Source organism: Lacerta agilis, chromosome 16 (genome assembly GCF_009819535.1).
Source record: "Lacerta agilis isolate rLacAgi1 chromosome 16, rLacAgi1.pri, whole genome shotgun sequence".
Taxonomy (NCBI): domain Eukaryota; kingdom Metazoa; phylum Chordata; class Lepidosauria; order Squamata; family Lacertidae; genus Lacerta; species Lacerta agilis.
Window position 1 is genome coordinate 17,143,944 of NC_046327.1, and position 288,358 is coordinate 17,432,301.

Genomic DNA, 288,358 nt, shown 5'->3' on the forward strand with positions numbered 1-288,358 from the left:
GCAGCGGCTGCTCACGCAGGCACGAGCAGCCGCGGCATGAAGGGGTGCTGCTGCTGGGCGGGGGCTTCGGGATTCTCATAACGCACGCACACACCACGATGCCCCCCCAGGGGTGCCTCTTGGCTTCCCGCCCCGGGCAGCCAAGGGGCTAAGAACGCCCCTGTCTGGAGGTGAAGTAAAATTGCTGCGTTAGCAACACTGAAGAAACCTCCCTGGGGTGCAAGCAGTGTGTATGGAGGTCCTGGATTGCCCAGACAACAAGACACGCCCCCCCCTCGACCTCACTGATGACTGGCCCAAAGGAAAGCAGAGCAATACATTTGGCTGCAGGGTCATATGAGTGACCCGAAGACCAGATAGGAGGACATTTGCAGTTCCATCAAGACACCAGTCTTCGTCTAGCTACAGAACGATCTATATTCCACCCCCACCCACCCTGCTCCCTTTATTGCCTCTGCCACCAAAACCAGTGAGGTCTTGGGAGGTGAGGGTGGAAAAAAATGCTTGCAGGCAAAGATTAAGTCCCCGAACTGTAGGTTGGCCATTCCTTCTTTATTGGTTTTAAACATCAGTCATAATAAAAGATAAAAATTATAATAAAAGAGACAGATACAATTGCCACCTACTAAACAATCATCCAGATCCCATCTAAAAAACAACAACCCCTTTTGTGCACATCTCCAGACACAAGTATAAAAGAGGTTCTCTCTCTCGTGCAACTGGCTAAAATAAATCCATTTTTCGCAGCTTGACCATTGTGACCTTTCCAGAAAAACCACACAGAGATCTTAATCTTTTGTCTGTACAGCATTGCAATAGCTCTTCAACACCCCCTTGGGATACAGATACAGAATCTTAAATTTTAAATGATGTTTCTGTAACGGCCATCTTGAATTGCAGACAGCATCTGTTGAAACAGCAGGGGAGTCATTGTTCTCCTGACTGAACACTTGAAAAGAATCAATAGAGAAGTCGCAGATTCCCGAGAAAATGTGATCATGTAATACTATGGGACTTTGTACGCTGTTTAGTTTGTTCATTGTGTCTGTTTTATTTTCTGCCTGTCTTCTAAGCGTAAAGAGCACACTCGCAGTCCCTCAGTTTAGTTTTCCGTTCAAGCACCGACCAGGTGAAGACTTATTTAACAGTACTACTGTGTTGCGTGCCTTTGGCAGATCGTGCCTTAGCATAACCATATTCATTTGCACAAAAAACATATTTTGCCTTTCTTTCCCAAGCACATGTAACAGAGAAAGCCAGATATTTCATCATCATTAATAATATTTTTAGCTAGAGACATCCATGCAGTTAAGAAATCCATCATTCAGCATCCATGAACTGAAGGCTGCAATTATGGCCAAAACACTTTACAGGAGATCCATTTCTAAGACTATCATCCTTTGACCCCTTCAGTAATAAGTTGTACTGAAGGAATTATGCACCAACTCTTAAGCTAAGCACCCCAATTCTGCAGCTACCCCTGTGACTCTTGCACAGTTCCGCGGCAATGACTTTTTGAGCCATCTTAATAAAACAAGATAAACTTACTTAGTTCCTGGATATAGTGCAGTTGTAGCTGAGATCCAACCGCAGCTTCTGTCCCATTAGCCTCATACCCAAGAGAACTATCTCCAATATCACCATGGAACAGGATACTCCCATCTGTTCAGCACAGCTCTTTGTTCTGTTTTTTTGAGCCTCAGCTCCTGCTCTTTGAAAGGAAACTGCAATGTGCAGTTGAAAACGGCTCCTTTCTGGTCGCTGCATGTAGCTGGGGTTTTATAGCGGGTATCTCAGCTGTGACTGCTTTGGATGGCCTTAGACAAGTTATTGGCTTGCCAGATCTGCCCTCTCTACCTGTTATATGTAGATATAAACGGTCTCGGCCCAGATCACCTGAAGGAGCATTTCCACCCCCATAGTCCAGCTCGGACACTGAGGTCCAGCTCTGAGGGCCTTCTGGCAGTTCCCTCACTGCGAGGTGTGAAGTTACAGGGAACCAGGCAGAGGGCCTTCTCGGCAGTGGCACCCTCCCTGTGGAATGCCCTCCCATCAGATGTCCAGGAGATAACTACCCAACTTTTAGAAGACATCTGAAGGCAGCCCTGTATTGGGAAGTTTTTAATGTTTGAACTTTCATTATGTTTTTATATGTGCTGGAAGCAGGGCCGTCTCATCATAGGGGCTGGGTGGAGCGGTGCGCCAGGGCGCCGGCCCCCCCAGGGGCGCCCCCACAAGCCCGCCGGCATACCGGGCGCCCCCTCCCCAACCCACCCCCGCCCTCACGGGCGGGCGGGCGGGCAGGCACTCGCGCGCCGGCGGGCGGGCTGCAAGCCGTCCGCCCTCCGGAGCCCCAGCTGGAGCGCTGGGAAGGGCGCGCAAAGCCCCGCACCGCTCCAGCGCCTCGCCCCTCATCCACCGCTCGCCCACCCCCCCTCCCGAGGAGCAGCCAGCGCAGGAGGGAGGCGGGCGGAGAGGCGGCACACCGGGGGTGCCGAGGGATCGCCGCGCCACGGCGGCCAATCCCTCTAAGACGGCCCTGGCCGGAAGCCTCCCAGAGTGGCTGGGGAAACTCAGCCAGATGGGTGGTGTATAGATCATAAAATTATTGCTATTGTTGTTATTAGGCCTACTTTACAAGGATGGTGTGACGATTAGTGAGGCAACATCTGTGCAACGCTTTGATCCATTACGAAACGTGCTACAAAAGCGCAATGAAGATGGAAGTCAAGGAAACAAACTCTTAGGTCCTAAGGCAGTATTTAATATAGGGCACTTCTGGACTGTGGCTTTTATGTATTGAAGTTCTCACCCTAGGCCACTAGGGGTGTGTGTATATAGTTCATTCTACTGCAGTTTTCACTCAGGTCCGCATATGCAAAAGAGGAATTGTAAAGTGACGTTCAGGGATTGGGTAACTGCAGAACATTGTTACTGTTGCGTTGTAGCTGAGTTCTATATAAGCAGGCTGCTGAGGCCTTCAGCTCACTTCTGTTCCAGCCTGAGAATAAACAAGAGCTGTTTGGAAATCACTGTGTCCACTCACAACTTAACAGTGGCTATTCGGAGGTGGGATTCAGTCACTTACTGGCAGATTTAGCCTTTCTGAACCTGGTGCCTTCCAGTTGTTCTGGGGCTACAACATCCAGCACCACCGACTATTTGCCATGCTGGGTGAACTAATAGGAGTCATAGTCCCAAACATTGGGAGGGGATCAGGTTAGGTAGGCTTCAGGGGTGAGGCAAGCCCAGATATTTACTCGTCCTGAGATAAGGGTTGATTCCAGCATGCTCCCATTCAGCGAACCCTATGTTTCAGTAGAGTGCATCATGCCTAGGGTTGCCACCCATCCCTAGAAAAACACGAGGGGTGGGAAGAGGCGGATCGAAGAGAGAGAAAGAAGGTCTTTGCACTTTGCACAGGCCTGATCCATCCAGTCTGGTAGAGAGTTTGCACAGGCAGCGAGGAGGAAGGGCAGCTGGCCGAAGAGCAAGACTGGAAGAAAAATAAATCACTGAGCTCAGCGTAGCAGCTAAAACTTGCCCGCAAATTCCTTTGTTGCAAAGGTGGTGGTGTGTTGGCTCATTGGTGGTGAGTCAGCTTTGAAGCTGTTTCTGCACCAGGTAAAGCAATTTTTAGCTCCCCAATTCCCCTCACAACCTGTCTTGTATTTTGCCCGGCCAAAAGTGGCAACCCTAATTGTGCCTTAGCTCCTGTATAATGAAACTCTGACCTTTACACAGAATGCTGGCTCCCTAATGCTGCCAGAACCGTGTATCATGGGATTTGTAATAAAACCCTGAGCTAGCAGTCAAATTCCAGAAGAATGTGCTAACAGCGTTACCTTCTGGAATTCATAAAGCTTCGGCAGAAAGTTCTACAGACCTGTGGTGGGGATCACTTCTTTCCTTGCTGAAACAAAGCCGTTTGAGACTGCTTTATCGCCCAACACGACACTCACAGAAAGTTAGCAAGGGTATGCTGTTGTTGCTTAATGATCATTTTCTGTTGGGCATGCTTTCTATACACAGAGAATTTTGCACGCGAGGAAGGTTCGAAATATTGTACTTTCCCTATCTGCAGTTTGAAGTGGTACAGTCCATTCTGCCTTGCCAGTACTCCACCACAGAGGTTTGGAGTAGAGACAGGATGATGGGAACAATTTGACAGCTTGACATGTTATAAGTAGTCAGAAAAAGGATGGCAGCCAACAAACCTTGTAGGTTGTGCTTATATCTCCCTCCCCCCTCCTCATGCTGTTTCGGAACAGAATGCAAAATATTGTTGTACACCACCCCAGTCTGTGAATGGTGCGAGATTCTGGGAGTATACAACCTGAGACTACAATGGAGGGCTTCATAGAGTTAAGACCCCAAGAGGGTCTTGCTTCTCCCCTAGCCACATTCTTGGATTCCTGCAGAAATCAGGCATGGCTCTGACTCTCTGCCTTCCCAGCCTGCTGCCTTGCTTCTAGCTTTGACTTCACGTACCTCTCAACTTTGTCTTTCTAATTGCCAGCTAGCCGAGGGAAGTGGCCCCACCCATTTGTCACCTGGCGCAGAGCCACTTGCTTTGTTACCTTAACAACCCATGCGATGGGGGTCATCACCAAGAAACTTGTCTGGCTTACTATTCCAGTAACTGGATCCTTGTTGGATCCAGAAATTGGAAGGAACTCGGGCATCCAGCCTACCCCCGCCCTTGACAACTCAAATATATGCGCCAGGGTTTTCCTTGGTGGTTTACTGGACTAGACTAGGAACCTGGAGGTTTCTGGTTCATCTCTTACCTCTGGTGTGAACTTACCATGAACGTACCTCTCCCAGTCTCAGCCCTGACTCCAATCTGCAGCATCATGCCTTTGTGCCTTCTAGTAGTAGCAAACTCAGCAGGTGAGTGCTGCTGGCAGGATTGTAATACAAATGGGTCCACTGGGAAACGAGAGGGAGGCCATCAGCAATTGTAGAGTTGGAAGTGACCCAAGGGATCATCTTCTAGCCCAAGCCCCTGCAATGCTCGATAGCCCCTTGTCTCTCAGGTCCAGCACTCTAAACACTACTACACCATTGCCTTTAGATGTTTAAAATTTGCTTTTAATTATATAGTTTTAACTTTTTGGTGTTGGCTGCCCTGGACTCATTTGAGAGGAAGGGCAGGCTGTAAATTTAATAAATAACGTAATCTTAATGTTGAAGTTGATGATTATCTAGCTTTGGCGATATAAGGCAAGCCAGATATTCTGCTCCCCTCTCCCTGCCCCCCGCCCTGTACTGCAGCCCAATACTTTTCTTTCCAGCGCTGCTCATTCATCTGCAAAACTCGCTGATCAGGCCATCACGTGCTACGATATTCTGCAACATGCTGTCTCCAGCCAGATTCAAACCATATGTCTTTCTGTACAGTAAGATTTCCAGATCAGTTCGTCACACCACTCTCTGTGTGCAGCTGGCTAACTTGCAGCTGGAGGCTAGCAGCAAGATGTCTAAAGGGAGGAGCAGGCAGACCCCACCCTGTGCTTGAAAACTTTGCCCTGGAGGCACAATGCTCTCACCTGGCTTCTCTGAACTGGTGTATCTCCTTGGGCTCCACCTAGAGAGATCTGAAACTGGAATACTTCCTGACGTTTGCAGAAGAAACAAGGCACTAAAAATCAAACCAACCAACTGGCTACTTTAGAAAATTGGGAATAGAAAGGTTTTTCTAGGGCCACTGGTAGATCATGTGACATGTTTGCATTGGGCTGAGTCCTGACTGTCGTACAACTTCCCTGCAATCAGAGCAAAAGCTCAGTAAAGACTGGACACAGTCTAGCCTCCATATTGACTCTGTAAATGCAAAGCAGGATGAATGTTCACCATACAGGACTGCAGGTAGCTTACTGCCTGCCAGCTGGTGAGTTGGTCTCTCTGGTCATAAAGCAGCACTCTAGCCATTACATCACACTGTCTTTTCTCTTCCTTCTATGTTTTTATAGACCGCATAAGCCTGAAAAAGATATACACTTTCCTTTTTCTGAATATTTTAAACTACAGATGTATTGATAATGAGAACACAGATAAATTTTCTGAAGCAACATTGACAGCATTTTTAATGTTATCATTGAGATGTAATTGTTATTTAGTGGCATTTATTTATTTACATAACTACTTTTCACAGGCTCAGAGCAGGTTACATAAACATTAATAAATAAACCCATTCATTTTTATTCATCTTAATACCTTGCATTGCAGTTTGATATTGATCTTATCATAGCTTGGTTTGCACTAAAGTGACGTAATGGATTGTGTGCTTTGTGATGTATAGCAACAAAACAATAGCATCATTTTATATCCTATTCTTCTTCCAAGGACTTCAAGTTTCTCCCTTCCACAACAACACTATGAGGTAGGTTAGGTTGGAGATAGGTTAAGTTGTGAGGCAATGACTAGCCCAAGGTCACCCAGTGATCTTCCTGGCTGAGTGGGGATTTGAACCCAAGTCTCTTAAGACCATCACTCTGACCTCTTCCCCACGCTGGCTCTCAGTCAGTATTCTGTTAATATCATTTCCACCCATAGCCTGAAATAATGTGCTTGATAAGCAGATAGAGAAAGTCCCTCATGTTCTTTAAAAAAATTGTTCTGCCCTCTATGGAAAGAGTGCTGTTTGAAATGCTAGTATTCAGAAGGAAGGAAAAGAAACCAACATGTGTTTAAAAAGGACATGACTTTCAATTTCATTCTTGTTATTTAATGGACTGGTTTTGCTCACGACACTGGTTATAGGCAACTTGCAACTACCATGGCTTTTGTTGGTGAGGGCAGGGAATAAACTTAATAAAGGGCCAACAACAAAACAATTTATGATGTGTACTTTCATGTTATTAATTTTATTTGAAAGTGTGAGTGCAAAAAGCAAAAATGAAATTACAAGGGGGCCTTCGCTGGGAAATGAAATGATCCCTCCTTTGGCTCAGTGGGTCAGTGTGGCTGGCTGTATAGACACATAAGCACAGATATACATAAATACACATACACACAGAGGAGAAGGTAAGTGAGAGAGCATGTACAATATAGCTGTGCACAACTTGCACAAATGTGACATAGAGTAATTTTTGCCTTCCTTATACGTAGAGTCTGTAAGAGTGAGTCACACTTGTGTCAACAAGCTGATGACTCTCCTTCCCTGTGGCGTACGACTGCACTGCCGCTGCCTTCGTTGGCTCATCTGCTGCAAATCTGTTGCGTTGATTTCTTTTTTGATACAGAAGGCACTAAATGTCACGGAGGGAGGGGAAAGCTTTGATCTTTCCAAACAGAGACAGGCCAAGGCATTTTAATATCTTGAGGCAGGAAGTCCAAACGGCGGGAAAAGTATAATAAACTAACTGCACACAGTCCTATTATACACATCTGCTCAAAAGTCCCATTGTTCACTGGGGAGTACTTCCAGGTACTGTATAGGAGTACAGTATAGGATGGCAGCCTAAATTATTTGCTGTTTCTTTAACGATCCTCCGTAATCTCTGCTTGTAGCTGCGCATCTCACTTTGCCCAACAGTAGGGCTGGCTCTGCTTATTCAGGGCATCGACTGGAATCACATCCCAGTGGATATCAATGGGATATAAAAAATTCCTGGTTATTCTCCTTTGTTGAAAACTGCATACCCTTCAACATTTCTCCGATGAAAATAGGGACATCCTATGTATTATTATTATTATTATTATTATTATTATTATTATTATTATTATTTTACTATTCACACCCCACCCATCTGACTGGGTTGCCCCAGGCACTTTGTACGGCCTCCAACATATATAAAAACATAATTAAACATTAAACAAACCTCCTCTATACAGGGCTGTCCCGGGGGTCGAATAATTATGATCCCCGACACACAAAATCAAAACGTTAAATATCAATGCCTTCCCTTCTTCTCTTTCCATGGTTCATTTTACATATCATAAATCCCTGCACACGTTACAGAAACTATACCATTCAGTGTAGCCATTGATACTTTAAGGATGTAAAAATGAATACTTTAAATTGTAAAACTGACAATTTAATAAAAAATATATTTTAAAAACCCAAAATCAAAACATTAAATAAATCCCTGGCTGCACGTTCTCCTGCCGTCGTGGAGATATTAGGATAAAACTTTTGTGATGTGTGTGTGTGGTTTTTTTTTATTTTAATGCAGCCGTAACCGTTCATCAACCCGATCCGCCCGAACCAACCTCGACCTCGCTTCGCCTCTCAGCGAAGCGAGACCCAGCGGCGGCCAGAACAGCTGCGCTTTCTCAGCAGGCGGCAAAAGTGCGGGCAAAGGATCCTCCCCCGGCGGCTTCACTGCCCCGCACTGCACATGTGCAGCCACTTGGAGGCACCGGAGCGAGGCGGAGGGCTTTGCACATGCCCAGAAGAACCGCCTCACCTTCCCTCCCTGTGGGGGAGCTTCTGCCGCTTGCCCAGCGTGAAGTTCGGCGGGCGCCCCCCCCCACTCCGCCTCGTTGTCATGCCGACTCCTCGCCGCCGCCCCCTCGCCGCGTGAGCCGCCGGAGAGGAGAGCGCGCGCGCGTCCCGTCCTCCGCCCCCCCCCCGCACATGCCCGCCTCCCGGCCGCCGGCAGGAGCAGCAGTTGCAATAGCCGGGCATCACCCTCGGCTGCCGGGCGCTTCTGCCTCGGCGTGCTTTTCTCTTTCTCCGCCTCTTAACAAAGGGATCGTCGGCGAGGGAGGCGGCCCCGCCGGCGCGGAATAAGCGAGGCAGCCCCCTCCCCACGCGACCACCCACCGACCCACCCCGGGCTATTGTTGCAGCTTCATCGGACGAGGGCCGGGAGATGGAAGATGGAAGGAGGCGACGGTGGGGTAAGGGAGTCCCGCCACCCGCCCTGCTCCGCGCCTTATTATTCATTCCCCTTTCTTCGTGCGCCCTCGTAACGCGAGTCGCCCGTGGCTGAGTTTGGCTTTCTTACATAAATGCTGCCTGGGAACAGTTTCCTCTTTATGCGCTGCTTGGAGCCGCCGATGCAAAGCCGTCCTCCCCCCTACCCCACCTCTCTCCCGTTCCCGCTGCTTCTGATGTGTGTAAGCGAGCGAATGAATGAGAGAGAAAAGGAAATATATAGGGCGATGCGCCTTGCGCTTTTACGCATTTATAGGGTGCTTTGGAAGCTGTCGAGTGTTCTGTTGGCGTCTTCAAACGAGTTCCATTCCCACGGGGCGCGGGTGGGTAGCGTGGCTTACTTAGGCTGGGGGGAAAGGCACAGCTCCAAATCCCTGCTCCTCTAAGACATCTGAATATAGCTGGATAAGGCGGCCGTGTTTAGGCTGGCTTCCCTTCCAGGGTTGTTGTGAGGAAAAAGTGGGGCGCGGGGGGTGGGGTGGGGCTTGGAACCATGAGCACCACCACCTGAGCTCACCTGAGGATGAGAGACCTGCTTTAAAAGCAGAGGTCACCTGCTTTGAAGTTTCCTGCTAAAATCTAAGCTTTGCTCTGCAAGCTGTTCTGGGTTTGACCACCCCCCACTCCCGAAGCATGAGTTTAGTAGTGCCCTACCTCGCAGGCTTGTTGTAAAGATTACTGGGAATGTAAATGACGATGATGTTAATGTGAAGTGTATTTAACAAAGGTTGGGGTTTTTGTGTGTGTGCTATGTTTATGCTCCGGAGGCCGGAGCTTCGTTGCGTTACAGCAGAGCAGCGAAAGTAGCACGATATGGCTGTGATTTCTCCCCTGCCTCTTTTGATATTTAGCACCTGTGGATAAAAACTGCACAGGCCACTAAAATTATAATGGAAATGCTTCGACAGCCAAAACGTAAGTTGCAAGTTGGCATGTTTTTGCATCTAATTTGCTTTGGTCGTCGCTTTGGCTTTCGCTTCCTCCAGTTTTGTAACTTTGTTCTCTAGGGCTGCAATGTTTTTCCTGCTTAACCAGGAATAAATCCCACTGAACTCAATGGGACTTATTTTTCAGTGCGCATGTATTGGGACAGGGCCTGTCCCTTTGCATTTTGCTTAGCATCTAGGTCTTTAGGCACATATCTACAACACTGGTAATCATTAGGTTAACTGAGCTGTAGCCAACTTAAGTTCCACTCAGAGTTAACCCGTTGAAATTAATAGACCTAAGTTATTAGCAGTGCCCGTTCAATTTCAGCGGGTCTGTTCTGAGTATGACTAATATTTGGATACAGCTCAGTTTATTTAGCCAATTAAAGGACGCATTTCTGTGTCTTGACATCTGGGCACACTCTGGCCATACATCTAATAACTGCTGCAGGTCTTTGTCCCATATGGTCTTTACTCCTCCTCCTGCCTTAGTTGGTTGACAGCCTGCGTCTGTCCCAGTTCATTCTAATTATATGCAAAAGAGTGCAGTGCGTGTGTGTGTGTGTGTGTGTGAGAGAGAGAGCGCTTTTCTGTTTCATCTGGTTGCTTGAAACCTATATTTAGTTCCAGAGATCAGGCTCAGTTTAACACATTGCAATGATGAACCTGGGGAATTTCCTGCAATAGCTCCCCAAAAGTCTGGACTACTTTAAATGCACTACAGTACTGTGAAAGAGAAAACTTTTGTTGAGGGTGGCTGTTGATAAAATCAACGTGTAAACCCCCTACTGGCAACTTTTCAATGATTGGAAGAAGTATTAAGTGCTGCGGCCGTACAGCTGGCTTAGACATGACTTTGGGTCATGTGTTCTTGACCCATGAGCAACGCAAGGCTGTTCTCAAAAGAACTCAAGCTCTGGGAGGAAGACCCTTCATCGCATACAAACAGCCACCCAATCTCAAACAGCTCCTCACCCACAATAATACAAAAACAGGACTCAACATGGACACTGGTACCAGAGCCTGCAATAAACCCAGATGCCAACTTTGCTGCCACATAAACCCGGATAACACCATTACTGGTCCCAACAACATCAAACACACCATCTCAGGACTATTTAATTGCTCATCTTCCAACATTGTGTATGCAATCAAATGCCAACAGTGCCCTTCAGCTCTCTATATTGGACAAACAGGCCAAACCCTACGCCAAAGGATAAATGGACATAAATCTGATATCAGGAATCACAAGACAGAGAAACCAGTAGGAGAACACTTCAATCTCCCAGGACATTCTATAAAAGATCTCAAAGTAGCTGTCTTAATACAAAGAAATTTCAGAAATAGACTGGAAAGAGAAGTGGCTGAATTGCAACTAATCACCAAACTTAAAACCATGGAGAAACCTGGTTTGAACAAAGACATTGGATTCTTATCTCATTATACATAACAAAGCCATCTTTAGCCATCTCACCCCTTGCCTTCCCTGCAAGACTAATTGCAGCCGTTTAGAGTCGTCAACAGGTTTTCCACACTTATCAGCCTATCACCCATTCCCACCACCCTTCTGAGTAATACCCCTCCCCACTCCCCCACTATATTTAAGGATCTGGTGACTTCTGTTTCAGTGTATCTGAAGAAGTGTGCATGCACACGAAAGCTCATACCAGGAACAAACTCAGTTGGTCTCTAAGGTGCTACTAGAAAGAATTTTCGATTTTGTCTCAAAAGAACTGTCCTGTGAAGGGTCTGGCTCACCCTAGGGGGATTTCAGACCTTCCTCATGTTTTTAATAAATGATTCTCCAGTTTTTTCTTTTACAGAAACAAGGGGGGGGGGGAAATCACTGGCTGCATTCTGTCCACTGTCTGAGCAAGACTCCTGTACCCATTTATAACTCATCAAATGGAACACAGCCATTGCCTCCTGCTAGTGTTTGGTGGGATTCTTAAATATCCAGTGGATGGGGATTTGTGGCTCCTTATTGCATGTCCCTGAGGATGTGTTTAGCAATGTGTGTCTGCCCTTTTGTGGTGGAACCCCAGTGCAAGACGCGGAGAGCTCCAGCCAACATGCTGGTTGTGTCAAGTGTGTAGTGATTCAGTTTGTGCCCATCTTGGCTACCATGATCTGGATTTGCCTTTCCTCTCTTCCAGCCTTGTGCCTAGAGACAGGTACATGTTTGGTCCCACTGAGGTCAGCAATACACTTGGTGTACTTGATTCAGAAGAAACCCTTAAATAATACTTGGAATTTATATAGCACCACAGTGTGTGTCACATATATTCCTTAGGTAGCCCTTGCAAAAGGCCTGCAGCAAAATGTTGCAGTGTATTTTTGCCTCTTTGAGGTTCCAGATGCACTTTCTTCCAGGATATTTACTTCATTCTTTTCTCCACCTCCTTTCTCATTTTTCTTTTCCAACTGACACTAACACTCTGTGGCCACTTGAGCTGTCCTTCCTTCCTTCCCTCCCTCCCTCCCTCTTTCTTTCTTTCTTCCTTCCTTCCACAGAGCCAGTGTGGTGTAGTGGTTAAGAGCGGTAGGCTCATAATCTGGTGAACCGGGTTCGTGTCTCTGCTCCTCCACATGCAGCTGCTGGGTGACCTTGGGCTAGTCACACTTCTTTGAAATCTCTCAGCCCCACTCACCTCACAGAGTGTTTGTTGTGGGGGAGGAAGGGAAAGGAGAATGTTAGCCGCTTTGAGACTCCTTCGGGTAGTGATAAAGCGGGATATCAAATTCAAACTCTTCTTTCTTTCTTTCTTTCCTGTATCTTGTTTATGCTAATACCACCTCTTTGTTTTTGACTTTCCATGTTTTGGCTGTAGCCTACAGTGGTACCTCTGGTTGCGGACGGGAACTGTTCCGGAGCTCCGGTCGGATCCCAAGGTTTTTGCAACCAGAGGTACTTGTTCTGTACATGTATGCGGCGCGGTAGAGCACTTCTGCACATGCGCATGTGGCGAAGCCCGGAAAAATATTTCTGGATTTGCTGCATGCGTAACTCGAAGCATATTTAACCAGAGGTGCGTGTAAGTAGAGGTATCACTGTAATTCTGTTTGCACTCAGTATCTGAATTAGAAGTGGTGGTCTTGCAGCCAGAAGATGAGACTGAGAGAAAGCCAAGGAGTTAACCAGGAAGTCCGGGGCTCTACATTATAAACTCATAATGATGCAGAGCAATTCATGCATGTTTGCTTAGAAGTAAGTTCTGGGGCTGGGCGATAACTTGTTTTCGACATCACGATATATCACCAGCTAAATATCGCAATATACGGATATAACGCGATGTCTGAAATAAGGATGGAACTATGTAAAGGCAGACAATAGGGATGGGCAGTATATGGTTCTCAACTTCGTGATATAACACCAGCTAAACATCATGATATACAGTTGTATCTCAGTGTCTGAAATTAAGGATGAAACTGCAGAAGCATTGGATGGCTTCACAGTTTCCCCCCACATTGTGATTTTTGCATAGCACACACACACATCTTGAGTTGCAATATATTGCCAGATCGAAAACTATGAAACCAGTATCACGATATGGACTTCGAACTGGTTTTGGATGATACAGCAATCTGTCTCCCAGCCCTAGGAAGTTCCATTTGTGCTTGATTTCAGATTAATTGTGCCTGCATTTGCTGCTTTAGTGACTGTACCACGGTGTCATCCTGACCATGCTTTTGAGCGGCATTTCGTATATGACCATGCACATGATCTCTGAGCAGGAAAAGCGTCAAGTAAAATGTGACTTAAGGGCATTTAACTGGTTGGAGGACTGTAGTCTTTATGTGCAGGCCTTGTGAGATAAATGGCATGCGAAGCTAAAGACTGTGTCGTGACCCACAGCCAGCAATCCGGCCCAATTTGTTTCGTGGAAGCCTGCCATACACTCGAGATCCAAATTAAAAGACAAGAGGAGCAGCAGTTTGTTCTGAGGTTTGCACCAGATCAGCAGCAGAGGCAAAAAAAAAAAATAGCAGCTGGACTCCCTGACAATCTTTTCTGTGCTTCCTAGCCGAGACCACACTGCCTTCCATATTATAGCTCCCTACGTCTGACCAGAAGATCCTCATAAAATTGCTTGACAGCACAGGAAGTCGCAAAGCAGGGTTGCCAGAACAGATCTTATTTAGGCTCTGAATGACTTCAGAGTTCCATTAACTTTTTAAAGGGAGAAGCCAGATTCCGATAATATTCGGCTCATTGCTGGAATTGATGAGATGCGGCTGCTAATGCGCTGGTGGAAGGAAAGGAAGGGCAGCCAACACTGAAAGCTCTGTGAGATACACTGATTTACCTAAAAGCTTAAAGTAACCAGACAGTGGAATAAGTTTTGCAGAAGGCTGCCTGCTTCGGAGGCGGTAGCAAATCAGCTGGAAAACACATTGGGCATCTTCAGTGCCACCACAAACTTCTGCTACCTCAGAATCAAGTTTGTGGCCTTGCCTCTCGCTTATTTATTTCTCCATCCCCATTGTTAAGGGACGCGGGTGGCACTGTGGGTTAAACCACAGAGCCTAGGGCTTGCCGATCAGAAGGTCGGCGGTTTGAATCCCCGCGACGGGGTGAGCTCCCGTTGCTCGGTCCCAGCTCCTGCCAACCTAGCAGTTCGAAAGCACGTCAAAGTGCAAGTAGATAAATAGGTACTGCTCTGGCGGGAAGGTAAACGGCATTTCCATGCGCTGCTCTGCTTCGCCAGAAGCGGCTTAGTCATGCTGGCCACATGACCCGGAAGCTGTACGTCGGCTCCCTCGGCCAATAAAGCGAGATGAGTGCCGCAACCCCAGAGTCGTCCATGACTGGACCTAATGATCTAGGGTCCCTTTACCTTTACCTTTGCCTTTTATCCCATTGTTAATTCACTGAGCTATCCCGCTTTTTACGGTTTCATGCTGTCGAAACAGGCATCTTTAAGAGTTGAGGCATGGCTGCTATATACAGGTGAAACTCGAAAAATTAGAATATCATGGAAAGGTTCATTTCTTTCAGTAATTCAACTTAAAAGGTGAAACTATTATGTGAGATAGACTCATGACATGCAAAGCGAGATATGTCAAGCCTTTATTTGTTATAATTGTGGTGATTATGGTGTACAGCTGATGAAAACCCCAAATTCACAATCTCAACTTTGGGGTTCTCAGCAGCTGTACGCCATAATCATCACAATTATAACAAGCAAAGGCTTGACATATCTCGCTTTGCATGTCATGAGTCTATCTCATATATTAAACTCCAGTAGGTAATGAAAACAATTGCTTACATAAATGGACTTTTCCACGATATTCTAATTTTTCGAGTTTCACCTGTATGCACCCAGACTTGGGACCTGATGGGTTTAGGAAGATGCTGCAGAACAGCACTTCAGATGCTGCTGGGTTGATGGGGGACAAGGAGGTTCCTCTGTGGCCCAGTGTTGCCCCTCCAGAAATTGGGCATTGCTTGTATGGGAAGGAGCTGTAGCATGGTCCTGGGGCATTTCATAAGAACAAAGGAAGCTGCCTTGAATCAGATCATTGGTCCATCTATCTGGTAGAGCTTTGTCTGCAGAAGGTCCCAGGTTCCATTCCTGACATCTTCTGGTAAAGTTGGAAGAGACCCTGGTCTGCAATCCCAGATAGTCATTGCTGTCAGGGTGGATAAAAATCAACCATCTTTCTAAAGGAAAAACATTTCTAAAGACAGTTTTCTATTTAAGTTACATTATAGTCCAAAGGCTATTCATCAGTAAATAAGGATTTTTAAAAAAAGTTTTTCATGTGTGCTAAAAACTCAGTCTAAGTTTTCTTTTTTTAAAAAAAAAAAAATTTAACCACATCAGTTAACAAATATGCATATGATAGAATGTTATTGTTTTAGTTAAATAAATTGTTTAAAATGTTATTAAGGAAATGATTATTTTTTCTCCTTCCAATAAAATACAGCAGAAAAGTTGTCCGAATATAAACAGTTAAACAGATATTATGTTAAAATAAACCAGAAGAGGAAGTTGAGGGAAGTTGCATGGGGGGAGGGGGAAACTTGGAAATGATATTATTGATATATAATGTGACATTTTGATGTTTAAAAATGTAAAACCCAATATTTTTTTTAAAAACAAACAAATAGATTTAAATCACTAGTCAGTAAGACTTTATTTAAATTATTTTTTTTTTTTACAGAGAGACTCATTCTTGCTGGTATAATCTTAATGTTTACAACCAGATGAAGGATTCATTTTTGGTATAATAAATTTTCATAGTACTGTAGTTTTTACAGTTATATCAAAAGTTACTGATTTGGTTATGCTGTTTGAAATGCATAGACAGATAATTGTGAAATAATGTGAAATTATTGTGAGGTTTAATAAGTTAACTTTATATTTGGATAACTTTTCTGCTGCACTTTATTGGAAAAATAAGGAAAAATTGGAACTGGTTCAGAAATTAGCCAGAGGTTCCTAATTATAGTAGCTAATTACTGAGGACCACCTATTTTTCAAAAGCCAAGCCACGGACCCCCTATTTTTGAAAATGTTGATAACTCTCTGGAAGTTAGCTGTGCAAAGCAAAAAATTTTTGAAGAAAATGGGGGGTATCCCTTAATAAGCAAAGGATTTTAGGTATACTGAAAAACAGACCATAAAATTTGTTATACAGTGGTACCTCAGAAGTTGAACGGAATCCGTTCAGGAAGTCCGTCCAACCTCCAAAAAGTTCAGAAACCAAGGCACGGCTTCTGATTGGTTGCAGGAAGCTCCTGCAGCCAATCGGAAGCCGTGGAAGTTGTGTTGGATGTTTGGGTTCCAAAGAACGTTTGCAAACCGGAACACTCACTTCTAGGTTTGCGGCATTTGGGAGCCAAAATGTTCGACTTGCAAGGCGTTCGGGATCCAAGGTACGACTGTATTACCACATATTGCCTATCCTCAGACAGAAAAACTTGTCTCCATTGCTCCAGTACAGCTGAATTAAAAAAAGCAATTGTGTCCCTAACTTGCAAGTGTTCTATATGCAGAAGGATTTTTATATAAGAGTATTCAAACATGCTAATCCTTACTTGCAATCTGAGATGGTACATCTTAGCGAAACTTGAACCATTCTCAAACGACCTAGGCGTCTACTAATCATTCCAGTGAGTAGCCCCATTATTTTTGAAGGAGAGAGTTGCTCCGTCAGAACTTGGTATATCGTCTTTTTAACATGTGCCAGATTGTGATGTGTCCAGATGTGCGTTGGGTGGAGAGAAATGGTGCCTATCTCCTAGACAATTTGGTATGCTTTGACTATGTATACATAGGAATAGAAAAATGTGGTTTAAGAGATTTGTAGGTCAAGTTTATGCACGTTTACTGAAAAGTAAGCCTTGGTGAGTTCAGCCCTAGAAAGTGCGCATAGGATTGCTGTATAAGTTGTGTAACTAATAATTGCAGAGCATTTTGCTGAAGAGCAAGGAAGTGAGAGGTGTGTGTATGTTTGCCATTGCAAAAATAATTCCCAAACTTCTCTCTGTGTGTGTTTGTAAGAGAGAAAGAGGGAGATAAGCAAGGATCTTGCTTTGCAGGGTGTTCAAGGTCAGTCTGCTTTTTTAAAATAAATAAATAAATAAATAAATCCCACTCGCGCTTTGAGATGAGCATTGCCAGTGGAATGTGTCACAGTGAACTGAACATGTTTTTCTTCTATTTTTGTTTGCAGGAAGAAGCATTTGTTTGGGTTAACGGTGCATCGGCTCATTCTCAGAGTGTTGCCAAGGCCAAATATGAGTTTTTATTTGGTGGATCAGAAAATGAAAATATTTCAGAATCTGGTAAGCGTTGATCATTTCCCAAGTGCTGACTCTTGGGTGCAAGATTGTGCACTCCTTCAGTACTGGATAATAATAATAATAATAATAATAATAATAATAATAATAATAATTTGCTTATGTTGGACATATTGATGTTGACGCATCCTTGATCTGAAATTAAGGCAGGTATAGGAAAGGGAGTTCCTGGTCTCTCAACTGTGGTTATGATTGCCTCCCTTCATTTCCTTTGCATAAGCCAAGAATGGAGACATGTGGACCTCAAGATTGTGGTTTGACTCCATCTGCAGTGGTCAGGGAAGATGGGAATTGTAGTCTAATAACAACTGGAGGACCACCTGCCTTTGAAGTCTCCTAGGCAATTCACACCACCTTGGATGAGCAGTGAGTGGATCTACTGGGAAGTCTGATGCTTCCGCATCCAGAAAAGTCCCCAAGGCAAATTGAGCAGATTGGCGAAACCCTAATCTGGATATATGATATGGCAGTAGGACAACCACCCCCCACCCAATAGTTTGTATCCTGCCTTCCTACAAGGGTCATATGAATTTACCTGAATCTAGCTTTTGGAGGGCAGTGGGTATGGTCCACAGATGGGGTTGGAGATCAGGCTCTAGACTGGGCGGACAAGAAAAAGAGGGGCAGAAGCAGGTGCAGAGCTGAAGCCAAACAGAAGGTCTAGATTCAAGGCAACAATGGAGGACATGAGAGAGCCAGAACCAAACACAAGGTCAAAAGCAGGCATGGGTTCACTATTCACTTATTTATTTATTGCACAGATTTATATACCGCTTAACCTAAAATGTCAAAGTGGTGGTGCAACTAAGGATAAGGACAAAATAAAATTCAGAATAAATTGCATTAATCAATGATATGCCAACAGCTGGGGCCACATTTCAGGGGAATCCTGAAGTCTCTTAAGCATCTGAATGTGAGAGGAGCCTCCTGGATCAACACTGTGGTCTATCATCCTGTTCTCACAGTGGCCAACCAGATGCCTCTGTTAAAAACTGCAGGCAGGACCTGAGCTTAGCAGCACTCTCCCCTCCTGCGGCTTCCAGCAACTGGTAACTCAGGAGCATTACTGCCACTGGTTGTGGAAGCTGAGAATTTGGAGAGTCAGCTGACCATATTCAAACTGGGAGGTCAGCTGACTCTCTCTTCAGTTAGAAGCTGCAACCTATTTTGCCTGGCTTCTTGAGGATCCAAAATAGTGGTGTCACAGAAGGTAGGGTGCTGGACACTAGCTGTCGGCTCCTTGCATCGCCGAATGCTCGGTTCCCATGTCTCTCCTCTTTCCCTGCAGCGCTTCAATGCTTAGCTGAACATGTGAAATGCTGTCGTTTTACTGTGCACTTCCCATCCCCTGTTGGAAAACCATTGGCGGTCAGTGCTGGAGGCCGTGCACAGCAACAGGACCTTGTTTTGCAAATTGTGTTAAGCTAAGGATTGCAAGGGAAGTTGGGAATGGTGGAACAGAAATGGAACAGCAGGAGCACTGAGTCTGTGCAACTGTCTGTTTAGACAGCTGAGGTGTGTGATGGATAATTGGTTTTTAAGAGAACGTGGTAGAACATCAGGCGCAATAAGCTTATGGAGAGTAATACCCCTCCCCACTCTCTCACTATATATAAGGGTCTGGTGACTTCTGTTTCAGTGTATCTGAAGAAGTGTGCATGCACACGAAAGCTCATACCAAGAACAAACTTAGTTGGTCTCTAAGGTGCTACTGGAAGGATTTTATTTTTTATTTTTTATTTTGTTTTGACTACGGCAGACCAACACGGCTACCTACCTGTAACTGGACTTATGTCTCTTGTTACACTCAATGGTTTGTGAAGTCCACAAACCCTGGAGGTAATACCAGGGTCTGTGTGGACATACTGTAGCAAACAATCACTTCCAGACTGATACACATCCACTTCTGCTGTAAGAAGAGCAGGGGGCTTGGATCTGGAAATCCAACGATGTCAGGGCTGCTCCTCCAGGTACTTCCATGTGGCAGTTAATTGTGGGTTTGGTGCTGCTAATGCACCCAAGTTTTTCACAGCCAAGGAGTTAACCAGGAAGTCCCAGGGTCTACATTATAAATTCATAATGATGCAGAGCAATCCATGCATGTTTGCTTAGAAGTAAGTTCTGGGGCTGGGCGATAACTTGTTTTCGATATCACGATATATCACCAGCTAAATATCGCAATATACGGATATAACGCAATGTCTGAAATAAGGATGGAACTATGTAAAGGCAGACAGTAGGGCTGGGCAGTATATGGTTCTCAACTTCGTGATATAACACCAGCTAAACGTCATGATATACAGTTGTATCTCAGTGTCTGAAATTAAGGATGAAACTGCAGAAGCATTGAGAGATGTTTGTCCTCGTCAAAATGCTGTTCTATCTTTGCCCCCAGTTAATCCAGATTTACTAGTTCCATGATTATTGGTTTTTTTAATAATAATAATAATAATAATAATAATAATAAATTCTGCAGAAATAGGAAAATAACATGGGGCAGCATTTAGGCGAGGGTGATGTGGTATTGAAGCTACACAAAACTTGCAGGAACGAGCAGTCCTGAGTCTATAGCTGTGTCCACAGAAAACTGCAGCATGGAAGTGCCCTTGGACCACAGTCAGTTCTCCTGCACATTCGGCAGGGGTTTTAAATACCGTATTGGCCCGGATATAAGCCGCACCCGAATATAAGCCGCACCTTTAAAATTGGAGGGGGGGGGGATGGAAAAAAACAAAAAAAAAACCAGAAAAATACCCGAATATAAGCCGCTCCATTCCTCACTGCTCCTGGCTGCATACTGGGGGCGGGGGGGGGGTTTGAGAGTAGCGCTGCGTTGCCGGCGCCTTTTCCCTTCCTTGCTCTCTCCCTTCCTGGCCTTGGGGGAGAGCTGTTTGCTGTGATCCTGGCTGCATACCGTAAGGTTGTGAATATAAGCTGCACTTTAACTTTCCACGGTCGGAATTTGGGGGGGGGGGAAAGTGAGGCTTATATTCAGGCCAATACGGTAATTCTAGGGGGTGGTTGTGTCTGTGTTTGCACATTAGGCTAATTTTGGCAGACCTGGGGGAAGAAGGTTCTCTCTCACCCAGTCCCATCCTCGCTTTTTTAGGAAACGGAAGAAAGAGGAAAACTAAAGGAGCTTTTATTCGGAGCGATGGGAGAAGAAAGGGGCCTTTGATTCATTAGTGAAAGTTCCCAAGCGTTGGCGTTTCAAGTGAGGAAAACTTCTGAAGTGCCTCATAAGAAACATTTACTGACTTGTAGAACTTGGCTCGTGTCAAGAAGGGTTGTTGTTTTTAAATAAAAAAACCCATATTTGTTTATGGAACAGTGTTTATTCAAGAAACCCAGAGTATTGCTCACATTGGTACCGCGGCCATCACAGCATTCAATCCACGTACCGGTAATCTCATGGTGGAGGTGGAAAGAGATACGGTTAGATTACTTAATAGAAGAAGGGATGCCAACTAACTAAAGAAATTGTAGTCAGTCACCTGCCTCTTAACGGATTGACTGCTTCCCCCCCCCCCCCCGTATGAGCCAAACAATATAGATGCCCTTGAAGAAAGTGCAGTAAACTTAACAACTGCAGAAAGGACTTTATGGTCTGAAAATAGAGACGATGTAAGTGCTTTTCTAGCCCTAGATAATTTTTAATAAAAACGATTTTAAAAGAAAACTTAATAAACCAAAGCTCTCACTTTGCAAGAGAGCGGATCTATAATATTTCTTTCATGCTCTGTTACAGTAAAACACTAGCACTAATGCAGCCCAGAAATAAAATAAAAGGTATACCCTCAACTTTGACTTCCACCAATAAAAATTACCCTCCACCCACCAATTAATCAAATAAAGTTTGGGTTGATTAATTTACTAGCTGAACTGATTAACTGCTTAAGGATCCCCCCCTCCCCAATAGTATCTCATTGACTTACATGTGATGGGGGGGGGGGGCGCGCGGAACTATATATCCATTGCTAGACTTGACTGTTATTATGAATTCTAATATTTATACTCTGAAATTCACTATTCGCTTCAGGACTGATTCTAAACTCCAGCCAATGTGCTTGAAGTGTGGCTAGGTATGTGTATAAGGTAAAGGTAAAAGGATCTCTGACCGTTAAGTCCAGTCGCGGACGACTCTGGGGTTGCAGCGCTCATCTCGCTTTACTGGCCGAGGGAGCCGGCGTTTGTCTGCAGAGAGCTTCCGGGTCATGTGGCTGGCATGACTAAGCCGCTTCTGGCGAACCAGAGCAGCGCATGGAAACACTGTTTACCTTTCCGCCGGAGCGGTACCTATTTATCTACTTGCACTTTGACGTGCTTTCGAACTGCTAGGTTGGCAGGAGCAGGGACTGAACAACGGGAGCTCACCCTGTCGCGGGGATTTGAACCGCCAACCTTCTGATCGGCAAGCCCTAGGCTCTGTGGTTTAGACCACAGTGCCACCCGCGTCCCTTAGGTATGTGTACATATCTCTATATATTTCCTTCTCCATACTGAATGCCATAAAGTATGCCATCTTAACACACCCCCAGTGCTGCAGTTTGTTAAGTGGTTATCTGTGCACTGCAGCCTGTGCCAACCTGCAGTCAATCCAGATGTTTTGAGATGCAGTTCCCAACTGCCCTGAGCTGGCCGTGGCAGAGTTTGGGGTCTCATATTTCAGCGGGTGCTCTGTGTGGTGCCAAAACCTGGCGCCCTCACTTCTCTCTATCCCAGCCTTTCTCAGCCTTGGGTCACCAGATGTTTTTGGTCTACAACTCCCATCATCCCTAGGTAGCAGGACCAGTGGTCAGGGATGATGGGAGTTGTAGGCCAAAAACATCTGGAGACCCAAGGTTGAGAAAGGCAGCTCTATCCATTCTAAATCATAGTTGCAGTACCCCCCAAGGCTCTGTGCCCAGTGTGACTGAACCGGTCTCGCCCCCCTAAATCCACTCTGGTCCTGGCTGGGACTGATGAGAGTTTGGTCTAACAGCTGCAGGGGCCACATGTTCCCCACCAAGGGACACCCATTCCCCCCTCAGATTTAGGTGCCGGGGAAGGAGACAAATCTCCAAATAGCACCTCTACTAGCAACTCACTAGGAACAAAATGTTGTCAACACCCAATGAGGAAACTGTGGTCAGCCAGGGACTCCATTCTGTGAAAGCTAAACGTCACAATAAATCTTCTGATCCCTAAGATGCCATGGTTTTTTTTTTAAACGGTTTTTTTTTTTAACAAGCCGTCCCTCAAAGGCAAAAATGGGGGTGAAATAGGGAATGCCAGTTATTTATGATAGATGCCTGCTGGGGAAATGAGCTGTATGCTTCCGATGTCTACTGTGGTCATCGTTAGCAGGAAAACTTTAGTAGTTTCACCCAGAACAACAAGCTGTGTGACAGCTTTGCGAGGAGGAAATTTCTGTTTTCAAGTTTCTTTTTCATTGGATCTGAAACGGGTGCATCTTCTCCTTCAGTCTTGCAGCATCATGAAGGTCCTGCAAGAATCCAAAGACCTAGAACTTTCATTTGTTTTTGGCCTCCTGGCTTAATTTTGTGATCGGTTTTAATCTGCAATTAATTCTTTAAGGTGATTAGCTACACTGATTATTTGATTAAAACTTGGAGCTCTGCTTATTAAGGTTTAGCCATGAAAATATTTGCTCAGATATTGCCAAAGAGTTTAAAGAGGCATGTGATTAAGAAGGGCATGGTGTTCTCTAAATAATGTGATCCCACCTCCCCAACATGATTCCCGCCCCCTCATTTAAAAAATGAGTATGCCACCTGCAGACATTTGGGTTGTCAGAAAGGTCCTGTAAGGACATTCAGTGGTTGCTCATGAGAAATCAGCCAAACGCAGAACTTCTAAAAACTAAGTTCTTTATTGTGCAGATATTTACAGTGGAGCAAAAGTTCAAACGTCCATCTCATCCCTCTGCAGAGTCCGGGAATGAACTCTTCCGGTTCTTGGTCCAGCAAAAGAGGCACAGGATTCTAAACCTCCGCCTCCCCCTTCCACGTCTTTCCTGTCTGCGAACTCGGGGTGCGGGAATCTGTCCCTGTTCCCCGCTTTCCCCTCGGTGCTCAGGCTCTGCCATCCCTTCACAGCCCCTGCGCCGACTTCCTACCTCCAACTCCCCCTCCCCACTGGAGGAATGGTCGCTTCCTCCTGAGGAGGGGGATGACGAACTGGTGAACAAAGGGGGTGGTTCCCTGTACTGCAAGCGATCCTGGGATGCTACCAGCCGTGGGGAGGGGGGTTTCTGACAGGTCCCTTATGAATTAGCACAAAGCATCCTATGCTGTTCTGGATTTGCAAAAACGGCATGCTAATTAGCACACGAAAACCCAGAAGCAAAGTTTGTGCACGTGTTTTAAATTTGTTTTCGGTTGTCGTTTAGTTCAGGGCCCACTTGCTTCCATGCAGGCCTCAAAAGTTTAGAGCTGCAAGCATTCCTCAGTAGCTCCATCAAAGCTTTACGTGATAATCAGTGAAGATCAATTTTAACTGGTGAGGTTGTGAATTGAGAAGGTGGGGCCTTTGCACAGTCGGGCAGTATTGGGGTGGCGGCGCTTCGACATCGAAAAGAGGGCACAGATTTGCAAATGCTCGTTTAGATGTATAGATACAACTTTATTCATGATTGCTAGAATTTCGATAAAAATACATCTTGCCACAGTGGGTGAAAATAAGCAAGTGGCCTATGTGCCGTCTCATCTTGCTATTAAGGCGCTAACTGTTGGTGGGCACTTTCAACACTGCTTGTTCTCCCTTCTTACGGTTCTTTGTCTCTGAAACAGACTTGGGCCAGACACCCATTTGGCTGTTATTATGATTTTACTTACTACATTTATTCATTGCTTACTCCAAAAACCAGGGTGGATAAAAATCAATGATTTTTTAAAAAATAAAAAAATAAATGGATTTTTTTTTTATTTAAATCGGATTTTTTTAAAAATAAAATGCTTTTTGGGGAAAATATATTACCATCCAAAGGTTATTCAATTATGAAATAAAGATTAGTTTTTTTTTAATTATGTAGAATAAGGCTGTATATGTTTAATTTTTTTGGTAAATAAATTCCATTAATCCATTCACAATGGCATTTATGCTCTTCCAGAGGTTTTTGTATGATTATTGGGCAGTTTCTCTGCCTACAAGATATTATCACAGATGCTTTACTTTTGCAGTTCTCAAAACTGAATTTGACTCAGCAGAGATCACATGCCTCTTCTTCACAGAAAAAATGTTATAATATGAACAGAGTTGAGAAAAAGACCTTAATCCTATTGTTCTACAAACTTATGAATACAGAATCAACCCCTTCAGTGTTAAGTTTCAAGAAGTTCAGTGAATAGAATAGAAACAATATTTTTCTGATTGAACTAATATGAAAAGTTGTTGTTCTAAAAATCTTCATCTACTTGCATATTAAAGTTATACCAGCAAGAATTAGTCTTTATGTAGAAAACTATGATTTAAATCAAGCCTTACTGACTAGTGATTTAAATCAAATCCACCCTGCCAAAAACGTCTCATAATGTGCAATTTTAAAAACGTACATGATACAGGCTGCGTTCGAAATTCTCCAGGTGCCTGGCGGATATTGCACCTGGCCATCCGCCACTTGCGACCAAGCGAAGATGCCCGGGCGCCAGGATGGTGCCTGACGTCTCCACCATCTGGAGGTGCATGCCTCAGGATCCTTGGATCTTGACTGTTTTCACACACTAGTAACACATCCTGTAGAATTCTATCCGTCATATTTTATTTGCGCAATCGGAACGAATTTCAGGAACCCAAAAGTCGTGTGGAAAAATGTGACTTTTGAGCCGCCTGGCCCCCAAATGGCACCTAGGTATTCCGTTTTGGCGACTGTAAGCCTGGTTTAAGGAGCCATTTGGCGCCTAGCTTATATATCTGAGTTTCTAACAACTGGATACAGGATTTAAAATGCATGCAAAAGATATAGCACATTAATTGACTGAGAGCGATAATAAAAAGGACAAATCGTACTGAACCATATGAAAAGTTGAACACCAGTATGGGTTTCTCATTGTACCCTATGATCCCAGTTAAGAGCTAAGTGCCTGGGTGAACAGAAACATCTCCTCTCAGTCTCACTATTTCTCATATCCCTATTTTCTCCTCTCCTGCCATCACGTCTCTTGCCTCAGTGAGCAACCTCGCTACCGAATTCTGCTCCAGTGGATGTTTCCGGACGGAAACTTTTTCCTTCATATTTTCCCTGTTTCCTAATGTTTTATTTCTCTCTCCTCTCTCCTTTGCTTGTCAGACTGTTGCTGTTTTGGTGGGGTTTTTTTTTTGGGGGGGGTGCAGTTGACACCACCAAACAGAAACAGAGCATCTGGGTCCTAGCAGACTTGCTCTTCCAAGGGCAGTTGTTTCAGGGTCCAAGCTATCTACCTTCACAGTAGTTGGGAGAAAATAGCGTTTTGTGTGCTTGTGTTCTTCAGACACTTAATTTTGACTGCATAATCCTATGTGCGTCCACTTAGAAGAAAGCCCCACCGAATTCAGTGGGACTTACAGAAGATTAGAGCCCTATTACTGGGATTTTCTCCCTGTAGCAAAGTAATTCTGTCCATAAGGTTAATGCTGCAAAGTGGCACCTCTAAAGTAGCTAATGAACTCTTTTTCCCATCTCCACTCCACAGTATATTTTCCATTGGAGATATTGTGGTTTTATATAACACAGATTTTAATATGTGCGATAGGCTTCATAGCCATGTTTATGATGCTGAATGACTGCAAAGAGGGATGTCATCTGTACCATCAATTTTTCAGGATGGCGAGATTATCTGCAAAGCTACCTCCCGTGTATTTACCGTACGTAGACCACTTTCCGCTCCTCCCATATAAACTCTGGTTTTGTCTCAAATGGCACGGTTGCTGGAGTGACAGCCTCACCCCATTCCGGGGGTGATGATTTCTTTGTCACGAGCAAATTGCTTGGAACAAATCCTGAAAAGCTTTGTCAGGAGAGCTGCAGGATGATTGTAGCCAATCATTACAGAGAGATTTGGTTATTTGCAGCTTGGCTAATGGGATGTATGCGCGTGTGTTTTTTACATTAATATATTAATGCAAATGGTTTTACTCTGATTGGTTACGTCTCACTGAGGAGCTTTACTGCAGCACTCAGAATGCTGTTGAGAATTCCGGTCGCTCAAGCAGTTGGGGAAATGGCTTCAGGAACTCTTTTCTAAAACATATTCTTGGGTTTAGGGAATGGCACTCACACCTGATTCAGGAAGTGGTTACAGAAAATCGATGGAAGGAAGCGTTGCATTTTCTGTAGGAGGCTTCGTTTGGTCCAAATCGAGTATACATTTCCAGAGTTAACACTAAATACATTATTTCTGGTAAATGAGCCACCGTAGCTGCTAGCTAGAGGGCCGTGAAAATTTGTGTCCTGGGCTTTTTAGACTTGTCTACCCATGTGTTCAGGGGCGCGGGTGGCGCTGTGGTCTAAACCACTGAGCCTTGGGCTTGCCGAGCAGAAGGTCGGCGGTTCGAATGCCCGTGACGGGGTGAGCTCCCGTTGCTCGGTCCCTGCTCCTGCCAACCTATCAGTGCGAAAGCATGTCAAAGTGCAAGTAGATAAATAGGTACCGCTCCAGCGGGAAGGTAAACGGCGTTTCCGTGCGCTGCTCTGGTTCGCCAGAAGCGGCTTTGTCATGTTGGCCACATGACCTGGAAGTTGTACGCCGTCTCTCTCGGCCATTAATGCGAGATGAGCGCTGCAACCCCAGAGTCATCCGCAACTGGACCTAATGGTCAGGGGTCCCTTTACCTTACCTGTGCTCTCTGAAACCAAAGGGGCGGCACATTGGTTGCCAGATGTGAAATACATTGGCATTATTTCCAGCTCTCCCACCCCACTAAACGCTTCATAGCCCAAAGCAGCACGCAGGGGTGTAGCTAGTTGCTCCGGCACCTGGAGCAGTGGGGGTGGGGCGAGCCACCCACGGGGGCACCACGGCGGTCCGCGCATGGGGGTGCCGTACAGGGGTGCTGCGGCAAACCATTCGCTGAATCCAGCAGGGCTCGTCTTATGTTCTAGTTGAATTTGCAAATTGTAGCAAACCGGCTTTCCTGTAATTTCCCTTTATGAAATGCAGTAATCCTAATAAATTATAGTAAAAAGTTACACCAGTAACTACATTTTTAATTAATGCTGAAATATTTTAGTCGATGAATGGTGTAATTAAAAAAGATGAAAGGCATAATGATAGGCAAAACATTTGTTTTGATTGTGGTTTTAGTAGTTGTTATTTTTTTTTTACTGTATTTCCTTTGTGAACCACCAAGTGAAACCATATTATGGAGCAAACATAAACATTCAGTATGCAAATAAATAACGTAGTTCCTGTTTTACTTCCCATTAAGTTGTGTTCCACAGTCAGGCATCCTTTGCCCCGCTTAAATTATCTGGCTGAAATTGTCTCACATACAGATTAGTAATGTTCACTTTTTTCTGCTTATTAATTGAGATCCATTTGTAGCATTTGGTTTACTCCGATGTTCTTGTTTTAAATCACAAAATTGGCAGGGGTTTCACCCCTTTGTGCTAACAACATTGAAATTGTGTGCTAAGGCAACTGCATGCCGTATAGCCTTTATAATTATGAAAAATTGTTTTTGTGTATGCTTTACAACCAGGCATCCCCAAAGTCGGCCCTCCAGCTGTTTTTTTTATTATACGAAAATATAAACATACAAACCAACCTACATACAAACATACCGACCCACAATACAAAAGCAATACAAATGCAAAGAGAGAAAAAAGGAAAGGAAAAAAGGAAAGGAAAAAACTTACATACACAATACCCCTACAATACACTTACAAAAATACATCCATATCTTCCATATTCATTTTTGGCAAAATATCTTATTGTAACAATAATTAAGAAACACATACTCATACTTTTCAGCCATCCATTCATAACAGTAAGGCAAAATTATTAAATAATCTTATTCTTTGACTTCCCTAATCCATCTCTTCATTCAATTCTAATAAATTGTTAATCAATATAAGGAAAACACGTAAAAGTATGACACTGACCTCAATTACCTTGTCTTTATTTCCTCATTCTTTTAATTTTTTATATCATTTTATTACTGTACCATTTCTAGAGCGAACCATTTCTCGGCCCTCCAGCTGTTTTGGGATGACAATTCCCATCATCCCTGACCACTGGTCCTGTTAGCTAGGGATGATGGGCGTTGTAGTCCCAAAACAGCTGGAGGGCCGAGTTTGGGGATGCCTGCTTTACAACTCTGCATACTGTGCTCTGGTCTGGTTACTTATGAGGAGAAGCAAGGAGCTTTGCATGGCTCACAGTATGACCTAGTTCTCGAGTCACATGAAGCCATAGTTAAAAGCAAACCATAGTTTACTGTGACTGCAAAGCATGCTGGTACATGCTACTGAAAAATTCCTGTGCTTATCCACTGCTGCTGCTGCTGTTATCTTTTATTGTCAAAACCCAGGATCATGGCCTGTTTCTCTCGAAACAAACCGCAAATGTTAAGACAAGAACAAACTTTGGTTACCACTCATGAGAAAGAAACAAATCATGAGCCTGGGTTTGAACACGAGAAGCCAATATCTGGCTTGTTTCCTGATGGCACAGCAGCGGGAGAAAGGCCCAGTGAGAATTTTTCAGCAGCATGCCCCAGCACGTTTCTCATTTATAGTAAACCATAATTTGTATTTAACTATGGTTTATTGTGACATGTGAACCAGGCTAATTCAAGTATATTTTTGTGAAGTCATGACGGATACTTTTGTGTGTGTGTGTGTGTGTGTGTGTGTATGTGTGTTCTAAAAGAAGATAGCTGATATTCTATGCTCAGTATTGTCTTTTGCACTTTTCCCTTTTGCTCCTACAAAGTCCTGGCATAAACACTGCCCTGACTATCCTGAATTCTGTGTGCACATGTATGCATAGCACTGGGGGGGGGCACTTATATTGTAAAAAAATATTCAGAACTGGAATAGACATAATATAAAAGCAGCAGACAAGCACGGCGAGCTTGCTTTCATTTGTAAATCCATAAAAGAAAACGCTCAATTACTGTGTGCCATCATTGATTGTGTGCTTTGCTGTGTCACTGGTATTAATGCACCGGAACTTCTCCTCCTTGCTTTTATTTGGTTTTTGCTTTATGATGACGCCAAACAAGGAATAAAATTAACTCTCGTTAATCATCAACGTCGGCTGCAAAAATCATATCTGGACGGTAGATCTTGATTTTTATTTTTATTTAAAGAAAAGCTTACTGAAGCTATTCTGCTATACAAGCTGCTGAGGTGGGCTCCTCTTCAGCCATCGCTGGAATGAGACTGCAGTCCTTTCTCCGGTTTCATAATGCTCAGAATGCTTCCATTTACATCACTGTGTGCAATGCAGGGCAGCGGGCTGCTGCTGCCGCTGCCGCCGCCGCCACCGCCAGGAAATTTGAAACTATTCTGAAATCCAGTTGACTTAGAACGGCAGCAATTGAATTAAGCTTGCATCCTTATTAGATAAACTGATGAGCTGTGTGTTTTCATTGACCAATGGGTAACTGCTGGAGGAGCTACAGTAATCTCTGTGAGTAGTAGCCTCTGTTCAACAAAATTATATCTTATTTGTTCAGGGAGATGATAGGGATTTAGGGACACGCGCAAACTCATGCACCCACAAACGTGTGTGTAAAAGAGCACTCTCATTTCCCCGGGGGTGGGGGGAGCTCTATGAGTGTGCTTTGCTTCCTGAGCTAGTTTCGGGCATTCAGCTGAAGGTCTCCCCTTATTCCGACGCTCAGTTAAGTTTTTGGATTCTTAAAAGCCCCCCATCATCAGGAAAGACGCCAGCTGCTTCTAGGCTATATTCGCTGCACTGGCTCAGCTTTCTTATGCAGTCATACCTCAAGGCATAAATGTGTTTACCAGAAAGAAATAAAACTTAAGTTGGGAGGGGGAAGAGATAGATAGACGGCAAAAGGGTTTACCTGGGGGTGGGGGGAGAGATTTACCCAATTCCCTTTTCAGTATGCATGATTTCTCTGCTTCCCTGCTTTTCTTCCGTGGAGTGGCACCTAAAATGTTGCAGCTGTGTTCCTTTTACTGGTCTTGTTTGTGAGGCAGTTATATTGGGCTGTCGGGTCGGAGAGGGTGGGTGAGTGGAGGATTGACGTGATATGCTCGTTGTTGAACAAGACATGATGCTGTGTGGCTTGATGGGAACGAGGGAGGAGTTTCCCTTAAAGAGCTTGGAACACTTAAAAAAAAAGCTTTTGTAATTGAATAGAACGAGGCGCTCTTGGATGGGGAGCAGAGGACTTTTAAAGAAGAGAGCGGGCAGACTTTTAAAGAATAATCGCATTACTGCTAGCACAGCAAAGCCAGAGCACAGCTTTAATCCTTCTGTAAGTTCATTTGCAAGTGAAATTAGAAATTGAAAGTGAGGCTGGCATTTGCTCGTTGCTCCTGATTGACAAGTGATAAACTGTCCAATTTTTTTTAATGCTACCATACGTTTTAGCTATCGGTAATTATATCACTGCTAACACCTGCTTGGTGCTGTCAAGTATTTCAGAGTGCTTCATAATGTTGTAACAAAATAAAAAATTCTTTCCAGTAGCACCTTAGAGACCAACTAAGTTTGTTCTTGGTATGAGCTTTCGTGTGCATGCACACTTCTTCAGATATCTGAAGAAGTGTGCATGCACACGAAAGCTCATACCAAGAACAAACTTGGTTGGTCTCTAAGGTGCTACTGGAAAGAATTTTTTATTTTGTTTTGACTATGGCAGACCAACACGGCTACCCACCTGTAACTGGAACTATGGAAGGCATCATATTGTTGTGTTATTCTTACAACTACCCTGTAAGGTGGTATGATTCCCAATTTGCACTAGGGTGGGCTGATGGAATAAGGCTGCCGTGTGAGTTTGTGGATGAGCCGTGATCCAAATCTGGAGTTTTAATTATTCATTGCTCAGCCTCTCAACCACAGGATTATATTGAAGAGGCATTGAAAAGTGCCGACTGGTAGGCTATCAAGTGGTATGAGTGGAAATCAGTCTCTGAATCTTACGACTTTGGTTTTGCTCTATCTCATATATTGCTTAGAGCAGCAGTTCTCAAATCTCATGGTTTTCTGGACCATTTAAAAATTGCCAGAGGGCTTGGCAGAACACCTAATATACTCCCCATCCCCTTTAGTGCCATTGTCATAAAAAAAACCCAGCTCTGTCTCATGGAATCAGAGCCCCTTTAATTGGTAAAAAGCTTTTTTGGGAAACGGTTGATTGCACCAGCACCGTAATATGGAAATAATGGGATCTAGGCCAGAGTCCTTTTACCCTGCTAGATAAATCCAGTCCAGGTCAAAAGCCATTGATCCCTATTGTCAGAAAAAATAAGGCGAAGTAATGTATTCTTGACTGCTCTTCTGCAACCTTTCATGGACCACCTGGATGGACTGCCATTCCTACCAAAGGTCTGTAAACCACACTTTAGGAACCCAAGGATTGGGCTTAGGGATTCCATGGTTATTGCGCAGGACAGATTTAGATCTGCACTAGCCCTTGAAGCCTTACCTCTAGCCTGTGGTTTTCTCTTTTTGGGTTTCCTCATTTCCTAACAGCAGAAGACTAAGCTACCCTGATTCAGATACAGTTAGCTGGAGATTTTTTAATTGGCAGTGAAACTTCACCTGCAGCAGGCAGTGGCCATTGTCTCACTATCGGTGATTGTGTCAGTGTGACCTCAGGTCCACTTGAATTGTTTCCTAAGCAACAATTGTTCAGTTGTCCTATAGCAGCTATTGGACACATGGCTCTGGGATAAGGCAAAGGAAGCCGCCTGTCAACAGGCTGCCAATCAGCACTTAGTGGCCTGGACCACCTGTCAACAGGCTGCCAATCAGCACTTAGTGGCGTGGACCACCTGTCAACAGGCTGCCAATCAGCACTTAGTGGCTCGGCCACTGAGCTGTAAAGCAGGAATGCCCTACTTTAAAATTAGCCTCTTCTGTGGCCCCACTAGGGCCTAGGTCTCACTAGTGTGGTAAACACAAGTGTTAAGCTGTATACATCTGACTGAAGGTTGAGGCATATGTGACTGAATAAGTACTGATCCATGCAAGACATGAATGACAATATAAGTTATTTGTGCATCAAGCCAGATAGCAAGTGTGTCTAGACCAGCCTTCCTCAGCCTTGTGCGTTCTAGAGCCCCCCCCCCCCCAATATAGCTCCCCAACCTCAGCCCTAGGTTGGGGGAAGCCTGGCCTCAAGTGGAACTCTTCTCCCATGAAACTCATTCTTTGGCAAGCTGCTTCCTTCAATTGCAAATTTCCAGACCTGAGCCCATGAGAGTTGGGGGAGAAATGTCTGGAATCCTGTTGGGTGGTGTTGGGAAGCATGTTGGAGGGAGGTGGTGGGGGGCGGGGGAAGAGTTTATGAAGAAAAGCAACGGAAGGGATTAGTGAGAAGACTGTTCTTTGTGAGTGTGTCTGAGACTGTGCCAGAGAGAGCCTCTACCCCACCCTAGACCCAGATTGGAGCTCATGAGTGGAACAGGGGCATCCCTCTGTGGTTGCCATGGGCATCAGAACTACTCAAGGTGCCATTGAAGAGCCTCATGATGTTACAGACGAGAGCAAGGCCCCTCTTCTCCCACCTGGGGGAAGGTGAAGGGCAGTGGCAAGCACACATTTGGGCAAGCCACCTAGCCTCTCCTTAAGCCATTGTTCCATGGGTTACTGAGGACATCGAACACTTAAGAAGCATATGCAAGTGTAAAGATGATGCCAAGCAATCTAGAAACTGAATAGCAGTTTACTGTCCTTTGAGCAATGCTTTGGTATTTTGTCGACTAAGAAAGCATCCTTTAAACTTGCTACTCAGGAGAAGGACTCTGCAGCTTCTGTTTATAAACAATCGAAGCCATTATTGAATCCGAACAATGGGTACTACTGAGTGCTGATCTCCTTTGGGAGATCTGCCCTGTTGGCTTTCTAAGTAGTTCAGTTTTCAGCTGTCTGAAAAAATAAAATAAAAAAGGTAAACCTACTATCCTAAGCAGCATTGGGGATAGCTCTGTCTTCTAACATTTATGGCACATAATACAACCCCAACCACCCCCAAAACAAAAACAAGTAACATTAAGTAGCTTGGTTCACATGCCACCCTAAACAATGGTTTAAAGTAAACATCTAGTATTTTGAGGCACACTGCTCAAAAGCCCGTGCAGTTTTGCTTTCCCACTCCTGCTGATGCTGCACAGGGAAGGAAAGAGGGGAGACTTGTCATTATGTGGGATCCTAGCCTCGTGCTTTGTTTCTCTGCAAACAGCCAGGAGTGGAAGTCAAAGGTTGTTCATGGCCTTCTGCTCGTGGCTTTTGCAGCGGAAACAAAGCACCTGTCCAGTTCTTCTGTAGTGACAACACAAACTGTGACTTGTTTCCTTTCCAACGTGTCATCAACAGGAGCAGGGAAGGAGCAAAGTGTGAGATGGTAGGTGTGGCTTCAATCTCTTCCTGCTGGGTGTTTTAAAGAAGCGCCAGCGGTACAGAAGGGGGTCTTTGTGTGGTGCAGGTGTGCATGATGCTGGCAAGCAGGTGAGTGGATTTATTGAGCCAGTTTAGCTTGAATGGCTTCCTTTGAAGTGTCTGACTCTTGGGGGTTTTCAGCTGGTGGAGAGAATTCTTTGTTGGGAGATTCCTAGCCCCTCTCTCAGAACTGGAGCTCCCCAGAAAGAGGTGATGGAAGACTGTTTAGAACTTTTAAAACTTGGAAGCCTGGCCTTCCAAAATGCAATGCTGTCCCAAACCCCAAAGCTGTATTAAAAGCAAGCCCAGTAATAAGACTGAATGAGAAATGACATCATGCAAGAGGGACCGAAATGGAACACTGTTTCCATGTAATAGGAATGCAGACAAAATATCAGTGCTGGAATTAAGTCCTTGTTATTTTGCTTTTTTTTTTTTTTTTGCAGGCAGCCATGGAGGTAGCACTCTCCTTCCACACAACATCAACAACGAATTCCCGGAATATGGGGCTGTGGAGGAAGGTGCCAAAACTTCAGAAATTCCCTCTGAGGTTCACGACGACGACGAACTAGTGTGTGTTTCTGAAGGGCAGCCATGTGACCAGCTGCCTTCTGAGAACGGCAGACCTAGTGATGGGGTAGAGTTTTTCTCTGAGGGGTTACAAATGGCTCCCCAAGAGGAAGAAGTGTCAGAACAGTTTGGCAGGCCGAGTGAGACTATAGAAACCTCCCAAGATTTAGACTCTGACAGGGAAAACGATGCTTTCGGTTCGGAGATGCAAATGGAAAAAGAGAGGAAAGCTGGCAGTGGGGCTGAGGAGGCAGCCAGGGAGATGATTCTTGCAGGCCAAGAAAAACCTCCAGAAATGCCTCTTCCATCTGAAGCAACAGCAGAGAGAAAATTGTATTGGATCACAGAAGAAGACTCTATGGTCTTAACTGTGGAAATACAGCCCGAGACCTTACGAACTGCTGGCAGTGGAACTGAGGAGGCCCACAAAATATGTGAAACCAGTTGCCATAAAGCTCTGGCCCAGCCAGAGGACAGAAAGGTGGGTTCTTCAGGAGTCCTTGGCGGTGCCTGGGCAGACTTTGAGCGGGAGTTTTCTGTGTTTGATTCAGACAAGGAAGAAAGAGCGCCCGAGAGGAGGATATCCAAAGAGGCGGCTGTGAGCAAACACGTGGAATTTCAAGGGGTGGAAATCCTTTGGATCCAAAAAGCAGAGGAGCAGAAGGAAACCGGACTCTCTGACACGGATAGTGTAGAAAGAAGATTCTCAAAACACCACACACCATCTGCAGTCTCATCAGAATTGGACTGTTTGCCGGAACGCTCCTGGAATGTATCCTGGGAAAACTTCAGGCCTTTAACTTCGCTGGCCGAAGCTGGAGAGGATGAAGTCTTCATAGTAGAGGAAAAGAAGAACTGGGCACTGGAGAGGAAATCTATGTTGGGCAAGGACAGGTAAAAAAGAAAAAGAATGAGAGAATGAGAGAGAAAGTCTCTCACTCTGTCTCTACAGATTTGGGAGGGAACACAGGCCATACTTTTGAGTGCTACTAGGCAACATGTTAGATACAGTCGTACCTTGGTTGTTGAATGGAATCCGTTCCGGAAGTCCATTCGACTTCCGAAAACGTTCAACAACCAAGGCACGACTTCCGATTGGCTGTAGGAGCTTCCTGCACTCAATCGGAAGCTGTGTTGGATGTCTGGCTTCCAAAGAACGTTCACAAACCGGAACACTCACTTCGGGTTTGTGGCATTCAAGAGCCAAAACGTTCAAGTCACAAGGCATTCAGGATCCAAGGTATGACTATTGGCTTCATAATGTTCTTGGATGGTATCCTGTTGTTCAACACAAGGATTGTATTGATCAATACAAACAGTGTGTACTGTTGTGCATAAGGCAGGGCATGATACAAAACACCCACAACACTCCGCCCCCCTGCGGCAATAAAATCAACAGTGTTTAATCATCAGAAAACCTTATCCTAAGCAGTTTTCTCAAACAGTTTGGTCTTAAAACATTTTTTGTTCAGGCAACCCTATTCAGACATGTAGAATTTACATGTGTTTTATCCAGGGCTTTTTTCTGTCATGATCTGACGGAACTCAGTCCCAGCACCTCTCAGGTGGGCGCCATTGCTATTATAAGAGAACAAGGGAAGTGTTCGTGGTGAGTTACAACACCTCTTTTTCTAGCAAAAAAATAGCACTGGTTTTACCTCTTTTTTTTGCTGCTTTTTGCTTTAACCATCCTTTGAGTGCTTTTAAATACTTGTTTTTAACTGAGTATTTTAATGATTTAATTTAAATTTTTGTAAACTGCTTAATTTTTGTTTTTTGTTTTGTTTCGTTTTGCAATCAAGCAGCATATAAATACTGTTGAATAAATATCTAAAACAAATAACACCAAAGCACACAATAACTGTGGGTGACCAGGAAATCTCTGTTTCTTCAGTGGCTAAGGGCTGTAGGCTTAGGAGAATTAAGATCTGTTTATCAAGCTGGCTCAGTGGGCGCAGCTTGCTGAGTGTCAGAGGGAGAAGGGTTCACAGTTTTTGTGCTACAGCTAAGTCTCAGGTGTTTGCCAAAGAAACCTTCAGTGGGCAAGTAACCCTGAACTAAGTTTCTCTATAGAAGAGGCTTGCTTTGGCTGAAGCATTCCTGAAGCTATGGTAACTAGTTAGGAGGGGACTTGAGCATTATGGCGACCTGCTGCCATACAAATGAATATTTTAGCCCATTATTTATTTTCAACTAAAGGTAAAGGTAAAGGGACCCTGAGCATTAGGTCCAGTCATGTCCAACTCCGGGGTTGTGGCGCTCATCTCGCATTAATGGCCGAGGGAGCCGGTGTACAGCTTCCGGGTCATGTGGCCAGCATGACAAAGCTGCTTCTGGCGAACCACAGCAGCGCACGGAAACGCCGTTTACCTTTCCGCTGGAGTGGTACCTATTTATCTACTTGCACTTTTGACATGCTTTCGAACTGCTAGGTGGGCAGGAGCTGGGACCAAGCAACGGGAGCTCCCCCCGTTGCGGGGATTCGAACCGCCAACCTTCTGATCAGCAAGCCCTAGGCTCTGTGGTTTAACCCACAGCGCCACCCGCGTCCCTTTCAACTACAACCACATAATTAATCTTCAAACTGTGTGCTTAGCAATGGGAACAGCATGAAGCTCTCTCCCCTTATTCCAATACCTGAATGTTCATTATTTAACCCAACTTTTTACAAACAACTGCCCCAAAACAACAGCATGTCTCTCTGTCATGTATTGGAATGGTTTCTGCATTTTAAAAAAATGGTTAACAGATATTGCAGATTTTTTTTTTCCTGAACGCTTTGGGGCTGTGAAACTCTGCACCTTCCTCCCCACCGCCTTTCATTTCTTTGGATGCTTCTATCATAGCAACAGGAAAGCTCTACCAGCAAGCAGCAAACAAATTCTGGTTCAAGGCCAGTCACAAGCTGCTTTTTGAAATGCTAAATGGATGCATCTGGCGTCACTCCCTTTTGATTATTCAGGTTATTTCAAAGCTGGTCAGAATGTTCAGCCTGGCTTCCTGACTGTGGGCAAGCTATGAATGAGAATGAGAGTTTTGCAGGAACGTGGGGGGTGAAGAGGGGGGAGACACCACCCCCCCATCACCTTGGTTTTGCGTCCAGCAGAAGGGGAAGTAGACTGGGGGGCAGAGAAGCTGGGTTATGAGTAGATGAAGTGTTGGAATAGCCACTGCTGAATGTGTGGGAAGGGTAATAGGTGAAACTGAGACACCTCTCAGCATATTTGTCCTGAGACATATCCGTAGTTGGCAGAGACCACTTGGCTGGCATCTTGACAGCATTGATTGTGTCTGCTTGCTTGCCACCTGGTGTGTAAATATGCCAAGAGGAGTTTGAGTGAGTCCCATTGCACATGTCGACTCTCCCCTACCACGCACAGACCTTTGGATAGGATCTGAGCGCTATTACCTTATTTAAATCGTTTATACCTCACCCTTCCTTAACCACAGAGAGGCAAACAACATTACAAATTATACCATGAAACAATATTTCATTTAAATGCAGCTTAGTCTATTGTCGGATGTTACATTCACAACACAACGGCACTTGCCAAATGAGAGGCACTACTGTTTGGCTGCAGAGCATCATAGCTCCATCCGTTTTGGTGCTGCTCACGCCAGAGAGGGGCAGTGTTCGAGATTTGGGCTGCCGCTATTGAGAACGCCCTACACAAGTAACCATGTACCATATTTTTCGTATAAAGAACAAAAAAGAAAAACACTATACATACACAAATGCACAATAAAGAAACACAATAAACACAATAAACAATAAACAAATTCAACAACAATCACAATAAACATAAAAATAAACATATACAAACCTAAATAAACACTTATCTTTATACTATTCTAGTTTCTATCTTATCAACACGAAGTGGGACTTCCCCCGCTCCCTCCACTGCATTCATAATCTATATATATATTTTGGGTAACTTTGTATCCTTTTCCTTAAACATTAACCATATCTCTTAATAATCTTTTAGATTTAATTAAACAAATATAGTTCAGCACTTAAACCAAATATCCTAAAATATTCTTAAGCAATTAGGTCATTTACAATAAAACCTCTTATAAGCAATTTTATCTAACATTAACTAGCTAAAGCCAATTCTACTGGCTAATTCTGCTCAAATATTCAATTTTACACAATTGACTAAATAATCTTTAAATTTCTTCCACTCCTGCGACACCTTCTCCTCCCTCTGGTCTCGGATTCTCGCGGTCAGTTCGGCGAGTTCCATAAAGTCCATTAACTTCATCTGCCATTATGTACCATAATCTCAGGTAGCTGTGAGAAGGGCATCCCCCAATAGTCTCCAAGTCTGCACTGGTTTACCAGGGTTTTATCATGTGAGGCACTCACTCAGCTGCTTGTGTCATTTTGCATGCTGTGAAATAGGGTGACTGCTCAGCTTTAGCTTGATGATTGGCTAAGGTAGCTGGAGTTGTAGTCTGACAACAACTGGACATGCAGGCTTGATGAGCACTGAACGAGGCAACCCCCCGCAACGCTAGCACCTCCCAGATCCTGCTTCTGTAGCTCCCATCACCACTACATTCCCAGACTTCCTCTGTCCCAGCCCTGCTATAATTTGGAATTTGAAGGGAGAAGGGCAAATCTCTGTTGTACCTTTATTTCACACACACATTAGGGGGTTTTCCTTCTATGAACTTATTTCGCCTTTTCCAAACAGCTCACTTTAGCCTCTCCTAGTCCAGAGGCAAAACCAGTTTGCCGCTCCAGCTTGTACATTGGTTTCAGTTTCCTCTAACACTGTAAACAGTACAGCAGCAGTAGGCATCTTCGTTAGTCGTAGCTTGCATTCTGTCTTCATCTACATGGTAAGCTAGCAATTAACTGTATAAACATGATGGAGGAATGAGTAATATGTGTTACCAACCCTTAGAAGCAGAATATAATCAAGTTTATTTTATGTTATTATATTTTTATTTTTTGTAGAACACCTTATTGCATGGGTAGGCAAACTAAGGCCCGGGGGCCGGATCCGGCCTAATCGCCTTCCAAATCCGGCCCACGGAAGGTCCGGGAATCAGCGTGTTTTTACATGAGTAGAATGTTTCCTTTTATTTAAAATGCATCTCTGTGGGGCATAGGAATTCATTCATTATTATTATTTTTCAAAATATAGTCCGCCCCCCCACAAGGTCTGAGGGACAGTGGACCGGCCCCCTGCTGAAAAAGTTTGCTGACCCCTGGGCTGGTGCAGACAGAATGACCCTGACTCAGTTACATGAAGACAATGAATCCCCTCTTCTCTTCTCCTGCTGGTCTGAAGTGTGGTAAAATGATACGCTGGCATCCACGTTGACCACAGTTAGGTCCCCTCTTAACCAGCATTTGTATCATAGCTAAAAAAGAACGCTGGTTTGAATTATCTACCTTTAACCTACTTAAACCATACAATCCTTAACCATTAGTAAACGTTGTGAAGGAGGAGTGGGGGGCTGTTCATAGTAGAGGAGAGGAAAGAATACAGTACATATTTCCCCCTGTCCTGCTCCTGCTGTTTTTACCATTCTTACAGGTCAAATTGCATATGGCATTCATTAGTCAGTGAAACCAATGGGACCTTTTTTGACAATACAAATGACAGGTGCAGGAGATCAGTTCCGATCAGGCGGGATGCAAAGGGTCAAAGCCCCACTGCTTCCCATGCTAAGGTTTCAATATGGAACAGCCTCCCCCCCTTCCACATATACATCCCAAGCAAATGGAATTATGTGCCTAATGTCATGTGCAGTTTGTCTCTATAAGACCAGGAATTCTGTGCCCCTGTGTTGGGGCCTAGTGCAGTTTTAGTCAGAGATATTAAGGCTCTGAAAGCTAGTAGATTATGGGTTTCTAAAGCAAAATCCAGTGCCAAAAGCAGATTTTGAAGGATTATCTAAATATTCTCATTATTCTGCTACCCCACCCCATCCCGAGCCATAGTCATTTGACAAAATTGATTGGTTTGCTAACAGATATTTATGGTTTTCATCAAACAGGATTCCTCTTCTCATGTTAATAGAACGATACGAGGGCGTTACGTAGAGCATCAGTTATAATCTTCGCTGCTTTCAGAGTAACTTTGAATGTGACAGTTATTTTGATGCTAGCAGCCTTGTTGAACCCAGCATTGGTCAGGAATTCATTGCAGTTTTCAAACTGGTGGTTAAAATCAATGCAGTTTCGGAACGTTCACAAAGCCACTTGATTAAAAATGGCATTCAATTGTACCCAGACTTAGCTAGAAATCTGCTTCTAGATCTCAGGAACCAACTTGTAAAATTTGGTTCCGATACCTTAAAAAGTGTCCAAATGCATGGTGAACAAACAAAACAAATTTCCAAAATACACAGCAGATGGAGAGAGATACTAGCAAGCACAATAGCCCCTTGTTTCCCATTTGTTCCATCTCTTCCTAAATACCGTATTGGCCCGAATAGAAGCTGCACCCAAATATAAGCCGCACCTTTAAAATTGGAGGGGGGGGGGAAAGAAAAGAAGAAAACATACCCGAATATAAGCCGCTCCATTCCTCGCTGCTCCTGGCTGCATACTGGGGGTGGGGAGCTGCCCTGTGTTGCCAGTGGCCTTTCCCCTTCCTCGCTCTCTCCCTTCCCGGCCTTGGGGAGAGGACGGTGGACTACGTGTGGGGTAGGCACCGCTTTGCCATGCTCCTGGAGCTGTTTGCCCCGTGCTCCTGGCTCCATACCGTAAGGTCGCGAATATAAGCCGCACTTTAACTTTTCACGGTCGGAATTTGGGAAAAAAGTGAGGCTTACCGGTATATTCAGGCCAGTAAGGTAGAACTTTTGAACTCGCATGCACTTTAGCACTTTGCACAAACCCCGCATGCTAGAAGCATCATTGCTTGTGGTATGCACACCCATCCCACTCTTGTCTCCATCCATAGGTTATATAGAGCTTCAAAATCACAGAATCATTGAGCTGGAAGGGACCATGAGGGTCATTTATTCCAACCCCTTGTAATGCAGGAATCTTTTGCTCTAACCCATGTCCCTGAGATTAAGAGTCTGATGCTCTACCAACTGAGCTATCCTTCACAGCAAAGCCTGCGGGTTAATTATTTTATTTTATTTTATTTTATTTTATAGATTATTTTTATAAAGAACCCTGCTCTTTTAGGGTGTTCAGCTCACGATAATGTTACAAGATATTAAAATTATAAAATAACAAACAGCCGTGAGCAATAAAACCATTTATTAAAATGTAGTCCTTGGTTTTTTTTTTTTTAAAGTTTTAGGATTCTTCTAAAAACAAATAAACAGGGGATCACACTTATCTCCCCATGGAAGTTATTACACAGATGGGGAGAAATGTCTAGGGAAATGAAGCCTGTGTGTTATGCCACCTTCATATGTCTCTGAATAGCCATTATCTGTCCTTTGTTCTGTGACTTGGCTGCGATGTTTGGAGAACAGACCCAGAAGCTTCAGAATCTCCAAAAGCTAATCTAGAGTAGGGACACAAAGTGTGTCTTTTCTATGAACACAATGAGCTGATGTTCTTTATTAGCGCACATCATAATGTGTAAGCCACTTTTGTTTCTACTCGAGTACAGGGACCGGGTGGGGGTTGGAGGGAGCCAGAGGGAAAGACAAGGGTGTCTGTTCTCCATTAACACAATTGAAACCAGACGTGTAAACATTGGTACCTGGTGATCAAAGGGAAAGGCTAGTTATGCGCGTATGTGTGCGCATGAAATATCCGCAGAAGATCTGAGTGTGCCCACATGAAAACCTTAAAGCAGAAACTGAAGAGGCTGTCTTTGGTTTTGAAACCTAGGCTCATGGAGGAGGAGGAAGAGGACGACGACGACGAAGCCATCAGTGGAAGAGTGGAAGATGTCCTTGGGCAACCGCACTCCGAAGTCTCAACAGATGTGTACAGCTCCCAGTTTGAAAGCATTCTGGACAATGCCTCTTTATATTATAGCGCCGAGTCACTGGAAACTTTATATTCTGAGCCGGATAGCTACTTCAGCTTCGAAACGCCGCTTACTCCCATGATCCAGCAGCGTATCAAAGAAGACGCTCAATTTTTAGAAAGGACTCCTGATGGGGCAATAAGGCAAGGCCACAGCGACGGGATTGCCAATGGACTAGGAGATGTGAAGGAGACGGACATCACAGAAGCTTGTCATTTAGAAAGGTAACTAGAAATGGCTTTTGTATTACATTTGCTGCTGCTTTTGCATGGCTAATGAGCTTTTTAATCCTCACTGGTAGAAGAAAGTGTTAGCTGAGTGGCGTATCACAAAAAAAAGTGTGTGTGTGTTTAATTAGTTGCTAGTAAAATGGACCTTGGTGTGAGAAGAGTCTCTATGCTGCAGAGACCTCTGAGCCGCTGTGTGTGCTCTGTGCACAGAGCCATACAGTGCTGCTGCGTGTACTCCTTTCTGAAGGCTAGGCCGCCCAATGATAGAGGCATGTTTACATGCACCCTCTGTGGACGAGGTTTTTGAGCCTCTCTTTATCTGCACAGTGTTCTTGGTTAAGCTAACAGTAGGACCAAATCTTGGAGACATTGGCTCTTTTTAATACCTGGATGAGCATGCAGTATGTCCAGCCAACTGCTGGGAACTTAAAACTGAACAAATTCTGTTTATAATACCATATGTGCTATTAGCAAGAACATATTTTACCTGGTATACGAAGTAGACGGGATAAGCCTTGGTCCCAGTTTCGGTGAATCCCTTCTACCTGTGGCAGAATTTAAAAAGCAGTGGATTAATCTCTCCATGACTTTGCCAGTTTCCCATAAGCATGGGGATTTTGATGTTGGGAAACGTCCAGACATATGACCTTCCCTATCCTAGTGGTGTGCAGCGGTACTGACACAGGAATGCTGTGCCACATATTCTATCTTTTTTAAAAAAAAATTAAAATAAGCCTTTATTAAATTTGTGTTGTTGTTTTTTAAAAAAAGGATTTCAAACATAAAGCAAAACAAAACATTAAATCTTACATTACACAAATAATAACAGACGTAAATCTACAATAGTCTCTTTCAAATTATACATCAAATTTAAAATATGACTTCATATTGCTTCTACAACGGTTTTCTTAGTATAATACTCATTTCATTACTCTTAATAATTTAATTACTCTCATTCTTACAAACAAACAAAAAACAACAACAAAAAACAAAATTTTATATAGTTTAAATTCCCCACGTGCGTAACTTAATCTAAGCAAATCATTAGTTCCGTTTTCAAACCTTCTTTTCTTAAATATTCTTCCACATATTTCCATTCTGCTCTTGTTTTCTGTTTTTGTATATCTCTTATTCTATCAAAGGGCCAGATATAAAGTAATGTGAAGCATGCCGCTTCCAAGCACTAGGAATCTTTTCATTTAAAACTGTAAATAGCATTTGTTCACAGTTACCCCTTGTTCCCCTTCTCTTCCTCTCTGTCTGGCCGACAGCTAGAATTGTAAACTTCTCTAGGCAGGGACCTCTCTGTCTGTCTGCCCTGCTTATGTTACCTTATAAAGTTCGGCACACAGTGATGGTGCTCTGTAAACAAACCTTTAGTGCAGATGAGTTGATAGGCAATCTCTAGCCATTGTGCCAGCTGTAGGCTTCTCCCAGTGTATTATTGGTACAATGGAAGGCAGGCATGCTGACTCAGATATCTGGGTGGGCATGTGTTGCCATTGCCATGGACAGTCTGTTAATTTTATTCATTATGAGAATAAGCCTTCAGCTCATTTAAGGAAATTCTAAGATCTGCCCTGGAACCACGAAGGCTAGAAGTGTAAGCAAATGCTGAACTAGCTGTCATAAGAAGCTTAACTCCACATTTTCTATTTGCTGTTGGACTGTCTTATCAACAAAGGCTTTTGGATTTTGTTTTACTTTCTCTTATTAAGCCTGTGTGGTGGAAGAAAATAAGTTAACAGATAGGTGGGGCTTCTCTGCGCTTTGTTGTACAGCTTCAAGGCATGGGGCACTCAGTCCTATCTCTTAATAAAAAATATGGGGTGGGGGTGGGGATGAAAGCTTTTAGCTTAAGCATCTTGAGTGCTGGCAGTACAGCTTCCCGGTTCTGCATGTTGTAACAGAATGAAAGCTAGAGCTGAACTAATCTTCCCAGGGGAAGTTAGCAAGCCAGATTTACTTGGAAATTGGAACATAAGCTAAATATACCTCACTTTCCCCCCAACTGAATGTGCTTTTAAGCTTGGCTGTGTTGTCAGTTGCTAGCTGGACATTTGTTTACTTATTTGTTTACTTATATTTTTTATTTATTTGTGCTATTTATACTATGCCTGCTAACCAAACTCAATGGATATTAAAGCCTTTAACGTACTAGAAGCCCTTCTGTTCCTTAGGATTTTGCAGTTTGATGCACTTTTTAATGTGTACCTTTTAGAAATGTATTAGTCAGCGTCTCCTATATTGGCTGAATTTCCACATAAAGCCATGTTTTGGCAGTGCTATGTGGATGAGCTTCAGCAGTATGCTGTGCTTGCCTGCTCTTTCCTTCCATTTGAACCCGGGAACCCAGCTTAAAACAAACTCCGGCAAGCTTCATAACAGGCCGGGGGAATATGATCTGCAGACCGTGATGCATTTTCAAGAAGTCATTGAGACCACAAGAGAAATTGAGGAATATGTTAAAGGACGTTTCGCAAGTAGAGGCTGAAATAAAATCACCCTTAAATAGCAGCAGTGCCTTGGCTGACAAACCACTTTGTAATGTGTGCTAGATGCTTCGCCCTGTCCATTCTCCATGCGTGTTTAGTGCAGCTGCATCCGAGTTCTGAACTGAGAATCTTTTCAAGCAGCCTCCCACATGGTTGCTGTAACATGGAGAGAGAAAAAGAATTATTACATGTTGGGGCTCAGAGAACAGGCAAAGGAGAATAGCGGCCTTCAAGACAATGGAGTTTTAACAATTGCTCCATGTGGCAGCCTGTGCTGATTCATTAGGATAAGTCATGCTGTCAGTAGAAGCAAAAAATTTTTTAAAAAGGAAAAGGAAACCTGGAAGAACACTGTTCAGCCAATAGGTGTCCCCTTTGAGCTGCTGTGAGGAGTTCAGTATGGTATTCAGAACAGCATGTTTTTGCAGCTTCTTGGTTCAAAGGTAGCTCAGGCTCCAAATGATACGGTCAACAACTCTTAGCAACCCCCAATTTATATACTCAGTGCAGGTTGGGGATGAGCTGACTTGCATGGGAGATGAAATGGGCTGCAACAAGGGAGGCATAGTTGAAGAGAGGCAGAATACATAACAGATTGCAGTTCTTAGTACTGAGTGGGGCCTGCTGGAAAGTTTTTTTGTGGCCTGTGCAAATCCACCTTCTGTTTTGTTCTTGCTCACACTAGAGTGTGACAAAGAGACTGAACCTAGGAACTAACTTTATGTACTTATTTTTATATAGCATTGTGCTTGTGGTTGAGTAGGTGTGATAGCCAAGTTCACTGTGCAGTTACTTAAAGTAGTTTGCAATCCAGTTTATGCAGTGGAACAGGAAGTTTGTTGGATGTGCAGAGGTCAAAACCTCAATGGGGTAGCTAATGACCGAGAACAGGTTCAAGGGGAGAAACTAAGGGAGACTTAAGAGCAAGAATTTGAAAGGAAGGTGCAGAGTAAGCAATGGACTGAGAGATGAAGGGATCAGTGGAGAATGAGGTTTGAGGACAAGGAAAGAGGAGACAAAGAATTGATGCAGTGTGATAACATGGGAAACACAACAGTGCTAAAACAAGTTTTATAAGTCCACAAAAGTTATTAGCCTCCGTAATCTTTTTTCTAGCCTGGTGGGGGCTGACAGAAGAGGGTTGGAGAGCTACATTTCCTCCTTTAGTAGCAGTCCATTTGGTTTCCATGTTAGGTGCAGAGGAGGGATCCTCACTTACCAACTTGAAATTCCTGATCACCTATGGTTACCGGGCTAGTATTTAAATGCAAATCTCTTTGTGTGGGTGTTTTGAAAAACAACAACCCAGTTTCTTTATTAAATACTGTATGATCAAACAAAAAAGGGAAAGGCAAGGTTTAATAACTCCAGAACTCTGTGGAATGTGGCCCCCTAATAATAGAGGTCTGGTTTTCTTGATTGTGACTGAATTGATGTGCTTAATCACCTTTTTGAGCTTCTGTTCTTGTTCTTGTGCTACTTGCCCTTCTAGCTTTTATTTGAAGTGTTTTTTGTTTGCTGTTTGACATGTTAGAAAACTCCGTATGTTATAATAATAATAATAATTCCAGAATGGTTGAATGTGAAAGGAGCAACAACACCTGCGAGGCACTTGAGATGAAGAGGGGCTAAATACCATGGGGAAAGAGAATGTGAAATGCTAGGGAGACTGCTGAGGGACAGGGTAGAAGAAGGAAGTGGAACAAAGTATGCCTGAAAAGGCATAAAATCTGAGGAAATTATTTTTTGGGGTAGAGACATGAAGAACAGCAGAACCAAGGGGTAAGTGGGACTGAGGCAGAATTACACATAAGGGGTTAGAGGTAGGAGAAGTTGTGCTTTCTTTAAGGAAGTGGACGGGCAAAGGGAGGAACTGGAGATTGGGGCAGGGATAGGTTTCCTTTGAGCAGAATTTATCGACCCGAATATTGGAATTTTGCCAAAGAAGGGTTTGTGACCTGGCCATCTTAAGGGGCCCCAGTGTGGACTAGGAAGCAGTGAGCGATGGTGGGCACTGAATGTCACAGACTGGCTTGCAGTAGCCAGTGCATACTTTCGCTCTAGACTTTTAACATTCATGTACACCCGCATACAAAATACCCATCAATATCATGGGCAGGTTGGTGTTGAGGGCAGGGCTTTTTAACTATGAAGACTTCCAGCAGAAACAGTTTGCTCCATACACGAAGTTTTATTGCGCTCCCCTGAAGGATCCTTGACAGTTTGGGTTAGGTCGCACAGTCAGGAATCCTTGGCAATTTTTTTACCCTTAGGACAGTAGCGTTCCCTCCTCCCTCAGGACTCGACGGTTGCCATTGGTGACTGTTCCTGTTCCCTGCCTCAATTATTTCAGCTACTGGAAATCAGGCCACGCCACATCCACTTATTCCCATCTTGAGTTCTCTGTTTTGGTCATGGTAGGGGCAGGCTGTGTGAGAAAAGAGACCACTTCTCTTTTTGGCGCCTTGCTACTCTTGTGTAACGATACACCGTTCCTCACACGTTTAAGTCCTCAGATAGGCTACAGTATATGCGAATTTATCTGAGGTAAACGCCGGTGAGAGGATTTCAAGCCCCCTTCAGCCAGGAGAGCTGTCCTCAAAAACAAATGAAGAAAATGGCTTCAGTCAGAGGGAGCCCTCTCTGAACTTTAGTCACAACATCTCAATATCTGTCTTCTCTCCATGGAAGCCAGTAATCCGATAAAGGTTTATGTCTTTGTGGCCTGTCCTGTTACGGTGCTAATGGCTGACTCCCGTTGACCACAGTTTATCAGGGCTTCCACACCTGTAACCAGTATGAAGCGGCGAAGTAATGTTCTTACTACCGCTAACTCCAACCCACCTGCTTCCCAGTTTCTCTCATTCTCCTCAGGAAAGGCAGCGGCCATTGTAAGGAGAATGAGAGAAGTGGTTTGGGACGCAGGCAGGCACATGAATGAGCTCAGGTGCCCAACCCCAGGGAACATCAGGTAGAGCTCCGCTGTGTTTGTGTGTGTGTGTGTGTGTGTCTGCCTCTCTGTCTATCTCCTCACAGGGGCCATTGCGTTTCCTGAGGGAAAAAAAACAAGTCAGTCAGTCAGTTGCATGCATGAGCTCAGAGGCCCAAGCATGGAGCACAGCTGTTAAGAGTATCATGGCGTCCTTCAGAAAGATGCTCCAGTTGCTGCACTCTGTGACTGGGCCTCCAAGCTTGTGTGTGTTCCTACCCGCCTTCCATTCTTTTAGGGAGTAGTAGGAACAGCTGCAGAGCAAAACCCAGGCAACATCAAGGCAGGGTCTGCTTGATGCACTCTTCTTTCTGCTCACAACCTGGCCCCTATGATCTTGGGCCAGGTGGTCTCTCTTTCCCACCTTTATTCTGTTCTAGTTGCAAAGGAATCTCCTCCACAATATACTTCCTATTCCTACAAATGGCACGGATCGGCTCACAGCGACTGCTAGACCCCTCTCCTCCTGGTAACATACAACCCCTCTGTGCCACTATTTTTGGTATTCAGCTTGCCATTAGCAGGGAGCTCACAGAGGGAGAGAAAAAGTTTGATTCTCCCCACCCCCATCCTTGGCCCATAGCTGTCAACTTTCCCTTTTTTGTGGAAATTCCCTTATTCCAGTGCCGTTTCCCAATGCAAAAAAAGGAAGGTTGACAGCTATGCCTTGTTGCAGGTAGGTAACCGTGTTGGTCTGCCATAGTCACACGAAAGCTCATACCAAGAACAAACTTAGTTGGACTCTAAGGTGCTACTGGAATGAATTTTTAATTTTATTTTGTTTTAGCTATGCCTTGGCCCCACATATAAGACCCAAACCCTGAGAAAAGACAACCCTAGTCTACATAAAAAGGTTTTCCTACTTAGGCTTAGCGGATCAATTTTATTTTCTGCCTTTCTTCCAGGGACATTAGGGCAGCATACATAGGGCTACCCCATTCCAGCATTAGCACAGTCTTAGACGGTAAAATAGGCTGAGAATGATTTGCCCAAGGCTGCCTAGTGAGCTTGGTGCCTTAGTGGAGACTGAAGACTGCTTGTGTTAGAAGAGACTTTGGCTAGCTGCTGCCAACTCACCAGTAATGGCCAGCAGGTAATTGTTTTTCCGAGTTGCTTCATTGCTTCCAAGTTTTCCAACAGAAGCAATGCAGAAGATAGCACATCTTCTCCTTGAAGACATCTTCTTAAATCTTGTGTGTGTTTATAGGTTTGGAGAGGTACCAGACATAGAACTTGAAGCCTGCACCAGGCCACGAAACTACTACGTATTTAGTACATTCAGTACTGATAGTGCCCTCTGTCCTCTTCATTGGCCCATTTCTGCTGTCCTTGAGTGTCCTTTTGTGTATTTGATCTAGGTAAGGAACAGGAGCATAGGACGTTGCCTTATACAAGAATCATCTGTCCTTTCTGGCCGCGGAGTTCAGGCAGGGGTCTATCCTAGCCTTGGCTGGAGATGCCAGGGAATGCAAGTTGTGACGTTTGACTCCATCCGTTTAGAAATATTTTTTTAACTTTTAACATGGACTTGAAGCATCAAACAGGTTGGGAAGCATGTCTGATATCTAGTGGATGTACAGAGGACCAGATTGGAGAAACCAGCTGGTCCTTTGAAAGCCAAGAAATGAGCAAGAGGACCAGAGCTCGACAGGAAACTAATTTTCTGTCTCAACACTGAAGAATCTGTCAGAAGGGAGATGCAATCCCTTTGCATCTTTTTTGTTTTGTTTTTTGGAACATGCCAGGTATATTTTAGGCCAGAGGCCAGTTGCCTAAGCGTTTGTGTGTGTGTGGTCGTTTATGAAGCTCTGACGGCTGTGGTGCAAAGCAGAGCCAGGCTCTAAATGTTGGTTAGAAATCAGCTGATCGACAGGGGGATGATGCGTGGCAGTAATGTTATCCAATCCTTTAAATGAGTGAGCAGAAGGGGACCAACCTTTTTCTCCATGCGGTTCAGCTGTTAGGGGCTGAGTTTCAGGGAGAGGGGGGCTTGAGAGGCGAAGCTGGCTCTGTGAAAGTGAGTCACATGGCTTTGAAATTAAAAAGACTGATTAGTAGCTTGTGGGCTAAGGAGTCCCTATGGGCTCCTTTGTGTCTGGGTGTTTCTCTTCGCCTGGCCTATCAGCTGCTGACCTTGGCTACGTTAAGTAAGTCTGCGCCCAAACTCTGCATGGCTTCAGTGTACTTGCTGTGACATTGGGGTGCGGGGAAGCAGTGTTCTTTTGATTGCAAGGTGGGAGAGGCATGGCTGGGAGAGAGAGAGGCCTTGGCTGCTCTGAAATCAGTTAGCATGCATGTTTTATGTAGGATCTTGGCTGAGTTTCCCCTAAAGGGCGAGGTTGTTTTTGAAAAGGGGAACTCTCTCTTAAACATAGTTCGGTTACTATGTGATCTCACTTCCAAATAAGGTGCAGCATCCAACAAAAGAGTTGGGAACTAGAGAGAGAGAGAGAGAGAGAGAGAGAGAGAGAGAGAGAACGAACCTGCTATTTCTGGAAGGATATTTCCACTCTTGTGTTTCTGTTTTTGTTTTGTTTTGCCTTGGAGTTCGCTAGCTAGCATTTGAAGAGACAGGGCAGCTCATGCAGGAGGTTTAGCCATCGCCAGTTTCGGCTCATTGAATGGATATGAGCCAGCTTTTTATAGGATGCACAGATAAGATATCGATACACACACACAAACACACACACACACGCCTCAGCAAATTGATCCAAATCTGCTCCTATGGTTGCCATCCCAGAAATGAAAGAGGGAGGGGCAGGGGAATGAATGATGTCTGTGGTGTTTAGAGGCCACTTAGGGGTATAAAAAGGGGAATTGGGGCCTTGTCTCACCACCAGTACAGACCCAGGATATTTTGCACCCTCTTCTCTTTAATTAACATAGGATTAAAGTCTACTTGGAATGTCTTCTGTGCAAGCCTCATTGGAAGGAAGCCTTTCTGTGGCTAGTACAACAGTTGTATATCTTGTTTTTTTAAAACAGCTTTGAGACCTGCATGGTTTAAAGTGGGATACATTAAAAATAATAATAATAACATCACGTATGCAATTAATTCAGTATCTCTTCTGAGCCTCAGAGCAAGACTATTTTACTTTAGGGCAATTCCATTGTTCTGCACACGTTTCCTATCTATTAAGAATGCAATAAGAGTCCCACTGGATCAAACCAGGATCCATCTAGTCTAGCAGCCTCTGTGACAGCTGCAAGGCAATCTGACTTTGGGAAACTGACAAGCAGGGCCTGAAATCAACAACCCCGCTCCTGTTCTTTGGCTCCAGCAGCTGGTACTTGGAGGTATCCAAACTCTGAAGCGGATGTATGTGTATTAGGAGGTGGGACACACACACACACTCTCTCTCTCTCTGTATGTATGTATGTATGTATGTATGTACATGTACTTACATAGCGTTATAGGCACCTAGGAGCACAGGATATGAACATGTGTATGTGTATGTACATGAGCAGGATGTGAAAGTGGTGTAGGAGGTGACAAACCGAAACCCAATTTATCGCTGGTTATTGTTTTGCATCCTAGCTCAGATGAAATGGGCATCTTTTTCATGCATGCACTTAAATAAAACGGCCATTACACTGAATGAAGTGACAACTTTTGACGTAGGCTGTGAGTACAGCACGTTTTGCAGGGCAGGAAGGCAGATAGAAGAACCTGCCTTACATAGAGTTAGAATGATGGCCGGCATCTATTTCACTGGTCTTCAGTTCGTGGGTCAAGACTCACTACAGTGTCACAACTTGACCTAAGGTGGTTTACAACACAGCAGCGGCACTACCACCCCACGTATATTTGGTGAACTATTAAAATATGGGTACCCAAATGCACATTTGAGTTAAAGGTGAGTCCCAGGTCTGAAATGATTGAAGACGACTGCTGAATCTCTTCCTGCCTTGTACCCAGTTCAACTTTGAAGGGGTAGGGGTTTATGCGTATGTTTCATATATTTGTTTATAAAGTACTGGTTACATGCATGATATTTTACAATGCAAGATAAACACAAAATAATATATATATTTTTTAAAATGGACTGCCTCAAGGTTCCTTCTGTTCCTTCCCAATTAGAAATGTGACATTCCAATGTTTTATGTGGAAGAAACATAGAGGAAGGAGGGATGGAAGAGAGAAGGATAACATGTACCACCACTTAGACCTAGCTGTAGTTTTTGGATACAGGCAATATTTATGTGGGGGTTACGTTACAAGGCACTACGCATTTAAGTGAAATTGTGTATATTGGCAACACCATTGAAAAAGCTTGCAAACGCCCTCTAAACTTCCTTGCTCAAACCTAAAGGATGTGAGGATGAAGGTGTGAGTAAGAGCACAGTGCCTTGAGCTTCTCGAAGGAAAGGTGGGGCGTAAATAATTGGGGGCTATGCAGAAGAGGCAGGTTTTAAGACGGGCTTTGAAAGAACAGCGAGCGGTAGCACCATGTTAGTATTTGAGGGAGGAAGATTTGGGGCGAAGAGGCAGGAAGGGAGAATTGATATGAGTTGTTTGAGAGCAGGTGAAAACAGAAATTAGCTCAGGCTTTTTAGTGACAAAAATAGAAATATTAATAGTCTATATAACAAGGGGGTGAAATTCCTAGGTGGAAAAACTGATCCAGCTTTGTAGAATCCCCAGTACCTTTCAATCTCTGCAGCATAGCTCTTTTCATCTGTCTTTTAGTGAGACGCTAGTCAGACTGGTGCGTGCAGGCTCAGAATTTAACAGCGTGGCTTCTCTGATCCATTAGTTAGGTCTGTCAGTAAAAAAAGGAAAAGAGACGCCACAACCCTTTGCATTCTTGCTAGTTAACTCTGCTGTTCTCAGCTGTCTGCCTAGAGAGTGTGATAGCTGCAATCACTTGCACTGAAATTCAGGGTTCTCCTTTCTCTCCCCCCCCCTCCAAACTTGGTGCGACCACTAGGAATCAGTATTCAAGCTATTTGGTGACAGAGCTGATAAAGAAGCTGATTTGTAAAGTGGAAAGGTTAGTTTGCTGGAGCTGCTAGTGTTGTTGTTTTTTAAAGAGTTCTGCAGCCGGCAAGCATGAGACGTTTATATTCTATAACCCCCCCCCCCCTTTCAGGGAAAAACACCACCACCTATTTGAAAAGGAATTGTAAATGCTGTATTTTTGGAGCAGCTGTTTCTCTCCTCTAGAGGACAGAATTTAATCCAGAAGCAATTGTAGAAATAGCTTGAGCTGCTCTTTGTTCTGGTCCCCAAATGGTTAAAGGGAATGTTAAGGGGGGGGGAGGTCAGGGGTGACTTCATTGTATATTGTGCTTGTTTGAAGCAGGTCTGTTGGAGGGATGTTATGTTAGGGAACTGGAAGAAAGGGAAGGAAGTCCTTAAATTTGTTTCAAGTTTTGATTCCTGCTCCCCAAGGGATGCATAAAAGCAGAAACTTGTATATGATTTGTGTTTATTCCTCTTTCTGAAGCATGAGAAGGTATCGGTGGAGAGAAAAAAAATTGCTGACCAGATAGAATGCACTGATAACACGTTTGTCAAGGGCATAGTTACGGCTGACCATTTCCCAAGCCAGGTAATTAGATATTTCCCTACTTCTTTTTCAGTTTACTGTGATTCAGCAGGGGGGGGGGGGGGGAGGAATGCAATTTTACTCTGAGAATCAGCCTAAGGCATGCTGCTTTTGAAAATCAGGTTTGTGACTATAATGTCAAGAACTGTGTCTATATCTAGCAATGCATTAACAATGCATTGTGAGATAATTAAAATGTTATTCTCCCTGCACCGATTAAGGTTGCATTTCTAAATCCACTTGCTAGGGAGTAAGCACCATTGGAGATAGTGTGACTTAATCACTTTGAGGTTGAATATGAATCCTTGTGTTTATATACAGTTACCGGTAATGAAGATGAATCATTAGGGATTAGTGAAGCTACCAAGGCCCATAATTACTTTCTACTATTTACCTGGGCCTAAGATGCCATGAATTCTCCTTTTAGCTGAACTCCGATAGCCTGCTGAGAGATTTCAATAAGCTTGACCCTGTAATGCTATACAACCTTATACAGTATTACCCCACCAACTGTAAATTAAATTCAAACCTTGAATTCTTCTTCTTACAATTACCTTGTTTTTCTTATGATTGAGAGATGCGCAATGTATACATGATGAAGTTCTAGCACATACAGACACAATTCCACTTTGGGAAGAGTGGTGCAAATGGTACAGAGGCTGTTCATGAGAACAAGAATTTGTTTTATGCATGATTCTATCAAACCTTTCAAAAATTAGATTTTAAGGAGCAGCAAACTGTCATTATCAGTAAAATATCAAACAAACTGCCCATTGTGGCAAGGGTTGTGTTTATTGGTTTAATCCTGTTTTTATGCATGGGATAGCCTTGATCCTCTTATCATAGTTATCCCATAAAGTTAGGCTTTGCATCTACTAATCTAGACACCCACTAAGGTGCTTGAGAGTGTGTGGCTGGACTTTATAGATGTACCTGGATGTAACAGAGTAACCTGCCACTCTGGGCAGCTCCCAACGAAATATTAAAAACATGATAAAATCTCAAACATGAAGAACTTCCCTGCCTTCAGATATCTTCTAAAAGTCGTATAGTTGTTTATCTGTTTGACATCTGATGGGAGGGCGTTCCACAGGGCAGGCACCACTACTGAGAAGGCCCTCTGCCTGGTTCCCTGTAACTTTACTTCTTGCAGTGAGGGAACTGCCAGAAATATAAATAAGTAATGTGCACATTCATTAGGTATTTTCTCCTGTTTTACTTGCTGGCTGCTAATTGAAACCAGTGTTTAAAAATGTAAGTATATATATTTGTCAGAGAGAAAGCGGAGGAAGGGAGGAGGATGTTGGCATAGTGAGTCCATGATGCTCTTGGGCTACCGCAAAGCAGACATTCCTCAGCTGTGCACCAGCACACTTAGTATGACTTGACAGAGTCAGTTAAGTGCTGTGAGAAATAAGTATGTTCGTAAGATAAAACATACGGATAAACTGAACACATAAGGCTTAAAACAGGTAAGGAATAAAAACTAGTAATTGAAAGGTGGTTATATCATACATACTTAAAAAGATAGAAACAGAGACAAACAGTTAAAAGTGACTGTAAGGGAGGCAGTATGAAGGTCTTGCATTTTGGGCCTAATAAATGTAAAGGTAAAGGGACCCCTGAACGTTAGATCCAGTCATGGACGACTTGGGGGTTGCGGCGCTCATCTCACTTTATTGGTCAAGGGAGCCAGCGTACAGCTTCCGGGTCATGTGGCCAGCATGACTAAGCCGCTTCTGGCGAACCAGAGCAGCGCACGTAAACACCGTTTACCTTCCCACCGGAGCGGTACCTATTTATCTACTTGCACTTTTTGGCGTGCTTTCGAACTGCCAGGTTGGCAGGAGCAGGGATCGAGCACCGGGAGCTCACCCCGTCACGGGGATTCGAACCGCTGACTTTCCGATCTGCAAGCCCTAGGCTCTGTGTTTTAGACTAGTTTGTGTTAAATAATGAAGAGATCCCAAGAGGCGCCGCTTATCCCAATTGTCTCCTCTCAGTGCATGTAATTCTTCTGTTGTGTGTCTCATCAGGTTCAGTGCCTGAATTATCTAAGTTACCATTTAAAATATTGCAATACAGGTAAGAATTTATATTGGCAACGTTATTTAAACATGCACCCTAAAAGCAAACTCGTCGCCTATAAGAGTGTAGTGTACCAACAATTCTAAATGAAAATACAAATGTGCCCCAGCTACCAGGATGCTAGAAACACAGCAGTAAGGAGTTAAGGGTCCATCTGTCCACCTCGGATTTAGCCTGCTTTTTCCTGCAGCAGCATACAGTAGGTGACGTTTGAACCTTACAAACAACCCTATGAGGTAGGTTTGCTTAGCCTGAGACACAGGCACTTCACCATAGCAACTCGGCTTGTCTCCTGTTAGACTTGAGGCTTTTCAGCTGTGAATGTGAATGCTTTGTGTGCCAGAATGCGTAAGTTATTTTAAAGGAAACCTATAACTGTTCCTTTGCAGTGTGGTGAGTTCAGCAGGTTGGTGCTGTTCTTTCTCTCTCTTCTCTCACCTTCCCTGTTCCCTCCTTGTCCTTGTCTTTTTTCATGGCTCCTTGGCAGATTTCCACTGTGTGAGTGAGTGAGTGAGTGAATGAATGGCACAGAAGTTCTGTTCCTAGGCTGACAGGCGCAGAGCGACTTTGCAGCATTATTCTGGAGTTGTGTGTGGGAGCAGCTGGGTCACAGAAGCGTGAGCTTCTTCAAAGCATACCTTTTGGAGGCCTTTCTCGTGTAGGACTTCAAAGTGCAGCAGCGAAATGATGTGTAACCCAGGTTAAAGCAGGGTAATGCAATTTATCAAATACTGAGAGGGGGGATTTGTTTACTGTCATGATTCTGTTTTCAAGAGAAAAAGTTAATTAACAAGGAAATCGTTGCTTAGCATCTGATGAATTTCCATCCTATGCAGAAGTCTCCTCAGTCTGTCATGTTGATTGTCACATGCGACATTCTTACGCATATGGTGTTCTATCTGTGTGCTGCAACTGTTGGTAGGGTATTTGCAACTAAAGATAAATTACAGGGTGTGTTCTTTTAATCTTTTATATGAAACAAGTTTCAAGTTCATCATTTTGAAAGCAGAACTTTATTTTTGCCGTGAGAGCTGTTCTGAGAATATTCACACTGATCAGAGGCATTCAGGTGTTTTTCAGACTAATCCAATAAAATGAAACAAACAAACAAAATAAACAAACAAACTGTCTTTCATAACACTATGCATTGACTGACTGTTGAGGGGAAAATACTGCACACTTTTTGGAAGGCAAAGATGCAGAGCTAATCAGAGGGTTGCAAGCTTTGACCTGGCCACTGATTAAAAATCTGGACGTCTAAAACTTTGAGGGGATCAGCAGTTGTTTTTAGTTTTCGTTCAGTATTTTTTTACTGTAATTTATTTTTTTAAAAGATGCCTTTAACACTTTTTATTCAGCCTTTCCGCCTAGTTTTATAAAATTTATTTCAAAAGATGATGTGTCCCCAGAACAGGGGAAAGCGAGGGAGGGGGTTATCAAGGACACACGTGTATAACACATCTATACACACATTCAGCACTGGATATGCTAGCATTCAGTTATCAAAGAGTTACATATGGGCTAGTCTCCCATATTGGTTTTTAGTCACTCTGCCAAATGGGCAAAAAAACTCCTTTGCTACTCTGTTGCTTCTGTGTCTTTCTGGTTGAGTACAGAGGCGTAGTAGAATCATAGAATTGTAGAGTTGGAAGGGACCCCAGGGGTCATCTAGTCCAACCCCCACTCCATTTCTTCTCCACTCCACTGAGAAGTGGTGAGAAGCAGTTCTGAATCTGACCCTTCCCTTCGTTCTTCCACCAGGCTGAAGAGTAAGACAAATTAGCTCTTCTGTACCAACTTCAATTCTCAGGTACTCCAGCAATGAAGAAGCGAATCTGAAATAATCATATCTTCATGGGCATTTTTGCAGCATTACAAATAGCATCTCAGTTAGCTGAAATGCAAATCCACTCATTTATTTATTCTGTGTGGGCTGATTCCTGGGACAATGCAAATGTGTATTCTGTTATTGCTGGCCGTAATCCAAGGGCCTGGCTCCTGGCAGCAACAACGAGTGATGGCCACACAGTGCTATAGTGGCTGTGGCGGCAACAAAGGCCTGTTTTTCATGCCACTTTACAAGTGTTGCAGCCTTGTCAGCCCATATGAACAGGTGGCAGACTTTTTTTTTTGCTATTCTTTTGCATTTGGTGCTACAAGGCACATAGATATTTGATGCTGGCCCCTAGGAATGTGTCGGTGTGGGCTTTCTTTGGACAAGTTCTATGCATTGCTACCTCCCAGGAATTTCAAACATTTTCCCAGTCCTGGATTATAGATATAAACACAAAGGTGCCTGGTAAGTAACCAGACTCCCTAGAGCTCACATCCTGCTTGTGAGCTTCCCAGAAGCATCTGTCAGACTCCTGTTAGAAATGGAAAGCTGGGTTAGATGGACTTTGGTTTGATCCAGCAAGGTATTTCTTATATTCAGGAAAAAAATATTTACATGAGGCATTCCATTTTCCTCACTGTGAGCTTTCCCCCTTCCCTTATTTTATCATACTTGCATTCCACATTTTGCCCAAGGAGCTTGGTGTAGTGTCCCTTATTTATACATACAACAACCTTGTGATGTAGGTAGAGAAAATAAAGTGTGCTTTGGCCAGAAACTTGAATGCAGGCCTCTAACGTTCAGATCCAGTGTGCCTTGCTAGAGAGTATTCTCAAAACAAAAATGAATAGTTTAAATGATTTCCACAATATATGTATATTTATTTGAGAATTTATAGACTACCCTTCTAATGTGTGTGCATATTTGGTGTGGCTTGCATCAAATAAAATAATATGATTTCATGGTAAGTTCACCAAAGAAAATATAGACTGGAAGAGAAAAGTTATCACCAAACAGCAGAAGATTGGAAGGGAAAGGAGATTCCAGCTAAACATCCGGAAGAACTTTCTAGCAGTAAAAGCTGTTTGATAGTGGAACAGACCCCCTTAGAGGTTTTTTTTTTTTTTGGCAGAGGTTGAATGGTCATCTGTCATGTATGATCTAGTTGAGATTCCTGTGATGTATTGGTTAAAAGGTAAAGGTAAAGGTACCCCTGACCATTGGGTTCAGTCACAGATGACTCTGGGGTTGTGCGCTCATCTTGCTCTATAGGCCGAGGGAGCCGGCGTTTGTCTGCAGACAGCTTCTGCTGTTTACCTTCCCGCTGGAGCGGTACCTATTTATCTACTTGCAATTTGACGTGCTTTCGAACTGCTGGGTTGTCAGGAGCTGGGACCGAACAATGGGAGCTCACCCCGTTGCAGGGATTCGAACCGCCGACCACAGTGCCACCCGTGTCGATGTAGGGGTTAGGACTAGGTTACCATCAGGGTCCCTTCTAAATCTACAATTCTATGATTCCAATGACTCAGCTGTTGAGTGGTCAGGTGAGCCGGTGCTCCCCATGGTCTTGCATTGGTCTGGGTCTTTAGATGTCACTTACACAAGCGTATTCAAATATGTCACACCCTGTATGGAACAGAATTCCTTGTGATGTAATTTCTGCAGAATGCCACCCATCCGGAATGTCCAGAGGAATTTCCTCAAGTCATGTGGGGGTGTGCATGGCAGGCGTAGCTTTCAGCCATCTTGACATGGCAATGATAGAGACCTTTTGCCCCTTCTCTGAACTTCCTGGTGCACACCAGTACCAATTTGGGTTTCCTATAAACTAACGAGAGGGGATCTCCTAGCTCGCCTCCCTAAAGAGAGAGCTCTGCATACTGCCAGTACATGGGCACACTGTGTGTGTGCCCAGTGTTTAATCTTTGTTTAGGAGGAATGAGAAAACATGAACAAGCCGGTGACGTGGATGGCTCTAATGGGAGATTGAACAGGTATTATAAGATCGGTGCGAAAGTTGAATAAGGGCCATGATTTGATATAACTCGCTTGCCCATAGTAGGATCTATTAGAAAGGCCTTCAGTGACCTCCCCATATACATGGTTGGCAAATATAACCAGAATTTGAGGAAGGATGAGTGAAGAAACTTCTACCTGTGTCCTATACAGGGAATTGTCTAGAATTATATTCACTATTAGCATGTGAACTTTTTCTTCTAATTGTATTAGTTTGCTTTATGCAAAAAAAAAGTCTCAAAGTGACTTAACAGGATAGAACGCAAACAGATATTTAAAGAGTATTAGGACAACCCTTGCTTATTGTTTGATGTAGTCTTCTTTTGCTGTTAAAAGGGATTTCTTCTTGAAAAAACATTATTTTTTTTTTAAAAAGGATATTCCCCTCCTCAGTTCCCTTAATATTCCTGTTTCTTTCATAGCAATGCGAGACTGGAATGTACAACGGCGCCAGACGCCGTAGGGGACATGGGAAGCAACGATTTCCTGGAGAAAGATGGGCACGAAAACCTGGGTCATGACTTCATCAATGGGACCACCAGCGGCAATGTGGAAGCAGCTCGGAGGCTGGCAAAGCGCCTATATCATCTGGATCGATTCAAGCGGTCTGATGTAGCGAAGCACTTGGGGAAAAAGTAAGGATCTGGCTTTCTATCTCAAAGGGTGTTCATGTTGCATCTGCAGAATGATATAAATAAATAAATGAAAAGTTCACTTTTTAGTAATGTGGCTTGTTTATTTTTCTTCTTTCTTTTCCTGTGTCTTAAGCAATGAGTTCAGCAAACTTGTCGCTGAGGAATACCTCAAGTTCTTTGATTTCACAGACATGTCTTTGGATCACGCACTCAGGTAGGAAATCTCGGTGTCTTTTCCTGGGTTGTGCCTCATCCACTGATAATCCCATATGTGCCCATTTTAAGGTATGCCTTCTCACTCTAATGTGGGTTGGCACAATTGTCCCTGACCCACCCAGCAACAAGCCTCTTCCCACTCTGTCCTGGGCCTGACTTGTCTACATGCATTGAATATAATGTATAATCCTGCACACCTAAGCCCTGCTATCCCATAATCCAGACCTGGCAAGACAGACCAGCACGGATTCTAGTGTTTTGCATCTATGCATGGACTATTTTTCCACCCTCTGACCTTCCCATCACTTGATTATTGGGAAGCCCCCAGGTTTGCATGCCAGGTATTGAACTTGGGGATTTGTAAATGCAGAGTGTGTTTCTTACAACTGAGCAATGATTCCTTCCCTGCATATGCACTTCTTACCCAAGCTGGGGCTTGGAGCAGAATGGTCAGAAATGAGCAGGAGCTGGAATCTGGCAGACATGATCTGTCTGTCCCTCTTTGCTTTTATAAAGAAACCACAGATAGGCCTGCATTCTCTGTGCTTTTGTAATTCTTGAGTGGTGAAGACTTGAAACCCATGAAACACCTTCCTGAACCCCACAAGAGCTTTTTTTTAAGAAAAGGAAAAAGAAAGGGGAAAGGGAGAGAATAATAGCAAATTTGGAAAGGCTTGTGTGATCTAAAGACTTGAGGGAGACAAGATGTAACAAGATCTCTATGAAATATATATAGGGAGGGGAGGTGAGAGACCCTAACAGCTGTGTTACCTTAAAAAAATGTACAGCTATTTGGATTAGCTGGATTTAGGAATGTGTATCTGAACAGTGTGTTCTCTCTACTGGAAGGAAGATTTAAGGGAAGCTCAGCACCCAGCAAGTCCTAAGTGTGTGCAAGAAAGATAGGACTACATTTGGAGAAAAAGTAATCACAGCCAGTCCTAGCCCCATCCCTCGAATGTCTAGGGTGCAGGAAGTGTAACAGTGGTTTACACAATCTCTCATTTTGTGGGGGGTTGTATTGGGGTTGTTTTTTTCCCTTTGCCTCCCCCACCCCCCCTTACTGCAACACATTTATTGAGAAGCAACGCATTCTGAGGCTAGAAACCAGGAACAGCTTTTGAAAAGTGGTTTGAGAGAGATAGCACTTTCCATTGCCTTTATACATCTAATTTTTCTTCCACTGTTTCCTCTGCTGAAACAGCTTCTGCGGGTTTTTGGAACAATATTAAAAACCTGCAATATTTGTTTGACTAGGTGGGGGTAAAAGTGGGAGCTGCCAAGCTAGCAGTTTGAAAGCATACCAGTGCAAGTAGATGAATAGGTACCACTGTGACAGGAAGGTAAATGGCGTTTACATGCACTCTGGCTTCTGTCACAGAGTCCTGTTGCACCAGAAGCAGTTTAGTCATGCTGGCCACACGACCCAGGAAGCTGTCTGCGGACAAATGCCAACTCCCTCAGCCTGAAAGTGGAGACAAGCGCTGCATCCTGTAGTCAATTTTCGACTGGACTTAACCGTCCAGGGTTCTTTTACCTTTTCACTTTACAAAAGTTGGATAATGTGTGGTTGCTCTTTTGAACCATATTCAGTTCTCTGAAAATGCTGTCCTCTGTTTCCAACCTCAATACAAACATCTTCAAAGGCTACAGAAAGTTCTGGTCATTGACCGTAGTAAAATGACTTGACTTGACAAAGGCTGGTTTAACTTCCCCCTTCTCTTTTTACATTTTTTTCTCAGGACATTCTTCAAAGCCTTTTCTCTTATTGGAGAAACTCAGGAAAGAGAGCGAGTTTTAGTTCATTTCTCCAACAGATACTACCAGTGCAACCCAAATGCCATTTCCACACAAGGTAATTTTACTTCCATTGCTTTTAAAACATTTCCATTCCTACCTTTCCTCAGGCAGAATTCAAGGTGGCTAGCAACAGTAGAAATTTAAAACAACATCACAGTAATGCAAAGATAATAATGCAAGAATGACAACAAAGTCAAGGGGAAACAAACGCACCCACTCAAAGCAATTTCCAGTAAAATTAGAACAATTTCCCAGCGAAGCGTAAACACACTGAAGGCCACAGTTTGACTTTGGCACTTGTCAGATCAAGCGGCCACTGTGATTTCAACTAAGTCACTCCAGTCTTTTGAGATCTAGTCAGGGGGAACAAAGGAAGCCTAGTAAACTCAAAGCAATAAGGCAAGATAGAATATGCTATTTGTTGTCAGGTTCAAGAATTGGTTAGGACTAGTGCTAGGTATTTCCATTTACAGGAGGGAGATACCTGGATAGCAGCCCCCCCCCCAACCTGATGCCCTCTAGATGTTTTGGGCTATAGCAGTCCCAGCCAGCATCTGAAGAGCTATGGCTTGGGACATGATTATTATTATTAATAATAATATTTGGGTGTTGAATGCCTTTGTCTCCCACTTACAGCTCCTTATCTTCTGCCACATTGCTTGGATGTATGTGGACCAGCTTCTTTCTCTCTCTACGAGGAATGTATTTTAAAGAGGTGGGCTGCTAGTGTGTGCTGAACTTTGCCCCTGCCCCTGTGCGTTTACCCTGTAGCTCCTTGGCCTTAGGTACTTTTCTCCCAGCTAGGTTCAATGGAGCAAAAAAGTACCGGGGTGGTTGGACTGTGCAGCATATAATCAGCAGATGTGGATGGGTTCTGCACCACCTGGTTTTGTGCCTCCTTGTAGCCATTTGTTGTACAGGTGACCTAAGGGAGCACACCCAAGCCTCTAGATGTGTTTCAGTCATTGTCACATGCAGTCTGAGCTAAGAAGCTGAACAGAGAACCACATTTAAAACTTGCCTCTACTATGAACTCAGTGCAGGACTCTAATCAAATCCAATTGAATCTCCCCACTCCCCACGTCTGCAGTGGGTTAGCAGCAGCAGCAACAGCAACAACAATAGTAATAGTACTGGCCTGCCTCACAAGACTTACTGAGATAAAATTTACATCCTAAAACGCTATAGGAATGCTGTACTGTCCATGAAGCATTATATCTTGTCCCACTACTCTCTCTTCCTTTGCCACCAAAGGCTTTCCTGAGCCCTTCTGGTCCCATCTTACCTGTCTCTCTTCTGCCACTCTGGCTGTCCTTTGGCTGATCTTTGACTCTCCATTCCCTGCTCCTGCTTTGCTCTGCCGTTCAGTATAGGTGGTGATGAGGATATGCCAAAGGCAATGTTGATCTCCATTTATCTGTAGCCTATCCTACATTACTAGGGACGCAGGTGGCGCTGTGGTCTAAACCACTTAACCTCTTGGGCTTGCTGATCAGAAGGTCAGTGGTTCAAATCCCTGCGACGGGGTGCGCTCCCGTTGCTCTGTCCCAGCTCCTGCCAACCTAGCAGTTCAAAAGCACACTAGTGCAAGTAGATAAATAGGTACCACTGTGGGAGGAAGGTAAACGGCATTTCCATGCGCTTTGGTTTCCGTCACGGCGTCCCGTTGCGCCAGAAGCGGTTTAGTCATGCTGGCCACATGACCCGGAAAGCTGTCTATGAACAAATGCCGGCTCCCTCGGCCTGAAAGCAAGATGAGTGCCACAACTCCATAGTCACCTTTGGCTGGACTTAACTGTCCAGGGGTCCTTTACCTTTACCTTTTACCTATCCTACATTACTATTAAAAGCATATCCCACTTTCCTTTCCCCCCATGGACTCTTATCCAGGTACTGATCACATTCACACCTTGGTTCCACTAGTCCTACAGTACAGTATTGGGATACTCCCAGACTATTTATCTGTAAATAGCTGCAGTAATCTCTGAATGCAACAGTAGTGAGCATTAATGATCTAAACTGAATATGTAACATGTAGCTCCAGAGGCAGTTTATCTCTCACTGCCAGATGCTAGAAATAAACAACATGGGGTAACTGTTATTGCTCTGCCCTGCTCAGGAGCTTCCCCACTTGTGTCAGGCACTGTCTCTCAGCATAACCTACCTACCTCAAAGGGTTGTTGTGAGGATAAAATGGGGAGCTGGAGAGCCATGTGTACTACTTTGAGCTCCCTGGAGGAAAGGTGGTGTATAAATGTAATAAACCAACCAACTAACCAACCAACCAACCAATAAGACATTAAAAAATAAATATGCCAACCACTTTGGAGGCAGCGCTGAGCTGATGGAATAAGGCAGTTATTTTCTTCTCCAATTATTCCTCCTCTTTTGTGCATTTGCTTTATAGAATAAGGCAGCCCCCACCCCCCACCCCAAGCATCCTATGATTTAATGTTGTCATTGGGGGAGCACAACGGGAGAATGAAAAGAAAAGGCACAGGTAACAAGATGAGCAAGTGCAGTTACATAGGATTTAGTTTCTATTGGAGGAGTGTGGATTAAGGAATTTAGTTAATGGCTTTTGTGATGTTGTAGGTTTAAAGACAGGGAGGCAGTGGAAGACAGGAGTGCCTGGCGTGCTCTGGTCCATGGGGTCATGAAGAGTCGGACACGACTAATCGACTAAACAACAACAACAAGGTTTAAAGACAGGAATTTAATGGGGGCAGGAACAGAAAGAGGTGGCACCTGCGGGGGCCGGGGGTGTTGTTGAAAGTATATAAAGGCCAATCCTTTTACATTGAATTTGGGCTAGTCTGGTGTTGGGGGCAATGACTTCAGTGAGACTGAATTTGGTTAAAACCATTGGCTTAACTGGACTGTAGATTGGGTTGTAAAAAGTCAGACAAAACCTCTGGAAGGTCAGTTTACATGGCTGAGGTTGATATTCATGGATCTTTGACATTTGTGGAGATTTCCTTCAAAGTGTTGTTTGGGTCCTAAACTTTAGGAAGTTTCACCTTCCTCCTCTCAAAAAAAATAATAAAAAAGGAAAAAAATGGGCTAGCTGTTTCTTCCTCCCTCCCTATCAACCCTTATGACTTCATCTCATGAGACGTCTCTTTTGATTAATGTCATGCATTTCTTTATAAGCAAATTGCTTTTGGAGGAAGAAGGGAGTGTTAATTAGGCTTCAGGGGGTCCCAACTCAACGTGAATCATTCTTTCAGAAGCAGATGTGAGTAGTAGGAAGTGTGATTTCTCTCCCCCACCCCACCTGTCTGTGTGACTTTCTGTATGTCATGCTTGGGGTGTTTTCCTCCCCTACAGATGGAGTCCATTGCCTCACATGCGCAATCATGCTGCTGAACACTGACCTCCACGGCCATGTGAGTATTCTGCAAATTGTCCTGTTTGCTCAGAAATTTTGAACTGCCCTTTCGGTATGCTTGTTGCTGTTGAGTACTCACTGCTCAACTCCTCGCAGGGTCGGGTTGAAGCATCCAAAAAGATTTCATGTGACATTAGCAGAGGTGGAAGGCAATTGTGAAGAGCTTGTGAAATTGGCAAGGGAGCCAAAACCAATTTGAATGTGCCCCATAAGAGTGAGAGCCAGGCTGGATGCAGTGAATTGGGCAAGTCTGGAAGCCAGTAGCTAGTAACAGGAAGCCAGGTAAAAGAACAGTTTCACAAGCACAGAGGACCAACCAGATTTCGAGCACCGCAAAAATCACCCAGACTAATGGATTTCAGGAGACCCTGAAAGATGCAAGGCGAGGAGTGAATTGGGATGGGCTCTCCTTGATCACCTGATTTCCATACTTAGGATGATGTGCCTGAAAAGCTGGATCGTTCCTCTTGGCCCCAGTTGTATAGGGAGCTGATGTCTGGCCTGCCAGACAATTCAAGCCCCAGTGCAAACAGAGCTTGTAAATCATCCTCACAGCACAAACTACTCCCACTTCGGAATCTGAATGCTTGGCATCCCTAGCTTGTGCACAAAGGGAGGCTATATATAGATGGCAACTTCTCAGAGATTTGGCAGCCATATTACAGAGCCATTCTTATCCAAGATACAAATGGTCATGTTTTTTCTTTGTCCTACCAGGACCTCTGTCAACCAAATTCTGTCATGCTTATTTAGCTGTATTCTGGGGGGGACGGGGACCTGTCAATAATTCTATAGAAGTATGAGTCTCATTTCTGCAGGAAATGGGCACTAACACACAACCATATACCCCAACAGTTTTGAACAGGGGTCACCAAACTTTTTCAGCAGGGGGCCAGTCCACTGTCCCTCAGACCTTGTGGGGGGCCGGACTATATTTTGAAAATAATAATAATATATGAACGAATTCCTATGCCCCACAAATAACCTAGAGATGCATTTTAAATAAAAGCACACTTTCCACTCATGTAAAAACACCAGGCAGGCCCCACAAATAACCCAGAGATGCATTTTAAATAAATGCACACATTCTACTCATGTAAAAACACGCTGATTCCTGGACCATCTGCGGGCCGGATTTAGAAGGCGATTGGGCTGCATCCGGCCCCCGGGCCTTAGTTTGGGGACCCCTGGTTTTGAACAACTATTTTAAAATGAGTTTTTAAAAATGTTCTAACGTGACCTTTAAAAAAAGAAAAAGTACAAAGCTTATCTCAAGTGTTTGACCCGGGGTGGGGTTAAAACTGATCTGGACAATAGTTGTGTGCCACTCGGTCACATTGTTGACTGGCTGCCAACAACTATGGCAAGTGCCTGCAGCTGAGAGTGGCTGGAAAGGGAGTAGTGACTCAGCTTCATTAGGTTTGTACACTTACCCATCAGCCAAGGCTGGATCAGTGTTAGTGACATCATAGAGGGTGAGGGGGCAGTCGCTTTTCTTGCTTCATTAAAGTTAAAAAGGAAAGAGAAAAGATCTATACATATCCAGAATATTAAAATGTACCGGTAATTTTCCCGGGCATTGCTTTGCTGCAGTGTCAGGATAACTTACGGGCACTAGGTGGCAGAACATGCATAGCATTCTCTGAACTGTTCATGCATCATCGGATGAATGTGCAAATTCCTACCTGGGCGTTGCATTTTAAATCCACATGTAAAACAAGTTATCACTATTGGGCAGAAAGCAAAGGGTCACATACTTGAGCTCTGGCTGTCTGGGTAAAGAAGAGGTCGGATGCCAAGAGGCCCACCGGAACCAACCTGAAACTAGCTACCTAATTCCGTGCTTATTTCCCTGACTGCCGGAAAAGGTTTTTGGCAACTTTCTGCTCTCGTCACAAACTTAGAGCTACGTGTAAAATGGCTTTCAATTTTTCCCCACTCTTATTTGTGATGGTGGCATTTCACTGAATTTCTTTACAGGGGGTTAAAAATTCCCCCAAGAGTTTCATGTGGTTGGGACTCGCCATCAGCGGTGGCAGCAACACAGCTTTTTAAGGGCACAGCTTTTCTTAAGGGGTAGGATGTAGGGGAGAGGGTTGTTTAAAAAAAAAAAAGCCTTTTGGCTCGATTCCCTTGCAAACTCAACCCTGTTTTTCCAGAGCTGCTCTTCTCAGCTAAGTTTCCATCACCTTCTTTCTGTTGCCGCCACCTGTCTCATTTGCCCACACTCCCATTTAATTCTATTGGCTGCGGCAACTCATGTGATTTTGTGGATGACATCATGATGTACTTCGGATTTGGTGATATCACATGTGCTCATCAACAAAATTATGTGGAGTGTCACAGCCAGTAGGATTAAGCAGCCACCTGGGCAGGTGAGGTCGAGGAGAACGGAGGCGGCAACAAAGAAGAAGGGAAATGGCGCCCAGTAGTAGCAGCACCCAGGAAAACAGAAAGGGTGTCGAACAGCATTGAAACTACACAAATATTTGTTAAGGTGAGTAGTTTGCTGTTAATCTGGCTGTTGTGAATGAGCAGGTTCTGAAGTTGCTCGCACAAGCTGCTGCCACGTGGTTTTTAGCATTTCGCTTCTCCCGCTACAACTCCCAGACACTTCCTGAGGGACCCATGGCTTTGCGGGGAGTGCAAGGGATTTCACTGGGGAGTTGGAGAGCAGAAGAGCCCCTTTGCACAACTAGACCTCTGCCTGCATACCCTGGACTGAAATCCAATATGATTTGGCAATTTAGCCATTGGTGAAGCCTGAGAGATACGTAACTGGAGATTTGATTTCCAACATTTTTAGATGGCATCTGATTCTGAAATGCACTTCCTTTCTGCCACCCTGTTTTGCTAAGTGTGACAAATGTGTAGGGCCAACTTTAACTTGATAAAGCAATATTTTCCCATCTCTTTTGTGTCTCCTTTGGAATGCTTATCCTAACTGACAATACTTTTTTGTTTTGTATTGCATTGTTTTTCTAGGTGGTAAGTTGGACATTTATTGCTTGGAATGTAAAGCATAGCTTGGAATGCATTCAACCAGATTATCTGTTCCCTAACTATAATTCAGTGCTTCATCCTGTAAGCATGTATCAGGATTTTATTTTTTAGAAAACTTTTAAACATTTATATGTATCTTTTTTCCCTTCCTTTTGAGCCCAAAGTGGTTCACTGTACATGAACACACCCATCAATTGCAGTATTTTTCCATGTATAAGATGACCCCTTGTTTTTTGAACCCAAAATTAAGGGGGAGGAACCGTAAAACAGAAGTGACATTCTGGACGATCTGCAGCAGCAAGTTGTTGATCTTTCATTGGGCAATTGCCCTCAAAGTTTCCAGCATGAGGTGCATGCAGTGAACAGTGGTGCAAAGGCAGTGGCTGGAGCACCACACGCTCACCCTTGGGGAAGGAGGCTCCTGAGTAGGACACTGAGGAAGAGCCTACGGAAGGCAGTGCCTGCTCTACGCCGGGCCATGCTGTTGAGCAAACCTAGCTCAGGAAGGTGGTGAGCAGGCTGGGGGTTTGAGAGGGGAAGAGAGAGAAAAAAAGAAGAAGGGTGGGGCAAGGTAGCCAAGGCAGTTCTTAGTGGCAGCGGCTGCTCTCGATCCGGTGGTCATGCCGGTGGGGGCTTCAGGAGGCGAGCCAGTCACCAGCGCACAGCCCAGAGAGGGAGGAGAAAGGGGGTGGCGGCCGGAGGGAACGCCTCAGCCCACCCAAGCCAAAATCCAGAACATTTGCTAAAATATTAAAAAATCCCCCCCTCCGGATGCCCATGTTCCATGTATAAGACGACCCCCAATTTTTACTTCTTTTTTTAAAAGCAAAAAAAAAAAAAAAAAAAAAAAAAAAAAAAAAAAAAAAAAAAAAAAATATGGTGCATAGCGCAAGTGCTTGAATTACACAGGGCTGTATGAGAAGGAGGTCCCAGGGTTTCCACTTTCACCAGGTTTTGGATCCAGCTTGGTTAAAGAGGAACCCTGGTTTGCTTTCAAATGGCTTAATGCTGCTGTTGATGAAATGGGAGTCCTTGATCCCACAGTCCACTGGCTGAAAAAGAGGACTATAAAAGAAACCTCATAATTGGCAATTGGAAAAGCTTCTTTCCCTTCTTTTGGCACTTAATTTTGTACAGATATGTTCCATTTTTTTGAGGTTTTAATATATACCATAACTTTCTTTTCAGCTTGTCAATTTCAAGCTCTCACTCTGGCCGCATGATTCCAGCTTTTGTTTGTGGCAAGACCTTAACGTTCTTGGAATGCAACTCAGTTCCATAAAGTGCTTTGATAGCCATGGTTGAAAAGCCTGTGCAATTGTTAAGATTCATCACCACCATTATCCTAGCAGGAGCACTTTCCCACTGATTCCCCCCTTCCCAGTAGGGTTGCCTGTCTATGCTGATTTGTATTTTGCAGCTGTGTTCATGCAGACACCCTTACAAACAATGTCTCTTACCCTGGGATTGCTGCTAACAACTTGGTTTTTAACTTAATATATGTGTGTGGGGGGGGGGATATCAATTAGAGCTTTTAATATGCAACTCATTTTATAAGCTACTGTCCTTTTCTGAGAATTGCATTAATATTTATGTGTCATTTATCTTTCAGAATATTGGCAAAAAGATGTCCTGTCAAGAATTCATTGCCAACCTTCAGGGAATGAATGAAGGCAAAGATTTCCCAAGGGATCTCTTGAAGGTGAGGCATTATATTATCTTTCCATTGTGGGAATACAGCATTAACTCCAACTCTGCCATCCGGCTGTGCTAGGGTGATGCTTTCAAAATAAGCTTATTGTATTTTTACTGATTTTTATTTGTTAGAATGAATGGTAATGTATTGATAGGTAAAGGTAAAGGGACCCCTGACCATCAGGTCCAGTCGTGTCCGACTCTGGGGTTGCGGCGCTCATCTCGCTCTATAGGCCGAGGGAGCCGGTGTTTGTCCGCAGACAGCTTCCGGGTCATGTGGCCAGCATGACTAAGCCGCTTCTGGTGAACCAGAGCAGCGCACGGAAACGCCGTTTACCTTCCCGCAGGAGCGGTCCCTATTTATCTACTTGCACTTTGACGTGCTTTCGAACTGCTAGGTGGGCAGAAGCTGGGACCAAGCAACGGGAGCTCACCCCGTGGCAGGGATTCGAACCGCCGACCTTCTGATCAGCAAGCCCTAGGCTCTGTGGTTTAACCCACAGCGCCACCTGGGTCCCTAATGTATTGATAGTGCCTGCTAAATGCCGATCACATTTATATTTGCTATTCTACAGTTATGAACATTTACTTTGACTACTCCTAGTGCAGTTGTTCCCACACTCTGCACTGGGAGAGGGGCTGAAGATATTAAACCAGCATGTTGGATTCCGCCACCATTCTAGGGCAGAGATGGACAAGCCTGAGGCTTGAAGAGTCTCCTTTGTTTTGTTTTTTTACTAGAATCTCAAGCTTCACCGGAGCCAAATGATGGTGCATGGGGGCTTTTGGATATTTAGGACGGTATTCACCTTAAATAATTTTGCACAAGCAGTTATTGCTTACTCAATGGGACTTTCCCCCTCTTCCCCTCTCCTTCTTCTTGTACATTGTGCCATCCTCAAGTCTGCTCCAGAACAGATTTAGGGGGGTGGGAAGGAGAAGGAGAGAACATTCAGTTGCACTGGTGGAATGGTCTCCTTAGTTCTGTGTTGAATTCTCCCTGTTAGGCTGTATCCACTGATAGTCATATTCAGAATAAGCCCATTGAAAGTAAAGGGTCTGACTAACTTAGGCTTCTTAATTTCAGTGGGTCTACTTGGAATAGGACTAGCACTGAATACAACCCTTAGCATTAAGGACCAGAGTTCCTATGAGCACATGTTTAGAGCATACATTTGTTTTCAGGATTAGATCTGATCTGACAGTCCTTTCTCAGACATATGTGCACACACACACATAGTTTCCCTGCAAGCTTTTTCTAGGTTCAGTAACCTAATGGGGGTAGAGGACCATTTTCATGGTTGCTGCTGTTTAAACCGTTGGGAGACGAAACCTCACTTGCCGATCTACTAAAAACTACTCCCATAGTTTACCAATAGATCACGATCTGCCTGATCTGTAATGTGATACTTGGAGCAGGAAAATGTGATGCGCCATTGATGTGTCATGGCTGCCATTGCTTACCCAGCAGCATTGTACCAAGGGAGGAAGTAACAGATGAACCAACATTCTTTGAAGCTGCATGGGTTATGGGTGCAGCAGTATCCCAGAAGCATCACCATTGATTCAGACAATACATGCACTTCCTTTCTAGTGCAAGAGTGAACGGTGCCCCTCCAGTTTTAATTCAGAAAACATGTGGCTTGAGTATCATAACTTTGGCAAACATTGCCTTAATATTAGTCCATGCTTAAGTCTTCCGAGGATCATGGATTTGGTGTGTGTGTTTACCCAAAAATGAGTTTAGAGGTGTGAGTGAAATTGTTTCTAGCCCAGTTGTGCTCGCAGGCATCTTAGCATGCCTTAGACTTCCATGTGCTTGTTGATCAATAAGATCAGCGCAGAAGAAACTGGATTCCTTGCCAGGCTTCTTGATCAGGGCTGTTTTTATGCAGCATTGGAGCTACGGCACCAGAGCCCAGATGTAGCAAGGACAATGCACAACAGGGGCCATTTGTTCATATACGACTCCCAATCCAATAAGGTATATGGAGTCAGATCTTGCTTCAGCACTTGAATTGTCCAAACTGGATTGAGACTTCCAAGTGCCTTGTGTAATAAGCGAAAGCCAGACAGGCTTTTTATTAGAAAGTTAAAGCTGCCTGCGGAGTATTTATGGTAACAGGTTTTTTTTCCAGGTAGCTTTGGAAAGAAGGTGCCTTTGGGCTTTTACATTTGAATGGAAGATATAATTTGAGATCGGGACATTCTGTATGGTACACATTACTGCTTTTCTCCCCTTATGTGCCGAGTTGTATATGCGTTCACTCAATTTGTTCCAGCAGATGAATCTGAATAGTTGGTAAAGCCTGGGTTTGAGGTGCTGAACATTTCCCATTGTCGGCACTAATAGGAATGTTTCTGTTTCTTTTGTCTGATTTGCTTGTGCAGGAAGTGCTGGTTGCTACTGCATTTGGTTTGCAATGGAAAAAAAATTTAAAAAATGATTTTTTGGTGCACAAAGAAGAGTGGCTTGAAGTCTTGTAACACCAGCAAAGGAAGACTTGTGTTGATTTTTTGTCTTTCCTTTTGTTGTGATCCTGAATGAAACATATTGATATTTGGAATAGAAAAGTGCTGTATACTGTTGATGCCCCCTGCACTGCAGTTTGAATCTGGAGGGTAAACTGGCCTACAATATGGTCTAGGGAGGGTTAGGAATAGTAAATCATTTCTATCTGTGAAGCAATGCAGATCTGGGCCTGAGCAGAATTGGGATGGGAGAATTACGGAAAGTTTCAGGTAAGCTGCTATAAGTTCCTTGGAGGGTGGGTGAGAAATGAGTGCAAGGAACAAGTCTAGTCCAACTTTCTTTGCAGTAGAAGTGGCCAACTTGGTGCTCTCCCGATATTGAGGGCTACAGCTCCAATCTGCTCCAGCCAGCATAGCCAGCGGTCAGGGATGATGGGAAGATGTACTCCACAACATCTGGAGAGCACCCTGTGGCTTTCCAATTTTTCCACTTTGAGGGAGGCCTCTCCCTTTGAAGAACCTCTCTGCATGCTGCAGGTAGGTTTGTGGGGCATATTCAAGGGAGCATACTCAGCTTGCCCATGGTACTGTGGGGGGGGGGTGTCTCAGTGTCTGCCCACATGAACTGAAGATCACACTGTAGAATACGGTCTACGCTCTCCTACGACTGCATTGAAGGGTGATCAGAAATGATGGACAAGCTGCCTTTCTTGAACTTCTGATAAGCTTCTGAAGTTCTCAGAATGTGGTGTGAAAGCCCTGCTGTAGATAAAGGGGCAATCTACACACATCCTAGAGAGTTATATTCTGCATATAGAGTGCATCACGAGGTCTACCCGTATATGTAGCTCAAATTGTACAATTAGGTGTTCATGCATGTCCATGCTGCCCACCCATTTTGTCTCCTACTACAAGAAATGGGGCTGCATCCCCTCGGCATGTTTCCCATGCTTGCCAGGTGAAGTGGCATTGTGCTATTGGGAGCTTACTGTGCCATACTGTGTGTCAAAGGGGGCTTGCTTTCAGGGATGGGGAAGCTCACCGTGTGATGACACCACAATACATGGTGGGTGTTTCATACAGTGTGAGGGGGAAAGTTGTCCGTGTGAAAGTTGGCATTGGCATGTTGGACCCTAGGGCCTGGTGTGAAGGGTAGCCAAAGCGCCAGGCTGAAAAATGGTTTGTGTAAGAAGACAACTGATTGTGGGGACTTCTCATGTTTATTCCATGATCTGCGAGGCTTCTAAGCAGCACTGCAAGGGAGGCAGATTCTGCCCTTAAGTGATGCTACTTACTGCATTGGGGCATTGTGTGAAGCTTTAAAAACACATTTCAGAAATGTTTGCTACTTATTTTTCACTGGAGACAAAGACTTCCAATGTGTTCTAGTTCCATTAAAGTCAATAGCCATCGATTTCCACAATATGTAGATTTTACCCTTTGGGTGATACCTGTTATTGCTTCAACCGAGGGCTTTTCACAAGGCTTTGGAACACTGTAAGAATAATTTACATTAAAAATCCAAGAATTGTCTTTTCCTGCATCAGACTACTTGCATGCTAGCTCTTTCTTACCCCAGTAGTGGCCAGCCAGAATCTGATATGGTAGGCTTGAAGGTATGGGCCTCCCTGCTATGGCTTGTCCTTCGCATTTGATATTTGAAGATATACTGCTTCTGCACATGGAGGTACCATGTGCTAAAAGCTAGTGGTAGACGTACCCTCTGTGAATTTATTTTTTAAAAAATTTAAGCTGTTTAAGGTGGTGGCCACCATCATATCTTGAGGCAGTGAAAACTATAAGTTACACATTGTTTTGAAACTTCTTTCTTTTATCCATCCAGAAACTTTCCACTACTCAGGTTCCCCATTTCTACTCTGCATACCCCTTGTAATTTTCTTATATCCTCATACCGTGTCTCCTACTAGTCATTCCCCCCCCCCAAAAAATGTTCCATGTACTTCACAACGTTGGGTTTTATTGGGTTTTTTTTGTTTTGATTTTATGTATTTGATATTTTATGTGAACCGCCCTGAGACCTTCGGATATCGGGCGGTATAGAAATTAATTAATTAATAATATGTGTTTGTGGCTGCACAAGAGACAAATGGGAATGTATATTGCTTTTTATTTCTCCATCCATGTCATCTGTCATGGATGCTTTAGCTGAGTTTCCTGCATTGAAGGGGGTTGGACTAGATGACCATTGGGGTCCATTCCAACTCTGCAGTTCTATGATCCACTTTTAATAAATAAAATAAAAATGAAACAGGTGCTTTTATTTAGGCTGGTACCCTTAGCTGGAAGAATAATCAGCCTTTAGGCCTCAGCAACACAAAATAATTTCCAGCCAATATGTTTTGGGGCAGGAAGGCTTAGCTCTGATGAAGGTTGCTCATCTGGTCTCCCACCATCCCTTCCTGGTTCCCTAGATTGGAGCTGCTGCTTCTTGCTTGGCTTCTGTCCTAGACAGGTATGTAGGAATTATTCAAGCGTGTGTTTTTAAAGATATTTGCTCTGGCTGTTTGTGACTGAGGAAGCTTCAGCCAATGTTGACAAATCAGCTTAGTATTTATAATACTGTCTCGGAGAGGTGCAGCGGAATGGCCCCAGACTCTAATTACAGGCTCTTATTGACTGGATCGATCTCTAGCACCGTATTTAAGCAGCCCACTTAGTGTAATAAAGGCAGCTTCCTCTTCATCCCTCTCTCCCAGATGTATATCTTTCTGCTAGCAGATTGTACTTTTTATGACCATATTCCAGACATAGTCCTCCCAGCTGCTCTAAATGAATTGGCCAATATTCCCCCAGTTCCTTCAGCTGGAATGAAGATTAAAGACCTGTCTAGGCTAAACGTGTGGCGTAGATGTTGCATTCCATCAGATCTCTGGCTGGTGTTTCTCATTTCTAAGAAAACCCACAATGGTTGCCTTAATTTGGATGTGCCTTGGATATCTTCTGAAATGAGAAGAGAAAGGAGGTTGTTGAAATTGTGTGGTTGCTTCTTCTAACAAGCCTTGAACATCCTTTGCTCCTTCTTACATTTGATCAAATAAACTCAAGTCTCTTGTGAAAGGGGGCTTATTTGTACTGTATGTTATATAAAGGGATTAAATACTTCCTCCGGTAAGAGTTTTTAGGTGTGGGCATGCACCACCAGGGGGGATTTGATTTAAATCAAATTGATTCACGATTTAAATCACAATTTAAATCACTAGTCAGTAAGACTCGATTTAAATCATTTTTCTACAGAAAGACTCATTCTTGCTGGTATAATCTTAATATTTACAACCAGATGAAGGTTTCATTTTTGAAATAATAAATTTTCGGAGTAGTTTTTACAACAATATCAAAAATTACTGATTTGGTTATACTATTCGAAATACATAGACAGATAATTGTGAAATCATTGTGAGGTTTAATAAGTTAACTGTTTATATTTGGACAACTTTTCTGCTGTACTTTATTGGAAGGAGAAAAATAATCACTTCCTTAATAACAATTTAAACAACTTATTTAACTAAAACAATAACATTATAGCATATGTATCCATGTTTGTTAACTGATGTGGTTAAACAATTTTTTAAAAAAACTTAGACTGAGTTTTGGCACACATGAAAAACTTAAAACAAATTTCCTGATGAATAGCCTTTGGACCATAAAGTAACTTAGATAGAAAACTATCTTTAGAAAGATTTTTCCTCCAAAAGTATTTTATTTTAAAAATCCTATTTAAATTTTAAAAATCTGATTTAAATTTTTAAAATCCGTTTTTAAAAAAATATTTTTTATTTAAAAAAAATCATTGATTTTTATCCACCCTGTGTGCCACACATAGAACAAAACCAGCTCTTTTCTAATATTTTGCATGGGAGTGGCTGCAGTGTAGCTCAGGACCATGGGGGGAGGGGAGCCCCACTGCAGCTCCTTCTCAATTTACTGTCATGAACTCCAGGAAACTTGGCTGGGGGTGCTGGCAGAGGGAGAAGCTGGTGCCTAGGGTTTCTCACATTACAGTGGTACCTCTGGTTGCGAACGGGATCTGTTCTGGAGGCCCGTTCGCAACATGAAAAGACCGCAACCTGAAGTGCTATATCTGCGCATGTGCGCTGCGTGATTTGGCGCTTCTGCGCATGCGCCGAAACCTGGAAGTAACCCGTTCCAGTACTTCCAGATTTGGCACGTTCATATCCCGTAGCGAACGCAACCCGCAGCGAATGCAACCCGAGTATGACTGTACATTGTGACTTGGGAAGGAGCAACATTGCAAGACCGTTGCCAGGACTGCCTTGTTCCGCCTTGCAACCACTTTTATCTGGAACCGTGAAGCATCTTTCTGATGCCACAAACAGAAAACTTTCGTCATATTTGGTCAAGAATATTAATCTCTAGGTCCTATCTGTTTTGGAGGGCCTTTAATGTATGGTTTCTGGCAGTTTTGGAGAAGTTTACCTCTAAAGTGTGATTATTTAGGGAGCAATTTAAAAGAGACAAATTTTACAGCATTCGGTCTGATTTCGTTGCTTATATAGCAGAGAATCAGAAGATCTCAACAGAACACCAGTGCAATACACATTTATATGAAACTAATAACATAAACTAGACCTTCTCTTCAGAGTCCAGATACACTTGATGAGTCCAGATACAGTGACTTATCACAGAATTGTAGCATTGGAAGGTACCCCAAGGGTCATCTAGTCCAACCCCTTGCAATGCAGGGATCTCAACTAAAACATCCATGACAACCTCTGCTTATGAAGGAATGTCCATAACCTCCCAAGGGAGACTGTTCCCCTGTCAAACCACTCTTACTTATGATGTAGTAGACATTTCTGTGAAGCAGCAGACAGATAAGAATCTCATTTTTATTTTTCATTTGATTAATATATGTATTATGAAAAGAAGTGCTGGAAAAAATTCTAGTTGTTTGCAATTATATCTATCTTGTTAAATTCAACCGAGTTCCTATTGAACAAGAGAAAAGAAAGCCCCATTTGGGATCTGATGCATAAAGATGTAGAAAGAAAGTTGCAGGGAGTTAATACAGTGCATAGTAAGCCCATGGAACTTGCTGCCACAGGTTGTGGTGATGGCCACCAATTTAGAAGGCTTTAAAAGGGATTAGACCAGGGGTCAGCAAACTTTTTCAGCAGGGGGCTGGTCCACTGTCCCTCAGACCTTGTGGAGAAAAAATGAACGAATTCCTATGCCTCACAAATAACCCAGAGATGCATTTTAAATAAAAGGACACATTCTACTCATGTAAAAACACGCTGATTCCTGGACCATCCGTGGGCTGGATTTAGAAGGCGATTGGGCCGGATCTGGCCCCCGGGCCTTAGTTTGCTTAACCATGGATTAGACAGCATAATGTAGGATAAAGCTATGTGGCTATAAGCTATAAGTCCTGATGGTTATATGCTACCCCAAAGATCAGAGGCAGCATTCTCTGAAATACCAGTTGCTGGTGGGGTGGGAGGCAGAAGGGGGGGCATAGTCTGCTTGTGGTGTTCAAGAGAGGCATCTGGTTAGCCCCCGTGAGAAACAGGATGCTGGACTGGAGAAGTTTTTGGGATGCTCTTGAAACATGTCTGCAGCTGATAATGCTGTCAATGCAAAATAGATGTGGCAGTCTGCCCTTCCTCAAGGGCATTTTTCACACAACCTAAGAGGTGCAGGTATGTGAAACATCACTTTCTAAATTAAATATGGGAGGTGGCTTAGAGCAGTGTTTTTCGTGTGCCGCGAGATGTTGCCCGGTGTGCCGTGGGAAAAATAAAAAAATTCAAGAGAATTACTTTATATATAGTCAATATAGGCACAGAGTTAAATTTTTTAACATTTTCTAATGGTGGTGTGCCTCGTGATTTTTTTCATGAAACAAGTGTGCCTTTGCCCAAAAAAGGTTGAAAAACACTGGCTTAGAGGGAACTACTGAATACCTTCAGCCTCCTTTTCCCCAAAGCCTCCCAATGTTTCCTGTTGGATTCGCTTAGTATCTGTGGTTCCACCAGATGGCACTAGGCCACCGTGGTAGCAGCAAACCAGTTGTGTTGGACTATCTTATCTCCTGTGGGACTAGAGACGCCCACTGCCTGTAATTAATAATAAAACAGGAAGCGTGGAATAGATTTTATCTCTGAGTCATAGCTCTCCCTCTTTCTCTAGCTCTAGTCCCATTTTGGAGGTTTCTGCTTCATCAGTAGCTGCATCTGAAGGAATGGTGTAGTCTCTTAATACCTTTCTGAAGGTTTAGTAATTGATGGTGGGGGTCAGCGCTACTTTTCTAGAAAAAGAGCTCACCACGGACTTCTCCCTTGTTCTCTTAGAATGCCAATGGCGTCCACCTGAGAGGTGGATGAGATGAGCTGTTAACTCTGGCTGGAAAAAAGCTCTGGTGGTAATCATAAGAAGCTATAAAACTATGGAGTTTTTTTTTAAAAAAATTAACCCTATTAGTTAAACTTGGCTCCAATAGTTCACTGTACAGCTCTGACCACTCTGCCACCCTGCTCCTCCCTCTCCCCAACCCAGTAAGCATCAGTGAGGCTATTGCTGTGGCTTCCCCCCAACTGGGCGGCTTCTGTAGCCCAAGGGCAACTATCAGTGAGCCAGTGTGGTGTAGTGGTTAAGAGCGGTAGACTTGTAATCTGGCGAACTGGGTTCGCGTTTCTGCTCCTCCACATGCAGCTGCTGGGTGACCTTGGGCTAGTCCCACTTCTTTGAAGTCTCTCAGCCCCACTCACCTCACAGAGTGTTTGTTGTGGGGGAGGAAGGGAAAGGAGAATGTTAGCCGCTTTGAGACTCCTTTGGGTAGTGATAAAGCAGGATATCAAATCCAAACTCCTCCTTCTCCTTCTCCTTCTCCTTCTCCTTCTCCTTCTCCTTCTCCTTCTCCTTCTGTTAGAGGTGGCAGGGAGGAAAGAAGCAGACTCCCTGTAGCTTCTCCCTTTCTGGCCTTTGGAAGGGGAACCAGGCAGGTCTTCCTCCTGCTGTAACGTTCTCTGAGGTGTGTGTATGTCTAGTCAGCTGATGGATGAATCCAGAGTGTGTTTCTTTGCTCTATAGTTCCAGGAGTAAAAGTTACCTGGTTTGGATCTGCCCGGTATCTGAATGAGAGAGTGCCTGGAAGTGTCACTTACTCTCCTGGAAGCTTCTTGTGATGGGCAGGATATAAATATATCAAAACCAGCCCAATGCCTTGTAGTTTCAGACTTACTAGGCATAAACTGAACCTGATGGATGGCTCCTTGGCAGAGTCATCATAAAACACTGGCAGGTTCATATGAAAATATCTAGCAGTTCCCCTTTATCAAAATCTTAAATGATGCCCTGCTGTTGCTTCTTCTGCTGAAGACCACTCTAGCCTCTTTGCCTGATTTCTGTCCGCTCCAAATTAGCTCTTGTTAGAACAGTAGAGTCTTCAGAGGTTTTCAAGATGAGTACAGCTAGTACTTCAGGAAGTTACCCCAAGCCATATGCCACCAGCGGCATATGCCTTGCAAATGTAACGCACATACGGTCGTGGCAAAAACTCCACAGCTTATAATATGTGTAGGTAGTTCTGAAAGCACTACGTTCACACGGCATTTTAAAAAAATACACAGCACCACCACCTAAAATCCAAGGAGATCTGGCTTCATACGCCTGCAGTTCCACCAAGTTTTTTAGGTTTAATATGTTAAGTGTAGGTGGGTTTAAGATGGACAGCTGTGTGCAGAGTAAACGGCCAGATCAAAAATATTGAAATATATGCTTAATATGCATGTAATGAAAATGAGTGAATACAGATGTGGCTGTCGCAAGCAGGTGCATTTGTGCATTTTCTCAGAATAGTTTCCAATGTTTAATCACAGCATATTCAAAAATAGGAGCGTGCAAAGAAACTTTGCATCAAAGCATTGTGTGTGTGTGTGTGTGTGTGAGAGAGAGAGAGAGAGAGAGAGAGAGAAAGAGAGAGAGAGAGAGAGAGAGAGAGAGTTGTGTGCTGTATCCATACATGGTATGCAAACCCGTTTGTTTGTTTTGTTAACTTTTTGCTTTGGAAAACACCAGACACCAGAACAGCGTTGAAAATTCAAGGATGAGATTTTACTGCAGCTAATGGTGTGAAATGTTTTAGCTTATATTGAGAGAGAGAAAGAATACCTTGTATTTGAAATGGAGGGAGGGAGGGAGGGAGAGAGAGAGAGAGAGAGAGAAAGAAAGAAAGAAAGAAAGAGAGGGCTTGTGAATGAAATGGAAATGTATGTGCCTAAAAGAAACTGTATACTGTAGTTGGAACTAGTTGGGTGTGAGTAAATTAAACAGGCATGTTGATGATAGTGGATGCAATGTAGGTGTAGAGTGGGAAAGAGCCAAATGAGAGGGAGATCTTACAGTCTAATCTATGTGACTATGCATAAGAGACAGAGCAAGTACAAGACAGATTCTCTGCAGTGTATATGCATATGTATGTACTGGTGCAGATATGATTTCAGAGTTTAGTTAAGTGAAAGCTCACTCTTGCCTTATTCAATAATTGGGAGTGGATATGAGGATCTTATGCTCTCATATACCACAGGCTTTATCACAGTTAAAGGGAGATGTTGGTGATTAAGGAATAACCAGGCCTCTTACTTAGCCAAGATTCTGACCCAGGGCTTGAAGCTGGGTTGTAAACCCTACTTAACTTGGTTAATCTAACTACAAATTGTGCTGTTTGCAGTTAGGGTGGGACTGGAGAATGAGGAGATGCTAGAGAGAGAAAATCTGACCTGAAATTTCAAGTAAGGGAGGCCCAGCATTACATCAGTATCAGCCTAATTGTATGTGAGACTTTGTTGAGCAGGGCCAGCTCTGCCATTTGGCAGAGTGGGCAGTTGCCTCAGGTTGCACAAGTGAACAAGGCAATGTTCTGCTCCCTCGCCTCCCAAAAGACAATTAAGTCTTTGCTTTTTGACACTAAGGAGAACAACATACCAGGGGCTGGGTGAGAATGGGAGACAGGAAAGTAACAATGGGCAAATAGTAACTGATGTGGTTAGCACAGGCATCCCCAAACTCGGCCCTCCAGCTGTTTTGGGACTAAAGTTCCCATCATCCCTGACCACTGGTCCTGTTAGCTAGGGATGGTGGGAGTTGTAGTCCCAAAACAGCTGGAGGGCCGAGTTTGAGGATGCCTGGGTTAGCACATCAGCTTCATCCAGCTGGCGAGAAAGATGGAAGGCGTTAAGCCAAAGGTTCCATGAGGAAAGTGGGTTTTGAGGAGGGGTTTGATGGAAAAGAGAAGCCTTTTCCAGGTGTTTTTAAAAAGTTATTACGTGAAGGGTGGTGAACTAGCTCTGCCTTTCCCCCACAATGCCTGTTTTCAAGTTGGAAGGAGATTGTCTGCCGTGTGGAACCTCTTGACTAAGAGGAGGGTTTCTATGCAGTTTGGAATCCCTTTGTTTCAAAGCATGTGGGTGAAGGAGGTTTCAAAAACTGTGGGTGTCTCCATGGATACAAGAGGGTCTCCGCTGCAGACAGTCCCTTGCCAGCTCAGAGAAGGTGACCAAAACTGTCATGGAGCAGATCTAACACTTGTCTCCACTATTCCCCCCACCTCCCTAGGGTGGGAACTTAGGTGTTTGAATAATGCTTGAACAGGGCTTGGACGCTGCATAGATACTCTGAGAAAGAATTCCAGGCATAAGGAGCAGCAAGGGAGAATGGGAGAACCATGGTTAGAGTGTCATGCTAGCTAGCATTGGGGGCAACCCAGGTTCAGTTCCCGAGCCAGCAATGAAGCTCACTTGGTGACTTTGGGCCAGTCACCCTCAGTCCCTCCTACCTCACTAGTGACGCGAGGATGAAATGTTTTCAGGTTGAGATGCAGAGGAAGAACCATGTATGCCACCTTAGAATTAATCACATATTCAGATGAACTTCCACTGTGCAGAGGTGGCTGAAAAACAGCAACCTGAGTAGCAGCTGGTGCCATGAACCGGTAGTCTACCTGGTCTGACCTGGTCTGTCTTTTCACTGCTTCTGTCCTCCACTTCAGCTGCCTGTGTGCTTTGCTGTGTTCCAAGACTGGTTAGTGGCTTTGGCACATGCAGGAGACGACAGTCTCCAGACACAGTGGCTGTATCTCTGCCCAGAGCGGTACAGCTTGCGAGAGCAGAAATAAAATGCAGCCAGCTAGAACGCGCTGTTGCAGCCAGATTTTATTGTTGTGTCTCCTCTCTGTGTCTTCACACCCATCACTTCTTGAACTCGGGGACAAAAAGTACCCAGACTTTTAAGTGGCAAAATACACATATGGCTCAGTCACTTGTAAATGATGTGTACACATTTAAATGGCCATGTTTCCCTACTATGTACATGGGTATGGGGTCTCTATCCTTTTCCAGTTGCTGCTTCCAAGCATTTAATGGGGACTCTGCCTTCATTGTCTGCTTGATTAAATCTTTTTAATAAACAAACAAATAAATACCAGGTTTCTAACCGATTTTACTTGGCAGGTGCTGTTTTATTGATCTGTGTTGACATCCAATTGTTTTCTCCTTTTACTGTTTCTGTTATTTCTTATTGGTATTGAGTTATTTTTATCTACCTTGCTGTTGTAATCCAAGGTTTGCTACCTTAGAGAACATAAAGAACATAAAAAAGAGCCCAGCTAGATCAAGCCAATGACCCATCTAGTCCAGCATCCTGGTCTCACAGTGGCCAACCAGACGTCTTGGGGGAAACCTGCTACCAGGACCTGAGCACAAGAGCACTCTCCCCTCCTGAATTTTCCAGCAGTTGGCATTCATACGCATAGTGCCTCTGACTGTGGAGGCAGTTCATAGTCAACATGGCTAGTAGCCATGGGTAGCCTTATCTGTCCTCTATGAATTTCTCTAATGCTCTGTTAATGCCATCCGATTAAGTGCATCACTGCCTGTAAGAACGAGTTCCATAGTTCAACTTATGTGCTGGGCAACCCTCCCCCCCCAAAAAAACTTTCTTTTATCTTTCTACATTCAGCTTCATGGGACGTCCACTAGTTCAAGTGTTGGGGGGTGGTGGACTTTTCTGTATCTACTTTATCCATGCCCTGCATAATTTCACACACTTCTATCATGTCCCTTCTTACTCCCCATTTCTCTTAAGTCAAGAAGTACAAATTGCAACATTTCCTCGTAGGAGAGTTGCTTCACCCCTTTGATCATTTTGGTTGCCCTTTTCTGAACCTTAAACCAGCTCTGCAATACTCCTTTTTAAGGCGATGCAACCAGAATTGTACACAGTATTCCAAATGGAGTCGCAGGCATAGATTTGTATAATGGCATTATGCTATCTGAAGTTTGATTTTCAATTCCTTTCCTAATGATCCCTAGCATGGAATTTACATCCCCCCTCCAGCTATCCCACACTGGATCTAAACCTACATTAAGCTACTGCAACCCCAAGTTCTTGTTCCTAGTCAGCCACCGCTAGTTCCGAACTCTTGAGCACATGTGTGAAATCCAACACGTGTGAAATTTTGCCCCAACATGCACCACTTGTTTACACTGAATTGCATTTATCATTTTGCTGCCCGTTCACTCAGCTTTGCAATGTCCTTTTGGAGCTCTTCACAATCTCTTTTTGTTTTAACAACCCAGAGCAACCTATAGTATCATCAGCAGACTTGGGCACCTCACTGTTCAACACTAACTCTTGATTGTTTGCGAACAAACTCAAAATCACATGTCCCAATACCAATGGTTGGTGGGCTCCATTTTCTGCATCTCTCTGTTTGAAATGCTAGGCAAATACACACACACTTACATATGCCCATTTTAAACATGCACAAACCATTCGCAAATGCCACATCTGGGGATGTGCTCCGCCATATATATTCTACCAGTGTTCAAAATATAAAATCTGTATTGGTACTTAGGCGGTGTCTATATCGCAGCAGGTTTGCACTGATGTTTGTGTGTGACATCTGTTTCATGCTGTGGTTCAGTCCCATGCTACAAACACATGTAGTCCTAACCTGATCTCTGGCATGCGGTTGACTCTTTATGATGTCTCATACTGTTTTGCCGGTGTTTCACCATATTTGGTTTCCTTTACAGTATTGCCTTTTTTAAAAAGATCTTTTGTGGTAGTAACCATCTTTCAGCATGATAGATATACCCAATGCTCCAAAATTGAGCGAGGAAAACAGGACAATCACCCCCCCAAGGATACCCCAAACAGGATATTGCTTCAGCTTCTTATATAAACCTGCCTGCTTCACATTATCTCTCCCTCAAAGGGCCCTTGAAAAAATTATTTGCATGTGGTCTGTGTTTCCATGAGCAGCTTCCATATGGTTCAGATAACATTTAAATAACAGAGCCTTGTGTGAGAGTGACAGTCATGTGGGTCTTGATCATGGAATCATCACCTCTCCAGGAGGGAGAGTGGGGAAGACCCGGGTGGTCCATTCTCTCTCGTTTGGCTGAGTCATTTAAATGTCATCCAAACCATACTGGAGCTGCTTCCATACAGCTTCCTGGCATTGTTTCAAAGGGTTCTTAAACGGTAAAAGTGTTGGGGTTAGTAGGCATCTCTATAGGCGTTCATAGCAAGCAGCAATAGAATGAATGGGAATTTAGACTGCATTTCCACCATTATCATAAAGATGGTTCTGCTATATTCTCTCCCCCCCCCGACTGCCCAATGATCTTTGCTTTAAGACTCCCACCCACCCTCCAACGCTGCTTGAGTTAAATCAGAGAGATTCAAATGAGTAATTTTAAATTTAAATCAGCTTTACCATTGCACTTTAGATATTCCTAGAAAAATCACACATTTATTGGCTTGATATAGCCTTTACAAATGCTGATTTTCAATGGAATACAGCCATACAGGGGATATACCGGTAATTTAACTATATATCATTTCTTAAATCATATAGAATTTTACTCTTTTTTTTAGAAACTTGTACCTGATATTACTTAAATGACTTTCAGAGGGCGAGCTCTGGCCGCGTGCCCACTTAAGTGCTGTGGGCACGCCCTAGCCGGCTGCGCCGATTGGCCAGCCAGCTGGGCACCGCACCCAGAGCTCGCCCAATAGTGCCAGGGGATGCAGGCATCCCCTGTGCACGTGGCGGGCTCGTGATGCACTGCAACCCCCCCTCCTTTCTAAGGGCGGAAGGGGCTTTCTTAAATCATATAGAATTTTACTCTTTTTTTTAGAAACTTGTACCTGATATTACTTAAATGACTTTCCTTGTGACTTTTTTTCAGTTGCATAGGATAAGTAAACCACACACATTCCACAATATATTTCAAAATACTGATTTCTGTTTGTCTTTATTCCTGTGTATACATGAAATAACACTGAGCAAGACAACCTCTTGTAGATAACATGTTCAGAAATTTTTAGAAGCAAGTGTTGGTAGACTGAGAAATGTTTTCCCCCCTATTAGATGGTTTGTAAATTTGGTTAGCAGTAATAAATATTTATGATTTTGAGAATTGTGCAAATTTCAGGCCCCTGACAGCTAGGGGGCATAAAAAGTCACCTGGGTAAGCTCAGAAGAAGAAGAAAAATTATTTGGATTCCACAAATCTCTAGTTTGAAACTACGTATTTTTAATATTTTACCTAAAGACCAACATATAAACATATTTCTTTTTTCTGATTAATGATTATGCGTTGGAAGAACTCATCATTTTCAATTTTGTTATACAGTATTTCCACCCCTTTAGCTCTTTGTATCCTGTTGCCTTTTGTAGGTTTCTGCCTCTAACATACTTACTGTCTAGCATTAATTGTCTTACGGCATATGCCAGTAAGCATAACAGAGAAAGCTATATTTAAAATGTCCCATGTGAACAGAAACTGACTTGTTTAAGATGTGCCAAAACAGTTAAAAAAACTTTTACTGGCCTGAACTGGAAACAAACCGGAAAAAGAGGTGAATATGATCTAGAACTGCACTAGAGAGTTTAATGATATGACTCCCCGTGGTTCACAACTCTTCCTCCAAATCTCTGTAGTCCACAGACATAATGTCTGACTGAGATTTTGTGATAAAAAAATGGACAAAAGAAATAGTGCATTGGGATTGTATAGTTTCATTCTAAGCCCCTGAGGATGTTTATTTTTAAAATCAACACATTATTTGGAGAAAAGTTCTTTTCCAGTTCATTGTTAAGTCTAGAGAAGCACTGAGATAATAGGAAATGTCAGTTACCAAATGTTTCTATGGTTCCCACTGACTCTGAAATGTCCTTAAGGAGAGATATATGTCCTCTCTACTGTTGAAACCTGTTAACTACTTAGCACAACTCCTGGCTGAGATAACTGCCTAGTGCGAGACTGCGTTGTGCCATACTGTCCATCTTAAATCCCTTCCTTCCTTCCTTCCTTCCTTCCTTCCTTCCTTCCTTCCTTCCTTCCTTCCTTCCCCCCTCCATTTTCCAAAGAACAACTGTTGTACCAAGTTAGAGCCAAATATATTTAAAACAAGCCTGGAAAGGAGAAAACTGCAGCAATCCCTAAATGTGTCCTAGTTTAAGAAAGAATTATAGCAGAAAAAGAAGAAATGCAAATTTTGCACATGAAATGTTGCTGTTTTGGTTTTGTGTTTGTGCTGGAAATAGCAAGGAGTTTACTAGCAGAACATTTTAGGTCAGGGTTTCTGCTGAATTTTACCTTTGAAGCAGGGTTCCCCCACCCCTGTACAAGAAAAACTATTTGTTCCTGAATTCTTAATTTTTCCCAACTGGTCTGCTTGCTTGCTCTGTCTTCATGTTGCCTGCCCTCCCCATCTTTCCCTTTTGGAAGCTGGAGAGAGGTATTTATATCATTTTGCTGTCATTCTCTTGCACTTTAATTAAAGATCTGTTTATCTGACTCTTGATTTTTCTTTCTGTCATGGGCCCTACCCGCCCTGTCCCTGCAAAATAAACTTTTGATTAAAGTGAATTAGTGACATTGTGTGTGATCCAGACCATTCATTTCAGATGGCTAAAGGCAAAAGGGAACAAATGTCCATTCACTTACTTTACATAATGCAAAGTCATCCTGGTTTGACTGCAGTGTACATAAGAGGCTTAGAAAGCAGAAACTTGGTTGTTGAGTGGGGCTAGCGGTAAAGACCACATTGCACCTATTATTTAAGCACTTGCTTTCATTACCAGTTAATTTTGGGGTCCAATTCAGAGCGAGGTCCCCAATTTTTAAGGCTGAAAAAAAAGGGTTATCTGAAAGAATATTCCCCTGTGGACCTCAATATAATTTGGAGAGTCTGTTCTGGTGTCCACAAAGTGTTGCTGGTGAGATCTATGGTTGAAAGCCCACTCAAAGAAGTATTTTTTATGTAGGGAAACTCACCAAGCTGGCTCATTCTCAGCCTTATTTAGCTGGGCCTTTGATGTGTGGAATTGGATGCTAGATCAGGTTGTTAATCTTGGTATACAACTGGCACCTATTTTAATGGTTTCTGCTGGAGCTTTTAATGACTGTTATTGTTGTGACTGATTTTTATTGGTTTTGCTCTTGTTGCTTGATTTGTATTTGCATTTTTAATTATGAGCCTGTGTGAGAGCTGTGCCAGCGAAGAGGAATATAGTCTGAAACTGAGAAAGTAAATGTTGAATGCTGCATGTTCTGTATCATCCTAAGTTTTGCCACTTGACTATGGCCTAGTTCTTGCAAACAGTAAATGAGGACGTATACCTGTATCTTAGCTGCACCACTTTAGATGGAAGGTGCAGTTCCCATGACTGAATCATTCACATAACCTGCCCCATATCCTTGCACATCAAAAACTATATGTCTCTCTGATTGACATCATAGTTCTCTGTGTGATGAGACATTTGTATTTGTGAAAGAGCATACAGTAATTGGGGCCTTCTGTAATCTGCTCATAGGTTTGCAATCTCATCTGCTCTGCATGAGAAACAGACTACTTTTGCTTTTGTAAGGGCAGAGATAGGCATTGCTGTTTAAAACTATGGGTATTGCTGAAAGGTAATGGTCTAGTTCAACCTTCTCCCACCCAGTGCCCTCCAAGCACAATTCAAAGTGTTGGTGCTGACCTTTAAAGCCCTAAATGGCCTTGGCCCAGTATACCTGAAGGAGCATCTCTACCGCCATAGTTCAGCCCGGACACTGAGGTCCAGTGCCGAGGGCTTTCTGGTGGTTCCCTCCCTGCGAGAAGTGAGGTTACAGGGAACCAGGCAGAGGGCCTTCTCAGTAGTGGTGCCCACCCTGTGGAACGCCCTCCCATCAGATGTCAAGGAAATAAACAACTACCTGACATTTAGAAAACATCTGAAGGCAGCCCTGTTTAGGGAAGTTTTTAATGTTTGAAATTTTATTCTGTTTTTAACATCCTCTTGGAAGCTGCCCAGAGTGGCTGGGGAAACCCAGCCAGATGAGCGAGGTATTAATAATAATAATTTCCTATTCAACTCAGTACATAACAAATAATAATAGTAATAATAATTACTGTTATTACTATTGTTGTGTTTGGCTACAACTCCCATCATCCCTGATAATTGGCCATGTCTGCTTGGGCTGATGGGAGTTGTAGTCCAACAATCTGTGGAGGGCACTAGTTTAGGGAAGCCTTGTCCAATAATAATAACAATTTTATCATTTCTACCCCGCCCATCTGACTGGGTTTCCCCAACCACTCTGGGCAGCTTCCAACAGATACAGTGGTACCTCGGGTTGCAGACATGATCTGCTCCGGGGTGCCATTCGCACCCCGAAAAGTCTGCAACCCGACCCGCAGCGAACGTAACACGAGGTACGACTGTATAAGAACACAACAAAACATCAAACATTAAAAACTTCGGATGTCTTCTAAAAGTTGTATAATTATTTATCTTCTTGACATCTGATGGGACAGCATTCCACAGGGCGGATGCCACTACTGAGAAGGCCCTCTGCCTGGTTCCCTGTAACCATTGGAGGTAATATTCAAGATACCTGGATTTAGTGCCCTAATCAACAGTTATTTTGGGAGCGGACCAATTTGAGGAGAAATCAGAGGGTGTTGGGTTATTCTCCTATCCTCAAAATACAGCCACACGCCATGGCTACAGCCACTACTCCTTCTACATTCAGTTGACAAGCAGCAGTGGAGGTTAGGGGACAGTTGGTGTTCTGTATGAGGCCAGATCTGATCTTTACTAATTGATCTTATGACCCAGTCCTTGGACCTTGTTTAATGCTTTTTCCTCTGCAACCTCTATCCTCTATGCCCCCTCAGAGTTCCTGGGTAGCTTGCTTTTATTTGCTTTAAGGGAACTGGCAAAAACTTTTAAATGCTGTCTTCTCCAACCTACATGTTTGAACACTGCAATCTTAAGCATGCTTAGTTTGAAGCAACTTCAGTTGCAATCAGTTGGGTTTTGTCTATGGAGCATGGCAAAGAGAAGTTTTGTGTTTCTGTGGCTGTTTATTTGTTAGAGGCAAGGGGAGAGCAGTGCCATTCATATTGATACAGCTGTGCTAAATGCCTTGAGAGTTCAGCTAAGGGCTGGTTCTTTTCCATTCCCTATTATGTAAGACGAGTCTGCTGGATCAGGCCAGTAGCCTATCTAGTTCAGCATCCTGTTCCCATAGTAGCCAGCTAGATGCATGTGGGAAACCCATTAGCTGAACCTGAACCTGCGCATAAGGTCACTCTCCCCTCCTGCAGTTTCCAGAAACTCTCATTCAGAAGCATATTGCCTCCAGCAGTGGAGGCAGAGCATAGCCATTGTGGCTAGTAGCCATTGATACCCTTATCCTTTGTGGATTTGTCTAATACTCTTTTAAAGTAGCCTTCAAATCAGTGGGAGTGTGTTCTGCAGCTTAAGTATGCACTGTGTGAATAAGTACTTTATTTTATCTATCCTGAATCTTTCAACATTCAACCCACAAGTTCTGGTGTTATTGGAGACAGAGAAAAACTCTTCTCTCCATCCACTTTCTCCATGCCATTAATAATTTTACAAACTTCTGTCGTGTCACCTCTTATTCAACTTTTCTCTAAACTAAAAAGTCCCAAATGCTGCAATCGTTTCTCACAAGGGAGTTTGCTCCATCCCTGTTGATTATTTTTGTTGCTCTTTTGGGGGCCTTTTCCAAGTCTACAATAGCTTTTTGTCCTGAACATGTGCAGAATGTTTCTGTTATTTTTTTATTACCCCTTTGTCACCATAGCCAGCACCTACCACTCCTCATTAAGGGAAATGATTTCCAAAACAATTCTCCTTTAAATTAAAAACGCCCATGCCCTAACCCTGAGAGAGGCAGAGATAAAATCTCTGTTACCTCCCAAAATGAAGGGAGTTGAATAAACTCTAAATTTATCTGCCTGCTTTATTGTTCAGTGTTTCAGTTAGTGATGAAGCATACAGGCTGTTTTTTTGTTGCCTGTTGCTATCTGAATTATACATTCAGACATTTCAATAAAAGCCACTTACTAGAACCCACTTAAAGTTGCTAAGTGATAGTAAATGCCAAATCCCAAATCAGGAAAGCACATAATAGGAGCCATGTATTTGCATGCCTTGCTCATCATTCCTCTCAAAACTCAGAAGCTTTGTTTCAAGCAAAATCAGCCTTTCCCAAGCACAGCAGGGTTCTAAAGAAATAGCCTTATAGCTAACCTTTTGTTACTGTTAGTGTTACTATTACTTAGGGAAATAAAGGAATAACCCAAAGCCCTGGCCGGGAGCAACAGGGCAGAACAAAACAGCAGATCCATCAGCACAGCCAAAGTCTTGCCATTTTGCGTCAGGGTACAAGGATTGTGTGTGTGGGTCTGCTGTTTTGCTGCGCAAGGCACAGTCGGGCACAACAAATGGGCCAGCTTTGGATCCATTTCCAACCCTGCTGTGCTCCATTGTTGGGCCTTATGGTGGCTGCTGCTACTGGGAACGCCTCTGGCAATAGCCGCACATTTCTGCTGCATGTTTAGTGGGCACAGTGGGGACCTCCTCCTCCACCACCACCACCACCCTGCCCACACACACTGGTGGAGCCTAGCAGAGACAGATGCCTTTGCCTTATCCTGACCCCTTCCTGCAGCACAGCAAGAGATTAGGATTGCTCTGTCCATGTCTATTGTTTTAACTTGAAAATTATGCATCCATTATGTGGGACAGAACAGATGCTTCAGAACATTTAGTTTCCCTTCACACACTTTTGACACTGAAGTAAATTTCACTTCTGACAGACAGCTGGCTAGATAGGCTCCACATGAGGCGCGGAGGTGATGGCTGAGATCTACTGTGGCATAGTGACTGTGTACTGATTTACGAAGGCCTGGATATATTGGGTCCAGGCGAAAAAGCTTATTAGGGAAAGAATTGCAGATATTGATCGCCAAAACACCTTAACTCGTCTTCCCTTAACGTACAGACAACTGTATGAGCACTGCCCAAACCACCCAGCTATCTATCTAAAGACGTTAGAAAACCCGAGACATCGATGGGCCTTTACTAGGGCTCGTTTTAATGCATTACCCTCGGCGTTATTAACTGGTTGATATCTTCAGATCCCGATAGAACAGAGACTATGTCCTTGCGATTACAAGGAAATTGAATCTATTAGCCATGTTCTCCTACACTGTACTCTGTATCGAGATTCGAGGAAGGAGTTAATCGAACCCCTGTTAAAAAATCTCCCAGGCCATTCAATTGAAATGCTGACTAGATATTTGAGGACACCAACTCAGAGCGAACTATGTCTGTAGCCAAATTTTGTTACCATGCGGCAAGACTGAGACGCGTTGTGACATCAACTAACAACAGCGATAAAGCCATCCACCAAGCCATAGCGGATAATACATAAATGGAATTATCTCCCATTAAATTTTTAGCTTAATTTTAATCTAATACGAGATTTGAGATACTATTGTTAAAAGACGATATTTAAGAAATATTTATACTATTATTACCGTTTTATTTTATTTTGCTGGTCTACGACCGTAATAAAGATATTATTACTATTATTATTGGGTCCAGGGTACCTCAGGGATTGCCTGAACCCTAATATTCCAGCTCGATCACTGATATCATTTTCAGGAGTATTTTGGTTGTTTCCTGTGTTGGTGAGGCTCGTTTGACCACAATGAGAAATCGGGCCTTTAGTGTCCCAGTCCTGTGGAACAAACACCTGTAGAGGTTCAGTCGGCGCCAACTTTTAAACACCCACTGAACACTTTTTTATTCCACCAGGCCTATGCAGGCAATTAAGAGTACATCCCCCACAATTGTCTATTTATGTTTGTATTTAATTTATGTTTTGCTTTTAACTTGTTTTTAACTTTTTATGGTGTTATTGTTCGGTTTTATGTTTTTATATTGTTGTAAACTGATGTGATATATCTTTATGATACAGTGGTATGCAAATATTTTTATAGATAAATAATAAAAGACTTTTTAGCAATTAACGGTTGTCATTTATGATCATTAAGTACGTCTGGTATATTTTGAGTAAAAAAAGTGAGTAAAGATGAAACCTAGTATCAAATATATTAAGCCTGATTTGGGTTGTAGAAACCTAGTTTCTTTGTCCTCTTTAATGTCCCCAGTTACAGTCAAACTTGTTACATTATATATTGTAGTTGTTTTATTAGGAAATAAAGCCTGAGCTCCCTATTAAACATTGTTGTGGTGTTCAGTTTTGTTTGTTTTTTTTAAAGAAAAAAAGGGCATTTGGGGAAATAGCATGTTCCAGTATATTTTGAATCTTTCTTTGGAATTGGGAAATCTCTTAATTCCATGTCACATATATTCCGGTCCCTGTGACATATTACTCCCACTTCAGTGTGGGAAGGAAACAAATTGCCAAATATGTCCTTTGATGGTCCTCCCACTGATCTGCTAGAAAATATAAGTTCCAGCCTGCAAGTAGACTGAAGGAGAAAAAGAGAGATAATTTACACCAGCTCCTTAAAAAAGCTCACCCCCCCTCCCCATTCCCTACTGTTTTGGGAATTATTAGCATGCAAATCTGTTTTTTAAATGGCAAGGGTAATTCTGTGTAAACAGCTTAAAATGTTTCTTTCCTTAACTGATGAGATTGGTTGTTATTTGGATATTACTGTTTTACCTCATTACCCAGCAGCTTCGTTTGGCTTTAGTCAGGAGGATATTTGTCACCATGCAATTAGCATAGGCGGTCGCATGGTTATTTTTAAAAATCATACATTTCAAGAATCAAACAAGATTTCAGCATTGTCATGATTAGAATTATTATCTTCTGATTCAGGAATTGTGCCTGAAAAGTAGGTTTGAGAGGCAGGGAGACCGCCTGGGGCAAGGAGACCTTCTCCACCAGGGGTGCTGAGGCTTGATTTGACAGTCAGCTCTCCAGTTACTGGACCAATGTGAATATCGTTTTCTGAATAATATCTTCCTGCTCCAGAAGCACTTAAAAGAAGCATGCAGGGCCTTAGAATTCAGAAGTGGCAGCATTTCTGATGGCCAAAGAGCCAGGGTTATGACTTCATTCCTCTGGAATGGATAGCCATTCCACCCATCTATCAGTGAACTGCAATTTTGCTAGGAGTTTGCCCACATGAAAAATAACCATATTCTGGTGCATGCCCCTCCAACAATATAGCATGAATAATGTGTGAGGTGTCCCAAAGAATTATGGTGCAAGACCACTCTTCAAGCCCATCTAAGTGAATGCCTTCTTTCATATGAACTCCCCGAGATCTTCTATGGAGCCCTTGCTCCATCTACCTACTCTTTGAGCTGTGGAGAACAGGGGTGGCAAGCAAGAACTGCTCAGTTGTGGCATAGCATTTTAAAAATGCCTTGCCTGAGGAAGTCTGCTAGGCTTAGCACCTCACTCCTTGATGATTTTAGGCGGAACTAGTTCCACCCTTTCCCCTTGCACTGGCATTGTCCCACTGCTCCTTGGGCTTCCTCTGACAAAATGGCCCCGCTGTTCCAGGATGACTTTGTGTCCTATTGGTACAAACAGGTTTGGTTCTGATTTTATCCACTTCCAGCCATTGTAGCAGTGGTATGATTGCAATATCACTCATTCAAGATGGCAGTATTGTGCGTAACTCCCATTGGCTTCAGCGAAACTGGTTACTGCTAAACAAGCAGAACATTGTGCAGTTGTTGGCATCTGTCTATCTTGGGAGACAATGGAAGGGTTTGCCATTAGGGGTAAAGTCAAACCGTTGCAGAGTTACAGCGCCTGCTGTGGCTGTAGAGACCTATATGGGAGAGCCATGTTTTATTGCAGCTGGGGCATATGCACCATGATGTTTCTTCTTTCAATGCAAATACTAGAAATACATATTAAATGGAAAACTAAATGATGTGCCCTGTCAGATAGGGTGTGTATATTTGGGACCAAGGAAAGACCTAAAGAGTGAAAATCTGAAAGCTGTAATGATATTAGTCATTTCCACATCATGCATGAAACATATTCTCTTATCCTGTTACTGGAAACCATTTTGGTCTTTGCGCACTTAAATGATTAGTAGTTGCTCTTGGGTATCATTGGTACCTATAGGTACACAGACAGTAGTTTGAAGTACTGGTAAATCTAGAGAATTCATATAAGTGATAGATATCAAACTAGTAAAACACCTCAGCAATTGCCACCATGACACTGTTTCACAATTAAGGTTGGAAGCCACAAGTCCATGGTTTGGTGACTGCCGCTAATGCTTTTGTTTGGGGAAAATCCATAGTTCAGTGGTAAAGCACATGTTTTCTATCCAGAAGGTCTTGGACTCAATCCTTGGCATCTTCAGGTAGGGCTAAGAAAGACTCCTGCCTAAAACCCTAGATATCTGCTGCCAGTCAGTGTGAGGTAGATGGACCAGTTGACTGACTTGTTACAGTTTAGTACAGGTTGTTAGATGTAGAGCTGGGCGGGATAAATCTGCTGATGGAGAGGACATAAAATTAATCCATTATTGCTTTGTATGTTGTAAGAACTTTGTACAGTACAAACATGCCACTTGGTGACTATAGTTTATTGGAGGGTTTACGAAAAAAAAAATTGTTTTGTTTTGTCTTGTCACTTGACTCGGGCTTAAAAACTGTGGTAATGGATTCTTCTCCTTTTGTTTGTGTAGAAAGCGGAGCCCTTCTGAAAGCGCCATAGGTAGAGTTTCTCCAACTCTGCATCACAAAGGCCATCTAGGATTTCTTTCCACAATGAAGGGCAGGTCTTTACACCAGTGTTACAATTTAACATCTCTGGGTATAGAGTTCCATTCATCTCAGCTAATTTAGATATCCAGTTCAGCCTAATTTATACAAATGGCTTGGGAGACACCCAAAACTTTGGGAAGATCAGAAGCTACCAGGGCCGTTTACTTGGACACTTGTTTTTATGTAGTCCTACATGGTTCAAGGTCTGCACAACACACAGCAAGTGCTCCTCCCCAAACAGACTCAACCATTCTTCTCTAGCGATGGTGAGTCGCTCTTTGAGAGAGGTAAAGGCACTTATGGAAAGAAGTTGGGTATTGTGCCCCCTCCCTTGGGGGTGTTGCACATTGAATCCACCTTGTTTCATATTCCCAGAGGTGTTCCAGCCAGGGATGAACTGTCAGGCCAGAAGTCTCATTCCCATCTCCCTTTCATGTAGCCTACATGACTTAATAATGCCACATTGAGCGTTCTCTTCTTGCTTGGTGGCCAGTGATGGGTATTGTGGGATGGAGGGAACATCACAGATTCATTATTATATATTATGTGGTGTCAGGGAACTTGACACCAGTTAGCTATTTTCAGCACCTGCCCTGTGCTTTGAGTAGTGTCTGTTTCCTTCCTCAGGAATGTTTCTTCTGTTTCATAGTCTGCTGGGAACAAAATACACGTACCTTGCAACAGTTGGAATTGTTGCATTACACGTTCAGATTCTTGTAGTTGTTTGCAAAACGCTTGGAGGTGGGAGCCTAATCCTTCCACAGGTAGATGTAGTTCACCTTGAAAGGTTCTCTTGGCAGTACTTGCATTAGTGAAACCTCCTTTGCAAGCAGCCTCCCAAATCTTAGTTTCATTGAAGGCTCAAATGTGAATCATTTAAACCTGACAGTTAAGAAATTTCTAAGGATCCCAATTCCCTGGAATCCATGGAAGATTTAGTTTACTGTCAATAAGTGTAAAAAGCCAGTTATGAAGATCGTTGAATCTGTATCACTGATTGAGTGACACAGGTAGAATAGCTAAATCTAGGATTAAAATGGTACTTTAGCATTTAAAGTATGAAAATAATAATTCTAGTAGATGTTTCTCAGTACTTTCTGAGTGTCTAAGCTGATAATTAGAGTGCATTCTGTGTTCTATTGATAGAAAAAGTATATCTAAAAGCCTTCTTGATGATACTAAGGAAGAAGATTGAGAATAAAACTTTATGTTGAGGTCCCACTCCAGCCTCGGGGTGTGTGCATCGATTTGTACAGGTTCGTGTTAGTAGACTATTAAACACACACATAATTAATTTTAAGGAAAGATGAAAAATAAATGTGATATTTATCATATGTTGCTATGTCAACATTACTTTATAGAAAAAATGGTAATTCTTAACTTGAACTTCTATTCCCAGAGGCTCCTAGAAAGCAGTCATTGTACTTGGGATGGCTCCTCTCACTGCTTGTGCAGGGAGGACACCCTTGTTCAAATGATCTCACCTGGTGGGAAAGTCTATTCCACCCTCCAGACCAGCTGGCAGAGCAAGGACTACCCTTCAACCCCAACAAAGACCCCATTAGTGTAGCAGGGCTTCATGATTGACAGCCCACCATTCTGACAGGGCCAGAAGCTTTAGAAATAGAGAAGCACCTAAGCAGTGAATGAAGACAGCAGCAATAAACTCATTATCAATAGAAGAATAACAACAGTAAAGTGTGCCAGGAAATCCCCAGGAGGCCCTGACTGCTGCCTCATATGTATGGTGTTGTCAGAAGCCACTTGTACAAACATGACTAGGAGCCAGAAGGAAGAGGTAGGGTGCTATTCTCCAGGAACCTCTGGAAATAGAATTTCACAGTTAAGGAGAGACCAAAGGAAAGACTACTTCATACAACACAAAATCAGATTTGGAATTCATTCATACAAGGTGTGTTGATGACCACTAACTTTATGTTTTTAAAGAGAATTACTCATCCATGGAGGACACTAATGTTAGCCCACATAGCTACATTGAGCCACTCATGTTCAGGCACCTCTGACTACCAGAAGCTGAAGATAGGTAAGGAAATGCTTTGTGAACTTTCCAGAGACATCTGACTAGCCAGAATACCGGAATATCCAGTAGGACGGTTGTTCTTACAATATACTTTTGATGGAAGCTCTATGTTACTCTGGATCTTTCCCTTCTAATAAGGGAATACAGAGTAATGGCCTTATGAATCCACTTGTGAAAACTAGGTTACTTCAAATAAAGGGCAAATAGGTTAGTGAATTATTTTTGGAAATGGACTGTGTAGTTGTCAGAGCTTGTTTAAATTAATTGAAGCTGTCTGGCTTGCACCAGAATGCAAATTTATGGAATGATTTTCAACAGCAGAGTTGCTGAGCCTTTAATATGGTTAATTCTCCAGTTAGTTGTTGTATTGTTCTACATCATTCTCCATTATATTTGTCTCTGATATTCTACAAAGGATACATTTCCTTACCCCAGACATTCTGTCCTAAGTGTAGTAAGCCCAAATCTTATTTAGCTGGGTGGTTTTAAAAGAGGATTTGACGAATTGATAGAGGATAAGAATATTAATGGCTACTAGCTCTGATGGTATGTTATACACCAGCTGTCAGAGGCAGTGTGCCTCTGAATATCAGCTTCTAGGAATTGCAAGAGTACAGGCAGTGACTGATTTACGCTTGTCCAATATGTTCGCGACCGCATATGCACTCATCAGGCCAAACCTAGAAGTGACCTAAAAGCATCACAAAAAGGTCACAAATGGGGCAGCACAGAGCAGCCTTACACGAGCTTCACCTATGTGTGTGGGGGTCCGGAATGTGGCTCCCATGCAAATCTGTTGCTGCCTGTACAGTACTATTGTGTTCAGGTCCTGCCTGAAGCCTTTGCATGATATTGGACTAGGTGAAGCCTTTGGCCTGATCCAGTAGGTTCTTCTCATGTTCATTCTGCCCCTCCTCCCCAAACCTGGTTCCATTCCAATACCCTCCATGCTCTTCCAAGCAGCACTGGATAGCATCATAAGGAAGGAGCTTCCAAACAGCTGCGAGTGCCTTTGGATACTGTTTTTTGTTCCTCATTGGTTTCATAAAAACATAAGAACACTTGCTTGATCATACTGAAGTTCCATCCATTCCAGCTGTATGGGCTGTAGGTCCAGTAGTGGCTAACCACATCCCCCTTGGAAGCACATAACCAGGGCTTGATAGAGATGGTAATCCTCTGTTGTTTCTTCCCAGTCTCTGGTTATCCAATACTGACACTAAGTATGGAGCCCAGACATAGCTATCATGACTAACAGCTATTGATAGTCCTCTGCTGTATGATCTGGAGCATGCTCATTTAAGTGCCGGAGGTTTGATGAGTGTGATTCAACCACCAACATAATACCTTACTTAAAAAAAAAAAATCTCGGAGGAATAGCACCACTGGTAATTATCTTCACCTCTTTTGGAATAGTTTTATTTTCACTGCTGAAAGTGGAAAATAATGATCCCAGGGCTGTCCACGTAAGCAGCAGGAAAAAGATAACACCTGTCCTTTCCCCCTTTCTCCCAGTGGCACGTTGATATATCACCTTTTTATAAGTACTTTTCACAGCGAGGCCCTGATGGGTAATTTGTGTGTGTGATCAGACAAATCAGAAAGGCAGTGTAGACTGGAGTGTGTTCTTTGGCTGTAAAGATTCTAGGTGACAGGAAAATAACACTTCCTTAGAATGCACATAAAATTATCCCAGAACAAACAATAGCCCTTTACAGTGCCCAGGAATGCTCAACTTGCCCATGGCATGCGTTCTTGGCAGCTGCCATTGATGCCAGCTGGGCTTTGGCATAGCTCCTTTCTGGAAATAGCAAAGAGGGACTCTGCGTTTATTTAGAATGTATTTCCCTCACCATTAGATAACCATAATAACCTTTTTGAGGGAGGCAAGGTAAGGCAAGGAGACTGAAATGTACGACTGATGGATTTTTTTTAGACAGACCAAAGTCCTAGCACTTGAGTATACTGAGGGCTAAAGGGATCTTGGAAGACAAGTGGTGGTGGAAGAGGATAAATGAAATGCAGAAGAAAAGGGATGGAGTTGGGGAAGGTCTTAAAAAGGAGCTTAAAGGAGAGGAGGCCCAGGCTATTGTGGATAGTGGAAGAATAACTACCAAGTGGGTTGTTGGGGCCAAATGACATTAGATGATGGAAAAGTGAATTGATGTGCATGTTAGTTGGAAGGATGTCTAAGGAAGAAAGATTGTGCTGTTTGGATATGAGGAAACTGGAATGTGGGCCTTCAGGGAAAGAGAAGGAAAGGAAAGAAACAAAAAAGAAGATTCAGTTTTGTTCAAGGTCAAAGCAGTTTTCCTTTTTTGTCTTGAACTTACCAATCCTTAGTGTTGGTCAGTAAAGCCTGAAAAGGAGAGAAATGAAAACTCCCTGTCAAAATTCATATATAGGATCCCCTAGTCCTTACTGTTTGCTTGCAAGAGGAAAAGAAACTGGCCAGCTGGCTAACTTCCAATTCAACAACAGCCTGACAGGTGACATCTATCCGGATTCAACATTTCTACCAAGACAGAGTTTATTGCGCTCCCTGTCCTTGGTTACTTACGGGAAGATTGGAAGCTGCCTTATACCAAGTCAGACCATCTAACACAGTATTGTTGACACCGACTGCCAGGGTTTCAGGCAGAAAGTATTTCCCAGCTCTGCCTGGAGAGTCCAGGGATTGACAAACAACCAGATTGAAAATGAAAGTTCTAAAGCTTTATTTCTTAAACAAATGTTTCCATAGCAAGATGTTCTCTCCCTCATGGAGATTGACTCTGGGGAAAAGGGGAAATAGGAGTGAAGATATTGCCCTACCTTGCACTCTAGCCCTAAATTCATACACACAAAAGATGGGGTATACTCACACCCATCCACCCATCAATGGCTTGGGATAAGAATCCTGTAACAAACAAAAAGAGGGAAAAGGTGCATGTTGCAGACACATGTTGCCTCTTTGGATTTTGCTGTGATAGTCTTCTCCAAATTGGCGCCTCCAATTTGGCATTGAGATAGTCCTGCCTTTATATAAGCATGGAAAACGGAAGTTCCATCCCACAGGATCTAAAATGCCATTGGGTTGAAAAAGTAGCATTACCTTTGCCAAAATCCATTGCTATAATAATCCATTATTGTGTCAATATTTGTCCTTTTGATGTGCATGGAAACTTCCATTTATGTAGTTTCAAAGTTAGCAGCAAAGCCCAAATCAGTCCTTGCTCATCTCCTCGTCAAACCTGCTCTTTTTGCTTCTTAGCCTTTGGTTAAGAAGAAAACCATTCATTCCACTCTCACACACAAATGTTTCAGTATGGTTGTCATGCAGTTGCTAAGGCTTGAACTATTTCTTATCATTGGGGTCACCATACACTGCTCTGCACAGCTCATAACTTAAGTTTTTAATACAACTGGGTTTAAAATACAGCTTACTTAACAATTAAAAATAGGAGTATAGAATAAAGAAGTTTGATACATGCTTTTAAAAGTATTATATCTGAATATAACATAAGCATAAATGTCTCTGGTAAACATTTACTTCATTTTAATTGTGGCATGCCCAGCACCACAAGGACCTTGGAGGCAACAGGGTCATTGCTTGTGGGATGATCTTCACTCCCAGCCATTTTGTTTTGTTTTGTTTTGTTTTTAGTATAGCTTTTATTTTTCTTCTCTTCTGACAACCACACTGATATGTGCCCCCAGAGCTGTTCCTCCTTGCACTGTGTTGGCACAAGCATGTGATGCTGTGAAGGCACACTCTTGAAACTGACAGCTCCTCCAGGACCTTACAAAGCTTTGTAGTGGGTCTGAAGCTTTGGGATCAACCTTCACTTTAAGACTGCTCCAAGGACACCCACGTACCTCCAAATGGGGCGATTTTGGTTTGGTATTTGTGCTTCATCCAAAGTGGATGCACACCAGTTTTACACGGGCATTGTGAAGATGGGTTTTTACTAACATAGAAAATGAGGAGGCAAGGAAGTTTCTGAAGTTTTATCTGCTGCTGCTACTGTATTCTTACTTTGATATTTGTCAGAGCAGCAGGCAGAGGTGCAATGAGGTCCCCAAACTGTACAAAAGCACAGATTCTGTTGATGAGGCTGCAGAGAAGCATTTAGGCAACCTGTTAAGCTTGTCTTCTCTAGGACAAAGCTCTTAGCCACTTTCAAAAAGACCTTTATATCCTTGCCTTTTAATTTTTCATAGCTCCACATCAGTTTCTGTTGTTACACTGATTGTGAAAAACTTTTCACCTACTCTTTAAAGTAACCCTGTCATATTCCAGGGGTACTAGCATAATAAGGTAACTGACCAGATAAGCTCTTAAACATTCACTACTGAGCTGGAGAAGTCATGTGTTGATGATGGCAGTGCTGGCAGAAGCTTCATATAAACACATCAGAACTCAGTAAAGCTGACAAAGTTTCAGTACCTGCCTAACAGATAAAAATATGGCCTCTGAAGGAATTTTTTTTTTTTGTGTGTGTGTGTGTGTGTGTGTGTTTTATTAGAATTAGATAGATATATGAATAGATCTAGCTATTAGGGAAATGTGCCATATAAATTGCAACAGTTGGAGAGTGTGTGCCCTTCCTGGCATCCCCAGTCATATGCAGTTCAACTTTTGTCTTTACCTTCTCCAGCCAGTGCTACCAGCTGACACTCCCTCTGTGTGCCAACTACTAGGGATCAGTTCTCATCTGAGCTTGGTTGCTATGGTTACAAGCAATCTGCTGTGTTCTGGGTCTCCAGGAGCTAGAAATGATTTGGGATGGGGTGGGGTGGGGGGGTTGGACTCCGTAGCCTTTAGGTAAGCACCACCGTTCCCTTATATGGAGCTTACTTCCCCTTACGCCGTTTGAAACAGTGGATCGGGCAAAAAACCCCACTCCTCTAGTGCAGCGGTTTACGGGCTGCTTTAGTTGGCGAAACGCATCCAGGACTTGGACTACCGTCATAGCCTCTGCCTTTTTGTCCACTTGCGCTGATTTGAAGGCAGAACCGGCCACACTTTTTAAGCCTCTTCCACTAGTTATTTTGGGAACAAAGCCTTCGATGCCAAGGCTGGGACAGTGGGGTTTTGCTACTGAGCTGTGTGAGCTTGTGTCTCGGTTAACGAATCTGAAAATTGAGAATGAGCATGCATGCGAGCCATTCATGCCTCTTTCCCCCTCCAACCCCCCCTCTAAAACTTGAATTGAGACACAAGTTCTAAATCTGCAAACCTATGCACAAATTAGCTGGGAGTTAATTATAACGATGTGGTTTTTTTTTTTTAAAAAAATAATTATTATTATATAGCATTTAACATATATTGCCCTGGTAGTAATCCTAGTTGTAGGTGTGGGGCTGGCAGAGAGAAGCTTGCCTTAAGGAGAGGCAAGATCTGAATGGGGGATTTCTTGATTCCCAGTACCATATCATAGCTACCAAGTGCTTATGTGTATGAATGCACAGGACTGCTCAGTAAATCCCACTTGTAATTGAAGGTAGTGTCTGCAGACCATCCTGTTAAAAAGCAGCATCTTTTTTTTTACATGCTTGTCTTTCCTAAGATGTTTTGCAAAATCCATTTAGCCCCCACCCCACCCAAAATTTTCTTTTCGAAGCAGCGGCTACCTGGCAGGCTCGTACCCTCGGGGCAGTCTTTTATTTGTGCCGTCTTAATTTTATTGCACCCAGCTTTAATGCACTTTGACATGGTATGGCTGCAATACAAGTGTTGCCTTTCTGCAGTCAGAAATGAATTGCTTTTTTGCTTGGCCTTTTGCCATCTGTTCGGCTCTTTGAAATTGATACCCTTGAGCCGCACTGGAGAATGCAACCCCCCCCCTCTCTGTGTGTGTGTCCCCGTGTGTATTGGGAAAGGATGGCATATGTGCTGAGCAGCAGGGTAGTGAGTAGGGGTGGGGTTTCCACCCTTTTATATTTTGCAGCCAGTGACGTAGGCAGAGCCTGGAACAATCACGCTGCCTCAAAACAGTGTAGTTGAAGATGCTCTCTCTGTGTGTGTATGTGTGTGGTGGCTGGTAGTGGGGGACCAGCTTGGTGCATTTTTAAGCAAACACTGATTGCTGCAGCTTAGGCTCGACAGTGATTCCTCTCCTTCTAAACTACCTTGAAGAGAATTTGTGAAGTGTGGTTTATTTCTCCTCTTCTGCCCCCTGCTTCACACACACATATATATATATATATATACTATAGGAGAGAGAGAGAGAGAATATTTATTTACTTTGTGGAAATGATTGGAGTTAATAGCGTCCAGAGCACCAGCAAGGTCCGAGTGAGAGCTACAGGTTCGGTGAAATACCCGCGAGAGGACCCAGTCTGGCGGCAAACTCACCGCTCAAAGTCCATGAAAATTTCCAACTCCACGGAGTTTTCTGCTAAAGAAGCCAAGGTAAATGAATGCAGCATTGCATATAAATCTCCACAATATTTTTGGCAGTCTTGAAAAGGGGATGCTGCCCTTGAACCTTTGGCTGATAGTGCCTTTTATTCCCTACAAAATACCGTGGGGAAGAAATAAGCCGGCAGGTGGGGGTGGAGGGGCAAATCCCAGATTGTAGGTAGGTGCTGGGTGGATTTGATAGACTTTCAGAGAATGTCTCTTCGCGGAGCTGGGTCAATGCTGCCAACTTGGTAGCTGATCCAATCCAGCCAGTGTTTTTATCTTTGGCCATTCACCTGTGTTACATGGGGTGGTGGTGGAGGGGGAGGGGTGAGATCTACCCCGGAATTTCTGGACTGAAATGCTCTGCATGCTGGTTGCATTTCCCTTTTCCCTTAGTACGTGCCTGTGTGGGTGGCTTGCATGATTCAGGTGATGTTTTTTAAAATGCATGGCTAAATATTGTAATGAAATATTCATTATTACATTTCTCTCTGTGTTTGTTTGGATGGCATTTTTTTTTGTAAAAAAAAAATTGTCATCTGTGTACTTGGTTTGTCACCGTAGACAGTACTGTATCCAGCTGGCTCCAGCCACCTGCTTTAGGAGCTGTTTGGAGTGCCTTTAAACTGTCGTATTGCGTTCTATTCTGCTGCTGCTGCTGCTGCTGCTGATGTTGTTGTTTTAAAAGCAACATTGTGTAGCCTTGTCTGGGCATCTGCATGTGGGCATGATTGAGCACAAATTTAACCATTACCCTCTCTGTCTCTTTCCTCCTGTTGCAACACATAATGGCAATGCTTTTCCACTAGCATGCAAGTCAGGAAGTACGGTACCCTTTTATAAAGGAGGGTGGTAAAAAAATTAAAATTTTAAAAATGTTCCCAGTAAATGTGCAGTATTGGAAGTCAGATGTAAATGCTGCTACTGTTATACCTGTATATACTTGGTGCTTATGCACATGATTCCTTTCCTCTTGCATCATGTTGCCTTTAGGGTGCTATGTTCTAAATATCCATCTGCATGAGAACCTCACCAGTATGGGCGGGGAGGGTAGGTGTGCATGCCATAATCATGTGGACTTAACAAGCATCTTTAAACTTGTTACCATCCAGTTGTAATTCTTCAAGGCAGACATTTAGAGCTTTCTTGCCCCCTTTCAGAGAAGGGGCAGGACTGGAATCCTCAAGGTTGCACACACTTTTATAGAGGTTCAGTTTCATTCAGGTCCTCCCCACCCCCCAAAGGAATGCTATTGTGGGAAAAAAAAACAATAGATCCTCTCAGCTAGTGTTCCCCTCCTGCGGCGAGATCTAGCTGGTTTGCAGCAAATGAACGATATAATGAAACCCTAGCATTTTTGCTGATAACGGTTGCCGAACGCATGAAGAGGTGTATACATAAATATAACATTGCTGAGTTAGTGTGCTACTAAGCATGTTATGATCATGATTAGTCACAAGGGGCATCCCCAGGGGAAGGGCCACAGCTCAGTGACCGTGCACATGTTTTTCATGCAAAAGGTCTCCAATTAGATCCTTAGCTGGAGAAGGCACCTGTCTGAAGGAAGGGCTTTGATCGGGGGACATAGACAATGCTGAGCTAAGACCTGAGGGTGTAAGGCAGCTTTCTCTGTTTCTTTCCCCTAATATACTCTCATAAAACAAGTGCCCCACCCCTTTTCCTGTGAGCCTCTGGTAGCCTGAAATTACTAATTCTCAGTTCTCTACTGGTTGTAAACTAAAGCCAGTTCATACATGCTTATTCATTTACCATATTATCACATGGTAAGCCATCAGAGTTTACTCAGCCTATGTCAGCTCAGTCATGATACTTTTGAACTGAGGCAGTTTGTAGATTTGACCGATGGTCACCACGTGATGGTTCATAGTCACCAAGAGGGTTGGGTAACACGTTAAAGGTGAGCAGCTATATTGCGGGAGAACTTTTTGTAGTCTTGAGAAGTAGTCTTCAACATTTTTGGACCCGGGACTTACCTTTAACCCAAACATGCATTTGGGGACCCATGTCTTCTCTCTCTCTCTCTCTCTCTCTCTCTCTCTCTCTCTCTCTCTCCCCCTCTCTCTCTTGCCATATATTTATAGGGCAGAAGTGCTGCTATTGCAACCCACATTGGATCTGGCAGTGATTTCATAGTGGGTCTCAGCCAGCCCACCACTTGAAGACCAATGCCCTAGAACCTTCTTTAGCCGTAATGAGAAACAAGTGTTCAAGGAATGTAGATGTGCTTGTGTGAACCAGACCTTAGAAGAGTTTCTTTAAGCATCCCAGTCCCCCAGCTGAATTTAGTGAGATTGTGTGTGGGTGTGGGTGCACACTGGTAGTAATCCCATTTGAGGGCTAGGTCTCTCATTTATGGAATTAATCTCTCTCTTTTGTTGTTGTTATTAACCCTATGCAGAATATTATCAAACATATTTGATATATAATAAAAAGGTAAAGTGTAAACATTGAATTAGGCACAGCACTAAGTAAAAAAGCGATGGAGGGTCAGCCAGGAAAAGAGACAACAGAATGACCTTCAACATATTCTTGTGAAAGTCATTTAACCACTGAGTGACTTAGTTTCTCTCCTGCCCCCACCCATGTGGTCCATTTATGTCACTCCCCCTATTATTTCAGTGAGTAACTAGAACATGGACAAACTGAGTGGAGAGAGCGAGCAGGAGTAAATCCCTGAAGCTAATGGTGCAAGGAGATGCCTAATATATTCTGGGAAACCTTGTCAAGAGCCACCACCAACACTTCTCCAACCCTCCCAAAAGCTGTAGGCTAAGGGCTGTGAATGAGTGGGCTCTTGTTGCAGGCAAATGTTCATAACAAGTAGTAGAGCCCCAGATCTCAGTCGCTGGAGCTGGGAATTATCCCAATGCACCCTTTACTTTCTCCCATATAAATGAATGGCGGCTGTCCAGTTTAGTGGGTGATCTAAAACTGGAAGTACCATTGTGATGAGGGCACATCCTGTCCACTCAGATACTCAGCAGTCCTGCAGAGGCATATGCCGACACATTGCACTCTCCTTTGTGATGCTCCCTACGTACACAGAGCAACCACCTATCCATTCTAATGAAGTGCATTTACTGGTTTATAGTGAGTGCTTAGCAAGCGGGGTAGTACTAGTTGAAGGTGTTGCTCATCATGAAGGGTGGGAGGGAGGGCAGGACCAGCCCTATCATGCCCCAGGTGAAGCACCATTCTTTGGGTAGCAGCCTGAGGGAGCATATAGATGAAGGCAGGAAATGAAAGTCTGAATGGTACAACAAGACTCTTTAAAGTGTTGGCCGTTGTGGGAGTTGAGCTCTGCTTTAGACAAAATATATTGGGCTGGCGAGTGACATGTTACATCTCAGTAATCTAATGAAGTCACACTGAAATGGAAACAAGCTGCTCAGATGCTGTTTTCTGGAATACAGTGGAAAATGCCCCTCTCAGCCGTAGTAGGAAGAAAAAGTGAGATTATGAAATCAGAAATGAGGTTATCCAGTTTTGCTTCAAACTCTTCCCCTGCTACCCCAGCCCCCCAGAACTAAAGATTTAGCTTCTTCTTCTTCTTCTTCTTCTTCTTCTTCTTCTTCTTCTTCTTCTTCTTCTTCTTTAATTGCTTTCTTCAACACACAAAACAGAAGTTATTTATAGATATCTGTTAGCATTTCTATAGGGCTTTTAGTGCAAAATGCTATGCAAGATTTAATTCATTCATCATTGCACAAAGCTGGTAAATGGAAATTGCACAATGAGATAGCTTAAGAAGCTGTAAAAAGCCCACAGTTCTGGTTGAGACCAAATACCTTAAGTTGTCAAATCTCTTGAGTGCTATATCCATTGGAACACACTGTGTATTGGGGGTAGTGGTGGGGAGGGAGGGAGAACTATAAGTAGACAAATGGGATCACTTCCCCTGACAGCACTGCTCCTGTTTACAGAGCCAGCCAGCCATGTCTTCCTCTGGGATACTTCAAGCTTTGTTCCTGAGATTCTGGCTTCCTAAAATTCTTTGGCACCTCTGGCATAATGATTGTGAGAATGCACAGAATGCATTTTCCTGAGTGAGGCAGTTGATTTTGCTTGTTAAGTATCTAAGGTCTAATCCAATTTGAGGCTTTGCAAAGTGCCATTTCCCCCTAGGGGAGCAGCTTTAAAAATGTAATGGCAAAGTGGGCCTTTGAAGAGCCTTTTTACTTACTTACTTACTTACTTACTTACTTACTTTGAAAAAACATATCTTATGGAAAATAGGAAAATAACAAAAGCACCCAATGCTGGATCTTTTCTTTTAGGTTTTACACCCTCCTATTCTGGCCAGGAGGGTGAAATTGTGGCCAGGCAGGTAAAATTCTGGTCCGTTAGCTGTCTTGCCATGACAATCCAGGATAGATGTAAGGTTCTACTTGCTCTAGATTTCATCTTCAAAGCTTACAATTTCATTCGTATAGCTGTTGCTGTTTTTTATACGACTTGAACATGCCTACTACCGCACAGTGACTCGGGTGGAGCTAAGAACGGATGCCAGCTGTCCTGACTCCTACTCATCCCATTTCAAAATGCCAAAACATCACCACACACACACACAGAGAGAGAGAGAGAGAGAGAGAGAGAGAGAGAGAGAGAGAGAGAGAGATTTAGACTTAGTTTAGCTAATCCAAAGTTAACATGGACAACAAATTGCCTAGTCAGTTGTATGAGTCACTGTGTGTGTGTGTGTGTGTGTGTGTGTGTGTGTGTGTGTGTGAGAGAGAGAGAGAGAGAGAGGTGTTGCACACTAAATCAATCTATTTTCTCCCACATGGAGCAGATTTAGTTCATGCCGAGTTATATGCTAGCTTGAGTTTCATTCTCAGCATACAGCAGTCAATCACAAGTAGGAACCAAACAAAGCTGGCATTGTTTAAAAGTATTGCAGTTCAGGATTTTGAACTGCAAGAAGCTAATCCCTAGACTGGTACGTCATCAATCAAACACAAACATAAAAGCTTTGCGGGCTAAAGCCCAGCTCTTCTTCTTGCCAGTCAGTCATTGCTTCATAAAACTCACCAGCTGGTGTTGTTAAGTGTAATAATGATGCTTTCTCCCCTCCCTTTTGCTGCAGCTCTTGGTGCAAGGTCTGCTCTGTTAGTCACTCAGATCTTTTTAACTAGCTTGTCCTAGTAACCCTCAGCCATTATGAGATGAGATTTAACTATTCCAATTTTCAGTCAGCAATGGTGATAGATGGACACTTTCTTATTCCATGGCTCACTTTTTAAAGGGACTCATCAAAAACAAAAGGTGCTCCGGTTGGTGCAAAGCTCCACAAGAAATATAATTTGACCCAAGATGCTTTTACATTGCATGCCCAAGATACTTTGCACCTCACCACATTTTGGCAATAACAATACATTAAACAACTAACAATTGGCTGCTCTTTCATGACACCCAAAATCAACTGCCTGAAGTAGCTGCCTCACTCTTATCTTCTGATAGAGCCAGATGTGCTTTGACATTAAATGACAGGTGAAATCTCAGAAACCAGAAAGGCGGCTTGATAAGTTTTTGGGTGCTTCCAAACAGTCATTTATTGTGGCATCTGTGCTCCTCATCATGCACATTTTGTGCAGCATGTACATGAAGCCACTGTCATCAAATGCTAACCTGTTTTCCCCCATTTAATCTGGATTTACTCTTTCCAGGGAATAGTTAATAATTTCCTGTTGCTTACCCATTTGTGATATCTCAGTGACTTATAAGCAGTATTAAACCCCCATCTGGAAGTACTCTTACAGTGGTCACAAACCTGGAAATCTTATTTATCCCATGATTATAAATTTTGCACTGAATTCTGCAGTAAATTGTGCACAGTATTAACAATTACGGAATTGGTGGGTTATTGCAAATAAAGATAGATTTACAATCTTACAAAGATTACTTGTGCAAATTTAGCATAAGGTATCTCAGGGATGGAGAACCTCTGGCCTGTGGGTCAATCTTGGTCCAAATCAACTCATGAGGCCATTTGTTTGAAAATAACTCAGAGAATGTGCAGGCAAAGCAGACCCCTCCCCACACCTTGCAGACCAACTTGGCAGGTGAACGAGACACCTAATGTCATCATGATATCAAATGATTGATAAGTGGGTGGCCCCTCCCACCTGCTGAAGTTGGTCCACATGGTGAGGGGAGATAGATATTGCCCATGGGGCCAAAAAAGGGCCATCTAATATATTAGATTACAGAATTGAGCACTTCTTAATCATAAAATGACCAAGGAGCCCTAAGAAAGTGTAGCTCACCCACAGTAGACCATGAAAGATTATGAACCATATGTTTGTGTTATATGTGCCAGAGGAAAATACAATTGCACTTCAGAAATAATGGAAACCGATCATCACACAAAGGAGTGAATGTCCAAGGTCCTTCTAAATACTGAAGTTTCAGTGTGCAAGTCCTAATTAACAAGATGCATTGATTTCAGCAGAAGAGTTGTCCATTTCAACCGAAATCATTGAGACTTTAGAATGCTCAACTTCAGTTGGATTGTGTCCAAAACATATAATACTTTTTCAAACCAAATGTTACGTTCCTGTGCTTCAAATACGATCCAGTTCATCCCATGCACATTTGGGTATCATTCGTACGGTAATGTGGTTATTACTATTTTTTTATTTTATTTTTTGGGCAGAGTATTTGCAGCCCCAGCCCCTGGTTTTCATCTCTTTCCCCAGCGGCTTTGAAAGGATGTAGCCAGGACAGGTCATGGTGTAATCACTGGCTGTTGAATGGGAAATGCTTTTTTCTTAAAAAATAAAAAAAAATGAGTTGGAGGCTGATTCTTTTGTGTCCTGAACTTAGACAAGCACTCACACTAGCAGTTCTCTCTTCCTGCAGCCTGAAGTGATTCAGTCAAAGAAAATGCTTTGCAATTTGATTTTACAGATAGTATAGACCTGCCTGGGGGATGAGGTAGGGTGGAGGGGCATGGAAGGAAGGGAGTGTTAGAATAGTCACAGAGTGATTTTGATGGTATGGGGGTGTCACACATCCTAGTAGCCTTGGGGATAGGCATGCAGTTGAGCCTCTTCGTAGGACCATGGAAAGCTGCCTGGTCATCACAATACTTGTTTGCTTAACTCAAAATTCTGGACTCAGGTACAGGGTCTTTACCTGTTCCTTCTTAAACTGTAGATGCCCAGGAGAGCACCTGCATCCTTCTATATTCAAAGCATGCACTCCCCAGTCTTTGATTCCACAGACTTGCTTTTCCTGTGTCCAAGTCAAAGATGGTTTTGGAATAGCACATTTCCCCCTGTTGTCATATATTTTAAAAATGTTTAAAAGGACACAGCAAGGACAGTTGTCTCTAAGGAGTATTATGAGCGAACTTGGACTTGCAAGGTTTCCTCATCCTGCTTTTTAATGGAGTCAGCATCACTTTCCTCTTTAAGGGACCCTTTGGCTGACTTAGCAGGCTCAAAAGCCTCCTGCGGCACCAGCCACCTGAGCAGTTCCTCAGCATTCAGTGGTTTAGGATGGCTGGGCTTTTTGTTTACCAAGATGATTTTCCTCTCCACAAATAAACAGCTGGGATAATTAGTTCAATCTTCATCTTTCCCTGCACACCTGGTTGTGCTTTTCATTTCCCTTGCTGCTTTCACCTCAATGGATACTTACAAGTGCTTGTCTGGTTAGCCTTGTCAGGTGTTTACAGATGCTGCTGTTCAGCATTTTGCTTTTGAGAGTGAGTCTGAATGGAAAAAAGACTGGTGTGACACACAGCCTGACAAACACCGGAAGCTGCTGTCACCCATGATTCTCTGTGGGCACACCACAGCATCCTTTTTTATTCCTTGGTTTTTCTCAAGCGAAAGCCCTACACATGTTGCACTGGAGATCAGAATGGAAAACTCATTGAATTTCAGTGCCAACCAGGACTGTGGATGAATCTGCTGTTTTTCCACTCCCATGTTTGAAATGGCTCCAGGGATTCCTTCGTCTTAAGATTTGCATGCCTTGCCATGCTGCAACATGAAGGGGCCTACTTCAGATGACACCATGCACCGGTTGGTGGGGGATGAAGGTAGGAATTGCTGTTTGAATAGGGCAGAAAGACTTTTTAAATTATTGCCCCTAGCTGAGAGTGGGTGAGTGGGTTTGGTTTGGGATCCATTTCAGACAGTAAAGTATATTATTGGGTGGCACCCAAGAGACCACATACAGTCATGTCTGAATGTTGGCCTTCATTGGAGTGTAGCCAAATAAATACCCTCCAGATATTTTGGACTACAACTCCCATCAGCCCCAGGCAGTATGGCCAGTGATCAGGTATGATGAGACTAATAGTCTCACGATTTCTGGAGGGCAGCATGTTGGCTAACCCTGGCCTTAGCCTCACAGGTGGACTATATCTTAGGTGCACACCTCAGAATACAAAATGTGAATGTAACTGAGTATACCATAACTATTAAGCATGTACTTGGTGACAAATCTGGGTTTGCCTCTGTGTAATGGATCGGTGCCGGACTTAATCTTTGGAGACCTCGGTTCAAATTGCTGCTTAGCCCCCAAATCAATGTTATGGCAGAACTGAATTTGAGCCAGTGCTCATACAGGTCCATCTCTAGAGATTGCTTTCAGTGCTGGAATTTCAGCTGGAGCTGATCAGTAATGAAGGAGAGGGCCTCTGACCACGTGCAAAAGGCTTCTTCCAACAAAGTTTCATGAGCCAACCAATGTTTATATCGATAGAGGTTTGCTAATTCATTTGTAGCTGTTTTGTAGTAGGCATATTTTTCATAGAGTGGCTTGGAGTTCAGTGAGAACAATTTTTTGAGCAATTCTAAATGTTCACCTATGTAATATTTTTACCTGTAATCTTCCTGGAACAGGAGCTCGAAAGCAGATCAGCAGCCAGCTCTCCCCCTCCAAACAGCAACAGCATTTCCCCAGGTCTTGAGAACTCCACCTACTCATTTGTCAGCAGGAACTGTTTCCTATGGTTTCAACTAGCAATTTCAGCCATTTAAGATTCAAATTAAAATAATTAATTTTCTTGTCTTATTGCAGTTAGGTTTTTCTTCAGGGTTTCAACCCTCAGTCTCCAACCTAATTCCCCTTTCAAAATACATACATTCATTCATTTTCAAAGGGTTATGTTTTGAGGTGGTGAGGGTGTTCTTCAAAAATATTTCCAGTAGCCCCAAACCATTCTAAGGGCTAGGAAGCCTTAAGTCAGTGATACTACATGCTTTTTGCAAATTCTGGATCATCCTTAAGCTTAGCACTTACATTAAGGAAGCAATTTTACGTTAATGTTTCAGGCCTGTGGTTGGGCACCCTACACTTGCTGGGCAACAGGGATGGTCCGATCCATGAAATTCCAGTCTGTCTCAGTTCTGCATGAAAACAAGACTAAATCCTTTCCTTCCTGTTTCTGCATGGGTTTTTAAGGGAAAACAGGCTGTGCAGAACCCAAAAAAACTATTAAATGATGTGGTCCAAGGACTGCTGCGCTGCCTCTGTTCCTATAAAATACATTTCTTTTAAAAAAGTTTGAACAGGTAATCTAGCCACCCACAGCTTGGGGCAGCTAGTATGCAGAGTTCCTTGCTGCTGCCTGCTTTGAATGCAATACAACAAGTCCACCCGGGAGTGATGGGTTTTAATGACCTGTTGTTCTTGGGTGGAATGGCTGCCCCTAATAATGCAGCCATGGGTTGTTGTTATTTTCCTGTGTAGTTCCTCCTAAGAGCAATGCAATGTTATCAAGTCCTGCTGCTCTCATACGGATTTGCAGTGTGCAGTGATAAGGAGCCCCATTCACTAGCTAAACACTCCAGGCTGTGAGTGTCTGGTTTACCTGACATGACAAGAAATATGTTTTATAGGAACAGAGGCACTGCTGCAGCACTCAGACTGCCTCATGTCTGCTTCAGTATCTGAGTTTCAGTATCTTCAGTATCTGTGAGTCTCTTTCAGTATCTGAGTTTGGTAGATTTAGAGCCAATTTAAGCATGATGTTCTCCTACAAGGACTTCTCAGCAGCCACAGACATAGGTAAAGGTAAAGGGACCCTTGACCGTTAAGTCCAGTCGTGGGCGACTCTGGGGTTGCGGTGCTCATCTCGCTTCACTGGCTGAGGGAGCCGGTGTACAGCTTCAGGTCATGTGGCCAGCATGACTAAGCTGCTTCTGGCGAACCAGAGCAGCGCACGGAAATGCCATTTACCTTCCTGCCAGGGCGGTACCTATTTATCTACTTGCACTTTGACATGCTTTCGAGCAGCTAGGTTGGCAGGAGCAGGGACCGAGCAACGGGAGCTCACCCTGTTGCAGGGATTCGAACCGCCGACCTTCTGATCGGAAAGCCCTAGGCTCTGTGGTTTAGACCACAGCGCCACTGTTCTGTAAATATGAAGGATGCACCTATCAAGTTGTGACCTGCAGGCTTTCCTTACGCTAGAGATAAGTCAAAGGCTAGAGTGATGGTCGGCTCTCATTACTGGGTACCATATTAACATTTGAGTAGTAGGAGCATGACTTAAATAAGGGGAGCTGCTTTATCCCCCATATAGGACTACAGTAAATTCAGTGCCTTCTTGATGGTGGTTTTTATCCAGCCTGAAGCATTCTGTTTAAAACCAGAAATCCCTATTATATTATATTGGAACTGATGTTAACATGGCTCCTTAGTGTACTCTCCACTTGCTGCTATAGCAGGGTCTAAATATGTCTGTGGCTATAGTTTGCCAAAGTGTAAATTTCATCCCGTTAATAATTTGCCTAATTCATTAATTTAAGTACAGTGCACACAGCCCCTTTCACGTGATTTGAATCTCAGGATGCCTATAATAGGGATGCAGTTTTAATAGGTTTAATTGGGATATTAATCAATTGCAGCTTTAACTGATTGACGTGTGAGGCCGCAGATTTAATAGATGGAGCTGTGTGATGCTTCATTTTGAAAGTGTTGCAGTTCTGGCTCTGAAACCTCCCAATTTTGCACCAGTGCCCTCTTGTATGCCATGCAGAATAAATAATTAAAAGTCTCTTTGGGCTCGAAGTGCCCACCCTCATAGGTGTCTGCACGACTGGAGTGCTTCTGTGTGTCTTCATGAGTTGATGCTCTGAGGTTGGCTTTTATTTATTGTCATCTGTGTTTCTGCATCATGTGTGATGGGTTCACTCAGTTGCTTCCAGGGCAAAGACAGAACAAAGTTACCTGTGCCTCAGGGGAGGCTGTGTCATATGTCTCTGTCTTGAGTTGATAGCCATTCCCGGTTTAATAAGGAAAAAAGAAAGAAAAAAAGAACTGGTTTTCTGTTTCTATGTTTGTTTTTCTTCCAGTCTGTAAACTGTTTTTCTTGCATTTTTTCCTGTCAGCTACATCATCTGCTGCTATTTGTGAAGACTGAATAGCCATTTCATTGCTGTATCCAGTTCTGTTTAGGGCAAGTGAAGATTAATGGTTGTGCTGGTTAAATGGTTTAAAAGTATTCATTTTATTAGAGTGATTTAATTAAAAGTCATAATGTGAAATCGTGTATTATTTAAAATAATAGCAGTAAGATATGAGAGAGGACAATAAATTGAGGCTAACAGCTAACAAATTATGTATTCTTTAGTTGCTGATAATAACCCAAGCAAAGTCCTACTTATTTGAATGAAAGATAATTATGTAGAATTGGTGATGAGTAATGAAGTTGCTGAAGTTTGCAATTTGTTGATTCATGATACTAACCTTGGAAACTTACTGGGGAACCTGTGGCTCTCTAGAAGTTGCTACACCACATCTCCCATCATCCCTGACCATTAGCCACGTTGTTTGGGGCTGATGGGAGTTGCAGTCAAACAGCATCTGGAGAGCTACAGGTTTCCTCACCCCTGTTAGAATACTTGTTCTGTTTTGAGATGAGCATTATGATCCAAGAGATCCTCACTATCTCAGATTGTAATCTGGATTGTTGAGAAACTCATCCCTCCTGCTCGCTCACCTGTTTATTTGGTACCTTGAACTGCCCTAAGTTCTATGGATAAAGGGTGGTATGCAAGAGTTAATAAATAATTATAATTATAACCCTGCTACGGCAGCTTTTCAGGCACCAGGTATCCTGGAAAATGTCACTCCTGCCACTGCTACCACCAAGGGCTACCACCAAGGGCAGTTGATATTATTGAGATCAGGAATATGGCTTGGGATAAATCTTTCTTTCTTTCTTTCTTTCTTTCTTTCTGTGTGGGGAGCTTGGTTTTCAAGCCCAATTCTGAATTGAATCAGGTTGTGAGGTGCTTATTCCATCATTAGGAGTGAAAGATTGTGGTATGTGTCATTTGAGACCCTGTAATTGGAATTAATCAGATAATTGAACATGTGATTCTCTCTGTCATTGAATCTAAATGAGCAGAGGGCCTATTTCGATACAACGTTTTGTAAATGGCCAAGTGCTTCTATTGCTAACTAAACAAGTCCAACCCTTGTAGACTGTGTGGCAACCATATGTAAGCTGCTCTGAGTTCTTTGGAAGAAATGTGGGGCTTTATTATGCATACATTAAACTAGGTTCAATTAAAGAGGCTGTTTCTATCACAAACAGGCATATGGCCAGAACATCCAAGGGCAGACAGAGCTCAGGGTCATACAGACAGTCCCAGGCCTTTTGTGTTTGTTTCTTTTGGATGGCAGCAACATCCTACTGGATGGCACCTGTAGAAAACAGATGGCAGCTGTAATAAATACATTTCACTGGCATATTAAGACCGCATGGTTTGATCTGCATGTTTATTCCCTTGAACAGGAGACTTGTAATAGAGAGGGTGTTCTGAAAGGCCATTCAATCTTTGTGTGATTTTTATTGCCTCGGAGTTAAGATAACTGGCTGATTCTGTGCCAGAAAGTTTGTGTATCCCTAGCAAGAGGGAGTTGTTGCTGTCAGAATATGTTCTTTAAGCACAAGTGAAATTGTTTAGAGCCTCAGGTCGGTATCCACGGTCTTTCAGAGTCAGATTAAATACAGCTCTTTTGTGTGCATTCTGTTTTATGAAACCGGTATTGTCCCGAGCAACAGCTACAGGCGTTTGAAACGGGCTGCTTGCTTTTTACATCATAGGGATGGCTAGGCTGATATGCTAAAAACCATTATATTTGTATAAGTCTGAGAGAATTCGACATCAGTCCATCAGTAGGCGCCAACAGAGGTGCACTGGTGCTAACATGATCTTGTACTACTGAAAAACAAGCATGGAAATTGAAAAGGTAGTGTCCTTTCCAGAGACAGTGATGTAACCCAGCACAGCAAGGCATGGGGTGCCCCGGATGTTGTTGGACTACAACTCCCATCATCCCTGACCATTGGGTCATGCTGGCAGAGCAACATTTGGAGGGCAACATAATGGCTACCCCTACAGAATAGGAACCTTCTGTAGATTCTCCCATCATGGTCAGCCATAACTAATTTTTGACTAGGCGGGTGTGTTTTCTAGACCAGAGAATTTTCTAGACCAGAATTCTGTTGACAGCATATGCCATCCATGGTGGCTCACTAGACTAAATCCCAGAATCAAGTCAAGAGGTTCCTTGAAGTCTCCAACACCCACACCCTCTCCCTCAGTGGACTCAAAAGTTGCCTCAAGCCATGAGTAGTTGAATTCTGTTCCTCACCTATCCCCTGGTGTAGTGGGAAGGGGTGGATGGTGAAGATGCCAAGGAAATTGGTTCATGATCTATTCATTTTCTTTCAGGAAATGTCAATAATGTATTGCATGATTGTACTGTCATCATGATTGTGGGGTTGCCTAGCACAACCCTCTGGCCCTGTCTTGCATCCTTTGAATGTGTGAAGAAAGTCATATGACATACATACACCCGCCATCCTGGTGGAAATACCTGAATAGGATATTATAGAAATGCTGAATAAGATATTATAAAACCAAACAACCTCAGGGGATGTTAAGATTTGCTGGCAGCCAGGAAATAGAAACAGACTGAAGAAAACAATTGACATTAGGGAGCAGAAAGATGCAATCCAGGGGGGAAACAAATCAGTGCAGCAACACAAATGCACAATCCTTCATTCATATGGGGAAAGCTATACCTCGGTAAAGCTGTCTGCTTTACACACACAAGGTCCCAAGTGTTGGAGATTCATTCCCTGTGTCTGCAGTCATGGGATTGTTATCTATCACATGACGGTGTATGTTGTTATTCCACAAAGTGGGAAGTGACGGAGAAAGGACGTTTGTGTTACTGTGTGCCTTGAAATGGGACTATTGTCTGATGCTGTCTTTTGCTGTCTGATGCTAGAGAGAGAGGGAGCCATGTTGCAGTGCTCCGTGTGTGTTTATATGTAAATAAAAGTAGATTAGCCAAGATGCTGAGTTGCTGAGTTCTGTTACGCAACTGCGCAAACTCTGCGGGTTTGTAAGCGTGCTGATGTTTCTTGGCATCAGTCGCTGTAATGTTAGGGCTGAAGAAGGCATTTGAAGCTCCCAAACGATCGACCAGGAGGGAGGGAACATGCCAGTTGGGCATGTGTCTCTGCCCGGGTCCTACTCATGTGTAGGACATCTTAACACCAAGCCCAATTCTTGGCACCTACAGGGATGGCTGACATCGACCCGTTTGTTGTTTTGGCTATGCATGGTCAGCATAATCAGTCAGCCTTGGTTCCTGAGCTATATAAAACGTAAGTGTATTCTCTGATTTAACTATAATAGAGGGGAATGAGATCAAGCTAAAAACATATGAGGAATTAAAAGATATATGTACTATGTGGATACAATACCATCAATTAACTGCAAGATTCAGGCAAGACAAAAAAGAAGGCTTTGAACTAGGAACATCTAAATTACAAACAGTACTAATAACTCCAACAAAAAAGACTATTTCCAAAGTATATGATCTCCTGTTGGAATGGGAGTTAAAAGAGGAAACAACAAAAGAGGTCATGATTAAGTGGGCTAGAGAACTAGGCCAGGTTATCGAATTAGAAAAGTGGGAAAAGCTGTGGAAGAGTGCTATGAATTTTACCGCATGCTCCACAATCAAAGAGAACATGAGTAAAATGCTCTACCGTTGGTATATGACACCCGAGAAACTATCAAAGATCTATAAGAACCAATCAAAAATATGCTGGAGATGTGGAAAAGAGACTGGTACTTTTCTCCATGTATGGTGGGATTGTAAAAGAATAAAGTCCTTCTGGAATGAAATATTTGAACACCTAAAGAAAATTCTAAGAATGCACTTTGAAAAAAAGCCAGATTTATTTTTGTTGGGATTAATACCAAAGAATATCCCCAAAAATAAAATAACTATATTATTATACGCAACAGCAGCAGCAAGACTGCTGATTGCTAAGAATTGGAAAGGGGAAAATGTACCGACAATAGTAGAATGGAGGGAAAAACTACTAGAGTATGTGGAAATGGCAAAAATAACATCTAATATTAGAGGCCGTACAAACCAAGACTTAATTAAAGAATGGGAAGGACTAAAAGAATACATGGAGAAATACTGTCCTAATTATGAATTAATAATAGACTGAGTAGAGAGAATTGCACGGGAAAATGGATGATAAGAAAATAATTCAATCATAGACAGACAGAGGATTATAACCTACAGGAAACGAACGCAACCGAGTACGATAGAAGAAACTGAAATTGATGTTAAACGATCACTCATGGGGGAGGGGAAGCAGGGGAGGAGGGGGGTGGGGGAGGGTTTTGTTCCGGGTTGTTTTGTTTCTGTTTTGCTTTGTTTGGAGTCTGAGTTTGGAACTCAATGTATATGTTAAAACCTGAATATGATAAATAAAGATGTGGAACAACAACAACAACAACAACAACAACAACAACAACAACAAAAGAATGTAAGTGTATTATGGTTCTTTTGTAAAGAGAAGATGTAAAGAATCTTCCCTCCATGCCCTATCCCTATCAGCTAAACTAAATGCGTTTTGGCTTATAGGTTGCACCCCCCAGTTCGTAATTAAAATTGTGTTTTCTAGAACCTTCTGTGTTTTCTAGAACAGTGTTTTTCAACCTTTTTGGGGCAAAGGCACACTTGTTTCATGAAAAAAATCACGAGGCACACCACCATTAGAAAATGTTAAAAAATTTAACTCTGTGCCTATATTGACTATATATAAAGTAATTTTTCAATTTTTCCCACGGCACACCAGGCAACATCTCGCGGCACACTAGTGTGCCGCGGAACAGTGGTTGAAAAACACTGTTCTAGAACACTCTGTAACTCCGATTTCAGGCATGCAAGAACTTTTAGGGGGATTAAAGTCATACTTTGTATGAAAGTTTCCGATCATCAGCATATGTTCTGCAGCCCTACCTTCCCCACAAAATTTAAACCCTGTAAACTGAGAAAGAGTGCAGGAATGAGCATACCTAAAGCTTAGGCAATGGCACCTCTATGATACCCCTTCTCCAGGACCCCTCAACTATTGTCTATCTCCTGCTTCTTTAAATATTAGACTGCTCAGCGGCTGATTTCTGCCTTAGAATAAAATTATCTTTTCCACACACACAACCCAGAAATTTTAAACATTTTCCCGACCTTTGGCAAAGATTTCACATGTGACATGCACTGGTTCAGTTCTAATTTGCGGGTGGGGTCGGGAATAATTGAAGGCTCGTATGAAGCTGCCAATGCAATATTACAGAGGAAAGCCAAAATCTCCGGTACAAGTATTTGGTACCTAGATATTTCCCTGGTCCACCATGTTTCCCTTGAAATCAGGTTTGGGACTGGACTCTGCTTTCATCTGGAAGGAAGATTGCCTGGGATGGTGAATACCAGGTCTAAAATCCTTGAAAGAAAGGAGAGGCATGCTGAGTGCAATAAGTAGTGTCAAAGAAATAGCAAGAATTTAGCATTTTTGCCAAATCAGGCAGCACTTGTTGCTAAGAACCCAGCATTTGTATATGACTGTTACATACATAGTGAATAGCCTCCTGAGTGACATTATGTATCCAAAATTCCAATAGATATCTTGTAGGGGTGTTTACTTAAATACAAAATGAAAGAGCTACATTGGCTCCCAGTACGTTTCTGAGCACAATTCAAAGTGTTGGTGCTGACCTTTAAAGCCCTAAACAGCCTCAGTCCAGTAGACCTGAAGGAGTGTCTCCACCCCCATCATTCTGCCCGGACACTGAGGTCCAGTGCCGAGCGCCTTCTGGCAGTTCCCTCGCCACGAGAAGCCATGTTACAGGGAACCAGGCAGAGGGCCTTTTCAGTAGTGGCACCCACCCTGTGGAATGCCCTCCCACCAGATGTCAAAGAGAAAAACAACTACCAGACTTTAGAAGACATCTGAAGGCAGCCCTGTTTAGGGAAGCTTTTAATGTTTAATAGATTATTGCATTTTAATATTCTGTTGGAAGCCGCCCAGAGTGGCTGGTATAAATAATAAATTATTATTATTATTATTATTATTATTATTATTATTATTATTATTATTATTATTATTATGTCTAGGTGATACAGTCTACATGTTTAAGTGATTCCTGCCATACTTTTTATGCTTCCATTCCTCTAGGTTGGAGAACATTTGGCCTGAGGGTCAGATGTGTGTCCCCTTGCTAAATTTAATCTCACATCTAGGCATTTTCAGAAAACCTAACGTATGCCCCCGGGGTGGAACTACTATGAAACTAATGAAGCTTAAGTTTCAAGGCTCCTAATCCTGGAGGGCCCCCCAAAAAACTATAATACATACGCAGTGCTTTTAAAAAGTTCATCTTGCATGTCTTAGAACATTTCCCTAATTTACACACACACACACACACACACACAACTCAAAAAACTATAAAGCCTACCAAATTTTTATTCACACCAGTAACTTTGACATGTGAGATAATCCAGTACAGCAATTTTAACCAAAATCTGAGCTGTAGTAGTTAATGAAAATAAAATAAAATTGTGGTAATCTGTCATGGAACAACCCTTTTGAAGAAGAAAACAGTGGTTACACAGAACCTGTTGCTGGTTGTGAAGAGGCCCCCACGACAGTTCAGGGCCCTCAAATGTAGATCTTCCACTGTATGCCCCCCTCCTTAGGAAGAGGAGGTTTAAAGAACAGCTGGTGGGCATCATTCTTGTTGGCACATATTCCAGGAGTGGCACCCAGTGCCACCCCCAGCCCCACTGATCTTTTCTGAGGGAAGGGCAATTGACTAACACTGCTTTTGTGTGTGTGACATTACTCACAATTGCCTCTTAATTTGCTGCCTATTTCATATTGGTACCTATGGCACTTTTATAAAGATATGAGTACCAGCACTTTTTAAACAAACAAACAAACAAACAAACAAACAAACCCCAACTCCTGCTGGTTGAGCACTGCTACTGTGAGGCACTCCAAGATGGCAACACCTTAGTATTATCTTTGTAGGCTTTTGTATTTATTTATGGTATTTTAATAGAATTAAGAATATTTAACAATGAAGAGCACAATTAAAGATAATGTTGCTTCTGCTGTGGGTCAGTGGCGTTGAATAGGAAAAAAAAGTTTCCCCACCCCTACTCTAGAAAATGAGGGAAAGGTCTGGCAGGAAGGGATTGCCAACCTTTCCCCCTGGCTAGGTTCCTAGACCTATGACAGCTGCTTGACACACAGAATTTTTGGCAATGGAAGCTTTTCCTGGCAAAGGGATAAAGGTATAGAAAACTTCATCCACTGAACCTTGTCAGGAAGCTGTTAAAGGCAAGGAAGCATGGCCAAATTTAAAAATAAAAATGATCCTACTGGTAAGAAGTAGTTGAACTTTTTCTGTAGCTTAGTCTCATCCAGGTTAAAAAAAACAATCCACATGGACTGAAGTGGTGAAAGAATGATTTATTAAAGACAACCTTAATAGTACTATATTGTACTTGCATGTTTATTTGATTTTATGTTTGATAAACTATATAATAATAATAATAATGTTGTTGTTGTTTAGTCATTTAGTCGTGTCCGACTCTTCATGACCCCATGACCAGAGCACACCAGGCACTCCTGTCTTCCACTGCCTCCCACAGTTTGGTCAGACTCATGTTGGTAGCTTCGAGAACACTGTCCATCCATCTCGTCCTCTGTCATCCCCTTCTCCTTGTGCCCTCAATCTTTCCCAACATCAGGGTCTTTCCCAGGGAGTCTTCTCTTCCCATGAGGTGGCCAAAGTATTGGAGCCTCAGCTTCAGGATCTGTCCTTCCAGTGAACACTCAGGGCTGATTTCCTTCAGAATGGATAGGTTTGATCTTCTTGCAGTCCATGGGACTCTCAAGAGTCTCCTCCAGCACCATAATTCAAAAGCATCAATTCTTCACTGATCAGCCTTCTTTATGGTCCAGCTCTCACTTCCATACTACTACTACTACTACTACTACTACTACTACTAATAATAATAATGTATAGCATAACAAATGATTCCTGCTTCATATGGTATATTTCTTCTTTGGGTACTGGGAGTCCAAAACCTTAGCATTGACATGTTTTTAGGTAGCCTTAGCTGGTTGTTTTCTATTGTGTGTCAAAAGATGGCAGTCTGTTTTTGTGACGTGCAAGTTGAACATTATTAGTTTAACTAGGAACAAGTGTATTATCTGTGGCATCCTGGCAGGCCTCTGGGACTTCCCATAGTGTGGCTGCTTCCCCCAAACCAGAGTTGTGAAGGTGTGATTGATGCCTGGCAGCTGGGAATCATTCTCATCAAGGACATCCCGCCCTCCGCAATAAAATATTGCTTGATCATGCCAACTCATACTTGGAGACTGGGCTAACAATTGATCTGGGCTGAATTGCCATTAAGAATAAGACAGAAACTAATCTGTTTGGCACTGGAAGATTACCAAGTGAGAGAAATGCATCTGTAGAGCAGCCACTGGAAATGGGGAAAGCAATAATGGATTTCTAGCAGTCATTTAGGCTTGTTTTTGTTTCTTCCAAATGGTTTCATATACCCCACTTGTTAATCTCAATAAATTATTAGATATGTTGTTTGTTTAAGGGTTGAAGAACTGAGGTGGAATGATCGTCTTTGGAATGCCCCTCTCTGTATGGACACAGATTTCTTATTTGGATTTCTATTATGATTCTTCCTATACACTATGAAGTATTCTAAGTTTAGGATGGGCAATTGCTGTGGTCCTCCAAAGAGGTCAAGCTAGCAAAGTCTTCGGGCACTTCCAGGGTGCCTGCCTTTTGTGCAGATCTGCCTCGCATTTGGGTAGATGCCCGTAGGTACCCTTTTGCACAATAAATGCACCTTAATCACCCACCACAGAGCAAGTGAGTATATTGCGATAAATAGCAACAACTGAACAGCACTCTTGTGCAACAAAATCCACTTCCAAAAAAGAAAACTGGATTTATTTATTTTAGGCATAAAAAGTGATGGAAAAACATGGCAGAAAGTGCCACAACCACTTGATGGAAACATTGTGAACTCAGCTATACAGCTACAAATAAAACGTTTTAAGTGTGTTGTAAAGTTCAGTATACAAATGTGACACTAGATAGTGACAGTGAGCTATGGAAATTTCAGTGCATTTTAAAAAACTTTTTTTAAAAAAATAGCATTTTCACAGCTTTTTTATATGTGTGTAGATTCCACCTGTGTAACCGCTGCATTATTTTTGTGAAAATAAATCAGCACTATTGTTCAAAGTGCGCCTCTTCTGGTAGCAACCTTAGAAGTGATATTTGTGCCTTTGAGCAACCACTGGGAGAATGATGCTCAGGAATGAATCCCCCTGTTCTGGACAGGAATGAACCCCCCTAAGACCTAAAGCAGCAAAGCTGGGGGTGGGGCGGCTCCTAGAATCAAGCTTTGTTACCTCAGCCCCAAGAGCCTCTGTGGTGAAGAACATCTTCCATCTGCTGAATCTGGTGTGCCAGTTCTGGCCAGAGATTGCCTGGGCATGGTAATCTATAGTAACATTTAAAATTGACTATGGTTTAAAGCATTATATTTGGGACTATCTTTCAATGCTACGTGAAACTGTAGTTAGCTCAGAACACAGCTGCTATGACCAGACTGGATGTTGGGAACAAAATTAGACTAGTGCTTAAAGAACTGGACTGGCTTCTGTTGCATTTCTGAGCACAGTCCAACATGTTTGCACTTAACATGGTGAGATATCTGGGAATTGGGAACTCTCAGCAGCGGTGGTGCCTTGTTCATGGAATTCTGTCTCCGGAGACGCTTTGCTTTTCAGCATCAGTCAGTGTGATCTGTTTGTTTTCCTAAAGATTGTTCAAAGTTTTGAGTTTTCAATTATTTTAATCTGTTGCTTTTGATTGCTGGTCTTGATTGTGTTTGTTTGATTTTTGTATAGATTCTTATTGATCTTTTTCACTTCAGGACAGTGCGTAGATGGCATTAAATAATACTAATAAAGTGTATGTGTGTGCATGCGTTTGTTTAAAACCTGTCTGCATATCAAAGAGGCCTAAAATGCAATCTCTTACTGAAACTAACATTCAAGACTTTTAACAGTCACACTATAGGTTTCTCTTGCTGGAGATAAGTGAATGCTTGATACTAAAGGTATCTTATTTTAATATTATTATTTTTAGTATACTATTTGATATAGGCACCACAGAGTAGGGATTGACCCTCACCATATGGGATTGGCATGGTGTTTAGTAATATAGCAGAATTCTGTCAAGTAAAACTGCCTGTCTGTCTTCACAGGGCACTATACCACCTACTGTGAGCCAGTTTGGTGTAGTGGTTAAGAGCGGCAGACTCGTAATGTGGGGAACCGGGTTCGTTTCTCCGCTCCTCCACATGCAGCTCCTGGGTGACCTTGGGCTAGCCACACTTCTCTGAAGTCTCTCAGCCCCACTCACCTCACAGAGTGCTTGTTGTGGGGGAGGAAGGGAAAGGAGAATGTTAGCCGCTTTGAGACTCCTTCGGGTAGTGAAAAGCGGGATATCAAATCCAAACTCCTCCTCCTCCTCCTCCTCCTCTTCTTCTTCTTCTTCTTCACTTTAAACAGCAATAAAGCAGTATGTGAAATGATGATGATAGTCAATTGAGAGATGTCTGAAATGTATTGATTGAACTCTCAGTTTGGATTTTCATTTGTGTGTTACCTAATTTGGTAGAAGATCACAATCTGGTATGAGAGTAAATAATGTGGGATATTTTTTGGTTGCACAACATTAGCTACTTTACAACTGCGTGAACTATAGACAAACCACAGACAAAGGGCTCTTCCTCAACAAAAACAACAGAAGAGGCTGTGGTTGAACATCTTGCCTTAAGTGGACACCAGCCGCTCTTTCTTAATTGGTTTGTTTCTTGACTTACCTAGGCTAGGGAGGGGCATAGGGTTAAAGAGCCCTTTTACCTGTGTCTGGAGAAGTCAAGTGTGTTGCTTTAAAAAAAAAAAGGATTGAGCTCAGGCTGTGTGTTGTGGCTCCAAATGGAAAGCCCCAGGAAAGCATAGAAGCAAAATGTGGACTGCTGGTTTCCTAACTCTGTAAACAGTCCAGCATTAATCTTAGTCTGTGTCCTCACTTGGTCTGTGGCATCACTGTTCAGGACAGTGCTTTTGATTTCTCTTTAATTGCAGGACAGAACCTCAAAATTCTGTACGCATATATACCAACAGTTATTCATTCTTCCTTGATCTGAAGGGTCAGCAAATTTTGATTACTGGGTATTTCTGCTGTCCATCATTGACCCTGCTCTTCCTCCAAAAGGGGAGAGCAAGTTTTCTCAGTGATCTAATGCTGAGCTTTGGGGCCCAGCATAAGCTCCCTCATCCTACTCAGTTCTAGACTGGGCAAGGGGTTGGTGGGGGACTTTGACCTTCACTCTATGGCTTTGAGGACCTTGGAACTCAGTGTGACATCTCAGTGCTTTTGGAGCCCCTCCAAAGTCAGTGCAAGGTCACCGAGACCCATCTGCTGTTCTCTCGACTTGGGTAAAAAGTGAGTGCTCTCAGCAGAATAAAAAAAATGGCAAGCACATTTGTGCCACCCTGCTCTTGAATAATATTTTCATTTGTGCTTGATTTTGCCGTATATGGGTGCCTTCACGATCAAAAGCAGCCTGCTTGCGACATTTAGGTCTTTTTTTCCTAAATAAAAAAATCAGCAATCTTCTGTGTGCGGTCAAGACGAACCCAGTAATTTCTTCTTCCTTTCCTTTTACAGGCTCTCTACAATTCAATCAAAAACGAGAAGCTTGAGTGGGCAGCGTAAGTATATTGTGCAGAATTAATGAGTTTTTAAAATGACGCCTGTTATGGCATTCCGCTTGATATGCAGGCAGCATATGGAACAGATTCTAGATCTTGCAGAAATCCACCCCAGCAATCCAGGGGAGCAACCCACCAAGTCCTCTTGCATTCATTTGCTATATAGTCATTATTCATTCAGGAGAGCTAGTACAGTATGCCAATTAAGAGACCGAGCTGCGGTGGACTTGAAAGGTCATGGGTTCAAATCCAGACCAAGCCAAGAACTCATTAGGTGGCCTTAGCCAAGCCAAGCACCAATCAGCTTCAGTCTTTCATTCTATTTGCAATGTAAGGATAATAATGCTGACAACACCTTATAGTAGTGTTGCAAGGATTACTGAAGTATGTTTTGTGAAGCACTTCAAATACTGTAAAACAGACATTTGATAGACAGGATTATCTAGTCCAAACCCCTGCAATGCAGAAATATGCACCTGTCCCATATGGGGATCGAACCTTCAACCTTGGCATTATCGTACCGCACTCTAACCAACTGAGCTATCTTCTCTCTCTCTCTCTCTCTCTCACACACACACACACACACACACACACACACACACACACACACATTATTTATTTATGGTCACCTTTCAATCTTATTTCCAGGACTGTTCCCAGAATAAAACAATTAAAGTGCAAATACAAAACGCCAGTAAACTAAAAGTCACAGAATCATAAAAGCCACCACTGAGAAGGCCCACCCGACCCCGCCCAGTAGCCACCTGCCTCACTCAGCAAAGTCACTTGCAAGAGGCCCTGCTCCAAAGATCTTAATGTACAGCTAGATGAATATGGAGACACATGGTTCTTCAAGTTCTCCCTCTCCTAAATTATGATGGGCTTTATAGGTTCAAACTTTGGGGAATAGCATGGCTCAGTGGTAAGAGCATGTACTTGGGATACAAAACGCCCCAGGTTCCATCTCTGGCATCTCCATGTAGGACTGGGAAAGACATCTGAAACCCTGGAGATCCACTGCTGGTCGATGTTGTCAGCACCGAGTGAGATGGACCAGTGGTCTGACTTTTTATAAAGCAGTTTCTGATGTTCTTAGACTGCCACTTTCAATTGAATCTGGAAATGGTTCATAACGCCCAGTCCCAGTTGGTAATCTAAGTAGCCTCATACTACCCTAAGTGAAATCTTCGAACTGTCTTCAAAGTAAGCCTCGTGTAGCTCATTATAGTAATCCTGCCTGTAATACAAATGTAATTTTTGTCTCTCAGAACAAATGCCTTGTACGTACAGGACAGCTTGATGGTTATTGCCTGCTCGACTCCTGCCCTCTCCTTTACCTAGTCACTTGTTATCAAGCACTGGAGATGCTTTTTAATTATTATTGTTGTTGTTGTTTGTTGCCGTAGTAATTTAACAGATTTATAGACTGCTTCATAACAAAAAGCCCATTGAAGTGGCACATGAGATAAACATTCAAACACACAGCTTCTAAAACACACAACTTCTAAAAACAAGAAAACAATTTATTGAGAGATACAACTGTGCCACAAATGACTGGGTCATTTCAGAAAGCCTTCTTAAAGAAAAATGTCTTTAATAGGCATCTAAACATCATGACAGTAGGTGTCTCCTAATTTCGGCTTGTGATCGATTGCAGAGAGCTGGAGCTATGACACCAAGAACCTGGTTTCTAGTACAAGATGAGCACACCTCTGGGGCATAGAGTGCTCTCAAGGGGGCCCAGCAGAGAACATATAGGAGAAGGCAGTCCGCTAGATACCCTGGTCCCAAGTTATTTAGTGTATATCCAGAAATCTCAGTGTGCCTTTGTTCCTTCCCTTGAGATTATGCAATTGCTCATGTTACTGGTTGGGGGGGGGGGAATAATTCTGCTGCTCTGAATTTTGTTCTTCCAATGGGAAATATGTCCTTGATGGATAATTCTTCTCATGGCGCAGTTTCAGAGTTTCTACTCTGCCTTACAAATGTGCTGTTTTGATAGTGTTTTATGGGAATTTTTCGAAATAGTGGAGGTTGCACATCAGGAAAATGTGCTGATTTGTGCATTTGGACCTTAACTCGCTGGTCCACAGAACACTGGATGAGCTGTCCTCAAAGCTGTAACAAGAGCGCCGGTTGTCAAACCCTTATTATATCATGAAATCCACATGCCTGCTGTTACTCCGGCTAGCAAAACGAGTTGTTAGCGATGAAAGGCCACTTGTAAGGGTGGAGGGCATTTTTATTTGGCTCGGAAACTTCATCTTAGAGAGAGAAATTAAATCCTCAGTTAATCTGTGGCAGCATGAATAAAACACGTGCTTAGTTTTCGGCCTTTTATCTTCCAGGACATTGTGTCAGAACTTGCTGAGTAGAAAACACATCTCGGGTCAGATTTCTTCCTGTTGGCTTGTTGTCTCGTGTTTGTCTCTTGATTAACTATGGATAGCTTGACAACGAACTGATATCAAAGATAATTAATTGCGGAAGGCCTAATGTACCCCACTTCGGCTGCTTTCAGGAAGCTAACAATTGGAATTCAAAGCCAAGCATGAGGAGTCCAGTGTCTGCCAAGACACTTTAATCATTCCTCCCTGTCATCCCTGCTTGCTTGACTTCCTTATGACGCTGGTGCTTTCTGTAGTGAGAGAGAATTGTGGCTGTTGTGTGAAGGCTGTGGCAGAACAGAGGATGTCAGTTTAAATGCGGCCGTGCCCATTTGGATGTTGGTAAGAAGGCTGCTTTTATGGAGCCAGCTTTTACTGCTCTAGGAGCTTTCAAGTTACACCAACTGCAGCGGAACACCTGCAGGCTCTTTTCCTGCACTGGTGGTAGTTTGCGGGATGAAAGATGCCATAATTACCTGTTCAGTATTACTGAGTCCTTTGCACTCCCACGACAGTAGCAGTCACTATCAAATTGCTCCTGATGATAATGGAAGTTAATTATTCTTATTTATTATTATTTATACAGACCCATTAGTGTACAGTTACATAGGAAAAAATAGGTAAGACCCTCACTTCAAGGAGCATCCAATTTGAAGCAAATGGGGGAGGCAGGGTGGGAATGAGAGGGATGAGAGGCAGGGATGACTTTTGGGATAGGGGAATGTGGGCAAGTGCAGTTATATTCATACCTAGAAGCAGATCACTGGAGTAGCTGTGGTCCTTCAGGATCTTCACTTACACCAGCTGCTGCTTGTGACAACATGTGGTTTCATCACTGTTGAAATCAGCTGCCAGCCTCCACTGTCTGAGCTCTGCCTTCTACCCTGCCCTTCATTTAACCTTCATCCGTGTACTTAAGAGTGGCCACAAGAACTTACCTCCCTGTTCCTCTTTCTTCTTCTCTACTGACGTAGAAAGCCGTTTCCCTCTCAGTGGCACTTCCAAAAGTACCCAGTTTTCTAGGGCCGTCTTGTTTGTGGTAGCATCATGGAGTACAAACCAGCCAATTTAGGACACGTATCATCGTGGAGACTCTGCCCTAAATAACAAGGGAAGGTGGAGAAGTGAGAAGGCAAATGACCAGGATTGGGGGGGGGGGCAGAGTGTAGCAGAGGATGACAGAGGATGGGTAGAACTCTGTTTACTTAAATATACCGTTTTAGAATAGTGCAGCTTAGATTGCAGTACCTTTGCCAAGAACTCCCTTGTTGGGCACATCCCTCCATAATGGGGAGGAACCCCCTTCCCTACTACCTTAGTGAAACTCTTACCTCTCAGGCTTGGACATGGGTTCATAATGTTCATCACAAAGAAGAGGTGAGTGCATTTGGACCTTAATTCCAAACTCCAAATTCTTTTCCAGGTCTGGAGCCAAAGAATTCTGGGCCAGAGAAGAATCTCTGCCAGAAAACAATTATTTGGGGCTGGAGCATTGGAACACAAGATTTAGGTTGCCCTTGGGAAATATAGTTTTCTCAATGGCTACTGACATCTACAGAATCAGACTTATACAACTAGAACTTGTTTTGAGATTGCCCTGCAGCTCAGTGGTGGGGCGGATCCTTTGCATGAAGAATACTCCCAGCATCTTTGTCTAAAAAGGTCTTGGCACTAGATTAACAGAAAAGATCTCTTTGAAGAGCCACTACCAGTCAGGATAGACAGTGCTGAAGCAGGTGGCCAAGTGATCAAACTTAAATGAGGTAGCTTTTTATTTTCATAGAATCATGAAATCTTAAAGAGTTGGAAGGGACCCTGAGGATCATCTAGTCCAAACCCCTGCAATGCAGGAATATGTAGCTGTCACTTTTGGGGATCGAACCTGTGACCTTGGTGTTATCAGCACCATACTCTAACCAACTGAGCTGTCCAACCTGTTTGATCAGCAAGCATATTCTGTACAGTCTACACCACCCAAACACCAAACACTGACATCATACAGGTACTCCACACACGACAAGGACACTTGCGGAATTACTTGGTTCTGTTTGGAGTAATTTATAAACATCTTAACATTTAGAGGGTAGAATTGCTTTTCTTGATTAGGGCCAAGGGGCTTGGGGAAATGAGCATAAGCTGATAAAACTCAAAATAAGTGACGGCTGCTGTGTTTTTCTTTTACGGTTAGGAAGCAAAGGAGACATTGCAGAGGATTGATTTATCATCCATCTATGTCAGATTCCTTAAGATGACGGAATTTCCACCAGGAAATATGTCTTCAAAGGGTGCATTTTATAGTTTAGATACCGGTAGCAGTTCTGTTAACTGAGGCCCGGGCTGTGACTGATTTCAGCACAGAGAGAAATACATGTATGGCTTTTATACAGCCATGACAACAAACCTATACACAGTGATAGCAGGGCTTATGTGCTGTGGGCATAGGACACACAGGGGAGAGCCTACAGCTCAGTGGTGGAGGGATGCGCAGAATGTCCCAGATTCAGACTCTCCTACCAAGAAGGCATCTAGGTTGTAAGCCTGAGAAAGGCGTCTCTTTCTCTCTGACCTTCGTGAGTCACTATCAATTGAAGCAAACTACATTGGGCTAGACAGACTCTGTATGGTGCAGTTTCATGCATTCAGATCACTGTGGCCTCCCTCCACTGGTGCTCCAAAGTGAGCCCTGTGCCCTGTGGGAAACATTGTGCTGTGCTGCTATGGGTGCAGCAGATGGCTCTTACATTTTAGATCAAATAACAGCCCTCGCTCCCTTTAGTTGATGTCACTCCAGTAGTATTGGAACAGAATGAACTAGTGCACTGCTGATGAAACAGTGGGGGAGAACTTGTTGACAGTCAATTGGACCAGAGGCGTTCTCTGTCTAACCACTCTTGTTCTGTGCTTTAAACCAGAATCTTGGAAGTTGTTTGCTGCAGTCATTATTTACAGGATTAAACGGAGTCAGTAAGTCCTTCGTCAAAAATGTATGATACACAGAGAGCTGCTGCTCCTGGTTAGCATTCCGACATTTTGCCATTTAAAAAAATGATATGTCATAGTTCATACATTTTTTTAAAAAACCGGAATCCTGCATGCCTTTACAACTACGTTCTACCTTCTGTTCCTTCATAATCTTTACACTCAAGCGAGAGACGTCTTCTTAACAACACCAAATCTGGCAAATTTTTTACAACAGTGGCATATAGCAGTGATGAGGATGATGATAGTATACCACCTTTATCTTCTAAGGATCTCAAGGTGGTGTATATGGTCCCCCCATGGCATCCTCACAACAACCCTGTGATGTAGGTAAGGCTAAGAGATGGTGACTGGCCCAGGGTCATGCAGTGAGTTCCATGGCTGAGTGGGGATTCGAACCCTGCTCTCCCAAGTCCTAGTCAAACAATCTTAACCATCATGGCTCTAGTTATGTGTCTTACATAGCTAATGCTCTCTTGGGGTAGAAAAGTTGATACCAGCGAATTAAAACATGCAGCCCCAGGGGAATGGTGCAGAAGTTTTGGTTCTGATTCATATCTCTAAATATAAATATGAGCCATCCCACTGAAACTAATAAGATTTCTTGCAGGTTTAAAATTAGGTGTATGTTAGAAGTACTGCAGTTCATTTTAGACCACAGCGCCTAACATGAAGGAAGGAAGTGACTTTCCACTTACATGGTAGGCTGAGGTGATAAAAAAAATTGTTCCTCTCCTTGATCTGATTTTAAAAAGATAAACATTGCATTGGGCTCACCAACTGAATTTAGGAGTGTGTATGTATGTGTTGTTGTTTTTCCAAATTTGCTTTAGAGATGATGAAGAAAAGAAAAAATCCCCCTCAGATGGTACCGACGAGAAGGATAATGGAACTCAGTCGAAGTCTGGCAACCGCATAGGCAACTCCGGTAACCCTTTCCTGGATATTCCTCACGACCCCAATGCTGCTGTATACAAAACGGGATTCCTGGCACGTAAAATCCACGCTGATATGGATGGGAAGAAGAGTGAGTGCATTTCAATGAGAACTGTTTTCTCTACATGCTGCAATGGAGAAGGGGGAAAGGGATGAAATGACCAGAAAGCTGCATGGGTGCAGATACCCAGTCCAACTCACTTGCCCCCACTGCTGCATGGGAATGGAAGTAAATGGTGCCGGCAGATGAGTCCAGGGTTTCAGAGCAGCCTTTGCACCTTGCAAGCTGGAAGGAGAACCGAAGGAATATTCACACTGTACAAATCTATGTGAAGCTTACCAAGGAGGGAGCTGGCAGATGCTCAGAGCATTCTGTAAGCGAGGCCTTGCACAAGGAGGAGGTGGGAGGATTAGTGTAGGGCTCCAGCCCCTTCCTCTCTGACTGAATATTTTTGCTGTTTCACCAGAGCTCTCCCTTTCTCACCTGGCTATTTCTCTTGCACCCGACAAGCTGTAAGAAAACCCCCTTCCCCTCTCCCTTCTTCACCTGGGCTTTCTTGAAGGGGAGGCCAATCACTTCCTTATACCGATGATGACTTTCCTTGCTTAGGCCTGGCTCCTTACTTAGACCCTAGTCGGTCACATATTCCAGCCCAGGCTACACCAAGCACGAGAGACACGATGAATGGCTTTCTCTGCACCCATTTTCATACCCTCCACCAAACTGAAGGGCTTTCTGTCACTGTCTCGGAGGAAGTGGCTTCAGTGAACATAGGGCTGGGGTATCAATAAGTAGCTGGTAGAATCACGAGTTTAACAGCAATGTTTCTTCCAAGGATGTATTCTCAACAAGACATATGCACTGTTGCTTATTTCTGTTCCTGCCCCCATATTAAACAAGGGGTAGAGGCTGAACAGAGCACAATCTTGATTTATATTACCAATGGTTACTTATGCATATATATATTTTTTGTCTATGTTCTACTTTGATAGCTCCACGAGGGAAGAGGGGATGGAAAGCCTTTTATGCTGTTCTTAAAGGAACTGTGCTTTATTTGCAAAAGGTAAGAAGTTCCCTGCCAAATACACTCCCTTGAACTCCTTGTTGGATGAAGAATAAAGGAGAAGTGTTTAACCATGTCTTCTTGCTTCGTTGGCTTGTGTGTGTGTGTGCTGTGCCCACAAGCCATGTGAATGATAGTATGGTCTGCAATTACTTCACCTCTCTGAGGTGCTTTAGATGCTCCCTGTATCTGAGCTGCATTTGGCTGTTTCAAGGAAGGGAGCAGAAGCAGGAGTACTTCATCTCCACATACTTTAGGGCAGGAGCAGGGAACCTGTGGCCCTCCAGATGTTGCTGGACTACGAATCCCATCACCCCTGTCTGCTGGCCATGCTAACTGGGTCTGATGGGAGTTGGAGTCTAACAATAATTGGGAGGGCTAGAGGCTCCCCATCCCTGCATTAAGGTCTTATGTGAAGTCAGGGGTGAGGATGAAGGAGCACATATTGTCTCCCCAACTCCCCCAGAGATACTTAAACTTTCACAAGTTTGGGAAATTCTTCCTCTTTCCCCAGCACTGCATGTATAACCTGGAAGCACAGGGTACTCAAAAGAGCGGTGCATGTTAAGTCCCAAACGTTTCCTCTTTGCTTGTTTCCTTGAAATACCCAAAACACCAAAGTTTTGCCATGAAATAGACACTATGTAATTAGCAAGTGCCAAATGTTTTCACATCTGAAGAAAATTTATGGAGACTGAGGCAGAGATAGAATGTTACAGGAAACATTTCCCCCCATTATAGATGATAATCCTAGCCCTGTTTACAATTAAAAACGAACAGATGGCACTCAGGTTTCTTTGTTTCATTTTTTTATCCCAACTTTCAAAGCAACAGCATTTCATTCTAAGACAGAGTGATGAGCTACTTTTCTTTTTGATATGTGTGTTAGCTAATCCCAAATTCAGCCATTACAAAAGCAATTTTTCAAAAACTGATGTGAAAAATGGAGGATTTTAGCCGACAAGGAAATTGCAGGATTAATTTTTGAAGGAGAGGTCTTTAAGGACATGAATGAAAAGGCATGTGTGGCTTTGAAAAATTGCCGAGTGTGTCGGAGTTTGCTACACTTTTGTCATGGCCACTTGACTGCTCTTTGATATCCATGTTCTTGTTTTTTTTTTTGTTTTTTTTTTAAAGATAATGTTGTGCTGATGGGCAAATTGCTTACATTTTTCTTTTAAATGGTGGTCCGTCTTCAAGGGAGGATACCCAGCCATGGAAAATGAGCCAATAACTGGAACATTTTTGAAGGATTACTGCTTGCAACACAGGAAGCCGCCATACTGAGTGAGACAATTGGTTTGTCTAGCTCAGTGTTGTCAACATTGATTGGCAGCGGCTGTACAGGCAGGAGACATTCTCAGGCCTACCTGGAGATGCTGGGGATTGAACTTGAGATCTTCTGCATGTAAGGCAGGTGTTCTACCAGTGAGCTATGGCCCTTCCCAGACATTAATGGAGGAACCCAAGGATAGCTCAGTTGGTTAGAGCATGGTGCTGATAACGCCAAGGTTGCAAACCCCATAAGGGACAGCTGCATGTTCCTGCATTGCAGGAGGTTGGGCTAGAATGATCCTCAGGGTATCTTCAAACTCTGTGATTCTATGATAGGTTCTTTATGTAAGTTTTGATAACACAAGGCCCAACTTTTAGACTGGGAAGGAGCTTGAATTCAGGTTTCCCTGTCTGATACCCTGTCCACTACAAGGGTGCCATGTGGACACATTAACTTCATGGCACGGGAATCACTTTAGGGCAGTTTCTTCTCACTTCTGTGAGAGTAAAATTAGAAGCTCTGAGCCGCTGCCACTCCTGGTAACTGGGACAACATGGTTGTGGGAAGGGAACTGCAATATGGGACCTTTCCATTTAGGACCAGGGCTTCTGACATAGCTTATGCTGCAGTGGCTCTCACAACATGAAGGTAATGTAAGAGGGGCCCTAAGAGAAAAAGAATTTGCAATCTTAACGGGAGTGAAAGCAGCTTCAAATGTGGACTCTCCCCCCTAGCAAACGTTTCCAGCTTCAACTCCATTTTCAACATGATAGCCTAAGCAAGGCATCACTTTGCCACCATCTTGCTGTATGACCTTGACTCCGCCAGTTCACCTCTGGATGCCTATGCTTTCCTGCTCAGTCGGTTGTTTGTTTTTTTAAAAGAAATGCTTTGATTCATCTTTGCTTCTGTAGCCTGAAGATTGTACCGGCCACAAGTTTAGTCACTGAATGCGAGAGATTCCCTTTTCTGAAACGGAAAAGAAAAGAAACAACATGGTAAAAGTGGAGAAAAGGAATCTACATAACCCACAGAACAAACATGCAAAGTCATAGCCTTCAAATGCCATGTTTAATGTCACAGGGCTTGTTTTGAAATATATTTTCTCAGTGGGGGATAATGGGAAAATCGAAGAAGTAAGCTGTGAAGAGGGACGACACACAGAAATTGTGTGACAGGGCATCCAAGGTTCCTTACAATGAAGCTGAAGGTAGAAGATATGTAAGGGGCAAACTTGAACAAGTCTGGTAACTGCTAGCTTTTTGGTCAGACCTAACATTGTAGGACAGCGATTCACAAAGCACTGGTAAAAAAGTAAAGGGACCCCTGACTGTTAGATTCAGTCGCGAACAACTCTGGGGTTGCTGCACTCATCTTGCTTTACTGGCCAAGGGAGCCGGCGTACAGCTTCCGGGTCATGTGGCCAGCATGACTAAGCCACTTTCTGGCGAACCAGAGCAGCGCATGGAAACGCCGTTTACCTTCCTGCTGGAGCGGTACCTCTTTTATCTACTTGCACTTTGATGTGCTTTCGAACTGCTAGGTTGGCAGGAGCAGGGACCGAACAATGGGAGCTCATCCCATCGCGGGGATTCGAACCACCGACCTTCTGATCGGCAAGCCCTAGGCTCTGTGGTTTAACCCACAGTGCCACCCGCGTCCCTAAAGCACTGGTAAAAATACCATAAAATCAAGTTCAGGGAATGCTTACTATGGCTGAGCATCTGGAACAGCTTAGTGAGGCAGGGAATGAATCGTATTGTTCCTTGGCAACTTGCTTATTGGAACAAGCAACATTCAGATTTCTCTCCTGAAAGCATTAAGTGGCATAGATTGGGGCAGGCAGAATCTGCCTACAGTTCCTAAACAACTTAGCTCTGAAGTGTCCCATGGGTTCAGGAGTGGAACAAACATATCAATATACATAAGAATGCATAAAGTTCCATCACTTGTGTGGTTAACAGATGGCGCAGAATGTGGTTGCGCAGATAGGAACAGTCTTGGTTCTTAATGACTGGGGCCTGCTCATGACAAAGAGTGCAGGAGAGTACTGTTATTATTACCTTTATATTTCGCCTTTCTCCCAAATGAGCGCAATTGGGTATGCAAAGCAAGTCCATGGGATTGCAGTCCAAGGCTCTAATCGTATGTACACTTATTTGGAATAGGCCCTGTAATAGGCAGTGGGATTTATGTCTGAGTAAACACCTCTTATAAAACTCTAGGGAAACACTGGATCCATGAGAACAAGGGACCAGTGAAGTCTCTGAGACTGATTTCCCAAGCTCCCAGACCCAAATGAGTCACTGCCTAAGCAGCAAGATTTTATTCATTGCCAGACATAACCCCCCCCCATCTCTTTTCTCGATCTTTTCTGTTGATGCCAAAAAAATTCCTCCTCCAACCTTCATTGTGAAGCGTGAATTGGAATCATTTACTACTAAAATTGTAGGTCTATTAACAGCAGAAGCAGTGTCGGTAAAAAAAACAACAACCGAGGTGTCATGTCCGTTGTCAACAGCAGGTGACAGATTATATAGACCAATAAGACTTAGAGGAGGACAGAACTCATGTACCATTGACAGTTTTATAGAAGAGTGGATTTCAGCAAGAGCAGATTCTCTTGTAGGGTTGGGAGAAGATGGCCCTGCTGAAATTCTCTCTTTTACACAACTATTAAAAGGCACAGCAGCTTCTCCTCTGTTTCCTGAGCTGTGTTTTTGCCTTGCCATGCTACTGTTAATGAGCACACAAGCACAGATCCACTCACTTGATTTTTATAGCATTGTTTCCCATCCTAAAAAAACATACTTTGACTTCCAGTTAGCCATCCTATATAGGATACATAGCATATTAGTCATAACCCATCTCCCGAACACGGAGGAATCTTTGATTTACCTTGCTTAATATGCTGGCTGCAGGCTGTTCTACGGTGAATTTGCTATGGATCAGTACTGAGCTGAAATTGATTTAATGAACAGCTGACTTGTAATGTCTGTCTGCTGAAGACACATTGTGTAACCAGTGTGGACGTTACTGGAAGTTGTTTTTATGACATTTTTTCCTTAATAATGTTAAAAAAACAAGCAGCACCCAACAATGTACTTTGGAGATGTCATATAAGCAAAGTATTCACCTCTGGGGATGGGAAATGGAAACCACAGTGGCAGATCGGGGGATCTTGCTACAGAGCAGCCTACTGCTGTGTAAATGTGGGATATTTTTTTACTCAACAAAAGTTTTCAAAAGTAGTTGGCCACATCCAACAGTGATTAAGCCCTTAAGAACACAAGACAATCCAAACTTGTGCTATGGTAGGATCTCTCAATCTCTCTCTCTGTTTCGTAGAGAAACTCCTTCATGAACATTACACATAGCAGATGATAGGCAACGATGTCTTGTACATTAGGAAAATTGTAATTGGGAAAATATTAGGAGCTTATAATGCAGTAGTAGAGCTTATGTTTTGCTTGCAGAAGGATCCAAGTTCAAATCCTGGCATCTCCAGTTAAAGATTATTAGGTTGCAAATGCTTGTTTTGAATCTGAAATGCTAACAACAACAACAACAACAACAACAAATATTTAAATGAGCAGCATTTTTGTTTTTAAATAAATAAGTTAATCCTATGCAGATTTACTCCAAAGAAAGTCCCAAAGAGTTCAACAGTGCTAAACTCCCAATTGTTTGCTAAAGTCGCAGTGCAGTGGAATTTATCTCTGTGTAAACAAACACAGGGTTGTAGCTGCATATGGGTTTGTTGGTTTGTTTTTTGCCAGGTTAGATGACTCTTTTAAATACACTTTCATTTATTGCCTTCTTTTGAAATGTAATCAGGCTTTAAAAACACTCGCACTATATAATAATTTGTACTCTCTTAATTTGGGCTTCTGCAGGATGAATACAAACCAGATAAAGCTTTATCAGAGGAAGATCTTAAGAATGCAGTCAGTGTGCACCATGCATTAGCATCGAAGGCAACAGACTATGAGAAGAAGCCAAATGTTCTGAAGCTGAAGACAGCTGACTGGAGGGTCCTGCTTTTCCAAGCCCAGTAGGTTCCCTTTTGGTATTCAAGCAAAATATGCTCACAGTCGGTCTCTGGTAAAGGATGGTGCGTCTTCTCACACTGGATTTTATTTTGTTTTATTCTTGAATATAAGGTAGTATGAAAATGAAAAGGCATAGACTCCATAAACCGATACTGTAGCTCAGTAACTCAAACTAGTTTTGAGCCAGCAAGCTGAATGTATCACAGGATAGGCTCGTCATCTTTTTGTTCTTACTGCTTGTGGAATATTTTTTTTATTTGCATGGCAGAATAGTTGCTTGTAGCTGAGAGTAGAGTATGCCAGGAAAGGGGAGAAAAGAGCCAGGCCCTTCTTCCAGCTCATCAAACCCCTGCTGTTCCATCAGTCACTCATCAGACTGACAGCTGGTGCAGTTTAGTATCAGTTCAAATTCCAGTAACACAGCTGTGATCCTTCCAGTAGCACCTTAGAGACCAACTAATTTTGTTCTTGGTATGAGCTTTTGTGTGCATGCACACTTCTTCAGATACACTGAAACAGAAGTCACCAGACCCTTATATATAGTGAGAGTGTGGGGAGGGTATTACTCAGAAGGGTGGTGGGAATGGGTGATTGGCTGATAGGTGTGGAAAACCTGTTGACGACTGCAATTGGTCTTACAGGAAAAAGCAAGGGGTGAGATGGCTAAAGATAGCTTTGTCATGTATAATGAGATAAGAATCCAATGCCTTTTTTCAGACCAGGTCTTTCCATGGTTTTAAGTTTGGTAATGAGTTGCAATTCAACAACTTCTCTTTCCAGTCTATTTCTGAAATTCCTTTGTATTAAGACAGCTACTTTGAGATCTTGTATAGAATGTCCTGGGAGATTGAAGTGTTCTCCTACTGGTTTCTCTGTCTTGTGATTCCTGTAACAACAATTGCCTAGTTAACTATAACTATAGTTAAATATAAGGATGTCCATTTATCCTTTGGCGTAGGGTTTGGCCTGTTTGTCCAATGTAGAGAGCTGAAGGGCACTGTTAGAAGATGAGCAATTAAATAGTCCTGAGATGGTATGTTTGATGTTGTTGGGGCCAGTAATGGTGTTGTCCGGGTGTATACCATCTCAGGACTATTTAATTGCTCATCTTCTAACATTGTGTATGCCAGCAAATGCCAACAGTGCCCTTCAGCTCCCCAAGCCGAGCCCCACCGCCTGGACCCCGTCCGTGCTGCTTTACGGACGACCGGGGCAGGCCCACAAGCCACCACTCGCTCGGCAGCTCACTCGGTCACCGCGGAAGCAGCAGCGCCAGCCCAGACGGACTGAACATGCGTGGCATTTCCACGCATACGCAGTCCGTTACGACACATGCATCAGGATGCCCCCACCCCCAGGAGGGTGCCCCCGAATGGCTAAGAGGCTTCCTACACCCCTGACCCCATCCATTCTTCATCCAGTGCCTGTACTTGGTTTGGGGCACTGCTGTGAATTCAATTGCTATGCCACCCACCTTCTGCCAAATAGACTGAGGTTTTTTAAAATATTAATATTTTTATTGAAAGAATTTCAAAGAAATAATGTGGTACAAATGAAAAAAGGGAAAGGGGGGTGAGAACAAAGATGCATATAAAAGAGAAAGAGAGAAAACCGTAATAGCTGAGGTGACAGAGATAGTGCTAGGCTTGACAACACCCTCCAAACCAAACATGATTATCACCAAACGAAGGAAGTTAATGCCCAAATAGAGGTTTAGTCGTCTTCTGGAATAGGGAGTCCAACTGATGGTGTTTTGTTTTGTTTTGGCCACAACCAAAGCATCATCTCCATGCTGTTCTATTTTGAATAGTAAAGAATCATTTACAAACCAATTCCCATGGTGGTATTGAGGAACAATCTGACTGGAAGTATCCCTGGCCCTTGCGGATCACAATTGCTTCTGAGCTTCGAGGGTCCCCCCCTTTTTTTTTTACTCTTGAGGAAGCTGGCAAGGATCTGGTGGAATGCAGCCAACCACTAACATTCTTGAGTCATTTCCCCCCGTGGAAGTTTCAAGCCAGCATAAGAAACTATAACCAAGTATTTGGCTGATTAACGTTCTGGGGTATTTTAGATGTGTTTGTGTGGCGTGTGTGTATGTGTGTGTTTTGTTATGTATTTTGTGTTCTCGTTTCATATTTTTATGTTGCTAACCACTCTGTGATCTTTGGATGAAGAGTGGTATGCAAATTCAATAAATAAATAATAAACTGGAGGCAATAAATGCTTCACTGAGAGAGAAAGCTGCCTTGTCGCAATGAACGAAGTGATGAGTAGACTGCAGACGAAAATCATCACTGAAGTCATTTAATATTGCAACCTATAGATACGTCTCTCTATTGTGCCATTCTTTGGGAAGGTGATTAAATGTGCAACAGTGCCCAGCTGTAGGCAATCGCAGATGAGCAGATAATCTAGCCCCTTATCCTTCGGTTTCTCGGGGACTGTTTATGGGCTTCCTATTGCTCTGGTGGATGACTTCTGCTGGGAGAATTAAAGAAAGAGTGCCATCCTGTTTAATTATCCCAGATGAATTGATTGTGGTACCCTTCTGGATAGCTTTTGTAGTTTGGGAACACTGCCATGCAGTAATGATCCCTGAAGAGGCTAGGATGCTGCAGCCCCTCTTCTCCCATGGCTCTGGCTCTTTCCAGGTTAAATATTTCAGCTGCATTTGAAGCTTAGTGATAAAGCAACAAGTATTAGACAAGGTAAACATTTCACCTATTAGGAGAAGAGGGGCTTCTGGGCTTAGACCAAGCAAAGGATGGAGAAAGAAGCAGGTGGAATCTTCCAAGCTGTGCAGTTAGTGCCCACTGTTCAGTATTGAGATGCTGAAGTAGGAAATATGATTCAGTGCGGCAGTTCCTTTTAGGGCAGAGCAGATGCTGGAGAGAAAGCAAAACAAGACAAGCTCCCAGACTGACTGACCTTTTGCTGTCTTCCACAGGAGCCCAGAAGAAATGGAGTTGTGGATCAACAAGATCAATTCTGTGGCAGCCGTTTTTTCTGCCCCACCATTTCCAGCTGCTATTGGATCCCAGAAGAAGTTTAGCCGCCCACTGTTACCTGCTTCCACAACCAAATTGTCTCAGGTGATTAATATACAAGGCTAAGTGTATTTCAAGTGTGCATCTAATGAGCCACCGTGTAAAGTAAGGTCACAGAAATCCCCCCCCCCCTGGTTTGCAAAGAGCAAACCATTGATAAGGTAAGTATTTGAACTTAGGGAAGGGAGGGTGCTTGTAAATGTTAATACCCTTTTTGAGGACATTTTTCAGATTAGTCCAGACCCATGTGAGCTGAGGCAAAACGCTGTAGCAAAGGGGAGCAGAGCCTGCAGTAGGAGGGTGCTCAGTCTTCCATGAAGACTAGCCCCAGAAGTTGAAATGATGCTCTTGGGCATGCCTGAAACATTGGACACTTTTGAGGATGTGAAGAAATATTTCAAGTAACAACCAGTAAAATGTTGTTGCACAATCAGTTGGAATATATAGAGGGGAGGGCAAGAGAGGTACTGCCTGCAGCCATCTGCATTCAATACCTTTGTTAGTCTTGAGCACCCATTGCCAGGGGAGAAGGGAAGTTTTGCCCTCATAGTGAGTGGCAACTACTTAACTTGTACAGGAGAAAGTTGAGGGGTTTATTTGGAAACAGAGTTAGGCTGGAGGCAAAAGTCTTCGCTTGTTCTGCTGGACCCACCCTCCTTCCAGCCTTTGAGAATCAATCATGTTTTGATCTGGCCTTACCATATCATCTGCAGAACCTCCTTAATTCTGTTAAATTGTGACAAGAGTTCTGAGACTGATATTTAGACAGAGGCACTTCCAGACAACCTGTTTATTGAGCGTTCATCCTTATATCATGACAATGGCTATATAATGGGTATACATTCTCAGTTTGCAGGGTGGTTGGATGTGGCATCAAAGCAAGTGTTATCCCACACTTTCCAGTTCTTTCTTCTGTCACTTTCCTTATAGCAAAAAGTGCAATCTTTTGGGGAAGCAGATTTGTTTCAGAAATCGTTGTGTAACCTGAATTTGCTAGTACATGATGGAACCCTACCCCAAAATAGCCACTGTCCAGAAGCACACAAGCAGACACAGCCACTTTTGTGGCCAGGTCTCTTGTTCACTTCTTCTGCTTCTTCCTTGCTGCTATGAACTGGGCCTGCAATATTATTTTACCCTGGTTAGCTTACAGATTTTGATTATTTTTTGACTTGCCACAGTACAGAAACTGGTGTCTGGCTGCATAATTTCCTGTTTCAGCTACCCATTCAGGAAAATAGGGCTTTGTGTGTTTGGTAGAAAGAAGAGAAGGGGAAACAAAAGGACAGAAGCTGTTTTAAGCCAAAAGGCAAGGACAAAAAGTCTTATGCTTTCCAATGAGATAAATTCAGGCATAATCTGAGAACCGTCTGCTTTTATCTGTGAGATAGAGAACTTGCCAGTAGGCTCCTGCGTATGCTGCAGAGGATGAAATGTCAACTCTGCCTGGCTGCTGTATTAGAAGTTGCTGCTCGTATCAAGATGTGACTACACATAGAGTTGCTTTCGCAGGCTCTGTTTCTGTACCCAAGATCCAGAATGGACTAGAGAAGGAAGGAAGGAAGGAAGGAAGGAAGGAAGGAAGGAAGGAAGGAAGGACAAACAACTGCTTAGAACCCTAATCCAGATCAGGACCATGGCATATGGGGAGAGCAGGATCTGCCCATTTCCCTGCTCAATTTTTCTCCATGAAATCCCCACCTGTTTATTTGCCCCTAAAGTTGCCATTTTCTGCAATGGTATCTATAGGGGCAAATAATCCCTTGGAGGGGGGGGGTGTTTCCAGGAAAAATGGTGCGTGAGAGGCCAGATCAAGGCCCCTCCAGTTGCTATCTCTCTTTCTTTTTCTTTTAAAGAAGCTCAGGATAGAGGATTATGTGGTAAACATGTAGTCTAGCCTGGGTCACCATTTTTACTGTAGTGACCCAGTTCAGACATTTAATCTCCCAGTTCCCTTGTGCACTGTGGGCTCCCCACCAACACCACATTGTATGTGAATTGCCTTCCCTTCTTCATGGTTTACCATAACAGTAGTTTTGTTTGGTATGCCAGAATTGGGCAAGCTGTAATTAGCATTAACCAGAAATAGCTTTGAAATCATGCTTAGATAGGTTTATAGACCATAATTTTGAGAAGTCCTCGTTTGTTCTGACCTCAATTGGTCCTGAACGAGAGGCATAATAGTTGTGTTTACATGCAACGCTAACCCATGGTTTAGTGCAGGCACCCCCAAACTCGGCCCTCCAGATGTTTTGGGACTACAACTCCCATCATCACTAGCTAACAGGACCAGTGGTCAGGGATGATGGGAATTGTAGTCCCAAAACATCTGGAGGGCCGAGTTTGAGGGTGCCTGGTTTAGTGCTACATGGGCAAGTTGCAGCAACCACTGGGCTCATGCATTCGCCCTTCGCCCAGCATTGTCACAAGAAAAAGATAAGCAGCTTTGAGTTTTGATTACCTGCTGTTTAGCAGTCTGAACCATAGAATGTGCTTAAATTTTACTAAAGTTTGTTGGAAAAAGCCAACTTCATAGCAGTTCATTAGCCACTGTTGTCTGAGTTTGGACAAACTGCAGTTCATCTAAAATAGAAGTGAAGTATAAATAAATGAGCATCCAATAGTTACAGCTAGCTGACCAGGTTACTTGACTGACCCTCCAGGAAGTTATTTGTTGGTAACATTTCTCTGTATTTGTGTTACCTGGTTCAAAACAGCCCCTAGCAATATATTATGATATCTCTTGTCCCTTTCCTTTACATTTTCTAAATATACTTGAGGTTCACTGTGACACATACTATTGTTTCCTGCAGGAAGATCAGCTGAAATCACATGAAAGTAAACTGAAGCAAATCTCCACTGAACTAGCTGAGCATCGTTCCTACCCGCCAGATAAGAAACTTAAAGGCAAGGAAGTGGAGGACTACAAACTGAAAGATCATTATCTGGAATTTGAGGTATGTCCGGGTCAGCCATGGCAGAGCCCCGTTACAAAGATAGCCACTGCAGAAAAAGTGGAAATTATCCTGTTTCATGGGATAATTAATAGTGGGTTGGCATTTAAATAACTGTTTCAAAGCAAAATTGCAGAATGTCATGTCGTGTGGGTAGTAGCCAGATACAAAGGTTAGTAGTTCAAAGTATCTGGAGGTATGTGGAATCCAGCAAAAGTGAGGTCCATAAATGCTAAATAGAAAAGTAAACTTGAAGGGAGAAGCAGCTGTGTGAGCTGAGTCCCCTTCCTCTGCCTGCTGGCTTAAAGGCTGTAAGGCAGACATCTCCAAACTAAGGCCTGCAGGCCAGATGCGACCCATGTGAGCCAATTGTGCGGCCCCCGCCGATGCCCGACGCCCGCTCTTACCGGTTGACGCAGCGACGGAAATAGCTTTTGCACATGTGCAAAACATCATTTCCGGCGCACTTTCGGGTCTGCGGAGGCACGTGTGCATGCACACAAGCTATTTCCGGTGCCACGCCGACCCAGAAGTGCACCGGAAAAAGCGAGTGTGCGCGCGTATGGGCGTGCGCTCCCTTGCCCTCCGGCCCGCCAATCGGCGCCGGAGGAACCGGCCCTAGGCCAGGTAAGTTTGGGGACCCCTGCTGTAAGGGCAGGTACATATTCAGAAGAGAAACTCCTTCAGTGCAGAGTCCTCAGCTGATCTAGAAGGATCAGTTGAGGACTGCGGGTTTGTTGCCTGTGTGTTTGTTGTGCATGTGAGTGAGAGTGGGGTGGTCACACCGACCCCTGCCACACAACTTCTTTAGGGTTGGCTGAGGGTGAATGCATTCTTTGAGCTAAAAAAAAAAAAAAATCCGCATCTGTTGCAAAGCGTTCTGGGGCATGTTCTGGAGCATGCTCGGTTCACAAGTGAGAACGACCGGGTTTGTTGGTCTTGTTGATCACCTTGTGTCAACTGAGGGTGCACTGTCAAGCATCTACTCCCGCTGTTGGTTGTGTGAGAAGATAAACAGATGAGCGAACTGTCTTTCAGGAAAGCTTCTCTGCCTTCGCTGATTTTCTAATTGAAAGACCTTTATAAGTTTCCCAAGAGCCCTGTAGATTGGGGGATCGGGGGAGGTGAGAAAGATGCCACAACTTTTTGACTGACAGCAGTGCAGGCAGAAAAACACCAGGGCTTTAGAATTACTGTATGATGACCCAGCATCTGTAGCCCCATTTCCTCTTATTACAGCTCTCTGGCATATGCATTATCTGATGAAAAAATGAATCAGCCCAGAGCACTATCAGCATTCATCTCACTAGTTCCCTTATTTGCGAGTGACATGCTTTAGCTATTTAATTTATTTGTCTCCTCACTGCTGGTGGAAGTATAGATACCAAGTGTATGGCTGTCTTTCTTCATTTAATTTTAAAGTGGATTTTTCTTGCGATCTTTTTCTGCCTGAATCTATCTCTACAAAAGCTCTTTGGAAAGGCCATTCATAGCCATCTCTCTCTCTCTCTCCCTCTCTCTCTCCTCCCCTTTCATAAAGGCCTTGAAGTCCTCTTGCATTTGAATAATAATGATTACCTGAATTTTGTTTTTTGAATTAAGAGTGTGTGCATTTCCCCCCTCATTGTGGCATGCAAATAACTTGACAATCGGTTTTTCTCCCCTTTGAAAACCATGTGGGCAACTGGTGGAACTTCATCAACATTTGCACTCATTCATTGGAGACGGGTCAGAAGACGGCATTGTTAAATAAAATTATTCTGGAAGGCCAGAGTGCATTTTGCAACTCTTAAAAGCCTTTTTCTGAATCCCAGCTAATCACTAGTTATTTGAGTTAATCACAGAGCCATTGTATGAGGCTGCAGATAGAACTGCCCTACAACAGAGGGCTGCATACTGTTCTAGACAGTGAATAAATTCAGCAGTTTGCTCCTTGCAAAAATACATAGGATCTCCTGCAGCTCAGTATTTTGGGCCTGGTGTGCTTAGTAGATTTGTACCTGGAACAGAATGTGCTTGAAATGCCACAGTCCTCCCAGCTGAGGGGCAGCAAGTGTCTGTACCTTAAACATTCATTTAGAGCGAGGCCATAGCTCATTGGTATACAATGCACAGAGAAGGGCCCAAGGTCTGTCATTGGCTTCTCCAGGAATGCCATTTTGACATCATAACACCGAATGCTTAAAAATCTAAATAGAAAGGCGAGAACCAGCTATGTGCTTAAGGTTTCGTTGAAATCTTTAGCAATCAAGCATCCACCCACCTGTGTGAAAGCCTCTCTTTTGACATACAGATAAAGATATTTACAGCTCAGAAATGGGCAGGAAACAATAAATGGCTCCTGTGTTTTCAGACTTCCTAGACTATAGCAGTAAAAAGTATCCAAATCCTGTTGCACCTTAAAAATAAAGTATGCTGAATTACATCCTTCTCCAGCCTTAGGTCTCCATAAGTTGTTGGACTAGATCTTCTATCACCCTGGACCATTGGCCATGTTGACTGGCCAATTTTCTCATTTCATTTTCCCACTTTCCTGAGACTTGTTGGGTAGTTCATCAGTGGGGAAACTTTCCATGTTGATAGAATTACAATAATCTAATGCCCCAAAGCCCTTGGAACTATTAGTCCAATTATTCTGTAGGACAGAAATGTTGAGCAATTGGACACGTATAAATGTACAGATTCTCATTGGCTCCTGGGGAATCTAATGGTGTCAGTGTTCACTGTAAATACGCAGATCCAAAATGAAGGGGAGGCCTGTCTGATTCATGGAGAAGTGTGTTATCTACTTCATCAAAGAGATGGGGGTTTGTTGTGCTGTACCTAAAATTACAGTGCTTGTGATTGAGCTGGTATATTTTCCATATTAATATTATGGACTGATTGTGAAGACTAGTAACTGGATTTCATCACTTTGCAACAAAACCTTGTTGAAGCCTTGCTATATAAGTAGATGCCATCTAAGGATTATAGAAAAAACAATTCAGGGTTGTTGTTGTTGTTTTGATGGTGTATACCTTAAAGAACAGTAGCTACATGTATACCCAGAAGTTTTACACGTCTTACTAGCTCCCTGTTTACTTTCTTAAAAATTATTCTGGTATATTGCCCAAGAAGACATATTCTAACGTCTGTATGTTTTCCCCACCCACCACCAGATAGACATTCCATCACAGAGGGGACAGACATTTATTCCACTTGTGCTCCTGTTCTTCTCCTCCCCCATATACCCCCATGTCCCCCAAAATTGGTTTGTGTCAGGAAAATCCACAGAACAACATGTGAGGGGAGGAGAGGGGGGATCATTTAGTCAGGCAAGCTGAAATACTTGTGCTGACAGAGGAAGCAGAAGAGTATGATGTTGAATTCCTCCCATAGAGGAAGACCTTCCTCCCTTAAACCACACGTAGCTGTTGATCTACCCAAATTGGGTTGGAATGATGGAGAAAGTGTTGGAGTGATCACAGCTATAAATCTGTTCCCTAGAACTTGTTACCGATCCACCTCTTCCATATGTTCCACACACCCCAAGTGAGGCCTGGCCGTAGTATGGGAACCACTGCTTTAGGCAAAATCCAATGGTAACTTAGGGATGTGTGGGACATCTCCACCTCCCCTCTCCCAAAATGTTGCTAATCTTGGTGAGACTCTTTAGATTTTCCTCAGATTTCCTCAAATGTTTTGCCTGAGGAGGAACTATGCCCCTCCCCCCCATTTCACTACAGGGGAAATTTCTGTGGCATCTCAGTTTTCTTGCTACCCATAAGGCAATTTGCTATAGTTATGCTGTGCACTTGCTGTGCAGGTGAGTAGGTCCTCTCACCTGGGAAGAAATCGCCCTGCTTGACCTCCTTCATATATCGCTGAAGTTACACTGTAGATTGAGTCTTTCTTTTTCTCACCTTTTTCTTTTTCAGAAAACACGGTATGAAACCTACGTGTCTCTTCTCACAGAGGGAGCCGGCAAGGAGTTGCTGAGCACCAATGAGAATGACGGCCCGGGACTGAAGAAATGCCACTCAAGCCCCTCATTAAATCAAGAGTCCCCTCTTAGTGCCAAGGTGAAGCGTAACATCTCCGAGAGGAAAGACTATAGACCCGAAACACCAAGCATCAAGCAGAAGGTTACTTAGGGCAACTGAGGCAGGCTGGAGGAACAACATGATCACTCGCTCTTTGATAACCTGTCCTTTGCAAAAACAAAACAAAAATTAACACATCTGCCTGAATGGGGTGTTAGTGACATTTTCAATTGTAAATTTTTGTTGTTTCTGTACAGGTTGTTGGAGATGTTTTGGCTTCTGGCTTGCATTTGCCTAGTTCATTTATCATAAAGCAATTGATCCAGTCCTTTTAATAGAGAGAGAGAGAAGGAAAATAAGGTACAGCAAGGGAGAGATTTGATGATGTATTTATCTCTCTCATCTTTTTATCTCATTTTGTTGGCTTGTAATTTTCATCTCTCAAGTCATCTGCTGCTTTCCTGCAGTAGGGCAAGTAACTGGACAAACCGAAGCTTACTGAGTCGTTTAGCTTTGTGAACGGATTCTTGCATTTTCCAAGGTGGCACAATAGTAGTCTCACTATTAAAAAAGACTAGGTGAAACTGCACATCCTTGGGGGAAATTAAGTTTCCACGTGCTGCAGAGCTCTGTAACTAACATGTGGTGGAAACCATGTCAATTGCTAGACTGTGAAAAAACCCAGTTGTGATCTCTGAGCCCCACACTCTGTAAGGGGCTGAAAAGCGAAGGCTGGATGCAAAGGGGCGAAAAATTGAGTTAACAAAGCTAGCATACTAGATTTAGACACCAAGGAAGGCCTTTGGTGATCTGAAATGGCTCCAACCAAAGCTGGGTTATTTTTCCATTTCATTGAACTGAAGGTCTTAACCATGGACCTCTGTTTTATCAGCAAGTTGTGCTACCTGTACAGTTTTCAACAGTATCTTAGTCATACAATTGCTGTACAGACAGCTGTAATGTGTATTTATTTTCCATTGGCATTATGATCCTCTTCCAGAAGTATGTTCAGGCACTTTATAGTCTAAAAGACTGCAGCTGAGGATTTCTCTCTTAATGCTGGAATGTCTGAAGGGACAGCATGTTACCCAGTTCCCTTCTGTAACTAAAAGTCATGGAGAGCTAGAGATACGGTGTTTGGAATGACAGCTAAATTCTTTCTTCCTACAAATGAAAAGCTGGCTCCATTCCAGCTACCTTGTGCCAGCCAGCAGATCCCTCCAGCTAAAATATCACCCACCATAAATAATGTCCTCCACATTCTGTTTCCTTTCATGCAAAGAGAAAATGGGCTAAGAATAAAAATGATAGATTGTCCCGTTGGCTCCCAGAACAGGCAGCTCAAAGTTAAGGAGACACATTGCTCCCATATGTGATGGATGAGGAACCTTTGGCTGTTCAGCTGTCATTGGACTGCAACTGGCATAATCTCTGGCCATTGGCTATGCTGACTGAGCCTGATGGGAATTCAGCAAAGTGTCCACAGGTTCCCAATTCCTGCTGTTGATCTGGGGGCAGTGTGTGTGTGTGTGTGTGTGTGTGTGTGTGTGTGTGTGTGTGTGTTTCTATCTGTCACAGAAAGGGTAAAGGGTGAGCTTCCACTTTCGCATGAAGCCATCTACCTCAGAGATGAGGAAGAAGGACTATAGTGACATGCTGTACTAAATTAAAAGCTGTCATTTGCCAGGACACAGGCTAGGTGCAACTAGAAGTGTTGCTCTATCCCCCAGTCTCTGTGGCGAAAGGCACATGTTCCTGACATTGGCGGTCAGAGTGGCAACTAGTTGAGATTAATCCAATAAGTGCAAAGAAGTGGGACAGGAATCCCTTGCCACCTGCACCTTCCTAGGGAGACCCAACCTATAGTTGAGAATTGTCAGTCCTGTTACGTTATGAAGGGTGAAACCGGCCATTAATGTAGACAGGTTGATTGTTACTGTGAGAATGAATGAGCCTAGAAGTATGGCATTTGTGAGGCAGTGGCTTGCAAGTTCTTCTGCCGTAGCTCATTTTTCACCAGTGGTTCAGAAAAGTCAGCAAGCTGTCCAGTTATAATGAGAAGAGAGAGACAGCAATAAAGTGACAGAACCGATTAGCATTGTCTGAGAAGGAAGGGGTGACCTTGGCTTCACTACTGTGTGTATCGTCTCTGGTGGAGTGCAGGCAAAAAGTGAAGATGACCTTAAAAAGATGGGGGGGGGAGAACACCCACTGTTTTGAAAGCTGGGGAAACAGGTATAGGTGAGGGGGAAAAGAGAGATTGCAGTTACTAGCATGTGCAAAGGCATGATATTGCATTGTGATTCTCTCTGGCATTTTCCATAGATAGAACAAATTGAATTATTCAGGAACCTTCTATGTTGCTTGGCTGTTGGCCTCTATGGCTGTTTGCTGAGTGTTACTGAGTGGTGTTTGCAAACTCTAGAATAGCAGTTTTTCTTGGAATGGCTGCGATGTAAGTTCTGACATGGTGTTCATCCTAAAGCTTGCAGTAGGAATTATCGGGTGGTGGGTGGTATTCACCTTGCTTCCACTGAAGATACAGAGTCACAGGGTGGTCAGGATGCACAGTTAAACCACTGTAGTCTGATGATCAAAGGAGAGGCAGTGACTCTTTATACCCTTCCCTTGGAGGTTAATGAGCTTTGCATCAGCTAAGTTTTGGGAAGGGAGGATACATATTGCAGTCATGCAACAACTGGGTGACCCAGTTATGACTCTTTTGAAGGAGAGATGACAGTTTGTGTGTGTGAAAGAGAGAGAGAGAGAGAGAGAGCAGAGGATCTGATCCAGTATAATGCCCATATTTGTGTTGGTTACAGTATGCTTTAGGGTGGCCAGATGCAAGGAGAGCTGGGCTCTTGTATATTCTTAACAGCCTTGTAGGAGTTTCAGGCTGAGAAAAGCTGCTCCTTCTGAGTCTACCTCTTCTGCAACTGTTTAAAGGCACACAAGCACTATCTTCTTTTGCATTTCCCCCTATATATACCCACCCCTTGACAATCTGCACTGTGGGGCAGAGAGCTTTTCTCTTGGCCAGATGGCACTTTCTTGGGGTCTCATCTGAGAGGTGGGTGATGCAGACACATTGTTGGAGGCTTAGGGTTGTACTCACTGTAATGCCTACTCAGAATAGACCCAGTGAAATTAATAGACACGACTAATTTGTGGCCATTAATTGCAGCAAGTATATTTTGGTGCCACTTCCTGGGTGCAAATTGGCAGTGTCTTTTAGAGCAGTGGGTGGCTTTGTATTCTGGGGGACAGGAGTACTTGTTTTGTTTGCCTGACAGTGGTCCTTGGGCTGGAACTGCCTTTTTGTGCAAACCTGATCCCTTCGCTGATGGTTCTATGAGTCTAAGTATGGATTGAGTTTGAGCATGGCTTCCAAAGAGAATGAAAGAACATTAAATTATAGAATCTCTCTCTCTCTCTCTCTCTCTCTCTCTCTCTCTCTCTCTCTCACACACACACACACACACACACACACACACACAGACACACAGACACACACCACACACACACACAACATACACACACTTTGAGTATTATTTTCTTTCCTGAATGAATGAATCTGTGGGTGTTTTAGTGACCTGGATTGGCCCAAAGGCTTCCAGTGGCCATCTTTGCTTTAGAAAATTGGCAGGGAGATGAGAGCTGAAAACAGTAAAAGAGCTGAGTACAGGTAGTTCAGGGAAGGGAAAGGAAGGAAGGAAGGAAGGGCACCTGGGGAGATCTGTATCCTCAAAGGAAGGCTCCCCAGTGAAACATCCACCTTGCTCTTCTGCCCATGGATAAAACATAGCTGCTACTGACATGCCATCCTCTTTTTTTTCACTTCCTGTTGTTGAGAAGCTCAGGATGCAGACTGAGCCCATTGTAGACCATGTTCCTGTACGGTAGTTTAAAAAGGCTGGGAAACAGCAGAGAAACCCTCTGCTGACCATTTTGCAGTACTACAGGGCACCAAAACAGCCCCCGAGATGGCAGTTTAAGTTGCACAGTTGAAAGCTGGAGTGTGCTTCACGCGTGCTCTTGTTCACAATGTGTACCATAATGAACGCCGAACCCTCATTGTGAACGTTGGCGGAACAAATAAATTGAAATGCTGCATTTTATATCTGTTCTTATTTATTTATTTTAAGAACCATAGGGGAATTCTAATTATTTATTACTAGCAAAATGTCTGTCATGATGACGGAGTGTCTGCGTTGAGGGAGTGCTTGTAAATTGCAAGGACAGCCCCCACCCCACCCCACCACACCCACCTTTCCCACCCTGCACCTCTTAGACAGCATCTCTGTTAGGCCCCAGAAGGTTTTGCTTTCAGTGCAGCATTGTTCCCAAGAGTAGCTCTTTGCTTTTTCTCAAAGCACTACGTTTATTTTTCCTGTATATTTGCTTCATGGGAGAAAACTGAAAAATGCACTTGAGGAAGCTAAGCTTTTGTCCCACCCCTGGTGACACGGTAACTACAGCCGTTAAGAATCAAGCCTCTCCTACATAGTCCCATTTTGGAGCTCTGTTTCTTGGTCATGCTAGAATGCGATTGAACTGTGGGTTGTGGCTTTTATATACATTCAGATACTCCTTTTATATTCACTTGAATATACAAAGCTATAGTTGCTCTGATCTAACATTTCCATAGTGGTGATAGGGACATGCATACTCAGAAAAGGTGAACGTTGATACAAAAGTACATCCCTACCTGGAATTATAAGCCATGTGCTTGACCTTAATTGGGGCCAGCTATTCCTTGTTATTATGCCTTGTTATTCTTTTAATCACTTCTCTTTCTTCTTCTCACCCCTCTTGGCCTTAACTTTCACCCCTGGCTCTGTTCTTTGTGCAACAGCTCCACATTCTACAACATAACACCGCAGAGTAGCTTCTACATCCATGTGTATGTTAACTTGGCTTATACAGTGTATTTATAAATACTCTGTTGGTTGTTTGCTTGCTTGCTTTTAAAATTGAGAATCCACGTAGTCCTCAGTGTAGTAGCAATCTGGGTTTTCAAAAGGAAATAGGATTGCCAGCAGCACTTAACCTTTTGTACAAGAATTGACCCTCAATGGAGGGTGGCCAACGAGGCTCAATGGGGCACTGCTCCACCCACATTAGTCTCTCTTCAGACAGTTCCCACTGGCTGTCAGTTTCTTCCCCCTTAGTCTCAGTGTTGCCCTTGCAGAACTCAGCGGGGAGGAAAATTGGAATAAAGGTAGCATCAGTTGGCCCTGCCTGTCATTGGCACCAGCCACAACTGATGATGAGGTTATGATGAGATGGCCAAAAACAGATTTGTAAAGTGTTGCTTTGTCTGCTCACCTACCGCAAGTAAGAATTGTCTCCAGGGAAACCATTCAGGATAGCTTTAGAAAATTCATTTACACAAATGACTAACGTGGGTGGGTGTGGGCAGGTAGGCTTATAGAACTTCGGGTGTTAGTAGCTTCTCTGATCTAACTTGCAAAGCTGGCCCAAATGCATCCTCAGCCAATGGGTTTTTGCCTAATCAGGTTGCTCTCACGCAAACTGAAATGGTTGGAAAGTATGCTGGTTGCTCCCCATCATGTGCACATGTGCAGAGCTCTCTAAGTCAGTATTTCAATTTTCCTCTGAGGAGTCTATAAGTAAACTAAGTTCTGCTAAGCTGAGATCTTGCATCTGTTCCTGTTTTATTGCAATTAGATGCTAAGTAAAATTTATCTTTGAGAAAGAAAGAAAAAGAAAGCTCTTCGTTCATTTAAAAAAGACGATTTGCAGCCTAGCAATTGTTCAAAGAGTCATTTATATTCTCCTTTAATTGTGAATATGACATTCCTGAGCTCAGGAAGCTTCTGGCAGACAGTTTGTGTGGCATATGTGCTTGCTTTTAACACCTTGCAGTCATATCTTGCAGCTTCTACAATTTGGCACCTTCTCTGTGCCAAATTTGTGATCCGTTCCCAGGATCACTCCAAATGGTGGATTAAATCAACTTAATTTTCCGATTTGCAATGTGCCCTCTTTGTCTGCAAAGAGGTAATGCACTCACGTTTCTCAGCAGACAGACTTGTCTGAAAATCAGTGATTGATTTAAATTCCTCTTTCAGACTGTCAAGACTGCATTAACCGGTACACGGATGACCAAAACTGTCTTTTCATCAGGCACTGTGCTAGAGTTTACTAGGTTACCAGACATGGTTGCAAATTTCGGAAGAGATCAGGGTCTTTATGTGAACATTTTTAAGCAAGCCTCCATCTCTAAGCCTCAGCTCCCCATCTGCAATAGGCAGAAGATAACACTGACCTGCCAAGTAGGGTTGCTGCAAGGCTTGCTGTGATAATTTATGTTCAGTGCTTTGAACACTCTGGAAATGTTCAAGTGCTAAGAATGATTCTATCCCAAATTTCTGAATTTCATTTTGAATTTGGGCAGAATGAAAAGATGCGGATGGGAGGAACACAGTGGGTCAGTACCACGTCTGGGCTATTGCCAAGGAAAACAGGCAAGATCATGAGGCAGAACATGAATCTTTGCTAAATAATGGGTCTTCTTGTTCTTGATGAAAAGGCCTGTAAAACAATTTGGACAACTGGCTAGTATCTCCTCGAAATAAAAAAAAACCCCAACAATCCTTTAAAGAGGCATATCGTAGCACTTAGGAGATCATACTGCATGTGAGTTTTGCCTTGAGAACTTAAATAGACTGGCAAATTTAGAACTTAAATTTCACCTTGTACTAGTAACGTGTGCCATGCCTTTTAAGTGACTGTGTGTTGTATGACAGGTAGCTGTTGTGGCAGAATACAATAGGTCTCCTATTGTATAATGAGATTATTGTTTCTGGGTGCTTTGTTTTAGTCATCATTTCCTATCCCCCCCCCACACACACACAAAAATCAGCTGTGAATGGATATAAACTACAGCAAGCAATTGCCTCTTTTTCAGATGCGGCTTTAGGAAGGAAGCGGCCAGATGCATTAGCTGTTTTGTTCAATTTACATAAGGATTGCTGGAGAGCAATTACAGAAATGCTCCCTTTAGTCCAAGCCTTCTCAGACTTCTGTGTTCATAGCAGAGATGGCATTTAAACCGTGTGTCCTTCCCACTTGTTGCCACTTACGTTTAAAGTTTTTCTGTGTTTAGAATAGTGGGTTTGTCTGAAGCAACTGCAACCATCTTTGCTCAGTACATAGCTGCAGTGAGCTTTCCATCCTCCCTTACACAGAGGTATGTGAGATTCAAAAGCTTACATATTCATGTGACATTCATTAGAAGTTAGTCCAGTCGAGACCCACTTTATTTCTTTGTTACCTCTTGAAGAAATGGTGTAGCTGACTTTGACATTTGCAGTGACTCTGAGGATGAGGTTTTATTTATTATTTCTAACAGGAAAATGCCACCTCAAGGGGATATTTCTGTACCATTGTTTTGTGGTTATTCATTTGATTACTTGGTGGAGACATTTCCCCGTCAAAGCTGATTGTAAATGGTTAGTGGGAGTTTAAAGTAGTACTGCTGCATAATGTGTCGGCAAGAGTATTGCATATGAATCAACCAGTTGTGCATAGCAGTACTGAAGTGTGCTCATGGGATCAGAAACACCATTAACAGGGACTTCATGCCTTGCTTCTGTTTCAGTAAAATGCCCTGAACACTTACTTAGTTCCTCCACTGAAATTATACACAAGGGCTGGGCTGGACCCTGCTCTAGGTTTTGAAAGCTCATGTCCTAAGAGGTGAAGCTTTCACCATAACAACACCAAAAAGGTAGTACTCCATTTCTCTTTTCTTGGATCGCCCAATGTCAAGGAAGAACATTTAGAGCTTACCCACACTTTAACTTTTGTCCCCCTCTTTCCACACACAGGTCCGCACTTAAAAGTTCAGTGTCCCAAGTGCTTTTATTTTTCCTCGGGAGCTTTCCCTGCAAAAACATGCTCTTTAGCGCTCAATCAAAGCAAACATCAGTTTGGGTTATCTGCAGCTTGTCGTTTACTCCGATGAAGCTTTAAAGAGCAGGGTTTTTGTGGGGAAACCTCAGGAGCAAAAAAGAAAAGAAAAAGTGAGGGTGCTTGGACAGAAAGTTTTAAAACGTGGGCTGTACCTGGAAAGGGCAGAGGGAAACATGGATAAGCCCTTAAAATCAAGGCAGAACATTCCTCCTAAGCTTCCCCTCTCATCTCTAGTTTATCTGAGTCCTGCACACAGAAGAATCAGAGTTGAGATGAAAGCATATCTCTCGAGTATCCCTCACATTGAGGGACATAGTGCATTATGCACTACTGCCGGCCTCCAATGACTTGATGATCTTATCTCAAGACAAGGAGAGTAGGCCAGACTTTTATCAAAGGTAATCAAAAGTGTTTCCTAATGAAAAACATGTGGATACTATTGTAGAAGGCAGCATGTGGAAGAGTTGGTGGTGGTGTTGAAGGCTGCCATCGGCTGTGGTGGCTTGCGACAGGTCGTCAGAGCCACACAGAGTCAAGAGCATCAGCCTTGAATGGAGTTGATGGAACTCCCTCCTACAATTCTGGCAACCATTGAGAATGCCGGTGTCAAGGTTGAACTCCAGCAGTCCTATACACCACCACCACCAAAATGGGTTGCCACCAAAATGGTTTGTCCTTGCTGGTACAAGCTTATAGAACATGAACTCTCTGGGGAATGTTGATCATAAGCATAATAGGAAGACAAAACAATTGTTTCTGTGCACTCATGCACACACATACACACAAACCTGCATGCATGCAAACAAACTGGTGCAAATTCCTTTGTTAACATTACCCCTTTATTTTTATTTTTTTAAGGAATTGTCCATGCATATTCTAAGCTAAAATCTAAACAAAAACTGAGGTTGAATTGTAGATTATACTAGCCTTCATCCCGTTACACGACTTGAGGTTGGAATAACAGACTTTAGCGCTAACCATGTAGGTTACCTGGCCTCCATCAGTCTTGGTTCACGGCCAACCCTTTCCCCTAATTGTTGTCCTCCCACTACTGTTCATTGGCCAATTGTACTATTGACCAATCATTTTCTTCTTAGATACGGAGTAGATTTTGTTATGCCAGGCAGGATCCTGAAGCTACCCTATGTGCTAGGATTCTGCCCATGAAGGTTAATTTCTCCCTATGGGAACAAGAAGTGGCAAAGCACAACCTACTTCCTTCATACCAGTAGCCAAAGGGTCCAAAGCATTTTGTTAATATTCTCTACAGGTACTATAGAATTTCCTTTAAAATCTCTATTCCCTCTTTACAGGTACTAGAAAGGCAATTTCATATTTAATGAAGGCACTTATGGAGATCCTCTTCCACATGGTAGATGGACTCACTTATGTGGATATTGTTTTTATATCATTGAAATAATATTTTGGGGATTAAGTTTACATTTGCTTTTGGTTCTCCCCCCCCCCCTTTATATAAATACACTTCTGTCTGTTTTACCATTGCTGGAGTCTCCCTTGTATGGTATGCAGACAATAATTTGCCTGATGTTACAAAGCTGTGAGATATCGTAGTTCCCCCCCCCCAGCCCCTTTCTTGTGTACATGTTCATGACCATGACAACTATGTTTTTTTTATAAAAAAAATATGAGTTGGAATAATCTTGCTTTGGCGCAACGAAAGCATAAAGCCTCTCGGATGGATTTTTATGTTTATGGAAGTGAACAAGCTGGTGAAGGATTTCACTTATGTATATGATATATGTATATGTAAAAACAAAACAAAAAACTAGAAAAGAAATAAACCAAATGTATTTCATCTGCTGGAACGGAAGGTCCTTATTTAAGCTTGCCCTATGGTACTAATTGGTTTTCACTTTCTCTGAACATCCCCACACTGTGAGTCATGTGTAGTAGTAATAATAATAATATTAAGGCACAAATCCCCATTAATTTTATTTTATCTTTTTAAAAAATATATATTGATATTCAGTTTAAGGTAACATTTTGTTTTTTCAGCTCATCAGCTTTCACTCCCAAGTTTTTGTGGGCTCTTGAGCCATTGGGCTGTCAGCGAACACTGCTAGTGTCCTGAGAAAGATTTTAAGCATTTATCAAGCATGGTATTCTACTGGGAAAGCTATTAATTCATATTGTGTTCATTCGTGCATTCTTCACCCATTGAATAAAGGCATATCACTGGCCTATGAACCCATCCTCATAGTCTAACCCTCTCAATGCCCAGACTTCCTTGGCCAGCTTCTCTGCTAATGCATTAGACCATTCTTGTCCTGTACATCCAGCCTTTTCTCCATGGAATAAATACACTTGTTGACAAACCTGGTGACACTTACGACAATTTTTCTTCTTCCTTAAATCACTATTTAAAACAAATCTGGTTACATAACAAATAGCATAAGGACAACTGGTTGATTTTTTTAGACTGATAATTTCATGGTAAACATTTCACATGAAAGACGGACCACTGGATAAGACCCAACTAGTTCAACCCTTTATGAAATATTTCGCTTCACCTATCTGTAAAAATGGCAAGCAAATACATGGCAAAGTTCTAATATGTTTTAAAGGTACCACTACCTCATAAGACATTGGTATATATTTCCCGAACAACATGTATAGCCCCTGAACCCCATTCCCAATCCTGGTATCTCTTCCTTGCACCGTACCTGCATCTCTTGTGCTTATTGACCTTGGGCGGTTGCCTCTGGGTCACGTTTTGGACATGAACCGAGTCTGCGCTGGACCCTGACTTGCTTGGATGGTGTTGCGCCTTCAAACCTGTGTTCTGGTAAGAGGATTCTATCCCCTGGCACTGGGACATTAGCCCCCCAGGGGTACCCACTGGAGTTCGACAGTCAGAATCATAATCCCTTCCCAGCACATCTCTTGCCCAACACAGAGAGACGGGCTACTTAAAATGGCCAAGCTGCCTTTCTTCTGGCAGAGAACCCAAGACAGCATACACGTGTATCTGAAGCAGTGTGCATGCACACGAAAGCTCATACCAATAACAAACTTAGTTGGTCTCTAAGGTGCTACTGGAAGGATTTTTTTTTAATTTTTCGACTACGGCAGACCAAAACGGCTACCTACCTGTAACGTGATTCCCAGGCAGTCAGCCTTCCAGGAACTGACCAGATGCAGACCTGCTTATTAGCTTCAGTAAGCTGGTGGCCTTCAAACCATATTCTGGGATTGTGTTTATCTGTCTTAATGATTTGGAATTGATGGAAGAAGTTGAAGTTCTTGCTTTTCCCATCTTGCCCCCTTCCCCGCACCCCATTCCCCGAGAAGTAGGTATGGTGATGAGAAGTTTTACCAATAAGATTCCTGTTTGCCATTCAGTAGTTAAAATTAAGCTGATATGCCAGCCAGCCAGTAAAAGTCACGCTCTTGATTCTACCCAATTTTGATCAGGCTGTTAACCTATCCCAAAATATTACGCTATTACATGAATGTTAATGTCATGGATATTCACCATCATCTTCTTTCTCCCCCGCCCTGCCACTGACAGCTCTGATAAGCATTTTCTGCTGATCCCTTTAATCTTTACTCATCTCGATTGCTCAGAATACATTAAGCAAGAATGGAATGGAATGGAATGACAAAGCAGTAGCTTCAGATTGCAAACTGGAAGACAGGTGTGCCTATTTTGACGGGGCTGTATATTGTGCATTCAAGCCAAGGGTGGGGGGAAGGAAAGGAAAGAAAGAAATCCTGGCAAGGCAGCTTTACAAAACCTTTAAAGCAGGATCCAATAATTTAAATGAACTTAAAACCAGGGATGCGGGTGGCACCGTGGTCTAAACCATAGAGCCTAGGGTTTGCCGATCAGAAGGTCGGTTCAAATCCCCTTGACGGGGTGAGCTCCCGTTGTTCGTTCCCAGTTCCTGCCCACCTAGCAGTTCAAAAGCACGTCAAAGTGCAAGTAGATAAATAGGTACCGCTCCGGTGGGAAGGTAAACGGCGTTTCCGTGCGCTGCTCTGGTTCACCAGAAGCGGCGTAGTCATGCTGGTCACATGACCTAGAAGCTGTCTGCGGACAAATGCCAGCTCCCTCGGCCTATAGAGCAAGATGAGCACTGCAACCCCAGAGTCATCCGCAACTGGACCTAATGGTCGGGGTACCTTTACCTTTACCTAAAACCAACCAAATCCCAAAAAATAACAGCAGTCACTAACAACCAGCATCCATGATGTGTCAATCAAATGCTGAATGAGTAAAAAGCTTGCACACTATTAGATTATTGCACCATCAAAGCCATATTTGCTTGTTACTTGCGTGTCAAGGTATGCATGTTGACATTGCTGCCAAGGAATAGCTCTGCCCTCCCCAAGCCATGCAGCTATTCCTACTCCCACCATAACCTAAGCAGGGGAGCTTTCTCTAGAGCAGGGTACCTTTTTTGGGAGTTCTAACAAACCTGGTAATCGTAGGAGGAGTCACATAACTTCAGGGATGCAGCTAAATGTGAATAATGTGAGGAGGACTTGGGTGACAACTCGCCTGTTGGAATGCAGCTTTGGAGATCAAACACCACAAACCACGCTTCCATATAACCTCATCCTAAACCCAGTGTTTTTCAATGGCATACATTTAGTTGTCAGTCATCAAGTGTAGAGAAGAGAGATCGAGGGATTAACATGCATGTGTGAACCAGCCCCTTTGAGACACATTGAAATAGCTGTAATAGCTAGTAGGCTACATTTCTGTACTAGTAAATACGACACCCACCCCTTTTCAGGGTATCTTCCCTCAGTTAATTTTTTCCCCAGGGCTCTTCCCTCATTGCCGCAAACTGTGTGCTCGTGTATATGTTAACAATGAACCGCAGCAAACCCAAAACACATTTACAAGCTTATCTTTGTCACATGTGCACGATGGTCCAGAAGGTCCAGTATGAGAAAGAAAAGAATCTCCAGCCTTTAAGCTCATAGACACAGTTTGCGATTTAAAGCACTGTGTCTGAATGCCTTTTTTGTTGTTCCGGAGTTTTCCCGGCTGAAATCCGCTCTTTAAGGGGCAGTCGGAGCAAACGTCAATCCACAATATACCTGAATTGATGTTTGCTCCAGTTCAGCTTTAAAGAGCGGGTTTTCATGAGGAACAGCTGAGGCAAAAAAATATTTTAAATGCTCAGACACAGAGTGTTAGCTTGCAGACCTCTGCCTGGAAAGAGTGATGTGAAAGCCAAGTATGAATAAACCCACAGTCTCTCAGCCTGTTACCTCCCCCCCCCCCACAATTATATTGTCAACATTTTTTTTTTTTAGAATATCTCTTTATTGTTTAAAATCGTTACAAATTAAACTTCAACAAACAATATCAAACAACATCTAACCAATATACATACATACCTTTCATATATACAACAAACATCTTACATACATACACTTATTCTCACATACCTTACACACCATCTTTCATCACTTGAAATCATTCACTCTCAACACTTCCAATTATCCTCTTTGCATTTCTTGACATATTTTCTTTAACATAACGTACAGTTGTTTTTCCCTTTTATTTCTCATATTCATATCTCTAATTTTCCCATTTGCTTACTAAGGTTCAATCTAAATCTGCTTCCAGGATTCCATTCAAGCCACTTTCCAATAAGTATTCTTTAAATATCCTCCATTCCTTCCAAACCTCTTGGTTGGTCTGTCCTCTTATTTTACCCGTTATTTTGGCTAACTGTAAATACTCTATCATTAAATTTTGCCATTCGGCTATGGTTGGTACGATTTTACTTTTCCAATTCCTGGCCTATATTGTCAACATTTTTAGCATATACAGTCAAAACACAGTTCCATCTTTTCCCTTATTTTTATCGACTCTCCATCCTGTTTTCCATGGAGTTGTTGTTTCTTTCCTTCTGCTGCACCCTATCTTCTATCTATCATAACCACAATATTATAATCTAATTACTTCTGTTGCTCAAAGCTGTAATCCTGCTTGCGAGCTCATCACACTGGCGGAGGAATGGGGCGGTGGGGAGTGCACCGCCGCTGGCACCATCGGGGAGAGGGGTACCATTGCGCCCCCCGACACGCGCCGTGCCGGACACCATGCCCCCGCAGGCAGTGCGCCACGCCCCTAGGACGCACACCATGCCCCCACAGGTGGCGTGCCACACCCCGGGACACATGCCACACCCCCACAGGTGGCATTTCACGCCCCTGGACGTGTGCCAGCCACGCCCCCGTCTGCTCTCCGCCCCTGGTGCCAGAGCATGCAGCTTCGCCACTGGCTCATCATACTACAGTGGTACCTCGGGTTACATATGCTTCAGGTTACATACTCTGCTAACCCAGAAATAACGCTTCAGGTTAAGAACTTTGCTTCAGGATAAGAACAGAAATTGTGCTCTGGCAGCAGGAGGTCCCATTAGCTAAAGTGGTGCTTCAAGTTAAGAACAGTTTCAGGTTAAGAACGGACCTCCAGAACGAATTAAGTATGTAACCAGAGGTACCACTGTATAATATTTCTTTAAATAGTCAGAAAAAGGCATCCATTCTTCCATAAAGCACTCATCATTTTGCTGTTAGTGTTGCCATTTCTGCATTGTGCTTTACCTTACTTACCTATTCTTATTTGGTTGGAATTTCTTCTTCCTTCCATTTCTGCGCATATAGAATCCTAGATGCTATTGCTCCGTACATAAAAGTCTAAACTACCTCAAAGGGTTGTGAGGATAAAATGGAGAGAGGAAGAGCCATGTACGCTGTTTTGAGCATGGTGGAATATACGCGTAAAAAATAATAATGAATCATCAAATTAAATAATACTGACTCCTGAACAATTGACTTGTTTGTAATGCCAAAGAAGACATGAGTAGGGTTGGCACGTCACTTCCAGCAGACCTGAAATCTTACCAGCTGCGTGGCTTTCATGCAGTTGTGAAAGGCACCAAAGATGTGGCAGGATAGAAAGTCGGCATGGTACCCTTTTGCTCTCTGGTGCCAGAAGGAGGACCAGCCTTGTCTTGCTGTATCTGTGAAAACGAGACTCATGATGCCAGATGCTCTCCAATGCAAGTGGAGGAATGTTTGCTCAAATGCTTAAGACCAGGCAAAAAGCCAAACTGTACTTCTGGTTTTAAAAGGGGGTGGAGAGTGGGAGGCTACTGAAGAGCAACCAAAAGGAAGGATAAGGTAATCTCAGGCCCTGGGGCAAATTCTTACGTATCTGCAGTGATGCAAATGATTCCCCTCCCTTCCCTTCTCTGCAGCACCAAGTTGCCTTGTGACTGTGCAATTGCAACTGAGAAGAGTGCGAGAAGAGTCACTGAGAAGGGTGAGGGGGAGAGGCCAATTGGCTCTGTTTTCCTAATGCTTTATGGCTGCTAATCTTCCACTTCCCAGAATACAACTGAAAATTAACTGGACCAAATTGCTAGCGGCCTTTCTGGTCTGGTCAATTTCAGTTTTAAGGTGATGGAAAGTGCCCCAAGAGGTGAGCAAATCTGTCGGCTTTGGTTTCTCGTAGTTTGTCATGTTTTCCAATACATTTTGTCACATTTCCTTCATCATGAAAATCATCCCAGTATGCATATTTTGTTTGCGTTTCCCCCTAATACAATGCCTTATGCTATTTTCACTAATCTATACGGTTTTTTTTTGTTTTTTTTTACACACTTTCCCAAATACACAATTTTTTACACATTTTTTTAGGGCTGGAAAACTGCATCACAAAATTCAAAAAGTGGAAATTTCAATGGATAGCTGCATTCTGGTTTGTGCATTGTTGGAGGGAGCGCAAGCAAGGTAGGTTTGCATTAAAATGTGAAAAGTACAAACTCCCCCTCATCATCATCATTTTAAATTTGTATACCACCTTTCTATCTTACGATACTCAAGGCGGGTGTGATGGCCTGGGAGTCAGACTCAGATGCTGAACCTGAGGGATCCCAGCCTGCACAGGATTCCCCGCCTGCAGAACCAGCAGAGCCAGGGCCAGGGCTTGAGCCTGAAGGATCCCCACCTGTGCTGGATCCCCAGGTGCAGGCATCAGCAGAGTCTGCTCTGGCTCCTGATGGGAGGGAGGACCCATTGCCTGCAGGTGCTCCACTCCCAGCCTCTTCAGAGGAAGCTGAGGCAGCCCCTGGGTCCAGTAACCCACCAGCCTCTCCTGAGCTGCAGAGGCTCAGGACAGAGAGGCGAAGAGAGCTAAGTGCTTTCAGGAGGAGTGCTCGCCTCCAGGCCCGGAGGAGAGGCGAGTCTCCGGAGGATCGGGGCCGCCCTAAGCATAGGGCCAGATAAAAGCCAGCCAGCCCCAGCCCAAGTTGCATGAGCAACTTAGCTGCGAATGTAGGCTTGACCTGCTCCCTGCCTCGCTCCCTGCCGGACTGACCTCCTTTGGACCCCTAGACCCAGGACTGGACTTGGACCTTGCTTCACGAACAAACTCCCGGGGCCAGCACAGCGGTTTACAAGCTGAAGAAACCAAAAATGTACATCTTATAACAATCTAATGAAATACAAAAATGTGATAATAAAACATAACTTTAAAATAGGCAACCTACATTTAAAAAGTAACATTCAACCATCATTAGAATAGTATTAAATAATAATAACATATAAAAGTTAAACAGAAACCCACTCAACAGTTACAATAAATAATTTCTAAACTATAATCCATAAAACATTAAAACACAGTACATAAAATAATACAATACAAATTGAGAAGCAGAGACTAGAGGTTGGGGCAAGGCAGGGGGAAAGAGGCCTTGCCTGATGGAGTCTCTCCCCTCACAGTTCTTCCTCCAGGACCAGCTTTCATGCCTTCATGCACTTAGAAAAAATAAATAAACATTTTAAACACGTTAATAAAAATGCTCTGAATACGCGGTGGGAGAAGGAATTGTAACTCATGGTTTCTGTTCAGTAAGTGGTCATCATGGTTGCACCCAGTGCCATTTTTTCTGGGAAAGGGTGTGCCGGAACTCACCACGAATGCCTCCCTTGTACTCCAATAATGGTAATAATACTCACCTGAGAAGTGCTGGAACTGAATTCCAGTGAGTTCTGGCTGGGAAAAAAAGCCCTGGTTGCACCAAAGCAGTGACACACACACACAGGTGTTCCTAACTGGACACTTACGGCATCAGGTGGTGAGTTGCATGTGTTGTTGTTTTTTGAAATCATTTTTATTTGATTTTACAAATATAATTTTATAACAATCCAAATACATATCCATATATAGAGATTACTCAGAATCTCGAGGCTTCCCCCCCCCCATCCCCTTCATGGGTCCTATTGTCAACATTTAAAACTGCATATTATTCCATAATCCATATTTTATATCAGTCCATATTGCCCATAGCATTTGTTACATTACAAGTGTGGTTAAAATCCTGCTAATGTTTTCATCTGTTTGCAGTGGTCTCCCCAGGCCACATATCCCTCCCAGGCCACACCCTCTCTGCCCAGGCCACACCCCTCTCTGTCTCTGCTTTTCACCCTCCTTGAATGTTTTGGCATGGCTGTAACATTTCAGTCCCTCCAAGTTTCCCTATTTTCCAGGGACAACCCCAGATTTACAGAAGCTGTCCCTATTTCTGATTTGATCCCGGAATGTCCCGCTTTTCCTTAGGATGCGCCTATTTTCATCAGAGAAATGTTGGAGGGTATGGCATGTCCTTGAACTCTGATAATGCCTCTTATTTTCTTCAGTGGAGGACAGAGAGGGGGCATCTGAGTATGTGTAGAAACTGGTCTGCTGTACAGAGGTGAAATTTGCATTCATTGCTCCACCCACTCTTGTCTCTGGTTATACGCAGGGCCAGATTTAGGTTTGATGAGGCCCTAAGCTACTGAAGGTAATGGGGCCCTTTATATGTCCAGCTGTCCTATGTCAACAACAAATTGTCACTGTTTTTTCTGTTGAATATATGCTATATGGTAATTTATGGACCTAATCGGTATCTAAAGCCATTTGCACACAACAAAATATGTATTTTATCAAAGTAATTGTTGAACTGAAATACAATTAAGAAGAAGTATATTAATAGTGAGATACAATTAAGAAGAAGTATATTAATAGTGAAATGCAATTAAGAAGAAGTATATTAATAGTGAGATACAATTAAGAAGAAGTATATTAATAGTGAAATAATTATTAAGCTCTAACTGCTGAGGCTCCAGTACTTTGGCCACCTCATGAGAAGAGAAGACTCCCTGGAAAAGACCCTGATGTTGGGAAAGATGGAGGGCACAAGGAGAAGGGGACGACAGAGGATGAGATGGTTGGACAGTGTTCTCAAAGCTACTAACATGAGTTTGGCCAAACTGCGGGAGGCAGTTGAAGACAGGAGTGCCTGGCGTGCTTGTTGTGATATTATGACATGACGAGCTGCGAACGCTGCAGCAAGGTCACAAGACTCAAGAGTCATGTTTCCTCTCTGTGGGAATTACACTGGGCATACCAGCTCCCACACATGTGATGTCATTGTATTTTACTATTGTACTTTCTCCTTTCTGTTTTGCATCAGGAGGTGCAAGATGCTTTAAGACACAGCTCTGAAATAATGAGCTGCTACGCAGAGGCATACTCTGCTCTAATTCTACAATAAAGTAGATCTTAGCCAAATGGCTTGTGTATGTTGTTTTCAAGCTGGGAACAACTGCATATTACATTGTGCCCCTGGACTCTAGGAGCCAGAGGGCACGGAAGCTTCGTCCGTCTTGGGGGTCAGTCTCTCAACTTGCCCCCGCGGGAAGTTTTCATATCATTGGTAGCAGAGGATGGTTTCCGAACATCGGACCTCTGATTGACTTCTGCCTGATGTTTATCTGCCGGCAAAGAAAGCAGCCTTAAACTGCGTGCTTCGTTCCGGGGGAGTTTTTTCGTGCTGAAGACGGCCGTTTCCCACTGTGAGAAGACGCGTTAATTGACTGTGAGTAGTACCGGACTGATTTACGAGGCAATAAACCTCAGAAGGCTAGGTTTGTTTGCTTAAATTGCTTTCTGAAGACAGAGAGTGAAAAGCCTGCTTTTTCGCCAATATGGCAAAGGATAGCAAGCAGAGCAGCAGCTCCCTTTGTCCACTTCTCACTGATGAAAATTATCAGACATGGCGTATTAAAATGGAAGCTGTGCTTACCAGGCAGAATTTGCTTGATGTGGTCACTAATGCCCCTCCACTGCTCCCTGGCCCTCGATGGCTGAACAGGGATAATCAGGCGAAGGCGACCATTGTTTTGCATCTTGACCAATCTCAGTTAATACACGTCAGAGATTTGGTCCACGCTAATGATTATTGGGTTGTTTTGCAAAATGAACATTTAAGGATTGCGGCAGGAAGTTCCATGCTGCATTTCCAACGTCTCACCAACCTAAGGTTAAAGGAGGGAGACAATTTGCGTTCGCATCTTAACCATATGAAAGAATTAAGAAGTGAACTCGCACAACGCAACGTTCAATTGAACGAAGATGTGTTTTGTTTCATGGTTTTGAATAGCCTCCATGCCGGTTATAGTGCTATTGCATCACAGCTAGGTGCCCAGGATGCTCAAAACTTAACCGTTGCCAGAGTCTTCTCAACTTTGCTAAATGAGCAAGATCGTTGTGCTGCTCAAAATGAGGCTAATGGAAGGGGGAGTGAAGCAAGAGCGTCCTCAACCCCACCTAGTGGTCCAACTGAGCATGTGCAAGCTCTTAAAGTCATACGCTGCACAAACTGTGGAATGAGAGGACACAGTTTCCAGACCTGCAGAAAGCCCAAGAAAGGATCTAACCAACAAGCCGGTGGATCTACAGGCAAGGCACAAGCCAAAGTCTCCAAAGGGCGCACATTTGCATTGCTTACACAAGGCGTGCAGGAGCAGGATGACATTGACATTGACCTGGCTTTTGTTATTGACTCAGCTGCCAGTCACCACATGACCGCAAACAAGCGTTTATTTAAGACTTTTAAGAGGCTGGACTCCACCGTGTCGCAGGTGAGTGGAACACACCTGAAATCGACTGGAGTTGGAACTGTTTATCTTCAGAGTCTCCAGCTATCTATTAGCAACGTGCTATATGTCCCAGAAATTGCCTACAATCTGCTAAGTGCATCGCAGCTTACCGAGAAGGGATGCGAGCTCAGACTACGCAAAGGACTGTGCACAATTTATAAGGATGGAGAAGTTATCCTTACAGCTCAGAAGAACAAAGATGGACTGTTTTTACTGTCTTTTGATTCAAATGACTGTTGTTATGATGTTGTTGACTCTTATTTTGCAGGTGCTGCTAAGTCCAAGGAGACTACCAAACAGCCACGCAGAGAAAAGGTCACAAGATGTTTCCAGCAGGTTTCTGCTGATGTAATAGGACTTCTGCCGAAATCTAGAGGCGGAGCTACCTGTTATTTATTGCTGTCTGATCATTTCTCTAAATTTTCTTGGATTTTCACTATGAAAAGTCCGCAGCAAGTCTTGGCCAAGTTCACTGAATTTTGTGCTAAGATAGATTTCATGCATGATGGAAAAATTGAATGTTTGTATACTAATCAATTACCAGTGTTTGATTCACAGGAGTTCAAGGACTTTCTAAGTCAACATTGCATTCGGCACAAAGTTGCTGTCAGCCAATCATCATGGAACAAAGATTTGTGTGTTAAAATTAACACAATACTACGTGAGGGTATGCAGGCGCAATTGCTAAGTGCAAAGCTGTCTGACCAGAATTGGGCTGAAAGCCTATCTGCCTTCACATATGCATGGGTCAGGAGTATTCCAAAAGGAATGGAATGCTCACCTTATGAGACACTGTTTAACAGAAAGCCTTCTGTTAAGCATCTCAAGGGTTTTGGTTCTCAGATGTGGGTGGAATCACTTGAAGGTGCAACCATCCAAGGCATCTTTATGGGCTATGAGAAAGGTCAATACAGAATACTATTGCCTTCCTCTAACACAGTAATTCTTACTCAGGAGGTAGAACCTACTGTAAAGCCGGAGACAAAGATTCTCCAAAGCTTTCCCATTGATGTCAATACATATGAGGATACTGACACCAGCAGTAGCAGTGCAAGCTCAACCACGGCTAGTTCCAACACAGGTGACACTGTCATTGAGAGAACTCATGCTATGACCAGGCCATCTACAGATGATGATGTGCTAGGATCTTTAGAGCCACTGTTTACAATTGGTAAAGTTTCTCCAAAAAGTCCTGTTCAGGAGAAACTCAGCAAAGAAGATCTACATCTTGTGCGTAGATCTGAGAGAGTAACAAAGGGTCAGGCGCCCAAACGCTACTCCAAAGAGTTTGCAATCTCAGCTGTTGCAAATGTAGCTGTAGTTTGCGCTCAAAACAGAGACACTCAGGCTCACCTCACAGATGTGAGAAAGCCACAGCAACAGGTTGCAAAGTTCAACACTGTTTCTGCCAACACACACAGAGCAAGTGCTCTGGTCCCCTGGAGAGTTGGTTATCAAAGGCTTCAACTGGTAGAACCAGTTTCAGAGAGTTCCAAGGATGGAACAAAGACATCAGATTCATACTGTGTATATGATAACTGTTTGTTTACTTCTGTTAATAATGCCTTAACTTTCGCCGCTCTCACATTGTCTAATATCGGGGGAGGATGTTGTGATATTATGACATGACGAGCTGCGAACGCTGCAGCAAGGTCACAAGACTCAAGAGTCATGTTTCCTCTCTGTGGGAATTACACTGGGCATACCAGCTCCCACACATGTGATGTCATTGTATTTTACTATTGTACTTTCTCCTTTCTGTTTTGCATCAGGAGGTGCAAGATGCTTTAAGACACAGCTCTGAAATAATGAGCTGCTACGCAGAGGCATACTCTGCTCTAATTCTACAATAAAGTAGATCTTAGCCAAATGGCTTGTGTATGTTGTTTTCAAGCTGGGAACAACTGCATATTACATTGTGCCCCTGGACTCTAGGAGCCAGAGGGCACGGAAGCTTCGTCCGTCTTGGGGGTCAGTCTCTCAACTTGCCCCCGCGGGAAGTTTTCATATCAGTGCTCTGGTCCATGGGGTCATGAAGAGTTGGACACGACTAAACAACTAAACAGCAACAACAAACTGTATGTAGTTTTTATTTTATTTGTTTTTTTATCTTATATTTTGGAAATGTACATCCAGTTTTTCCCCCCTTTAAATTTTTTAGAGAGTGGGGCCCTAAGCTATAGCTTGTTTAGCTTATACGTAAATCCGGCACTGGCTATACCAACCTCTGGCATGTGGCTTTCAGACAGAAGAAGGCTCCACACCCCTGCTCTATATACTACTGGAGCAGAGGAACTTCCTTCCACCGATAGGGAGTGTTGAAGTGAGGGTAGCATCAGAGGACGTGTGCCATTTTGCCCTTCAAAACGAATGTTCTTTCCACCTCTTGTGCAACAATGCATTATAAAAGGAAGCGATGTCTGAAGCCTGAACACCAAGCTGAGCCACAACAACTCTTTGTCAGAGCGCCAGTGCCTTTTATTTTAACAGTATTTCTTAAGCACCGGGAATCAAGAATTGTCAGTCTGCGTATGTAGGGTGGAAATATTCCTGCCAAGCTACTGGGGAGTTACATGCTGTGTATAAATACCAGAATGTACTTGCTTTCCATCTCGCCTCTGAAGCCAAATTTCTCTCAGCCAGCCAAGGGACTGTACGGCCCTCCTGCTGAGATAGCTGGGGGTCTCGACCTCCCCCGAGAACATCAAGTCTCTCAGCTGCCACCCCTCTCACCTAGCTTCCCCCCCCCCGCCCCTTAGGAGTTTGTAATTCTAAACATGCTGTGCTCAAACAGGCCCCATCATGCAATATCCTTTTGCAGTCAGGTGCTTCTCAAGCTAGTTCAGTACTTTGGCTTTCTTTGAGAGGGGAATCTCTTTGTTCATGACTGAGACACATATGCAACTCAAGAGCAGCATTCCAAGTAGATGCTGTAAGCCACAGCATAGAAAGGCAGCATACAAGTAAAATTATGTATGTATGTATGTATGTATTCTTTGTTTCTTGTTCCAGAAGACCGTGGGTACAGATTTTTCCTCAGGGTTTACTCCCAAAGCCACAAGGCAGTAGAGGTTTAGGATCAGAGTTTTCCTTCTCCTAGATGGGCTATGATGTATAGGAGGCAAGACACAGTGATAACAGCAAGAACCTTTATTGAACTATCAGAACTAGACAACAGGGGCAAAACAACTGCTTGTATACATTTCTGGGCCCCTCCCACTCCCAACGTGATTGGCTATCTAAACTTCCAAGCTGCAAATCATAGCTCTGAGTTTAAGGGCCAATGGTAGAGGCCCAAATCCTGAAATGTTCTGTGCTTGGATATAATGTATTGAATAAGAACACAGGGGCTCATAACCCTTAGTCCAAACTCAAGCTCAGACAAACACAGACCACTGAATACGTAACAGGCTACCTTCCTAAGTTGACGAGCCCCACCTGCCCCTCACTCCCCTCTACAGCATGTGCAGAAACTGCCTTCTTGACAGTTGAACCCACTATTGGTCTCAGCTGCTCAATCTGCCAGAGCCTGTTTTGCCTGCAGGGGAAATCCCTAACTGGCTGAAGGTCTGAGACTGTGGGCATAGCTGGGGGGGGGGGCAGCTGCCCCCTGGATCAAGTAAAACAATACAAATACAGAGCTAGTGTGGTGTAGTGGTTAAGAGTGGTAGACTCGTTATCTGGGGAACCGGGTTCACGTCTCCGCTCCGCCACATGCAGCTGCTGGGTGACCTTGGGCTAGTCACACTTCTCTGAAGTCTCTCAGCCCCACTCACCTCACAGAGTGTTTGTTGTGGGGGAGGAAGGGAAAGGAGAATGTTAGCCGCTTTGAGACTCCTTCGGGTAGTGAAAAGCGGGATATCAAATCCAAACTCTTCTTCTTCTACCTGACCAATCACCTCGGTTCTGCCCCCCCAACAACAACAGTCCTGCCTCTACTAATGAAAAATCATGGCTATGGCCATGTCTGAGACACACTGGCTACTCTCACCTGGTTTAGCCAATCAGCCAAAGCCATTCCTGGGATGTGTCTGCTGACACATGCCGACAGCTTCTAGGAGCCATAGGCGAGAGCCGAGTGCAGGGTGGGGACCAAAGGTGGACAAACTACTCCAGAAGGAGCACATTGTGTCCCCCACCAGAGGTACAAACCGAGGGAGAAATGCTGGCTCCCTTGGCCTGAAAGCAGAGATGAGCGCCACACCCCAGAGTCAAATTTAACTGGACTAACTGCCCAGGGGTCCTTGACCTTGACTTTTACTACTTTGCCCCTAACACCACGTACACCATACCCAAATCCAGAGTGGAGTCCCTAAGGATGTTTGGCTGGGCTGGGCTGGCGCCTTGTACGCCGCCTTCTGGTAACTTCTGCAGCCAAGAAGGTGCCAAAGGTATTGCTCTGCTTTCCTTTGGACCACTTCAACGAGGTTGAGAGGGAGGTCTTGTCGTCTGGGCAGCCCAGGACCTCCATACACACTGCTCAGGCCTGCACCCAGGGAGGTTACTTCGGTGCTGCTAGCACAGCAAAAACACGGCAGGAGAGGTTATTAGTGCATGTGCTTGTATATGTGTGTGGGCTGGGAGAGGGATTTGTCTATATAGGTATATGTGTGGGGTAGAAGGAAGTGTGGAGGGTGTCAGTCCTTAGCCCCACACACCCATCCCCGTCCCCTGTTCTCGTCTACTATCACAGGTGACACCCAAGGCTAAAAGGTCACTCTGCCATGTGCTGAGGCCTGACAGGTGTTTGGAAAGCAGCAAACACCTTCCCAGAAAAGCAGCAAACCCAGGAGGGTTATTGAGCCCCGTAATACGTAGCTAGAGGGTCATGGCACTCTCGGGCCAGCGCTAAAACCCAGCTTCAATAGAAAACTGCCTAAGAAGGAATGAGAACTGAATTTCAATCATGGAGCTCATGCCCACGTTGTGTTTCTCAGGCAACTGAGACACTTGAGTGGTGGGTGGTAGCTAGCAGTTTCAGCTGTATCCAAGAAACCAAGAAAATCCCAGTCGTGTGTGTGTGTGTACGCAATTTGTGACTACATTTAAGACAGGCTGGTGTAGTTCAACTCAGGCTGGCCGAAAAGCAAAATTCTTCAGAAGGCCAATAAAACAGCATAGTCATGCAACGAAGGGGCGGAGGCTGGAATCGAATTTGTTTGGCCCTTTCTGGGAGAGTGACCTGCCATTTTGTGTGCTCTGTGGAGGTGGCAGCTGACATCTGTTGATCTTTTTCTGCTTCCTGCTCGTTGCACAGATTACATTTTTTCCCCCTGTGTTTACCTGTGGCAAATCGGTTCCCCCCGGAGATAGCTGACAGCCATGCTGGCGTTACGGTGCACTCACAGTTATGAATTTTGATAAACGATTTTATGTGTAAAAAAAATCTTTGGGCTGATTAAGTATGAAGAGCTCCATTGCTCTGGCATCCAGATAGATGCTCGCTATGCTGTTTTGACCAGCTGGTGGGGAAATTGGGGGGGGGGGAGAGAAACTTCACGCTAATTAACAAGAAGCTTGGCAATGATTATTTATCACCCTCCTTTCCACATACCCCACCCCCAAACTTTGTCGTGAAAGGGGAAAAGCTACGCAACCCTTTGAATTTCAAAAGTGGTCTTTGCTGTTTGAGACTGGCCCGTGCACTTCCACACAACCTATATATTTAGCATTCATCCCGATTTGTTTGCATGGAGGTTAGACAATGTCGGCTATTTAATGAGCATTTGTTTATATTTGTTTGCAGAAAGGCTAGATGGCATTGCATTGAAGCAAGTGTTATCTCACACTTTCCAGGGCATTTTTCTTATTGCAAAACTTCTAGGCTTTCGGGGGAAATGGATTTGTTGCGCTAGACATCCTAATCAACCATAATTGTGCAACCTGAATTTGCCAGATTGTGACATTGTCGGTGAGAGTCGGGCATGCCTTGACTGTAACTGCTGGGGGGGGGGGGTAGACATGCTCTCAGTCCCAAATTGGGGTGTGTGTGTCTTGTGGCTAGAAATAACCAACCAAAGAACAACAGCACTGAGAACAATTATATGCCAGAACAATGAGCACACAGATGAAATAGAATCCAGAATGTAAAACCAAAGGAACATTTTTATAGCAAGTTATTGTACTCTGACTGTTCCACCTAAAACCAGCAATTTCCAACATGCTAGGGCATGCTGTGGAGCTGAGAAATGATTTAACGAAAGGACACGAGGCTTTTGTGAGCACAAAGACAGAAGCTGTGGAGAAGCGTACTCATTGTGTCCTTGGGACTTAAGACTCTGTCATAGATTCAGTCAGACTATATGTTAATCTAGCCCAGCATTGCTTCCTCTGACTGGCAGCAGCTCTCTAGAGTCTCAGGTCTTTCCCATCACCTGCTCTCTGACCCATTTTAAGTGGAGACGCCAAGGAGTAAGCTTCTGAATACACAACATGTGAACTACTACTGAGCATGACCTGATGCTCTGATCTTGCCTTTTTGGGGTGGTGGGTATTTTGCTTGTCACTCTAGATGCAGATAAAACAGCAGATCCATCCCTCCTCAGAGAAGGCTGTGCATTTTGTTGCTTGCTGAATGGCAACCTATCAGAGACTCTGTAGGAACCATAGAATCGTAGAATTGTACAGTTGGAAGGGTCCCCGAGGGTCATCTAGTCCGACCCCCTGCATCGCAGGAATAGCAATAATCACTTCCTCTGCTCCAGGTTCAGAGCAGAGGCCAGAGGGTCTCCATTGTCCCCAAGTACAGATCTTGACAGCTTCCTGAAGCACCCTGAGACCAAGAAATGCCACAAAAACCATTATTTTATTACAAAGCTCTCACTTAAGATGGTGTGGCTGTCTTGCATCGGCAGGGTCTGGACTAGATGAAATTTGAGTTCCCTTCCAGCTCTATGATAGCGTGATTCCACCCGGAGCAATGACTCGCACAGCAACAAACACAAATCCTCTGAGAATGGATTGTTCTTACAATATTCTTACACACTTGAAAGCAAGACCAGTAGACTCGTAATCTGGGGAACCGGGTTCGCGTCTCTGCTCCTCCACATGCAGCTGCTGGGTGACCTTGGGCTAGTCACACTTCTCTGAAGTCTCTCAGCCCCACTCACCTCACAGAGTGTTTGTTGTGGGGGAGGAAGGGAAAGGAGAATGTTAGCCGCTTTGAGACTCCTTCGGGTAGTGATGAAGCGGGATATCAAATCCAAACTCCTCCTCCTCCTCTTCTTCTTCTTCTTCTTCTTCTTCTTCTTCTTCTTCTTCTTCTTCTTCTTCTTCTTCTTCTTCTTCTTCTTCACAGTCCTGGGATTATTTATCCTTTTTTATTATTTAAAGAGGAAATGTCTTCTGATTATGATGAGGTTCCTCAACAAATCCCTTCACAAGTATAGAAGTTGGGTTTGTTGCTCTGAAAGACCAACTGCCCTGAGACTGCCTACTAATGTGTTTTGCTAAGTGTGTTATTAAAAAAAAAAGTCACTGGCTACCTCAGGTAGAATAACCTGTGTTGTGGACAGATGTCCCAATCCAGTATCCAGCCCAAATACATGGGACAACTCATATGTAAATATGCCAGCTTGCAATCAGGCCATTCCCAGTAGTACCTCAAGGTGGACAAGCATCTTCTATGGTCAATTTGGCCTTCCTGTTTCCTTGGCCTGGTGATTTACTTCAGGCCCTTACTGTTTCTGTCCCTTCTTCTCATTTTATTAAATTCCACCTCTGGCACATTCTTCAACATTTTCCCAGAGTTACCGCAGAACTTTTTGCATGCTTATTTTGCTCTCTGGATGCCAACCATGGTCACACAGAGTCTTTCTCTATGTGGTGCAGTGATGTTAACATGGAAATGCTCATATCTGAACATTTCAACAGCCCATTTGGTTGCTGCCAGAGGGATGATAACCTCACCACATAGTTTGGACAGCACCATATAGTCTTTGCCTTGTGTTTTTTTTTTTGATCAGCAACTGAAATTTAAGCTTGAAGTCTTTGAAAGCGTTGAAACAGAGACATTAGAGACAGCTGCTTTTTAGGCAGTCTAACAATCAAAGCTTGAAGCAACTGCTCCTTCGAGGAAGAGGCATGTTTTGCTTCACTGTGACGTCTTTCAACAGTTGTCTCATTCTCATAGCATCTGTTTTCCGTGTCTTGTAGGTGGTAGCTGCTTTCGAGTGAGAATCTGGCTTGTGTGTGTGGAAAGCCATGGTTTATCAGTGTGCTTGACATAAGAGAGTTTGCAATTGATGGCTAACGATTATCTTGACAGATGCACCAACTTGGGGGGGGGCGCGAGCTGTCTTCGGACCCCTCAATATTTGTTTGAAGAGGGTCCAGCACTCTCTACGTTGAGGGGGCCAAGCACGCCGCCACAGAAGGCTACACTGGGCTGCGCAGCCTTGGGAGACACCACAGGGACTGGTCTTGCTACTCCACGTTTTGGGATTGGACAGAGAAGGCTCAGGATGGTTGTTTTGTCTGGTCTAAAATGGGATGAAGTTTCAAGAGAAACATTTCCTTTGCCGGAAGCTTCCTTGTGGGAGTAGCTATAAGCAATCAAAAGAGAAGAGAAAGTAAATTGGGGTCTGGGGTGGTCTACTCCTTAAGTCTCTTCTTGGTGAGAGATATTTCATATACCTTTCCAGTCTTTGAGAGGAGACAATCGCCATATTACTGAAAGTTGCAAACATTTCCCTTTGTCATTCTCAATTTCTCCAGTAAGTGGTCAGCTACACAGTTGTTTTGCTTTTACTCTTGCAAAGACATTGTTTCTCATTAGATGACTGGTGTCCTTTTTTCATTTTCGGTGTTCTTGCCAAGATACCTTTTATTTATGGGAACAATGGGTAAATTGGATTGTTGTGTTTACTGATATTTTACAGCAATATTCATTTGTACAGAGCATATCTGGCCAAGTGCATCAACGGTATCACCCTCATTCCTCTTGGGAATTAAACTTGAGACTTCAATTCCACCCCCTTGTGCCATTGTAAGATGTAACTTCCATTAAAGGAAGGAAAGAAGGAAAGAGATTGATTGTACAAATGGCTTAACCAGATATTAAGATCTCAGTGTGGAGCAGCAAGGTTTTCCTTGATTTTGTAAAAGGTTTTAAAATGGCATAGCACTTTGTTCTTGATCGCGGCTTACTGGAGCCTGAATTCTCATTACTGCTCCGTCTGACAAAATGGTCAGGCAAAGCCTTCACCATTCCATACCTAAATGGGAAAATATGGCCAATATGCAACATGGGAAGCAATGAGGCAACAGAAAGAATATTCTTCTCTTATTACTGTATTGTGGTCACCGTTAAGAGACTCGCCTAGATCATGGACTTTTCCACCCACCTCAGGAAATACAGGCACCATCCTGTGGGTTCACAACAACAGAAAATCTTCCATGTCCAGCAGCTGATTTGGATAGGCTGAAATCCAACACAGTTGCGGGGAAGCATTAGCCCTCCAGGTGGTGCTGAACTACAACTCCCATCACCCCTAGCAAGCATGGTCAGTAGCCAGGGAGGATGAGAGTTGTAATTCTGCAGCATCTGGCAGGCAAAAGGTTCCTCTCAATGGGTCTAACAGATTGGTTACAAATGTGATATCAAAATCAATATTAATTTTGGTCTTACAACAGGAATAGGGAACTGTCACAGGAGCCTGCTGGTCAGTAATCACACTGTTCGAAGTCAGAGTTAAGACTTTATTAGCAAAAACACCATCTCCACAGACTTGGTTGAGTGTCAGGCCTAATGAGCAGTGCAGCTCATTCCTGGTTGAAAATCAGTTGCCAAGACTGAAAGTCCTCGCCTCCCCACAGGTGTCTAATACCCTTCCTCTCCAAGGCTTTCCCCAAGCACCTGCAGACTATGCCTCCATGCAGCCAACCTCTCCTCTGCCCTTTTCGTGCCTCTTCTGGTTCTGGGAGACAAGTATTGCAGCAGGAAGGGGAGACACCCATGACTCAGCAGCAGCCTGACTCATCTCTACTTCACGCTCCTGCTTCAGCTTCAACCTCTTATTCTGGACTTCTCTCTGTCACAGACTCTCCCAGCTCATTAAGCCCTGTTACTTCTTCAACATCTGACACCTCCTCTTCCCAATCTTTCTCTGGCCACTCATCATTGTCCCACCAACCCTCCATGGGCTCTGAGCCTTCTTCCCTTGGGGGTTCCCCAGCTGGTTCCTTCCACTATTCCTCTGTGTCCGTGACAGGAACCTTAATTCCAGAGGCCAAGTATTCCCAAGATCTCTGTCCGGCCTTGATAACCTTCCCAAGTCGCACACCTCACTGATCCTGCTTCACGCCTTCCTCAAATTACTTTGCCAGGCTGAAATACAGACTTGTAGAAAGACAATGTCTCTTGCTTGCCAGAATGGGGTGTGTGTGTAGACATCTCCGGCTTTTACATGGCTGGGATGTAGCCTACCATACAAAGGGTAAGAGTTGCATCTGTTGCTCCAACCACTTTGTCTCTATTTTTGTAAGTATAGTTGTACCTTGGAAGTTGTACAGCTTAGTTCTCGAATGGTTTGGCTGCAAACCCCAATGTGAGCATTCCGGTTTGCTAACTCTTTTTGGAACCCAAATGTCCGATGGGGCTTCCGCAACTTCCCCTGGCTATTATTCTGGTTATTGTCTATTAGGATGATTAAGCTTCCTGCAGCCAATCAGAAGCCATGCTTTGGTTTCTGAACGTTTGGAAATTGAAGGAATTCCGGGACAGATTCTTTTCCATTTCCAAGGTACGACTGTACTTGTAGTAAAATACCCTTTTCAAGTTTTCAGATCAGTTTTCCAGTTAATTGAGGCTTCTTTATACTTAATCAAAAGGTTTGTATTCATGGCCGTCCTAGTGGCACTGTTTCTGCCTAGGACCCCTGCTTGGGTTTATGTGAAATATGAGTCTTGGCAATCCAAGAATCTCACCAGACAAAACAGATGACGAGTGGGAGGATTGTGATGTGGAGCAACTGATATGTGTTATTATTCAGAGTGGCTTCTCAGTCCTTGCTGGTAAAATGAATAAGTGCTCATCAGGTGCTTTGACCAAGCAAAGAACCTCAGGCGAAAGGTTAATAAGGATCACCTCTCTGAATCTTCACCTGTCATAATTCTTCCTGGCAAGAGCTAAATTCTTTGAGATATGCGAAGTAGTTAAAAAAGCTCCAAGGAGTTCTTTAAAAATTTTCTGGGAATGTTCACCCCAATAATAACGACCCTTCCATGAGCCCATCTTTCCTTCTCCTTAACAGCTTGAAACTATTTTAAAATATTCCACAAGGGATTATCTCTTTTTAAATTACCCTGCAATGACACTGCAGTGCCAGTCGGTAAAGTAAGTGACCTTGCTAGCTAGGAATATATTCGTGCCAACGGATGTTCAACTGTGTTAAAGGCACTTGTGCAAAATAACGGAGGAGGAGCAAAAGGAATAATGCATAGTTATTCTCTATTACGATGATTAAGAATAATAATGAATGCCGTTATTATCAGTTATGATTATTATTTATGAACACTCCCAAGCTTTAGATGCTGGATACTCCCATCAGCCCCAGCTAGCATGGCCATGTTGCCAGCAGCTAATGTTTGGTGCAGTCCAAGACCCACTGCAGAGCCACAGATTCCCCTTCTCTGTCCTACGAAATAAAGTTTCCTGATTGGTGGAGGATAGTGAGAACAGGCTGATGACTCAGTCCTTCAGCTCTCCTCCTATGGGATGGAGCCGGGGTGGAATGGCTGGTGAAATGTGAGAAATGTCCGTTGCCTTTTCTTTGGTGTGTTGCAAACACAAGGAAACTGAGTTTGCCAAGCCTCCTTATTAATTTGACGCTGTGAGCAGCCATGAAACATTTAGAGCCTGTATGAAATATTCAGATTCCTCTGTGGCGATTTTTGAAAGGCCGTGTGCATAATTTAAAGGTAAGTGTAATAACACCAACGTCATTAGGAGGAGCAGGGCTCAGTTTATGGAGGCAGGAACAGAGCCGGAACAATATGAATGTATGATCTTAGAAAAACACCCGCTTGAGCATAAGGCCACACACCAAAATAACGTCTACCACCCACACATTTTTAGCTACTATTTAGTTACGTGTTTTGTCCTACATTCAAAGAGACCAGAGCATTGTGTATAACCCCCCCCCTCACAATTATCTTCACAATAGCCTTGTGAGGTAGGCTGGAAGGCAGAGAAATGCCAGCTTGCCCAAGTTCAGCCAGTAAGCTTTGTGACTGTGTGTAATTTGAACTTGGCTCTCTAGCTCAGTTGGTTAAAAGCATGGTGCTGATAATGCCAAGGTTGCAGGTTCGATCCCCGTATGGGACAACTGCGTATTCCTGCATTGCAAGGGGTTGGACTAGATGATCCTCAGGGTCCCTTCCAACTCTACAATTCTATGATTCTATTATTCTACTTGGTCTGCCACAGCACTAACCACTACGCCACACTGGCACTTGTATGTTTAGATAGTTTCTGTGGCTATGAGTACAGTTTGAATTCAGGTAGCTCCTGCACAACTTCCAGAATGAAGAGTTTAACATAAAAGAAAGAACCAGGGGTCTAGTCCTTGAGCTAAATTAAAAGTAAAAATTAATTCAGAAATTATGCATATCAGTTGTCTTAATGTCACAACTCAATACAGCAACTCAATACTGCTAGTAGCCCATAAATTGCTTTATATATTAATTGCAAACTGAAAAAGAAGACAAATCCTAGATAACTCAATGGGGCTTACTTCTGAGTAGGCATGTTTAGGATTGCACTGTTTGTGTAACAAAATTGTATGGAGAGCAAATATATCATACACATTTTTTGAATAATTGCAAAGTACGGTGACATATTTCTGGCACACGTCCAGCACACTTCTCTGCCTACACTATAAATTTTTAACTTTTTAATTTGACTTGAATCAAATGTTTACAAGAAAGGAAACATTACAGAAAGAAAAGAAAACCCCAACGCATATGTATCGTATGTCATTCAAATCAGGACCAACAGATCTAATTATTCTAAATCCAAATTCTGATTCCAATAATTTTGTAATGCTGCCATTTCTGAAAAGCCAGAGAATGATCTCTTTAATCACTGCCCCTCGGATAAGGATGACAGTAAATCTGTCCATATATATGATGTCTAATAGTTTTGTCAGCCTGTCTGTAGTTATGGATAGACATCGCAAGCAATGAGCAAAGGCCATTTTTGCAGAAAGTTCATAAACCAAAGCTGAGTTCTCTAATAAGGTTCATCAAGGTAAAGCACGAGAAGAATCGAGACAATATTCTTCCATCATACTCACGACATAAATCTGCTGACTTGAGCATCACGTCCCACAGTTAAATGGGTTCACATGGTAAGTCTCTGGGGCAGGGGTCATTGTTCAACATACCGGTATTTTTATGATTTTTTAATAAATTTATTAAAGAAAGAACAACACAAAAAAGAGAGGGGAATGAGAGGAAAGCAACAAAACAAAGACAACACTGTCAGCTCATCTTGGCAATATATCAATACATCTGTCATCATTTACACATACAGATCCAAATGTCTGAATATGTATCCAGACATGGTTATGGACTCGATCCGTCTTAGGGTGCCGTTCGCACCCTGAAAAGTCCATAACTAGAGCGCCGCTTCTGCACACGTGCGCAGCGCAATAGAGAGCTTCTGCGCGCACACGCACAGTGAAACCCGGAATTATACACTTCTGGGTTTGCTGTGTTCGCAAGCCGAAAAGACGCAACATGAACCTAATGCAACATGAGGTATGACTGTAGTCGCTTTGTAAGACGATAATCAGGCATCTGAACAACATGACCAGCTATACCAGGTGATCAGTAATTTGCTTGCCACTGCATCTTTCTGGTTCTCAGAGTTAGGGTTGTCAACACTTATTCTGGCCAATAAGTGAAGAGCATGTGACAGATCCCACAGCTGATCCAGCGGCAGAGCCTGGGGAGCATCTCTAGATACTATTTTTGATGGCACAAAAGCTACCCATTTATTTTGGGGGGTACAGTTAAGGTAGGGGGATCGCTGTTGGGGAAAGAAAGCCATGGCCTTGCCCCTTGCTTTTCTGGCAACTCCCCTTAAGTCTGGTGTGTGGTGGGCCAAGGTGGCTTTTTACCTGGTCATCTGTTGGGCCTCGCAGTAGGTGAGCAGCTGAACCAAAGATGCACAGCCCTCCCCACTTGGGCCTCCCCGGACCTCCTATCCACAAGGCTGGGGCATGAACTGGATACGCAGCATGAATATTTCATTCCCCGTTCTCCGAACGAACTCCAGGCTCCCATCAACAGCATCAGTGTGTCAACATCATCAACAACTCCTTCTACCTTGTTCTTGTCACAGCAGACAGTAGAGTACAGCGGATTCCCTTCTGAACAAGACCTGCATAGTATATGCTCCAGCAGTTATTAAACACATCACTCACGGAATGATGTGACCTTCACAGAGGATCAGGCAGTAGAGTTGGCGATGCAAAAACTGATACTCCGTACCTGATCAGAATGATTTCTGAGGGAGGCAGGAGGACTGCCGAGGGGTGTGAGGAAAACGCCAGTCAGGCTGCATAGCCGCCTCTCTCCAAACAACCGCAATCCTGCCATGCCTTATTTCCCTGTTTATCACAGATGGGTGCCTATTCAGCTCAGTTTTGAGGGGGGAAATATTACACCCTGCGTGACTTGGGTGTTTTAGGATGCTGATAGATGGAGGTGGGAGTGTAATGCTTAGGGGTATGGCCATGAACACATTAGCTGCCTCCAGGTATACTAAAACACTGTGCTGTAAGCCTCTACCCTTCCCTCCCCACTGCTTAATCTCAGGGGAGCTGTTAGGGGCTAGCCTAGGGTCTATTCTTTTGCTCCCTCCCCCTTCTGAAATCTTGATTTTAAAAAGAACTTTACTTACAGGATAGCCAAACACGCTGCAAAGTGCAATTAGATCTCAGTCACCCACTGTCTTAATTTATCCAGAGGCAAATTATTATTATTATTATTACCCCAGCCACTCTGGGCAGCTTTCAGCAAAATATAAAAACATAATAAAACATCAAACACAAAAAAATTCCTGATACAGGGCTGCCTTCAGATGTCTTCTAAAAGTTGTGTAGTTCTTGACATCTGACAGGAGGATGTTCCACAGGGAGGGTGCCACTGCTGAGAAGGTCCTCTGCCTGGTTCCCTGTGACCTCAATCCTTGCAGTGAGGGAATTGCCAGAAGACCCTGGACATCAGTGTCCAGGCTGAACGATGGGGGTGGAGGCGCTTTAACAACAAGAGACAAGAGTTCGTCACTGTCCCCTTAAAGTGGCTTAAGTCTGCATATTTCCTTATAAATTAGCATATTATATTTCCTGCAAATTTGTGCCATGGCCCTGTGCCCCAAATATTTTAATTATCTAGAAACATGCAGCCTGTCTGTCATATGGGGGTAAGGTAAAAGGTAAAAGATAAAGGACCCCTGGATGGTTAAGTCCAGTCCAAGGCGACTATGGGGTTGCAGTGCTCATCTCGCTTTCTACATAAAGCTTTAGTGCCGCCGGAATGAGCGTTCCCCACATCAAATGGGGTGCGCCTTTTGCGTGGTCGCGAGTAACCCCCTTGGATCACAGTGCAGCTCCTGGCAGTTGGGGTCTGGCACCACCTTCCCAGGTTGGATAACTGTGAACTCCACCTACTTAGCAGCCGCCAAATCCTGGCTGGGGAGGTGTTGCCAGGGGGATTGGCCAGGTAGAATGAGGGATTATTCAGTACACACAATAGAGCTTGAGTCATACCTGGGAAGCGGCCATTGGATTCAGAGCTTCCCACCCTCCACTCCCTCAATTGACGTTTAGTTTGCAGGTTAACTACATTCTTTTCCCACAGCCACACAGGCACACAGGTGTTGCTATGACAAGGTCGCTGTTGAAGGGCCGGAAAGGACTTTCGCTGCATTGGCAGGTTTCACCTTTCCCGTAGCAATTCATCACAACATTGGCAGTTACAGGCCTTGGGCGGAATCCTTTAGTCATCTACAAAATTGGGGGGGTGTGGGGCAGTGACCCCCGCCCCCATTGCGGCGTCGATAACAGGGTTCCCGTTAAAGGGGTCTCAGGGGGAGGCATTGACCATACGCCCAGATGTCATCACTGCCCTCCCCCTCCAGCAGCGGCGACCGGGGGGCGGGGCGGGCTATCTGCTTGAACATATGTTCTCCAGAGCTAGCCCACTCCCCACTCATGCTGGATAACCCTAAAATTACCCAGAACCCCGGCTGGGGGGCTGGGAAGGATAAACGCCCAATGCCCGAGCCAAGGTCTCCCTACATCTGAATATTAATAAAGTTGTGGCCAATTTAATCCCACAGAATGTTGTCACGTGTCGTTATTTCCCTCAGGGGCTGCACGGAGTCTGGGGGGACTCCGTCTGACCACGCAATATAGTGGGCGCCTTTTGTTCTTAGAAATCTTAGAATTGCAAATGCGGTCTTATTAGCTTCTGTTACTACATGAGTTATGTGGGCTTTCCTTGTTCCTTTATCATGGAAAACTACTCCTAAGTACTTAAGACTGTGTACTTGTTCAATTCTTCGGCCATTTATACTCCACATTCGAATTTTGGGGCGTTTTGCGAAGGATATTATTTTGGTCTTTTGATAGTTAATAGTAAGGTGGTTCTCTGGACAATATCCCGCCAGGGGTGCTCCATGTATACAACACTAATGTCTCACAACAAATGTAATTGATCTGTAGAAAATCCAACCTGAAAAAGAGACTTACTTTTGTAAACCAAGAATTTTTAAAATAAAAATTATTATAAAATAAAAGCGGTTATCGCTTATGGTCTTGCCACAGGTTCGTTTTAGCTTATCTTCTCCTGTGTGCACATTTTATTTTGATACTTTTTTGTGATGGTCTTTTTTAAATGTAGATTGCAGATTTGAAGTACAAATTATATTATTTTGCTATTTGTCATGTCTGCTCTGTCCTTTGGCTGCCAGCGATGTAATGAACTTTAACTTAATGGGTGCTGCAGTCTAACCAACACCCGTCTGCTCAGGCCGTATGTCTGCAGAATTCATTAGATGAACTCGGCTGTGAATTTTGTGACTGGAAGGCCAAAGATTGATAGCTGCAGGGTGGGGTGGAGGGATACATTAAACAGTGATGTGGAAGTACTTCAGAGAAAAGAGCGGCAGGTCCTAAGAGTAACGCCCACACAGGGGCACTTATTTGCCATGTTGTCGTTGCTGGAAGGAATTCTGCAAGGTTTCCCACACCCCAATCCACAACTGGTATGTTGATTAGCAGGCAATAAAAATCTTAAGATTTAGTGTCAGGAGTATAACGTATTCCCGGACACCGCAGAGTTAGACGCAGACTTTTCTGGAAGCTTCTGGCTGTTGTGTAATTGACTGGACAGCACAACGCAGGAACTCAGCAACTCACTGGATAACTATATACAGTATTTATTGATTGAAGCAACTAGTATCCATAAGTTACTATTTACAGACTTTACAAATCAAAGAAACAAAACATAAAATCTTTTCCTCTCTGTCTCTCTCTCTCTATACTGACCACTTTCTCTCACCAACACCTGCATCACACACTAACCACACTAACCACAAAGCTCTCACACAGAGCTCAGTTCTTTAGGAATTCATTGACCAATCACAGGTCATTGCTAAAGGTCTGAGAGAGAGCAGATCTGGGCTTTCTGCCAACTAGCTAATTGCTTGGAGATAGACAGCTGAATTTCTGCACGTAGGCAACTCTGAAATCTCTAACAAAAAATTGACTCTGTGTGCATCAGTAAATAAGCAAGTTGAGGTGATGGCACCACCACAGCAAATAAAATAAGGTGAAAAAGAAAGGGGGGGTAGCAGAACTTCAGGATACAGCTTTGGCAACTCTCAGTTTCCACCCCATCCCTGCTATATTAGTGCCATATATTGGTGGTGCCAAGTCCACATTCCCAGCATGTTCACACTCCTGTCTCAGCGACATCTATGCTGGCTTCGTCATGTCCACAGAATGGAAGATGGCAGGACCCCCAAGGATGTGCTCTGAGGGGAGCTGGCTTCCAGCACCAGGCCAGTTAGCAGACCAGTTCTGTGTTACAAATGCCTGCAAACGCGACACGAAGGCTGGCAACAGCAAGCCTGCCATATGGCAATCCCTTGCAGACCACAGCACTGCCTGGAGACAGTCAAGCTGGGACCAGAGGAGAAATGATCGCTGGGAGGAGCACAGAGAAAAGAAATGCCATGGTGCATCTGCAGCAGCACAACCGGACACCTTCATCTGCCCCAGCTGCAACAAAACATGTCTCTGCTGCATCAGTCTCTACAGCTACAGCAGGCGCTGCAACCTTCCAACAGTTTGGCTTTACCCTCAAAAATGCACTCCTTCATCATTTCCCAAGACAGATGGATGCCAACCAAATTGATGGTCATTCCTTGAGTTCTGTCCTGTGCTGCTGGAGGAACTGGTCTTGAAGCTTGAACTAGTTCATGGAGGGAAACAGCAGAGGGGTGATATATTTTAGGCATTACTATTCTGGCCACCCAGCATGGCTGCGGCAATCCAGTCCGATGGGCGGGACATCTCAGCTAAAGCATCCATGACAGATGGCCAGCCAACCTCTGCTTAAAAACCTCAAAGGAAGGTGAGTCCGAAAACCTTTCAATAATCTCAGTGATCGTAGTTCTCCCCTTTCAGACGGTGGGCAGTAGTGGTACATGGTCTGAATCCAAATGCAAATATTATTGTAAGGCCACAGAGCTGGCAACCTAACTCCCATTCTGCCATGCTTCAGCTCATCGCTTTTAAGAGCTAACGTGCACTTGAGTTCTGACTGTCTCACGAGGGTTAGGCCCACAGAGCAGCGGGGTGGGGGTGGGGGTGGGGAACTGGAGTGCTTATTTTTACTAGGCTGACAAAACCGTGCCACCGACTCTGCTTGCCACACTAATGATCTCATCCCAGGATGGGAAACCTAGGGCCGTCCAGATGTTGCTGTGTCCAGTTCTGGGCACCACAGTTCAAGAAGGATACTGACAAGCTGGAACGTGTCCAGAGGAGGTCAACCAAAATGGTCAAAGGCCTAGAAACAATGCCTTATGAGGAATGGCTTAGGGAGCTGGGTATGTTTAGCCTGGAGAAGAGAAGGTTAAGGGGTGATATGATAGCCATGTTCAAATATATAAAAGAATGTCATATAGAGGAAGGAGAAAGGTTGTTTTCTGCTGCTCCAGAGAAGCGGACACGGGGCAATGGATTCAAACTACAAGAAAGAAGATTCCACCTAAACATTAGGAAGAACTTCCTGACAGTGAGAGCTGTTCGACAGTGGAATCTGCTGCTAAGGAGTGTGGTGGAGTCTCCTTCTTTGGAGGTCTTTAAGCGGAGGCTTGACAGCCATCTGTCAGGAATGCTTTGATTATGTTTCCTGCTTGGCAAGGGGTTGGACTGCATGGCCCTTGTGGTCTCCGCCAACTCTATGATTCTAACTCCCATCACCCTGTGACCAAGCTGGCTGGAGCTGATGGGATTTGGAGTCCAACAACAGCTGGAGGAAGTTTCCTGTTCCTGGTCTGACCACCATGGCACTCCCTCAGCCAATGTTACAGGCGAGAGGAAGCCAATGCGATTGGATGTGTTCTATAATGTATATTCATGGGGTGCTTTGCTTATTGCACACTTTGCCTCCCCCATCGCCCCTCTTAATGTGGTGAGGCTAGTGGAGGCTCGCTTTTGACTCGGTCCTACTTACCTCATACAAATGATACTGTCAGCCAAAATGCACATCTACAGGAGGATCTCTCAGGCCAAAGAGTAAAGGCTTACTGTGCAAAACAGCGGCTGTGCTGGCGCTAATCGATACTTCCCTGATGGATGGCCTGCCAGGAGTCTTTCAAGCACATCAGTTCAGCAGCGAGATTTTCTGCTTGCTCACTGCTTAACAAAATAAATAGAGATGAATCCAGGCATTTAACATTAAGTTCTGATTCAGGACTCAGATTGTTTAAGATGCATTGCTGTCGCTGCTGGGTTTCATCCTTGTAAAAGCATGCTACGCTCCGAATTGTTTTTAAAAGTGTTTTTGTGCGAATGTGTGTGTGTGTGTTTTTAAAGAACTGTGCCCTAAATATAAGAATGCTTGGGAAGTAAACATTTTTTCTTCAAGGGAGGGGAGGAGCAGAGTTCTGTTTTTCAAAAGAATAAGGCCAAGTTTTATAGACTTTGGTTTCTTGCACTAGGCATAAGCAACTGCAACTTGGAGAGCAGCTGAGATTGCTCAGCTAGTAGAACACGAGATTCTTGATCTCAGGGTTGTGGGTTCAAGCCTCACGTTGGGTGAAATATTCCTGCATTTCAGGGAGTTGGTTTAGATGACCCTCACGGTCCCTTCCAACTCTATGATTCCCAGAAGGGTGTCAAATCCAGACCCCACCTTACATGCCATCACTCCCTTCAGAAATATGGCTTGAGGTGGATAGAAGCAGGGTATTTTTTTAAAAAAATGATATTACTGTCTTATTACTGAATGCTCTGGCTACCAGACCTGACCTGGCCAGTTCACTGAGACAGCAATCAGCGGGCTTGAGTTAGTTGCAACTCCCAGTGATTTCAATTCAACCTATGCAAAATTAAATGTAAATCATATGGATTGGAGTCCGTATGTTTTAACGTGTGTGGTAGCCACCACAAAAATTAAAGCAGCCTCATGTTGATACCAGCAAATTTTGAAATGGCGAGACAAAATAAGGAGATAAAAAACCCCAAAATAACACCAATGTTTGCTTAAATCAGATGGATGCTTTTAAAAAAGAAAAGAAAACACAGCTCAGAATATAGTTGTATATGTCTGATATGCTATACATCATTTCACTAGAAAATTTGCATTGTGTTTTGCAGTGGAAAATGTGAATGGGGGGTGGGGGGTGTTTCTTAAACCGGTGTGACTGAGCAACAGCTTAGGTTTTGGTTGGCTTGTGTTTTAACATGATAGGATTAACAACTCTGCCAGGGAGAGAATGAATGCAGAGCGTTAGAACTTTTGTTTGCAATTTGAAAACTTCTCCATCTCTAGCTGAAGAGTCTTGCCCTGGTCACCTGACTGGGTTGCCCCAGCCACTCTGGGCGGCTTCCAGCATATATACAAAAAACATAACAAAACATGAAAAACTTCCTGATACAGGGCTGCCCTCAGATGCCTTCTAAAAGTTGTATAGTTACTTATCTCGTTGACATCTGATGGGAGGACGTTCCACAGGGAGGGCGCCACTACCAAGAAGGCCCTGGTTCTTGCAGTGAGGGAAATGCCAGAAGGCCCTCAGAGCAGGACCTCAGGGTCTTGGCAGAATGACAGGAGTGGAAGATGCTCCTGATGTGCACATGCCCTTCCCAAACTGTCTCAGATCCTGATAAATCTTGTGTCCTGCACAGGCATCATCCAATCACCTGCTCTGAATCCATGCATGGTACTTACCAGCTAAACAGTTTCAGGGCATTGGGAGTATTTGATTAAACTGCATCTCTTCTCGCCTCTAGGCTGTGCTTTACTCTGTCGTTGATATCTGCCTTCCTGCCATTTCTGATCTTGTCTGCTGTGCTTTCAAGAGTAAGTGGCAACATTAACTCTAATGGCATTTAGACTAATAGGACTCACTTATTCTGAGTTCCAGCCCAGTGCCCTCATGACTGCTTGACAAAAGAGAAGGAGCTAGAACATAAATTAAGCATCTTGTGAGAATGCATTGGAACGGCCCTGACTCTATCCTCCTGCCCCTTCCTATCAGTAAAATCTAGCTAAATGTTTTCCAGGCAATAGTGAATTCCTATCCTAGGAGAAAAGTGTCATGGGAAGGCTTAAAGGAGACACCAGTCAAGAAGCTAGACAAGAACTTTATTGTCTCTCTGCAACAAGAACAGAACAGTGAAGTGAAAATTCAGTTTCCCCCTACATACAACCAAGTCCAGCGCCACCTAGTGTTTAACCATATGATGACACTATGTATAGACAAAAGGACACCAGGCAGGAGGAAATGAGAAGATAATTTTGTCTTTAGAGAAATGTAGTGGATTTTGTAGCATTATTTTGTGTGTATCCAGGGCTGGCCCTGACCCGCAGCAGAGTGAAGCGACCTGCTTCATGTGGCACCATCAGAAGAGGATAGATGAAGGCAGGAACAGTGCAGGGAGACATTTTCAAAAGCTGGACCCAGCTAGGAAGCAATGGATCTGTTAATTTTGGTTTTTTGAACGTATCAATTTATTCAATCAACAATTCAGTTCCCCCCCCATGTCTGATGAATCTTTCCTTCTCCTTCCTTCCTTCCTTCCTTCCTTCCTTCCTTCCTTCCTTCCTTTCTTTCTTTCTTTCTCCTCATGAAAATTTGCGAGCTGTTTTTGGGTGTGGTTTCCTCCTAATAAAACACATTTTGCCCCAGTTTCCTCCAACTATTTTTTGTGATTAATTTAGCCATAGTTCCCGAATTTTGAAAAATGTGCACATTTAAATATGCACATTTATATTAATGTCGGCAATGGTTTATATGGAAAGCAAATATATATGGACCTAGCTGTAAGCTTGACCAACCAGTTGCCAGCTACAAATCACTCCAATAAAACACATGTAGGCTAGAAGTTAAATAATTCAACTTACAGCTTTGCTATTTACCCTAAATCTCAAGATAAATGGATTCTTTATTGCTTAAGATGCCCAGTAGCAAGTTGGGGGTTTTTATGCTTTGGGGAGGGAAAATAATATAGCCCATGCGAACAAAGGATTCCTTAAGTGTTCCAGCCTGGTTAGTTTCTTCAGTGGGCTATCGGAAATTCATCAGAGCATTTAGAATAGATTAGAATAGAATAGAATAGAATAGAACAGAATAATAATTTATTGGCCAAGTACATTTTTCAATATACTCGGAATTTGCTTTGGCTACATTACAATGTAAAATACATTATACAAACAATAGTAATTTACAGAGCAAGAGCCAAGGCTGCCCTTCTCGGCGCCTCTTAAGCTGTGTTGGTGAGTGTAGGCCTGCCTCCTAGGCCCGATGGAGTTGGCCGGAGGAGGGAGCGGTCTTCCCAGACACTCACAGTAGCAGCTTAGGATCATGGGATGATGCCTTGTGCTGAGTCAGTGAGACCATTGGTCCAGCTAGCTCACAATGGTCCATGCTGATTGGCAGTGGCTCTCCGGAGATTCAGATAGGGTCTCTCCCATCCCTAACTGGAGATGGCAGGGGTTCAACCTGGGACCTCCTGGAAGCAAAGCCTTTCAGCATCTGCCCAATAGTAATCATGTACTAGCTTGCTTTCAGCCTCAAATGAAACTTTTTGGTGTGACTTCCCTCCAAGCCCATGCGCATGAAGACCACCAAAACATCTTCACTGCCCATTACTGCATTCAGCTGGAAGTTCAGAAGCACACAGAGGAGGACCCATCATTCTGTATGCCTTGTTATAACATCCCAGGTTTACTCCCTGGTTTTAAAGCAGGGATAGGGCTCTACGTGGGGCTACCTTTGAAGGGTGACCCGGAAACTACAACTAATCCAGAACACGGCAGCTAGACTGGTGACTGGGAGTTTCCACCGAGACCATATATACAGTGAAGGGGGAAAGTATTTGATCCCCTGCTAAATTTGCCCCTTTGCCCTCTGACGAAGAAATGACCAGTTCATAATTGTAATGGTAGGTTTATTGCAGCTGTGAGAGACAGAATAACAACAGGGAAAACCCCAGAAACCCAGACGCCTTCTCGGTAGTGGCGCCTGCCCTGTGGAACGCCCTCCCATCACATGTCAAGGAAATAAACAACTATCTGACTTTCAGGAGACATCTGAAAGCAGCTCATTTTAGGGAAGTTCATATTGTTTGATGTTTTATCGTGTTTTTAATATTCTGTTTGGAGCCGCCCAGAGTGGCTGGGAAATGCATGCATGAATAAACAAATAAGGGGATCTGTGGCGTCCCCAGATGGCGTTGGACTCCAACCTTCCTCAGCCCCAGCCAGCATGTCTAGTGGCCAGGGATGATGAGAGGTGGCCCAACACCATCTGGCCCTTTAAATAATCTCCTACCCTGTTCTTGTTTGCATAGATTGATGGGCAGAGATGAGAATTGGAGCTCTCCCGCAAACACTACCCACCCTGTAGCTCTTGCTTTAAGGCCGCAGTCCTCCCAACTGACTTGGAAGTAAGGCCTACTGAAACCAACAAGACTTATTTTGCAATCCTCACCCACTTACCAAGGAGTAAGCACCACTGAATTCAGTGGGACTAACTTCTGAGTAGGCATGTTGAGGATTGTAGCCTTCGTTCTCGGTCAACGGGATTAGGACAAGGCAAAGGCAGCAGGCAGGTCAGAAGTTAGATGCTCCTCCATGATACATACACCCCTCTCTCTCACACACACGGGTGTCAGATGTGTAGGACCACCCTCAGTAGCACAGCCCAAGCTTTCAATTGTACATGCCTGGGATTCATAGCACACTGAGTAAGCTTACAGTTTTCAAGTCAGGGTGAAGCTGTCGTGCAGGGAAATGCCTCACAATGCAATATTTCAAAAGGAACTACGAGATACCTGTGGGTTGCGAGTAATCTCTATTGCAGAAAACAGGTGGGAACACACTGGGACCAGAGTAAATGACAATGTGCACACAGCCTGATTCTCTAGTGCCAGTTTCTAGACCATTTAAATATCACACAGCAAGAGAGGTATTTCTGAGTCTATAAGTCATTGAAATTACAGGTAATAGCAAGATTGCATACTTATCAGCTTCTGCAGTGCCTGATACTTGCTAAATATTAATGCATGTCAGGCAGGAAAATTAACAGCAGCAAATTGTGTCTATACATATTTAATAAAGCGTTCCAATGTATTAAACCATATGATTTATGCTTAAATATGAATATTTATTGCTTAGTATGGTTATTAAGGGCCTGGGTCAAATCAACAGATGATTTAACCCAGTGCTAGTCCAATGATGTCAATATAGCAATGATAATCTCATACCCTTCAACATTTCTCTGTTGAAAATAGGGACGTCCTGTATAATAATAATAATAATAATAATAATAATACCCTGCCCATCTGACTGGGTTGCCCCAGCCACTCTGGGCGCCTTCCAACTTTTTTTAAATAAAAAAACATAATAAAACCTTAAACACCTGCTGTATACAAGTCTGCTTTCAGATGTCTTTTAAAGGTTGTATCTCATTGGCTTGGGGGACCCTCCAGCATTTCTCTGATGAAGATAGGGAGGTCCTAAAGGAAAAGTGGGACATTCCAGGATCAAATCAGAAACTGGGACAAGACTGTTCCTGGAAAAGAGGGAGACTTGGAGGGCCTGAAAGTCTGGAACTAGGACGAGAGTGGTTGGTTCAATAATGAATCAGCTCAGCCTGGTAACTTATAAAGACTCTGGAGGCTCCAACTCTTCCTGGTCCTCAACCAACATTCTTATGTTCTTAAGGCGCCATCTCAGTTGCTTTCAGGTGGACCAACCACCATCTCACTTCTTCACAGACGGACAAAACGGAGTCTGGCCTAAGCAACTTGTTCTTCCACCGCTTATGGCACTGAAGTGGACTTCTGTAAATCCGGGACTGTCCCTGGAAAATAGGGACCCTTGGAGGTCTGTATGTGCAAGATCTTCAGAAATCGCTGTAGCAAAGACAATAGCTGGTTGCCTAGTTTCTCCCCCAAGACCATTGTGATGGGCAGTGGATGCTCACTCACTGCCTAGAAGTAACCTCTTACACCAGTGAATGATATGCTTCAAAAACAAAACAGTATTTAGCAACTTGAGTTCAAGATAAGCAGGCTCCTCTGGGATAGATCAACAATCTATCTCAACTCACTACATTTAAATCAATAAATCGCCTAACCACTTAGGTTGCCCTTGAGTGCTTATTAAAACACTCTTGTTCAGTGTTATTGCAAGCACTGACCTTATCCAGTTTGTAATTCTAATTTTTATTCTTTATTTGAAACTTGGCTCTTTGCCTCAGCAATAATGGAGAATTCGCAGCTTGGGTATATAGCTCGTGAAAAGATTTCATTGCAACTGCCTGAGGTTTATGGCCTGTAAACTTGGGTGCCGGCTGGTCCTGGCTTTAGAGATTAGTGAAATTATCTAGCTGAACCTCACCAGACAGTAAGTTATTTCATACATCTCTATCAGCCTCTCTGTGGATATGCGGTATCATTTTAAATAAGGGCCTGGCTGTAATAATTTGCTATGGTGAGTAACTTTATATACAGCAGTTTCTTTAAACTCCAGAGGGGTTAACTGACAGGGTAAAGTTCATAAGTATGAGTATTTTCTAGATCAAATCTGCATTAAGTTTCTTCTAAGCATGACTATAAATGTGGGAAAGGTGAGGGGAACCTTTGGGTATGCAGATGATGCTGAACTACAACTCCCAGCATCCTGAACCATTGGCTATTGTTAATGGGAGCTCATGGGAATTGTTGTGGATCCAATCCAGCCCTCCCAGTGGTGAGTTTGAACCATTTGAACCAGGCATAGGCAAACTCAGCCCTCCAGATGTTTTGGGACTACAACTCCCATCATCCCTAGCTAATAGGACCAGTGGTCAGGGATGATGGGAGTTGTAGTCCCAAAACATCTGGAGGGCTGAGTTTGCCTATGCCTGATTTGAACCTTTCCCCTCCCACTCTACCCTGTTAAGTAGCATGAGGAGGTCAGATGAATGCTGCTGGCCCAATGACCACTACTGGTCTGGCCATAATATAATGGTACCATTAGTGTTTGTGAACTGGACACTATACTTCTATTGATGCCGTCTAGAATTGCATTAGCTTTCTTAATCACTGCATCACAATGCTGGCTCATGTTTAGCTCCTGGGCTACCAATACATCCTCTCCCCCCCCTCTCCTTTTAAACCCCACATTTTAAACTCCAAAGAGTTTGGCGTCAAAGTTTCTCATCGCTAAATTCAAATGGCAAAACTGGAAAATTTGGTCTCTGTGTGTGTCGGTGAAATTCATTCCAGCTCTATAGAAGACATGGTAACATGGTAAAATTCTAGATGGGTTTGCAAGGGTAAGGACGCCAGCATTAGTTCGGCATCCCTCCAGTAACAGATGAACCACAAAATGGAAGGTGGCAGGATCCCCTAGGATGTGTTGGCTTCAGGGACCAGGCCTGTTGGCAGACCAACTCTGTGTTATAGAGATGTCTGCCATGAAGACTGGCAACACCAACCTATGCTATGTGGGAATCCCTTGCAGGTGACCACAGGGCCTGGAGACATGCAGTCATGTCATGTATCCATAGCTGTGACCAGAGCAGAAATGACCGCGTGAGGAGCACAGAGAGAAGAAATGCCGTGGTGCATCTCCAGCAGCACAACCTACACATTCATCTGCCCCAGCTGCAACAAAACATGTCTCTCCTTTATCATTCTGTACAGCCACAGCAGGTGCTGTAACTCTGCAATTGTTTGACTTCAACCCCGAAGGTGCGCACTTGCCATTGTCTCCTGAGATAGACAAATGCCAGCAACTAACAACACCAGAGCAGAATCCCTCCAGACAGTCCAGTCCAGTCCATTCATGCCCCTGTATGTGAGTATACTGTGTTTAGAACAAATACAGTGCAGGAAACAATCTTCTGTCACTCCAATTAAATTCCCCCCCCCACCTACACAACCCACCCAAACATCTCCTCTTTTTAGAAATTATTAAACGTATCATCACAATTCCACAGAATTTATGGGAGTATACGATTTCAGATAGCATGGGTTTCTTTTTTCATATTTGAATGTTCCTACATGCAAGAAAAACTCTCTTTATGTGGAAAATGAATTTGCCAAGAAGAAACCCACACCAGAATGCTTCTCCCTGACTTGCCAGTTTCCCACAGACAGGAAGATTTGTGTGTGTGTGTGTGTGGGAGAGCATTCAAACACGTTTTTCTCCTCTTGCGATCTGAAATGGTACAGTCCCAGTAATTCTGTGTATCAGCTCTAAACTGAAGGATGGGCAGAATTTTCAGACGTGCCCCAGTTAGAATGTGAAAAGCTGTTACACGGTTGCAAATATGCACACACCTTTGACTGGGATCTATGGCCTGTGTATGTATGTGTTTGACTTTATACATGTGTGAAGCAGCTTTAAGGCTGTGTGGGCCATCAAAATCAGTGTGCAGCCTATTGACTCAGAGCTCACTGAAATGCTCAGGCAAAGATGTGTTAGAGTCCTCCATCTGGCACATCCATCTCACATTATTATTATTATTATTATTTTTTAAATCTCACATTAAAAAAAATCTTCCTCCTTATGCAAAGCAGGCATATCAAGAAGAACATTCATGGTCCCGTGAGAGGACTGTACCACATGCACATTTGACCTATGGATGGTTTTAAGCAAGCAATCTTCTGAGGGTATTCTGGTACATCACAGAGACAACTTTCCAAGTATCTCTTGCTTAAAAATGAGTTTAGTGAGGGTTAGAACGCTAGCCACTTTTCAGAGTGAGAGGTGGTATTGTGGCTTGTTTGCCTTTCGAGAGGCTTGGGATAAGGGAGGAGCTGCATTTAAAGGAGGGAATTTCAATAACTTTCTTTTAAAAATCCCCTAAAGACTTCACATTTGATTCTCTTAAGCTGATGAAACGTAAAGTGTTTTTTTAAAAAATCTTTTTTTTTAAAAAAAATCCTCAACATTGCCACTAGGGGGCATTGCTTACTTTCATATGGCTGTAAAGAATTATTTGAAGGTTATGCAAGTTTCTGTGAAGATGTGTGCGTTATAAAAGACAAATGGGACTTGCAACAAAATCTTGTAGTGAATTCCTGACACCCCCCCTTCCCCTCAGGAGTGCTCATGTTCAGTGTTTCAACCATCCTAGCCATGTCTTTCTCTACAAAACTATAAACTATTGGGGCTCAAGCAAGCCAAATGACACACACACCCCAACCCTGGCTGTCTGCTTTTCCTTTAGAACTGACACTCAATATTCCACAGTTCCTCCTGTAAATGAAGAATGCTCAGTCCTCGCTGGGCTGCCTTTAGTGGGATTTAGGGATTCCCCCCCCCCATTGCATTTCTGGACACTGAGGTCCAGCTCACTGCAAGAAGTGAAGCTACAGGGAACCAGGCAGAGGGCCTTCTCAGTAGTGGCACCCACCCTTTGGAACGCCCTCCCATCAGATGTCCTGGAAATAAACAACTATCTGACTTTTAGAAGACATCTGAAGGCAGCCCTGTTTAGGAAAGTTGTTTTAATGTTTGATATTTTATCGTGTTTTTTTAATATTCTGTTGGGAGTCGCCCAGAGTGGCTGGGGAAATTCAGCCAGATGAGTGGGGTATAAATATTTTTTTTTTTTTTTAAATTATTATTTCTGCAAACCTCAAGTTCCTCCCAGATGTCCTGATATACCTTCTGCTTGTAACTCAGTGGCCTTATTTTGGCTCACATCCCATGGGGTTACTGAGTTCATTTTTCTAGGAGAGATTGCTGAAGTAGGCTCTAGGCAGCCTTCTCCAACGTGGTACCCTCCAGATGTTTTGGGCTATAACTCCCATCCACCCCAGCCAGCATGTAAAGTCCCGAGGGGGATGGCTAATAATAGGATGAGAGGAAATGTCAGTGGCACAAAGGGAAGTGGGAATGGATGCTAAATGTGGGGGAAATGCAGAAGTGCAGAGGCCAGTCACCAGTGCCCTCGGATGCTCATAAATGGTCATCCGATGAGAACAATCTGTTTCTAATTATGGAGAAGTCACATGTGAAATCCCAGATGCAGAGAGGCACCATTGATGCTGCTGCTGATGTTTGATTAACACAAGTGGCAAAGAGGTTTGGAAAAACCAATAGTTAAACCACAGGGTGGGAATTTTTATTTATTCATTTATTTTCAACCAAGACTAGCTGTGGTGGAAATAAAGACCGTGATTGGCTACTGGATGCTTCATGGGCATCATCCTGCAGTCATTTGGGCTCATTTACAGTGCACTCCGCAGCTCAGAACCCACCAGGTCTACTGATGGAATCCTGCAGCAGTTAACAGGTCCCGGCAAGCAATACTAAGCTCTGTTTCTGCAGGACCTGGGAGAGCTCCTAGGAAAGAAGGATGTAGCTCCAGCAATGTCCAAAGCTCATTTGAGGCCTATATTTTCCTCTTCCCATCTTAGGCTTCATCCGCACCATACTTGTAAAGTTCTCCACTATCCTTTGGAGTCATCACTACCGAAATAGGCGGGTTAGTTCTATTTGGCAGGTTCACATGTTCAGCTGCTCCTGTTCCCTTGTCTGACAGGCCTTTGGGCAGTTCCTGGCAAGGATGGCAAGTTCTGGAGGCAAAGCTGGCAATGACCAAGCAAGCTGTCAAGCTAGCAGAAAGACGAACACTCTTGAGAAGAGACCAGTGTTTATAAATCGTGCAGATGGGTGAGCCAGGACAGTGCCAGAGGCATAACAGGGGCAGGTGAAGACACACCAACACCTTGTGCTGCCTGACCACTGCTGAGTTGGTAGCTGCAGTACCACCCTACGGCCATCTTCCTTTGTGGCGCCAAAGGACAACTGGTGGGCCAGCAGCTTTCTCCCCTAGGAAGGTGCAGAGAGTGAAGGTACTTGGTCCAGTTGCTGGTCACTGGTGTGAGAACGTCTACAGTTCCCTGGGGATTCTATGTCAGGAGCATCTGAGGACTGTAAGACCTCTTGAGGGATGGGATGGTCCTAGTTTATCATCAGAGGAGTCACTGCCAAGCCGTGTCAGGGGTACAAGAGCCAAGAAATTATTTAGCTGAAGATTAGGCTGGTGTAGTACAAGAAGCACAGTTCCAAGTGTTGGTGCTGACCTTTAAGGCCAGAAGAAGAAGAAGAAGAAGAAGAGTTTGGATTTGATATCCCACTTTTCACTACCTGAAGGAGTCTTAAAGCGGCTAACATTCTCCTTTCCCTTCCTCCCCCACAACAAACACTCTGTGAGGTGAGTGGGGCTGAGAGACTTCAAAGAAGTGTGACTAGCCCAAGGTCACCCAGCAGCTGCATGTGGAGGAGCGGAGACGCGAACCCGGTTCACCAGATTACAAGTCTACTGCTCTTAACCACTACACCACACTGGCTCTCTAAATGACATCAGCCTGAAGGAGCATCTCCATCCCCATCGTTCAGCCCGGTTCGTTCTGGTGGTTCCCTCACTGCGAGAAGTGAAACTGCAGGGAACCAGGCAGAGGGCCTTCTCGGCAGCGGCACCTGCCCTGTGAAACACCCTCCCGTCAGATGGCAAGGAAATCAACATCTTACTTTTAGAAGACATCTAAAGGCAGCCCTGTATAGGGAAGTTTTAAATATTTTATGTTTTACTCTGTTTGATGTTTTGATTTGTTGGAAGCTGCCCAGAGTGCCTGGGGCAACCCAGTCAGGTGGGTGGCATATAAATAAATTATATCATCATCATCATCATCATCATTCCTCTCATTCAGATCACGAGAAGGGCCATGATTCACAGGGTTGCTTCATAATTCGAAGACAGCGTAAGGGCCCCTGTTCCTCAGCTCAGGACCAGATGACAGACTTCATCACTGCTGACATTAGTTTATTATCATTAAAAACAACAACAACCCATAGCTCTTTTCATTGTTTAAAGTGCTTCAGCTGAACTTACTCCAGATTCTCCCAATGTCAGAGTCACGTCTCCTTTTCCGATTGTTTGGACAACAAGGCAGTGATGGCTCTTTTGTGTCTGCACAGAAAGTTCCCTGGTCTCTCTGCAGGGATTCATTAAGAGCTGCCGCGAGGCAAGGAGAGAGAGGAAAGCCACAGAGTCGAGTGCTGGACTTGGCGTTTAGCTGGGGCAATCCGAAAAGGAGTTTTAACGCTCAGTGAGTCAGCTTGCAAAAGGCTGCAGGCTGCCTCTTCCTCTCCTCTGCCATTACTTGCTCTCGTTACGGTTTTGCAAAATATACATATTATTTTCTTAACGCAAATCCTTTGGCTGTGACTCAAGTTCCCATGTGGAGTATTGTGCATGACATACCATGCTGGAACCAGTTCCATGATTCGAGGGAGATGGTGCCTGAGATGAGCTTTGCTTCATTTCTGAGAATAACTCTAGGGGATTCTGTGGTTCAGTTTTAATTGGAATGGCACAGAATAAACCATTTCCACAGAGTAAACAAGCATGGATGACAGGCCGGGAGAAACGGCTGAGTCAGAAAGTTCCCTTTCCTTCCTTCCCACCCACCCACGCAAGATCAGGGTCTGTAATTTGTGCTGGGGCTTCTCAGCGCTTAGCATGTTTTCAGCGCCATAGCTCAGGGCTTGCTCCAGGTTTTGAGGGGGCCCTGAGAAAGGAGACTTCTTGCAGGAACCCTCCTCTTGTCAGTGAGGCCTGATGGGTTCACCTGAGCTCCAAGCACTGCTGGGAACTTGGGTCTCTCCACCCTTTTGATTCCCCACAATTCCCCACAGCAATGATAGGTCAGAGGTGCAGTGGGAACTTGAAAGGAAGGCTCGGTCCCGTAGCTCCCTGGTAGAGCATCTGCTTTGCATGCAGTGGGCCCCAGATTCAAATCCTGGCATCTCCAGGTGCGGCTGAAAGGGAAGCCTTCCTGAAATCCCCGGAGAATCAGTGTGGGGCTCTGGTAGCTGCCCAATGATGCCAGGTGCTGAAACTGGTGGCATTGCCACAGCATAACCCTGGGAAGAAAATACGATCATGTCCCTGAGCAGGTGCAGAGTACATTGTTGCTCAGTTGTAGAATAAAATATTCCACAGAGTTAGAGGCACTCAACCCCAATGAACACAATGGACTTTAATGTACCCCAGTCTGTACTGGATTTCGGCCTCGGTTATCAGCACGATGCTTCTCAATTATGTCTTTAAATTATTTTCCAATGTGTGTTTATAGGTTGCCCAAACCTTGTTTACTGGAAGAGCATTTTGTTTGCTCTTTGTGCTCTGAGTTTCCCAGGAAGTCCCGCAGGACTACTGCGGCTGTTTAGATTGGATGCTGCTCCTCCTCTCTACCTCTCTGCAGAGAATCCTGCCTATGCTCTTCTGTTATCTCTGGTGCGCCACTGCATACAGAAAAACCTCTTCACCCCTCATCTGGTATTGACACAAGCCTTACCAGTGCATCACAGTTGCCCTTGGGCATCTTGCCTAGCACACGAGAGGCTTTTGATGAGGCAAATACACACAGAGCGGCGGAAGTGTACAAGATGTGTACTTGTTAAACTTGGAAAAGGAGAGCCAGCCAGAGGTAGTAGTTCTATTGACTTAACCGCAGATAGCCACAGGCCAAATATGCAATGGAAACAGATGCGCCCAGCACAGTGGCATAACATGGGGGAAATCACACGGGTAGTTTCCCGGGGCGCAAAATTCTTAGGGGCGCAAAAATTCAACACCAAGAGCTGCCTCAATACAGCTACGCACTTCCATCACTGTGCTCCACAGAAACTGATTTCTCCATGCAAACCAGGAAGTGACTTCTCCAGGCAATGGAATGACTCTTCTTTTCTTATCTCTGCATCTGCAATTTCCTGGGTGACAAAGACGCCATTAGGCAGTTGAATGTGCATGTGTACGCCAGCTGTTTCCCTCCCTCCCACTGTCCCTCGGTGCTGGACACCTGCGCTACGCCACTGGTCCAGCATAATTGAATACATTTTTTTCCTATATAGAAATTTGCATTTGTTACTCAACACAGTTATATTCCAATTCAACAAAACTAGTGAATTCCTGCTCAAGCATGGGAAGGATGGAATTAAAAGAGATGGAAAGAAGATAAAGTCCCTACCACAGAAGAATGGCAGATCAAGTTGTTGGATTCTGCCGAAATGGCTAAAATGACCAGAAGAATCAGAAATCAGGAAGACCAAAATTTTAATAAGGAATGGGGAAAATTTATAACTTTACCTTAAAGACCATTGTAAACAGTTAAAATCGTTAGTGGGATTGGAATATCACTTGTAGTTTAATGGTGAATTTTGGATACAATGGAGAGATAAAAGATTTGGATTATTATAAAAGATGCAGAAGGAAATGATTTAACAATAGGACCCACAAAAGGGGGGAAGGGAAGTGTTATGTACTGAGTTGAATAGGATCCAAACTGCAGCAGGCTGATTGGTCCTAGAACAATAGGATTGAGATTGCAGCAGTCTGACTGGTCCCAGAACAATAGGATTGAGATTGCAGCAGTCTGATTGGTCCCAGAACAATAGGATTGAGATTGCAGCAGTCTGATTGGTCCCAGAACAATAGGATTGAGATTGCAGCAGTCTGATTGGTCCGCAGGAGCCACCCAATCCAGCTCCAGGTGGAAGTGAATCTGCACTCTGATTGGCATACAGGAGTATCCCTGAATTAGCCAATCACGTGGGGCCCATTGTGTAAATAGTGTATATAAAGCAAACGTTTTGGAGGAACTACATTCCTCACTACTATGAGCTGAATAAAGAGCATGAAATTCACACTCGACTCCGAGTATCTTTCAGGAAGTCTAAGAGATTCCTTGGAATCTTGTTTTTAGTTGTATGTTGCATATGTGACTGGAAAATTTTAATCTGGAAAACCAAATAAATAATTTTCTTTAAAAAAAAAAAAAAGAATTCCTGCTCACCCAACTTCAATGTTTATAACTCAAATTACACAGAATTGCATTTTAAGGTTCTGCCTTTCACCCTCTCTAACACGTTTCATGGTCAGACTTGGCGTGAGGCAGCTTCCTATAGACAACATCTCATTTATTCTGAAATAACGAGCTTTTGCAGCTCTCTCCTCAAATTACTTATCAGTATTAGTGCATGACGCTTGCATCTTTACCCCTTCCTCTGAGGAGCTCAGCCTGATTTCCTGGGAGTTATGCCATTTTATCTCCACAATGTCCCTGTAAGGCAGGCCAGGCCTATAGACCCAAGAGGGAGATGCTCCTGCTAAGTGCGGACGGGAAGAGCAAGTGAGGCCACTCCAGGGGGACACAAGGGCAGAGTTCTCTTGCTGCAACACCGACAGTAGCTACCTTGGAAAGTGGCATGAAATTAGGGAGGTGCAAGAAGAACCAGGGATGTGTCCACCAGCCATGCAAACGTGTCCAGAAACAAACAAGAGCTTTGCACATATGGACAAAAGGCGTCAAGGCCTTGAGGGGGAAGCTTGAGAGCCAGTGTGGTGTAGTGGTTAAGAGCGGTAGGCTCGTAATCTGGTGAACCGGGTTCGTGTCTCCGCTCCCCAACATGCAGCTGCTTGAGCTAGACCAGCTGCTTGAGCTAGACCTTGAGCTAGTCACACTTTTTTGAAGTCTCTCACCTCACAGAGTGTTTGTTGTGAGGGAGGAAGGGAAAGGAAAGTGTTAACCACTTTGAGACTTCTTCGGGTAGTGATAAAGCGGGATATCAAATCCAAACTCCTCCTCCTCCTCCTCTTCCTCCTCCTCCTCTTCTTCTTCCTCTGAGCTCTGAACGAGCTCTCGGAGAAGCCCTGTGCTCACAAGGGTTTCCCTGCTCTCTTCCTGGAGCAGCAGAATGATCCATGCCCAGGGCGATAAATGACTGGGGAAATGCAAAGCATGTTCTGTCAGAGAGGGAAAGGGGGAATCCCTTTCAGCTGCCCTGTGACCTGGGAGAGCAGGCATGCAGTTGAAACAGGGAAAATCCATTCAGAGGGGAGAATTTGGAGTGTGTGTGTGGGGGGGGGAGGATTTGAGGTGGACAGGGAAAGGGAAGGCCTCTCCTCCTGCTTTCACATCTATGCTGCTCACAACTGTAACCTCCCAAAGCAGCTTTTTCAATCATGAAAGGGTGCACATACTTGCATCCCCCCCATCTTTAGATAGTATTATCACACTTCACAATGTGACAAAGTAGCCCCTGTTGTTGCTCATTCTGCTGAGTTGGGTCCTGGACTTCTTCCACAAAATCCTGCCCTGGCGACATCACTGATTTGCACAAGAACATGTAACTTTGCCTCGGTGGTGGTACTAGACGTCCCAGACAGCAGTGAACAAATGCCAGAGTTTCATGCCCCATTGCCCATCCTCTTCTATAATGCCAAGTTAAATTCGCCTTGTGTCCTCCTCAGGAAGAACTTTCTGGTGGTAAGAGCTGTTTGACAGTGGAACGGTTTCCCTCGGGAGGTGGTAGACTATCCTTCCTTGGAGGTTTTTAAGCAGAGGTTGGTTTGGCCATCTGTCACGGATGCTTTAGCTGAGATTCCTGCATTGCGGAGGATTGGAATAGAGGACCCTTGGGGGTCCCTTCCAACTCTACAATTCTATGATTCCTGCTGGTGACATGCTGAGCATTCCCCTGCCCTTGTCAGTGATGGCCAATTTATGCTCTGGAGCAATGCCAGGTAACTACAAACAGTAATGATAACATTAAGACTGAGAGGTAAATTTACCTAGGCATTGCAGAGAAAGAGGAACCCAACATAAGGCTGCAGCTTTTGGCAACAGTTCCACATGCTTTTTGGTTATATCTCCTTAAATCGACTTGAGTAAAAAGGAGATTTCACTCACAGAAGAGTTCTCAGTGCACAGCAAATTGAAATGTTGCTCACCAACATTTTTGAAGACATCTGAAGGCAGCCCTCTTTAGGGAAGCTTTTAATGTTTGATGCTTTATCGCGTTTTTAATATTCGGTTGGGAGCTGCCCAGAGTGGCTGGGGAAACCCAGCCAGATGGGCTGGATAGAAGAAGAAGAAGAAGAAGAAGAAGAAGAAGAAGAAGAAGAAGAAGAAGAAGAAGAAGAAGAAGAAGAAGAAGAACAACAACAACAACAACAACAACCATTGACCAGTAGTGCAATCCCATGCATGTCTACTCACGTCAGAAGTAAATCCCATTTAATTTAATGGGATTTACTCACAGGTAGCTTTGTACGCCTGAATCATGAGCAATGAAGAGTCTTGTGCAGGAATGTAAAGACTATTAAATTTATTACAGCATAAGCATAACTCATAATAACATTCCATGCATCTAATAAAATAGGCAGCAATTCATGGAAGGCGATGGCATAATAAATCTGTAGGGTTGCATTGAACACTGCTGCTGTGCTCACACAACACACTTCCACTTGCATGACAGAACTTCCCTCTCCTCTCCACTCTTCTGCAACCAGTGCTATTCTTCTAGAAAAAGAGGTGCCAGAGCTCACCCTTGTTCTCTTAGAATGGCAGCGGCATCCACCTGAGAGGTGCCAGAACTGAGTTCCGGTGAGCTCCAGCTGAAAAAAGCCCTGTCTGCAACCCCTCAGGTTTGGGAAACTACCTGAAGCAGATGTTGGGGGAGGGGGTGCTCAAAGAGAGTTGAGGAACGAGAAGTCCTGTTGTCCAAGCTGGATTCCCCTCAAGACAGTGTTGGATCAAACACTTAATATTTGAAGTGCCACAAGACTCCTCCTTGCTGCAGTACACCACCCTGGCTATCTCTGAAAACCTGAAAAAGTGAATGTTACTTTAAAAAAAACTAAGTTGAGAACAATATTAAAACAGAAACATGTTTCAAAAGTCATTTCCCCTCAAAGTGGCCTACTTAAATAATCCAAAGAACACATATCTCTAGGTTGCATGGATTTTAGTTAAGAGTATTGAGCATATGCTTAAATCTCCCCCTTGGAGAGTAGTAGGTCATCTGAAAGGACTGACCAAATTCTTCAAATTCACAGTTGAACTGTAACTTTCAATGAATCCACAGTTCTTATCAAACCATGTTTGTTTTGTTTCTAGAACTGTCATGGCAAGCCAATTAAGGACAAAACCCTATATACACTAACCTGGGAGTGATTTTAATTGAACTTAGTGGGATTTACTTCTGCATCACCTTGCCGACAAAGGTCCATACATTTAAAGCTATGGTTTTCCCAGTAGTGATGTATGGAAGTGAGAGCTGGACCATAAAGAAGACTGATCGCCAAAGAATTGATGCTTTTGAATTATGGTGCTGGAGGAGACCCTTGAGAGTCCCATGGACTGCAAGAAGATCAAACCTATCCACTCTGAAGGAAATCAGCCCTGAGTGCTCACTGGAAGGACAGATTCTGAAGCTGAGGCTCCAATACTTTGGCCACCTCATGAGAAGAGAAGACTCCCTGGAAAAGACCCAGATGTTGGGAAAGATGGAGGGCACAAGGAGAAGGGGACGACAGAGGATGAGATGGTTGGACAGTGTTCTCAAAGCTACTAACATGAGTCTGACCAAACTGCGGGAGGCAGTGGAAGACAGGTGTGCCGGGCATGCTCTGGTCCATGGGGTCATGAAGAGTTGGACACGACTAAACGACTAAACAACAACAACAAAGACATGCCTAAGATTTGTGAGAGTGGCTACCACACATTGCAATGGAGCTTGTGCATGAGAATTTCCTGGTGGATCATGCCCTAAACGTCTGACAAATCCTCTAGAAATGGATTTTCTTTGCATTGCATTCCATTTGATCTGAGTAGCTACATCTGAAAACCAAGATTCTCCCCAAGAGCTTGTTTTCTTCTGCTAAATCAGGTAGCTAACCCGGTGCCTCCTGACTGGAATGCTGACACCCTCTCTGAAAGGGCCTTTTCAGTTGTGGTACCCTGACTCGAGAATGCACACACACCCACACACACACCATCATTTTATTGGGTCATATTTCTATTAGTTTTAACTGAAAAGTGCCCTGCTAATCCCAACTGAAAGACAAGGCGTGCATTTTACTAAATAAATAGAGGCTCATGGTAACTCCAGGAACATTATCTTTTTTTTTATAAGAATTTATTGGCATTTTTCTATAACAAACATATACCCACACCCACACCTACAATAAACAAATGCAGAACAAATAAAACAAATACAAACAATGTCAAGCTTTCTTATTGCATCTTTCTAGAAAAAAAAAAAATTTCTAATTCCATATCTTGACTTTTGACTTCCCCTGCCTTTTCACCTTCGAGTTTGTATCCTTAGTCTATTTTATAACCATTTCTCCTACAAAAAAAACATTAACTACAATTGTATAATTACATTCAATTATATCTTCAACAGTTGCTAAAAATGCATCATCATAATAATACCTCACCATTTAATCTTCTAAATCCATAAACTTAATCCACTTAAATTCACTTTGCTTATACTCCACCTCATAAATCTTCTCAAATCATTCACATCTAATCTATCTCTTCTATCCTTAAGGTTGCTGCTAGTAACATAAAAACTTGAAATATCTCCTTTCATGTTCAAATAAGAAATATAACAAAAAGTTGTTGACAGTATTCACCCTCCAATTTCAATTTACCATATCAGGCTGCATAAAGTTTTACTTAATGCTTCACCCCACACCCCCTCTGTCCATTATTCTTCTCCTAATGGCATCAGCACTGAACTTCCATATCTCTTCCCTCTCCAAGCGTCCACAGATCCAGGCACAGTCCAAACCTCTCCTTGCCGCGAGTTCAGAGGTGTCCATCTCATCATCTCTCAGCTTCTTCGGTTCTTTGTAACATTCCTTTTCTTCTTGTAAATACCTTAATTCTCTGTCCCTGGCCCCCGAGCTCACACCTCGGGGACTGGATATACGAAATCTTAACGTCGCCTTGGGGCTGCCACCCCCAAAAAGCGAATTTCTTCTCCGAAGTAGCTCATTCATTTCACTCCATCTTTGCATCCATCCTCTCAGCTCTTTGGCAAGGCTTTCTTCCAAAGTATCAAAAGTTTTGTAAGCCTCCTCTGTGGGCAATTGGTTCCATTTCAGACCCCCACACAAGACTTTGACTTTTCTATAAAGCAGTTCCACCTTCAAGGCAGTGAGTCTCTGTTCGTCCGTTAGTCCAGAGTTCAGTGCCAGTTCAAGGACGAAACCCAGCATACTGGCAGAGGAGGAGGAAGCGGGTGTCATATTTCTACTCCCCTCTTTGTTCGTCGCCATTTTCCTGAACTGGAGCGCAAATACCGCAACTTTAAAAGGAGATATTTTCCTCTAGTTAACTTCCCAAAAGAAAAGTTTGCCAGTCTAACTCCAGGAACATTATCAACACAGTTCAATGACTTGCCTTTTCTTCTGATGAAAGTAGACGTCCGCCTTTGACACACATACCTCGCGTACGGGTCTGTTTGCTTGTTTGGTACGGTGTGTGTTGACAGAACCTGTGGGCTAAGCTGATCAGAGATGGGTGTAGTTCTGGAAAGTAATCACCTGTGGTCCAAAACAAGTGAGTGATAAATGTCCCTCCCTCTCCCTAAACAACCCCCCTGAGAATTGTGTGTTAACATGTATACTGATCCTAGACACATTAATTGGGAAATGAATACGAAATGGTTATCTTAGGAGAGGAGTAGGCGGACTTCAGGTTTATGAGATTCTTATTTTTATTAAATAGACCCCCATATCTACCAACCAGATTCAGATGCAAAAGATATAAGTGTAGAATTACCGGTATAATGTTAGAATTAGGGGTGGGGGATAAATTTGATCCAGTTCGCTTTTAAAAGCATACCGAACTGATTCACACTTTCTGGAACAAAACAAAGCCACCTTCAGAATTCTCACTTCTCTGAATTTTGCAATGTTGTTCTCTGGCCAAGAAACACACAAATATGCATATACAGTGATACCTTGGGTTACAGACGCTTCAGGTTACAGACTCCGCTAACCCAGAAATAACGCTTCAGGTTAAGAACTTTGCTTCAGGATAAGAACAGAAATCGTGCTCTGGTGGCGCAGCAGCAGTGGGAGGCCCCATTAGCTAAAGTGGTGCTTCAGGTTAAGAACAGTTTCAGGTTAAGAACAGACCTCCAGAACGAATTAAGTACGTAACCAGAGGTACCACTGTACTAAGTTAAAGTGTACACAGTGATGCATATATTAGTGAAAATACCATACAGAAATGTATTTATATTTCGGGGAAACTTCTTTGCAAAAATGTGTATGTTAGGCAAAAATTGCATACAAACATGGATATATAAAGGGGTATTTGCACTAAAATGCTGGTGAATTTTCAGGAGGATTTTTCTTTTTTTAATCGCAAACTTATGCAGAACTGAATTTAAGACCGCAAAAGTGAGAAACTAGGAGAAAATGAAATGGACAGATACACCCATCCCTAGTTGGAATTAAGGAACAGGGTTCCTGTGAGCACATTCTGAGCCTAGGCATTTGATTTCAGTACCATAATTGCACTGCACTCAGTCCTTTCACACAAAACCCCACTCCTGGTTATCTTCCTTCATTAATTTATTGCGGGGGGAGCCATTTTCTCATTGTTATTACTGGGAGTCAGAAACTTTTACTGCAAATCACCCAGAGATCTATCAGGAGAACCTGATCTACCTTCCTCCCATCCTGGTCTGAGGAAAACAAGGATAATAACAACAAAATCACAGGGGGGGCTACATTATAATGACAGCTAATACATTATCTTCCCTCTTGCTGCAAGACACTTCATTAATTCTCTTTGCCCTCCAAGGGAACAATGGATTCTGCCTCCTGCAGCGTTAAGTGGTTGGCAACTGGAGCCTGAATTTGATTATTACAACCAAGAGCCAAATTGCACCCCCGAGAGCCACACTTGGAGAGGAGGCAAACCACGTCAGCACATGCTAAAAGTGCCTGGTATGTGTGGGCGTCTTGGAAAAGAGACGGAAACAGCATTGGCAAGCATCCATCTCCTGTACACACATACAAACACACCGAGAGAAAGCGGTTTGCAGTCGCAAAGGTTAGAGGTGGCCATGGCAAGGATGCATTTTTCTCTCCATCGCCCCAGGCATCCCATTGCCAGCTTTGGAGGAAAGGAAGAAAATGTCATCTTGTAAAAGAGACCCCCCCCCAAAAAAAAAAGATAGCTGAGAAGATGTATGGGAAAAGGCAAAGTCATGGCTTGCATGATTTTCAAAGATCTCTTCCTCTCTCGTCAGCCTAATTATGTTTACGATGCATAAATAATTTCAGTTCATAGTCCATAAATGATGCAGTGCACGCTTAAGGACATGTGGAATCTAGGATGCCCTCTGTTGCACAGAGAAAGCCTTGGATTGTACTGGAGCAAGACCTTATTGGACAAACTGCCCCAGAAGGAACTATTAAATGTAATAGTTGAGCAGGAACGGGGATTTCAGCATGTGCAGCTTTTCTCAATCCTGTATGGCTCAAGTCACACCTTCCAAAATTCCTCCATCCATTGGACTATTAAACAGGGACCCCAGCAGCCCCACCCCCCTGCCGCTGCCGAGTCCCTCCTCCAAAATCCTTTGGCCCATTCCTTCACCTTGCTGATGTTGCCTCTTCATCTGGCCTCTCCAGGTGACAAGAGGGCCAAAAGAAGGAGAACCCGTGCATGCTCTCCTTCTGGGCAGTGGTGTGGATTGGGGCCACAGGGAGAGGGCAAGCAAATGGGCAGGGGTGATAACAGCAATGAGCTGAGTCCACGTGGCCTAAAATCTGGAGCCAATGCTGCTGTTGCAAGCTAGCAATGTGTACATCGCAATCCACCCAACCCCAGAAGACGCAATGCGTCTTTGTGTCCTCTGCACACGCAAAAGCATGTCATCTTGCAGGGGGGTCTCTGTCAGCAAGGCCAGGCCACCCAGGATCAGGGTGTCCTGTCCTGGCTGTAACACTGTCCCAAAGTGCTGTGCTTTCTTGTTTTCCTGTAGGAGTGAATGTCACATTCACTGATATGGGATAAAATAATGGTCTTCCCAGGACTGGGGCACAGGCTAAATCTGCTCCCTGGGCGCCCATCCACTAACTATCAAGCCAAAATGTATCTCCATGGACCCAGCATGGTTTCTGTTTCTGCGTCACAGGATGGAGTGTGTTTTTATTTATTTATCCCATTTAATTTCGTCCATCAATCTCTTCCCATGAGTTGCATCCAGAAGCATTTAAACAACAACAACAACAAAAACCCCACCAACAATGAAAACATCAGTAAATATGATTTCTAGGGCCAACATGGGTGAAGGCCACGATCAAAATCTCCACTTAGAAAGCTTGTTGGATGAGGAAGTTCTTTACTAGTTGTAAAGACAATGAAGTCAATGGCTATCTAATATAGATTGGAAGAGTGTTCTAAAGGCTGGTGCTTCAACAAGGTGGATGCTTCCTGATAAGAAGTTATCCACAGGAGGCTGTCTCCTGGCACAGCCCAATGACCAAATGGGTATTCAATGGGTGGGATGGTATTTCAGGTATCCTGGTGCCGAGGTATATAAGGCTTTGTTTGACAGCACTAGCACCTTTAACTGATCCGAGCTGCTGATTGTCAGCCTGTCCTCCACCACTGACTTAACTTGGTGGCTTCTGGCTCAACCTCAGGGCAGCTCCGCATACAGCACATTGCAGTAGCTCAACCGAGAGGTTACCAGCACATGGATGACAGTGGTCAGGCTGCTCCTGTCCAAGAGCATCCCTAGTTGACTTACCAGTTGAAACTCCTAGACGTCACCGTGGCCTCTAGAGAAAGATGATTCTAGGAGGACCTCCAGACTACACACCTGTTCCTTCATGGAGTGTATGACTCCTTCCAAAGCAGGCAATTGACCAGTTACCTGGACTTGTGAACTGAGCTCACCCAGGGTGCCTTCCCCTTGTCAAGATTCAGAGCACTCCTCCAGCCCACCACAGAGTCCAGGCACTTGTCTAAGACTTTCACAACCTCTCCTGATTCAGATGTTACAGAGAAGTAGAGCTGTGTATCATCAGCATGATACCCAAATCACCGCAACACAGTGGCCCCAATACCCCATTCACTGAATTTGTTCAGGTCAATGGTATCAAAAGCCACTGAGATATCAGCAAAAATAACTAGTTGTACTCCTCTTTTTCTTCACCTGATAAAGCTCATTCAACAAATTGATGAAGGCCAATTCAGTCCTCAAACCAGGCTGGAGCCTGGACCAAAATGGCTTGACATAATTAGTTATCATGGCTGAACTGGGATGAGGGAGTTATGTTGGCCCTGGCTCAGCTGGGACATTCCAAGATCTGCCTATTCCAAACTTGCTCATCCAGGGAGGGGCGGGGGGAGGACCTTGAGCTGGCTTCAATTAAAGAAGCAGGAGCCGTCACAAACCCCATGGTGTGCCCATTCCACTACCCTGTGCTCCCTGCACCTCTCAAATAGGCTCTGGAGGGTGGAGGAGAGGGGAGATTGTTTCGTCTGGCAAGCAGAACTGCTTGTACAGACACAGCAACAATAATAATAGCCCAATGTTTAATTCCTCCTCTTGCATTTGGATCTTACTGTTACATGGAAGTGTTATGTTGATAATTTCCCATTGACAATTACAGTACAAGGTAACATCTTTGTGGTAGGTCATGACTCTGGGCCCCAGATCTTGAATAGTCATGCCTTCAGGGGGAGACAAGTTTGCATTTCTGTCTTTTATTCATGTAGAAAATATAGGAGCTACATTCCCCTTTGCATCTGGTGATTCTGAACTCCAAACCCTGGTGCAAAATGAAGAGAAGTCAAACTCTTCCAAGATGCTTTTGCTCTCCTCTCCTCCCCCCTCCCCAAAGAAAAATAATATTTAGCAATTGCTCAGTCTGTTTCCTAAGCAAGTCCCACCACGCAATCAAATGCCAGACTTTCTCAGGGGGATTGGTTGTGCCACGAAGTCCAAGCTCAGAACTGTGGAATGTATTTTAAGTACAGCAACCACCAGCTGCCCCTGAACCTCCCATGCTGCAGACCTTGGTTTCCTCACTTGTGAAATAAGCAGCCCTTCTGAGCATCTGGGGCAAAGATCTTGGAAAGATCTGGGGAGGGGAAAAGCCAGATTTTGAGAGTACCCATGCACGATAACAGACGACAGGCAGACCATTGCGTATTTGAAAGTTAAAGGTAGTTTGTACAACTGAACAGTGGGCATGGGGGGAGGGGAAACACAGGAGCAGTTGCCCCGAGAGCAAAATTGTTAAGGGGCACAACATTTCAACACCTGGTGCTGCCTCAATACAGCTGCATGCTTCTGTTGCGTTGAAAACGGCCTCTCCATGCAAACCAGGCAATGGCCTCTCCAGACAATGGAACAACTCTTCTTATCGCTGCGGCTGTGATCTCCTGGGTGACAAGGATGCCATTAGGCAGTTGAATGTGCATGCGTGCTCTGTCTGTTTCCCTTTCTCCCACCCATCCACTCTGCACGGCCCCTGGCAACCCATGCTACGCCACTGTGATGGAGGCATCATTTCCCAGTGGCATGAAACATAAGCCCCTTATCAAGACCTGGGGTGGTGGTGAGGAGTTCTCTATGACCTGATCAAATTGGGCTCAGTGAAAAAGTATTGGTGGGCATTGCTCAGATTCCTAGTGGCCCAGCTAGTTAGCTATTCCCAAGTGTAGCAGGGCAATGTTTCTCATGCTACACAAAACAACTGCTGTGTTGTTTTAATGGCTGCATCGACCATTTTAATGGTGGTTGCCTATATTTTAATGTTTGTGTAGTTGGTTGATATAATTTGTAAACCACCTAGAAACCCATTTTAGCATTAAGCAGCATATCATATCTTAAGTTGGAAAGGCAGATAGCAAGATAGGATCATTGGAAAGGTGTGCTAAAGAAAGAGGTTGTTATGATCAAATCCCACAATAAACACATTACTAATGAATGGGGATGTTTTCATGAACTCGTTTGCTGCTTATCTGAGGGTGGGGCAACTTAGCTCTCTTCTCTTGGCAGCTACTTTCTTACGCTTACCATTGTATTTCCACATAATACCCTGGATGTTGCATTTCCCCAGAGCATTCTGGGGGAAATGGTGACTGCCATTGGGACTGCTGATTTTCTTGGGTTGACCACCACCCCACCCCACCCCACCCTAAGAATGCTCCCAAAACAGAGCACTCTAGGAAAATAAAATTGCTGCTACCAGGAAACAGTCCCTGGTAAACTCTGCTGCCACCACTTCCTTAAGCTATGTAAAAAAAAAAGAGGGGACTGAGTAATAAGCACAAATGCAATTTTTCATGAATTAATGCAAACTTATTTTACAATTTTACAATTCAGGAGAACTACATGAAGGACTGTGCCCAGCGAATGAATAAAATTGCGACCAAGCCAAATGTTTCAGCTACATTCATGTGGACTGACATTGGACTGTAGCATAAAATGCACTCTTCAAATACACCCCCCCCTACAATCTGTGAAAGGCCACCTTCACATTTAAACGACACGAATGCCATATTTTGTTTTCCAACACACTGCATTCCGAAAACACAAAGCAATCGAGAAACTGAAAATTCAACACATAGTGGCATGTGCTGTTTTGGATCTAATTAAGTCCTGGAGGTCGTCAGAGTATGTATTATGGTATATGCAGAACAAATCAAATCAAAACATGATTTGCTTAAAGGGGTGGTGGCAGAATACAATGAAATTACAATGCTTCGTTCCAGTGGTATTTTTGATCCACCCTGGATAGTTTTTAAAATAAAAACATTAATGTATATTTTCACAAAGCCTTCAAAATGAACCATTTCGCTGAACTATAGCTGTTAACTCCATTTGCTAATGGATTTCTAAACATTGAACTGACTGCTGTGTTTCTGTGTCCCCACCCCCACCAGAAAAAGACTACTTCAAACCTTCTTTAGGACATTTAGGTGTTACATACCTTGATGTGGACATTAAAAAGGTAAAGGACCCCTGACAGTTCAGTCCAGTCGCAGACAACTCTGGGGTTGCGGTGCTCATCTCGCTTTACTGGCCAAGGGAGCTGACTTTTGTCCACAGACAGTTTTTCTGGGTCATGTGGCCAGCATGACTAAGCCGCTTCTGGCAAAACCAGAGCAGCACACAGAAACGCCGTTTACCTTCTCACCGGAGCAGTACCTATTAATCTACTTGCACTTTTTTCGCATGCTTTAGAACTGCTAGGTTGGCAGGAGCTGGGGCCAAGCAACAGGAGCTCACCCCGTCGTGGGGATTCAAACCGCCAACCTCCTGATCGGCAAGCCCAAGAGGCTCAGTGGTTTAGACCACAGCACCACCTGCTTCCCTCTGATGTGGACATTTTGTTCAGTCGTTCAGTCATTACCTTCTCCTTAATCATACTTGGCTCACTTTCTGTTCAGTAGTGTAGCCTACAATAGCTCATGATTTGGTGCACTTTTCTAATGTCCTTGTGCAAGTCTCTCTCTACAAATGAATACCAGGAAACAACTAGGAAATGTCCGTTATATGGTTCTCTGCAATTTGCCCACACAATACTTCATTGTGGGGAGGGGGTTAGTAAGGAGGGCTGATCATTCAGAGTCATCTTGCTATTATTTTTCAAGGAGACTCAAGGCAGCTAATATACGAGTAATAAAAACATTGAAGCCAAGCACAATTTCCTCAGATGAAGGGCAGCATATAAATCGAATGAATGAATGAATATCAACTGCCGGGGAGCAGAAGAGACAGCCATGCACACACCCCTGGATTCCTACCACCGTGTATCTTTATTTGCATTAGATTGTAATGGATTGTACACCAGGCAAAATACAACCATGTGCCGAATTGCAGCTTTGCTTCTGCCCCCTGCCCTCTGCGCCTGTCCTCAAGTCAACTGATTAATTCTGTGAACTCAGATTAGGTGAATGCCAAGGTCTGCTTTTGCAAACAGTTGGGTCAGCTTCTATGCGCTTCTTGTTAGGCTGCTCCCCGCCCCCGGGATGGTCCACGTAGAGAGGTGCAAATATGTGCTGGGGTAGTAGCTACCCTTTTTCTAGGTTCACAAAACTCTCTTTTAAGCTTTCTGCCTCCCCCACCCCCGCTTACAGAGGTCCTGTACCTTTAGCAACAGAGCTCTGGGGGCTGTGCTACTGCAGGCAGCAGGTGGAAGAGGACAGGTCTGAAAGCCCAACCTCATTGAATAAATAAATAGACCTTCCCTACATACAGAAAATTAGACAATTTGGGACTATCAGTATCTACGTATTAAAAACAAACACACACGAAAAACCTTAGGCTCCAAACCCATGCTAATGTACTTGGTAGTAATTTCAATTGTACGCAGGGATGTTTCTTCAAATAGGTGTACATATGTATTGGGCTGCATGTTATCAAACTATAATCCCCAAAGTGCCCTCATGGAACAAACTGCAAACTCACCTGTTTCGCAGGTATTTGTGGTGCCATTTTCTTCTATACAATGTTGTCAACAGCTCATCCACAGCAGACTGCGTATTCATACTTGGAGTTTGATCTTTGCAGAACATTTAAGCTTCTTGAATGGGGTCTTTATGTGTGTCAAACACAGAGTCATTTATTGCCTCTTTGGGGGTCATTGCATAGTGAGTTAGCAAAGGGATTTGCAAGAGCAACTGTTTTCATTTATTGGCATTCCTCTATGACAGCATAACAATCATATAAACCCTAGACGAGGCCTACAGTTGTAGATTAGCTATTGTACCATAAAGAAGGCTGATCGCCGAAGAATTGATGCCTTTGAATTATGGTGCTGGAGGAGACTCTTGAGAGTCCCATGGACTGCAAGAAGATCAAAGATCAAACCTATCATTCTTAAAGAAATCGGCCCTGAGTGCTCACTAGAAGGACAGATCCTGAAGTTGAGGCTCCAGTACTTTGGCCACCTCATGAGAAGAGAAGGTTGGACAGTGTTCTCAAAGCTACTAACATGAGTTTGGCCAAATTGCGAGAGGCAGTGAAGGATAGGCGTGCCTGGCGTGCTCTGGTCCATGGGGTCATGAAGAGTCGGACACGACTGAACGACTGAACAACAACAACCACCACATGGTAGACTCTTTATGCAATACAGTGCAGTGAAATTTAGGTCATCTCCAGAATGACAGTATTTTGTGGGAGGGGTTCAGGTGCATACAAAAAATGTAGGTTTGCACAAAGTGAGTTTAAGTGCTCTGTTACCCTGCCACAAAGACCTTCTTGCTGTTAGAAAAGTGACAGGGCAATGGGATTAATGGGAAGACACAGGACTACAGCACAAACAAATCAGAATGAATTAAGGGACAATGTCCACAAACAAATGGCAAGGAATGCTCAATAAAGACCAGTTTTGTGCAAGCAAATAAGGATAAATGCTCAATAAACAGGTCTTCTGGGGGAACCCTGAGATTCCTAGAAAAGCTGCTTGACGTGTTTTTTCACAGCACAGAGATCAACATTATTGCCTGCCAATGACCAAACATCAGGTTTCTGTTAAAGGCACAGCTACAGTTGAAAAGCTGGCAATCCTAGCTTGTGGGGGTTGAATGAGAAAGGGCAGTGGGAGTCCAGAAACTTAAATTGGAGAACTATCCAAAGCTCACCATGGCGCTAATGCCCTCTGAAGATATGCCATTTGTTGACAATCTGGCTATGTTTGGCAGACTCTTGTGGGATTTCAGTCCACTGTTTCTGCAGCAGAATTGCTTAGGCAGGGTTTGAAAAAAAGAGATGCAAAATTCTGAACAGCAAGCAGATGTTTCCATGTGATTTTTGATGCTGGCAACCTCATTACCAAAACTTCCGATTTTTGAATTTCTGTGGCAGCCCCCCCCCCTCACACCAACCAGTGCCAAAATGTTAGTATTCCACACGCCCAAGAAGATGAGAAGCTGTTTTAGATGTTGGCGCATTATTCCCCTATAACCACTATAAGTATTTCACTAAAACTGTAGGACACCAAAAGGTGCTTCGGAGGTGAGGGAAGCTAACTGAATTAAATGGTTTCAAGAAATGTCGAATGAGTTTAGCCCAGCTGGTTGAAATTCAATTTAGCACTCGACATCGACCCAAATCTGAAAAAGCTGCAAGGACCTGGAGGCAGGGGAGGTTAGAATTGAATTCAGCATTAACAGTAAGCATGTGTAGCAATCGCCAGAAGATACGATTAGAATTGTAGGAAGGCTCCAGAAAAAGTTAATTGCCTTTCAGGTGGTGACCAGCGTTACGGAAAAACTAAGGAAAAGCATACATAAATGCTGTAATTCGGAACCAGATCAAAGATAAGCAAAAGTGACTTCGGATGTTAACACCCTGGAATATAAGAAGCTGCATTTATTCATTCATTACTGAGTATTCTTTATTGTGCGTGGGTGCTTCTCTATTTCTTCTAATTTTATTTTGTTTGGAGAGAAAGGCTGCGGCCGGCAGAATGAAGAGAATCTGTTCCCATGGCTCAAACGATTTGTTTAATAAATATATGTAGGAAGGAAGGGAGGGTGGAAGGGAATTGGCTGGTTCAGAGAGGGTTGGCAAGGGAAGCGACTTTGTCCGTGAGGAAGACTGAGCTCCGCAGGAACTAAACGTTTTTCCTCTTGGACCAAAATAAATAAATAAAACAAAAGCCATCATTCCCCACCCTCCTTTCCCACCAGCCAATCATTTCCTCACTCACTCTTGCACTTTTATGCAGCCTGGCAAAGGGCTGGAGGGACGATGTCTTTCCCATGCTGCAGAAATAGCCAAGGAACCATGTGAGCCTGATCAACAGAGGAGGGAAAGAACCAATGGCAGAAGGGACTTGGGCTCCACACCCACCACCCACCCCTGGAGTGAGAAGGGGCCGGCACCCGGCTGTCTCTCTGCATTGCATGCTTTTAAAAAATGGCTGGCAAGACAACCAGATACACTTGGCGGGTGGTATCTGCCTTTCTGGAATTATGAACTAGACCGTACTCAAAAAATGCAGCATGGGCTGTTTTAAAACCAGTGCCTGGAATTTCCTGGAATCTGGCTTTTGTTGTCTAAATCGACTTCATTGCCTACATGAAAGAGAAGATTCCCACCTGCTTAAGTGAAAGAGTTAAACATGCCCCTAAATTGACCCATGGGTTGAAGAGATGCAGACTGGAAGTTAGAGAAGAAGGAGAAAAGACAGAAAGGGAAAGAGAGAGTTAAGGGCATCTGAAGGACTAGACCCCAGAGAGTCACTATTCTACCTGATAGAGATTTGAAGAGATATATAAAAAATGAGACACCTGCCCAGACACTGAAAGCTGGATCTAGACTATGTTAGTTGACCTTAGTTCACATTGAAATCAATGGGACTGAGGGTAAACCATGACTGACTTCACCCACTTTATTTCAATGGGACCTACATTCAACTAATTTAACCAGGATCCACCACGGAGTACAGTAATCTGGACAGCCTAAAATGCAAATAAAGAAATAGGTCACCAAGGGTCATACCACAACAAGAACCCTATTCACTTTTCCAGTGCCAAAACTTTATCTCACTCTTGTCTCAATTAGCACAACCCCAAATATTCTCTTCCTGCCCTTGTTGGTTTCTCTATTGCTGGGTGTGTGAAATTGTTAATTAATTAATTATACCCCGCCCACCTGGCTGGGTTTACCCAGCCACTCTGGGTGGCTCCCAAGAGAATATTAATATTATTAATATTAATAATAAAGTGACAAAACATCAAACATTAAAACTTTCTTGACAGGGCTGCCTTCAGGTGTCTTCTAAAAGTCAGATAGTTGTTTATTTCCTTGACATCTGATGGGAGGGCATTCCACAGGGCAGGCACCACTACCGAGAAGGCCCTCTGCCTGGTTTCACTTCTCACAGTGAGGCAACTGCCAGAAGGCCCTCGGAGGTGGACCTCAGTGTCTGGGGTGAACGATGGGGGTGGAGACGCTCCTTCAGGTATACTGGGCCGAGGCTGTTTAGGTCTGTAAAGGTCAGCACTAACACTTTGAACTGTGCTCGGAAACGTAAACATTGTACAAAACATACAAAATTAATAACAAATTGTTAATAATTTAATTGTTAATAACAAAACTGATGAGAACTGTTATCGTAATCAATGTTATTATTTATCATTGCATCGATTATTATTATGATGGGCACTATAAGTCTTTCAGTGTGTAAAAAGCCTGGGTGCCTGCTGGGAAGGTGGCAATGAATAAACTAGGAGACACTTTTGTGTGACAGGACACTTTTGTGTGACAGGGCAGAAACAATGTAAGCAGGGTGAGGCCTGGGGTAGTTGTTGTTTTCTCTTTCCTCTATGACCCAAGAGGCTAGCATTGCCTTGCCAGCTTGTATCCCAGAATACCTTTAAACTCCCTCTCAGTACATCAAGTGATGAGGCACCTGTGGCTTCTCTCACTTGTTTGCCCCCCACCCCCATTCTAAGTGGTCCCTCACCTCTCTTTCCATAAACTGACAATGAGGAATAGAACTTCAGATTTGCTTGCTGCATGCAGATTCAAGGCAAGGAGGGTAAAAAAAAAGGAATTGTGGGAGAAACTCAGGTTGCCCATGTGACAGTCCTTTCTTTGAAGGTGTCCTCTGTTTGAGGGCTAGTCGGTCAAAGTCTGGTTTAAAGATAAAGAACCATTAAAAGGGAGAGAAGGAACCTTGAAGTTGCTCATATCACCTGGTTAGCATATGGAGCCAAACTGCGAGAGGCAGTGAAGGATAGGCGTGCCTGGCGTGCTCTGGTCCATGGGGTCACGAAGAGTCAGACAGGCCTGAACGACTGAACAACAACAACAACAACAAAGCAGATGGAGCAAAGGACTTTGCGTCTTCCTGACTATGGTGAGATATATTTATTTATTGTATTTCTATTTGCATAACATTGATGCTTTTGAATTATGGTGCTGGAGGAGACTCTTGAGAGTCCCATGGACTGCAAAAAGATCAAACTTACCCATCCTTAAAGAAATCAGCCGTGAATGCTCACTCAAAGGACAGATCCTGAAGTTGAGGCTCCAGTACTTTGGCCACCTCATGAGAAGAGAAGACTCCCTGGAAAAGACCCTGATGTTGGGAAAGATGGAGGGCACAAGGAGAAGGGGATGACAGAGGATGAGATGCAGTGGAAGACAGGAGTGGCTGGCATGCTCTGGTCCATAGGGTCACAAAGAGTCGGACACGACTGAACAACAACAATTTGCATTACAGTAATTCTTTTCAAACCTGTAACAATACATGTAAATTATCATATGCAAATTGGTGTCTTTCTTCTTTTTCTCTGTGTGTGATATTGTTTTTGTTATTATTTACATGTGTTAGTCGCTTTATGGGAAAAAAAGGTCTCAGGGAAACTTAGCAAGATAAAATACGAACAGACGAAATCAATTATAAGCAAAATAAAAATAAAAACCAACAACTAACGTACAGTACAAAATTACTAAAACGCTCACCCCACAATACAATAAGGAGGATAACTCCTACACACACCCCTCCTACTTAACCTGGCACCTAAAAATTGACAATGGTGGTGCCAGGAGCATTTCCCTGGGATGAGCACATGTAACAGAATCCCTTTTCTTAGAAGTCCCATCCTGTTCACTGGGGTTTACTGTCCCATTATAGTGTGCTTATGGTTGCAGCCTTAAGGACTGAATTAAATGTGATAATCACTCACGCCATCAACAATTACATTGATGGTTTTAAAAATAAATAGCAGGCAAGCCCCCACTCCAGACTGGGACTCTAGTGGGGGCGGTAGGAGCCTTCTACATGGTCCCAATCCAGATCAGAACTTTCCACTTACACATTTACTACTTGCATTGGAAGGTGTGCTTCCAAATCCTTTGAATTAAATACATATGTAATGCATTGGATTAATTAAAACAGGCCAATGCCTGTCTGCCTAGCTATGTGTCTGCTATGTGTTCTGCACTCCTTTTAAGGTATTTAAGACAGGGCGGTTTCCATTTTATCTTCACAACAACCTTGCGAAGTAGATTAGGGCAAGCACTGATGACTTGACAAGGCCACCCAGCCAGCTTCAGGACATGTATCTCTTATTGTGGCTGGGTCAGTGTATGAGATTCCAGACAGGGAACATACACACATTCCTTGAGCAAATGAGCTAAGCAGAATCAATCATTTCCAAACTAGTTTATATGAAAATCTAGCTAACACAATGTGTATCGTATTACTCCAGGATGCTTGCTCTGTCCTGGCTCTGCGACTCTTTGGATATTTCTAAGAGTTTTCTTCCAGCTGGAGATAATTGTAATCAGGTTGAGAAGTGTTTTGTGCCATGGCCTAAATATGCTCAGTCCAATGTTAGCTGGCTTTGAGCCTCAAAGTACGTAGCCTTAATATGCTAAACATTATTAGATCTTCAACTTAACTCTCCCACTGACACCAGTGATATTTCAAAGTGCTTAACTAAGGTTGGATCATAGAATTGTAGAGTTGGGAAGGGGTCCCCCGAGGGCCATCTAGTCCAACCCATTGCAAAAGAAAGTGCCCATAGAGAAGTCAGCAAAGGCAGTATGGCAAAGGCAATCAGTTTATTATGGTCATAGACCAGCCCAGCAATTTTAAAATGGCTAAAAATGTAATAGTTATAAGAACAAGATACAATAGTTATCAGAACAAGCCAGAATAAAGCAGGGACAAAAGAGTCGCTAACCAACTAGAATTTTAGCTGTTACTAAACAATTCAATTGCATGCCCAAGAAAAATATGAATGCAGCTTTTTTGGGGGGGGGGTGCAAACTGTGTGTTCTCTCTCTCTCTCACTTGTCTTCTCAAGAGTGTAGAGCTTGGGTAACCTGAACAAATAGAAGCGATAGAGCATGTGCTTCTCCAGTGCCTATACTATAGAGACCAGGCATCCCCAAACTTGGCCCTCCAGCTGATTTGGGACTACAACTCCCATCATCCCTAGCTAACAGGACCAGTGGTCAGGGATGATGGGAATTGTAGTCCCAAAACAGCTGGAGGGCTGAGTTTGGGGATGCCTGATAGAGACATTCGTATTAGCCTCACCTCCCCTACTACTCCATAAGTAAACAGGGTTCACAGGACAATTTTATACCTCCCTGCTGCTGTCAGATACCAATCCTGATAAAATGTACAATGTTGCCAGATTCTGCACAGCAGCATTCAAAATTCGTCAGATGATGATGTCCTGTGCCACAAACTAGATTTAATGAACACTCACATCAGGGTGCTCTCTAAACTGATAGTTGCAGTCTTTTATATACTAACCTTTTATGCTCTTCCATATCCATTTAATGTTCCTAACCCTTCTTTTAGATATACCTTCTGTTTTAATACTTTTTAGCCTTCCAAAACGTTTTGCAGATTCTAAATGATTGTACCCCACCCTAATTACAGGTATGCTGGTCTATGGCCGTAATAAAGATTTGATTGATTGGTGAAGAAACTCTCCATGTAGTTAGGAAAGTTGCAAAGTCCTGGGACTAAGGTTACCAGTGCATTTTGGCTATAGTGAAAATTCTGAAGCAAGTTTGGAGGCCTCTGTTTGGGGGGGGGGAACTTGCATGGAAGGCTGCAAGAGAAGTTCAGTGATATTCCTCAGGCGGGGGGGGGGGAGGGCTCTGCAAGTTCCAAATTGTGAAACAGGATAGAACATGAGAAAATAAGATGAGCCTGCAGGATCAGACCAATTGGCCATCTAGCCTAGCATCCTGCTTTCACAGGGGCTGCCTAGATGCAACAGCACTCTTCCCAATTATGATTCCCAGAAACCAAGAGACTGAGGCAACCTCTGCAAACTCTGGAACATCTTACCAATGAATTTTGGGCACACTACTTCAGGAAACTCTCCTGTGAAAGCCAATTGAAATAAATGGGGAGTTGCACTTGTACAGCTCTCTTCTGCTTTCATGTGGGACATGTGTAGGATAAATTCTTGATGGATATTGCCCTTTATCTTTAAGGTGCATTTCCCCAGACCATATGGAACACACATTTGAGGTTTTTCATTGAAATGCCCAACACCTGTATATTTTCCCAATGTATACTACTGTTGTTGTTGTTTAGTCGTTTAGTCGTGTCCGACTCTTCGTGACCCCATGGACCAGAGCACACCAGGCACTCCTGTCTTCCACTGCCTCCCGCAGTTTGGTTAGACTCATGTTGGTAGCTTCGACTTCTATGTGTGTGTAACTGCATTTTTTAAAAAGAAGTTTAAATGCAATGCACTATATCCAAAGTTAAAAGGTAAAGGTAAGGGCCCCTGACAGTTAAGTCCAGTTGCGAACGACTCTGGGGTTGCGGCGCTCATCTCGCTTCCTGGCTGAGGGAGCCGACATTTGTCTGCAGTTTTTCCGGGTCACGTGGCCAGCATGACTGAGCCGCTCACCCCGTCACGGCACCCTGTCGTGGGGATTCGAAACGCCGACCTTCCTATCGGCAAGCCCGAGGCTCAGTGGTTTAGACCACAGCACCACCCACGTCCCTATATCCAAAGTTAGTTCTGCCTAAATGCAAGTTTTCTGTCAGAGGTTGTAGTCTGGGCGACTGCTGATAACAAAGCAAGCAAGCATTTTAAAAAGTCATTTAAGTCAGAGATGAGTGGGTAGATTTCAGGATGCACATTTACAGAATTCTAAGCTCCATAATTTGATTGAAGTACCAGAACAGAAAACAGATCTCCTGTCCCTTTCTTAACAAAAACCGTGTTTTAGAAAATTCATCTCCATTTTTCTTCATTTCAGCAGAGGGTGGGGTTTTCTGGTGGGGGGTGCTCATTTTTGTGGGATGTAAAACACAGGAGCAGTCAAACACAACATTGCTAGAGTGGACATGAAGGGGGTCTCAGTCCGCCAGCCAGAACTTCCTGTTTATTCTGAGCTGGGATGGGCTTCCTCTGTGTAACTAAAGAAGGGTGTGGCTTCACCTGTGCAGGTAATACAAAACCACAGGGTACCCACCATTTTCTCTCTCTTTCTGACCGTCTTTCAACCAAGCAATATGTGCTTAGGCAAGCTGCTCTCTTGGCCTTCAGCCAAGAGACTAGAAGGAGCTATCTCTCTTAAGGAACAGTCTCCTAATAATGTATATACTATTTTCTAAGCTAAAAGTCTGCCTTCTGGGATCCAATTGTGAACAGATGATATCTTGTAAATAAACTCTTTATATGCTTTTATAGAAGATTGCGTCGTGTCTTATTTTAAGAGGGATTAAAGGGGAAAATACCAGGACAGTATTATTATAGGGACTCTAGCGAGTCTGAGCAAGCTAGAGTGTGTTTAAAAGGGGAATGAAAACTCTGCTAAGTTCTGGGACTTTTTAACACAAGTTGGAATAGGATATAATAAACAATATATCCTCTCCTGCATCCCTAAACATTCCCACAATTTTCGTATTGGGACTGCATTAGAAATCCTTCTCCCTAACTTCTGTCATGTGCAGTGTGAGTCCGATGGATGCAGGTATTGCATCTGCCCTGCCCCACCTTTGCGGGACTAAGGCTGCAACCCTGTGCAAACTCCCCCAGACAGAAGTTCCCCTGGCCTGAACACAGTGGGATTCCACTTTGGCATGCACAGGTATTGATGAAAGTATGGTAGCTTTGGGGAGGAGATATCAGGTGGGAAACTAGACCAGTGCGTCTGGTCCCACTCATGAATCTCCCCCCATCAGGTCTGATTTAGCAAGGATTTTCCTATATCCACGTTACGACTTCGGGACGGGGAGACACTTGAGCATCTTAATTCAATTCCCCAGTGGTTTCCTTCCGCGCATTTGCAGCCCCCCGCCCTTTAAGTTTCGGGCTTGCAAGGCATTCCTCCGCCCACTGCCTTCACGGCTCCGAGCAAGTTCTGCTGCGCCAAAGGAAGCGAGCCTTGCAGAACTGTTTGAGTGCAGCCTTCCTCGCGCGCCTTGCCCAGCCAAGGGTCGGGCCCCTCCTCCCCTCCTCGAACCAATAGGTGCCGAGCTTCATTTGCATATTTCTATAAAGCGCCGGCTTGGTCGGGGTGGGGGGCAAGCGCGAGTATCTTGCCTTCGTGCCATTCCCCTTCGAAACCTTCGCACGGCACAACTTGAGGGGAAACTTTCCCGCACGGACGGCGCCCGCCACCTTGCGCTCGCGGAGCTTCTACCCCGGCCTCTGCTACCACGGTCTCCGGAGCGATGGACAGGCGCGCGCTGCTGGCAGCCCTGTGCCTCTGGAGCCACTGCCTCGTCGCTCTCGCCTCCGAGCCCGGTGCCGCCGCCAGCACCACCTCGGTCCCAAGTAAGTGCAGACCCGCTCGCGCCCAGAGAGCTAGGCGGCCACGCGACCAGCGAGCGCTCTGCAAAGCAAACCTGGCGGGAGAGAAGGGTCGCGGCGCGGCGCCCACACTTGCTTTGGGGTGGCGGGAGGGCGAGCAGTAGTAGCAGGTAGACGCGTCGAGCTGGCGGAGTGGAAGGGAACCCGCGGAGGAGGCTGAGGGGCGAAGAGGGCGGGGGGAGGACAAGCGGACGTCTGGAGCGCGAGGATAAGGCACTGGTCAGTCAGAAGCGCGCGCCAATTTTTGCGCTGGGTCTGGAAGGGCGGCTGACAGGGCGAGTTCACTCGGAAGTAATGCGCGCCGACGTCAGGGGACTTGGCTCCTAAGTTTGAGTGCATGGGCGCCGCCGGCATCCAGGGACGGTGCCAAGTGTCAAGCGGGGAGGGAGGGTGTTCGGAGAAGTTCATACCTGAGGATGGTAGGGAAAGGTATACGCGGAAGCGCGGAGGACCTGTAAGCGCAATCCGCGTTTTCGCAAGCAACCCAGCCACGCGTCCGGCGCGCGCAGGATGAGGCAACTTAGTTTTTTGCCGCGTGCCCGGGACTGCGGAAGAAGCAGGTGTGTTGTTTGGTGGTGAACCTGCCCCGCCCCGCTAGGGCTTCTTGGTGATGAGGCGCCCTTAAGTGAAGGGCCTGCCGGTTGGACCACTGCGCGGCAGTTTTGTGCGCATTGGCGGGGAAATGTGAGGCGCCGCGGAAGGGAGAGAGGGGAAGAAGAAGACCCCAGATTGGAAGGGCGAAAGGAATGGGAGTGGCGGCGGGTTAGGATAGCCTACATAAAGCAGTTTGGGAACGCGTGCGCCGCGGCTTGACGGGGTTATGATGCCACAGCTCGACGCCCAGCTGAACTTGAGCCGAAAAGGAAAGGCGCGCTGAGGCGAAGGGTTTGTGGGGCTCTGCGTGCACGTCGGGAAGGCGCAGGTTCTGTGGCTCGGGGCGCGTACGCTGCGAGGCGCGAGCTTCCTTCCCGCCCCTCGCCTGCTTTTGTACGCTTCCTTGTTGCCGCCTGCCGCCCTTCCTCGTGTCGGCGGCGCCGCGTCAAGACTCATGAGTGGGCAGGGCGGCGGCTCTCCTCCGGCATCCGCGCGCTCCGGAGGAGTGTGCTGGGCGGGGAAGGGGCCCGCCGGCTGACGGCTGCTGGTGGTGACCGCTAGTAACTCCCCCGCTCGCGAGCCCAGGAATGCCTGGAACGTGGGCCAAGGTCACCCTGGTTCAAGGGCTGCTGGGAGCCGGTGCAGGCAGGGAAGGAGGGAGGGATCGCGCGGAGGGAGAGCGGCTGCCTCCTCGGCTGCTGCTTCTGTGCCGGGGAAAGCCTGGCTGGGATGCTCCCTGGAGGATGAAAGCGCCACTGGAGGGAGGGGGGAGGAAGTGCCTGTGGAAAGTTGTGTAGTAACCAGAGAGAGAAGGGAAGGGAAAAGCGCTGCTTCCCGGGTGTTTTGTTCCAAAGGGCCAATCGAAGCAGCCCTTTGGAATTCAGTTGTCTGATCCTCATGCACGCGTGTTTGTTTTTGTGTACATTGGAGGCCCAAATAGCCCCCTACCTACCCACCCAATTTCCAGATACAACCTATAGAGAGCTGGGAAGAAAGCTGAAAGGATGGAAGAGAGACTGGCCATACACTAGATTTGCCGTTCAAGGGAGATCCATGGACAGTGGCTAAAATTCTCCTTTCCACCCCTCACACAACTCTCACAAAACTTGGCAAATCTTCTCTAATAGCACTGTGCGCACTGCATGTTTTCTGTCTGCAAGATGTAGTCCTTGTTTCCTGTTATATATGCTCCTAGTAAATTACTTTCACTGACTACCACCACCCCATTGGGCTCCTTGGGGATGTTGTTATTATTGTTGTTGTTGTTTAAAAGCATTAGTAGGAGTTGCTAGAGTTGTTGAAAGTCCAGAGAAAGCACCTATTCGTTGCTTTTTAGAAGCATGCTTCATGACTGTACGTACTAAGTTCAGTAAGTTAGTGTTAAGTATTCAGGCCTGCATATTACAGATTAGTCACCCTCCGACCACATTACAATTTTCATATGTTGTGGATTATTCCAGTCTTATGGCTGCATGGGCAAAATGGTGGGACTTGTGTGCTTTTAACTTATTCGTGATGGGTAGAAACAGCAAGTTCTGACTTCCTTAGCTTCACATATTCTGAAGCCAAGGTTCATTTTACAGTTTGTTTGTTTGTTTGCTTGCTTGCTTCCTTGTTTAACAGGTTGTAGTTGAGAAGGAGAAACTTTAACCATGATCCCGGGTTCACACAACACACAAAGCCAAAGCTTGGCTTAGTTGCTGTGCCATACAGACATAAGAAGCCCGGGAAGGAGCAAAATAGAGGGAAATTCTCCTCTGGGAGGCAGCATATTTGCATGGTAATGGCAAACCAAATTCTGACTTAACGTGGCAATAATTTGAGCACATGTGGACTCTTTCAGAGTTTTTGTCTCATGCTGCTCTGTGAATATCCCTAGCACAAATGTCCTGCTTAGGCTTCTTTATATATATATATATATATATATATATATATGGGATCATTCACATTTATTTTGCATGTGTAAGGTGGCAGCTCCATTCCAGAAGTTACTACAATGGATTTAAATGCAATGCAAGAATAGCTGTGCTGTACCACTGCCAGCTGGGAGGCCAGCATAAATAGACCAGCATTGTAGATCTAGAGCAGGGGTGGCCAACTTCCAAGAGACTGCAATCTACTCAGAGTTAAAAACTGGCAGTGATCTACCCCCTTTTTGTGGGGTTCATGTAAAAGTTGTTGAGCTTCTTTGGGGAAGAGGAAAGCGACATTGAACTTTACTTTTTAGGAAGGAAAGCCTTATTTTTGGTGGTTCAGGTCATTTTAGGGGTGCAGGGCAAAGATGCTGAGCTTTTTTTAGGGGAGCCAAAGTTTTTTTTAGCTTCTTTGGGGGGAGCCACTGATCTACCGTTGATCTACCACAGACGTCCAGTGATCTACTGGTAGATCACGGTCTACCTGTTGGACATGCCTGATCTAGAGGACATTGCGGGCAGAAGACATTTGGCCATACTGTTAAGTCCTGCATACTTATTCACCAGCAAAAGTTTAAGCCACCAGTCTAAACTGGGCAGAACTGGACCACACAGCATCAGCTTTGAAACATTCTGTGCTATGCTCTGAAAGCATATGTAGCTAAAATGCGGAAAATGAAAAGAATGACAAGGAGAACTCTTTAGTCAAGTAGGAAAACCTCCAAAGATTTCCTTAATCCCTCTTGCAAAATACCTCACTTGCAACCAAGTTAAACACCCATTTCTCAAAGATTGGGGTTGGCCTCTAGTTCACCATTGGGTGTCAGCCGGTGGGCTTTTGTTCCTAATCCGTGAAGCTGTTTGCAGCATACCACTTGCCAGCCATTGATCACAGCATCTTTTTTGTGTCTTTCCTAGCGTGTTAGATCATAAAGTCAGTGAGTTACACTGCAGGAAGTTAATAATGTAGCTTTCCGAACTTTTCATGTTGGTGAGAACACTTCTTAGACATGCATCATTTCGCAACACAGTAGTTCAGTTTTACTAGAAAACCGGAGGTTAAACTGAACCCCTTTCCACCAGCCCCGGGAGGAGCACGGGGAACGTTCACGCAACACACCTGCACACTGCAGCTGACACGCTAACGAGCCACAACTCAGTTTGGAAAGCTCTGTTCTAGGGTGTGTAGACTGTAAGTCGGTCTAGACAGTTCATATTTATTTGAGCTCTTCAAAGGTGCTATAGAAATCTTAATAACAGTCATATACTGCATAAAGGCAGTTACAGATTAATGTGTGTGCTGTGTATACTTAGCTGGCAGGCAGCAATTCAAATGAAATAAGCTTGGCTTTTCATGCCAAGATGTCTTGCTAGGTACCAGCTGGTAAAAGTTTGTGTTTATGAAATTATTTGAACTTACTGTAGAGTAGCTAAATATTGAAATGCAAAGGTGTAAATAAAATACAGACAGGGTGTTCTTCTTTGTGTTCCTGTTTGGAACAAGAACCTTCCATGACCAGAAGTCTATTATGGGGTTTCCTGTATGCATTCTGTATAGTTGAAAGCTCTTTTTATTTCATCCAGAAGTCTGTCGATTCATCACCTAGTGGAGCAACTTAAGACCTACTCAACTATGAATTTCCTTTTCTTAGTGGGTAAAAATGAATATTTGTTATTTAGCAATCTGTGATAAACCTAAAGATGTACTTAAGATCTGGCAACAGGTTGAGAAGACACAGCATTTGTTTTGCAAGGCTACTGTGAGTAGTACTTGAGACTGAGAAAAATGAGGTGCGAAAGCTGCCATAAAATATTGTAAGTGGTAATATGAACTAGCACCAGTCAGCATAACCCCCCCTGTACCATTAAACAGCATAAACCTGGGAATGCCTGCCTGCACCAAAATTCATGACCTAGGACCCAAGATATAAAATGTACCGGTATTTCTCTTGAAAGGGAGCTCCCTGAAGATGGCAGTGAGTCCTAGCAGGGTGAAAGGCATTATGCAAAATAAACAAATGAAAAATAAATCATTCTAAAATTTATTTAGTTCTAATAAATGCACAATATGGTATGTGTGATCCCAGCCATAGTAAAATATTTTCCTTCAGAGGCAGGGGAGCCAAAGAGTCACAGATTCCAAAGTCTGAGAATAATTTCCACAAAAATTAAATGAGTTTAATTGCTTCCTTTACTTCCCTTCAACTACACACACCTTTTAGCCTTCCTGGCACCGATGCACAGAAGCCAGTGAGACAAAAGTCCTACTGATTTCAGCCCAAGGAATATGGCGCTGGACTCATTTTGCAAATATATGCATGCTTAACTTTTAAATGGGAATACACCCTTTGAAAATGCTGGCATTTCTTCACCTAGAACTTAGGTTAGGGTATTAAACAGATAACTGTTAGAGGGACCATTGGCCTACTTGGATATGGTGGGCTGAATCACTGTGAGACCTCCAGGTATAGTAGTAGTAATAAATAATAATAATAATAATAATAATAATAATAATAATAATAATAATAATAATAATAAATAATTCCAGCTCAACATTCGTGATTTCAGTGGGAAAACCTGTCAGTTCAATATTTTTGTGTGTATACATCTTAAGATGCATTTAATAGAACGATAGTTTCTTTAAGGGTCGCAGAAAATAAAATCTCAGCCTAATTAAGAGTAATCCAAGTCTCTGTTGTACTTGTACACATATATTAGACACTGTGGTTTCGTCATTTCCTTTGGTAGTTCTGAACAGCACTCCACAAATACGTTCCCAGAACATTGCAAAACCCTTACGTGAAACAACGAATTGAATACACAGATAAACAAGGCAGCTGTACTACCGACATGTGCTATGTTATGAAAAGGTGAATAAATATTTGATAGGTAGAAGCAGACCAAGTAAGAGCTGCCTATTCAGCAAAGGACTCATCCTGAGATTAGACCATGCTTAAGGTCTAATGGCGCTGTGGTCTAAACCACTGAGCCTAGGGCTTACCGATTTGAAGGTTGGCGGTTCAAATCCCCGCAACGAAAGCATGTCAAAGTGCAAGTAGATAAATAGGTACTGCTCTGGTGGGAAGGTAAACGGTGTTTCCGTGCGCTGCTCTGGTTCACCACATGACCTGGAAGCTGTCTGTGGACCACATGACCTGGAAGCTGCCTGTGGACAAACGCCGGCTCCCTCGGCCTATAGAGCGAGATGAGCACCGCAACCCCAGAGTCGTCTGCGACTGGACCTAACAGTCAGGGGTACCTTTACCTTTACCTTTTAATGTTAAAATTAAGCAATCTTCACTGCAAAATATATTGTCTGCCCCTTTTGTTAAAGAGCAAGATGGAAGCTGCTAGTGAAGGCTAAATGTCTTGATTCAAGTAAAGTAAAATATTTGATGATGGCAGGGTTTATAGATAACCAGGCACACAAGACAGGAAAGCTTTTATAAACTGTGTTTTGTGAACTATGCTGTGAGTGTACACACACATGCAGACAGGTTACTAATGTTTGTGAATTAACTTGTAAGGCTGAGCTAAGAAAAAAACCATTGGTAATGTGATATATTTTAAAATTATAATGGTATGCGTTTTCTTTGTGTGGCAAATGATTTACATGCTGATTAATTCCATCGTAGCTAGGGATCAGAAACAGGATGGCCAATCTGCCTCTTCAGCTGCTAATACAGCTGCTAAAGCAATGGTAGCTGTGGGCATTGGGCTTGCCAGCAGCCTAGGATGGGCAGGGGACAGTGGTCCACCACCCTCCATACCATCCTCAAGGAAGACCCTTCAAGAGAACTATGGCCACACAGGCTGTGTGTGCAATGCAGAACAACCTCATTATTTGCTGGCATTCCTTTTCTTTTAAGTCATTTTAATGTTTTGTTTTCACATTAGGGAGCACTACGGACAAAAAGAGGGACTTCAATGGCATTGAGAGCAAATTTTCTTTAAGGACACCTGGGAAACCTGATGAAGACACCTGCCTCATAGTTCCTGGCCAGGAAACCAGTGTAGCGCAGTGCAACTTCAATCATACCAGTAAAACCTTTGTGGTTATACATGGATGGACGGTAAGAGCGGTTGCAGTTCTCCTGTTGCTTCAGTTACTTTCTGATTTAGAGTGGTTTGAATAGAGTCCATTAGCAAATTTTCTGTATCATTCTCATATGCTATACCACTTCAAATAGTTGTCACATTTCTGGGTGGCAGATAGCCTTCTGAGCTCCATTTAGTCTTAAAAAGTCTTTAGACTTGTTCTTAGAAATACACATCGTGTGTTTATAAGTAATTTGCAGCAAATACAATATTAAGCTTAAAAAATAACTGTGTGATAACCTTTAGCAAAATAAGAGCAGCAGAGTTCATTGAGAAAGCAAGGGCCAGTCTAGTGCAGGGTTTCCCAAACTTGGTTCTCTGGCTGTTTTTGGGACTACAACTCCCATCAACCCTAGCTAGCAAGACCAGTGGTAAGGGATGATGGGAATTGTAGTCCGAAAAAAGCTGGAGACCCAAGGTTGGGAAACACTGGTCTAGTCCATCATTCTGTTTCTGCCATTGGCCAGCCAGATACTTATGGAAGCCAAGAAGCTGTCAAGGGTGAGCTGTAGGCAGCTGTCAGAAGTGAGTCAAGAGCCAGAGAGTCAGGGCTAAGGGGCGAAGTCAGGAATCATGGCCAAGGGCACAGAAGAAACACACCACTGTCGGAAGACCTTACTATTCAGGTAGCGTCCCAGCCCAAACAGGGAAGGCTTTCTGATTCAGGAGGTCCCAAAAAGGCAGGGCCACCCAGAGGTTGAGAATACTTCATTGCTGGGAAGATGTTCTAAGCTGCATCACTTGTCAGGGCCCCATATGGAACCGAAGGTTGCCAGTACTAGCCCTGGTCCTTAAACAAGCAGGGCATTAAGATGAAGGCATTGCTCTTGTTTGACTCCAGCCCCTGGTATTCAAGGGTTATATTGCCTCCTCTGTACATGGAGTTTCCATTTCGCTTTCCTGGTGAATAGTAGACTTATCCTTCGTAAATGTGTCCAGTTCTGTTTAGGTAGATTTTCATGTTCTGCCTCCATTCCATTGCCTCCACATGCCTCCGAATGACAGTTGCTGGGAATAGCAGGTGGGCAGAACTTGTACTCGGGTCTCTCTTGCAGGCTTTGCACAGGCAGTGAGAGAACAGGTTGGCAATTGTGAGAACAGGACGCTGGACTAGACGAACAGAGTCTTATATTCTTATTTAAAGCCATCTAGGCTACAACTGATCATCACATCTTGTGACAGGGAATTTTGTGTGTGTTCACTGTACTAATAGTAGGTCTAAATTGGAAAATTGTGTATTCTGCGTGGAGTCCCCAGTCTAAGTGTGCATTCTATGATTTTGATGGTTCAGGCAGTACCTGTTTTTTTACATACAGCTATATAGATATTTCTTTTCTATGGTTTTGTCATGGCACATTTGGCTAGTACAGTAAAGCTTACTTACTTACTTACTTACTATACTAATACTGCTGAAATCTGCCCTCAGTGATTCCCACCCCCCTAAAATATACCTTAGATGCTGCTGTGATATAATTCCCTAATCAAACATGCTTTCCTTTTACGTTCCCGCACTGGAAACCTTTGGAAATTGTGTTAATCTTGCGTGTTCATACACTGCTTCCTTGGTTGGGGTGGGGTCACTGTGACAGTTTGAGACAGAATAATGTGGCTTCTCTTCCTGTCTTGCAGGTGACTGGCATGTACGAGAGCTGGGTCCCGAAGCTCGTAAAGGCTCTGTATCAAAGGGAACCCGATTCAAATGTTATTGTCGTCGATTGGCTGGCTCGAGCCAGCTTACATTATCCAGATTCTGCTGCCTACACAAAGGATGTGGGAGAAGATGTTGCCAAGTTTGTTGACTGGCTGGAGGTAAGCAGCTGCATTCCATTTTAGTGCAGAATACATTCAAGGAAGGTTAAAGGTGTAGAATATGTACTACAAACGCTATATATTAAGGCGTAGCTATGCAGTCAGAGAAATCTAGCGATGCATCTCTTGTTGAAGTGGGCCACAGGTGGGGCAATTACATGTTTAAATATTCTCCCAGTGGAGGGAATGTCCTGCATATAGACCAGACATCCCCAAACTCGGCACTCCAGATGTTTTGGGACTACAACTCCTATCATCCCTAGCTTACAGGACCAGTGGTCGGGGATGATGGGAATTGTAGTCCCAAAACATCTGAAGGGCTGAGTTTGGGGATGCCTGATACAGACTATTGCATTTTGGGCAGAAGGCCAGGCTGGAGAACCTTCTTTCCATCCTAATGGATTTCTGTCCAGGGATTTTTTAACATGGAAGAACATCTGAGAATCCGAGCTGCAGCTCGAAGCGGTACACTTTGGCAAGGATTGCACCTCTTTGTCCTTTTTTCATGTCTCTTAGTCTCCTGGATATATGAATAGTAGCCATGCTCCAGTGCAGTGTCCCCCAACCTTGGGTCTCCAGCTGTTTTTGGACTACAACTCCCATCATCCCTGACCACTGGTCTTGCTAGCTAGGGATGATAGGGGTTTTACACTGCTCTAGCGCAAGTTGAGTAGGTTTGTGGTAGGCTTCCTGCTGTAGTATTTTTGGTCTATATCAGGGGTGAGGGCCACATTCTTGTATAGGCAACTTTCTGGGAGCCTCATGCCTGTGCTGGGCAGCACCAGAAGTAAAAGTGGGCATAGCAGTCAATGTGAACTTTACCTTTGTACTGTAGGTTGGTATCTACACACACGCACACTCTCACACTGTTCTCCAGCCTCCATCCAAGTAGGCAAGAGGCAAGGTCAGAGTTCAACGACCCATTCCAGGCAGGCAAAAGCACTCAATGAAGTTGCAAAGCAGTACTGGGCATGGCTTGGGAGGGTGTGTGTGATCTGGGGGCAGCCCAAGTGCCAGGCTGGCCCCCATCACAAATCAGTTCATCGGCTGTTCATTGTCAAGCAAGATAAAAACTATAGATTTAGAGCTTAATCTTTTAAAAATGATTTTTTTCCATAGGAGCAATTCAGTTACTCACTGAAGAAAGTCCATTTGCTGGGATACAGCCTTGGTGCCCATGCTGCTGGCATTGCTGGGAGTCTGACCACTAATAAGATTAACAGAATTACCGGTAAGCAAATATTGATGCCATTGAGTTAAAAAAGAAAGAAAAGGTTGAATGCTGTGGTTCCTTCCACGTTACAAATGCTTTTGTGTGAGAATCTGGGATTTAATTATATGGGTAACTGTTGTACAGTGTAAGGATTGTGCTGAAAATAAAGCATATTTTATAAAGTGCCATTGCCCCCCTTCATTGATTCTGTGCAGGTACTGTGTAGCTTCCTTTTTTAAAAAGCAAATACGCTATACTGAAACCCTTTGTTCTGTCATTATTGATTTCAGTGAGGTTTGTGGCTTGGGATCTTTATTCTGTGTAAAACTGGCATCTTGATCTGTTGAATAAGCTAAAATAGATGCACCATTTGGTTGGCAGTTTTGATCTTTTATATCAGAATAGCACTTAATTTGGATTTTAACAATGTCTTAGCAATTAGAAACCTGCAGAAAACAAGTTACACAATTCATGTATATAATGTAGGAAAGACCTACATTGGCTCCCAGTATGTTTCTGAGCACAATTCAAAGTGTTGGTGCTGACCTTTAAAGCCTTAAACGGCCTCGGCCCAGTATGCCTGAAGGAGCGTCTCCACCTCCATCGTTCAGCCCCGACACTGAGGTCCACCTCTGAGGGCCTTCTGGCGGTTCCCTCACTGCAAGATGTGAAGTTACAGGGAACCAGGCAGAGGGCCTTCTCAGCAGTGGCATCCGCCCTCCCATCAGATGTCAAGGAAATAAACAACTATCTGACTTTTAGAAGACATCTGAAGGCAGCCCTGTTTAGGGAAGTTTTTAATATTTGATGTTTTATTCTGTTTTTAATCTGTTGGGAGCTGCCCAGAGTGACTGGGCAAACCCAGCCAGATGGCCGGGGTAGAAATAATAAATTATGACGATGCTGCTGCTGCTGCTGCTGCTAGAAACAGAATCCTATAACTATTAGCACTACTTCCCATTTCAGAAAGGTTGTAAAGCCTTTATGTAGCATTTTAACGACCCTTTCCTGGTTTTGTTCTGAGGATAATTCATTTTGTCTTCGTTACGTCTTTGCTTTAAAAAAATTATTTATTTAAAAAAGTAGTATTGATGTTTCAAGACATTTATTTCTCATTTTCCTGAATATAGCTAAATCTTTTTAAACCACTGATTCACAGTGAGTGTTTCAAGCAATAGAGTTTAGATGCCATGGTGGTTGCGAGGAAGTGAATATATAGAATGTATGAGGAAAGCCCAAACTATGGTCTGTGACATTTTTGCCGAATGTATCACTTACTCAATGGAAAACAGAAGGTGCAGTTGAGAGCTATTTATATCCGTCGGAATTTTGCCATTGAACTGAATGAGAAATGGGGAGGAATTCAATGTTACACCAGTCCACTGGTACAAGTATTTCTACTTATCTGACCAAACAAATCTCCCCTGTCCTCCCACTGGGGTTCTTCTAATCCTCTAGAGTGAATTTGCAGAAAGAGAGGGGGCCAAGGCCTGTTTGCTAGCGGGAGACCTTGCACTAGCTTCTGCTAGATTGCACAGTTAGGTGAATCTGGCCTATGGAACTCTACCACTAATATTCATTCTTTTAGACCAGAGTTTTCCAAATTGTGTGTTGCGACACGTTAGTGTGCCGGCTGTAGAGTGTAGGTGTGTCATGTGAACGCTCCCTGCACTCCTGGGGCTGGAAAGGGGTTAGTTTAACTTCTGGTTTGCTAGTAAAACTGAATTACTGTGTTGCGAAATGATGCATGTCTTTAAAAAAATGGGGTATCAACAACATGAAAAGTTTGGGAAGCTCTGTTTTAGACAATGTGCCGTACAAAAGCATCGTACGTACAAGGATTTCTAATACAGCTTTATTCCCCCCTAAGGTTTAGATCCTGCTGGCCCTAACTTTGAATATGCTGAGGCATCCGTACGCCTTTCCCCGGATGACGCTGTCTTTGTAGATGTCTTGCACACTTTCACAAGGGGGTCCCCAGATCGCAGTATTGGAATACAGAAGCCTGTTGGGCATGTTGATATCTACCCTAATGGAGGTATCTTCCAACCTGGTTGCAACGTCGCGCAAGCCCTGCTCCTGATTGCAGAAGGAGGACTTCAAGGTGAGTTTTCCAAGTCTGATAGTTAATAAAGGCATAAATATGACTGAAAGCTAGTGGTTACTCGTGTTCGTATGTGCTACTGCACATTACCTCCTTCTGAAAAATTGCTTCCCTTTTTTCAGATCCTTCGCAGAAGTATCCATTAATTTGATACTTGTTTGAATTCACACTTGTTTCAAGTTTAGCTAGATTTTCTTTTTTAGTTTCCCAATCACATTATCAATTCTCAGCTGGGGAATTCAAGAGATGCAGTGGATGAATGGTTAAGACAATACTTGATATTCTCCAGAGGTGTTAAGCATTAGAGAGCTGCTTATTTTTATACTGGATGGCTAGGTCCGGTATATCCACTGCAAATGGGGACTTGACCCACAATATTTTACAAGTAAAATGCCATGAACAGTGTCCTAGAATGCATCATTATTAAACGTGTCAGAAACACTCGTTAATTTATGATAGCTTAATCAACTATAGGCTTCAAAGTGATAGTATTTAACCTATATCAGGGGTCGGCAACCTGTGGCCCGCTTGGTGAGTCCCCATGCGCTGTGCTAAACCGGCACAGCGTGGAGCGAGGACTTGCTTCCATGGCGCCGGAAATCGCATCTGCGCAAACGCGATCCAGCCCATGGAGCAATCTCTGTGGGAGTGAACCGGCCCAGGCGAGGTAAACCTTGCCAACCCCTGACCTATATCATTTATACATGAGAATCAATCTTCATGCTCATCCCTATTACAGTGGTTATTTCTTCTTATCTGTAGTGAAAATCCTTACATTGGAACTGAGCAGAAAAGTCACATTTCATCAGCGGCATTTTCAGAAGTGCCAAAATCATCTCCGCGCTGTAACAATTTGTCAGAAGTTTTTGCTTGTTTGCATTGACTTCATTTGACTTGACTTTGGTTAGACCAGAATGACATTATCTTGCAGCCGAATCTGATTGGTTACAGAGCTTTTCAGCATTATGGGATGCAGAGCTGGATCTACTATGAAACTATTGAAGCTTAAAAACTTCAGGGCCCCTAATCCCAGAGGAGCCCCAGAAGCTACTTTAGTCTACTTAAGGTAGACGCAGTTTGAGTCGCACAACTCAAATTGGTTTCATTTTCTGTTGTGTGTATTTCAACAACCCCCAAGTTTGAGGGTCAGTAGCACAGATGTTTTAAAGGTTGTTGCAAACAACCCCATTGAAGAAGATAGCAGTTGGTTACCCAGACCTTGTTACTGGTTACAAACTGGCCCCCATAACAGTTCAAGCTTCAAGGGCCCCAGAATGTAGATTCGCCACTGATTGGATGCACTGTGTGTGTCTCCTTCCATATTGGAGGAGATGACTGATGTGACTAATTCAGGGAGGGCAAAGATGTGGCAGCTAAAGTGAGGGTGCGAGGATTAGCACTGAGAAAGCAGCAGCCAGAAGAAACTTTTTTTCGGGGGGGGGGGGGGAATCTGTATCATTGAAACTTACTAATTTTGGCCTCCAAAAAGTCAAAAACAAGTGATGAACGCAAAAGAGAGGATGCGAGGAAGTCCCAAGTTTAGGATTATAAAGAAGATGAGGATAAGTAAATAATTGTTTTGTTTGTGTCTATTTTGTGTACTTTATGCAGTGTCTGTATTTTGTGTGTGTGTATTTTTATTGTTAAAACCCAATAAATTCTTATTAAAAAACAAAAAACAACAACAAAAAGTCAAAACCAGAGGCCATTTACTGCGCCTGCATATATTGAATGTTATTTAACAAAGGGCACACATCTGTAAACTGCATCTGTTACATAATTGCTTCCTTTTCCTTAAAGATGCAGATCAGCTGCTGAAATGCTCCCATGAACGCTCCATTCACCTCTTCATCGATTCCCTCTTGTACGAGGAGAAACCAATCATGGCCTATCGCTGCAACTCAAAAGAAGCGTTTGACAAAGGGCTCTGCTTGAGCTGCAGAAAGAACCGCTGCAACAACTTGGGCTACAAAGCCAACAGAGTAAGAAGCAAGAGGGGCACTAAGATGTATCTGAAGACTCGAAGTCAAATGCCTTATAAAGGTAAAAGTGGTGACTTTCTCTATTCTAATAATCTTTGGGGTTTTTGTGTGTGTGAATATAAATAATTTAAAGAGAATGATGGAAAAGCCTGGTAGTTCTCTTGCATAGGTACTACTTATTCAAAGGAGCTTGTGCAGGAACCTTCCACATGAATCATGCCTCTCTTTTCCCGAGTAAGGAGAGAAGCAGGATGTGGCCATACCAGCAGTTTTGTCTGGATCTGACATTGTTAATTTCACTGGTGGCCCGCCTCAGAACTGAGTTGGGTCTCCCCTCGATAACAGATGGAATCAATCTAGCCTACCTCAGATACTGGCACAGACTAAATGCCTCTGAGGCCCATATTCCTACTAAGCTCTTCTGGTTAGAGCAACTAAAAACAAGTGGCTGGGTGCAAAATTGTCGCCATAAGTTTAGGGCTTACAATTTCCAAATGGAGAAATATCTGGCTCTGAGTTCACGTGACCTTAGAAATTGGATCTTTGCCCAGAATGCCAATCAAGATAGAGCATCCATTACAGCTGCCCGTTACTCTACCTGGTACCCCCAAATTAAGATCAACCATTCAAGACCTTGAGGCACTGACTTTCCCGCAACGGAGTAGGGCATTTGTTGAACTAAGGTTCCAACAGATGCCCTCAGCATACTTGGAGGGGAGATACCTGGGAATTCCCAATATGGAAAGCAAATGCATTTACGGATGCAATCATGTTAAAATATCATGTGCTACCTGCTAATTTGACCCCTATATACCCCAAGGGAGTGACAGTCGAACTCTGATAAAGATCTACAGATGACATACCTGGTAGCCAGATTTGCTCTGGCAGCTAAGAAGCTCCATTCCAGACATGTTAATGCTCTCTAATTTTAAATTTTTATCCTGTAAACTTTTATAGGGTATGTCATGCGATTTCAGAGGAAAGCCATTTCTCAACCTCAGCTGTACATTGTAAAGGCCTTTGGCTATGCACAATAAATTGTTTGATTGATTGACATTGTTAATTGATTTCATTATTGTTGAGAATCCAGTCACAATGCAAAAAAAGCATTGTTTGCAGATATCAGATAATCAGATAAAATTTTATGATTGGGTATAAATTTATTTATTTGTTAAATTTATACCCCGCCTTTCCATCACATGGTACAGAAGGTGATTATCAATGGATTTTATGATCTTTTGTTAAATGATAGTGAAGTAAATCTTACAGAACTGACTTTGTGACTTGGATGCAGAAGTATTGATATGCTTGAATAAAAGTAGTGGCTTCTAACTCAAGATAATTAAAAAGAATTGAATTTAGGTTTTTCATCTGTTGCTTTTGTCTCTCTTTTTGTTGCTTAGTCTTTCATTATCAAGTCAAGATCCATTTTTTCGCAAAGGTGAATACAACCAAGAAAGACCAGCAATTCCGTCTCTCTTTCTATGGCACTAAGGATGAAAGTGAGAATATTGCATTTTCACTGTGAGTATTGACAAACAACTGCATTTCTTTTGGGTAGTAGCAAAATGTTAAATGTATGGACACACAGACACACACACAGTTATGCAGAGACTCTAATCAATCAGTCGCGCAAAGGCTTGCTTCTCAGTCTGCATCTTGTAGTCTGGCTGAGTCCAAAACACACGCCTCAAAACACTTCCACATACAAAGGCAGCCATCCAGTTTGAGAAATAGTTAAAGAGCTAAGCAGGGCGGAGAGTAAAATCACACTGCCTCTTTCTGCATTATGGGACTCAATTGACCAGGTATGGCAAAAGCTTCAAATTGCTTAGGAGTTGTGTTGTGTGATAAAGCTATGAGTAGAAGTCTTATGTGTTATTCTTTCTGTATGCAGATCTCCACCCATTCACTTAAAATAGAATAAAGAGAGTTCAGTTTCAATAGGCGCTGTATTTTTATGCCCTTATGTCTTGTGACTTAATCTCATAGATAACTGAATTTTTATTGCCGAGTTCGTATCTTTGTGTACAAAGATTGCAGTCACGAGACAGTTAGTGGCACCTAAGTCCACCAGAGATTTAAAATTAAATCTGAACTTCCTTCTCCCATGTGAGATTCTGTGGGCAGACGTAGTAGTCTAATTATGGTAATGAACAATGGGTTCTGTCTCTACTTCTTGCTCTCGTTTTGAGTTGTCTCAGCTTGGTCTGTTGCAAGCCACTGTCCCACTTTCTCTTTAGTGTGCCTACATGGATGCTACAATAAGGATTGGCATAGTGGGTGGAATTGATTATTTAGTGGTACATCTTTGCTCCTATACATGTTTGATACGATGTGTGCTATGTCCTATGAGCCAGCACCTTAGTCTTTTCCATGTTTCCTCATTTAAGAAACAACTGCATTCTCAGATAACTGAATTCTCATAAGGTTTCAGAGAAGTATTGCCTAAGCATAGATTTTCTTTTTTTAACAGGCCCGAGATCTCCACAAACAAAACCCATTCATTCCTGGTATACACAGAGGTTGACATTGGGGACTTGCTCATTGTCAAAATCCAGTGGGAGAAAGGCTCATTTCTCGACTGGGCCGATTGGTGGAGTACCCCTGAGTTTGGCATCCAAAAAGTCAGAGTCAAGGCCGGAGAAACCCAGAAAAAGTAAGAGAATGGATTGTGCCTTATAACTCATTTGTGTGTGTGTGTGTGTGTGTGTGTGTGTGTGTGTTTCATTTACCTTGCAGCAGATTTTGCTTTCATCTAGGGCTAGTTGTCATCTATCCATTCTCTGTGAAAGTTGTAACCTGAAATTTTCTGTGGATGGGAAACCCAGATGAGTTCAGGCAGGGCTGGTGAACCTGTGGCCCTCCAGCATGGTCCATTGTCAGGGAACATGGGATTTATAGTCCACCAGTATTGGAGTTCCATGGGTCCACCAGACTTGAGTTGAAGCATCTCTACTAGCAGAGTTGAGAGAGACCTTGACACCATGAGGTGCACCATGTAAGCAAAAGAAAGTTCTTATGCAAGGGGGACTGACTCCCCTCACTACCACCAGCCTGCCACACCATATCCCACATTGTTTGAGCGTCCTCTGACTCTTGTGATAAGCATATTTGGGGATGCTGGAGGATGGAGAGGAACAGCCCATTCAGTGAGCAGAATACTTGGTATTCTCTGGACAATTTAGAATGTCTCCCAATTAGAGTAGACAATATTGAGCTCAATTTGCCAATGGAATGTCTTGATATAAGGTAGTTCCATATATTCAAACACCCCGAGAGAGCTTAGAAGTGGGCCTCCTGTCCTCTAGAGTGCAAAGAATCGTCAATACATTGTGCAGCAAACATGGAGGAAATGCTGTGGTATGGTCCAGTAAAAGTTTTACCATACAGTGTCATTAGGATAACTGGCAAGCAACATTTCCCCCCAGTTTTTCCCCCTAATTTAGTTGTCTGCTAAAGATCAGACTTCAGTGGGAGTATATAATTGTAATACTCTGCTCTGCCCTATACAATGGAAGCTTGCAGTATTAAATGTTTTACAAAATATGTTCCAGGACAATATTTTTAATGCCGCAAAGTCTTTCTGGTTTGTAAGCAGAACTTCTGGAATAATTGAAAGTGCCATATGTATGATTTCATCATAAGTGAACATGTTTATTTATTTCTTCTATCTACTCTCCCCCCCCCCCCCAATTATAAAATGCCACTATTCAGAAGACTTTTCCAGTGTAAGAAACAGATTAAATAACAAGAGATATGACGTTGCATTTAGGATGGTGTATTAATAGCTGTTTCGGGAAAGAGCTATGGTAATATTCTGTGTACTCTGCAGGTTGGTGTTCTGTTCTCGTAATGGATTCTCTTACCTCAAAAAAGGAGGCGGGGCTGTGGAATTTGTGAGATGCCTTGGAAAAAACTCCATTGATCACGATTCATGGTAAGAACTTTGCAGCTGTATCACTGAGGACTCGGTCATGAATGATGGGTTGCCACCGTCCTCCTCACAATGGGTGGAGCAGGGCAGCGGCGGGTTTGGAACTGCACAGGAACAGTGGCGGACATGATCCAGCACTTCTGCCAGTGTGTCCTCACAGCCCTTACGTCATCACTGCCCTGCCCCTGCTCGGTCTGATTCAGGCAAGCTGCAGCAAGGTTAATGTATTGAGTGCAGCAGCTCCGCCCCACCGCACAGGCCACTGTAGAAACCAACCCATGCCTGCTTTTCCTAAACGGTGATTAAGAGCCAAGTTCCATTAAAAGCAAAAGCAGGTGATGCACTCTTGCTTGTCTGCACCTCAGTGACAGGGGGCCAGTTAGGGCCAGAGGTGCCACCTGGTGAGAGCGATTGGGACGGTGTGTGTGTGTGTGAGCATCGTGCCTCCCTCCCTAAGCTGGGCAGAAGCTTTCTGGGGTTTGGAGGTGCCAGGCCTCTGACAGGATGCTGGAGCCCTGCTGCCTCTTTCCCAAAGCTACTCGGCTTTGGGAAGGTGGAAGGAGGACTCTTGGACTCGTTGGAGCAGCATGCCCCTCTCCCTAAGCCAGGCAGAAGCTTCCTGGGCTTTGGGAAGGATGTGCCCGAGGAGCATTTAAGGGGCTAGCCTAGACCCCCTAGTCCACTGACCGCACATAATGCAGGGCTCTCCTCATTCTGTATGTAACCTGCTAGGGCATTGTAAAGGTAAAGGGACCCCTGACTGTTAGGTCCAGTCGCGGACGACTCTGGGGTTACGGCACTCATCTCGCTTTACTGGCCGAGGGAGCCGGTGTACAGCTTCCAGGTCATGTGGCCAGCATGACTATGCCGCTTCTGGCGAACCAGAGCAGCGCACGGAAGCGCTGTTTACCTTCCTGCCGGAGTGGTACCTATTTATCTACTTGCACTTTGACGTGCTTTCGAACTGCTAGGTGGGCAGGAGCTCGGACCAAACAACGGGAGCTCACCCTGTCACAGGGATTCAAACCGCTGACCTTCTGATCGGCAAGCCCCAGGCTCAGTGGTTTAGACCACAGCACCACCTGCAGCCCTGCTAGGGCATTGTAGAGAAAATCAAACCTAACGCTTCTCTCCGATTGTGTGAAGGCTTCCGCCCATGAGATATAATTCAAACATATGCTCTGCATTCTGAGGGAGGGGAAAAAAGCACAAACCACCAAATACTGAACCCTGGTGGGCTCATTCTGACAAGCTATTTTAACCGCCTCCCTCTTCTGCCTTCTGTCAGCAGTTCTCACCCACACCCCCCCGAGTTCAATCCTGCTGTGCCCATGGATCTCATGTTCCTCTTTCTTTGTCACCCCATTTTTTTTTTCTTTTTTAGAGACCAGGTCAAGTCACATGATAAATATCAGCGCTTGAGTTCCTCGAAGAATAGCAAGTGGATGAAGAAGTTCCATTCAGGGCAAGAGCCAATATGTTGGCTGTTCGGGGACTGAACCCATTGAAATATTTATCGGTCTTCTGCAATGCTGTCTACTTTCTTCGTTGCTCTAAGAGACTCTCACCCAACCCAGGCTCTTGACTGGTTGCACCAGGATGCGGTTGGGGTTGCCCAGTTGAATGCACACCCAACTGAAATGAATGCAGTGCAATAGACAACATTTTCAACGAGAATTCAAATATGCACCGTATTCCCGATCCAGCAGATGATATGCATGCAGAAGCCTACTTAAAATATGGGGATGCCCTTATCTGGGTCAGAGCACTTTTGTTTCATCTCGGTATGCAAAAGAACACACATTAGCCAACTATTCTTTTTAAAAGAAGCCTCTCACATTGCATTATTGAGAGCAAACTACCATAATTGTCACACCACCTTGTTACAAAGTTTCTCACTTTTTTATAATGTACTGTGTGTAAAAAAAACCAAAACTATTTATTTAAAGGCTAGATATTTCAACTGATGAGTTTGTTTTTAATAGGTTTTTTTAAATGATCACTTGGACATTTTGCTGGACAATTTCCTTTAAGGTCATTCATTCATTGTTGCATCCTTTGACTGAAAGGCAATAATTTCACTTGAAGGGGGAGGGCAATAGATAGAGTTCTCACTTAACATGTCCCTGTTACATACATTTCTCATCCAACCCTGAACATGACTGAAAGACTGCAGGGCGAAGTCTCTGCAGTTGGTCAGCACTTATGTACACTTAGGTATTACTTATTGAACACTTACTTTTTAAATAGGATGATGAATTTTCCAGAGAAGAAGCTAGCACTTTTTAATGTCCTATCTTCATTTTTTAAAACAAGAACACAGTGCATCTGTATAAAAAACATATGCACCCTCTGGCACTGTACCAAGCAATTAGTAAAAAGGAGTAATAGTATGTTAAAAGGTTGCAGGAACACTATTTCCGTTATCAATTTCAATTTGACAAATCCTAGTCTTGAGCAATTGTTACAGCTGCAATCGCTGTTCCTAGGACTAGGATAAAGGACAAACACCTCTTTGTTGCTGGTATTCTTAAATTTCGGAATGGAACCTCTTCTGTTGCTCAGCAAAATGAAGAACAGCGAAAGCTTGAATAACAGTGCTTGTCTGGAATCATTCAGGTTTTAACAAAAAGCAGTATTGCACACTTTTAGAATATGCACACTTTCAGATTATGCACAAGCATTACACCCTTTGAATCAGAACATCATGGACACATGGACAAGCTATAAAACAAAGGGGTCTTACTAGCTTGCTCAGAATACTTTACTAGTCATTTCAGTTTTGTAGCCGATAACTCAGTTAAAACATAAAGCTCTTGTTTTATGAGGATACCTGAAAAAGCATACCTGGAAAGATCTATGTACTGACCTTCTATGTAGCTCTTGTTCAAAGGATTATCTGACATTTAATATTTATTGTTTGAGCAAAAGCATGTCACCAAAAAATTGTTACAGGAATTGTGTGTGTAGTGACAAAACTGGTCCATTACACGCATACACCATTCTAACACAACAGAATCTGCATCCTTCAAGAACATTCTTTTAAAGAATTTATAATAGTTTAGCTGGCTCAAAAACAATTTCTATGCCCTGATGAACTACGGCAGGATAATTTTGAGTTTGATAACTAAGTATTGAAGGAGATCTATAAAGATGAGGCAGCGTTTCTTCTTGACGAAAGTCCATACTTCCATTTTCAAATTCCTGAAAAGTGAGGGTTCGGTATCTATAAATATGTTATGAATTGCACATTTCAAGTCAAAATCAAATATAAATATCAACAGCATTTGATCACCAAATGGCGAAGTATTTTATATGTGAGAAAATAAAACTAGGCTTTAAATGTTCTTATTTATTATCTGTAAAATACCTGTATGTATATGTGCCAAAAGGTTAGTTTGTATATATTGCTGAAGTTATCACGGCTATATGCATAATTAAAAAAGTGCCAATTTTTATAAATGAGAAATTATCAGTTATATGAAAAATGCTGCAATGAAAACCCTTTTCCCCTCCCCAAGATGCATCACCATTTTGTACTACACTGAAATATGAAAGCTAATTAAAAGTTAATCTGGAATAAAATCACTGGCATGACTTTCTTTGGAATAGATGGGGAACTAGAACAGATCATACTTTCAGAAAGAAATTTAGCAATGCACTGGAAAATATGTGTTGAATTAACAGTTTCATCTGGTCTGCAAGCAACATCCTGTCCATAAACAAGCCCTCTCTAAATAGGATGGGCAGTCCATTCATATAAATAAAATCCCAGCAAAATATTGGGAAAATGAAAACTTTGTGTGATACATTAGGACAGTCCATGGGGGGGGGGGGAATCAGTCCTTTGTTGCTTCAAGGTATTTCAAATCAATTGTTCATAAGGTGCAAATTGTCCTAGGATCCCTACCAGGAGCTAACTCAATTATGTAGAACGTTTGTGTGTTGCCTTAAACCACTTGGCACTAAGGACATATCTTACATGCTGTTAACAGTTTCACATTAATTAACTGTTGCGGCATCCCTCAAATATCGTCATCATAATAATTTATTATTTATACCCTGCCCATCTGGCTGGGTTTCCCCAGCCACTCTGTGCAGCTTCCAACAAAATATTAAAAATACAATAAAACATCAAACTTAAAAAATTTCCCTAAACAGGGCTGCCTTCAAATGTCTTCTAAAAGTTAGATAGTTGTTTATTTCCTTGACATCTAATGGGGGGGGGGCTTTCAACAGGGCAGGTGCCACTACTGAGAATGCCCTCTGCCTGGTTCCTTGTAACCTCACTTCTCGCAGTGAGGGAACTGCCAGAAGGCCCTCGGAGCTGGACCACACTGTCCGGGCTGAACGATGGGGGTGGAGATGCTCCTTCAGGTCTACTGGGCCAAGGTCATTTAGGGCTTTAAAGGTCAGCGCCAACACTTTGAATTGTGCTCGGAAATGTACTGGGAGCCAATGTAGGTCTTTCAGGACCAGTTTTATGTGTTAGGTAATTTTAATTTGGCGGGGGTGCAGAAAAAGAGGTCTCTGTCTCACTCCTCTCCACAGAACTACAGTTACTTTTTAGGTCATGAGGCAAGGTAAGGTTGACAGCCTTGGGCAGCAGAATCCACAGGGTCTAGCAGATCTGGCCTCTGAGGAATGTGTCACTGCCACCGTGTCAGTGACAGCTGCAGCTCACTTCTTGGAAGACAGATCTGCCATCTGTTCGGCAGCCCCTTCCTCCATGACATCTCACAGCCCTAGTGGAGGAATGCCATTTAGTGGTTCGCCTGGGGTGTCAAAATGTGTTGCCTCTGGCCTTGTTTTAGTTGCTTCCAGTGCGGAAGTGTGTGCTAAATGTTGCACATGGGTATCACAAATGGGTAGTTGGCAGCTGACTGGTGTCTTGTTTTAAACAAACTTGTTGCAGTTTCCATGGAAGGGATCAATTGATTAAATTGGGAAGAACGAGGGCTGACATTTTGATGCCAGTGATTATGTGAAAAACCTAAGTGTGTGAGGAGCACCCATCACACAACAAACATCTGGACCCCCCACTCATAGGGAGTGGAAACTGTTGTGAAACCAGTTTATTCTGTATGGTAGATATACCCCATTTTAAACCCTCAACAGTTGAATCAAGTCCAGAAGGTTTTCACACGGCTGGAAATAAATTCAAAATTAAAAAAAAAAGTAGCGAGGAGCACAGGAGTCTCTAAATCGTTTTGTTTTGTTTTCATTTATATTCAAAAGCTTTATGTATTGCCCTTCTCCATCATTGATTCTATGATGGCTCTGACTGAGAGCACCCAAATGCGGATAAAAGTCTCGTTTATATCGGTTTCATAAATTTAAGACAAATGAGCCAATGATGCTGTATTTTTAGTTTTCTAGCTCCCTGATTTTCAGGACCTTTTTTCATGAGCTGTTGCTATCAGGATATATAACCTGTTGCCCACTTATCCAAATAGCTTGGCTAAATAGTTATGCAATTTTATTTAGCAATGGAATTGTGAGATGTCCTGTTGTGAATGGGAGATAAAAGAAGCATGCATATGCTCTGGGACTACCCAGTTCGAAGCTTTCACTATAAGTCCACGTAGCTTCAGTGGGAAGGAATGTTTATATCCAGTTTCAGCTGATGCACTAGCTACAATAATTGCTGAACTGGGATAGCTTGGTGTAAGTAACCTATGTTCTAATATGTCCAGGCATCGGGCTGTCCGTGAAGATTGTCTGGAAGCTTAACCTAATGTTTGAAAACGCTGCAGTCAGTCCCTGTGTGCCATTCACAAAGCTCAATTCAAGGCTCGGTACCCAGGGGTGTAGCAAGGGGGGGTGGGGGGCGGGCCGCATGCTGCAGAGTCTGTCCTGTGTCTGTAAGGGCAAGGGGGAACTGGCAGGCTGCTTCACTGCAAGTCTATGCCTTTCTTTAACAAAACATTATAACTGATCGCTCTGATGTTTCAGAATTCTTCCTTGGAACTCTTGCGTATCACAAACTCCCAAGAGCACTGCTCTGGCTCTGTGCCGAGCAGCGACAGAGCAACTGATGTAGTGTTTCTTCTGTGCAACGCTTGCACACAGATGCTTGCACTCCAGCCACCCAAAGTAGTTTCTACTCATCCACATCTCTCTCCATCCTGGGAAGCAAGAGGCTTTCTTTTTCAATTCAAAGACACATCCCAGCCACGCAAATGCCAGAGAGCAAAGCATTTCTGCAGGGGAAAAAAAAACCACTGGAGGGAATGAAATCACTCAAGATCTACTATTTCCAATAGCCAGCGTACCCCAGATCATCAGTCCAAACTGGCCTGAGTGCTGGGAGGACTGAGGCGAATGTTGTGGTGAAAATGTTTAGAAAAGAGGTTAGAGCAGATATTTCCCCCCAAAAAATCCTCTGACAGTGACAAGAGGAGTTCACAATGGGAAAAAACTCCACCACATGTGGAAATATGTGCCTGGCAAATTACAGCCCTTCCAAAACTGAAGAAGGAAGAGATCGTTCTTTTATTAATGCACCAATGTTAGGCTGTTGCTGTACAATTCCACCACTATACCAGTCGAGCATCTTCTCTAATCCCTGCCAAGACTTATTTCAACAGTAGTTTTTAATAACCTGGCATTCTAGCTGTACTCTATCTTGCTTCCTGCATTGACTTTCTCCACCTACTTCAACCCGGCTGCACAGTTTTTTATCTTTAAAATGGGCAGCTCATCGATGGCGGACTGTCCCTCAAAGAGAGGACTGCAGGACACATGTCAAGCAGGCCACATGACCACTCTAGTCCACTTTCTCACAAGCTTTCTTTCTACTTTAATTGGCTGGTGTGTGATACAATAACACAGCCTGTGATGACATGGTAATTCATAGGCGATGGCTGCTCATATCAAGTACTGTATTAGAGATATATTAATGGATTTTGGGGGGTGGGTATCTGAGTGCGGAGAGCGCTGCTGCACTCAGACCCTGCTTGCCAGCTTCTCTTGGTCATCAGGTTTACCACTGTGACAACAGAATGCTTAGCAGAACGGGCCTTGGGTCTGATCCAGCAGGGCTTTGCTTGGGGTTTTAAGCATTCAACAAAAGCGGGGCAGATTGAGGCCATGGACATAAGCATAATGGGGCAATATCTGGTTATACGCCTACTGGGAATGAGGAAATGTTTAAAAGATGACAAAATATGGTCAGGGGACTGTGCACTTATCTGGAAGCAAGACAACAATGCAAAAGGAGCAAGAGATGGATAGCAAGACAGGGGGCGGGCTGTCTGATCTGAAAGCAGAAGATTGGGAAAGTGTTTGCCGTCTCCGTCCTGAAAAGTTCAGTACATCAGCTCAGGACATTTGGCTGCCCCCAGGCAGCTGCACTGCACATTCCAAAAGTGCATTTCTTTATTCAATAGGGTTACAGTATATTCCACCATGTTGTGGTTTTTTTTTTTTTAATGAAGTCTTTTTCACCAGGCATGTAGGTCAGATATGACAATAATGTACAGTATAAAACCCATTAGAATTAAAACATTCAATGGCATTAAAAATAGTCGCCATAGTTAAAATTATTGGAAATTCCACAACGAAGTTTAAAAAGTCAGTAATTTTTGAGGACAGTGGTACCTCTGGTTGCGAATGGGATCCGTTCTGGAGGCCCGTTCACAACATGAAAAGCCCGCAACCTGAAGCGCCGTATCTGCGCAGGTGTGTGGCGCGATTTGGCACTTGTGCACATGCGCAAAGTGCGATTTAGTGCTACTGCGCTTGTGTGAGCGGTGAAACCCAGAAGTAACCCTTTCCGGTACTTCTGGGTCGCCGCGGGACAAAACCTGAAAAAACGTAACATGAAGCAAACGTAACATGAGGTATGACTGTAGTTGTTTGCCAAGAAAAACTAAATTATATTAAATTCAAGTAGGTAGCCATGTTGGTATGCCATAGTCAAAATAAATTTAAAAAATTATTTAAAAAGATAGTTTAAAAGATTTTTTCTCAAAAACCTAAAAACTCCCTTAATGAACCAAGCCTTCAAAAAAGTTATACGATCTAAGAAAGTCTTTAAAAGAATCCTTCTAAAAGAATTTAAAAATTATAAAGTAGCACCTTAGAGACCAACTGAGTTGTTTTAGGTACCGGTATAAGCTTTCGTGTGCATGCACACTTCTTCAGATACATATAAATTATATTAATTTAGCCAACTTTTTAGCACCCATCATTTTTGGAATTTGAAAGCTGAAAAATTCAACACTCCCTATTTATATAGTTATATACAGAGAATGCATTAAAACAGCAATCAGCCCCAGCAGAACTATGTAATTACAATATGCATGGTTGGAAAAGAAGATTTGCATCACCAAGAGTGGAGCACTAAAGAGGACACCAATTTGCATTAAAAATGCATATGGTAATTTTATATGTGTAGGCACAAGTTTAAAAATGATCACTGTAATTAGAAAAGCAGTAAATCTCAGTATAATCAAGAATACAGCAGGAAACTTGCATGCTTGCTCATTCTGCAGACCAGGTGCTGCTGCTGCTGGCAACTTCAAAGCTCTCATTCTTCTTTTTTCTAGCTCTTTATCTTTAAACCAGACTTGGACAGCTGTCAAACAGAGGACACTTTCAAACAGGATTTCAGCAAGCTGATTAAAATCATCACCAAAAACCCAGTTTTCAAAGCCTGCTTAAAGGCCTGGCAAGGAGGAGCCTGTCTAATCACACTTTGAACACAGTTCCACAAAGGTGGGGCCACCACTGAAAAAGCCCTCTCCCTCGTCCCTGCCAGAATGATTGCTCTCCCAGGTGGGTACACAAACTGGGTCTCAGAAGCAGAACTCAAAGTGTGGGCAGGCTGCTCCAAGTCCAGTATAAAAATTAAGAACCTCACAAAGGAAGGGGAAGTTGCCCGTTCTCAGTTAGCTGGCAGAGAGGCACAGAGGTCACATAATTGCAGTCTTCTCCACTATGGTGAGATACTTGAATTTCACTAATTATTTCTGAATTTCCATCTATGTATATAAATTAGCAAATACAAATCTGTGTCCTCCATGGTTCTACCCCTTGTATGGTTGCACATTTCTTCATTTTTGGCTGTGCATACATTGTTAGCGTTTGTATCGTATTTGCATTGTAAACGTATTCCACAAAGAATAAATGGTACTGGGGAAAGGAGGTGGCAGTTGGCAAGTGACAGTTGGAAATTGGCGGTTGGGAGTTGACAGTTGGGAATCGGTTGGTTATTCTAGTAGTTGATTCTTCATGAATTTGGGAGTATGGTGACTTCAAGCAGAAGTCTGTAGGAGTTTGTGAGGGCAGGCAAGCTATATAAATTATGCAGTGCTACAAATGAGGTTTTTTTTGGAAAACAAAAAGGACTAAACCCTCTCTTGGGCTCAAGGGAGAGCAATGTATTGTAGTGTGTGTGTGTGTGTGTGTGTGTGTGTGTATAATACTTGTTCTTCAACTGCTGCCAAACTGACAAGTAAAGATTTATCTTCAAGTCTTGTGTAAGGCATTTTATATATATATCAAAAATAGCTAACATAAATGGCCACCCTAACACCTATTCTCAAAGATTTGCACTGCTTGCCAGTTAGTTTTTCCTGTTCAAATAAATTTGCTAGTTTTGTCCCAGGCGGTCTGAATCTTGGCACTTGAAGGAACACCTCCGCCTTGTATGTTCTTCTATGTGCCTTAAGATCATTAGATGAAGTCCTGTTTTGTGTCATCCACCCATCCACCCCATTGAATGAAGTAGTTTTAGGCCATTTCTTTAATAGCTCTTTGGAACTCCTTGCCTTAGGCCACTTATTTGGCCATTTCACTGCAGGTTTTCAGAAGACTTGTGTGAGACCTTTCAACTCAGCAAGGCACTTGGATGGTTAGAAGGCAACTGGTGGTGATTTTATTCAGTTCTCATCCTGTTTCTGCTTTTCATTTGTGACTGTTTTATATCAGGGATGTGGAGCCTGGGTTCCTCCAGATGTTGTTGAACTCTGTCTCCACCTCCCATTCACCCCAACAAGCATAGCCCAAAGTCAGGGATGTTGGGAAGTGCAGTCTAGCAATCTTTGGAGGGCCTTTCTTATATTGTGGTTTTTTTAAAAAACTGTATTTTCAATACTGTGCATGGCTTTGCAATACAGCAAAACACAGACCAACACAGCATTTACATTTGCCCTACACTTGATCTTAGCCCATACTAGGCTGAAAAGCTCCATAGCTGTGCGAAATATGCTACTAGAACATGCCAAGCTTTTCTTTTGCGGGTTGCGTCTGTATTTGGGATGTTCCTCACACTCAGCAAGGCCTCCACTGGAAACGAGTCCCAATTAATGCATGTTACAACTTCAGCTAGAATCCTCTACGCGCAAAAATGGAACGAAGCAGAAATACCCACTAAAGAAGAATAGATAAGCAAGGTGATGGATTAAGCAGAACTGGCGAAGTTAACGGCTAAAATAAGAGAACCTAATGATGAAGGTTTTGTGGAAGAACGGAAACCTTTTTTTGGATCATTTAAAGAAATATTATCATATGATGAACACACGAGCAGGATTTGAACTATGAGCAACAGCTGGGATTAAAGATCATAGTAGATTTGTTAAGGGTTAAGAAATAGAAGACAGGGTGCACCAGGAGGAGAGAAACAGAAACACCTTGGGAAAGGAGGCGGGAAGTTGGGGAAAAAAGTTTTTATTATGTATTGATATGTATGTGTGAAATTTTGGAAAACTTAATAAAAAAATATGGAAACGAGTCCTGAGAGATTTTGCATGAAGCAAAATCCTCTGGTGTGCACATGCACACACACATACATACATGCGAAGAGCCAGAAAACAGCATGGAGAGTCAAAAATCAATTTGTTTGCCAGAATCAAATGGGAGGATGAAGAAAACATATTTCCTTGTCAAGCTTTGTAACATGGCAAATATTCAATTATTTTCAGACCGTTTTTATTATTCTTGCTTTAGAGCCATCTTCAGCCAGCTGAGGAAAAGACATCTGAAAGTGGATCAAGATAAAAAGAAAATCCAATATAAAGTTATCTTTACTCCTCTTAAAAACAGTCATGCAAGGGAATGTTATCATATGTTGGCACAATGCCTGGTGACATAGGAAGTTTGATCTTGGCTGAGGTCCTAACGCACTATCAAAGAAATGATGGAGAAGAAACTGGTTTGCTTTCTTTATCCTGCTCAGTTAGATGTCGTAGAAACGTCTCTAGAGGCCCATGTGAATAACAGTCTTAAAATGCAGCCTTCTTCATTAATTCATTTTATGGAGCTTCATGGAGAGATTTAGCAAACTGCCTAATATGTCTGTCTGAACCCTACAGAAATTCTTCTCACTTCCTTCAAGTCTCGAGGCTCACAGCTGAAGATTTGCACCTGGTTTTCTAAAAAGTTTGCTTTGCCACAAAATGCAATATTTTGAAAAAAGCAAAAATACTGTTCAAAGGAGAGTAACTCCTTGAAACTCTGTGAGATGCTGTTACATTCACCCCACTTGAGAGTCAGCATGGTATAGTGGTTCGAGTGTCAGACCAGAATGTGGGAGGCCACGATTCAAATCTCCATTCAGCCACAAAGCTCACTGGGTGACTTTGGGACAGTCACCACCTCTCTGCCTAACTTACCTCTCAGGGTTGTTTGTGGGAATTAACCGAGGAGCAGCGAGAACCATGTACATTACCTTGAGCAACTTGGGGGAAAAGGTGGGCAATAAATGATAAATAAATTTCTCATGGTGACAGGTTCCAGGGGCTTAACCAGGATTGGTTACCTTTAGAAGGAGGTCATGGGAGGCTTATTATCTCACCACATTTGAACATGACTGCAATGTATGGTTTTTGCAAACACTTTCATGAGGAAGGTCAAATGAATGCTTTAGAAAAGAATGGCAGAGGTGTTGAAAACAAAGGAAGAAGAGATTTCTTTAGAACGAGTTCGAGACAACAACGCCACAAGGCATGATGGGGATCAGGAACAACCAAGATAGACAAAATATTTGGCAAGGACAAAAAGGAACAATATGGTTAAAATAAATACCGCACACAGGAAGAATAAAGGAGAGCTTCACTTGCAGATTCATAAATTATTAAATGTGTCAACACGAACTGAAGTTAAAAACATTGTAGCTGTTGTATAAGGGATTATTATTAAAATTGGATTGTAATTGTATTGAGTAACAGTTTGGAAGCAGAATTAAAGGGAATTATTAAACCTTGAAATCTAGCACGCAGGGGCCCACCTAAATTATTAATTGGCTATTTGATTGATTGGTATTTGAATTGGTATTGTAATTTGGTATTGCTATAGTAAGGCTTACGTTGGATTTTTGTAATTGAAAACTAATAAAAATTATTGCAAAAAAGAGAGAATGCTTTAGAGAGAATTCTACAAGTCCTTTGTTAGACTGAGCATTGAAATCAGTTCCTTTAGCCAACAGCATCCTCTCCCTTCTCAGAGACACAACAGCACTTTCCAATCTTTCAATAGTTTGGGTTCTCAATGGGAGTCTTGTCTACCTCTTTAGCTTGTTTAATCTAACAGCCTGCCTTTCTTGCTAAGTTTTTGAAGGCAAACCTCAGGAGCCACCCAAACAGCCCTGCTTTTCCTTAGTGTCAGGACTTCTGTTGGGTTTTATTTATTTTACTTATAACCACATTCATTTTCCACCTTCCCTCCGATTCTACCCCTCCTCATTTCATCCTCACAGCCCTATGCAAGATGAAGCAACTGGTGAACTCCATGGCTGTGATTGGGGATTTGAACCCCGGTCTCCTAGGTCCTAGCCCAACACTCTACCCACTAGACCACACAGGTTCTGTGCCAGACCAGTATCAAGCATGACTGAAGCAAGAGCCACCAAAGCTGAAGGGATCTTGCCCTCTCAGTTACCTTTCTTACCTGGTGCAGGCAGGACAAGTTCAACACTTGCTGGCATCAGAGGGAACAAGGAGCGATAGAAGCCTCACAATAATTCATTTCTGGAACAATCCTGCTGGGGAGTCAGGGGCGTCAAAGACTTTGCATCATCCAAAGCCAGAAGCTGCCTTGCAGAGTGGGTGGCGCCACTAGGGTAGCTTGCCAACAGGTGGGTTGCAGTTGCTTAGCAGGAAGGAAAGTCGGCGGAACGAGGCGGCAAAGGAGGTCACTACAGGGCAAACACACTGGCAGGACCCCCAGATGGGCTCTGCTGGTGTATTTCACAGCACCAACCTCCCCGCTGTTTCACTCCACTTCTTTACCTCCCAGTAAGCAATAGCAACCCACCTGCTGTCAAGCTAGTCTAGTGGTGCTCCCCCACTTCTGCCAAAGCTTTTCCAGTTTTCCCCCTTGATGAAGCAGGAGAGGCTATATTGTTTATTAATATCCGTAGCAGAGTTTTAAATTCCCTTTTTAAACACACAGCAGATAGCTGGTTGCAGGCTTGCTTAAGCCTCTCAATATTAGATTCCTGGTAAGTTGCCTTATATCTCTCTTAAAAGAATAAACACTCCACAATCTTGTGTAAAGTATATTAAAAAAGTTTACTCACATCATCAGTTCACGGTTGGATCCCTGAAGGCAGACTTAGTTACAAAGTATATACATGTGGAGCTATCCCATATGGAGATAGTCCCAGTGTCCTCTGTTGGCTGGGAGCCAACTAAGCATCTCTAGCTAAAAGCTGCTGCTCCAACGGCGGAGGAAGTCAAAGAGGGAGAGGGTGTTGCATGCCTTGTCCTTTTGTTACCTGGACATGTAAGGTCATGCCCACCTCTAGTCACATGCAAAGGTAGTATGTCCCAGCCAGGAGGAAACAGGAAGTTTTCGATTGGCTGGACCAAACATTCCCTTGCATGTCCACTCTAGGAAAACAAGGAATGTTGTACTTGACTGCTACTTATGTATCACATCCCACAGATTTCCTTCCCCCCCCCATAGGCTGGCATAGTTGTGCCTCTGGACTGGGAAAATGTTGGGGGACTGGGAAGGCTCCAGGTCTTGCAGATATATATCTCACCCTGGTACATCCCCAGCATGCTCTCAATCTGCCCTGGGCATGCCCCCTTCCATCAGAGCTAGAGAATTTGTGGCCCACTGTTGCTGGACACCAACCCCCATCAGCCCCTGCCAGCATGGCCAATGGCTAGCGATGCTGTGAGCTGGAGACTGAAATGTATCACCTTTTTAAAAGCCCCCCCCCCCGAATGTAGAATGGGGAACAAAACACAGCAAGGCATTTTATGAGGAACAGGCATGGTGCCAGTGCAGAGTAGTGATTAGACTGGTGAACAAGACCCAGGAGACCAGGGTTCGAATCCCCACTCAGGCATAAAGCTCTTGATGTCTCCTGGGATCAGTCACAGTCTCTCAAGTCTATCTAACCTCAAAGGGTTGTTGTGGGGATGAAAATGGGGAAGAGGAGAACCACGTATGCCACCTTGTGTATCTTGGAGGAAAGGTGAAATATAAATGTAATAACAGATGGAAAAGTACAAGAAAATGGGGACTATTCCTGGTATAGAGGGAGAGTTGCAGTGCAGTCTATGTTGACCAGCTGTGCCTTTCCTTTCTTGAAGAAAATACATCCCATGAAGCAAAGCATTTCTTCAGTGCACACATAACCCCCTCTTTTTCCTTGGTGACATTTACTCTACTCATCTCTCAATGACAGTGTCTGCCAACAGGGAACTATATTCCATATGTCTCAACTCCTGAGAGATGTGGAGGGTTAGATCGTGATTCAACAATCTGCTGTGCCTTGGGAACAGTGGGTAGCAGGGCACAGATCGAAAGTTGATGTGGAGTCAAGTTTCATTTCCTAATAAGCTATTCTACCCTGAGGAATAAGTAAGCAATTCCCTGGCTAGTGGAAGAGCCTTCTGCCAAGAACTGAATGTGTGAGCCCCCTCACTGTGGCATTTAAACATGGGAATATAGGGAATGGTCTTAGACCGAGCCAGCCTTTTTTTTGTATAATTTTTATTAAACTTTAGAATATTCATTTAAACAACCTTAAAATACCAGTGACTTCCCTTCTTCTCTCTCCATAGTTCATTTTGCATCACATAAATCCCTGCATATTTTATATAAATTAAACCATTCAGTATTCCATTGTTACGTCCACCAAAACTTATTTACACTGTTGGGATTTATCTCAATGCTGTCCATGTTTTCAAATATATACAGTCTTCCTCCATATATTCAATAAACATTTTCCAATCTTCTTTAAACGTATGTTCTTCTTGTTCTCTTGTTCTACATGTTAGGTCAGTAAGCTGCGCATATTCCATTAGTTTAAGTTGACATTCTTCTTTAGTTGGGACTTCACTCATTTCTATTTTGGGGCTAACAAAACATGAGTCCCCAGAGTGGCATACATAAATAACCTTTTTTTTGACACCTGGGGATTTCCATCTGAATGGTCCCCAACAAAAAGGATTCGTCCATCTAAATCATTATTATCTACAATAATTGGAACAGGCTCTCTCCAGGGTTTCAGACAAGGGGCATAAAAGAGAGGGAAAGAAAGAGAAGGGGGAAAGAATAATAAAGCAATAAAACACAAAACCATATGCGTATAGCCCTCTGTCTCAATTATATCTTAATCCTTAATCCACACGCTGGAAGATGAGTTAAAGGTAGAACTATACTTTATACCAGGGGTCAGCAAACTTTTTCAGCAGGGTGCCTGTCCACTGTCCCTCAGACCTTGTGGGGGGCCAGACTATCTATCTATCTATCTATCTATCTATCTATCTATCTATCTATCTATCTATCTATCTATCTATCTATCTATCTATCTATCTATCTATCATCTATCTATCTATCTATCTATCTGAATGAATTCCTATGCATTTTAAATAAAAGGACACATTCTACTCATGTAAAAACACGCTGATTCCCGGACCGTCCGCGGGCCGGATTTAGAAGGCGATTGGGCTGCATCCAGCCCCCGGGCTTTGGTTTGGGGACCCCTGCTTTATAGCAGCAAATATGTGTTTTCCAGACATGTGCCTGTCAGTTAATTTAAATGTAAGGGTAGGGTTGGGGCACCTGAAGGATAATAAGCTGCCTAACACCAAGTCAGTGCATCAGTCCATTAGGCTCCATAATGTCTGCACGGATTGGCAGCAGTTCTCCAGGGTTTCAGAGAGAAGGGTCTTGCATAACCTTATCTGGAGACGCCAGGGACTGAGCTACATCCCTGTCCCCAAATGACCTCTGGGCTCCCTTCCCCCATAGGTGGACTTCTTCCAGCAAAATGGGGCTAAAGTGAGAGGCCACAGGTTTTACTTGCCCGGTAGCTCAGAAAAAGTTGGAGCTGGCATATTTGAAGGACATTTCCCTTGCTCTGGATTGTGCTCCATGGTTCCCCTCATTATATGATTCTGTGGCCTGTCACAAGACAGACTGTGAATCCCAGCTAACTCCCCTTTACCGAACTTCATGTTGCAGAAATGGCATTTGTTTGCACTGGCTTCAGGAGAGCTAATCTGATGGTCTCTGGCTGGAGAAAGCAGTTTCGAATTCTCCAGCAATTCCTGTCTATCTCTGTTTCAGGTCCTTCTGCTAGGTTGATCTGTATCTCTGGTGCTCTCCGCAATCTGCACCTTTTAAGTTAAGCCACCCATCCAACAAGGTATCTGAAGAATTTCTTCTTCCTCTGAGAAACGGTGGTGGAATTTCCCCTAACTGATGCACCAGTGCAAAAGATAACGATAAATTGAGGGATTGCTTTGTGTAAATATTGTTTCATGGTTATCCGTTTCCCTGTGGTGTGGAGAGTTCCAAGAGAGAATGTGGTCCAGCACTGGGCAAGGGAAGGTTTTTTTTTTTTTTAAAGAATTTATTGAATTTCCAAATAAAAACATATAAAATACAAATACTACACAACATCTACAAAACAAAACAAAAAATACAAAAATACAAAAATACAAAAATGCAAAAATGCAAAAATGCAAAAATACAACACTAAACAAAAACAAATTAAACTTCGCTTAAACTCCTAAACTTATTCAAATCTTATTTAATGGACTTCCTCACATCCTCTCTTTTGTGTTCATTTCAAATATACTGTAGTAACTTTGTAACAACTTTAAACTCTTCTTTAACAACTAATCTTACTCTTGTGTATCATCTTATATCTATAATTTTAATCTTAACCAAAAATATCCTTAATTACAATTCTAGCAACTTATATCCTATTTTAAACTAACATCTTATTACTATCGCCTATTATATCAACTGATTTCACTTCAAATCTCTATCTTTTCACGTTTTTTTAAATAGTCTTTAAATTTCTTCCACTCTTCTTGCACCTTCTCCTCCCTCTGGTCACGGAGTTTTGCGGTCAGCTCTGCGAGTTCCATGTAGTCAATCATCTTCAACTGCCATTCCTCGACTGTTGGTATCTCTTCAGTTTTCTAGTTTTTAGCAATTAAAATCCTAGCAGCTGTTGTGGCATACATAAAAAAGGTTCTATCTCTGTTGGGTATCTCATGGTTGGTCATGCCCAGTAGAAAGGCCTCTGGTTTCTTAGTAAAAGTGTTTTTCAACACTTTCTTAAGTTCATTATAGATTTTCTCCCAGAAGTCCTTTACCTTTGGGCATGTCCACCACATATGATAGAAGGTACCTTCCACTTGTTTACACTTCCAACATTGATTACTCACATTGTGATACATCTTAGCTAGTTTTACTGGTGTTAAGTACCATCTATACATCATTTGTGATAAGAGACCTCTTATGCAGAGACACTGCTGATTTAAACCACCACCACCAGTTCAACGGAGTCAGCACATAAACATTGTGTTCTGAACCAAATTTAAAGGGGAAGTGGGGTGGGGTGGGGGTGATTTTTAGCAGCATGTTTCAGCAGGCTGACCAGGAAAAAAAAACTGATGGAAGAGGAGAGGTCATGCCCGATGGGATTTGCACAATTCTGCCCCTCTGATCGTTTTTTTAAGAGTAACTGTGGCTTCCACACAGGAAGTGAGGGGAACACAAGATGGGAGCATGTCATGAGGTCTTTATTAACAGTTCTGGCCAATTATGGTATCAGGAAGAGGATTGCATTAATTACATGAGTTGGGCCCCATGTGCATGCATGCCAGGAAGAGGTTAAGCAGGTCACCCAACCCTAAAGCCAGATATTTCATATCTGAAGCCAGTTTGGTGTGGGAGTTAGAAGGTCTGACTAGGACTGGGAAAAACCCCACTCAGCTACTAAGTTCACTGTGTGATCTTGGGCCACTTCCTATCGCTCAAGCCTCATTTACCTCTCAAGATCTTTGTGAGAATAAAATGGAGGGGACCATGTGTGCTACTCCAAGCTCCTTTGAAGAAATGTGGGAGAAAGACGTCAGAATGTTACAGTCCTGGGAGAATCTCTTATCCACATTTTCCTCATGTTAGCTATCAAGACTAGACTGTAGCATCTTGAGTTGACCACTGGGGAAGGACCATATATATCAGGAAACACCGGCAGCTCATGGGGTAGAATGATGGCTAAATGGGAAGGACCACAGCTCAGTGTTAGAGCAAATATTTTGCATGGAAAAGATCCCAGGTTCAACCCACCAGTTGGAAATGGGACCTGTTGCTGCCAGTCAGTGTAGATGACAGTGGGTAAAATGGACCAGTGATTTGAAGGGGAATGGATTTCCCCCCTCTTTACTGGTAAACTATGAACTGTCAAAATGTAACCCTATGCAGTGTTTTTTTCCGGGGGGGGGGGGAGTGGGGGAACTCAACATGAAGTTTGTTTGTTTGTTTGTTTATTGAAGGCCCAGTCACAGTGGCTAAATGTAAGATGTGATTAATAAACTCAAGCAGACAATGATCTGGACTAGAAATGGCCACAACTTTATTGAGGTGGATTTTTGGCTCAGGCCACAACATTATTGATTAAATATATAAGTGGTACAGGGCGGTATAAAAATTCAATAAGTATAAAAATAAAGAAACAAATAATAAATAATTATTTAATTTTAAAAATGTAAGGGAACTCAGTTCCCCTGTGTTCCTGCTCAAAAACAACAACAACACAAAACAACAACAAAACCCTGAACCAGTGTGGTGTAGTGGTTAAGAGCGGTAGACTCGTAATCTGGTGAACCGGGTTCGCATCTCCACTCCTCCACATGCAGCTGCTGGGTGACCTTGGGCTAGTCACACTTCTCTCAAGTCTCTCAGCCCTACTCACCTCACAGAGTGTTTGTTGTGGGGGAGGAAGGGAAAGGAGAATGTTAGCCGCTTTGAGACTCCTTCGGGTAGTGATAAAGCGGGATATCAAATCCAAACTCTTCTTATATATTTATATATATTATTGATTTTTAATTTCGGATAACGAAACATACCCACAGAAGTGGCAGCAGTAGGCTCTGCCGGGCCTGCATGGCGGAAAGGCTTCCCTTCAGCACCGGGCACTCCCAGGCAGGCCTTGCACACAACAAGCACAAGAAAGGCCAGCACAGCGCCTGTCTGCCCAGCCTCCTACTTGTCTGTCCATTCCCAACCGCAAGGGCTGGCGGACTGGATGGCTGGGCTCCCTCACCCACTTGCTTGCTTCCCCCGAGGCTTTCCTTTGGACCACATCAGTGAGACTGGGGGTGGGGGTGTCTTGTCATCTGGGCAGCCCAGGACCTCCATACACCCTGCCCATGCTTGTACCCCAGGGAGGCCTCTTTGGTGCTACTAATGCAGCAGTTTGGCTTCACCCCCGAAGGTACACTCCATTGTCTCTTGAGACAGACGGATGCCAACAATGTCATTGTGGCTTGCATATGGTCTTCCTGCTTGGCCCCTGTGGGGAGCAGGACTAGGTAGGCCTTTGGTATGACCCATAGGAGCCAACTCCTAGAGTCCAAGGTTCCTTCTACCCCCCCTATAAAATATTTGAAGGGACCTCCCCGTCCCCAAAGTTGATGGCCATTGCCATTCAAATGGTGTGTGTGCATTGCATCTTGTGGTCAGTTGTGCAAGGTGGGGCTTACCTGCCCCTTCCCCCAAATATTTTATTCAAGTTGGCACCCCTGGTCTGAGCCAGCGGGACTCTTCTTAGGGGTGAGCCAAACTATGCATTGTAGTGCTCAGTTTGCTTTCAAAGGCGTCTTGCAATATAGCCAGGGGTTATCTGTTTAAAGGAAAAGAAATCAAACATTCCACAGGAGTCTTGCTGCTTCTGCCTAAGCAGATCTTCATTTTGTTTTTTTGTTTTTTGTTTGGCTTTGCTTTTTTCCAGACATCCAGGATATGCAAGCAGCATAAAAACCACAAGCCCCATAGACTGATGGGAAAGCATGATAACCAGTTACCCCAAGCGACTCCCAAGGTAGACATAACTCTTCTTCATGCTAAAACGGCAAGGTTTTTTTTTTCTCATATCAGTAATTTTCCAAGGCAGGTTGTTCAGCAGCATATGTCAGATAAGAAGATTGTAACTCATTGCCTCTGCTCTGAGCTACTTCCAGCCTTAGTTTTTGGACTGTCTCCAATCCACCGCACAGCAAGCAAAGCTGCAAACGTCAACGTCAGCTAATTAAGACTGGGATCGTTAGAAACTTTGCCATTACATATATACATACATCGTTTTGTTTATATGCCACCTTTGCTTGGTTCAAAGCATGCTCAAGACAGCTTATGTGGAAAAAAACACATAATTACAACATAACAAAAGCAGCTGCAAACAATAAATAAAACTGCAAAAAATACATAACCTAAACTTCCTAACCTGGCTTCCTAAACTCAGCATTCTTCCAGTTTTGCTATGTTCTTTCCTTGCCCATTGGAATGTATATCTTTTCTAAATCTGACTATAGAAGACTGTCTTGTACTAGGTAAGACTATTTGTCCATCTGGACCAGTACAGTATCATCTTTTCTGATAGGCAGCAGCTCTCCAGGGTCTCAAGCGGAGACCCCTGCTCCCTGACCCTTTTAACTGGAGCTGCCAGGGATCAGATCTCCTGCCTCTGCTTTGCAGTCCCTTCTCCAAGCAAAACAAATGGGGAGACACGTGTAAACATGGCCAACTTAATTTGCACATTTTGTTATTGAATGCACAATGTCGATGTTTGGGGTGGTAGGGGTGGTCAAGGAGGTCCGTCCTTCCCTGGGCCTCATCCAACAATTAATCTGTACAGCCTGTCAGCTGGTCAGTTCCTGCTCCTGTATATTATTAAGAGGGGAGAAAGGCATGGAAGCCCCCGAGTTGCTTGATCAGTTTCTCCAAATGCCTATATCTGATCTGACCTCGTCCTTTGGCACTAGAACACTCTTATTTAACCTTCTGCAGAAAATATTACTTGCTGCCATGTGGCCTTGAGCTAATAGCTGATTTCTCAATGTACGCATGGCCTAAGAGAGTTGAACAGTGCCTTACACAACATGGGCAGTTCTGCTTCTGCATTTTTTTTTATTCCATTTTAAAAACCAGCTGTTCATCTCCAAGTGGGAAAATGAAGCAAGAATATTTGCTCTGGGTTATGGGTGACTCTTGAGGATACTCTTGAGAGTCCCATGGACTGCAAGAAGATCAAACCTATCCATTCTGAAGGAAATCAGCCCCGAGTGCTCACTGGAAGGACAGATCCTGAAGCTGAGGCTCCAGTACTTTGGCCACCTCATGAGAAGAGAAGATTCCCTGGAAAAGACCCTGATGTTGGGAAAGATGGAGGGCACAAGGAGAAGGGGATGACAGAGGATGAGATGGTTGGACAGCATTCTCAAAGCTACTAACATGAGTTTGGCCAAACTGCGAGAGGCAGTGAAGGATAGGCGTGCCTGGCGTGCTCTGGTCCATGGGGTCATGAAGAGTTGGACACGACTGAACGACTGAACAACAACAACAACAATGGGTGATGAGCAGCAAAAAGGCAGGAGCTAGTGGAAGTAGGGTGTGTGTCAACACTCTCCTTCCCTGGATGGAAAATGGGAAGATGGAAACACTCCTGCTTTCAACAGCTGCTAGGACCGGCTTGAAATGGTGGTGACCAAATTTCACAACCCTGTGCTCCTGCAGTTTGCAGCTGGGAGCTGTTTCACTTTTTTAGTTGGAGAGAGAAACAACTTGTGTTATTCTTGAGTAGTGTGTGGGCTCCCCATGAGCATCTGATTGGCCACTGTGAGAACGGACGGCTGTTGCAGAACTTGGGCTGCTGCAGCCAGGCTCTTGCTATGTTCTGAGGCAAGTATAGGGTTGTACTGCCTTAGGCACCCTACAATCTCTTGGTCTCAGCCCCTCACCTACAACATGAATACTCGTTTATCGTTTAAGGGTCATAAGAACCAATGCAATGAAGCACTCCTTGCCATCTTGTTCTTAGAGCCTCTGTGCAGTGGATCCCAGCACCAAACCTTTAGAGATAAATCAGAAACAAAGCAGGGACATTGCACTACTCTGCATTTAGAACTAACAGAGAATTAGTTGACTTGCAAATATATGTTTTATATGCTCTTTCTCATTCAGGCGGCAATTCTAGAAGTGTATATAAAAAGTGACCCAACAGCACTAAACTTTCCATTTGTAGATTGACATAACTTGGTTAACAAGACTAGATGGCAAACCATCAGCAGGGACTTGTAGCTTTCATTTTTCACAGTGCCTTGTGCAATCAATAAGAGGAACCTCAATGTTTTATTTCTGCCTTCACAATTCATAATAGTGAAGGCCAGTACGCTCAGGACAGACAAGAGCAAGTATTTCTTCACATTATTGGTAAGCAACTTAGGGGAGTAGCTACCACAACATGTGGTGATAAGTCCAGATGACAAAGTCGTGGAGGACACATTTATCCATTCCAAAATCCATAGAAGGGCGATACTTTTATGAGGCCAACCAAAATGTTACAAAATGGTGTGCAAGCTTAACAGTGTACATGGTAACGGGCCCAGCCCCAAGACATTGTGTTGCCTGTGGCAAACGACAAGATGGTGGTCTCCTCGCATTCCATGTACAAAAGTCAATCAGACTGAGAGCTGAAACTTCAACCAATGGTGGCAAAGAGACAGCAGTGCATCTGAGGGCAGCAGGCTAAGTTAGGGGATGCAGGGCAGGCAGGCTAGATGGTGCACACATACTCTAACACGAGGGACATCAGCATAAGAAAACCCTGATGGATCAGACCAAAAGTCCATTTAGTCCACCATCCTGCTCTCATTGTGGCCAACCAGATACCTGTGGCAAAGGTTTTCAACCTTTTTGAGTCCACGGCTCCCTTGACCAACTACATTCTTTCTGCAGCACCCCTGTGGGGCTCAGGAGCCCAGTTGTGTCACCCCTTGCATGCAGAGCTGGCAGCCTCTCACCCCTTTTTCAAACACCCTTCTTTGTGGAGTAATCCTTCAGCCTCTTCTCTTCTCCCCTCTCCTTGGGAGTCCTCTGGGAAGCCAGTGCTGCTGCCCCTGGTCTCTGAGCCACACATCTCCTTCCCCAAAGACAGGTGCCTCCTCACACTGCCCCACAGGGGCCTGAGAAGAAGAGGCCCCCAGCCTTAGTGCCCCAACAGACACTGGCCAAAAGTGAATGTGAGGCCAACACCTTACCTTGGGAGACAGCAGTGGCAGTAGTAGGCACTGCCAGGCCTGCATGCACACAGCAAGCACAAGAAAGGCCAGCACAGTGCCTGCCTGCCTGGCTTCCCACTTGTCTGTCCGTTCCCAGCTTCAAGGGTTGGCGGACAGGATGGCTAGGCTCCCTCACCCACTTGCTTCTTTACTCTGAGGCTGCCTCAGCCCCTGGCAATCAGCACCCCCTGGCGAGCCCCAGAGGCACCACTGGAGAGATGCAAGAGGGCATCAGAGGATGGAGGGAAGGGAAGGAGGCCAGAGGCCAGTGCTGCCTATGGCACCCCTGACCATCATTCAAGGCACCCCAGGGTGCCACGGCACACAGGTTGAAATCCACTGACCCATGGGATTGGGAAGCCTACAGATTTAAGACCTTACATGTTCTTTCAGATTCTTGAATAATCAGTAGGTGGTTTAGTCCCTAGGTGTCACCAGATGTTTCTGGTGTCTGCTCTTGTTAGAGAGAGACAATAAAGTACTTGTGTAGCTCCTTGTCCAAATGATAAGCTTCACCATGGAAGCAGTAGCGGGACATGCTTTAACCCTTGCTCTTCCACTTTCTCAATGCATATTGGGGGCCCCTCCAGTTGGTATTTGCATCGGGAGAGAAGCTCCCATTGCTGCTCATGGGAGCTTCTCCCCCAAGGCAAGTAGCAACTGGGTGGGGTCTCCACTAAGGATTAGGACCGTCACCAGGGCAATGGATTAACTTCCTCCTCCCTTATGCTACAGCCTCAATTCAGATCAGAATGATTAAATTTATGTGTATATACATGTATACATAGATACACAAACACACTGATGAATGATATAAATCTGCTTTGGCCTTAAAATTGTGCAAAGCAGAAAACAGGATACTCCCTGGCTGACACTGCAACGAGTTCTTTCACTTTTATGATATCTCTTCAAGGGAATGAATTTACTGGCCAGATAACTCAAGGGAATGAACTTACTGGCCAGATAACTCAGACTAGAGATTCCAGTAACCTGAGATGGTGTGTGTATTTTCCAAATATGGATGGACATCTGGAAACACTCAGCCTCATGTGTTTGCAGAAACAATGCCCTGAGAATATCTGCATTGAGATTTGAGTTGATTTGGGCAAGGAGGTGTAATCTGATCAACAGTCTTGATGATGTTCCAAATGCAGGGTTCTCAAGACCAGGGTTCTCGATTGCACAGGGAGTCTCCATTGGATACGCAAGACTCCCTGCTACAGAAATTCACTTCATTGCATGAGGGGCTGGAAGGAATCATGTGGGCCTGTGGGTTAGGCTAAACCTGTCCCCTGGCCATCCTGCCTCTTTAGGGTAATAATTCCTGAAGAAGACTAAAGGAAGACAATAGTAAGATGGTTCGTGAGACCATAACAATGGTGCCTGGCCTGTTGTGGAGCAGTTTGCAATACTCCTTGAAAACCAGGTTTTCAGCTTGAGGGTGCTTTTAGAGCCAGTTTGACAGCTGTAGCATGATGTGCCTTATACCAATTTGAGTTGGTTGATTGACAAGGAGCATGCTCTTCTGGAAAAGAAGTCACCTGGCCACAGTTTCCTATCACACTTTGGTTACATAACATTAGACTAGCACTGCAATACATTGTATGTGGGGCTGCCTTTGAAAATGCATCAAACACTTGCACCAGGTTCAGGATCTGAGGATCTCCTCCTTGTAAACCGGCCTTTGAAGATTCAACAAAAGACTACACGCCCACTGGCAGCACGGTGGGGTGGAAGCATTTCTCTGATCTCCTGCCAGGTGAGTCACTGCTGTTTACCAGGAGAGGCAGTGGCAAGGGTGGTGTGGTGCAAACACACCAACGGAGCCAACCCAGTGGTCCTGCCAGCACATTTGCACTGCACACCCCTCCCCACCACCTTGCCCTTCCTTGTAAGCGGCAGTCACTCACCTGTTTGGACATCTCAAAAGTGTCTCCAACCCACCACGCTGTTTCCTATTGACTGACTGGCAGAAGTTCTCTAGGGTTTCTGGCAGGAGCCTGCCCCAGCCTTCCGTGCAGATTTCTAGGATTGAACCTGGGACATTTTGGATGCAAACCATAACTCGTCTACTTACGTCATTCCCACATTACTATTTCTTACGTACTGTCCATCTTGTTCTTTTAACGCACATTTTATTTTATCTGTCTGTAGATAGATAAGCAGGCAATGTCACTTTATCAGGCCTCTTGATCAGTAAGCGCTGCCTTGATGGAGATATATATATATATATATATATATATATATATATATATATATATATATATATATTTGGGAGAACAAATTTTTATTCCCTTAATGGGTCTAAAAAGCTTGATGCACCCAGTTGGCACATACCCAGTTGGCTGTTTGGAAAACTGGGAGGATAATCTGGCCCCCAGAGTGTGTTCGGCTGCAGTTTTAAGCAAAATAAAGATAATATTCAAGGTTTGTTTGAATTCAACCACAAAATAGAAAGAGCGTGATAGCAGTCGGTAGCTGCTTCCAGTAGGGAGGAAGAAACTCTTGCTCTTCTGCTGTAACGTACAAGTGGTATTGCAACTCGCTTTTTTCACTATTCGAGATGTGGGACTTTTTCCTGTGGGTATCTCTATATATGCATTGTACATTTAAAGCAGTACCAGACCACTTTAAACAGTCACGGCTCCTTCCAAAGAATCCTGGGCCCTGTAGTTTGTTTATTATCCCCTTCACAGAGCTACAGTTTCCTCGCAAAGAGGGATTAATTGTTAAGCCACTTTAGGAATTATAGGGGGAATAGTGGTCTCCAAACAACTCTCAGCATCTTTAACAAATAAACTATAGTTCCCAGGATTCTTTGAGGGAAGCCATGAGTGATTGTTTAAAGCGGCCAAAAACTGCTTTTTTAAAAAAACTTTTCATTTGTATACTGCTTTTCTATATTATTATACACAAGCTGAAGAAACAACAAAGATCACATACCTTATAACAGATCTGATCCAATACAAAAACGTAATAATAAAAACATAACTTTAAAATAAACAACTTGCATCAAATAAAGTAATATTCAGTAACCCATTACAATATAATAAAAAGGTAAAGGTACCCCTGACCGTTAGGTCCAGTTGCGGATGACTCTGGGGTTGTGGGGCTCATCTCGCGTTACTGGCCGAGGGAGCCGGCGTACAGCTTCTGGGTCATGTGGCCAGCATGACTAAGCCGCTTCTGGCGAACCAGAGCAGCGCACGGAAACGCCATTTACCTTCCCACCGGAGTGGTACCTATTTATCTACTTGCACTTTGACATGCTTTCGAACTGCTAGGTTGGCAGGAGCAGGGACTGAGCAATGGCAGCTCACCCCGTCGCGGGGATTCGAACCGCCGACCTTCTGATCGGCAAGCCCTAGGCTCAGTGGCTTAGACCACAGCGCCACCCGTGTCCCTTACAATATAATAGCACACAGTAAAATTGAATATCAGCAAATAATAATTAAACAGAAATTTACTCCTAGCAATGACAATAAATAATTTCTAAACTCTAATCAATAAAAATAGCAGCAAGTCACAGTGCATAAAGTAGCAATGCAAACTGAGAAGCAAAGACGCAGGACTTATAAAATTATTTTCAAAAAATATCCCTGAACTCCTGCTTTAAAGATACAGATGGGGCCTCTGTTCTATCCACATCAATGGGCTTGACATATCTGCTGCAGGTGGAGAAGATGGAGATACAATTCACTTGAGGGGACCTTGAATGAAAAGTTCCAAGAGGGCCTTTTTAAACAGACCCACACCCACCATTATTTATTTAGTGCCAAGGAGCTTATTCATTTAAGCATGATGACCTGATTACTACCCATGAAGTGTCAGAAGCTTGTCTTCGTTGTATTAAAGGAAAGATAGACTGCACTGCTGTAAATTGATTGTGAGGGTCAGAAGCCCTTCCCTCAGCAATGACCCTTGGGGTAACAGTGCCCTTTCTGGTGTGAGGCAGCGGACCAGACATTTTTGGGAACTCGCCTTCCCCCACAATACAGATCAATGGAGACAGTAGGGCATTTTTAAAAGAAACATAACATTACACAAGCTTTATTACACCTTCTCACTTAAGTGATAAAATAGGGATGTCTCATTCCATAATGATAATTTTACTATTCATACACCACACATCTTACTGGGTTGCCCCAGCCACTCTTGGCAGCTTCCAACATATATAAAAGCATAATAAAACATTAAACATTAAAAAAAACAACCTTCCATATACAGGATTGCCTTCGGATGGCTCGGAGGCTGGATGACTCCATACCCTCCAACATTTCTCCAATGAAAATAGGGACATCATAAGGAAAAGTGGGACATTCCGGGATCAAATCAGAAACTGGGACAGCTTCTCTGAATCAGGGACATCCCTGGAAAATAGGGACGCTTGGAGGGTCTGCTGAAGGGGCAAGTAAGGTGACACATTTGGTACACCAGAATTTCCCAGTTGCACTGCAATTCCCATTCAGAGGTTAACTGTGCCTTTGAGGCTGCCATGCCAGTCTTCAGGTATTACACAACATGCAATAGTATGGAGAAGAAAGCAGACCTTTTAACACTGCTGTCTGTACACTGTGCCCTATGCTCTAAAAGGATAGTGGAGCCAGGCAGCGCCAATGCATGATGAAAAGGCTGGGAAAGAGCTTTTTGTCTCTTCTGCCATCTACCGGCCATTAAAATAGCTACTGTGGGTTGTGGAGCTTTCCATTTCAATGAAGGTTGCACAGCTTCAGATATGTTAGAATGACACTATCTAAATAGTTTTAGTGGAAGCAACAGGTCTCTATCTACCCTCTAAATTCTCCTGGGCAAGAGGAGTTCTGAAGTTGCCTTGAATGTCTCTGCATTTACTTAGTTATCTAAAACATTTTCGCCTTGGCTCGTCATAATGGCTTTACAGTCTAAAAGCCACAAGGTTCAAGAACAGAAAAAGCATAGCAATGCGATAATGGAATCAAAACTTGACAGTGGTGAATTTCTGCTTTAAATTACATTTGGGTAGCAGCTTTCCCAATTGCCTCTGTGTTTGAATGGTCAGGGACTCTTCTATGGGTTACCAGCAGGCAAATCCTTCCCAAGAGTAAGAGATGCAGTGATCAGTATCGTCACAGCTGTTGATTTCCAGCTGTTGATTGCTGAGTTGCAGAAAGTCAACCAGTAAATATTTTCTGCACCACAGAAACAGAGTGATAGGAAAAGTTGTAGAGGTTGGATTCCTGTCTTTTGTGGAGTTGTTAGAAGCACCTGTCCATTAAGATTCCTTAAAAAAAACCCCAAAAAACCCAAACCCACAAGTGAGGTGCACTAAAAGGTTGCAATGGGAAATGTTCCTGTTTTCGATTCCAGGCAGCTGGCTATGACCACCTGCAGGATATTCCATCCCCCTCCTCGCATTTTCCCGTTACTCCCTCCCAACAGACAGACAGCATTCTGTTCCCACCAAGATGTTCAGTCCTCATCAGTTTGTGATCAATGGACTAGGCGAGTTTCTTAATTTCATTGTACACAGGTTGTACATTGACAATAAATGTATTATTATTATTATTATTATTATTATTATTATTATTATTATTATTATATGTTCTGGGTAAATTAGAGTATCCAAGTATTAAAACCTTGCAACTCCTTTCTGAAGCCTGGGAAGCTTCTGTTTGGCTGAGTGAGGGAGGTGCAATGCTCACATGCATGACATCAGCCAGCCACACCCCTTCAATAGCTCTCACAAACCCTACGAAAAAATTCACCGCATGCCACCGGTCCTCATCAAGGTTTTCCTCCCTCTTTTAAAAAACCTTTTCCTATTTTTTTTGTACCTCTACTAACTTTGGGGGTTCCCCTAAGACTGCTGATTTCTTCCTCTTTCACATGGATGGTACCAAAAGAGGTTTGATGGAGATAGAAAGCTGCTGGCTTGCTTTTGTTTACCAGAAGGTTGCAAATCTGGCACGCCTGGTGGTGCTTTGCACCACACTGACCTTGCAGCCAGCTGGCCCGCCCCTCCTGGTAGTAAGCAGCAGTGACCCACCTGAGAGGAAGCTAGTGTTGCGGCTCCGTCTCTTCTCTGGCAAGCCGCTTTTGGGTGGTACCATTTTGGCTATAAGAGCAAACTCATACTCCAAGAATGAGTTTGCTGTTAGTGCATGGGATGCTTTTAAAAAACAACAACAACACCATTGAACGACTTTGATTTTGTAAATCAGAGACACCATCAAATGCATTGTCTTTTCCTCCTTGAGTGCCTCCTGCTTTCTGCTTGCCATCAGTGGATTTCAGATTGTGCCCTGAGGATCTTCTCTCTCTCTCTCTCTCTCTCTCTCTCTCTCTCTCTCTCTCTCTCTGTGTGTGTGTGTGTGTGTGTGTGTGGTTTCTAGGGTGCCCTCTTAGAATAATAGAAGAGTAGAGTTTGAAGAGACCATGAGGGTCATTTAGTCCAACGCCTTGCAATGCAGGGATCTTTTGCCCAACATGGGGCTTGAACCTGAGACTGTGAGATTAAGAATCTCATGCTCTACTGACTGAGCTATCCAGGGAAGTATTTTGCATGCCTTCCTTGTTGTTGTTGTTCAGTCGTGTCCGATTCTTCGTGACCCCATGGACCAGAGCACGGCAGGCACTCCTGTCTTCCACTGCCTCTCGCAGTTTGGCCAAACTCATGTTAGTAGCTTCGAGAACACTGTCCAACCATCTCATCCTCTGTCGTCCCCTTCTCCTTGTGCCCTCCATCTTTCCCAACATCAGGGTCTTTTCCAGGGAGTCTTCTCTTCTCATGAGGTGGCCAAAGTACTGGAGCCTCAACTTCAGGATCTCCAGTACTTTGGCCACCTCATGAGAAGAGAAGACTCCCTGGAAAAGACCCTGATGTTGGGAAAGATGGAGGGCACAAGGAGAAGGGGACGACAGAGGATGAGATGGTTGGACAGTGTTCTCGAAGCTACTAACATGAGTTTGGCCAAACTGCGAGAGGCAGTGAAGGATAGGCGTGCCTGGCGTGCTCTGGTCCATGGGGTCACGAAGAGTCGGACACGACTGAGCGACTGAACAACAACAACAAGGAAGGCATCCCCTTTAACCTGCAGCATCAGAGCTTGAAGCAGGGAGCACTAGAAAGGGTGTTGTCCTATGTTTTGCAATCCTCCCTGTGCTTCTTCTGTCCTCCCACAATATTGGAGGCGCAAAGGAGAAGTCCAGGGATGCTCACATCCTTTGCCAACATCCTACTTTGAACCCTAGGACACCTTACGAAGTGCAGGAAATCCAGGGCAAATGTCCACAGAGGGGTTCTGCAGTAGATCATGTATCAACAATGAAGTACTGTATTCCCCAAATACAAGAGGTTTCAGAAATCCAGACTGGGGTGACTGCAAAACTGTATCATATCAAGGAGACTGGTTTCACTAGGCTTCTACCGTCCTGGAAAAGAAAGACATTCAGGGACTGCAAGACTACATATTTCAACCCTCCTAACTACTCAAGTCGTCTCCCAATGGAGGCCTTGTCAGGCTAGGATGTTTGTGACGACAAGGATCTGGCTTCTGCAGCCAGAGGTTGTTGAACAATGAACAGTTGCTTCTGAAATGCCTTTCCGTCGCTGCCTAGTACACAATTCTGCTTACTTAGGAAAAGCTTGTTCCAAGGTTCTCAGTTTTTGCATGTGTAATGGCTATGCTGGGGTCAAGTAGGAGTGCTTATTTGCCCGGCACATTCTGTTGCACAACATTAGAGAGCAAAGAAGGCAAAAGGTTTTTTTTGGGGGGGGGAGGAAACCACATTACTAGGGAGCAGTGCCATAGCTACTGGGGTGCTAGCTGGGTTTTCTGATCTGGGTGAAACCTTCCGAGGTGCACCGTTGAGGCTCCCAGCCTCCCTCCCTCCCTCCCTCCCTCCCTCCCTCCCTCTCTCTCTCTCTCTCTCTCTCTCTCTCTCTCTCTCTCTGTCTCTGTCTCTGTCTCTGTATGCAAATGTGAGTGGCAGGGTGTCAAACTGGGTCTTTGACCTCGGCGATATGTAAAGCCTAGTTTCGCCCCTGCTGGGGAAGAAAAGAAAACCCACAACACACTTAGAACTGTGTGTCCTGTGCTCTGTGTGAGGGTTTAAGGCTGCAATGTTATACATCTTTACCTGGGGACAAGTCCCACTGAACTCTGTGAGGCTTCATAGAATCATAGAGTTGGAAGAGACACAAGGGCCATCCAGTCCAACCCCCTGCCAAGCAGGAAACACCATCAAAGCATTCCTGACAGATGGCTGTCAAGCCTCTGCTTAAAGACCTCCAAAGAAGGAGACTCCACCACACTCCTTGGTAGCAAATTCCACTGCCGAACAGCTCTCACTGTCAGGAAGTTCTTCCTAATGTTTAGGTGGAATCTTCTTTCTTGTAGTTTGAATCCATTGCCCCGTGTCCGCTTCTCTGGAGCAGCAGAAAACAACCTTTCACCCTCCTCTATATGACATCCTTTTATATATTTGAACATGGCTATCATATCACCCCTTAACCTTCTCTTCTCCAGGCTAAACATACCCAGCTCCCTAAGCCATTCCTCATAAGGCATCGTTTCCAGGCCTTTGACCATTTTGGTTGCCCTCTTCTGGACACGTTCCAGCTTACTTCTGGGTAGACATGATTGCGTTCTAAATGAATGTTAAATGAAAAATTCAGCATCCTGGCTTTGTTTCCGCCACAGTTTTCTGCAAAGGTAAGGCTGGAAGTGTGGGAATGGAGTTTACCGTGATACAGAAGCGCATTTTTATTTTGGATATCTTAATGCAGCATTTATTTTAAAAGGATAGGCAAAAATCTCTAGCACTCGCTTAACTCTCCCACTGCAATAAATAGAGCATGAATGAGGAACCTGTGGCTGTTGGACTTCAGCTCCCATCAGCCCCAGCAAGCGTGATTGATGGTCAGGGATGATGGGAGCTGTAGTTCATCAATTTCTAGACCAGGGGTCAGCAGACTTTTTCAGCAGGGGGCCGGTCCACTGTCCCTCAGACCTTGTGGGGGGCCGGACTATATTTTAAAAAATAAAAATAAAAATGACCGAATTCCTATGTCCCACAAATAACCCAGAGATGCATTTTAAACAAAAGCACATTGATTCCCGGGACGTCCACAGGATGGATTTAGAAGGCGATTGGGCCGGATCTGGCCCCCGGGCCTTAGTTTGCCTACCCCTGTTCTAGAGGACCACCAGTTCTCCACCCTTGCAACAGAGCTTCAAGGACTTATTGTCTGTCAGAATGATCCACTAAAGTATCACAAGACAGTGATCAAAGTGCCAAGTTTGGCAGAACTCTTCATCAAATGATTTTTAAGCAGTGTTACATATATTCTTGTCAAGATATTTTTATATTGCTGTGCGCCACTTTGTGTGAACTTTGTCCCAAAAGGTGCTTTATAAGTGTGTATAATTTTATAAACATTTCAACACACAAATAAATAAAATGCTAACATTCTATGCATGTCTGCTTAGACATAGATACCCCATAGAGGTCAATGGGACTGCAATCCTATACTGACTTACTTTGGAATACCGGTAAGCCTCACTGAGTGCAATGAGACACTTTTCAGTTAGTTGTGCATAGGACTGTCCTCTAAGAAGCTACATCCACATTTCCGTTTGCTCTGCCGCTTCCCCCTGGGGAAACCTGCCATTTAGTGCTGAATCGGAACAAACTACAATTGGATTTTCCGCAGATTGTCATTTGTTCCAGTTTAGCACTAAAGAGTGAGTTTTCCAAGGGAAAGCACTGGGACAAAAGCAAAACAGCTCAGACCCATGCCTAGAAAGCACAAGTCAAGCGGCAAGTGTGTGTAAACCCGTGGTTAGGCTCTACTAAGTGTTATGCAGATCCCAAGTTGCACTGGAGGCTGATAGGACAAAGAAAGGAATCTTGACTGATCCCCCATTTTTGAAAATATGAAATCCAGCAGTTTTTATCAGGCTGCCGAGGCAAACTAGCATTCACCCATGGGCTGCTTTCGACCCATGAGCTTCCAGCTGTTTCCTACTGCTTATAGATTGAGAAATAGGTTTATATAACCCATCTTAAGGCAGCCCTGTTTAGGGAAGCTTTTAATGTCTGATGAATTATTGTATTTTAATATTGTGTTGGAAGCCGCCCAGAGTGGCTGGGGAGGCCCAGCCAGATGGGCGGGGTATAAATAATAATAATAATAATAATAATAATCATCATCATCATCATCCCATTTTACTGATCAAAACATTTGCCTGAAACTGCATGTGGTCTTGCTAATGCAGCGTGGGTCATCTTTCTTGTGTTTGGTAAGCCTTTGCCTGAGAGTGTAGGAGCATAGTCAGGTTGGTATTAACTCACACATGCCATCAACTTGTCAACATGACATTGCTTAATCTTGAGGCTAATTGTTTCCTTCCCTGCCCTTCTCTCTAATGCTCCTCAGACATAGATGGTAAGGGGAAATATGTGAAATTTAGAATGGTCCGTGAGTCATTTACCAATCATGGGGGAAATGTTGCTACAGTAGTGCAATCTCACATGTTATATCCAGATAGATAAGGAAGTCAGTGTTATATTAGGCTTTAGCTCGTGGAAGTTGCTGGCCACAGGGTTACACAATGTGATCTCAACACTGCCTTTGCCAAAACAATACCAGTCATTCTTAACATGACAGCAGCAATCTGGGTACATTCACGAGGTTAGTAGTCAGGAAACTGTCAACCTCTTTGAGAACTTTAAAGTGGTCTATAAATAAATCCTACAAGTGGTCAGTTGGTCAGAGCCTGGTGCTGAAAACACCAAGATTGCAGGTTCTTCTTCTTCTTCTTTGGCGATCACTCGTAGCCGAGTAAGATTGTCTTCCATAAACATAGTTTTAACAATGAGTCCATACGTGACTTTGGAGGCCAATTCTGGAACCACACATCCTTCCACAGTGGGGACATTGGTTTCTGGGTGGGAGTTGATCATGGTGTGGACTTGCCAAGTGTGCCTTCCTCTTAGCACGTTTCTCCCTTGCATCCTGAGTTTGAGTGTCTTCAAAGAAGAAGAAGAAGAGTTTGAATTTGATGTCCCGCTTTATCACTACCAGAAGGAGTCTCAAAGCGGCTAACATTCTCCTTTCCCTTCCTCCCCCACAACAAACACTCTGTGAGGTGAGTGGGGCTGAGAGACTTCAAAGAAGTGTGACTAGCCCAAGGTCACCCAGCAGCTGCATGTGGAGGAGCGGAGACACAAACCTGGTTCCCCAGATTACGAGTCTACCACTCTTAACCACTACACCACACTGGCTTTCCATGACACCTTTGGTAAAGGCTGTTCTCCAACTGGAGTGCTCTCAGGCCAGTGTTTCCCAGTTGTCAGTGTTTATACTACATTTTTTAAGATTTGCCTCGAGACAGTCTTTAAATCTCTTTTGTTGACCACCAGCATTATGCTTTCCATTTTTAAGTATGGAATAGAGTAGTTGCTTTGGAAGACGATCATCAGGCATCCACACAACATGACCAGTCCAACGAAGTTGATGTTGAAGAATCATTGCTTCAACACTGGTGATCTTTGCTTCTTCCTGTACACTGGTATTAGTTCGCCTGTCTTCCCAAGAGATGTGTAAAATTTTTCGGAGACACCATTGATGGCATATTCCTGCATTGCAGGGGGTTGGACTAGATGATCCTCAGGATCCCCAGGGTTTCCTACCTGACCCTATGTACCAGGGCTTGTCCCTATTTTCTGGGACTTGCCCCCTGTTAAGTGCTATTTTTTGTCTTTATTTTGCCGTTCACGGAAATGTTAGGGATGCTTTTTCAAAGCATTGATAGCGCAGAGAGCTAGCAATTAAGTCATCGCAGGGGAGGACAGGTGCGCCTTCTCTCTCATGAGCACTTGCCTGTTGGTAGGACATTTGCAAATGGGCATAAAATGCTTCCCACCTCCATCCTCCCATAACCTCCCATTAAACCATTAATTCATTAATTGTCGTAATTCATTAATTGTTGCCAAATATGTTGAAGATCTAGCTGTTTCATTTAAAAAAAGGTACAATCAGATCCATTATGAGAACAAACACACAACAACAACAACAACAACAACAACAACAACAACAACAACAACAACAAAACAACATCAACAACGTTATACAATTCTGGTCCCTTTCCTAACAGACTGTGTCTGCTTAAAGAAAGCACTGCAAAAAAGGTGGTTGCAGAATGAAGAAAGGGAGGGAGGGAGGGAAACTTCCAATACTGTAGTGATAAGGCATATGCGATTGACTCGTGATCCTAGGAAGAAACATAGGAAGGCGCCTTACACAGAAACAGACCCTTGTCCCATCTAGATTGGTATTGTCTGCTCTGACTGGCGGCAGCTCTCCATCATCTTTAACCAGCCATATCTGGAGATGCCAGTGATTGAACATGGGACTTTCTACCTAGGGAGTATTCTATGCTGTCTTGGATATATCACAACACAAACAGGCTACAAAGAGGAGCAGTTTGCATTCACTGCATACATGACATGAGATCACCCCCTGGACAATCGCCTCAGCTGCGGCGTAGCTGGCCAAATAGGACTAGTGCAAACAGTGGAGGATGCAGAAAGAATGTGACCCCTGATACTCTGCAGTGAGGAAGGGAAGAAGCCCAAAGGGCGGGGAGAGAGCCTTCATTTCTAAAGCTGCAATTGACAAGATAGGCTTTGGGGCTTTTAGGCTGATCCTTAGGCAACACCTGCTGATCCTTTGTGGTGAAAGTCATCCTGTATACGCGTGTTTGTTTGTTTCTGTTTCGTAGCTCACCTTCCTACAGACAGCGGAAGGCTTAGCTGGATATAATTCCAAGGGCACCACATTCAAAGCCATATCGATTCACCACCCAAATGCGGAATAAGCCGCTTGGTCACCTGGGGCGGCAAACCTGGGGGCCCGGCAGCACCGTGCACCGCTCTACGGCACGCATGCGCAGCATGGCTTTGTACAACGCACAGCGCATGCGTGCCACACTGCTCCATAGAGGTGCTGGCGGGCGGGCCCCGAGCAAGCCACGGAGCAAGGCATCTATGGAGCAGGGCTCGGCTTGGGCGCGGGGGGGGGGGGTAGGGGGGTGCGCCAAGTGTCATCCCCTTCCCTGGGACCTGGGGCACCCCGTCCCCATGGCCCCCACCTCGCTACACCACTGTCACCACCGTGTCCTAAGCAAATCAGATTGTGTGGGAGACGAGGTCTGAGATTTCAGCTGGATGCATGTAAAGGTAAAAGTAAATGACCCCCTGGACAGTCAAAGGCGACTATGGGGTGCGGCGCTCATCTCGCTTCAGGCTGAGAGAGCTGGTGTTTGTCCACCAGCTTTCTGGGTCAGGTGGCCAGCATGACTAAACTGCTTCTGGCTCAACGGAACACCGTGACAGAAACCAGAGCACATGGAACGCCATTTCTCTTCCAGCCACAGCGGTACCTATCTACTCGCACTGGTGAGCTTTTGAACTGCTAGGTTGGCAGGAACTGGGACAGAGCAATGGGAGCTCACCCTGTTGTGCAGTTTTGAACTGCCGACCTTCTGATCAGCAAGCCCAAGAGGCTCAGTGGTTTAGACCACAGTGCCACCTGTGTTCCTTGAATGCATGTAGTCCTTTCAAAAGGACAAGAAATATTTACTAAATTGAAGAATGTATTAAGGACTGGGTCACATCACCTTTTCTATTGATATGCACATCTGAGTACAAAATATAGACAAAACTTGTGAATTAAAGCATGCACACATGAGAGGCCATTTCTCCACACAAAATACACGGGTTTTAATTGTTTTTACCTGCTTGAATTTTATCTTGTTATTAAGTTGTTGTTAGACTTTTCGTACATGACTTAACGCAAGCAAACAACAGCAATAAGTATTATACAAATAAGAATGAGTTCCTCATCTATTTCTACTTTCCCCTTATGTAGTTTTTGCGAAGAACAATTGCCATTTAAAATACACACAAAGTCCTGTTCCTACAATGTAGCTGGGAAAATGAATGTGCAGGCAAGATGAGATGTTCCTTCCCTCTTATCTGTACCAAATAGATCAATATTGAAATCAGCACTTTTTGTTTTCTTCGCAATGTCTAGACACCATGGTATTTTGACCAAAGCACAAAGCAAGATACTGTCTTTGTTTAACAGATGGGTTACTATTTGGCACAGCAGCTCAACACTGTGGGGTTGTGAAGTCACACAGCAAACTTTAGACTTTTCTGGGGCTTGGACAATTGGACTTACATTACATTAAGCAATTGGTTCAGGCTGCAATAATATACGGTTTGTTGTCCCCATTCTCCCTCTCTGCATATCAGTTTGAAAATGCCCCAATACCAGCATTGAAGGTAGCATGAGCACCTTTGGTCAGGGCACAACAGGTTGAGCTGTGGCTCCCTGTTAGAGCATCTGCTTTGCATGCAAAGACCCTGGGTTCAACCCTGGGCATTACCAGATAGAGCTGGAAGGGAAGCCTGCCTGAAACCCTATAGAACTGATCTAGATGGACCAATGGTCCAGTTCAGTGTAAGGCAGCTCCCTATGTTTAATGGCACCTCAATCAGATGGACAAGGACTATAGAAAGCATTGGTAAGAAGCAGGCAGGGGCAGCAAAGAGGAAGGATGGGGGGGAAGTGATTCCTCTCTTGCATTATGTTGGAAACTTATTCCATCCTGGCTAAAGAAGAAAAACAGCATATGATGCAAATATGTAGGGCCTTCTGGAGGAGGCAACAGAAATATGCAGTGGCATAACATGGTTTGCTGGCACCCAGGGTGTGCTTGGGCATGCACTCCCCAGAACGGGGTATGGTGCAGAGGGTGAACAGAACCCACCACGCCAGCCCAGCCCTCGCCATCACCTTCCCCACCAGAACCAAGCTGCGCTGCACTGCTTGCCCACCCACATGTGTGTGTGTGTGGGGGGGGGAGCCTGCCTAGCTGATGTGGCTCACGGCAGGCAAATCCCCCCAACAACCGTGGAGAAGAGTGTCGGGCCATGATGCACTGGGGTCTACATTTGCCCGCCTCCCTCCCTCCAAACCTGCTCACCATCCCCAGAGTGAGAGGAGTGAGCAAGCACTGGCTGGGTGGCCATTCAGCCAGAGATGTTGTGACAAGACCGGGGCAGGTGTCAGGCTCAAGGAATTCTCTCCCCCCCCCAATGGTTTCCAGAATCAGGGAGGGAACAAGAAAGCTCTTACTTATGATTTATTCAGGCGTTACGGTAGAAGACAAAGAATTCGGTCCTTTCCCCATGATGGAGTTGCTCACTGTGGCTCCTCCCCCTTCCCTCTTTCCCAGCAGCACCTGACTCCGTGGTCAATTGTCTTTGCATTCGTTGCTTTGCACGCTTAACAAACGTTGTGTTCTAGGGGACGGCGGATCATCTATGCTGTCTAATGAAGCCTCGTTATCTCCCTCACAGCTCAGCTGTAATTCAAACTGGCTTCCCTCCTCCCTGTCAGCTACAGGAGAAGGGCGAGGCAATCTCCACCATTCATCTTCCTCTTGATTCCAGTCCCTGGCATCAGGCTCCAGGACCCAGAGATGCACATGGGCAGGACAGGGAACCCTGTGGAAGCTGGCACCTGCATGGGGGCACCTGGTTTGCGCCACCTCAAAATTGTGTGCCCAGAGCCACAGCCCCCCTAACTTCCCCCTATGCTATGCCTCTGGAATTATGTGGCCATATTCTACCCTCAAATGAGCACCAAGTTAGCATGGAACATGGCTGCGCTGGGGCCCTTCTTGGTGGCGTCCAGCTTGTGCCCCTGGAAAGCAGCAACCTCCCCCCTGAAAACTTTTGGTGTTGTCTGAATCTGACAGTGGCCTGGTTCATGGTTCACATTAAACCATAGTTAAACCACATGCTACTCCTGCCACTCCTGGTGCCGCTAGAAACGAAGTCATAGTTTGGCTTAGAGTTATGTCTGTGTATGCTGTGGCGGCTAGAACCCTGATTGCGAAAAATTGGAAAAAAAGAAGTAATTCCAGCAAAACAAGAATGGCAAGGTGAACTATTTAGTTATATTGAACTGGCAAGATTGACAGATGCAATCAGAGGCCACAGCAAACAAAAATTTCAAAATGATTGGAAGAAATATAGCGATTAAAAAAAGCAACGCCCGCAAATTACTACTTGGACTTGTTTTAATTAACTTTTGCAAATTGATTTATGGTTGGAATTTAAATAATTAAATAGAAATATATCTTATAGTGCTGACCTTGGGCCATTGTGAAAAAGCCTCTCCCTTTTTTTTGGGGGGGGGGAGGCTGAATACAATAGTCCTTGCAGTCTCCAAAATATTTCAAAACAGATGATTTTAAAGGTATTGCATGCGCATTTAGAAAAAAGATTAAGCTGAAACGTTCTAATCCCAGAAGATGTTTGGCGGGATTTTCCACCTAATCCCAGGAAGCTTCTGAGCATATATAACTGCTGCAGGTACATCACACAGGTATCAAGCCAAGAGAGAAGTCCAAGCTGCTAAGTGAAGACCAAAAGAAAGGTAAGCAATAATACTTGCATTGATATGTGTTTTGTGTCTTTGTCTGCACTTTTATGGTAAGCAGGAATAATACGTAGGTTGAAAAGTAAGACGAGAGCCAGCTTGCAAAATCTAAACTGCCTTAAGCTCCTTAAGTTCAGTGGAAGTAGCATCTCCTGATCTTTCACATCAAAATCAAATGACTTGTTGTGACTTAGCAATCCGTTTCTATAATTTCTATAATTCTGATGTCCTGTAAAATGTGTGTGCTCTCTACTTTTATCAGTTTGCATAGTTAGTGATGGTCATTAAATGCATGGTGCTTTATTATTATTATTTTGCAAACCACACTAAGAACATATGACCGAAGGACAGTATTAAAATAGCTATAACCAATAAATAAAAAAAATGAACATTTACACCTCTTTCTTTCAATAGCATCCTCCTGGTACCCAAATTAAAGCAGCCACATGAAATCTGCTTATAGTGAATAAGTTCACAGAGTCTAGCACTATCTTCCCTGAGAGGCAGAAATTCCAAGTTCTCTGCAATCTTTCCTAATTTACCTGTGCTTTTTTTTTAACCAGAGATGCCAAGAAGCGAGCTTGGGATTGCTTGCTTGCAAAGCCTGGGCTCCACCCTTGAACTATGGCCTCCCCCTAATAAAAATGGACAAGCACAACCCAAATTAAATCATGACTTTGGATCCTGTCCATGTTTTCATACTAGATTCAGTATCTCGGGTTATGGTATGGGTCTTCCGAATGAAACAGGGTACCCACCCAGGCTTGTTGACTGTAATATGGTTGGAAAACCTCCAGGTGAAAGAGATTTATTAAATATTGCTAGGACCACCAATTATGGGTAAAGGGGACTCCTGACCATTAGGTCCAGTTGCGGACGACTCTGGGGTTGCGGCACTCATCTTGCTTTATTGGCCGAGGGAGCTGGCATACAGCTTCTGGGTAATGTGGCCAGCATGACTAAGTTGCTTCTGGTGAACCACAGCAGCGCACGAAAACGCTGTTTACCTTCCCGCCAAAGTGGTACCTATTTATCTACTTGCACTTTGACGTGCTTTCGAACTGCTAGGTTGGCAGGAGCAGGGACCGAGCAATGGGAGCTCACCCCGTCATGGGGATTCGAACCACCGACTTTCTGATCGACAAGCCCTAGGCTCTGTGGTTTAACCCTCAGCACCACCCACGTCCCAATTATAGGTTCTAATAATAAAAATCTTTGGAAGTGAGATAGATGGTACATACCCAGAATGTTTTGGTCAAATAGAGCCACATTGTTCACTTCCAATCTACTTCCGTTCTTAATTCCTGTCCCTGCCCATTCTCCCTCTCTCACACACTCCACATGTGAATACCTAAGTTTTGTTTTAGTAATGCTAGCATTTAGTGTTGACTCTATGAGGTTGTTTTTGTTCATTGCTCTTAGGGATCAAACAAGCAGAATGAAGACCCTGATCCTTCTTGCCTGCCTTCTGGCCCTCACTGCCCATTTTGAGGTAGGCATCGAGAGCTGCCGTTATATTGCAGCAAGGTCTGGGAAGTGGGGGGTCAGGCGAAGGTCAGGCAGTAGTGGCATGCTGCAGTGGCAGGCAAAAGCTGGGCGGTAGCAGTGGCAGGCTGCGGTGGCAGGGGGCAGTGGTGGCAGGGGGTGGAGGCTGGGTACCCACAACATTTTTTGTGGCTGTCAGGGCCCCCTGGAGTTGGCACCCGTGTAGCCCATTTTTGCAGTTCTGGGCAGGCAGCAGAAATGGTAGACTGGCTGATCACATGCTGGCTTGCATTTGGCTAGGAGAGTCGCATGTCTGGATAAACAGTACGATTGATGAAGAACTTTGACTTGCCATAAAGGGCTCCTTATATCTACAAATGAAGTATTGGCATAGGAAGAGTGAAGTATTTTTATTTATTTCTCCATGGGAATAAGCACAGAGATAAATACATTTATACCAATAAATACCAATAAATACCAATAAATACCAATGTCTATGTCAACTGTCCATTGTTCTTCTCTGTCCTCCCAGGCTAGCAAGAGTGGAAGTGGAAGCAACGAAAGAAGGTATTGGAGACGCTTCCGCCCACAACCAGCCTACTTCCCTTCCTATGCAAGGAACCCATACTTTCCCTTCCCTTCCTATGCAGGGAATCAATACTTTGCACAGAATCCATATCCCTCATATCCACAGTTTTATTATATCTTTCTCCCTGTCAACGCTACCGGTTGAGGTAAG

General features: G+C 43.8%; 2 protein-coding genes across 2 annotated transcripts; both read left to right on the forward strand.

The window, feature by feature from the left end:
* The first annotated feature begins 8,583 nt into the window (after positions 1-8,583).
* Positions 8,584-151,347, forward strand: PSD3 (pleckstrin and Sec7 domain containing 3). Its single transcript, XM_033173101.1, has 16 exons — positions 8,584-8,850; positions 17,500-17,611; positions 34,635-35,652; positions 42,575-42,940; positions 60,346-60,558; positions 60,692-60,772; positions 62,517-62,629; positions 65,905-65,963; positions 70,581-70,670; positions 127,852-127,895; positions 134,095-134,288; positions 135,191-135,261; positions 140,434-140,591; positions 143,540-143,684; positions 146,453-146,596; positions 150,511-151,347. The coding sequence occupies exons 1-16, from the start codon at positions 8,830-8,832 to the stop codon at positions 150,724-150,726; spliced, it is 3,045 nt and encodes a 1,014-aa protein (XP_033028992.1). The 5' UTR covers positions 8,584-8,829; the 3' UTR covers positions 150,727-151,347.
* A 76,836-nt stretch (positions 151,348-228,183) lies between these two features.
* LPL (lipoprotein lipase) lies at positions 228,184-249,681 on the forward strand. Its single transcript, XM_033173174.1, has 10 exons — positions 228,184-228,410; positions 234,851-235,026; positions 236,681-236,860; positions 237,980-238,091; positions 239,944-240,177; positions 241,978-242,220; positions 243,563-243,683; positions 244,636-244,818; positions 245,995-246,099; positions 247,481-249,681. Coding segments are annotated over exons 1-10 (1,458 nt in total). The 5' UTR covers positions 228,184-228,307; the 3' UTR covers positions 247,482-249,681.
* The last annotated feature ends 38,677 nt before the right edge of the window (positions 249,682-288,358 follow it).

What these genes read in the sequence shown, in the direction of transcription:
- PSD3 (XM_033173101.1), top strand. Translation starts at nt 8,830, where the DNA reads ATGGAAGGAGGCGACGGTGGG. An exon ending in TGGAAGGAGGCGACGGTGGG is followed by an intron (nt 8,851 to 17,499) that starts GTAAGGGAGTCC and finishes TTTTGTTTGCAG; the next exon opens with GAAGAAGCATTTGTTTGGGT. An exon ending in ACACTGACCTCCACGGCCAT is followed by an intron (nt 65,964 to 70,580) that starts GTGAGTATTCTG and finishes TTTATCTTTCAG; the next exon opens with AATATTGGCAAAAAGATGTC.
- LPL (XM_033173174.1), top strand. Translation starts at nt 228,308, where the DNA reads ATGGACAGGCGCGCGCTGCTGGCAGCCCTGTGCCTCTGGAGCCACTGC. An exon ending in TAAGATTAACAGAATTACCG is followed by an intron (nt 238,092 to 239,943) that starts GTAAGCAAATAT and finishes TTCCCCCCTAAG; the next exon opens with GTTTAGATCCTGCTGGCCCT. An exon ending in AAGTCAAATGCCTTATAAAG is followed by an intron (nt 242,221 to 243,562) that starts GTAAAAGTGGTG and finishes TTTGTTGCTTAG; the next exon opens with TCTTTCATTATCAAGTCAAG.